The sequence below is a fragment of the Lissotriton helveticus genome, chromosome 10, assembly GCF_964261635.1.
Source record: "Lissotriton helveticus chromosome 10, aLisHel1.1, whole genome shotgun sequence".
Taxonomy (NCBI): domain Eukaryota; kingdom Metazoa; phylum Chordata; class Amphibia; order Caudata; family Salamandridae; genus Lissotriton; species Lissotriton helveticus.
In genome coordinates, this window is record NC_136071.1 from 376572226 (window position 1) to 376860583 (window position 288358).

Below are 288358 nucleotides of genomic sequence, written 5' to 3' on the forward strand. Positions count from 1 at the left end.
GGCATTGCATAAGCCGAAGGGCATTACGCAGTATTCATATAGTCCAAACTTAGTGCGGAATGCCGTCTTCCACTCATCTCCCTCTCGAACCCTGATCTGATGGTAAGCCCCCCTCAAATCGAGTTTAGTAAAGATCTTGGCCTTACGCACCTGATCCAAAAGAGTGGAGATGAGCGGAAGAGGCTATTTGTTTTTTACTGTCACTTTGTAAAGGGCTCTATAATCCAGACATGCTCTCAATCCCCCTTCTTTCTTAGGTATAAAAAAATTGTCGAGGACACAGGTGAGGTTGAATGATGGATAACCCCCTTTTTAACGTGTCTTGAAGATATTCAGAGAGGTATTTGGCCTCTGGTTCTGGTAAAGCATATACTCTGCTAACAGGCAACTCTGTGCCAGGGATCAGGTCTGTCCTGCAATCATAAGCTCTGTGCGGGGGAAGCGCAACAGCCTTACCCTCGTCAAATACGTCAGAGAATTCAAGATACTCAGGAGGCAAACTGGGTGTTTCAGTAGTAGAAAGAGCACAGCACAACGGAGCTTGCCACAAAGCTGTTTCTTGGTAACAGTGTAACATACAATGTGAGGATCGAAGTGTTACCTTCCTAGAGACCCAATCTATGTGGGGATTATGCAGTTGTAGCCAGGGCACTCCAAGAATAGCTGCAAAATTTGGGGTGTCAATTAGGTCAAAGGAGATCACCTCTGAATGACCGTTATCGCATACCATGACTAGATCAGGAGTATGGCACTCTATTAATCCAGAAGATAACTCAGTTCAATCTACAGCTCTTACTCTTTCAGGTTGCGACTTCGGAATAAATTCCAACCCTAAAGCTTTGGCTAGCGCAATATCTAGAAAATTCCCTGTCGCCCCTGTATCTAACAATATCGACATGGACTTTCTATGTTGAGAAGGTAAAATAAATACTACTGTGATGGCAAAATGTTTAGGTACAGGAAGAAGGGTGGTAGACAAGGACTGTGAGTCCTGTAACAAGGACGGACTTGGAGGAGCAATCTTGGGACTCTCCAAGTCAGCTAGTTTTCCGACGACACAGCTGCCCCTGACCCGACCACAGCACTCTTCAGGGTAGCCTTAGGTTTCACGGGGCATTCTCTGGCAAAATGCCCACCCTTACCACAATAGAGACAAAGATTTAACCTTTTTCTTTTCTCTCGTTCCTCTTTGGACAGGGGACTTCTTACTCCACCTATTTGCATAGGTTCACTCACATCTTTATTCTCTTTGTTTTCACTTCGAGAAAAGAAAAGGCAAGGGTATTCTCCTTTGGCTTTTTTCCCCTTTCCTTTCCGTCAATCGATGATCAAGTTTCACCACTAAGTCCATGAAGGCTGAGCACACCTCTGGAGGATCCACTATTTGCAAAAGATATCTTTGAGTTCATCTTTTAATCCCCTATAAAACAGGGACGTTCTCTTTTCCTCAGGCCACTGAGTCTCCGTAACTAACCTATTGAAGGTGGTAACATACGTCAGTAAATCTTTTGAGCCCTGTTTGAGAATAAGTAGCTCATTGTCGCTTGCCTGCATGTAAGAATGGCAAGAAAAAAGACTCCTCATCTGCCTTTTAAACTGAGACAAGTCATAGAGAATGGGATTGTCATTCTCCATAAGGGGCACAGCCCAAAAGTTTGCATTCCCACTTAAATAAGATATGATAAAGGCTATTTTAGCTGCATCATCAGGAAAGGAGGTCGCACGACATAGGAACTGTAGGTGGCATTGATTCATAAATACAGCATACTTATTGCTATCCCGTTGAACCTTTCTGGCATGGCTAAGGGTGTCTGTGGTAGAGTAACTACAGTCATATTAACAGGGGTGGTGGTAGGATTAGAGGGAGCACTGCTGACAGGGGGAGGGACTTGAAAATGACCTGGCTGAAGGTAACTGTGTTTAAAGTTGGGGGGTGTTTCTATCACAGAGGTCTCTAACTGTTTTTTGTTTTTTAAAACATCAAGTTCAGTTACCAGCCACTGATTCTCCCCCGTAAGAGTCTAAGTTCTGTTTGAATATTGACTACCGCGGCTGCTAACTCAGCCATGGTGACTTCAGGATTATCGAGAGGCAAGGAATCGGACATAAGCGCGTCATAAGAAGCACCCTTGCTCATCTTCGCTCAGGGGATTTCTACGTTTGTGGGCTTGGCTTTCTGTCGGGTTTTGCAACGTCAAGACCAACCAGACCAAGATCCAAGGGAGCGAAGGTGACCCCTGTTCACTCCTGTAGGGTATAGCTACCTCAAACCAATGAGGTACACTGAGGATATACTGATACCCCCAAGGAGTGGAGAGACCTGAAAGGACCACCTAGGCGTCTTTCAAGGACTATTTGAAGGTCGGGTAATCCTGCAAATGGACAGGGAGGCATAAGAAAGAAGGTTAGATAAGAATGAGTTTTCATGCAATTTTAAACTTATACAGGTCAAGTGGTCACATTGTATGCTTTCCCCTACTTACATGCACATTGCCAGTAGTGAACTTTGAATATGTCTCCAAGGAAAAAAAGGAAAAAAAAAAAAGAATAAGCAATGTTTCTTTATAACGCCCAATGAGAAGGAGTCCAAAGAAGAATCAGGCTGACCAGCTTATCTCCAGCGAAAATAAAGGTATCAGTCCTTAGGAGAAATATTTTGCCATAATATAATTCTATACATGAGGCTGAAGTCAGGCAAAAATAAGGATCCCAACAACAAAGATTCAAAATAAAAACAGCGCCTAGTTTCAGCCTGTTAAATGTGAGCATAATAAGTCTGGCAGGCTCACATGTCAAACGCGCACAACGGGTTAAAAACTAAAAAGTGCACGAAACCGAGAAGATATACAACCTAACTATGTGTTCTCAGAAGAAGCCCGACTCTCGATAGTGCGAACAGAGCAAACAAAAAGGGCTTGATTAATGACGCGTCTAGTGCCGGTAATTGCAATAAATCAAAAAGGACACGCCTCGCGTCCGAGGCGCAAACAAAACAAAGCAAGGAAAAATGAAGACTGTAATCAGCACGACTTAGCGCTCAGGAGCCAAAAAAATAAAGCAGCGTTAGGACGCGTGCAGTTTCACTTCAATAACGCAAGCAGGTATTGAAACACTGGGTAAATGTGTATCATCCAGTTCACGATTGAACACGAAGCAGGTCCGCTGAAGCACACCACAGCAGAGAGTCCAGAAAACTCAAGCAGGCAGGCAAAAAGGGGCGTGGTCCCAATCAAGAAGGAAAGCCAAGCACCTGATACCAGGAGCTGACAGCCTATATGCTGTACCAGGTCAGCTGACCGCCACTAGTGCTGCATGGGAAAGCATACAAGGCGATAGCCCTCACAGTTCATTCTGGGACTGGTTGTTCTTGGTCAGTTATTGGACAAAGAAAGGGTGCAAGAGGCCTGGCGGCTGACACCCTGTGATTATTGCCAAGCACAGAGGGTTGCAAATTGGCACCTGCCTAATTAATTAGGCAGATCATTCTGGAATCCCATATTGTGCAGTGTTTTGTAAACCGACCAGACAGTACATTGTTGGTTTGTAAAATACTAATTCATTCGTAAAACGTTTGTGGGGAATTTGCGACCATTTTTTGCTAATGAAATGGTAATTTATCTGGGCTCTAGGTTTTAGTTGGAGATGTGTGGAAATTATGTTCACCCCTTGTTTTGATGTCTACCTTGAACCTCTTGCAATCTGCATAAGACATAATAAAGCAACATTTAAGCTGTTTAGACAGCCGCTGGGTGAATATTTATTTATTTAGTGTGTTTTATATAGCGCACAGCTACCCCAACGGGGTGTCCCGGCACTTCCTGTTGATAAAGATCAATTTACAATGGTCAGGCGATTTCAGAAGTTGTTTCCTAAGTTAAATTTGCCCGGCGTAGAACGCCTCTAATACCATACGAAGTTACTAAATAAAGAGGCAGGCGCTGGAGACTGGAAGACAGGAAACAAGTTTTATTCCGACGGAGTAGAACACATCAGATCGGACAACGATGTATCGTCTCGAGGTGCTCTCTCAACCTCTCTGAGACCTGGTCTTTTATACACTGGTTTAAGACATGTGAACGTCCTTTATTACAACAGGGACATTGTAGAGCATGAGAATGACATCAGAACGATATCTCCGACACTCCCCAGTTCCAGCCCCCTCCAACACATGACAACAGTAGAGACCCTTTCCCCTCATATGATTGGGAGGGGCTATCACGCAGCTGAGTGTTCTGCCGATCTCTTTGGAATGTGTGCGCCTGATCGAATCTCCGGGGGCGGGGATGTCATGATCAATAGTGGCCTCTTTCAGGAGAGGCGAGGGCGTACGGTAATGGGCAATAAACTGTATCTTCGGGCTAAAGGATGACCAGCAGTCAGTGCTGACGTTCAGGCTCAGAGGAAGGGGTCATCAAAGGAGGGGTATTCATGGACGGAAAGGACTGGTGTGGACAATCGAGCGTGGTGGAAGGGTTTATCCACAGAGGGGTATTCATGGACGGGAAGGAGGTGTTGGTCAGGCGCGGGGTGTGATTCCCTGAGACAGAGTCATGGGGGGGGGTTTCATGGCTTGTGCATGTGAGCGCGGGGACAGCCAGGGTGCGCGGGGAAGGCTTGCATGGTCAGGGAAATGTGCTGACGGGCGATCGTGAACAGGGAGACCATGGTACCTAAAATGGCTGTCGTGTATTCTCATACGTGAGTCTGCAAGATGGCGTAGATAATGTTTAGTACACGAACTACATTTCCACAGTCCTCCCTTTAACATGTCTCGCCAGCTTGTCAGTTCGGATCAATCCCCATGAGACCACGCACTTCTATTTCGTATAGGGGACTCATGTGCTCAGGTTTAAAGTTCAAAGTCTTTGGGCACATACAGTTGGAAACGAGTGCACATAAAGATGGTAAACATTAAATACCTAAACAACACCCACATAGTATCATGATTGGTATCAATAGAAACGTCAACACTCTCCATCCCCAGTTCTTTAAAGTGTCCCAGAACCAGCCTCCAAGCGACCATCCTTCCTGTTCCTGGTGAACCTCCGAGGACAGTCTGTGGAGGTGTTCGATTGCTTTGTAGACTGAAGGTGAGTTATCTGGCACGTAGGTGCAACAGCTGGAGCCGATGATGCGGCATGCACCTCCACGGTCGGCCAGAACCACATCTAGAACAAGACGGTTTTGAAGAGCCACCAGGCGGACTGCCTGAAGCTCAGCCGTGTTGTTGGCGAGGACGCCAGCGGTGATGTTAATGGTTGTTTCTAATGCCTGAGTCAGGTGTCGGATAGCGCGGCTATTTGCCATTGGTCCCCACAGAGGAACAAGTCCCTTTGCTGCATCCAGGAACTGTGCTCCGGTGGAGTCGGCTTGTTCAACATCTCCAGCGCGCTTTTGCCGGTGGTGGTTGGCTGGAGCCACATACGTGGGAGGAAGAATGAAGGCGATGTAGCACGTACCCTTCCAGCCTTTTGGGAGCCACGTGTAAGCTTTGGTGCCACAAACAAAGTACATATTCGGGGAAGCAACAAAGGAGGGGGTGTTAGCTGAGGCCAATGTTTTGGTGATGCGGCAAGAACTGTGACCCACCAGCTGCGTTCCTTGTCCTTCGAGGCATACGAGTCCTGTGACATTGATGACAGACAGGGCCGCAGTCAGGGTGGCAGCCGTTTGTTTCCGCAGGTGGGAGAAGGTGGATCTGGCTGGATTGTGGAGCACCTGCATTTCGACCCTTTCGTTGGCAGGGATGGTCGTAAGGAAGGTTGAACCTGAAATTGCGGGACAAAAGGGCTTTCCTGTGTTGTTCGGCCAGAACCCATAGTAGAAGTGCGACACTGTCTGACCAGAAGCAGCATTGTCCTTGTGGCTTTCTTGCATGAGGATCAACCAGGCGAGGCAAGAGCCGTGAACTGAGAAAGGTGAAGGAATAAAGGGGATGGAGTGTCCGGTAGCATGTGGGAGCAACCCACAGATCCAGCAGTTTGTGGCATTTGCAGCAAGGTTGTGCTGGTGCAACAGTTGTACAAAGGAATTGTTCCAGAATTCCCTACGCCTTTCTCGAAGCTGAGGTGAAAGGGTGATCAGGTGGTGCTCTCTCACGGTTGTTGGCTGGACAGTTGTTGGCAACATCTGGTGAGCGGGCGTGCTTTCCTCCAGGATCCAGAAGGAAGTCATGAGGAGGAGGCAGAACAGGGAGATAATGAAAAAAGCAATTGTCTTTGATTTGTGCAAATTGTCAGTTTTTGGATTCCTATAGTGGGTATTTCCTGTTGCTTTCGACGTCTTCTTATCTGGCGCTTCCATCATCTTCTTATCTGGCGCTTCCATCATCTTCATCTTCAAGGTGCTCGGTAGTGGGCAGAACCACAGACTTAGTTTAGCTTCTCTCCAGGTAACCCTTGGTTGCTTTGGGTCACCGTTCTGAGATTTTTAACTTAGTCAGTGGCCTACTTAGCCGAAGCTCCCTCCTTTCGACGCAGGAAATACCCTTCTCGAGATGGCACAGTGGGATCAGAGTGTTTTGCAAGTTCAAGTGCCTCGGTATCAGGATAGCAGTTCAGTGATGGTCTGTCTTTGTTCAGGAGCTCTTCCTGGGTGCTGACGTTGTCTGTCGTGGCCAGGGTCGAGGAAATCTTCTTGCAGTGGTGCGCATGCAGCCAATTCTTTTTCCCCTCCACTCGAAGAGCCGTCCGAGTGGTGATCAGTACTTGCCAGGGGGCCGTCCACCGGGGTTCCAGACTCTTCGCTCGTTGAAAGTTCCGGATCAAGATATAGTCGCCCGGTTGGATATCGTGACCGGGACCCCTGGAAGTATCGGGGATGGCCTGCTGCACCTGTTGATGAATGACAGACAAGGTCTTAGTTAACTTGTACAAATAATCTGACAGCAGGACGTCGGGGACGTCATGAATGGAGGTTGGTTTAGGGGCAGTCCAGAGATTCATAGGCCGTCCGAACACAACTTCGTAGGGGGTCAAGTGATGCTTAGTGGGGGTGGAGCGCATCGATAGTAATGCCAGTGGAAGGGCATCTGGTCACTTAAGCCCTGTGGTGGCCACTATTTTTGACAGTTTTAGTTTCAGTGTAGCGTTGTGTCGTTCAACCAGGCCAGCGGATTGGGGGTGGAAGACCGCATGGAACCTTTGTTTGACCCCCAACCCCTTCAGGATGAGTTGGATAACTTCAGCTATGAAGTGGGGGCCATTGTCGCTCCATAAAATTCGACAAAGGCCGTAGCGGGGAAAAAACTCCTTCAGTAGTACTTTGGCAGTAGTCATGGCAGTGTTATCACGGATCGGATAGGCTTCCACCCATTTGCTGAAGGTACATACAATGACTAATACGTACTTCAAGCCTTGGCACCTCTCTAATTGGATGTAATCCATCTGGAGGACCTCAAAGGGGTGGTCGGGGATCCCAAACCCTCCCCGGGGTACTACAGTTCCTTTCCCGGGGTTGTGTTGTAAGCAGATAAGGCACTGTTGGACTAGGCGTTTGGCTGAGTCGGGGATCTTGCGGTTGTGCCAGACTTTGGAAATGAGTTCGATCATGGGGGCAGAACCTATGTGTGCAGGGGAATGTGCCATTGTCAGTATGGGGATCAAGTATGCATCAGGCAGTAACCATTTGTTTGTGTCCTTTGTCCGCCAGCAGCCTTCATCATCCCTTAGACCCACCCGTGCCCACTCAGTCAGTTCGTGTGGTGTGCTGGCCGACTGGATATCCCTGATCGTTTCCCTAGCATTGGTCCATTTTTCTGCTTGTGACCTGGTCACATACATGCGTGTTGTGGAAAAGTAAATTTTGCCATGTTATATGTGCCTACGTGTTCCCCATCTTATGCTATATGTGCATGATCGATATGCATGTATCCCCCTCTGATCGATTAAAGACGCAATTACAGTTGTGTCCAACTCTAGTATGCCAGTTTCCAGTTCTCGTGAAAGCAACGAGTATTAGGCCTATGTTGCCACATTTTACAGTGTGCACGTTAATTCATTGAATTGTCCCCGTTTCTAGGCCTCAAAAGGGCCCGGACATCAGATTCAGCTCCTGTCTCCTGAACCCTCTCCGAGGAGCGATACAGCCCCCACCTGCATCCCTGACCCTTCACTTACTTCCTGCCTCACAGTGCCCGGCCCGGCCTGGCTCTGCCTGCCTGTCTGCCAAGAATATATTATGCTTCTAGTTATCAGTCCAGCCCTCCTTCTCTGCATTCCTAAGCTACTGAATCGCATCAACAGTTTCAGTCATGGTCTAGCCTTTCTGTCTCCATGTAAGAGAAATACTGTATTAATATTCATAGAATATTCCTAGCACACGCAATACATGTAGAATTATGTACGCACCAGTCTTAGTGTCTAGTAGCCTTTGCCCTGATAACTTTTGGATTCTATCAATATGTACTCCAAACACTAGATACTAGATATGCTTTAGGTACATGTCGCTCTGACACTACAGACTTTAGTCTCCTCTTCTAGCGCAGAAGTCATAGCCCCCAGTTCTTCCTGGTAACACGTCATTGCCCGTTTGCGCGCACCACTAGGTTAAAGGTCCCAGCTGCTCAGGTAGCCCCCTCCATGTTTCCGCCCCGTTTATGACATTTCTGTTACGTTCACATCACATGTCTATGTATACGCCCTGTACACGCCTTCTTGTTACACCCATTTTGTCCTTATCTTTCGCGACTGCTACGAGTTACGACTACTGCTACGCCTACTGTATTTGAATGTAATGTAATTGTTTAAGTATATATACTGTGCACTGTTACTAAAAGTGACCCTTAGCCAATCCCCCGATTCCCATTTCCCCGGCAGCTGCCTTCATTCTATTCTCGTACAGGCTATCCCGTTCCTGTCCCTTCCCTTATGCCTGATTAAAGCCTGTCAGACTTCGATACCTCGAATCCTGTCTCTTATTTATTGAGCTATCTGTTTTATTCACTGTATTCAAAAATAGTACCGGTAATTAATTATTTATTTACCACAGTGTCGTGGCCCTATTCTCAGCTGTGGTTCGGGCAGTGATGTCGGCTAGTGCGTTTCCCTGTCCAACTAAATCTGTCACCTTCTTGTGTGCCTGACATTTGATCACTGCTAATCGTTTGGGGAGAAGGACTGCTTCAATCAGGGCGGAGACTAAATCTCCGTGAAGGATGGGTGTACCATGGGACGTCAGGAATCCCCTTTCCCTCCACAGGATCCCAAAATGATGAACTACCCCGAAGGCGTACTGGCTGTCCGTGTAAATGTTTGCCGTGGTTCCTGCTGCTATGATACATGCTCGTGTGAGGGCAATTAGTTCTGCTGCCTGTGCGGATCGTTGTGTGATGCAAGCTGTTTCAACTACCGTTCGAGCAGTCGTTACCGCATAGGCAGCAGAAGTGGTGCCGTCTGGGAGTTTGATGCAAGAGCCATCTACCCATAGTTCTCCGTCAGGGTCTGTGAAAGCAATGTCTCGGAGGTCAACTCTACTCCTAGTCTGTTCGTCCGTGAGGGTCACACAGTCGTGTATAGGGGGCACATCGGGGTCATTTTCAGGCAAGGGTAACAGTGTAGCAGGATTCAATGTCGTGCATTTCTTCAGGGTGATGTGGGGCGCAAGCAAAGTCAATTCGTATCCTGTCAGTCGTGCACTAGTCAGGTGTTGAGTCTTTGTCTGGTTCAAAAGCGTGTCAACTGCATGGGGTACTAATACTGTGAGGGAGTTCGAAAGTACAATTCCCTCACTCTGTCGGATAGAGACAGCAGCAGCGGCTACTGCTCGAAGGCAGGCTGGTAGAGCTCTGGCGACTGGATCAAGAGTGGCAGAGAAGTAGGCACAAGGGCGCTGTCTGGCGCCGATGGGCTGAGTCAGAACGGACAATGCGCATCCCTCCCTTTCGTGAGTGAAGAGGGAGAAGGGCTTGGAGTAATCTGGTGTTCCTAGAACGGGTGCCGAGCAAAGGGCATCTCGCAACTCCTTAAAGGATGCTTGGCATTCGGGGGTCCACGGGAGTGGGAACGGAACATCTTTGGTCAACAGGGAAAGTAGGGGTTTTATAATGAGACTGAAATTTGGTAGCCATTGTCGGCAGAAAGAAGTAAGGCCTACTAATGAACGGACTTGCTTCTGTGTTTTTGGAATAGGGGTGTCTAGGATGGTTTGGATTCGGTCGGGTGTAAGTTTTCTCCCTTCTTTGGACAGGAGATGACCTAGGTATGTTACTTGGGACTGACAGAACTGCAGTTTCTTTTTGGAGATTTTGTGGCCATTCTCCGCGAGAAAGTGCAAGAGTTGGATAGTGGCTGTGATTGCAAGTGGAGTGGTGTCGGCAGCCAAAAGGATATCATCGACATATTGGATCAACACCACTCCATCTGGTAGCTGGACGGCGTCCAGCTGCCTTTTTAGGGCCTGGCTGTAAATGCTGGGACTTTCAGTGTAGCCCTGGGGAGCTCTACAAAATCGGTATGAACGGTTTTTTAAAGTGAAGCCGAAGAGATAACGGCTGTCTGGATGGATGGGGATAGAGAAAAATGCATTTTTAAGATCTATAACGGTGAAGGTGGTGGCAGTGGACGGGATGAGAGTCAGAATGGTGGCGATGTCTGAGACTACGGGGTACTGTGGCACCACCACTTTGTTGACTTCTCGCAGGTCGATGATGAAGCGGTACGCTTTCTCATCCCCCTCACCTTGCTTCTTAACAATGGGTAGGATAGGACTATTGCAGACATTACTAACCACTTCCTCTACCACTCCTGCATCTACCAAGGACTGAATAATCGCTACCAGTGCCTTCTCGCCTTCGGGCGATATCCGGTACTGTGGGAGTTTCGGGAGTATTGCATCTGGTCGAACAGTTATGTGTACAGGATCGATCATCATTCGTCCCACATCCGAGTCGTTTCTGGCCCATAGGTACATGGGCAGCGAATCGAGCAAGGATAGGTCAGCATCTGTTAAAGTGCACATATGTCGTGCGGGGTAGGGTCCGGTCAAGTTCGGGTTGTCGTACAGGATGACTCGGACTCCTTCCGGGGAACACCTAATAGTAGCTCGGAAATGTTTCAGTAAATCAATACCCATAATAGCGTCAGGGGAGTTGGAGGAGAGCAGAAACGTTGTGTCAGTGGGATTGTTTCCTAGGTCAAAGGAGATAGGTACCGACAGGGGATTAGTGGAGGGCGTCCCATCGAAACCTATCGAGGTAATGTGTGAGCCAGACAAGGGCGCCCTTGGAATCAGTCGTTTTGATAACACACTACGTGTCGCTCCAGTGTCTACCAAAAATGGAGACTTTGTACCCAGGACCTTAGCAGTGACATAAGGACCTTGCTGGTCAACACAGAGCTCGACTGGATCCCTCCCTTGCCCCTGGCAGTCCTATGCAGAGTCGTGAGCATTGTTGCCATCGGACTGCTGGTACTGATTCTGTCGGGGGCGGTCAAATGTGTTTGGTTTACCAGATCGGTCATTGGTGGTGTCGTGGGTCTGTCCTCGTCCCTGCCCTCCAGTTTTGGGGCCATTTGCCATGTCCCTTGTCTCTTTATTTTTAATCAGTTCCCGAAGGGCTAGGCATTGAGACTTCCAATGTCCAAATTCTTTACAAAATGCACATTGGTTCTCATCAAGGTCGGTTCGTGGAGCGCCAGGGGTGGGGTTGCGGTCTCTAGGGGTCGAATTCCTAGGGGTATTTGACTGGTAATTTCCCCTATACCGTTCCCTCCCTGTGGTCACTCCCTGTAGTTGTGCAATCATTACTCGTTCCTTTAGGTCCTTTTTCTTTTTCTCAGTTGCCCTTTCGTTCTCGTTCTTTTGGTGTTCGTAATACTGAGCCATCTGAAGGATAGCTGTAGGTTTAGAGGCTCCCCAACTACTTTCGCTAGTCTGTAACTTTTGGGAGACCTCTTGCGATAGTCCCTTTACGTAGTTCTGCACGAATAGGTGTTGTCCGGTTGCGGTGGTCATGTCTTGGCCACTGTAGTCGGAGAACACTGTTTCAAATCGTGAGAAGTATTCTGATACGTCCTCTTGAGGTTTCTGGCGGCAGGCTGTGACTATCGACCAGTCTACCTTCTTTTCTGGGATCAACGTTTTTAGCTTCTGCACTATTTTGTCGGGGAGTTCCAATATGTCTTTTACAGGTTTCTTTCCAGGCTCTCGCTGCCTATCTAGTTCATCGAGTTTTGTCCAGGTGTGTCCGAACAGATCTGTGTGGTCGGCTCTCCGGATTTGCTTCCACACATCAGCCGGCAGACACAACCCGAAAAACAAATCCATGTCCGCTAGAGTCATTATGGTTGAGCCCAAGGCTGTGCCTAATTCAGTATAGAATGCTGTAGGGTTCTTTCTTAAATCGGGCAGGGTTTGTCTAAAAGTTAAAATATCTTGCCGATCCCATGGTAGGTAAACCCAGTTGTACACAACCCTCCCTTTGGCATCTACATGGTTGATATCATCGTTCGTTCCCTGACCTCTTGGGGGAACCCAATAGGGGGCGGCTTCTCTGATAGGCATCATGGTGTTGGCTGCTTCTAATGAGGGCCCAGTCGTCTCAGGGACTGTGATCTTGACTTCTGGTTTCTGTTCCGCGAGGTGGCGGAAGACCTCAAGCGTTTGCATGAAGAGGTCCGTCACATCGCTTTCAGCCCCATCTCCGACATCGACCCTTCTATATAGAGCCGTCACTTTAGCAGGACCCTTAGTCTGGTACCTATCCTCATACGCGTTCAGGGTGTGGTAGCTGAACCGTAAAATAAAATGCCGTCTGTGACTACCGGCATGCGAGTTGTGCATATTCATCATATATTCTTCGCTCTCCTTTCGTTCTACCAGGGTTTTTGCTATTTGGTCGATTCCATCCCGCTCATCTTTGCTCAACCTGTTTGGTCCGGCTGTTAGATGCCTGCTGGTCTCATGCTCATCTGCTGTTGTTACCAACGCGGTTGGTGCGAAGGCCGTAAGAGCCGGGGCACTAGCGCTATGGTCACCCATGCCTGCACTTTGAACTGGTGAGTGTTGTGCTAGAGGTTGGCAGGGAGCATATGGAGGAGGCATGTAGATAATTGGAGGACCGAGCAGTAACTCGTCATTTGCCCGCTGTTTGGAGGGAATCTCCGGGTAGAGCGCAGAGGTGGTCCTGACAGGGCATTGACCTGTCAGTCCTGGTTCTTGCGTTTGTTTAACTTCCTCTCTTCTTCTTATTTCTTGATCTAGTTCTTTTGCAGCCAGATGGGCTGCTTTGCGTAATTCTTTCACTGTTTTTGATTCTTCTTTTTTCCTGCGATGGTCTGCTTCTTTGCGCCACATGCCAATACTAACGAGCATAGTGGGCGTTACCTTATTTATTTTTACAGCTGCTTCTAGTGTTTTTTTTTTATTTTCATCAAAAGAACCTATCAGTGGCCACTGGTTTTTAGGATCCCTTTTTGTATATTTATGCCATAACTTACTATAAGCTATAGCGACTAGTCCTTGCTTAGTGAACATGTCCTTATTAGGGGTGCCCTCCAGTGGAGCTGGATGGTTCATCTCTAATAAGCGGTCCGGGTTGACCCAACTATGAGCCAATGGGGAGAAGATAGGCATGACGGATTATAATGGGGGGCAAAAGCCTGCACTACCTATCTTTTCACTATTTGCAAAGACTGGACAGAATATTCTATTCTACGCTATTTGCAAACAGGGAATACCTCCAGAAAGAACCAATTCCCAAAACAGTCAATGTTTGGGCAAACAATCAATCAATGAAGGAGTGAAATAGGTACGACGTGTTAAAGTTTTGCGTTACCTACCCTTCACTATCGGCAAAGGGAGAGAGAATATTCCTATTCTTCCCCGTTTGTAGACAGAGAATATCCTTAAGAGAACCAACTTCGAACAATTCAATGCTCGATTCAATCAATCAATCAATGGGGAGAAAAAAAGAATAGGCACGACGTGTTAAAGTTTTGCGTTGCCTACCCTTCACTATCTGCAAAGACTAAACAGAGTATGGCGATTCTGTGTTTGTTTGCAAATAGAGAATTTCTCAGAAACGGTCAATAAGTAATACTAGTATTTTCAAACAATCAATCAATCAATTTTGCAATTTGTCGTGTGTCACGACCTTACCCGGACCGCATGGACAGTTTCTCGTCTTCCGCTTCCAGCGCCCGATCGTCCTCTATTCTCTGTTGCTATCGCGGCACTCCTGGTGGTTCCCAGTCAGGACCGTAGATCACTCGGGAGAGGTCTGCTCGGAATCAGTGAAGTTCAGATGATCGGCTGTCAGACGAGGGTCTATTGGACAGGAGCTCTTCCGATCGTTGCAGTCGTTCACTCTGTCGTCGGGACCTCTCCCACTGGATCCACGTGTCGCTGATGGGCCCCGCGTTTGGGGCGCCAATTGATAAAGATCAATTTACAATGGTCAGGCGATTTCAGAAGTTGTTTCCTAAGTTAAATTTGCCCGGCGTAGAACGCCTCTAATACCATACGAAGTTACTAAATAAAGAGGCAGGCGCTGGGGACTGGAAGACAGGAAACAAGTTTTATTCCGACGGAGTAGAACACATCAGATCGGACAACGAGGTATCGTCTCGAGGTGCTCTCTCAACCTCTCTGAGACCTGGTCTTTTATACACTGGTTTAAGACATGTGAACGTCCTTTATTACAACAGGGACATTGTAGAGCATGAGAATGACATCAGAACGATATCTCCGACACTCCCCAGTTCCAGCCCCCTCCAACACATGACAACAGTAGAGACCCTTTCCCCTCATATGATTGGGAGGGGCTATCACGCAGCTGAGTGTTCTGCCGATCTCTTTGGAATGTGTGCGCCTGATCGAATCTCCGGGGGCGGGGATGTCATGATCAATAGTGGCCTCTTTCAGGAGAGGCGAGGGCGTACGGTAATGGGCAATAAACTGTATCTTCGGGCTAAAGGATGACCAGCAGTCAGTGCTGACGTTCAGGCTCAGAGGAAGGGGTCATCAAAGGAGGGGTATTCATGGACGGAAAGGACTGGTGTGGACAATCGAGCGTGGTGGAAGGGTTTATCCACAGAGGGGTATTCATGGACGGGAAGGAGGTGTTGGTCAGGCGCGGGGTGTAATTCCCTGAGACAGAGTCATGGGGGGGGGTTTCATGGCTTGTGCATGTGAGCGCGGGGGCAGCCAGGGTGCGCGGGGAAGGCTTGCATGGTCAGGGAAATGTGCTGACGGGCGATCAGGAACAGGGAGACCATGGTACCTAAAATGGCTGTCGTGTATTCTCATACGTGAGTCTGCAAGATGGCGTAGATAATGTTTAGTACACGAACTAAATTTCCACACTGTGCGTTCTTAAGCTGAACTAGATGTTTTGAAGCGGCGTATTAGCAGAAAAGGAAAGTTTTTAAGGCTTTCCGAAAGGGGAGTTATTCCTGGATCGTCCGGATGGAGATAGGTGACTTATTTCAGAGGGCAGAGGCACATACTTGAAAGGTTTTTCTGCCTGAGCGGGTTTTTTTAAATCTGGGAGTGGTGAGAAGGTTTTTTGAGGAAGAACGAAGAAGCCTGGTGTTACTGTAGGGGGAGAGGCATGTGGCAAGGTAGGCAGAGCCCTTTCCCCTCACTGCACGATGGGCCAGTACTAATGCTTTGAATTCTGCCCTTTTTTGTATGGGCAGCCAATGTAGTCTACGGCGATGGGGCGAGATGTGCTCACGTATGGGTATACCACCCACCAGCCATACTGCAGCATTCTGGACTGTCTGGAGTCGATGGCAAAGGCCTGCAGACAGTCCAATAAATAGGCCATTGGCTTAGTCCAGATGGGAGGTAATTAGCGCCTGGACTATAGTCTTCCTGGTGTTGTTAGGTAAGAAATTGATTACCTTTTTCACCATCCTGATTTTGGCAAAACATGCTTCAGAGACCGTATGTACTTGTTGTTGGAAAGAAAGATTAGAGTGCCATCGGACCCCTAGATTTTTCACCGACTCTTTGGGCTGGGAGGGGGCACTCAGATCAAGGGGCCACCAGATGTCTGGATCCAATGGAGACGGCTGGTGAAAGAATAATACCACCGTTTTCCCGGCGTTAAGCCGGAGGAAATTGTTGTCCATCCATTGAGCAATGGTGCGCAGGCAGTTTTTTAGTGGGTCAAAGGTAGATTGAGTGATACTGTTAAAAGTGAATAAAAGTTGAATATCATCTGCGTAGGAAGTGGCCTTAATTCCAATTTGAGCTATAATTTCAGCAAGGGGTGAAAAATAAACACTAAATAGGAGGGGGCTCAGAGAGGAGCCCTGAGAGACTCCCCACCGAAGCGGAACGACTGTCCGAGGTGTAGGGGGTTAAACACTGCTTGCGTCCGGTTGGACAAGAAAGATGCAATCCATTTTAAGGCTTTACCCTGGATGCCTTTTGAATGTAGGCGGTCCAGGAGGAGGGGGTGGGAGACGGTGTCGAATGCTGCCGACAAGTCAAGCAGCACCAACACCGCTCTTGATCCCTCGTCCATCCTCCAGCGTACAGCATCGGCCATCTCTATTAGTGCTGACTCAGTGCTATACCCTGGTCTAAAGCCGTGCTGTGAGTCGTGGAAAGCACCGTGTGTTTCTAAAAAACTTGCTAGTTGTTGCTGTACAAGTTTTTCAAGCACTTTGGCAGGAGTTGGTAAGAGAGAGATAGGCCTGTAGTTGGCGGGTTCACCAGGGTCGGCATTGGCTTTTTTCAATATGGGGACTAACCGGGCATCTTCCATGAATCTGGGAAGATACCGGTATGTAGGGAATCGTTCCATATCCCATTCAGGATGGGATTAAGAAGAGGTGCCAGGGATTTGTATTGCTTGGCAGGCCTGGGATCAAGAGGGGAGCCAGATTTACATTTTGAGAGTTCTTTTAGGGATTGATCCAAGGTAATCTCTTTAAAATTAGAGAAAGTGCAGTCTGGTCCCATAGTGACAGTACTGGTTACACGGTTGTCTGGATTGGTATTGCTAGGAAAGGAGTCATATATAGTGGCAATTTTGTTATCGAAAAAATCAGAGAGACTATTACAAAGTGTCTGAGACACCAGGGGAGGTTGTTTGAGAGCTAAGGGGTCGGTGAAGATTCTGACTGTATTAAATATTTCCCTGGAAGATCCCTGTGCACGGTTAATTTTTTCTACCAAAAAAATTCTTTTGTGCTCAGTTATTTTTTTCCTATTCTCTTTAAGGGCAGATTTGTATAGGAGCTTACGGTCAGGAGAATAAGTTAATCTGCAGCTTCTCTCAAGGAGCTTACCTACCGATTTACGTTTTCGAAGCGCATCAGAGTACCAGGGGGCAGAAGGGGCGGCACAATAGGTTTTAATGGGTCTGATAGGGGCAAGGTGGTCAATGGCGGAAGAAATCCAGCCATTGAAGTTAGTCGGTCTGGTATCTAGGTCAGAAGCTGTGTCAGAGGGATGGATGGGGGAAAGATGAGCAGCTAGGCTATCCAGGGAGATCTTACTCCAGTTTCTACCTTGTAATTTGGCCGGGCGCCTAAGATGGTCTTGATGGTGCAGGGAAAAGGAGAATGGAATAAAAAAGTGATCGGACCAAATCACCGGGAGGGGTTCATTTATGGATAGTCCATCCAGGTTGGTACAGATCAGGTCAAGAGTGTGTCCGGCCTTATGTGTTGGACTGCTGATAAGTTGGTTTAGTCCTCCATCTGATAAGGTGGAAAGAAAATTGAAAGTAATAGAATCCGAGGGATTATCAACATGAAGGTTGAAGTCCCCGAGGAGAGTAAAGTTTGCGTAACGCAATGCCGCTTGCAGGACAAAGTCTAAGAAGGCTGGTAGATAAGATGTTTTAGAGTTAGGGGGACGGTAGACCAGAAGGCCAGAAAAGGTAAAATTGGCCGCCATTTTAATACAAAAGGGAAGTGCTTCAATGCGTTCTAATAGTATGTAAGGGAAGGAGGAGATAGTCCACTGAGATCTATATATTATGGCAACTCCTCCTCCAGGACGAGTGCCCTGTCTGTTAGCGCACAATATACTATAGCCAGAAGGTATGGCTAGGTGTATTGCGGGATTAGTTTCGTCCCCTAACCAGGTCTCGGTTAAGAAGAGGAGATCCCACTTTTCATCTTCCAGAGTTCGGGCAATGTCAAGAGAGTGTTTTGCTAAAGAGCGGCAACTAATCATACCAGATTTTATGGATACAGTGTTTGTAGTGAGAGGGGTAGGGGCCAAGGTTCGTGAAATGGAACATTTGTACCTTATATCGTCATTGGACTGTCCAAGGCTGCAAGATGTAAAAGGCAGATGAGGAATGAAATCAAGAGGGGAAATTAGTGCCGAGGTACATTGATTGGGCTTACAGTTCATAAGCGTAGCCCTGTCATATGAGATGAGGGATAAGGAGTTGCAGAGTGTTACAGTACTTACGTCTGCGGCTGCTTCCTGGTTGCGGAGGGGCGCAGACGGGCAGGACTCTGGCACGACTCCGGCACAGGTCCGGCGCGTCCACTGATCGCGTCCGCTGCGCGGAGGCATGACCTTCCGTTTATATACTGGCCAATAGAGTGCGTGTAAACGCTGCCCCAAACTAAGATGGCCGCCAAAGTAGATTCTACCTGCCCGGGACTCGGCTGTCTCAGCACCCAAGTCGGCTGATGTTGGTCCGAGTGGCAAGGTAGCGCTTATTAAGTCAAGCGGGGGGCAGGGGGAGAGTTACCACCACTTATTTAACCAAGCAGGGGAAATCACACGAGATCGCACGGAATTTCCTATCAGTGTTGCAAAGCTTTGTGGTCAAGCTAAGAGTGCAAGAGTGCAAGTAATATTAAAAGCTGAGGGTACAGCGGGTTTAAAACGAGCAGAAAATAAAAAGACTCAAACAAATAATACAGCTACCTCCCGGCTTCCGCCTCAGGAGGGGATTAGATGCACAGCGAATAGTGAAGTTCCTCTGATATTTTCATGGCTACTGGCCAAGTTGTGCACATTGTCTTCTATTTATCCACTAATCAGGTGAAACATGAGGTTTATTTTCAAGTTATTTTGTAAGGCCACTAACAATACAGTACATAATTTCTATTATTCAGCCAGCCACTACTTTTTTTTTTTTGATTTAAAAGAGACTTTTATTGAAATATAAAAAAAAACGTAGAATATACAATCTTGCTTTCTGATGTACAGTACAAAATGTGGAATGCTTCGCCTTCGTGTTCTCCGAGAGAGAGAGGAGAAGAAAAAGGAAAAGGAAGAAAGAGAGAGGGGGGGGGCTAGTTGTATGTCCTTGGCTGGGGTCTCGTCAGCTTTGCATCTAGGAGCTCCCACATCTCTTTTTTGGGTTGTGTTCCTTTGAGAAGTTCCCCGCTATGTTGTCTGCTCCTCTGAGAAAGGTGACCCAGTTCATCCATGTTTATTGGCTTTGGCTGTGTTTTTCCAGTTCGTCAGGATTATTTTTCGGGCTGCTGTGATCAGTAAGTCTAGTAGGTCTCTTTCTTCTTTGCTGTTTAGGTCTGCTGTCATGTGTTCTGTGGCCAGGCTTACAAAGCTGATTGTTAAGTCTTTATCGAATACATCGTTCAGGAAGCTGTTCACTTTCATCCAGAACTTCCTGACTTTAGTGCAGCTGAAGATCAGGTGTTCTAGAGTTCCTTCCTCTTTCCGGCAGTTCCAGCAGTCGCCTGATTCTGTGATGCCTATTTTGTAGAGTCTTGACGGTGTCCAGTAGGCTCTGCGGAGTAGCCAGAATTTTGTCTGGGCTAGTTGTGGGGTTATCTTGTTTGTCAATGCCGAGCGCCACATTTTGCCTCGTTCGCTGTCGTTTAGCCGCCTTCCCAGGAGTTGTTCCCATGTGTTCGTTGTTTTCTTGTTCAGTGACGATGCGGTTGGGTTGAGGAGCTTGTATATCTTTGCCGTTCGGTGGACTGCCAAGTTTAAAGTTTGCAAGTATTTGATGATGGTTGGTTCTTCCTTGCTTAGGTTCGCTTTCGTTATGGCTGTTTTGATCTTCAGGAAGGTGTAAAGTTCCCGGTTCTGGAGCCCGTGTAGTTGTTGCAGGTTTTGGAATGTTAATGGTGACTGTTTAGTTTCTAGCTGGCTTGGGAGGCTTATTCCTTTCTCTATCCATGTATCATTGTGCATTGTTGCTCCTTGGTAGGCTATCTTTGTGTTGAACCAGATCGATTCCCATGTCGTACCTTTCAGTTTCCGTGCCATAAGCTTGTCTATTTTCATCAGCGCCTCCTTTGTGTGTCTCAGTATCGGGTTCAGTCTTTGGGGGTGCTTGTTCGCGGTTAGAAGCACTACGGGGTTTAGTCCCTCCAGAATGTTCCTTTCCACCTCTAACCAAACAGGTTCGTAGCTTTGGGTGCTGTCTAGCCAGAAGCTTCCTTGCCTCGCTAGGCAGTCTGTTTGGAAATTTTTTTAATTCGCTAGGTTGAGTCCTCCAAGGTCTTTCGTTAATCTTAGCTTCTGTAGGTTGATTCTAGGTGTCTTGCTTCTCCATATGAAGTTGTTTATGAGTTTGTCCAGTTTTTTGTGGAATGTGTCTGTCATCAGGAGCGGTAGCATGCTGAGCGTGTAGTTGATGGCTGGCGTTACCATCATCTTTATTGTTTCGATCCTGCCCCACCAGCTTATGTATTTGGGTGACCACAGGTCTAGTCTTTCTTTTATCTTCTTCAGGGTTGACTCCTCGTTGTGTTCTAATGTGGATGTTAGGTCTCTCCCGAAAAGCAGGCCAAGGTATTTGAGTGGTTTCGTCTGCCATGTCAGTCCTGAGTCACCAAGCATCTCTCTGGTGGTGTGGATGTTCATTGGCTTACATTCTGATTTGTCGTTGTTGAGCTTGTATCCCGAGGCTTCAGCGTATTTTCCTATTGTGTCCATGAGTGCGGTTATTGACGTTGACGGGTTGGTGGTTGTGATGAGGATGTCGTCCGCGTATGCTGCCAGTTTGACGTTTTTTTCTTTGATTTTGACGCCTGCTATTTCGTTATTGTGTCTTATTCTGGCTAGTAGCGGTTCTAGTGCTAGAAGGAAGAGGCCCGGTGAGAGGGGGCAGCCTTGCCTGGTGCATCTACCCAATGTCAGTGTTTCCGATGTGCTTCCATTTACTACCACTTTTGCTTTTGGTTCATTGTACAGGGCCATCACCATCGATCTGTATTTGGTCCCTAGCCCGAACCTGCTCATACAGTTGTTTAGGAATGGCCAGGAGACTCTGTCAACCGCTTTTTCCGCGTCTAGTGCTATCATCACCGCCTGTTTGTTGCTGTGTGTAGTGTGGTTGATGAGATGGCACAGCAGTCTTGTGTTGTCTTGCGATAGTCTGTTTTTGATGTATCCTACTTGCGAGTTGTGTATCAGGTTTGGCAGAATCTTGTTCAGTCTTTTGGCCAGTATCTTCGCGTATATCTTACAGTCAACATTTATGAGCGAGATCGGTCTGTAGTTCTGCGGGTATTGTGGGTCCTTCCCTTCCTTGGGAATTATTGTGATGTTTGCTTCGCCCATGGACTCAGTCATCTTGTCTCTTTGTATGCAGTGAGTGTATGTCTCCGCCATTAGTGGTCTTAGTTGTTGGCTGAAAATCTTGTAGAACTTTGCCGAGTACCCGTCTGGACCTGGTGCTTTGTTCGCTTTGAGCTGGTTGATGGCTGATTCGATTTCTGTGTCCGCTATGTCCACTTCTAGTGCTGTTCTTTCGTCTTGAGTGAGTTCTGGCAGGGTGGCATCGTTGAGCATGGCTGTGCCGCCGTCCGCTTTTAGGTTCTTGTCCTCGGTGTATAGTTCCTGGTAGAACTGCCTGAAAACCTCGAGTATACCTTTGTTCGTCGTTTGGGACCTATTTGTTTTGTCTGTTATGGCTGCGATTGCGTGTTGCCTCTGTTTTGCTTTTAGGTATGATGCCAGTTGTTTCCCCGCCTTGTTGGCGGCACATAAGTTTATTGATTTGAACTTATTCAGCCACGTGCCGGCTCTTTCACTTAGAATTTTGTTCAGCTCATATTTCTTCTTTGTTAGTGTGGTCAGGGTGTTCTTGTCCGTTATGTTGGCGCAGTGCCCTCTCTCCAGTTGTGTTATTACCTCCTCCAGTTCGCGGATCTTCTTGTTCCTGCCACGGTTCATTCTTGCTTTGATGTTGATAATTTTCCCTCCTATCGTAGCTTTGAGGGCGTCCCAGATGGTGCTTTTCCCTACTTCATCGTTGTCATTGTATTATAGGTATTCGTTTATTGCGTCTTCGATTTCCTTCACGTTGTCTTTGTTCTGCAGGATGTCGTCATTTAGCCGCCATCTTCTCGTTGGCCTCTCGTTGTGCCTTCCATGTAGTGATAGTGTGATGCGTGCATGGTCAGAGATGGTTATTGGTGCGATTTCTGTGTGGTCGATTAGGTGTGTGTGGGTATTAGACATCAGTATGTAGTCTATCCTACTGTAGGAATTGTGTGGATGCGAGTAAAAGGTGTATTCACGTGCACTTGGACTTTGTAGCCTCCATGGGTCGGCAAGGTGTAGTTTGGTGCACAGGTCCTTCAGGGTGTTGGTGTTTTGAGATTCGTGGCTTATTCTATGTGAGTGTCTGTCCGTGGCTTGGTCCATTACCCTGTTCATGTCTCCTGCTACCAGCAAGAGGTCTTCTTGAGGAATGTTGGAGAGCATCGTTTCCACTTCCTGCCAGAATTTCTTATCCTCGGAGTTCGGCCCGTAAATGTTGGCTATATGTATTTGTTCTTCTCCTCTCAGTAGGCTCGTTATTAGTACTCGCCCTTCCTCATCTGCGCTTGAGTTTTGCAGGGTCAGGTTGGCTTTCTTGCTCAGTATGGTGATTACACCTTTTTTCTTCCCATTTGCCGGCGAGCAGATGACTTCCCCGATCCGCCTGGCTTTCAAAAGCTTTGCTTCTTCTTCTGTGAGCTTGGTTTCTTGCAGTGTGTAGATGTCGCCTTTCAGTTTGGCTAGGTGGTCTAGTATTTTCCTCCGTTTGATTGGGTGGTTGAGGCCTTTTACGTTCATGGATACCACCTTGAGTGAGGTGTTGGGTGCAATCAGGCCTACATATTCTGCTGAACTCTCGAACACTTTAGTATAGAAGTTGGCACGGACACTGGAAAATGCAAAAGACAAGTTTATTAAGACCCCATGGGGTGGTGGTACATTCCTACAGCACCCTTCGGCAATGTAAGAAGTAGCACACCGAACATCGGTGCGCGACCTCTTTTATACAGTTTAATGACAATAAAAAGATAGGCGGGTACAAGTTACACACTTTAGGTACATATAAGGTCATTTTTGGAACACAGCCAGCATGTGGGAGGAGTTTAACGGCACTGGTCAATTTGTGCTAACATTCCTTAAAGAATGACCAGTCGATGCATAGTGCGCATGTGCGTTTGACCAGTACTAAAAATAGCCTGTTGCCAAGCAGAATAAGTGACCATGGGTATCGAGAAAGGACAAAGGGGCACGCTGACCACGAGGCCGCGTCCATACAAAATGGAAGTCGGAAGGATTCAAAATGGCCCCCGTACATTATGGTCAAGTTAACGGAAAAGATCGTGTAGCTGAGCTAAACGCTAACTCAGGAGCTGCCAAAACACGACAGACGGCCCTTTTAGCGTTTAGCAAAAGCTACCTCATAACGAACGTAATCAGGATTCTCGTCCTCAATATTGATGGCCATTATTTTCAGCACTTCATCGTTAATCAATTTCTCTTGCTTAATGATAGCTCGTTTGGACGGGATACAGGCTGTGATACATACAGAGCATAAAGTAGGGCCACATTGAATACATAGACAGAGGAAAAACAGTGTCCCAATAAAAATACATAGAATGGTTAATAATTTCCAACCCCAAGTACTAAATAGGGTCCAGAACCAACTAGAAAGGGTCCAGGTTCCATTTTCCGGGTGGATCTCAGCAGCTATCTTATGTAATTTCGTAATCGAATCATACACAGAAGGTGAATTATCTGGTACATACACACAGCAACTACTACCGATAATGCGGCATGCTCCACCACGATCAGCTAGTATCACATCTAGAACCATTCGGTTCTGGAGCGTCACAATTCTAGTAATCTGTATGTCTTCAGTTATATTTCCCAGAGCAGAGGCAGTTTCATTAGCAACAGCTTCCACCACACGTGTAAGCCTCCTAATCTTTCGGCTATTCAGTGCAGCTCCTACAAATGAAAATAACCCTAGATTGAAATCTACATATTGCTGTAAAGTAGTATCAGTTTGATCTATCCCATCAAGATCTAATGTTCTTTTAACTCTGTTTAGTACGAAGTCATGGTACAAAACATAATCATTGTGATACATAGGAGGAGCAATGAATACAGGCGGCAGTACAAAAGCTATGTAACATGTCCCTAACCATCCCAGTGGCACACGGTGATATCCCTTGTTCCCACAAATGAAATATGTATTACGTGAGGCTACAAATGCAATTCTGTTTGGCGTATCAAAAGCAAGTGTAACATTACATTCGCTGCGGCCTACAGGGATTGTACCTTTATTTCTAATACAAAGATCTGCTTTTGTGTCAATAACCGTTATCACGTGTAAATCCGTTACATTTATAAGTCTTTGATTCGTATAAACACGAGGTGTAGATACATTGTCCGGACGATATTCTTCCCATTCAAATTTAGTTCCTTCAGCTTGTGGATAACCATCTTTGTCATTATAGCATATCTTATTCAATCGAAAGAGTAGTCCACCTTTCGTTGGCCATCGTAAAGTAAAAAGAAGAGTATACCAAGCATTACAAGAACCATTATGAGAAAACGGGAGAGGAATAAGTGGCGTTCCTCCTCTCTTCTGATGTCCAGGTAACATTCCACATACCCAACAGTTTGATGTGTTGGTCATGTTGTGAGTGTGATGCAAAATCTGAATAAAACTATTATTCAAATAGGTCTGTCTATGTCTCTCTTCATGATAAGGCAAAGTAAAATGAAAATGTTCGGACGGGCTTGGAGTGGTAGGCAGTAAATGTTCTCGTGCAGGAAACAATTGTTCTATAGTCCAAGCTACCACTGCAATCACTACTATAGTTAACACAAACAATACAGCACCAAGAATTCTCCCTTTTCGTGTCAAAGGGGATGCCATAATTCGCAAAACAAAATGATCTTCAAAAGCAACACTAAGAGGAAAAAAAAACGATGGTTCTGGACTGAGGCTGCCGTTGATTTGTTCTCCGAGATTCAAGACGGGTGTCGCTACACTGGGCAGAACTGATTCCCCCCCCCCTTTATATTCCCGGCTTCCGTTTCACAAACCTCAGAGCGGTTACCAACCAGTTTCAAAAATGCAAAAAGAAATTATTTCCTAGAACGTAGATTGTACTTCACTCCATCAGAAACAGTGTGGTCCGGGAAGGCTCCCTCCAATTCATCAGACGTAACAGCTGGGCTCTTTTCTGCATCCAAAATTTTCCTGTAGTCAGACAGCACCACAGGGCTCACCAGGTCCGGGGAAACTCGGCGACAGTGGGTAGAATGGATCCACCGTTTCTTGTTGGTCACTCGTACTGCTGTTCGGGTGGCGAGCAGCACTTGCTCAGGACCATGCCACCTCGGTTCCAAACTGCTGGATCTCTCAAATACTTTGACCATCACGTGGTCCCCAGGACGAAGATCGTGAGCCTCACCGGTGGAGTTATCGGGGAGCGCTTCTCGAACCTGCTGATGAATAGAAAGTAAATCATTTGTTAATCGTGCCATGTAGTCATTCATCATTATACAAGGCACATCATGTATCAAACGAGGCTTAGGAACCCCCAGATATTCATCGGCCTTCCGAACACCACTTCATATGGTGTGAGGCCAGATCGGGAATGTGGCACTGATCGAATAGACAGCAATGCCAAGGGCAAAGCGTCCGGCCATTTCAAAGATGTGGATGCCACAATCTTTGCTAGCTTCAGCTTCAGAGTTGCATTGTATCTTTCTACCAAACCTGCTGCTTGCGGATGAAAGACAGCGTGGAATCTTTGCTTGATTCCCAATCCTTTCAGGACGTACTCCACTACTTTCCCAATAAAATGAGGACCATTATCATTCCACATAAACTTACAAACACCATAGCGCGGGAAGTACTCTTTGAGTAACACCATAGCTGTTGTCAATGCTGTATTATCCTTCGTGGGGTAAGCCTCAATCCATTTACTGAAGGCACACACCACCACTAAGACATACTTGAGGTTATTACAGCGTTCCAGCTGGATGTAATCCATTTGCAGTACTTCGAACGGTGCAGTAGGTGGAACAAACCCTCCTTTAGGAGTATGAGTCCCTTGTCCAGGATTGTGCTGTAAACATATCAGACAGGTCTGCACTACTCTCTTAGCCGTACTAGCAATTTCAGGATTTTCCCAAACCCGTGTAAGCAATTTCGTAATTGCGAGAGCTCCAATATGTGCCAGCCCATGTGTCATTTGCACCATTGTTTGTAAATAGGCCATGGGTAGTTTCCATCTTTCCATATCTTTACTGCGCCAGCAACCCTCATCATCCAATACTCCTTCAGTGGCCCATTTCGTAAGTTCTACTTCAGCTGCTGACTTCTGTATATCCAATATTTCTTCTCTAGCATCATGCCACCGCTCGGCTTGTGATTTCACCACGTACATGGGGGAATTATTTTGTAGCATAGCGGTCTCTCTCGCAATGCGATCTGCGAAAGCATTGCCTTGTCCTACTTTATCCGTCACCTTTTTGTGTGCACTGCATTTGACTATTGCTACTTTCTTTGGACATAATAGTGCATTCAGGAGATCGCGTACCAATTCTCCATGCATGATGTGTACTCCGTGTGAAGTCAAGAATCCTCGTTCCTTCCAGAGTAGGCCAAAATCATGCACTACTCCAAAAGCGTAACGACTATCCGTGTAAATGTTCACACATAGCCCAGCACTTAACTCACATGCTTTCGTTAAGGCTATCAATTCAGCTGCTTGGGCCGATTTCTGGGGTATCCGTGCTGCTTCTACCACTGTCTTAAGTGTCGTGATCGCATAAGCTGCAGAAGTCGTGCCATCTGGTAACTTCACACACGATCCATCGACCCACAGCTCCCCATCTACATCTGGAAATGGTGTATCCTGCAAGTCGATATGACCCTTTGTCTGTTCCTCAGTCAGAAAAACACAGTCATGTTGTTCTTCCTTCTGAGTCTCAGCAACAGGATCCGGCAATAAAGTAGCAGGGTTCAGTGTCGCACATCGCTTTAGTGTGATGTGCGGCGCCAACAACGTTAGCTCATATCCTGTTAGGCGGGCACTGGTTAGATGCTGTGTTTTCGTTTGATTCATCAAAGCATCTACCGCATGGGGAACTAACACCAACAATTTGTGTGACAAAACTATTCCCTCACTTTGTCGTATTGCTACTGCTGTCGCTGCAACTGCTCGAAAACATCCAGGCAATCCTCGAGCCACAGGGTCGAGTACTGCCGAAAAATATGCACAAGGTCTCTGTTTGTCTCCGTGTACCTGCACTAAGACTGACAATGCGCACCCATCCTTCTCGTGTACATACAATGTGAAGATCTTCGTGTAATCAGGTGTACCTAACACTGGTGCAGAACAAAGAGCCTGTCTCAATTGTTCAAAAGCATTCTGACATTCATCTGTCCATTCAATGGGAATCGGTGTATCTTTGGACAACAATGCTCACAAAGGCTTAACAGTGTGAGAAAAACCCAATATCCATTGCCTACAAAACAACGTCAGACCTATAAAGGCACGTACATCCTTCTGAGTGCGGGGAACTGGTGTATCTAAAACTGCTTGGATTCGATCTGGTGTTAATGCACGGCCCTCCTTAGACAAAAGATGACCGAGGTAGGTCACCTTTGGTCTACAATACTGTAACTTCTTCTTTGAAACCTTATGATTATTTTTGGCTAAGAAAGAAAGCAAGGAAAAGGTACTTTTCTCACACTGTTCCTGCGTATCTGCTGCAAGTAAGATGTCATCCACATACTGTATAAGAGCCACTCCATCCTGCAATTCAAAGGAATCAAGCTGTCTCTTCAAAGCCTGACTATAGATGCTAGGACTTTCTGTATAGCCCTGGGGAATTCGACAAAATCTACACGATTTATTATCTAATGTAAATCCAAAGAGATATCGACTGTCAGGATGTACAGGAATCGAGAAAAATGCGTTTTTCAAATCGATGACCGTAAAAGTAGTTGCCGTCGGTGGAACCAACGTAAGCAACGTGGTGATGTCAGACACCACCGGGTACTGAGGCACTACTATCTTGTTGATTTCCCTTAAATCAATAATAAAACGGTAAACCTTAGCATCTGTATCTCTTTTAAGGATCGGTAAAATTGGGCTGTTGCAAACATTGTAGGGAACTTCCTCAACTACACCTGCCAAAATCAAATCATTCACAATGTGTATCAGAGCAATTTCACCTTCCCTCGAAATTTTATATTGTGGGACACGTGGCAGAGATACTCCCTCCTTTACCGTAATATGTACTGGGGGAATACTCATTTGCCCTACATCAGTATCAGAAGTGGCCCACAATGTGTTCGGTAGGGAGGCTAATACTTCAGATTCATGGAGAAGACACACTCGCTCAATTTCTGGATAATTTTCATTCAACACCACCCGCACTCCCTCCGGGGCACAGCGAATAGTAGCTCGAAAATGTTTTAACATATCAAGTCCCATAATATTATCCGGTGTATTCGGTGACAACAAAAAGGGACAAGGGGCAGCAAATTTATCAACATGAAATGTAACAGGTTGAGACAGTGGGCTAGAAATAGGTGTTCCATCGAACCCTATAGCTGTAATTACCTCGCCAGACAGGGGAGCCCTTGGAACCAAGTGTTTGGACAAAGCGCTACGAGTAGCTCCTGTATCGACCAGAAACTGATCAGTGGAACCCAAAATATGTGCTTCTATGTATGGACCCCTTTGATCAACTGGTACCTCAACCGATTCCACACCCCATCCTACGCAATCCTATGCATAGCGCTCATCACGTTGTTCAGCAGAGCCACCCTCATTTATCTGATATTGATTGCGATTATCGAATGTATTATAATCTGCCTGACCACGACCCCTTGCTCCATATCCTCCACGATCATTCGTCCCATAACCTCCTCGATCATTTGTCCCATAACCTCTCGGTCCTCCATAATTATTCCTGGACCTACCACTTCCTCGTCCCCTCCAATTACGCTGCTCCCGAAACAATGGACAATCTGCAATCCAATGTCCAAACTGTTTACAGTATGCACACTGATTCACAGATATGTCGGAACGAGGAGGAGGAGCGTTATTATACGATCCTCGTCCCCTTCGATTGTTTCCCCTCGTAGCCTGAACCTGAGCCAACATTACCTTCGTCTTCAAATCCTTCACTTTCTTATCATTACTTTCCTTTGCCTCCGATTCCTGTCGCTCATAATATTGAGCCATAGTCAATAAAGAAGCAGGGGTTGCCGTGGTCCACGAACTTTCACTCGCTTTTAATCGTTTTGCAATCTCCGGTAGGAGATTAGCCACATATTTGTCAGCGAATAAATGTCTGCCTGTATCTTCTGTCAAAGATTGCCCACTGTAGTCATGGAACACTTCCTCAAAGCGAGAAAAGAAATCTGAAACCGATTCATCCGTTTTCTGTTTACAAGAGGCCAATATGGTCCAATCAATCTTTTTAGCGGGAACGAACGTTTTTAATTTATTTAGTATGGACCCTGGAAGGTCCAATATTAATTGACAAGGCTTACATGCTGGTTCCCTATCTAAGTCAGCTTGAACTATATCTTTCCAACCTGCCCCAAGAGTCGTGGAATCATCAAACTTACGAATCGCTCTCCACATGTCAGGGGGCAATATTAGTCCGAAAAACAGATCAATATCAACTAACGTCATAATACACGATGAAATTGCACTTTCAACGCTTTCATAGAAAGCCGCTGGATTTTTACGAGGATCAGGCAAAGCATTCTTAAGTGCCATAACATCTGCTCTATTCCAGGGCGTATAAACCCAGTTATACACAAAATACCCCTTGGCGTCTTTAGATGTTTTATCATCATCTGTGCCCTCCCCTTTATGGGGGACATACAAAGGCGCAGCTTCCCGCATAGGTCTGATATTAATCGCAGCGATCTTATCTGTTCCAAAGATAGAGCATTCTTTGGATATCTCCGTCGATCCGGACGCTGGCGGACCCTTCGACTTTTCCAACTCCCGTAGTCGTGTCGCCTCATTCCGTAGCTGAACCAAACGTTTGAAAAATTCATCCGCATCTGAAAGAACAAAGAGACCTTTACGAAAGTTATCGCGACCCTTGGATATATCCTTGGGTTCTAACTCTGGAGAATATTTTCTAAAGCGTTCAACAACTTCATCTCCAAAATTATCTAAGAAATATATTCGCTCCTGATCAGACCATTGTTCCATTTGCTTACTAATGTCAGAAACAGTGACAGTATTAATATTTAACTTTCGTGCAAACGAACGCAATTCCGCAGTTCGTTCCGCATGTAACCTTGTACGCTGTGTATTCTGGTCGTCCTCATCCGAGTCCTTGTTCGGAGCCGTAGGTGCGACGTACGGAGGCGGACAACGATCTAGTAATGAAAAATCATCTGTTTCATTAGTAAGGACCGGATAAAGAGGACGCCGGATGGGGAACTGGCCATTAACCTGTAAATTATGTTCCCGAGTCTCCCTCTCTTTCTGTTCCTGCAACTCCTTCTCCTGTAGCTGTAAAGCTTTGTCGCGTGCAGCCTTTCGCTGCACCTTCTCCGCCAGGGCTTCCTCACGCTTCATTCGTTCACGCACCTCTTTCTCCCACATACGCACACAATCAAACATATCTTGTCTAGACCTTCGCTGAAACAAACACTGCTCCACATACTGAACCTTTCATAAATCAAATGACCCATGTAGTGGCCACTGCAATTCACGATCGGCTTTGCTGTATTTGTGCCATAATGTACTGTACATTATTGGAGGGATGCCAAATTTTACATACATCTCGCGATTAGGAGTCCCCTCTGGGGGAGCCGGCTGTGATTTATTTAATCGATAATTGGTACCATTCTCAAAGCAGCACATCCTTCGGAGCGTGCTGAAAACAGGCATGTTCAAAAGTACCACGAAAACGCGATACTACATAAAATGGCACTTAATGTGCTTCATACACGGTGTGCCGTTCAAATCAAATAAATTAGAGAAATATCCCTACATGCCTGCCTATGTGAGGTGCACTCCACATATAAATCAAATTCAAAGATTCAAATGTTAGCTAACTCAACAAATTCAAATTCAAATTCAAAAAGCCATAGTAAGTGTCAGCAGACTACCTTACCAATCAGAAGCTTACCGAATATCTTCAAACGTCCAAGATCCATCTGCCAAGTTCTGTGATCGAATCAGCCAAAACGGCACTACACGACAATCCAAGCTCGGAATCTCAGTCGAGGACCGGCGCCACCTGGAAGGTCAGATCAGAAGGAAGGAAAGAAACACCGTGGATGCCAAGACTCGGGTCACTCAATGGCAGCGATCGCTTCCATGGCGAGTTTCCAATCCTTCGTCTCGACCTCTCCTTCGGGCATCCGAGTCGCCGATGAGTCCCTTCGTGGTCGCCAATTGAGGTGTTGGGTTCAATCAGGCCTACATATTCTGCTGAACTCTCGAACACTTTAGTATAGAAGTTGGCACGGACACTGGAAAATGCAAAAGACAAGTTTATTAAGACCCCATGGGGTGGTGGTACATTCCTACAGCACCCTTCGGCAATGTAAGAAGTAGCACACCGAACATCGGTGCGCGACCTCTTTTATACAGTTTAATGACAATAAAAAGATAGGCGGGTACAAGTTACACACTTTAGGTACATATAAGGTCATTTTTGGAACACAGCCAGCATGTGGGAGGAGTTTAACGGCACTGGTCAGTTTGTGCTAACATTCCTTAAAGAATGACCAGTCGATGCATAGTGCGCATGTGCGTTTGACCAGTACTAAAAATAGCCTTTTGCCGAGCAGAATAAGTGACCATGGGTATCGAGAAAGGACAAAGGGGCACGCTGACCACGAGGCCGCGTCCATACAAAATGGAAGTCGGAAGGATTCAAAATGGCCCCCGTACATTATGGTCAAGTTAACGGAAAAGATCGTGTAGCTGAGCTAAACGCTAACTCAGGAGCTGCCAAAACACGACATGAGGTTTGTGGTTAGTTTGGCTTTTGGTGTGTTATTCATGGCGGTCTGGTGTTATCGCTGTCTTCCGTGTTCTTCACTAGATGCATTCCTTGGATCTTCCTAAGAGCCTCCCCCGAGGACTGGCGTGTTGGGTGTGGGGTGATAGGTGGGAAAAAGATATATGAAGAAAAAGATAGTCTAGTTATACATTTACGTACTGTACCATTCGCTTTCCGGTCTACTTGTCCCCTCCTTCTCCCTCGCCCCCCCCTCCCTCCCTCCCCCCAACCCTCTGCCTGTGGAATTGTGGGTGTGCAACAGCAAAGGTCCTCACGCTCCCCCCCCCAAGTCTCTGTCTGTTGGGAAGGTGTAGCGCTCTTGCCCTTGTGTCTTTGCATGGTATTGGCACACTTAGTTCAGTTAATGTCTATTATTTGTTATTCTGAATCGGTCTGTGTTACAGGGTTTTGAAAAGGATATAGCTGGTTGTCGTCTTCTTGGTAGGCCGCAGCTGCTCCCTTTCCCCTGTGGAGGTAGATGCGGTTGTGTCTATGTGCGTGCACCAATGTGCGTTGTCTGAGGTAGTTTAGTTCGTGTCGCGCCTAGCTTGGCTCGAGAGTTTGCTTCACTTAAGTTCTCTTGATTGTCAGTGTGTGCAAGTAGTCTCTGTTGCGGCTTTAGGTCGGGGGCATAGTCTCACAAGGTTTACGCATTCTTCTTTGCCCTTGTTTCACTCCCCTCCTCCCTCAGCTCCGTCCGATGATGCTCTTCGCTTTGCTCCTGGGCTTAGTAGCTCCATTTCCTCTGGTTCCGGGCCTTTTAGGTATCTCCGTAGGTCGCTGGGGTCCTCAAAGAGTTTGCTTCCATGTCTGTCCGTTATCCTCATTCTGGACGGGCCAGCGAAGGTGAAGGTAATGTTGTTTCTGCGCATTTGATCGCGTAGGGCTAGGAACCCTTTCCTTATTTCAACTGTGATTTTTGAAAAGTCTTGAGTGATTGTCACCTTCTTGCCATTGATCAACATTGGCTGGCCTTTCCTGGCTACAGCGAATATGGCGTCCGTATGGTTGGCTCGTAGGGGCTTGCAGATTATTGGTCTCGGGATGCTGCTGTTTGCCGGTTTCTTAGCTGGGATGCGGTAGGCTTTTTCGATCTCGAATGCCCTGTCGAAGCTAAGGCCGGTAATTTTCGGAATTATGGTCTCCAGCATCAGGGCGCACGCGCCGGGGGTGTCTTCTTCCTCTTCGGGGACTCCCAGCAGTCTGACGTTACCTTTGCAGCTTCTGTCCTCCTGTTCCGCCATTGCTCTTTGTAGTGTTGAGGTTCTCCTTATCACTAAGCCCAGGTCTTTGTGCATTGACCCTGTGCGGTCTTCGAGATGGCTCACTCTTTTCTCCGTTTCGTCTATCCTTCCGTTGGCTCTGCTTTGCTTGGCTCTTATTGCTATCAGCTCCATTTGGATACTGTCCACGGTCTTTTTGTGGCCTTTGTTAGGTCGTTGCCTTCCGTGATTTTCTTCAGTAGTGTGTCCAGCGTATTCGTTTAGTTTCCTTGGCCGTTTTGTTTCTTTGCTGGTGAGTCCGGAATGTCATTCTTGCTCTTTTTGGGGTCGTTCGTGATCTTCTTGTCATCCTTCCCTGCCATGGTATCGAAACCTCTTCTGACCTGATGAGTTAGAAGTCTGCCTTCTTTCTGTTGTTGTTTATTTGGTTCCGCCCTTGGATCTCTCGCTGCTCTGGTGGTTGGGTGGCTGAGTAGGGGCAGGGTGTCTTCTCTGAACCTGCACGGCCACTTAATGACGCGGGTTCTGGTCTTCGCCCCCGCCAGCCTCCCGCGTTTTGGGTGCCCCTGCTGCACTTCGTGTCGCCAGCACTTCTCTGTGGCTCTTGTGCTTGCTTAGCGATTTCTCTTGGTTTGCCTCTGTCTCTTTTTCCTGCTGCGCGGTCTCCCACGCGCTGAGGGGGGTGTGCGCTCAGTGTGTTGGCAGGCGTTCAGACAGATCGTCTCGGCCCGCTTATTGTCCGTGCGCCCCTCCCCTGTGCTGTTCTTTCTCTTGGGCCGTTGCGTTCCTGTCTCTGCACACCCTTTGTCTGTTTGCTATTTCTCCCCTGTATCGTTTACTGCTGCGCTAAGATGGCCGCCACATGCTTCTTTTCCTTTTCCAAGATGGCCGCTGTGATATCGGTCTGCACTGCGGTTGCTTGTCTGCTTGAGGCTTGGGTGCGCCGCTTCGCCAGTTCCTACTTTACGCCTTATCTAAGCGCCGTAGCGCTTGTCTCTGTCAGTGCTTCTTCTGTCTTATATCTCGCCTGACTGGCCGCCGTCTCGCTCACCGCTGCTTAGAGATGGCCGCCCCGTACCTCTCTCTCTTTGCCAAGATGGCCACTGCGTTGTTGGCTCGCCTCTCTGTCAGCCTTATGTTTACGTTGTGACAAGATGGCCGCCCCTCGCTTCTTTGCCAAGAGGGCTATTCATGCACTCTGAGGGTTTGTGGGCTTAGTTGCTAGCTCTTCGGTTCGCGTTTGGCTTTGATCTGCCTTTCGCCAGGGGCGCGCTTACTTGGATATCGCCTCCTGGCTGCGGCCGGCGTTGGTCTGGGTCTGCCTATCGCCTCCCGCGTTCTCCTTTCCTCCTCCGGAGTCACGCCGCCATCTTGTGGTCGCTCCTTCCTCTCCTGCCCCGTTCGCCTTCTTCTTCGCCGTTGCCTCGTTCTTTACTCTTTTGGTCTTTTAAGCCTCGCATGGGGTGCCCCTTATGTTCCTACACGCCCTCGTAGCTTTTGGTCGCGTTTCCTTCGCGTTAGCCTTCGTCGCGCGCCGCTCGTTCGACTTGGGGGTCGGGAGCTCCGGACTTAGGAATCCTGCCTCCTTGCCATCCAAGCCACGCCCCCTCAGCCAGCCACTACTAACTATTAAAATGTATTCGGTACCTGCTAGGCTCCTAGTCAAATATTATATAATTTCTTCTATTTGAAACAGCAGCCACACAAATAATTAAGTTTATATGCATTTACATGTCTGCTGGCCTAATTATACATGCCTACTGTTTTGCCAGTAGCTGGATAATGAGTGAAGTGTTTTGTTTGCTTGACTACTGGCCAGATAGGACAAAACTTCAGGTATTTATCCAGTGGCCAGGTAAAGACTGAAGTTGCCTTGTTAATTTTACAACTGACAACTAAACAGTGCAGAGTATCTACTATTCAGTGGCGTAGCTAGACTTGCTGCCCGTGGCGGTCCCTACATTTACCTCCTCGCGACTGACACATTGAAGAGCATGGGGAGGGGTCCTGGCGATTCCTGCATTTGCTGCCCCGCGGCGGCTGCATATAAGAGCGGGGGACTGCCGACCCCCCCTTGCTACGCCACTGCTACTATTTAGCCAGCAGTCAGGTAAACAGTAAAGTTTTTATGCTTCAAGCATAGTCACCAGGTGCAGGATCTCTACTTTTTAGCCAGGGGCAGGGTAAATAGAGAAGCTGTTCTGCTATTTGCGTGGCCAACGCTCAAACAGTGCGCAATCTCTATTGTTTAAGCAATGACTGGGAAAATAGTGACGTTTCTCGCTATTTCCAGGGCCACCGGCCAAAGAGAAAATCATTTCTACAATTTAGCCAGCGGACAAGTAAATAGCAGAGAAAATTGACAATTTACCCGCAACCGGGTAAATAGCCCATATCTTTATTTTTTTCTACAATTGTGCTTGACACTGTGTTAATCTGAAACTAACAAAAAAGGCAAGGATCGGATTAGCCACTCGCCTCGGAGATGATGTCTCTCAGAAGTAAACATGGATATACCCCACCTAGTCGAAAGGTCTGCTTATTACTTCCCCGTTAAGCAATTGCGTGATCTCTGTATTGTTTCCCTAGCGCAGATGACTGCAAAAAGTGTATGACCCTGGGTGTGTGACAACGGAAAAGAAGTTACACAATAACCTTCTTTCGTCAGCTGCTCAGACGCGAGTCTCCTCCGAGAGCGGACAGGATTCCGCCCCCTGGATTCATTAGCAATTCACGACTCCCTAGTCTCGAGGGATTCGGGAATATCCGTGTCTTGCTGACTGGTCTCACTTCATCTCCTATTGATGCAACCGGACTCCCCACACGGGATTTATGAGAGCAGCAAAACTACAAGTCCCATAGACCACAGAGCTGCTGTCTAAAAAGATAACTAGTTATTATAGCTAACCGGTGACGAGGCTCCTTTGGCAGTGTTGTGCAGTGAATGACATGCGAAACTACATTATTGATATGGATAACAACATATAACCTACGGGCTCCTTTTAATAGATTGCAATACTACTCTCCATTTCGGACAGAGATGCAGACTTCATGTATATCTTCCGGAAATGGATGCCATGTTGCATTATGATTACGATATCATCGCTTTGCGAATTATATATGAACCTAATGAGTTCCATTTAAATGATTTTTTATAAAATTGTATTTGATGTGGAAATTATGATAATCTGTCTCCCTTGCGCCTACTAGGGGCATCCATTGTCTAGGAGATTTAAACATAAATGTGCTTGGTTTTTCTTAAATAAATTGATAGCAGAAGAGCATCTGTGGTTCCCATTTGCTGTGCATAATACACCCTCCTCCACCACCTCCCACTTACCCTCCCCTCTTCCAGGGCTGTCTTTCAAACAAAGAATACCCACCCTTCCCCCTCCCCTCAGCCATTAAAAGCAAAATGAATGGAGCGAAATCCGACCTCCAATTCGTCTAAAGAGGAAGAAAATGGCTGCCCCTAGATGAGACTAAACGAAATATATTTTGCGTGGATCGCGTAAAACGGCTTCCCGGAGGTCTTCACTGGAGTGCTGTTATGTGGACAAAATCCAGCTATTAAACCGCGCGCATTTCTCATCCATTTGATCCAGAAAGGAGGAAAGAAAATGTCCAAAGCAAGCTCGAAACAGGTACGGGAATAATTGTTCAAGGGATGTAATAAATAGAATATAGAATATTATATGGGATGCCTTGTAGTGTCGTGGGACAGGAAAACAACGTTTCACAACATTAGATGCCTCTGGGTGATTTATGGGGTTCGGGACTTCGGGCCTTCATTGCTTGCACATCCATTCATACGTGAGGTCTGCCTGCCCCCAAAAGGCCGGTAGGACAAGGAAGGAGTCAGTTACATTTAGCCTGGCACATAAATATCAAGTAAATGCATATACGTCACCTGATCCGCCCACTCAAATAGCCTGATACGGCTGGGGCAGACTGAGTCAGCTGCTTGGCATGCCTAATCTCTTTAACTGGCTGATAAACTGTGCGGAAGTCAATCACGCGTGGCAAGGTACAAGCAGTAGTCAGCCATGTCTTGCGACCCAAACAAAACTCAGTAGTAAAGTTAGTGACGTGCGGGCGGGTCGCTGAAAGTTCAGCAGGAACTTACGTGTCATGCTGGCCTTGGCACATGTCTGGCAGGACTCGTGCAATGTGCCAGTCAGACCACCTCTTTAAATGCCGATTAAGTCTAGCCAGAGATTTAGCTTTTGTCGCACGTGAAATGTGTTCAATCAGTGGCTGTGAAATGTAGTATGATAACGTACTTCACCATTTCTCTTCTCTCTACAAATGGGTTATTTTTATTATTAGCTCCTGAAAATAAACGTTTATGCTATGCCCAACGGGAAACCCTCAATATTGCACTCCGTGTCATTCACAGGTACACCATTTTACTTTCCAATGGTATTGTTTTTTAAAAACACCCAGAAACGTGATCGCTCAAGGTCCCCTATGCAATTATCCAGTAATGGGGTATAACGATATCCGTGCAATTGTGGGAACACTTCCAGTTCACCCTGAGAACATTCGCCACACAGTTAAGCTATAGGCATCGACTTACACTTATTTTACAGCCAGACGTAGATATATAACATTGTGTGTCCAAGATCACACAGAGTCCTTGGAGTTCCTGGACTGCCCAGCAGAGCCGCAGATAACTCCTGTTTAGGGGGTAATTGCTTGTTGTAAGATGAACATCTACGGCCGCTGTTCAAGGCAGTGCACATCACAGTGGTGTTGCAGGTGCTTCGACTACGTCACACCCATAAAACAGCTAGCCCGCGAGGGCTCTGGAAGATCAATGCCGACACAATGTTTATTTTTATTTTTCAGTGTCTATTCAGACATGTCCTGCTGCTGCTCACGTTGTTCGGGTAAAACGTCTTTTTAGGTTGATGCTTACGCGTTCTGGTTTGTAAATACTTCTTGGGGACATAATAAAAGCCTCCCTTGGAATGCATTCCACTCATTGGCCATGTGTTTTGTAACTCACATTTGTTTGCTTTCTATTTGCTGGCTTTATTTGTTTTAGGATGTCCCATGTATGTGTCCCTTATGTGGAGTATCACCCGTTTACTGTCTTCTTCCAGGAGTATTTGCCTTCTGTGAATGGGCGTTTAGATTTTGTTCCCATCTTGTCACATTTGCTGTTCATTCCCTTTAACAGTGCCCCTCGTGTCTCGAAAACCACTGTCTCTCAGAATCATTTAGTTTTATAGAACCCTCATACCAGTGTAAGGTGTCAGAACTTTACGTCACACACACATTGCACAGAGAGACAATCATATGGGCGTAAATCAGTGTATTGTATAGGAAATGTTACATCAGGCAGGCCCACAAGTTGTAGTCTAGGAGTAACATGTCATTGATACTGTAGACATTGATATAGTTTAAGGGTCCATATTCTGGAAAAGCACAAATTCTGAATTTAAAACGTAACACCATTCTTAGGGGTTCTCTTTAATAATAAGAATAGTTTTCTACCCAAACGAGCCCTTTGGGGAAGATTAGTATAGTGAAAGACTGGACTAAAAATCATATAGCTTTAACTGTATACCTTGCAGTTTGCATGTAGCTCTTTGATGACAGTTAATAGCTCAATGTTCTAAATTAGGATTTTGACTTATAAACTACAAGTAAAAAAAGAGCTCTTTTATAGAAGCAGTAACCCACTGCCTTATTTACATTATATGCACTTTGTGATCTGCATGGTACACGGTCTTAGCAGCAGGCACATTAACCCTCTGAGCTACCTTTCCATGAGTCAAAACGTCCACTAGACAAACCACCTTTCTCTATCCAGGAAGACGAATAATCACCAGAGGTATCTTGGACTTGTAATTGATGCCTGAAAATTGCTGGAGGCCAGGAATGCTGCAGCAGGTGCTTTTAAGATGTTAATATCCTTTCAAAAATGACCCACCCCACCCAATGTCTGCTCTCGGTGCCATTCGCACCGCCCTAGAGCCGGCCCTATGTGCATTCAAAGAAAGAGGCCAAATGTCGGGCTCTGTCTTCAGAGGGAGCTTGGTGTATATTTTTCTTTCTCTAACTTTAAAGTGAGAGGAGTTATCTGACAGTTCGATGGTGTGTTAAAGGAAAGGCCTTTACTAGCACAGCACAAAATTGAAATGTCTGTAAATGAACTGCTAATATTTCAGAATTAGAAAAGCACAAATGAAGCAATTTTTTATAATTCTGAAGTGTGGTAAAACATTTTAATAGGATCACAACAAATCAATGCACTAGGTGATGCCATTTCCACACTTTTTTGTTTGTGTGCTATGTTAGTAAAACTGTATGTCTGTGCAAATGTAATGGCCATTTCAAATAAAAATGTGTTGTCTGTAATGGCATACCATACATACTCTACCTCTTGAAGTTTACATTCCTATCCCTCTGGTCTGGTCAGACCATCACATGCTCAGATGAGCCAGGCTTAGAGGCCCACCTGCTAATAAAGGCAACTTATCTTGTACGGTAAGAGCCGTTCATAAAGTCCAATCTAAAGCCCTCTGCTGTAGGCTGGAAGAGGGAAAGCCCTCTCTCTCCAGCAAGGTCGATGAGGATGTTAGTCTTATTGATAGTTGAATCAAGTCTTCCATTCGAGCCTTAGCTCTAGAAAGACGGAAACAGCGGCATCGGATTGAGACATCTTACCCATGGTATAATCACTCTCTCAAAATAACAAAACTAGAATGTAAACGTAAAGAGACAATGGAGGGTGATCTACTGCCCTAAAGGAAAAGCAAAGTATAAAGCACCCCTAGGAAAATATCATATAGAAATTAAATTAGCAAAGCAATTCTATTTTGAAGCTAAAATCTTTACTGCTGGAAATTATTACAAGGAAATTTTTTAAATTGTTAAATTTTCCACTTCTCCTGAAGCATGTGCAAATCATAAACTACCTTCTCAGGAATGGTGTGAAGAACTTGCCCTTTTCTTCAATGAGAAAATAGCTACTATCCAGGCTAGAGTCCCCCCACCTGGAGATGAGAGCGACGCCTTGCGTTATAGCGCGGATAAGGTAGCCCCCAGGGAGAATGTGGAAGTGTACAGCCCAGAGCTGGCTCAGTTAGTCTCCTCTACTAAAGATAAAGTAATTTCTCTTGAGTCGTTTTCTACGATCCCCATGGAAGACTCCCTTTTAGCATTGTGGAGCCTCACATCAGGCTCTCCCTCAGATCCAGGTCCCACCTTTATCCTATCCTGTGGGGAGGAGGCTTCTAACCCACTGGTGAATCAGCTGTTAACACCTCGCTCTCTTCAGCTAATATGCCCAAAAAATGGAAGCAGGTGAAAATTGCTCCTCTTCTTAATAAAACTCAGGCTGACCCCACGGATCTGGCTAATTGCAGACGATCTCTCTCCTTCCAGCTTTCTCAAAAATTTTGGACGACATGTAAATCAACAGCTATCCTTTCACTTAGAAATCAATAACTTGCTACATGCTAGTCAATCAGGGTTTCTCCCCAACTGCAGCACTAAGACAGCATTGTTGGAGGTAGTCGATTTCATCAGACTTAGCCTGGATGTAGGTGATAGGGCGCTGCTGGTTTTGTTAGATCTATTGGCTGCATTCAATACGATCTCTAACCATATCCTACTGGCCCATCTAAGTTTGGTAGGAATTAGAGGACAGGCCCAGAATTGGTTTGCATCCTTTCTGGAGGAAAGAGGACAAGAGGTGGGGTGTGCACCTTTCTCTGCCAACTCTCGTGAAGTGAGGGTAGGAGTGCCCAAGGACTTGACATTGAGCCCCACACTATCTAATGTATATCTTACTCCCTTGGCTACCTTGGCACAACTACTGGGGCCAAAATTGTGTCATATGCTGATGGCACCCAACTGCTATTCTTTTGGAAGAATAAGGAGGCATTCCCAGGTGATAACATCCGTAATTGCCTGAGTGCAGGGTTTAGGTGGCTCTCTTTAAATCAACTCAAATGCAATGCTGGGAAGAACTAGCTCCTCTTCTTCGGTCAGGAAGCAAAGGTATCTTGGCAGTCTTTCCGGCTATCTGATGCCCCCCGCCACTTACCCAAAATTCATCGATGAAACACTTGGGCATTAAATTTGAAGGACAACTGCTGTTTTGCTCACAAGTCAACTCGGTGTTGGGTACTTGTTTTGCCCTGTTACGTAAATTGTGAAAGTTTCTGTATCTTTTGTCCTTTGCGGCTAGACAACAAATGATCCAATCCCTGATCACATCACAGTTGGACTATGGGAATGGACTCTACACAGGCCTACCCGATTACTTGATGGATAGGCTGCAGCTGGTCCAGAATGCAGCAGCACGAACAATATTCGGGTTATCCCGTAATTCCCATGCAACACAACTTCTTCATGGTCATCACTAGCTCCTGGTGAGGAAAAGGTTCATCTTTAAGATATTGCTTTTTACCCAGAAAGCTTTATACGGATCTGGCCTGGGCTATCTATGAGCTATAATTAAGTTCTATACCCCCCCAGAGAAACCTTTGATCTGCAAACCTTTGCTTTGCCAAGGTTCCGTGGGTTAGGAAGGCAAGCTCCTGGGCAGATCTCTCTCTCTCTCTCTCCAAGGCTCATCTCTGTGGAATAAACTTCCACTGTCAATTAGATGCAGTTCAAGACTTGTCTCTTTTCTAGTCCCTAAGTCCATCCCTCTTATTCCCTCGGTTGACCCTTCTCTTGTATTAGTGCCAGGACACTCCTTGGAGAAACCATTGCACTCTAGAAATAATCTACATAAGCATACTCCACTCTACGCCACTCAACTCCACTCTGACACTCAACAACAATCTACACCACCCCACTCTATGGCACTATATGCCACTCTATGCCCCTCTACTTCTTTCTACTCCACTCTGCGCTCTACACCACTTTACTCCACTCTCCTCCACTACAATCTGTGCCACTCCACACTACAACACACTACTCTATGACACTCCACTCTACTCCCCTCAATGCCACTTAACTCTACGACACTCAACGCCACTTCACGCCACCCTACTTCATTCTACGACACTCCAACTACTCTACGACACTCTATATCACTCAATGCCACTCACTCCACTTCACTCCACGACTCTTGATGCTTTGCCACTCCACTCTACATCACTCTGTATCACTTAACTGTAGGCCACTCCACTACGCTCTATGCCTCTCCACTGTACGACTCTACTCAATGAAACTCCACTCTGACAGTACAGTCTATGACACTCCACTCTACACCCCTCCACTCTGACACTCCACACCATTCTACCACACTCCACGCCACTTAATGTCACCGTACATTGATTTATCCACTCTACTCCCCTAAACCCTATGCCTCTCCACTCTACCCTCCTTCGCTCTGTGTGCCTCCAATCTACTACCCTCAACTCTACCACACTTTACTCAACTCCACTCTGCCCCACTCTATGACATTTTACTCCACTCCAAGACAATTTACTCCACCCAAATCATTTTACTCTATGGCCTTCCAGTTTATCACCCTCTGCTCTACAACACTCTACTCTACAACACTCCACCCTATGACACTTCACAATATTCTACCACACTCTACGCCCCTCCACTCTACATCCCTTCACTCTACCCCAATCCATTCCACTACAGTCTATGCTCTTCCACTATATGACAGTTTACACCACACTTCTCTATGCCTTTCCACTCTATGACCAGACACTCTGTGTCCCTCCTCTCTGCGTTCACCCACTTTGCTCCCTTCCACTGTACAACACTCTACTCTATAACACTATAACACTCTACACTATGGCCCTCCACTCTATGACCCTTTCTTCTATGCCACTCTACTCTCCTACACTATATGCCACTCTACTATACACCACTCCACAATGCTTTACTGTGCTCTACAACACTCCACTCTACGGCACTCTTATGACACTCCACACCTCTACACTCTACCCCCTTCCACTCTATGCACTGGCACTCTACGCCACCCCTCCATTCTACACGCCCCTCCAATTTACAATCCTCTGCAACACTCTATGCCACAATACTCAATGCCACTCAACAACACTCCACTCTACTTTACTCTGCAAGATTGTACTCCACTCTGCAACATTCCACTCCACTCTATGACACTCTACTCTACACCACTCCAGTTTACAATACTCTACTCAACTCTATGCCACTCCAGTCTATAACATTCTGATTCACTCTGTGCCACAAGACTCTACTCCCTTCTAGTCTACCCCCCTCCAGTCTAAGCCCCTCACTCTATACCCCTCTACACCCCTCCACTCTATCCCCCTCCACTCTATGCCCCTCCGCTCTATGCCCCTCCGCTCTATGCCCCTCCGCTCTATGCCCCCTCCGCTCTATGCCCCCTCCGCTCTATGCCCCCTCCGCTCTATGCCCCCTCCGCTCTAGGCCCCTCCGCTCCAGGCCCCTCCGCTCTAGGCCCCTCTGCTCTAGGCCCCTCCGCTCTAGGCCCCTCCGCTCTAGGCCCCTCCACTCTACGCCCCTCCACTCTATGCCCTTCCACTCTGCATCGCTTTATGCCACCCTTCTCTACGCCACTCTGCACTACTCTACAACACTCTTCGCCACTCAACTCGACTCCAATCCACTCCATGAGACTCCATGACCATACACTCTACAACCCTGCACTTTACAACCCTCCACCCTACTCTACCACACTCCACTCTTACATTCCATGTCACTCTACACCACTCCACTCTGCTCAACTCTACAACACTCTACTCCACTCTACAACACTCTATACCACTCCACTCTGACACTACTCCACTCTAGGCCTTTCCACTCTACGACACTCTAGTCCACTCTACACCCCACCACTCTACACCCATTCACTCTATGACATTCTACTGCACTCTATGCAACTCCCTTTTCACCACTTTATGACACTCCTCTCTGACACACAACTCCACTCTACTGCACTGCTCCACTCTACGCCACTCCACTCTCTGTCATTCTATGCCACCCCACTCACCAACACTTCTCTCTATACCATTCTACTCCACTCTGTGTCCCACCACTCTACTCTACTCGAATCTGCTCCACTCTACACCTCTCTGCTATACTCTGCACTGCTCTACTCTACTACACAACACTCTACTATACTCTACTACTCTCTACTCTATTCTGCGACACTCCACTCTACTCACAACCCTCTACTCCATGACACTCCACTCTACGACACTCCACGACTCTTTACATCATTGCACTCTACAAAACTCTACTCTCTGACACTCTACTTCCCTCAACACCACTATAGTCTATGCCACTAACTTTTAGCTATGCTGTACAACTGCAACACTGGTGTACAACATGGCTAAGACACATTGGCAAAACCAACAGCTCTTGCATGGGCAAGACCGATTGACTTTGCTCATGTTTGTTAGTATGTTTGTTTGTTTTTTCTAAGGAGTGTTAATGACCATTAGCAGTGAGTTGCTTGTATTTTCATTTGGAAAGTTGTCTCTTCACTCCAACCGTCTGGGCTGTTTGAAACCTTAATCACTTACAAGAAACAAAGGCTGAAAGTCGGGAAATACATTGCATTTTCCATTTCAGTTATCTACCAAGTGGCACTGTGAAATATATGACATGACTGAAATCCTTAGTATTTCAGCATGTTGTCACTATGGACTCCAAAACCTAGCCAGCAAAGTGCTGTAGGCTGAAATGCTAGAACCAGCCAACGGTGAGATGTATGACATGGAGCGACTTCTCAGCTATGTTTTTAAACTGGACAAAGTTGTGTAATCCATCAAAAAAATTACTGGTTTTCACTGATAAAACCAAAAGCAAACTTTTTTTTATTGAGAGGTACGCCCAGGTCTCAGGGTACAAACTCAACAAGGACAAATCAGAATGCAAGCCCCTAAACATCCACACAACAAGTACAGTACTTGGAACGTCAGGCCTAGCGTGGCAAAATAAACCTATTAAGTATCTAGGCATTCTCTTCGAGAGGAACTTGAGCACGACACTAGAACAAAATGAACGGGTTATAATCCAGAAAATCAAGGCTAAGGTAGACGGATGGTCGCCCAAGTTCACAACATGGTGGGGGAGGGTGGAAACAATAAAAATGATGCTTACACCAATGGTCAACTATATGCTAGCCATGCTACCCCTAACCAACACAGATGACTTCCACAAAAAGATAGACAAGATACTGAACGATTTCTTATGGAGAGGGAAGAGAGCCAGAATAAGCCTGCAAAAACTCAGATTATCAAAGGAACAGGGGGGGCTAAACATAACAAATTTCAAACGATTCCACGAGGCGTGCCTAGCTAGACAGGGACTGCACTGGCTAGACCCAAGACTAGACTACACACCAGCATGGCTAACACTAGAACAGGGGTTGCTAAAGGGTATGAAACCCATCACCCTCCTCACGGCCACCAAACACCCGGCAATCAAAGACAACCCGGTACTCAGAAACACAAAACGAGCTCTGCTAAAAATTGACAAACTTCTCAACACGAGCATCAAAGGAGGGCCTTTTGAATCAATCTGGCACAACCCATCCTTAAAATACAGGGGTAAGGTCCTAGACATGCACGACTGGTATAGCCAAGGGATATCCACAGCCTGGGATCTTAAGAACAAGGGTGCTGATGTAACATTCGACACCCTGAAAGGAGAGTACAACCTAAACAGCGTAGAACTATACAACTTCCTGAAGATAAAAGTCGCAATAAGGAAGGCGAACCTCAACACCCAGACACCCTCGATAATACAGCTGGCCAACAGCCTGAACACGCTAGGACACCAGGTGGCACACCTCTACAAGATCCTAGGCCCCAAACACACCAAACTCAATGACAAGGTCCTAAACTTCTGGGGAGAGGCAGCAGGTCAAGCACTCAGTCAGGAAGCTAAGGCAGAGTTATGGAGGTCCACTAGTAGGAAAAAAGTGACGGCCACGCTGAATCAGACAAAATTCTGGCTGATACACAAGGCATACTGGACACCAGCCCGATTAGCCACTGTAGGCATTCGAGACAGCGACGTGTGCTGGAACTGTGATAAAGAAAGGGGAGACTTAGAACACCTCCTTCTAAAATGCCCCAAAATCAAGGACTTCTGGGGGAAGATCAGAACACTCATCCACGAGATCACAGGCATAGACATACAAACGAACCTCACAAGTCTGGCCCTAGGTTTCACGTCCCAGGCAATCACAAAGACAGAGGACCGGGACCTCATAGATCTCCTGTTGACAGCCGCAGTCAAAGTAGTCCTAACTAACTGGAAGGACACATCAAAGGCGGCTCCACAGGCATGGCTTAACTGGGTCACGTTCCTTAGAGGGGCGGACAACATAACAGCAAAACACACACCGAAGACGCACAAGCAGTCGACCATGTGGGGATCTTTAGACCACTACCTGTCATCACACAAGCCACCGTAGGCGTGAACGAGATACATCTGAGGTCACGGGCTGAAATAGGCTAGTGCTAACAGAGCAATGTGTACATCTCCTACTTAACCTATAACCTATATCTCTCTCCACTGTCCCCCCGGGGCGGCGCGGGGCACAAGATGCTTGGTCACAAACGCCAAGGACGCAATATGCAATGGACGCAATATGGACTATGAGACTATGAGACTATGAGACTACGAACTGGCGAATGATCTCAGGAGTACGGACCCCCCCCCCCTTTTTTCTCTCTTTTCTTGCCTTATTCTCTCCTTTCTTCTTTCCGCTCATGTATAAGCCTCTTCCCTGTATGTAAAATTATATTTTTCTATATACAATAAAGAATTTCGGAAATTAAAAAAAAAAAAAAAAAAAAAAAAAAAAACCAAAAGCAAACTCTGCGAGGATTCATACTTTAATTTACATCAGGCATTAAAACCAGCATTAGCAATGTAAAGTGGTGTGTCTTTTGTATAGTGGAACATTTTATACTGATCTTCATATTACAATAAAGGCTTAGCATGGACAGCATAAGCGCAACCTTCCTACACAAAGAATAATCGAAGACCAGGTGGCAGTAGCAGAAGGAGCATAGCACGATTCTTATACAGGACAGGTACAACACTGGTAGCTAACTCACTAAAGAGGGAGTGAGATGACTTAAAGGACTGTTGCTTGCTCCCCATGAAGAGTCATAAACTTGCAAGAAGTACAGAACTCGTGGAGAAAATATCCAAATCTCTTATGGAATTATCATCCATTCATATATCCAAGCAGGATGATGAACCCTCTCCTGCGAAGTGTGATAGGCTTGAACAGTGGGTTCCACATCTAGCATTGAGAAGCATCTGAGAGTACTACTATTCATGTAGAATCTCTAATTTTTAGGTTTCCTAGTTTTGGTGAGGATATGTCCTGTATGTCATTATTTGTGTTCACCCCTTGTTAAACTGTCAGAGCTTTACTAAAATTGAGTGTGGGTGAGCTCAAAATGTTTTTACCGGTGTCCCACTTTCATACAATTGAAAATAGGATGATGGAGGAGTGGAACCGCCTCTCTTTTCCGCCTTCCTCAGGATTATGGGTCTCGGTATCTCCATCAGATATTGTGAAACAGTCCTTGGTTCATTGGGCATGTTGTGGACATGCATTCAATATATCCTTTGTTTTCTCATAAGATGGCACTATAGCACTAGAAACAACTTTTTTATAGAACAGGTACACCTTGGGCAGAAATAGTGGAAGCTTCTCTCCTTCAGAGGGCAAATGTAGGTAGGGCAAGAGCAGCTGAACCTTTCCCAATCATAGAACATATAAGCATGGAGTAGCAGGAGGGTAGTCCCTGCTTCATTACAGAACTGGTATAACATTGCAGTAACAAAGCAAGTATCCCTCTTTCACAGAAGGCAGCAAGTGCAATCTTCCATTCACTGCAGATGCTGCAGGTTAGACTAGTACAAGCTTCCATCGCTCACAGCACATGTTGTATTAAGACATGAGTGGCAGGTAAGGTACAGACACCTCTCCAGAGCATGTTCTCAATTCATTAGAGGAATGTATAGATGGAACAGTGAGTGTATATGCAAGTTCTAACACCATACTCATTTGATAGTCCACATAGACCTACCACTGTCATTCGAAGACTTGCTATTTGTATAATTCAATGATTTCCATCTATTAAGTTTATACTCAGTAGGTCATTGTCATACGTCAGTCCAGCTACAGCTTAAGTAACATAGGCACACAGGTGCCAACCTCTTTAACAAAGGTTTTGAATGCATGCACACCTGGTGCTGTGCAATCCTAGCATTAGTGCTGCATGTGTTCAAACTGGTGATGGCCGCCCCTGATGAACATACTGTTTTCCATTCCCCTTCTCAATATTCAGTTCCTCCATCCAGGCATGAGGAACACATCTTCAGATCAAAGGACTGGTTTCCAGTCCGTTAGGATACCATTTAGCTGAATAGTGGTTTGTGGGACGATTGCATATGAGACAGCTGGTAAGTTTTCAATGTGTGTGTTTCTGCAATGTTCTTTCACAACAGTTAACATGTTCATTGCTTTGTTCTTACATAACAAAGAACATGTTAACTGTTGCTGTAAGAGCTCGCCCAGAATCCTCTTGCATCACGAGTAGGCCCTGAGCTGTACCAGCACGGTAGCGCAAGCATCCACACAGAGAAGGCTCTCTCATTTGAGGTCTCTAACCCGAACTGCTCTGGCCCACTTATTAGGTTCACTGATGTCAATCTGATCCAAACCTGGTCCATGTAAAACAGAGAGGAGGCTGGCCATGAGCCCTACTCTAGGGCTACAGCACTAGTGCATGTGTTCGTGTAAAAGTTGCAATCCTGCCTTAATGCTAAACAGAACACTCAGGACATTCACAGTGAACCTGGACGGACTAGACGAACACATACATATATCTGGTAGGTGTCGGATCTCACCACATAGCCCTGGTACTTTTTTAAAAGGTGCCAGATTGGTGGGGAGGTGGAACCTCGAGTGGGAACCCCTTACCCTGGATGTTTTGGGAGTGGGCACCAACTGGTGGACTGTCCGAGGATGTATGACGTTACGACGCATACTTTTACAACGCCTACCTTTACAACGCAATTTTTACAACGCAGGATCCATTACAACGAATGTCTTTACAACGCATGTTTTTACATCGCAGGTGCCTTTACAACGCATGCCATTACAACGTAAGTATAGGTAAGTATATAATTTTTTTAAATGTAATTAATTTAAATTAATATAATTTAATTGAATTTTTTTTTTATAAATATATATATATATATATATATATATATATATATATGCCACACCAACACTTCCCCACTCGGGAGAGATCACCACGGACACTTCACATGGATTGCAGAAAGTTTATTCATGCAACTGCACAGCAACGCGTTTCGACTTAACGTCTTGATCACGCGTGATCAAGACGTTAAGTCGAAACGCGTTGCTGTGCATTGGTGTCATTGGTGTGGCATTGTGCAGGGCTTCCGGTGCCCTGACCGCGGACCGCCCTGTAGACGGCCTCTTCTTTACCGGAGTTGGGTTGCTGATATATATATATATATATTCACAGAAAAAACCATAGGTTATAGACCATATATAGTTAGGAATTAGCATTTACAAAACCTTGAAAATTCACTGAAAAAACCATAGGTTATAGACCATATATAGTTAGGAATTAGCATTTAGAAAACCTTATTTCACTCACACAAAACCATTGAAATTCCATATATAGTTAGTTGCACTAACTATATATCGCGCACCCGCAATCCACTGCTGATGATGTCACATATTACATCATTCATGACATGGTCAGTGACATCACTGATGACATCACTGATGACATCTCAAATGACATCACTGATGATATCTCTTTTGACATCAATGGTCACATCAATGATGATATCATTAATGTGACAATACAATGCATCTCCTCAACTTTAATATAACCTCTGTTACACCCAGTGTTAAATACAGAGTATAATTTTTGAAACCATTGACACACCAATACTAGTTACTACATACGCATTCACTGATTCCTACGTCTACACACACATTCACTCATTCACCCATACAATCATTCATACATACAATCACTCATCTTTACAACACTATCATATGCACTCATACACCTATACAGACACTCACACTCTGCCACTCATCCATGGAGTTACTCACACACCTAGTCAGTCCTGTAAAGAATCAATCACACTTCCATTTTCTAATCTACACAGTTAAACATAGAGTACCTTACATTTTCAAACATATACTAACACATACTTACTCTCTTATAGAATCACTGATACAAGTACACATTGATCTGCACAGAGTCACACACCTCCCAGCCAGCCATACACACACTCAGTCTCCCATACAAATACTTGTGCAACCAATCAATAACCCATATAGCTACTTATATAGCTACTGATCAACACATGCAGCAGCTTGCACAACAACAGACATACTGATGCACACTTTCAGACAGTTTAGTCACTAACCCGTGCATTTAGTAAGACGCATTTAATCACTCACTCATACAGTCAATCACGCACCTACTAAAACCTTCATTCAGACACTTATACATCCACTCATTCTTCAATATGTAAAACATATTTAAACTTTACAGAAACACATAATCACTGGATGTTGTCATCAGTGATGTCATCAGTGATGTCACTGACCATGTCATGAATGATGTAATATGTGACATCATCAGCAGTGGATTGCGGGTGCGCGATATATAGTTAGTGCAACTAACTATATATGGAATTTCAATGGTTTTGTGTGAGTGAAATAAGGTTTTCTAAATGCTAATTCCTAACTATATATGGTCTATAACCTATGGTTTTTTCAGTGAATTTTCAAGGTTTTGTAAATGCTAATTCCTAACTATATATGGTCTATAACCTATGGTTTTTTCTGTGAATTTCATTGTTTTTTTAACAGCTAATATCTGTAGCTGTAAAATGTATTCTTCTTTAAATCCAAAAATATATTTTATATGTTTATGAATAATTTTTTTTAAAAATATTTTTTTTTCTTCATTCCCGCTTCGCGAATCGGGAAGCTTCCCGTTAGCTGACCTTGATGCCGCGAAATAGACCGCGAGCCGGTAAACGTTTCTTTACCGCAAGTGCCGCGTTAGAAAACAACATCGTGACGCCTCCCGTCCGCATGACGTTCCACGTTGTCGCGTGATACGTCATATGACGTGCTACGTTAGCGAACTGGTACGCGAAGCGAGTGCCAAAGCGCAGGTTTCTGGAAGCAAACCGGGAGGCCCTGCAAAGCGCTTAACGTAAACACAGCAAGTCATGTGACTTGGTAATAACACTTTTCATTGGTTCATTTCACTTTTGGTTTCCTAATGATGTAAGACTAGGTCATATAATCTAAAATGAACACTTTTGATTGGTTGAGAACTCTTGTTTTTCCCAAATGATGAAAATCCCTCCTTCTTTCCTCACTCTGACTTTCATCATTGTGAGAGAAAGACCCTTTGTGATCACTGAGCAATGGCTTCTTTAGTAGCTTCAGCTGGTGCTTCCCCACCACCTCCACCACATCCAAGGAAGAGTGGACCACCTGCTCAAGTTGTAATTCAACAAGAAGAAGAAGAAGAGGAACAGGAGGACGAGCACGAAGAGAGGCAGTTTTTGCCTGAGCAGCCCAAGACGTCTCACCGGAAAGAAAACTTCATTTGGCAATTTTTTAAAATTCCCAAAGGTCAGAAAAAAGTAAATGCAAGATACGTAACTTGCCTTATATGTCAAGATAGACTGTCCAGAGGGACCGACAAAAAATACAGTTTCGGAAACTACACAATGCATCGCCATATGACTAGGTGGCATCCTAACAACTACAGTGCTGCACAGTTTCGGAACGACCTAGATAATCTCCCTATTATGGCCAGAAGATCTGTTGTACCGGAAGTAACGGGACCAGAGGGCAGGGAGATGGTGCCAAATATACAAATGAGATTTGGTGAAGTAAAACACACCTGCGTATTTTGCGATGGATTCATTTCCTACGGAGAAAGAAGCATCACTCTGATCAACAGAGCTATTGACTATCATATGCAAGTTTGTCCGAAACGCCCAAAATAATAAATACTTCTTTTTTTTGTTTTGTTGCTCCTGTTGAGCCCTTTACAATGAATCGTTTTCATTGCCCCCTCCAAGAAAAACCCAAAAAAATATAAAACTGTTCCGAAAAATTCAAAAACATTAAAAAAATGTTCAGAAAAATAAAAAAAAAAGTTCTTTTCAGAACTACCTCCCCGTTATTAAAAAATTGGTACAATATTTGGAACTGTGCCAACCTCTATTTCTCTTAGTTCGCTTCCTAGTTCGCTCGCTGGTACGCGAACTGGAAGCGAACCAAAAACAGTAAGTATAAGGGAAGGAAACACACACTTATGTTAAAAGAAAGACAGCTATAGGGGAGTAAACTAGAGATACTATTACCCATAATCCACTACTGATGATGTCACATATTACATCATTCATGACATGCTCAGTGACATCATCAGCAGAGGATTGCGGGTTTTTTGGCAACATGCCTTATCCACGGTTTAATAACGCTGCCTTTTGCTTTATATAAGTTTTCAAATTGTATGAAATATATACCAATAGGTCTTTATGAACCTTTAGGTAGTGCTTTTGTTCATGAGGTCTGGTCGCTTCCATACACATACAGATGTTTCAAAGATGATCAAGAAGTTTATCTGAATGGAGAGGAATGCACTGAGACGCCAGATCATTCACTAATGTGTAGGCACATACAGTTACACGATTCATGCAACAAACACCGACCAAATATGGCTTGCGTGTTGCAAGGCACGCCAGTTCCTGCTATCATCCCCACGTTCAAGTTGTTGGAAAATGGTAGTTATTTGATGCTCAATAATGAAGATTGTTCTGAGTTAATTAAAAGTATTCCTTTTATCGTAACAGTAAGTGAACGGGTTATTTGCTGCAGAAATGTTCTATTTCCTCCCACACATGAACATAGGGAGTTTTCAATCTGGCCACAAATACCAACCTTGGGACACGTTTCAACGGCATGACAAGAATAAGAGCTCTTTTGTCTCAGAGAGAGGTGGCCTTGAGTTCGGCCCGTGAAACTTTCGTACTTCACATAGCGAACACCCGTACACAGGTTTGCCTTTCAATTTCAGCAACATGTTTCCGACTATCTTTAACGCATCCTCCACAAAATCCCTGGCACACTTTTTTAAAGTTGTTACCAGTGGTCTCGTGACTTCATTTGAGAAAATCTTTGGAGTCATCCCTGCTCCCTTTCATTCCATTTTCTCCACTCTGGTTCGTGGATTGCATTTTTACTTGCATTACCAGCGGACGCTCTTGTGCTTTTTTACATTTTTAAATATGGATGTCCCTCCTATGCAACCTCCGACCCTGCAGCTGCTGACACTGTTCCGCAATCGCATGCTAGAATATTATGGCACAATGCCGTTGGCGATATTAAGCACGGCATATGGATTATCTTTTCGGTTCTCCTACTTCACCTGTGTCCAGCCTGTATTTCACTGCCTGACCTGTGATTTCGATTGGGCCATTGATTTGTGTCTCTGCGGACCGGTTTCTCCTGACGTCGACTTTAATCAGCTGATGACTCCTATCATTACTCACGAGTTGATTTGTCCTGGCGAAAGGATTATGGCTGTGGCATTGATGCATGGACTACTTGGTCCCTGGAATTTACTGGCGGCAGCACAGTCTTTCTTGGAACACAGCTTTCTTGAAAACCCACCGAGCTGTCCTCTGATGGTGATAGAGGATCCGGTGCTGGGAGAGCACGTATGTTCTTTTCCGCTTTTAAATTGGATGGCTGAACTGTTTTCGGATGAAGACGGTGACTTCCTGTTGGAGGCTGTTGCAGCTTATTTTGCATACACAGTTATGTCATAGACCTTTTTCATGTTTCATATGCTGAGTACTAGCATTTCATTGACAATTCATTGACTTAATTGTCAAGTTTTTATTATTTACCTTGCCTATTGGCTTAAGACTCGATAAAGTACTTGGCTGTTTTATTTTTCTTTAGCATTGAATTTTCCTAGTTTTTAATGCTTTACCTTGCGGACCGTCCACATATAAACTTGCAATCTGCTCTCATGAGATGGCACTTCTATTATCTTATTCAGTTCGTTTCCGGATCATGAGGAGGTGTCATCTAGGTCCTGGATATCTTTACACCGTGTTAAGTTAGCATGGGCTCATTACCGGTTTAAACGCCATTTTTCCTTTTTTGCAACTTCTGCACACGACATTTAGTTGTTGCTTTAGCTTTCCACCTAGTAGTTCATCGTGGTTTACATGAGAATAATATGTTATTGGTCTACTATCTGCTTTACTTGTTAAACTATATCTGTACAGCGAGTGCTAAAGTTTCAAGAACAACACGATACAGAATTGTTATGAGGTCTGATCTCCACGACTTCATACTCATAACATAAGTGCAACTTCTGCCAATTCTGGGCATGAGGCGGGTTTTATATTGCTTTGCCGAACACACATACACAACAGTTGATGCGGTTCACATGAAGAGAGAGCTGGTGTATGCTGATGTGATTCCTTCAAATCTAAGACACTAAAGTATGGGCACGCCCTAAACCAACACAAAGAGACCTTCTTAGCAAATAATATAATATGTGTATTAGGGAGGGTGAGATATAAGCAGCCGCGGGCCGTGGAGGGAGTTACGGTGAGGCAGGGAGGCGGGGAGGGGGAGAAGCAGGGTGGAGCCCTCTCTACCTTGCCCCTCCCCCTCCCCGCCTCCCTGCCCCACCGTAACTCCCTCCACGGCCCGCGGCTGCTTATAAGTGTTGCTAACTCTTATTCATTTACAGCATGTTAACATACTGTCACCATTCGCTTTTTATGTACTAGTAACTATGCTGGTAATTTTGCTACTGATAATATGTGTACTTGTATTCTCCACCCTGCTTCTCCCCCTCCCCGCCTCCCTGCCTCACCGTAACTCCCTCCACGGCCCGCGGCTGCTTATAAGTGTTGCTAACTCTTATTCATTTACAGCATGTTAACATACTATCACCATTCACTTTTTATGTACTAGTAACTATGCTGGTAATTTTGCTACTGATAATATGTGTACTTTTATTATCTAAGGTACTACGCCTGAGAAGACGGCATTAGTAAATAAACATTTCAAATACACATGTGTTCTTCTTAACTCCATGTTCTGGTTTCTAAGAAATATATAACGACCGACTGTTCATGAGTTCCACGTATCCTGAGGTACTATAAGTTCATATTATGGATTGTCTAAACATTGAGAGTTTGTTATATCCAATGTGACACTGTACCTAGCTTGCTAAATAGTTTTTGATTACTAACGTGAGTTTTGGGACACCCTAATTCGCCGAGGTTCCAATCCTCTGTCCACAGTTCTGTGTGAGAACAGAAACCCTGCGACAGGGGCACCCCCGACCCTTGCTGGACCTTCATCACACTTGCGATACAACTCCAGCAATGCGCCACCTTTACGGCACAGATACATCACGCATCTGTGCTGTTTTTGCCCCGTGATGCGCCGCATTGTAAATGCAGCACACCATAGGTGACGGAACAGCGGCACAGAATGACTAACACATCCCTGGTGATGCGCCAGTCATCATAAATCTATCCCTATGCTTCTTATCTTGTTAGAGATGAACCGCCATATGTATCATCAAAGTTATTTGCATTTCCTAAATAGCGAACTTTAAGGAATAAATAGCGATTCTTTACCATTCCTAGTTTGCGATGAGCTATTTGCTAATTAGCCGAATGTAGCCCAATGAAGCCCAATGTAGCCCAATGTAGCCCAAAGATGGCCGCCAGACACACAAAAAAACAAATGTAGCCCAAATATCAGCCAGATGTAGCCCAACTATAGCCCAGTGACAGAATGACCAATCAGCTTCGCAAACCTCCGTTACGCGAAGCGGAGCGCTGTTACAGATATATATCTTTTTTTGAACGTTAATTTCTCAAAATCCACTGGAGCACATATATTGAGACCTAGCAAAGGCACATCGGGCTACCAGTCCCTAATATTTTGCCAAGTTTCGTGCAAATCCATTCAGCCGTTCAATTATTATTTTTATTATTTTTTTTTGCCCCGCGGGGCCCTTTTAAAACCTCCACATCAAACCTAGGGGGTCAGCGAGGATCTACTATGCCCCCTTATAGTTATTTCCCCCTTTGTTTTGACCTCCTCTTGTCTCTCGATCCTACCGAGAGACAAGATGGCGGCCGCTACGGACTGTTTGGAATGTTGACAGACGCCGGAGAACCAATCAGCTTCGCTTCACAAAGCTCCGTTGCGCGAAAAGTCCGCGAACCAGAGCGCTAACCGGTCCGCTGTTACAGATATATATCTTTTTTTAAACGTTAATTTCTCAAAATCCACTGGAGCACATATATTGAGACCTACAAAAGGCACATCGGGCTACCAGTCCCTACAATTTTGCCAAGTTTCGTGCAAATCCATTCAGCCGTTCGGGCTAAAAGTGAGGCCAACCGCCCTATGGAAAACTCAATGTTAAAAACACGTTTTGGGACCCCCCTTTTTTCTCGGCCCCCACTGGACGAACCCCCCCCAAATTTTCAAGGGCTGCTCAGAAACAAAATGTGCCATTTTCCTGAAAATTTCAGCCAATTCCGTCCACAAACGCCAAAGTTATTAGACATAGAATTTTCAAAAAACCCATAGAGAAAAAATCCTAACTATATATACCTACTGGCGACCGCCAGTAGGTAATATATATATATATATATATATATATATATATATATATATATATATATATTTTTTTTTTTATGAAATAATTTTTGTGTTTTAAAATAATGGGTGTAATAGTAGGTTAAGTGTTGGATAGTGTAGGGGTAAAAATTACTATTCTGACTCCAGGGGGGTGTAATAGTAGGGTAAGTGCTGGATAGTGTAGGGGTAAAAATTACTATTCTAACTCCAAGGGGGTGAAATAGTAGGGTAAGTGCTGGATAGTGTAGGGGTAAAAATTACTATTCTAACTCCAGTGGGGTGTAATAGTAGGGTAAGTGTTGGATAGTGTAGAGATAAAAATATTAATTAATAATAAAATTACGTAAATTATTTTTTAAAATAAATAATATTTTATTTTTTAATATAATAATTAATTAATATTTATTTATTTTAATAAAAATAGTTAAATACATTTTTTATTATAATTATATACTTACCTATACTTACGTTGTAATGACATGCGTTGTAAAGGCACCTGCGATGTAAAAACATGCGTTGTAAAGACATTCGTTGTAATGGATCCTGCGTTGTAACAGTTGCGTTGTAAAAGTAGTTTGTTGTAAAAGTTGCGTTGAAACGGTTGTATACCCTGTCCGAAGCCTCTCATGTAACTGGGTCCAATAGTCTCTCAACTTGAGATTGTTCAGCTCACACAAACTCCGCACTTCCCCTGGGAGCAACTCTTCCAGGGCCTCTGATATACCAGAGCTCTTCATCCTCATCCTCAGGGCCAAAGATTTAGACCTGTCAGTTGTTTGAAGAATGACGAGATACATTTTTCCTCTTCTACACTTTTCTGAGCAGTAATCATGGTGCCCTTTATCTGTATCATGATAGGAGTGTGAAATGTAGCTGGAACATGCTCTCAGGATGTCTGTTGCTTATAAATACTGGATCATCCACCTGTCGGGTGTGACTTTGTGCTCATGACTTGCATAGTCATTAGTCTGGTGTTGATGCTGGGTTACATGGTCATTATCTATAACTTCTGGTGTTCAGTTGGGATGGTGTAATATAGTCTCTCTGACAGTTTTGCCTCTGCAGGTCTGGCTCTGGGTTGTCTTGTTGTAGAGTGAGGAGTTTGGCAGTACTCCGCATGAATGAGTGAATAACCCACGCAGTGTTCTCATGGCTAGCTCCTGCAATGCAGATCGCGTTGGTGATGGTGTGCATATATCTCATTATTTCCCATTGGCCTGTGGGGAATTATCCAGATGTACTTGACTCCTAGGGACTCTAGGTACTCTGGTATTTCTTGTCCTTGGAAGGGTGGTCCATTGTCTGTTCGGATTTCCTTGAGGAGGTGATGCACGGCCATTATTTTCTCCTTTTGTGGTATCACCTCTTCAGCTGAGGTAATGTTGACAATGTCAGTCTCCTGGTATTTTGAGAAGTCATCCACGGGATGGGATTTCTGTTGAGAAGACTCCCGAAGTCCACGCTCGCTCTCACAATCAGTTGGCTGGTATGGGTTCGGCAATGACGGATGACGACAGATCAGGATTTCCCGTTGCCTGACATAGATGACATTCTTTTACCACTTCCTCTACCATCTTGTTCATCTGGAAGAACCAGAGTTTCCATCAGTCAGCTGTTTGTTTTTATGATCATTGATGCCCAACATGGGCTATCTTTATGATTCCCTTGGTGAGGTCCTGGAGTATCACTAGTCGGTGCCCCCTCAGGAAGCACTTATCTTCGGAGGTTGCCAGATTGTGTTGTACATGATGGATGGACTCTTAACACCTGTTTGGCTTCCGGAGTTGGTCAGGTCAGGAGTCTCTTTATGGATATCCAGGTTCTGGTGGGGACAGCTTCCATTGCCATTAATATTCCTTCATTTATTTATTTTATTTATTTATGAGTTTTTATAGCGCTAGAATAGACTCCAGCTGGAGTATCTCCGCGCTTTTTGACATACACAGAGGAATGAGTAAGGCTGGAACTAAATTTCATTTTTAAACAGCAGAGTTTTAAGTTGTTTCCTAAATTTCAGATGTTCAGAACACAGTCTGAGAGTTAGAGGAAGTCTGTTCCACAATGTGGGACCCACTACGGATAGAGCTTTGCCTCAGTGACTGGCCTTTTTGGCACGAGGCACTACCAGTAGATGGCTATTACTAGATCTGAGCGATCTGGGGGGAATGTAAGGAGTAAACTTCTTTTCCAGGTAGATGGGGCCTTGTCCATTAACGCTCTTGTGAATCAGACAGCACATTTTAAATGTAATCCTTTGTCGAATCGAGAGCCAGTGCAGTTTGTCTAGGAGGGGCTTAGATGCTGTTCTTGGGGGGGCCTTGAGGACTAGGCGAGCCGCTGTATTTTGAATTACCTGGAGTCTGGCCAACACTCCTTCATTAGCGGAAAGAAACAGGCCATTACAGTAGTCGATTCGACTCAAAATAAGGGCTTGTACTAGAGTTTTCCTGAAAGAGTCAGGCAGCAGGGGAAAGCCTTTGTGCAGCAGGCTAATGGTATGGAAGCATGAGCCTGCAACAAAGTTGCTGTGTTGTATGAGAGATAATTCCTGATCAAGGCGGATCCCCAGGTTTTTGATGACCTGTTTGGGTTCTGGGACCGTACCAAGATCAGGTGGCCACCAATCCGGGTTCCAAAGTATTTTAGCTTCTCCAAACAGCATAACTTCAGTCTTGCTGACGTTGCACTGTAGATAGTTGGTGGACATCCATTGGGCTACAGCCTTCATGCCTGCAGAGAAGGAGTTCCTTAGTTCAGCGGTGAGGGTTACAAACGGGAAGAGGAGCTGCGTGTCATCCGCATATGACACGGGGATGAAACCAAATTTGCGCATCACTCTTGCCAGGGGTGCCACGTAGATGTTAAAGAGTGTTGGGCTCAAGCATGAGCCCTGTGGCACCCCTTTTGAAATCTCTACCTCCGCCGATCGATATGCACCCATGGTAACAGTCTGGGTGCGATCGGATAGAAAACTCCTTAGCCAGGCAAGGGCTTTGTTCTTGATTCCTACGTTCGACAACCAGGTCAATAAGGATGTTATGTGACACAGTGTCGAACGCTGCCGACAGATCCAGTAGCACTAGGATCACCGAATAGCCTTTGTCCTGGAACATGTGCAAATCGTCAGTGACAGACAGGAGGGTGGACTCTGTGCTATGTTTCGGCCTGAACCCTGATTGGGAATAGTCCAGGCCGCCAGCTATTTCGACGTAGCTGGATAGATGTCGGTTAACATATTTTTCAGTCAGTTTTCCCAAAAATGGTAGCAGGGAGATGGGCCTGAGATTGGCTAGTTCGGTCCATGGAGTGGCAGTGTTTTTCCTAATGGGCCTTACTAGTGCCTGCTTCCATTCTCTGGGGACGGAGCCTGTACTAAGTGACAGATTGACAAGTTTCTCCATCGTAGGGCATAGTGTTTCCAGTAAGGTGGGCATTAGTCTGGCTGGAATGATATCATCTGGGCTCCCGCTTTTGATCTGCGTGGTGAGTACTGACAACTCTTTTGGAGTAATAGGGGGGAAGATATATAGGGTATGTGTGCTTTGCTTGTGTTCTGTGGCGTGGTAAACGAGCTGCGTCGATAGTCATTGTATTGTTGGAATTGACTATTTTCTCATAGATGGTATCTATTTTATTTGAAAAAAACGGAGATATTTCGTCGCAGAGCTGTTGTGATGCCAGCTCAGAACTTTCACATGCTACAGGTTTGACAAAGGATTCTAGTACTTGATATAGAACTCTAGGGGAGTTGCCTGCAGCTGTGATTTGAGATGTTATGTAGGTTTTTCGCGCAGTGCGGATAGCTTTGTGATAGGTGGACAATGAGTCCCAATAGAGGCTCCTGTCTGTTGCCAGGTGGGAAGTTCTGCATTTCTTCTCTAGCTTCCTAGCTGCTTGTTTAAGTGTCCTGAGGTCATCAGAAAACCATATTTCCTGCTTGTTGGCTGGCCGTGGTCTGAATTGTTTTAAGGGGGCTAAGGTGTCAATGGCAGTCTTAGTTGCTATTTCAAACTTCTTGAGGGCGCTTCCAATATTCTCCAAGGTGGTAATGGAGGGTTCTATGAATTTATCTTTAAATGCGCTTTCGTTGACTTTATACCATTGACGTCGTTTACTTGGAAGGGAAAGCGTCCCATGAAGAGCAGGTTTGGGATGAGGGGTGTAAAATTCAATAATAAAATGGTCAGTCCAGCTGACTTGGGTGGGGGGTAGACAAGTAACCGTAGGGAAATTAGCTAGTATCAGATCTAGGGTGTGCCCTGCCTGGTGTGTTGGCCCCATATTTCGTTGTGTTAACCCCAGTAGAGATAGGTCATTTAGTACAGATTGTGCCTCCTTGCAGTCTTTCTGTTCACTGTGTATATTAAAATCTCCTACTAGTAAGAAGTCCCTGTCTTTGTTAACATAAGGGGCAAGGTTCTCAAGTAGCATATTAGAAAAGTTCGTGCAGGGTCCCGGTGGGCGGTACACTAGGGCACCCATTCTGATCTGTTTTGGGGAAAAGGCAGATTTGAAAATCAGTAATTCAATATCTGGAGTACTCAGTTCTGCTACTATGTTGCAGCTGATTTCTTGTTTATGAATAATCCCGATCCCTCCTCCTATTTTCGAGGGGCGGTCTAGCCTGATTATTTTGTAGCCGGTTGGAATTGCTAGTGCAATTGAGGTGGTCGAGTGGGGTTTGAGCCAAGCTTCAGTGATGAAACACATATCAGGATCGCTGGTAGAAGCTAGGTCCCATACTTCTGATGTGTGCTTGGGTAGTGACCTTATGTTGCAAAGAATATTTTCCTCCCAGTGGGAACACTGGTGGATTTATTCCTGAACTTAGGGGTGGGTGAAAGGGCTGTTACATACCCCTCAGTACAGGTTTCCGGAAACTGTGTAGTAAACTGGGCTCCACAGTGGCGACAGGCGAAAGGACCCTCCACAGAAAGGTTCTCTCCCTTAACACAATCTTACGTTTGTCTCTCACACAGATTTCAAAGTACCTGGGCTGAGTAGCTTATCCTGGAGAAAGGGGTTATTAGTAGGTCGTTTGTAATGGCCCCCATAGCCCCTGTGCCCCGTCCTGTCGCGGACGAGCGCAGACGGGCTGGTCTTAGGCTAGTCTTTGGCGCCGTCGAGGGCGCCCCTCTGCGCGCAACCGCTGCACGCTGGGGCCGCCGACTGGCTAAATAGTCCTTCTCAAAGTGGTGCTAGAGCGCTAACCGCTCGACTGCCTCGGGGTTGCTGGGCGTGTCTGGCTCTCACCTGCCCCGCCCTCCGCTCAACAGTATAGGATACAGAGTCGGACCGGGGCGGGCAGGTTTGAACACGGAGCGCAGACCGGGAAATCAGCCCCTGGTGCCCCTTACAGTTCTGGGGAGTATCATTCGTGCACAGAGGGTGAGTGTGTAAAATTATCAATTCAATTTCAGACACAGCGTGCAATTTATACAATTTTTGTCAAGTGACATGTGGCGCAAGTGAGTTATTTAAAATTCTTATTCAATCTTAAAAAGGTCCACCAGCTCTTAACGAGTGTACCGCTCTGAGGATGAAGTACCTGGCACCAAGTGGGGTCGGGAGACACTGCCACTGTCCTCCCCTTACCGCAATGAGCCCAAGCCTCCTCCCGCCTAAATAGTCCTTCTCAAAGTGGTGCTAGAGCGCTAACCGCTCGACTGCCTCGGGGTTGCTGGGCGTGTCTGGCTCTCACCTGCCCCGCCCTCCGCTCAACGGTATAGGATACCGAGTCGGACCGGGGCGGGCAGGTTTGAACACTGAGCGCAGACCGGGAAATCAGCCCCTGGTGCCCCTTACAGTTCTGGGGAGTATCATTCGTGCACAGAGGGTGAGTGTGTAAAATTATCAATTCAATTTCAGACACAGGGTGCAATTTATAAAATTTTTGTCAAGTGACATGCGGCGCAAGTGAGTTATTTAAAATTCTTAATCAATCTTAAAAAGGTCCACCAGCTCTTAACGAGTGTACCGCTCTGAGGATGAAGTACCTGGCACCAAGCGGGGTCGGGAGACACTGCCACTGTCCTCCCCTTACCGCCATTGTGCTCAGTAGCTTGAACTATTTCCTCAGCGGTATAAGCAGAGGTTGAGACCTATCTAATTCAAGCCAAATGTATTCTTCGGTGTCCTTGGATGTGTTTTCGTTTTTAAGGGTGTCTAGTCTTGGATGTTAAGAGAGGTAGTTGGCCAGGTTGTGAGACCCCAGTTTGCAATCCACTGTGAGAGAGTACTCTTTCAGTTAGAGTATCCATTTCTATATGCTCAGGGAACGTGCTGATGACAAGTCCTGGAATAGTGGGACCACTGGTTTGTAATCACTGTGGATGATAAAAGGATGTATGTATGGTTACAGGTGAAAGTGCCAACACCCCAATGTACAATGAGTGCTTCTTTCTTGATTTGTAAGAATGGGCGTGTGTTCACATACACTTGTGGTACAAACTCACAACGTGGCTACCTTTGTGACAGGATGGCTACTCATTGTGTAGGACTGGCATCTTCTACCAGTTCAGATTATTTACAGTTGGTCAAAATTGCCTAAGGTGGTTTCTGTTGACAAGGTTCTTTTTGGTGTCTCAGAATGCTTTATCCTAGGTGTCTTCCCACTCCCATGTGACCGATTACGATGAATTGACGCAAAGGGGTTGGGAGGTTGGTTGATTTTTTTGTGAAACACCACAGTAGCTGACCCTTCCAAGTAAGCTCTGAATTCCCTTCTCACCGATGTGGTGAGGGTGCTACTGTTTGGATGTCCTTCACTTTTGCAGGGTCTAGGGCTACACCCTCTCTGAAAAGCGGCATCCGAAGAATGACACTTCTCTCTGGAGAAATTCACACTTTGTTTTCTGCAAAGTGTCAGGCTGCTGTTTTGGAGCCTTTGGAGTATTTTTTGAAGGTGAGTGTGATGTTCTTTCTGGGTCTTGGCATATGTTGTCATTGACATTGACGCCCCCTGTCAGTCCTGAGATGTCAGTCCTGACAGTACCTCCCTTATGGAATTTTGAAATACTACTGCAGTACTCCATATGCTGAAGCTGAGCCTTTTGTAGCAGCATAGACCAATGTAAGTATAAAAAGTTGTGATGTAACTAGATGCTGGATTTAGAAAAAGTTGGTGCTATCCCAACTGGAGGCCTATTTTTGGAAACCCACTGGGTCCACGGGTTTCACATACAGGGCCATTGATGGATGGGGTGAGGTGCCTCTGATGTTTGGTGGCCAAGTTTGGGAAGCCCATATCCACGCACAATCTCCGCCCCAGATTGTTTTGGCTTTCTAGTGACAACTATGGACAACACCTAGCAGGTTGGTCCTCCAACAGTTTTGATAATGTTTTTCCCTTTCCAGCTTGCAAAGCTCCTCTTTCATATTCACTTGAAGGTGGAATGCTATCTTGCAGTGTCTGGGGGTCACTAGTTGTACATATTTGTCAATGTATAGCCATATATAGTCTTTTCCTTCTGGCTTTTAATGCCTTTAAAAAACATATGGAATTTTTGTAGAAGACCACCAAGTTCATTGGCATTCCCACTTGATGCTAGTAGGAAGAGTTGTAGGTGTTCATCAGTTAGGCAGTACAACAGCATGCTGGACCCTCCTGTGATAACATATATCATCTCCATGGAGTTGCAGTCCCTTGTGAGATATTGGCAAAGAAAAACATGCCAGTGATGGAGGTTTAGGATGCCCATAGGCAAATACTCACACCTTAATGGGCTTTGTAGAAGGTTGATCCAGCAGTCGCTCACATAGTTCCCTGGCCATCACATTAATGCAGGCTTCAGTATCAATGATAGCTGTGATGGACCTATACCCTGCTAGTATCTGACATTTTGGGGTGAACATGGGGCCACTCTCATTAGCTCCACTGCATGCGGTACATGCACCATCTCCCAATGGCTGTTGTCCATTTCTTTAGCATCATCTTTGGTGCTTGTCTCAACCTCCTGGGTGACAACATTCACCATATTCTTGTGAGTGTTTTTTTATGGCTGGCTTTATCAAAATACTTTGGCAAAATGGTTAAGCTTGCCCCACACTAACTTTAACATAGTGGCCCTCCTGCTGCTGCTCTACCAAATCTAGAATGTTCCATATCCATTCCCCCGAACCATTTTTGCTCACCTCCATGCAATACAGCGAGGATTACTCTGGAATAGTCTGCCTGTGGGGATCGCATTGACCTAATGTTTGAAAGCTACGTTCAATGGGGGCATGGCAACGCCGGCCATCACGCAGAACATTAGGTCACACTACAGAGCCTCGCACCTTGTGGTCTTGAATGAGTGGCGGTTTGGTGGGTTTGAGCACCCAGCTTACGAGACTGAGAGGTGTGCGATGCAAAGGAACACAACTCTCCCACTTTCTGTAGAGGGGATAGTTCCACAGGAGCTTCCTCCGGCCACACAACTGGTATTCAGGATTTGTGGTGACACTGTTTGGGCCCTTGGCTGGTCCTGGACGGAGGAGATCCCCTACGACTGAGCACCTGGCTCCGACAAGTATTCAATCTGCTGGGTTTCAGACAATGGGATCTCAAAGGCATTTCTAAATTTGGGGACATTACTCTCTTGGCCATTATGGAGCTCCTTCTTGGAATTGCCAACTGAATATGATCTCCACCACAACCCGTTTTACTAATATTTGCAGGTTGGGCACACACTATCTCCTCACATCCAGATCTTGGAAGTGCTCTCAGCATACATCCCACTAGAGGCCAAGGTATTACTGATAAATCTCAAAGAGCCATTGTGAGAAGTTGGCCTGATAGGTGATGTTTCCAATTCTGGAACCACCTATTATCAGACCAAACAATCCCTTATGGTGTCAGGTTGTAAGTCAACCTTGTTAGACAAGCTATCCTAGGGGTAGCATGGACTAAGCAGCCTAAAGGCTTAACTTAAGAGGTCGTGTTAAGCGAGCTGTTTTACCACATACAATCCTGTAATATCAAATGAAAGGACACCACACAAGTATATATTATAAAAATATATGTATTTATTACTAAAAACAATCCCCAGTATTCTTTATGAATAAAGGGGCACAAGCGTTAAATCAAAAGCACAGTTTAAACATACAAAGTTGCACAATTATGGATGAGGGCGGGTGGCCACTCAAACCATATACTAAACAAGTGGTATAAGAGATACCAATCGAACAGTGTTTAGGCCTAGGGAATCGCTGGGAGCAGTCGGGACAAGCAATGCTGAAGTCGGGAGAGGCCCACGGGATTCGGGAGCAGTGCGGAAAGCGCACGCATGCACCAATGTTAACCAATGGTGCGTAAAAGTTGTAAAGTTAAAGTTTAAGGACACTTCCGCTGAACCTAGAGGAACAAAACTTAAGACACAGACCCTAGAGAAGTGTACCAGTGTGGGAACACTGGCGGAGCAAAGTTACCTCACCCACAGGAAGCGGGTGCACAGGGTCGAAGTTGAGTCGGGTTTCGTCACGCAGGCTCTTGGTGCTTGAAGCTGAAAGGGCTGCAGGCGGGGTGAAAGAGAAGTGTCCGGTGGAGTCCAAGGGTGGACTCGAGTCGAAAAGTACCTGAAAGCAGAGGGGACAGAGTCTGGGTCACTCAGCAGTGACCAGGGTGGAACCAGGACGGAACCAGGCAATGTCGGGCGCAATCAGGTGGTCGTCGAGGAGCTTCTCTCCGCTGTCACGTGGGCTCTGGGGCATCTGCGACGTCCAGGAGCGGGTCACGATCTGTCCCACGAGGGCTCTCACCGTCGGCGCAGTCGGCTTCAAGTTTGGAGCAAACAACACTTGGCAAGAGCAATCCACGCGGAACCGGGAGATTGCTTCTCACTCGAACCAGGAGGGTCAGAGTGGGGGCTCCTTTTCAGGGGAGCTGGTGCAGATCTGGAGCAACCAGATTCACAGGTCGAATTTCAAAGTTCGTCGGTACAAGGGCCACTAGCCGGCTGGCAAGTGACCGGGCCAACGCGTTGAGCCAAATGGAGCAGAAGGGCTCCACGCAGCACTCGTCGAGTGTGGAGGGCTAAACTTCGGTGCAAGAGTGGCTCAGGGTTGGGGCTTCTCAAACCCCGGTGTACAGCTTCGAGGGTCACTCGTGGGCTGCACAGTCAGCATCTCGTGGTCAATTCAAGATGGCGTGCCCCACGCTTCCGGTCGCCTCCACGGGTCTCAGCTCTGCAGGGACTGTGGATCGGGCTGTTGGAAGGCAGGCAAGCTTGATCTTGTCGATCTCTGTCGCTCGAGTTCCGGCGGGAACTGCGACAAAGCAGATGTCGATGGCTGGATGGTGCCTGTTTGCACAGGGTGGTCACTCCTTGACCACAAGGGAGATTCTTCGGGCTTCTACGTCGAGTAGGATGTCGAAGGGTCCAGAATTTCGTTTCTTATGTTTCTTCAGGATAATCTGAAGTGCATTGGCACTGCTCCCAGTCTTATACTAATTTTGGGGGCTGGATTACCTGCTAGGTCCCCCCCTAGGGGTGGGACCCAGGAAGGGGGTGGATACACCCCTTTCCTTTGATCCAGGCCACCCTGGCACGAGGGCTGGAGTGCCTCAGAACCGGTTTGGCCGGATTATGCAAGGGGCAGCCTTGTGCGCCCCAGGCAGTGTCTGGTTTCTTTCAAACCTCCCTGCTACAATCCACTATCTCCTGTCTGGAGGGTGGTAACACCCCCCTGCGACAGGAAACCCTTTGTCCAGGCCCCATTTGGCTGAGTTTCGGTCAGTTTCAGGGGGTCAGAATTCTGTCTGTGGCAGAGGCATCCATTTTGTGGATCTAAGGTCCTTTTAGAAATTAACCGCATTTAAGTAAAGTAACATGTCTTACCCCTCTAGAGGGGTGGAATGCTATCCCCGTCGCCAGAACTGGCGAGGGGATAGTATTCCAAATCGTATGACACCTTACACGACATGTTTTGATAAAGCCAAACCAGAGTTGCTATATAACCGCGAGGATTATAAGGCACTTAAGAGTATATGGTATGGCATTATCCTGAAACAGCTTAGGGAGTTGTTCCCGACGGCTGCAGACAGGCTCAGCTCATGCTAGAGCTCCATCTCACATTAAACCACGCACTCTGCCTCCAGGATTGATGAGGCCTTCCATAGGAGTGGCTCACAGGTTAATATGTGTCCAGATATAGGTTTAGATATAGGTATACTATATCTAAGTAAGGGGTGATTACACCGCCTTACCCCAGCTGAGTGATCAGCCAGTTGTGTCAATTTAAGAACCAGCCAGGGGTGGCAAAAGATATGCTGCAGCCCCTGGTAGGCCTTGGTGGCCCCTATGCCCTGGGCACCTTTAGTGCATTATACAGGGGCTGACAAGGAGTCCATTTCCAATTGTGGTATGTACCTAGGGTACATGGAATCCATTTTACAGAGAGAGCAGATGGCCTGGGGCCCTGATTAGCAGGGAACCAGGTCAACTAAGTCAAAAAACCAGCTAAACACAGGCAAAAAATCTGGGGTAACCATAGTCAGGTAGCCACCTTCCTACAGCCATTTTTCCTTTATAAATCAATTGTGGTTCAAACGCTGGATATATTTCACCACCTAAGAGAAAAATGGGGTGGGGACCTAGGTGAACTAAGTGACACCTGGCTGGAGGCTACAGTATCCCCTAGAGACGCTGCCATAGCCTCAATCTTGTGATATTAAAATGAAATATTTCCAGATTGTATATCTCACGAGGCTGAGGCTGTGGAAATTGGGGGTAGTTTGGTCACAGCTGTGCCTGCGGTGCATCTCACATATGAGAGTTTTTTTTACACACTGTCTGAAGCTGTACAGTGCCCAAGCCCTTCTGGGATGGGGTACTTGCATGCCTCCAGGAGGTCCTGGCCTGGCATCCCCATAGATACTCTAGGACTCCCTTGCTACACATAACATAAGATATAGCTGGCAATGGACACAAAAGAGCACCCTAGTGGGTGGGATTGGCTATGGCACAAAAGAGCAATCTTGTGGTTGGGATCTTTCTTAACCATAGAAACACACTACAGCACTTTTGATTGAGGGATGGAAGAGAGGGCTAGACTGCTGCCTTAGTCTTGAGCAGTCTGTCTATATGGCTCGGGACTGCCCCCAAGGCATAAGGAGATATGGAAGGGGTGGAGCTTGTGTAGCGGAAATCAACTCAAACCCTGTAGAGGATGATCCTGGTCTCTTGACCCGGCTCTTCACACACTTGAGCCTAATGCTGCCTAGACGGGGGTAAGGGGGATCAGGGAGAGACAATCCTTATTGAGGCTGCAAAATTGTGTGCGAATATTTGGCAATGTTATGACTTCACAGTTCCAATGTACTGTCTAACAACTGTTTTGTTTTGCATTATGGAAAAAGCAATAAAAGGTCTTATAAAAAAACCAAGCTTGCCGCACAATACACACTTTTTCCCCTTTACCGGACAACGACATGTGTGGGAATGACCCTTGACACTGTCCGCAGGTATGACATGTTTGTGTCAAATACAACAATAGTTGATGGGAGGAATGTGTGCAATAAGAATAACCACTGGCAATCTCCTGGTGTGGCATTCTAACCCATCGTACTTTTTCCCACAATGCCATCTCAGTTTGGACCCAGCCATTTCCAAATCCGCCTTAACCCTGCTCCAACAGTTGTGTGCATTGGTGCATTCCCTTCCTGGTTGGACGTTTGACAATTCCGTTTTTTGGTTCTTGTTTTATTGCCGTTTGTGGAGGTGCTTCCATATGTGAGGCCCTGTCTTCAGATAGTTATTTGAACTTTCACAGCATTAGGATATCTTGTTGGGGCTTCCCTTGATCATGGAGGATCTGTTAACAGAATTTTACTGAGGCGCAACCTTAGATGAATTGTGTACGTGCCTGCCTCTTCTACCTCATTGGAAAGGGCACATGTACTCACTAGTTCTTTGAGTCGGGCATAGCTACTGTCCACCGACTTCTCAGTGCTTCGCTGAACTTCAATAGGAAGCTTTCATGATCCAGGTTGACCATGGTCTCAAAATGGTTATTTAGTGCCGTGACCATGGAATTGTATGTATGTGGAGACCCCACTTCTTGCAGAGTGCAGAACATTTTATATATGCCTTCACAGGCTAAATGGAGTAAGAAAGGGCACTTCTGATTAGCCACAAATTATAGTTCTAGTCTTTCTGTCCACACCAGGGTCCTTCTACAATGAATGTTTCAAGGGGAGGAATGGATGCCATTAGTAATGATATATGATCTTGGATGCGCAGAAAAATATGGTCATCAGTGCTAGTCTACCTGCACTGCTCAAGGATCTGTTTGGGTAGCCTCTGAGTCTAATGGTGGTGTGGTACATGTAGTGCTGGGTGGTGGTTTTATAGCCACGTAGGCAGTGGTTACATAGTCTTTCACACTCTCCCCTTTCGAGCGCTACTTTCTAACTGCGACAACTAGATGAGGTAGTCTCTTGGAATTAGTTTTTCCATTTTCCCTATTTCCTTTCTCATTTTTCTTTTATTAAGGCCGAAGCACTATGCAGTTGTGTGGTTCCACTTGGTGTAGCAGTCCGGAGCACCGTCTGGTGGGGGAAACGGGCACCTCAATGGAAGGGAGCCGTGCGGCTCACCGGGCATATTGGATTGGCTGCAGAGACCCACACCACCTCAGGGAATGGCCGCACCTGCTGTGACAGGTGGCGGCATTAGTGGGATGACAGTCCAGGATTCGGATGAGAGGCCATGATTCTTCGGTGCTGCATGTGGTGCATAGACTCCTCATCCACAGGTGTTGCCTCCAGGGGCGGTATGAGGGCTTTGGGTGCGGACACCAGCAGTCTTGGAGGAAGGAAACGAAGGAGCCTTGAAAGACTGGTCTGTGGCACTCCTACTGCCCAGTCTGGAAGTAGCAGTGCAGCCCAGCAGTGTACAAACGCCTGCTGTACGTCTGAGGTGGACGCCTACAATAATGCACAAATCTCACATGTGCAGCATGCATCTGTGAGGCAGAGGTGAGGCCAGTCAAGTGCTGCCTAAAAAACAGTTTTTCCATGGCTTCGGTCGAGTAATAGGCTCATCCGAATCTGTTACATAGATTGAGTATGACCTTCCGTGATTATGTCTCCTCCTCTGACTGGCTGACCCTTGATACTGTCAGTCTATGAGAATAGGAGGTGGGAATTTAGTTAGATAAAGCATTTTGAATGTCCCTTCATATCTGTTACTGAAGTCCTCTTCTCCCTTCAGCTTTTGATCTTCTGCCCCCATCCTTCTTTCTCTCTCAGACCAGCCCTACTAAGTGTCACTCACCAAGGGTTATTCTAACGCTAATGTACTCATTTTACCAATTACCGTACAGAGGTGAAATGTCAAGCAAAAATCGTCTTCTTCTAAATGAGTGCTGTGAGCTGCATTGGTGTGCCTGATGTGCTGACAAGTCAATTAGATCCCAACATATTGTTTGTAAATATCAGCTGTGCTGAGCAGCTGCTGCAGTTAGCTGCTGTAGGTCTGATGCCGATTGTCTTGTTACCATTTAAGTAGCCAAAGGAGATGCGCAAAGCCTAAATGAAGCAGCTGCACACTAAGTGCTGGGCAGATGGAACAGAGCCTGGCACCAGCGTGCCTCCTGGCTCTCTTCTGGGTCCCTAAATAAACAATGTGGAAGCCTCCTGGGCTCTGGCACAGCGGTGCTCCAAACACGGGGGAGCCTCGCAGGCTCGAGAAAGAAAATGCCCCCTGGAGCCTCGTGGGCTCTGAATGAAATGTAGCCTCGCTGGGTGAGCGGCCTGCTGCCAGCCGGGGCCGCTCTGCCACCAAAAATGCCCCCAAGAGCCTCTCGTGGGCACGGAAGAAATGCTGCCAACGCGTTGCAGTCCCGCTCGGGGAACTCGAAATAGCAAAATGCCCCCGTGTGCAGGTGGAGCCTTGTGGGCTTTAAAACAGAATTGCCCCAGGGAGCCTCGGGGCTCGAACTTACAAATGCCCCTGAAAACAACGTGGGAGTCCCGCTCGGGGGACTCGGAAGGAAAGGAGAATCCAAACTTTGCCCAACGTTGGAGCGGTCCCTGCCCTGCGGTACCGCTTCTAGGGAAATAGGGACCGGCTGGAGGGGGGGTAGCGTCTCACTCACCTGCGACTTCCTCGTGGTCTCCTCGGGAACCTCCGGACTCCTCTGGATGCCAGGCAGGGCTCTCTCAACTCCTGAGAGCCCCGAGCAGACACGCCGTCTTTCTTCCTGGGCTCCACTGCCTCAGAGCGCTCCAGCGCGGGTGAGGCTGCTTGACCGGCGCGTTTCTTCCTATGCACCTCTCAGGCCCCGCCCGCAACTTCGGGTCACTCGCTGCTCGCTCCGCTGGTCACCGCGGGCCCCCCCCCCCCTTACTCTCGGGAGCCCTGTTGGAAACGCCGGCCTCTTCCTTGCTACAGGAACGCGGGGTGGGCTCCCGTCTGCTTCCTGTTTTCCGGTGAATTACTTCCAGGTCGTCGTAGGCAGCGCGGCGGCCCGGAGAGGGGGTAAAAAGCGGATCACGGCAACAATCCGGGGTAACCATCCGGTGATGAAAAATAATGCGGCAAGGTCCCTGGCGGGGTGGGCACCCGCTCGGGACGTAATAAATTGGCAAATAAGCGGGGTAGGCTCCCGCGCCGTCAATCAGCAAAAAAAAGGAGGATCCTCACGCCGGGGAATCCCTCAGGGCCGGGATCACTGCCCCAGCGGCGCAAATGCGCTGTTCTCCGAGGGGGGAGGCCACCGAAGTCCCAAAGGTCCAGGGACAGAGTTCTAAAAGGGAATGAAGGCAGGGGGGGGCAAAGGCTGGGCCCAGGGGCCAGCTCACAGGGCCCTCCAGGCAGGGAGGCAGTCCTCAGTGGCGGTCCTTCTGGCGCCCAGCAGCAGCAGGCCCCCTCCAATGTTAGGATCAGGACAAGAACTTTTACATGGGGTCACAGCCCCTTTTTATACACATACATCCTTTGTCTTTGTCTGTAGGGTGGAGGAAAATCAGTAGCAGCTGTTTTTTGGAGCACTCTGATGTGCTCAGCCCCTCTTCTCATTCCCTGGCCAGGCTAGGGACATTAGACGCACCACAGGGGGCGGAGCCAGCATTGTGTGGGGAAAGCCCAGCCCTATTCAAGTCCCAGGTGCACTCCTCCCTCACATCAGTCATGCAGATCTCTCCACTCCCCACCGGGGCAGACCCATCCTGCCTCCTGGAGCCAGGCTCACCAGCCAGCTCCAGCCAATCACAAGCCAGACAGCCAACTCACATAATTTACACAGACATGCCCACTTCTAGAAGTGGCACTGCCACACTAGACACAATCACGCCGCACACATCATCGCGCAGCATTTAATCACACGAGTCTGCACATACCAAACTCGAGCTTGCACTTCCCATGCATCAGGAACTACCAGGGACACATACCTTCCCCATGCATTCCTATGGGAGGGCAGGCAACCTCACTACACGCACGCACTTTACCCTGGGACACAGTGGTAAAGTGCGCAGAAGCCAAAAATCACTAACACCAGGTCACAATTAAAAGCAAAAAGTTTAGGAGTGAACCTGCCAGAAGGGCCGAGTCCAACAGTTGCCAGGCATTTTTATTACTTCTGGAAGGGGCCTGCGCCCGTAGCTTCTTCACTGTACCATCAGAACACTTGTTTGTCCTAACTTTTAATTTAGAGAGGCAACCAGAGTCCTTTCGTGGGTGGTTCCTCTGAGCTACCTAGCAGCTACCTAGCAGCCATCTTGGCTTTCTTTGCTGCCTACATCAATTTACCTTTTTCCTCACAAGCCAACCAGCTGCCCATAGTTTAAATCCAAAATGGTTTTAGGATTTCTGATCTACATTGTGCATAGTTCCAGTAGGATTGGTTCCTATGGCTACATGACCGTTGTTTTGCCTGATATATTTAGGTTTGCCCCAAAGACTGTTGAAGTTAATACAGATCATGTCTTCCCTGCTTTTCCCCTAGCAATGTCCATCAGTTTCTTCCTTAGCGCCTCAGTTTGAGTCTGCTCTGCACACTTCTTAGCAATGTCGATTGCACAAGCCTGGGTTTGCTTGTGCAAATTTGGATGTTCAAGTACCGATTGCAGCACAGGGGCAATCCATGCTGCAAAACTGGAGGAAGGGTGTCTTTATGCTGAACAAGAAGTTGGGAATGCTCACATTTAGACAAGATGAAAGGGACTTAATAAAAAAATTCGAAAATACTAATAATAGAGATTCAAAATAGGCACTCCATGACAGGGCAAATCTGTACTGATAACATTTGATTGACTTTGGCATATGAAGTCCAGTGAGGTCGATTTTCTGTTGACAGGGCCACTAACTGCTGTCACCTTTAACATTTATTCTTAAACCAAATTACTGATTGTCTTAACAAACATCAATTACACCTTTACTTTACTTTACTTTGTGTACTATTCGCTGACTCTGCCATGTGAGTATGCAATGAAAGATGCACATGCAGCAAGTCTTCCATCAACTCCAATGAAGTGATACCTATTCTGCTTCTGACCTCCATACCAAATGACTCAACGAAACATAAAGCTCTCGTGATCAATATATAACCTTCCTCAATACCTCTCAAAACTCTTGTGTGTGAGAAGTCAGTGTGTTCCTGAACAAGACCCATGTTACCACTGCAGCCCGCACATTCAATGCCATCCCCTCCTTGGTTTAACCTATAGCCATATTCCTGCAGCCCATCCACCCTCAACCTAGCTCTTATCTGCAATCCCAACAATTACAGCTAATAAAGAGCTTAGCGTAGTCTTTGATGTTCCTCTACCTTCTACTATTAGCTTAAGAGCCAAACCTTGATGCCACAAGCAACCTCTAGTAACAACACATTTATAACCTTCCCTGTAAAAACACATCCTTGCTAAATCTCGATGTCTGCTCACCTACTCCTTAGTGACTCACTGAAATGTATTCTCCAATCCAGCGGTATCCTGTTTTCCAATTTAATTTGACCGCTCTCCTACAGGCCACAGCGCCCCATCCGTACCATCACTACATAAATCATGTTGCTGAGATATGTCTTCAGGGCCCATGATTTCAGAGTTCAACAGTGGAAATATAACAAACACACAGGAAACCACTGTGACTGTATCAGGCTGGAGTCAATCAGCAGAAAAGCAGTAGGAAACTGGATGAACAATGCTGGCTGCAACAGGACATCATCAATTGAGTTTACAATTTAACCTGATGTGAGACAGGGCATGAACAGTAGTGTAGAGAAGTCCAAGATCCTCTGACGGCATACCTGATGGAGTCATGACCAAAGAGCACATTGGTTACTGTCCAAAGTTCAAATGGTGCAATAGGAGCATGGCTGGTGTCATGTAGAGTCCATTGCGAAAGCTGCTTTTGTTGTGATGCTTAACTCTTCAAAGAATGATTTATAGGGATTTGGAAACACTTTTCCGAGCTTCTGTGCACTTTATCTTCCACATAGAGATCAGCTAGTTTCTCACTGTTTTTACAATCAAATGTGCTTTTGCCTTATCATGAGCTTCATCGACATTGGCCCTAACTTCAATTTAATGTGCAGGTACACCCCTTCTCGCCCACTTTGGCAACCATGTTGCACAAGCCTGTGACAAAGGTCTCATAACCTGCAACAATTCAAACTGATAAATCGAAGTTACTAAGTAGAGGTTGGTTGGACAAAACCACACCATGGAGCGAACAGCCCATAACATAACATGTCACATGTATTCACCAAAGCACACTGGACGCGTTCCCTTAGAACTCTCTTCTTATGCTTGACCTGCCCATTCACTTGGGACAGGTCAAGCATAAGTCTAACGCTCACTGAAGCCAAAAATATTGCCACAAATCGAACACTGTTGTGCGAGACAATATGTTCTATAAACACTTCTCTAGTGAAAACATCCTTAATGAACTTCATACCATTCCCAGTACTGGCCTCAGCGATAAATCTAATCTCATTCCATTTACTGTAGAAATCCATCATTCGTACTGTAAACTTTGCTGTAGTGGCAATGCATTAAAAGGACCCACCAGCTTAATCATGACTTTTACCCTAGGTACCGAGGGGAAATCAACAGGTTCTACAAGAGGGGTACAAACTTTGAGTTTCTTTTCATTGCTTGGGCAAATAGCGTATGTGCTCACATGGTCTTCCACCTCTTTGGCCAGAACTAGCCACCAGAGCGTGGCATTAATCCTGCACTTCGTCAAGTTAGATTCCCCTTATGCTCACTGGTGATACCCACCAACCTCAACTTCTCTGTTAAAATGGATGTCCTAATGCATCAGAATTCCATTTTCCACCATCAGTTCATCTGATACCTTGACATATGACTGTGGTGCAAAATGTCAATTTCTTTCTTTTGGCCAACCTAACACTAGAAACTGCACCAATCAATCAATCAATCAATCAATCAGGTCATTTGTAGAGCGCACTACTCACCCGTAGGGTCTCAAGGCGCTGGGGGGGGGGGTGCCGCTACTGCTCGAACAGCCAGGTCTTGAGCTTCTTCCTGAAGGAGAGGTGGTCTTGGGTCAGGCGCAGGTTGGTCGGAAGTGAGTTCCAGGTCTTGGCGGCCAGGTAGGAGAAGGATCTTCCTCCTGTTGTCGCTCTTCGGATGCGGGGGACGGCGGCGAGGGCGTGGTTGGTTGATCTGAGGAGGCGCTTGGGAGTGTAGAAGTTGATCCGGTTGTTGAGGTAGCTCGGGCCTTGGTCGTGTAGGGCTTTGTGTGCGTGGGTGAGGAGTCGGAAGGTGATTCTCTTGTTGACCGGGAGCCAGTGCAGGTCTCTCAGGTGTCCGGAGATGTGGCTGCGTCGGGGGATGTCGAGGATGAGTCTCGCCGAGGCGTTCTGGATCCGCTGGAGTCTCTTCTGGAGTTTTGCAGTGGTTCCGGCGTAGAGGGCGTTGCCGTAGTCCAGACGGCTGGTGACGAGGGCTTGGGTGACCGTCTTCCTCGTCTCGGTGGGGATCCACTGGAAGATCTTACGTAGCATGCGCAGGATGTTGAAGCATGACGAGGAGACGGCGTTGACTTGTCTGGTCATGGAGAGGGAGGAGTCCAGGATGAAGCCCAGGTTGCGTGCGTGGTCTGTCGGTTTGGGTGCGGTGCCCAGGGCGGGGGGCCACCAGGAGTCGTCCCAGGCGGAGGGCGTGGAGCCCAGGATGAGGACCTCCGTCTTGTCTGAATTCAGTTTCAGGCGGCTGGTCGTCATCCATTCGGCCACGTCTCTCATCCCTTCGTGCAGGTTGGCTCTGGCGGTGGCGGGGTCGTTGGTCAGGGAGAGGATAAGCTGGGTGTCGTCGGCGTAGGAGATTATGTTGAGGTTGTGTTGGCGTGCGATGGCCGCGAGGGGGCTCATGTAGACGTTGAAGAGGGTGGGGCTCAGTGAGGATCCTTGAGGGACGCCGCAGATGACTTCGGTGGCCTCTGACTTGTACGGTGGTAGGCGGACTCTTTGTGTTCTTCCGTCGAGGAAGGAGGTGATCCATTCCAGTGCCTTCTCCTGGATTCCGATGTTGCTGAGGCGCTGTATTAGGGTGCGGTGGCAGACGGTGTCGAAAGCCGCGGAGAGGTCCAGGAGGATGAGGGCCGCTGTTTCTCCGTTGTCCATCAGAGTTCGAAGGTCGTCGGTGGCGGCGATGAGGGCGGTCTCGGTGCTGTGGTTTGCTCGGAAGCCGGACTGTGAGGGGTCGAGGGATCCATTCGTCTCGAGGAAGGCGGCCAGCTGTTTGTTGACGGTCTTCTCGATGACTTTGGCCGGGAACGGGAGGAGCGAGATGGGACGGTAGTTCTTGAGGTCGGTGGGGTCTGCTGTGGGTTTCTTGAGGAGAGCGCTGAGTTCGGCGTGCTTCCAGCTCTCAGGGAAGGTGGCGGAGTCGAAGGAGGTGTTGATGATGTCCCGCAGGTGGGGTGCGAGGACAGCGTCGGCTTTGTTGAAGACGTGGTGAGGGCAGGGGTCAGTCGGAGATCCGGAATGGATGGAGTTCATGGTGCGGATGGTGTCTTCGGTGTTGATCGGGGTCCAGGTGCGGAGGGTTGCGGTGGGTGGCGTCGTTGCGGTTGTGGCTTGCGTTGGTTGGTTGTTGAAGCTGTTGTGTATGTCCGTGATCTTGTTGTGGAAGTAGGACGCGAGGGAGTTGCAGAGTTCTTGCGACGGGGTGATGTCGTTGTTTCCGGCGTTGGGGTTGGATAGCTCTTTCACGATGTTGAAGAGTTCCTTGCAGTTGTGTGCGTTGTTGTCCAGCCGGTCCTTGTATGCATTTTTCTTGGTGGCGCGGATCAGTTGGTGGTGTTTCCGGGTGGCGAGCTTGAGGGTGTTCATGTTGTCCGTCGTTGGTTCCCTTCTCCAGGCTTTCTCGAGGGCTCGACAGTTCTTCTTGGAGCTCTTGAGTTCGTCGGTGAACCATGGTGTTTTTCTGCTGCAGGATCTGCTGGGTGGGGTTCTCAGGGGGGCGAGTTCGTCCGCGCAGTCGTTGATCCATTTCGTGAGGTTGTCGGCGGCCTGGCTGGGGTTCGCTGAGTTGGCGGGAGGGTGCTGGCTCAGGGAAGCGGTGAGCTGGTCGGCTGTGATCTTGTTCCAGCTTCTTCGAGCAACCTGTTGCTGGTGGTGGTGGATCGTCGTTCTTCTGAAGGTGAAGTGGACGCAGCTGTGGTCCGTCCAGTGGAGTCCTGTTGCGTGGCTGAAGGTGACGTCTTTGCTGGATGAGAAGACGGCGTCGAGTGTGTGTCCGGCGAGGTGGGTGGGGGTGGTCACCAGTTGCTTGAGTCCGAGGTTGTCGAGGTTGTCGAGCAGGCTGATGGTGTTGCGGTCGTTGTTGTTCTCCAGGTGGAAGTTGAGGTCCCCCAGGAGGATGTAGTCGGCGGAGGGGAGAGCGTGCGGGCTGATGAAGTCGGCGATGTCCTCGCTGAATCGTGTGCGTGGTCCCGGGGGTCGGTAGATCAGGGTGCCTCTGAGGGTGGTCTTCGGGTTGGTGTGGATCTGGAAGTGCAGGTGTTCAGCGGTGGTGAGGGTGTCATCGGTGTTGGTAGTGATGCGGATGGTGTCTCTGTGGATGATGGCGATGCCTCCTCCCGTCTGGTTGGCGTTTCGGTCCCTCCGGGTGATCTTGTAGCCCTCTGGGATGGCGATGGCGATGTCTGGGGCTGAGGAGGCGTTCATCCAGGTCTCGGTGATGAAGGCAACGTCGGGGGCGGTGGTGTCGAGCAGGTTCCAGAGTTCTACGGCGTGTCTGTGGACGGAGCGGGTGTTGAGCAGGATACACTTGAGGTGGGTGCTGCTGGAGTTCGGCTTGGCGGGTGCAGGGAAGGTCCGGATGCAGGTGAACTTGCAGGCGTAGCAGCTGAAGGGTCCGTGGGTGTGCTTCGGGGCGGCTCGGTGACATCCTGGGATTCGGCCGGTGTTGAGTGCGATGAGGTCGGCGGCGCTGTAGGTTCGTCGGGTCGGCTTCCGTCGGTGGGGGCCAGGGGTCCTGGCGCTGGTCGCGATCCGGTCACGGACGGGCGCAGACGGGCTTACCTTTGGCGCGCCTTCGGCGCACAATCGGCGCGCCCGCTGCGCGTGACCGCTGCGCGTTCGCACGGTCGCCATTTAAGGCGAAGTGCGCGGGTGGGCGGGTCAGCTGGGAGGCGGGAGCGGGGAGGGAACACAAGGAAAAAAGGGGCGGGGTCGCAAGTGGTGGCGGGAAGCGGGGGCGGCGAGGGAGGCGGGAAACAGGACAGGGGACGGCGAAACAGGCACAAATTCCTAACAAAAGACGCTAAACACGGGCCAAAAAAGACTGGGGGATAAAAATACAAGCACAAATTACACGTGGCGCAAAACAAGGGTAAAGACAAGAGAAATCAAGGCAAGCACAAATGCAGGCAAAACAGGCAGCGAGGCAGCGCACAGCGGAGGGGCACACGCAGCAGCTGGTGGCCGTGCGGCGCGGGGGTGTCCCACAAGTGGGTCACACTTACCTGTGCTGCACGGTCGCCTTTTAAGGCCAAGTGCGCGGGTGGGCGGGTCAGCTGGGAGGCGGGAGCGGGGAGGGAACACAAGGAAAAAAGGGGCGGGGTCGCAAGTGGTGGCGGGAAGCGGGGGCGGCGAGGGAGGCGGGAAACAGGACAGGGGACGGCGAAACAGGCACAAATTCCTAACAAAAGACGCTAAACACGGGCCAAAAAAGACTGGGGGATAAAAATACAAGCACAAATTACACGTGGCGCAAAACAAGGGTAAAGACAAGAGAAATCAAGGCAAGCACAAATGCAGGCAAAACAGGCAGCGAGGCAGCGCACAGCGGAGGGGCACACGCAGCAGCTGGTGGCCGTGCGGCGCGGGGGTGTCCCACAAGTGGGTCACACTTACCTGTGCTGCACGGTCGCCTTTTAAGGCCAAGTGCGCGGGTGGGCGGGTCAGCTGGGAGGCGGGAGCGGGGAGGGAACACAAGGAAAAAAGGGGCGGGGTCGCAAGTGGTGGCGGGAAGCGGGGGCGGCGAGGGAGGCGGGAAACAGGACAGGGGACGGCGAAACAGGCACAAATTCCTAACAAAAGACGCTAAACACGGGCCAAAAAAGACTGGGGGATAAAAATACAAGCACAAATTACACGTGGCGCAAAACAAGGGTAAAGACAAGAGAAATCAAGGCAAGCACAAATGCAGGCAAAACAGGCAGCGAGGCAGCGCACAGCGGAGGGGCACACGCAGCAGCTGGTGGCCGTGCGGCGCGGGGGTGTCCCCCAATAACTTCAACACCTTATATTTCTCATACGCTTCCTGCAACTCTCTGTCTGAGCTAGCAATCAAATGCTCAACATCCAGCACAATGACAAATCAACATTACAATCCCACCTCATTCTCTACTATATCCTACCATGACTATTGGAAAGCTGTACAAATAGTGTACGCATCCATTACTCTCCCAAGTATATGTTTAATGTCAAATTAGTACTGAGGCAAACTAATGAACAACCTCATGATCAGCGGTATGTTATTCGTAACATTACCACCATTGAGTATTTAAAACAATGGTTTGTGGTCTGACATATTGGTGACCTTTCTCCCCACAAATATGCGCAAAATGCTTCATCCACAAACACGTTAAGAGCTCTTTCTCTGTCACAGAAGAACACAACTCCGATTCACCAAGGGCCTTTGAAGCAAAAGATCAAATGATGGACCGAATGCTTAACAAATCAAACATTCACTCCAGTCATAGATCTGGATTAAATCAATTGTTTTTTTGTATGCCACACCATTACAGTTTAGATCCAGCCTTATGCAAATCAGTCTTGACCCTGCTTGCCAAGGGAAAAGTACAGCACAAACTATCAGACCAGGTTCTCCCTGGACCAGAAACAAGCATCCTGGGACCGGTTTTGGGGTATCCCCCCTCATCAGCCAAGCTAGCTTGATTCTGGTATGCATATGTTCTTTGTTTCCCTTCTTTGTGTGAGAACTGGCCACAATTTCACATTGCTAGCATAAATTGTTGCACAACATGGCAATACAGAATCAAAAACAATCAGCGCTTTGACACTTAACAACTATTCTTTAACCCATTCAAACTCCAATTCACTCTCTTGTCCCCACTCAAACACAACACTCCTCTTAAGCATATTTGCCAGACACTATACACAGAATGCATATTCTGGACTGAAATGTGAATAGAGTTTGCATAGCCCCAGGAAAGACATTAGGCCCACCTTGTCCTTTGGTGGTGGCCAATCCTGGATAGTTTTTTGCAAAGCTCGATGTGGCTAGATTCCACCTTGAGAGACCACATAACCCAACTACTCAACATTGGTCTCGAAGAACTCCAATTTCTCTCTCTTAACCACCACACCCCTATGCTGCAACGTGTCCAAAACCTCATCCATTATGATCATGTTCATCCCTATCTTGTGCAAAAACAGGTACGTCATCTTGAAGGGTAACAACCGCTTGATGTTTTAAACATGTGTTACACCATGCGCTGAAAAACAAAAACATCCAACATAAACCAGAAGGCATACAACTGTAGTGAAACAGGCTAAAAGGGGAGACTGAAGCAGTGTAATATTGGGATTCCTGTTCCAGTTCAGCTTAATGGTAATCCGAAGCTAGGTTTTGTTTGGAAAAACATGTTGCCCATCCAATACCCAATGTGACTGAAAACTCACTTATGTTTGGAAGGGAATGCAAGTGCACCCATATCTCTCTGTTTAGACTGCGGAGGTCACCTGTTATCCCGAGTTCGCCATTGTGTTTGTGTGAGACAACCAACGACAAAAGCCATAAAGCGGATTCCACCGGTTCAATGATCTCCAGTCCGCATATACTGTCCAGTTCCCTCTTCCAATCATCATAAATACTAAATATTATATTCCTCTTATTGTGCTTTATGGAGATGGTACCCTCCTTGACTCTGATCCTGTGTTTGAATCCTTTGACCTGCCCTAGTTTTTCTAAAAATACTTTAGGATGTGACATGTGGAGCTCTGCCCCGCCCACCCTAACCTTGTGGCAGCTACAATACAGAAAATAAAATGATAATAACGCTCCCTCGTTATAATTTTATTTTTTCCTTTGCACTGCTTTGAAGCAGTGGGGCAATGCTCCTATGCCTTAGAGGAGGAGCTATTGCTGTTTCTACCCTTTTAACCAGGACTTGTTTTCTTGCCTGTAGCCTTAAAATCATATTACAAAAAAACATGAGGGAACCACCCTAAAATTTCAACTGTTTAACTGCTACATAAATCTTCCTTTGAATCTTCCTGCCCTTGAATTCAAGTATGTCTTCAAAGATACCTAATAGCTTTATCAGTCTTCATTCCAAACACAAACCTGTTCTGGTGGTTGAAGCAGTCCACTTCCCCAGGTGCTGTTATCAGTTTTTCAATTACCAAGGTAATCATCGCACACAACTCAACCTGAAGATGTAGTCTGTTCTCCCCTACCTTTATGTCAGCATAGGGGCCCACAAAGTAATGATGACCTGCCTTCACATTTCATGTGCTTATTAATGACACAATATCATCCAGCACTTCATCAATCTGATTTAGCTTGGGTTGGATATAAGCACACTCTCCTACCATTGTTACTCTGTTTCCAGCATGGGCTTTCATCATTCCGTCAGTCAGTAATATCTTTATTTGGGTCAGTTTGACTTAAAAGTACAACTAAAATTACATACAATTCATTTACTTTTGAAATTGATTGTAGTTAAAAAGAATAACAAAGATGGAGCAAGGCTGGATACAGAAGATAAACTTAGATGGGTAAAACATACACAAGTATGGCCTATCCCCAATATGTGGAGTAATCTATTAGACTAGTTCCACCTATGAAAGAGTCTAATCATGTAAAATAATTGATTGATCTTAGCTGAAGACAATTCTGACAATACAAAGTGCAAATTCTGCCAATACAAAGTGCATGTGCATCGATGCGAGATATAAAACAGGTAACAAAACCAGGTGTAGAAGATCAGAATTTGGTCTAGGTCACAAGATACAGATTCGGGGACAGAAAACCAAGGTAACAAAAGAAACCAAATATGGGTTAGGTGTATCAATGCAGGTGATCACAGTTAAATGAAGATAATAGCTAGTGCAATAAAATTCCTTGTTTCATTTGTAAAATGGCAATGGCCCTTGTTTGTTACTATGGTTTGGTTTTTAAAAAGACTCTGCGAGTGCACCACATGGAGAATAAGAAACCTGCTACCGAATAAACTATCGGGAGGCTGGTATCATGTTTAAATTTCCTGAAAGCCTCACAGCAGCGTCTTGTCCCTAGATTTCTACAAATCTGGACCAGCCACCGTTTTCTCACTTTATAGTAACCAGGGCAGCTAAAAAAGACATGTAGGTCAGATTCTATTGGGCAATCACAAGCCGGGCACCCTAAAGTTTGTGAGCCATCCCAGTTATTTGTAAAGGAGCGTAGGGGCAAGACCCCGTATCTAAACTGTAAAAAAAGCTTTCTTGCAGTTGCCGGCTTGATGATATCTTTCAGGGGCGGCTCTAGGTTATACCTATCCTTGGACTCTAGGAAGATTGCAGTCAGCTTACCTACTAGGGGGTTGCATTGGAGTTGGGCCAGTTTGAATTCCCGTAGCAATCCCATAGCATTTTCCTTGAGATTGAGGCACAAGCAACCTCCGGGTCATCCCATAGGTTGCCCCTTCCCAAGCTCGTTAACGTGTGACGAACATAAGAGAGCCAGGGTAATTTGCCCGCCCCTGGAAGTCTCATCACCTCTCTTAATTCGTCTCTATATGCTGCAAGTTCAGGGGTAACCCACAGGCGCTGCCAGAATAGGAGGGGTCTAAGATTAGATTCATCCACTATGGGCCTAACCCCCAGGTCCAGACGTAGCGACGTGAGTGGGGTGCTCTGTGGGAGACTAAACAATTGTCTAAGGAAAATATTTTCTGACTGTGATACTCTCGGAGCAGCAGTGTCCCCATAGTTCTGCTCCATACAACGCCACTCCCCTTGCTGGCACCTTGTATATTTCTATGTCAGGGCTCACAGGTTTGTAGCTTGATTTTCGAAAAACCTTCATCAGTCCTCCAGATGATTGTGATAGTTTAAGGTATGATTTTTTTATTTGAGCCCCCCAGTCCATGGAATCTGTAATAGTGACGCCTAGGTAGTCAAATGAGGATACTCTTTCAAGGGGTTTGCCATGCAGAGATGGATTTGGATGAGTGCTTTTGGGGGAATTGAACACCATGTATTTGGTTTTTTGGAGGTTGATTTTAAGCCCTCTTTCCCTACAGAATGCATCGAATCTATTTAATACGCTCTGTATCCCCGTAGGTGACTTAGACACTAGTAGAGTATCGTCTGCAAACATCATAGCTGGAATTTTGCGTGACTTAGACACTAGTAGAGTATCGTCGACAAACATCATAGCTGGAATTTTGCGTGTTGCCAGCTTAGGGATGTCCAAATCTTTCTCGCTGAGCAGATAATGTACTAGGCCATTTATGTAGAGGCTAAATAGGGTCGGGGCGAGTACGCATCCCTGGCGGACACCTCTATTTACAGGAATAGGGGCTCTAAGGTTTCCCTCCTTCCCATATCTGATTTGGGCGTAATTTCCCTCGTGCAGCCGCTTAATGGCTTGGCACAAGTAAGGTGGTACCCCCATCTCTTGGAGAACTGCCCACAACTTCTCTCTTGGGACCAGATCAAGCGCAGACCTCAGGTCTACAAATATTAGGTAGAGACTGCCACCCTCCAGACACACGATCTTCCAGTGTAATATTTGTAGCCAGAGGATTTGGTCCGGTGTGGACAGTTTTTCCCTGCACCCTGCCTGCAGGGAAGTGAGTATCTTGTGCTCCTCCATTCAGCTCTGCAGCAGGAGCAGCAACATGCGTGCCAAGATTTTGTGTGATATCCATAAGGGTTATTGGCCTGTAATTTATTGGAAACAGCAGTGAGCCCTTTTTATATATGGGAATTGTTTCGGCTCCGGCCCAACTAGCAGAGATCTCCATACCTTGGAGTTTAGCATTTAATAGCGCCCATAGGTATGGTGTCCAGACAGTGGGTTCACTATGGAAAAGGTCCCCAGGGATTTTGTCCAGTCCGGGGGCTTTGCCTTGTGCTACTTTAGAAAGAGAGCCAGTTATCTCATTAAGGAATATCACATGGCTGTCATCCAATGTTGTGGGGACCTTTTAATGGAGCACTCTGCCCCATTGCGACAAACCATTTGCCTTCAAAAATCAATGGGATTGTCCTGAATAGATAAAGAAATGTAGGCAAAATTATCATTTTTACAACATTAGCTCGCCCAACCAGAGAGAGGTGGAGGTTATGTATTCTATCAAGGTCCTTCTTACTTTTAGCCATTATGGGTTCAATATTTTGCTCCACAATCTTATCCAGATCTGCTGAAATGCTAATCCCCAAGTACACAGCAGATTTAACCACCCGTACATCATCGCATACCACCTGGCTATTCGTAATAATCTTTGTCTTTGGACCATTTAATGCATAGACTGAGATCCGACCAAATATCGTAGTCTCCCTTTCTACTTCCGGGATAGCACTAACAGGAGAAGGAGTCACTATCGCCACATCGTCTGCATAAACCAGAGTTTTAAAAATTTGGCCCTGAGCCCTAATTGGTAAGATCTGATCTTTTGCTTCCAGCCTGCGGATCAACAGATCTATGTATACCACAAACAACAAAGGTGAACATGGGCACCCTTGTCGAGTGCCCCGCTCGATCTGCACTCCTGAAGTATACCCTCCGTTAAGTCTAAGCCGAGCTGTAGGGGATTGATAAAATGCCTGGATTGCCCTGATGAACCCTTCCTCAATACCAGCCCAAATTAAGGCTGTCCAGAGAAAGTCCCAGGAGACCCGATCAAATAATTTTTCTGCATAACCGCCATGGGGTCTCCTGAGCCTTCCATGGCATAAAAAAAGTGTAATAACCTTACGGACGTGTTGTGCAGTACCCCTGCCGGGAATAAAACCATGTTGGGTAGGACTAACCGATTGCCCTATAATCTTACACAGTCTAAGAGCCAATGCCTTAAAAAAGATCTTGACATCCGAGTTCATAAGGGTGATAGGTCTGTATGACCCTGGTTCCAAAGGTGATTTCCCTTTTTTAGGGATCACAACGATGTCAGCACCAGCCCAAGAATCCGACACAGAATTTCCAAACTGTGCCTGCAAGATTGCATCCACTAGCTCAGGGCAAATCACAGCTTGGAATGTTATATAAAATTTGATGGGGATCTGGTCGGGCCCCGCCGCCTTACCTGCATGGAGACTGTTAAGTGCCGCAGTGATTTCCTCGAGTTTGAGAGGTGCATCAAGCACCTCTCTGTCTCCTACAGCGAGCTGAGGAGCAGAGACATCCCCGAGGTACCTTTGGATATCTAAGGGGTCTCCTGCCTGGCTGATCCTTGCTGAACAGTTTAGCATAAAACTGTCTAAATGCCGCCCTAACATCCTCAGCATCTACGACTGTACCACCTTGGCCATCTGGGGGAGAGAGAGAGAAGTTTATTGTTTGATTAATAAAAATCATTACAATGGGAAACATACATCAGCGATAGTAAAAACGTACCACCTTGGCCATCTGATATTTCTTTGATTTCTCCCGAAGCCGCTCTGTCTTGTGTGAACCGCAAGGGTGTGTCCCACTCTCTCGCTCAATTTGTGGCATTGCTCCCTTTTTGTTAAGTAGGTCGCAGCTGCCTTGATGGCAAAGCCCTCATTCACCTCGGCCTTGGTAAGTAAGATTTTTAAAATTGCTGAGTCCAGAGACGTGCCAGACTGGTTTACCAGAGTCAGCTCTTCCTCTGCCTCCGAGACTGCTTTGACCAACCTATTAACTCTAACCTCCTCTTGTTTTTGTCTATGCAGAGTATAACTTAATGTCTCGCCACGAATGCCGGCTTTAAAAACATCCCAAATAACCCCTGAGGAAGTACTACCACGGTTATTCTCCCATAAAGTTGGTATCCAATCGTTCATATGTTTGAGGTACCCATTGTCCACTAGCAGCTTTCTTTCAAAAGTACATGTTCGCACCCGCCTGTTCCCGCTTACCAATTTCAGTGTTAAAACAAGTGGATTATGATCCGAGACTATGCGAGAATTTCTCTATCTGACTTTTTGACACCAGAGAGTTTGATATGAAGAAATAATCTAATTTAACACAGACCTTATGTGGAGCATAATAGTAGGTGATTCCGTCGTCTAGTGGATTCAGCCATGCCCATGCGTCAGTTAAGGAGTTATGGGGTGCTAGATTAAGAATTGCTCAACATGTTTTTTTCTCACGGCCTCCATAACGCTGCCCATACTCTGTACCCAGACCCCCTACCTCATTTATATTAAAATCCCCGCCCGAGATGACCGATTTGGGCCAGGAGGCCAATTCTAAGTCTAGAAATGCAAAAACATCCGGATCATCCTCAGTTGAACTGTATACCGACCCTATAGTGACTAGTTAATCATTTATTGTACATTCCACCAACACCCATCTTCCCCATTGATCTTCCTTCTTTCTTTTAACCTTAACATCCCTTTTTTTTGAGAGAATAGCCACGCCTCTGGTCTTAGTCCCCTGTTTTGAGTGTGCAAGTAGGCTAAACCCCATCTGCTCCATTAGATAACCCCTTACCCCTTCTACGTATGTCTCCTAGAGACATACGAAATCCAACCGCATTAATCTCAGGGCAGCCGCAACACATTGTCTTTTCATGTGGTCATTCAAGCCGCACACATTGAGAGAAGCAATTCTTATACTCATTTAGAATACATCAAATACCTGTCCCATCTAGATAGCCAATATATCACTGCATGCTTTCCTCATCTCCAGTGAGAGCTGTTTCATTCTTTTGTTTATACACCTCCTATGTCTGCTCAACCGTCTCAAACTTAGTGCTATGCTATATACCGTGTAAACCCACGTCCCACCTCCACCCCCAACCCCCCGTTAAAACTACCCCCCAGTTCTCCCCCAGCCCCCCTACAGGCAAATAGGTCACTCTTGACCTATGCGTGACAGCTTGGACTGCAGCAGTCGCAACCCTCCCTCCTCCCAGAACTTCCACCCTTTGTGACACTTTATTACTAATGATTCCTAGGGAAGATCCCCTCTATCTAGAGCGTGTCTCCCAGAAAAAAGAAAAAGAAACAACAGCAGACAAAACAGAACCTCCCCCCATCCTCCCTTCTGATCCTTTAATTCTGTGAGATACTGTTGGGCCTTGATCTCAGAAAAGAAGATTCTAACATGCCCCTTAACAATGATCTTAAGCCTTGCCGGATACAATAGGTATGCCTCTTGTCCTAGAGCCTGAAGGGGCGCGATCAACTGTCTAAGCCTCCACCTTCTTTCTACTGTGGCATGGCAGAAATCCTGGCAGGCAAAGAAGGTGACCCCATCAAACGTACGTCTAGCCTCTGGTTTTGCCTTCACCATAATCTCCTGTCTTAAAAGAAAATTAAATTGCCGACATAAATAAGGATTGCATGAGGTTTACCAACCTGGGATGCCCCATAGTTTGTTTTTTTTCATCAGTGAGAAGCGGTGTGCTCTCTGTGTGTTACTCTCCCACGCCCAGGATGTCAACGCGGGAAAAGCCCCCTTAAACACATTGACAACAAATGACCTGGCATCCTGCCCTTCGGCCCCTACCGTCACCCCCAAGACTCTTATGTTATTTTGTCTTTGACGTTTCTCAAAATCCTCCAATTTCCATTGGACGTCCTCTGCCATCTTCTCCTGTGCCTCCTTGAAGGATTGCCATCTACTGACATCGTCTTTCAGCCTCCCGGTCCTTTCCTCGACATGTGCAACCCTATCTGCCATCTCGTCATACCATTTATTCATCTTTCTCATGGAGTTCTGGATTTTCTTTGCCGCTTGCTTGGCTCTCCGTCTCTTTGATCTAGCTTCTCCCTGCATTTGCTTCAGGGTGGTGTACAAAAGATCCAGTGAAGTGGCTTGAGGTGGGCTACTTAGATTGTCCTGGACCAGCTGTGAGTCAACTAGCATACCCTCCTGATAAAGCTGTGAGGTCGCAGAGTAATCCCACCGAAGTTTCCTATTTGTCTCAGCGTCTAAATGACTGGGAGGGAGTTTAGATTTTGATTTTGACCTTCTTTTCTGCTGAACGCCCCTATAAAACGCAGGTGCCTTCTGAACTGATGAGCTTACTGCAGAGTCGAGTCGGTGCTGCTAACCAAGCTTCCCACGCTTGATAACAGGAAGTCTGTATCATCATTGAGAGAGAAAAAGCATTCCCCGTCCGGGGTGCCAGGTATCCCCCTGTCTTGTAGTAACACGTGCGCCTGTTTCGCGGCCCCCCTCTCCAGACACAGCCGGAATCTCAGGGGGAATTTTCCCAAGCCTAATCAGTTTACTACTTGATAAACTCTCTGCTCCCCCAGTGGCCCCCCCAGCAGCACTAGTAATTTGCTCGGGTTTAGCACCACTACTGTCACTCACTCTGCTTTCAGCCAAGATCGTGCTCCCAGACTTGCCTTTCTCGATGCTTTGTATGTCCTAAACATCTGCAGTTGGCTCTGCTGAGCCAGCGCTCGAACTGCCTTGCTTCACACCGGGAATTGCCTAAATCTCCACTTCCGCTTGTTGCCCAGCAACCATGCTTCCAGCGTCCTCCGACACTGCAGCTCCAGAGTTGATCACTGCTGTCTCTGGCACCTTCGCAGAAAAGGATTCCTGCAAGGTAGGTTGCCGTAGGACAGGTTTCTTGGGGTCCTTAAATTTACCCCCATCCACGCCACTCCTTACAGATGCCGACTTACGAGTAGCTCCGTTACGATCTTTACCGCCACTAATCATCCCGGGCTCCCGCCGTCATTGCCTCGCGGGTCTTCGGGCTTCTTGGTAATGCCTCTCCGTGGTTGTGTTGAGCCGCGCTGGTTAGAGGCTACTGTATCTTTCAACGACTCCTTGCCTTTAGCATTCACCTGCTGCTCCTTCTGGACATCGGCGTCTTTTGGCTGCTTTGGCCCCCTAGGTGCCATGCTGTCCTTGCCTCTAAACCGCTGCCACCGCTGAGGGAGCCAGTACTCCAAATTTGCTGTGATCCGCAGCACCCACCGTAGATAGGAAAAATCACGAATCCAAGCCGTTATCCGATGATTTGCTAGGTAGGGGAGCTCAAGCATTCCCGAAGTTATAGCATACTCAAGGCTTAGGAGGAGAGAGGGAGAACTGCGACTTCTCGCTGCAATCAGTCAGCGGCCATCTTGCCTCTTCGCACATCTGGCGGGGGCAGATTGTGTTCTTCCATTGCATGCGTGGAGTGGAGGGGAGTGGTGTGGCTCACTGGTTAGAGGCGGCAGACCCGGAAGCAGAGAACGGCCCGGGACCAGGGTTCTATTCCCGACGCGGCAGTGTCGTGGACCAGGGTCAGCGGACTCGATAATTCTCGCCTCGGGGCCTACTCTAACCAGGGATCACACTCGGCAACCAGGGAGGTGGAATTCCTATAGCCCGACGCCCAGGACATATTGTTTGGGGTTAAGGGCAACACGTTTTCATGTGTATTTTGTCCTTGGGACAAGTAGGCCCAACCACCTACAGCACAAACCCTTTTGCTGCCAGTTTACAGTACCATATTATGGATCTGGGAAAGGCATTGCCTGAAGTTAAGGTTATATTTGTGTCCATGTATTAGTACTGTTCAAACTGGTATTTATGGTTCATTAATGCAAAACCTTTATTATTAGGGTGAGCGATCTAAGTATAAATAAGCTCAGACTGTACTACTGACAGTGGTTCCAGCATAAAAATGTGTACACAGGTTTTCAATGTTTAGCAATATGAGGCTATGCATACTGCTCCCTGGATTCTCTCTGATTAGATGCAAATATTTGCAGAAACTTGAAAGCAAGATTAATGATTCTTTGCTTTCAAAATAAAATGTTCACAAAAAATGCAAAAACATTTCTCCAAACTACTGTAACATTTTAGGCACCGTTTCTTTGCAGCTTCATTTAGTAAAATGTGTTGATATATGCTAGTATTTGCCAAAAATATTCATAATGGAAAATCAGTGTAACCAGTTTTAATAAGAGGATGGGAAACATGCAAATAAACAAGCATTGGTAAAGCCAGTAGGCCTTAAATTGTTGGTCAGCCTTTTGGTTTTGTCAATGCGTGACTTGTTTTGGCATGGTTTTTGTAAAACCTTATTGGCGTGGGAGCTGCCGGGCACACACCATTATAACAAACATTGGCAAAAGCAAAACGCACACCGTGCCACAGTAGTTCCTGGCACTGAACAAAACAACTGTGTGTTGATTAAGCCCATTGTGAAAGAATAAAATGCTATCACTCACAGTGGAGCTAGCCAATAGACCGAGAGAGAGAGAGAGAGAGAGAGAGACAGAATTTTAAAAAACACAAAAGGTCATGGTTAACGCCAGACCTAATTAAGGGCCCAATTATTAAAAGTCTCAAAAGTGCACCTATGTCCTTGCATTAAGTGCAAATATACGACTTTCGTGAATTCGCAAGACTTTACAGAAGTAGGCCAAGAAATAGTACTCCTAGAAAATATTTGTGAACTGCTTTTAGCATGAGCAAATATGCAGGTGTAGATTTGTTCATGCGAAAATCTAAGTGTTGCAACTTCACTTTCCCTCCAAACACATTTTTTCTCAACAATGGTAGAAGTTTAAGTCTGCCATTGTCAGGATACATTTCTAACCTTTCTCAGTATGGGAAAGATTAGAGAAGAGTTGGTGAAAACCCTTAAAATCTTCAAGTGAGTAGGTTTGCACAGACTCATAAAGGTCATTCCAACCCTGGAACTGTTGCTTACCATTCTCTTCAGCGCCAGTATGTAGATCTGCGGAAATGTGGCAACATAAGGGAATTGCGTATTCAAACCCTACTTTGGAAGGAGCCCTGGCCTAATCAAAGAGGCTATTTCAGAGCTATGTAATGAGATTGCTGCCATAATTTGTTGCCGCATTACATGGCACAAAAGGGACAAGTGGATTTTGTTACAGGACAAGTAGATTTATGAAGCAACCTGCCCCATGGACAAGTAGATATTTTATTAAATTCCACACCCTCTGGGCATTAGCTTGCCTCATCCCTACAACGGCCCCCCACATTCGCCGGGGATGCCTGGTTTCACCTTGGAGATACCCAGTAGGGACCATCTCACAGGCATAGCCAGGACGGGTTCCCCAGCGGTCTACAGCGCCACGACGCCTCAGGGCAGCAGTGCGCTTTACAAGACACATACATGCCCTTAAAGAGGAAGACAAATTCTGGGCCATCCCGGAGTCTTCATGCCCTCTAGTTAAAATGTGGTCCCCTCTAGTGATCCAGATGAATTGCGTTGTTTTAAAAAACTGTTTAAGGACATGCAGATTGTGTTCTTCCATTGGATGCCCTTAAAGAGTATTTTAAAACAAGGTAATTCATCTGGATCACCAGAGGGGACCACATTTTAACTAGAAGGCATGAAGACTCCGGGATGGCCCAGAATTAATCTTCCTCACAGAGACTATCCTTATGCAAGCCATCTAGTGGCTCAAACTGACAATTAAAAACCCCTCCTACAATCACCATGTGGTTATCTGCAATGGTAGCTAGAAATGACGTTAGTTCCTCAATAGTTCTTTACTCCTGGCCCTGGCTAACTGGTCTGGAGTACACATTTAAAAGGGCAATGGAGATCTGGGGAGGGAAAAATGCAGAAGAACGCAGAGAATGTCATTTTTGGATGATTCTATCCGTTCTGCCGAGTAACCTTGGTGGACTGCCACCCATGTGCTCAGGCCTCCTGAAGGTCTCCCTTTCCCACCTGATGTTGCAGGGATACTGAATATAGCATAAGCCGATTTTGAAACATCCCCCCTTGCCCACGTCTCCTGGAACATGCAGATCTCATGTTGGTCAATGAAGTGGCCCCATTTGGGGTCGTCAATCTTGCTGTTCAGGCATGCTAGGTCCCAGGATAAAGCACATAGCCTTGGGCGGTCAGGAGAGTTGGCTTTTTTGGCAACTGGTAGGGAGGACTGTGGGGGAGACCCACGGAATGATGGAGGTTGTTGGTTAGAAATCAAAGTCATGTTGGGCCTTCATCCGTATTCCCTGGTGAGCCGCTCATGCTCTCACAGGTCTCCCCTTCCCCTAACATTGTACAGTTCCCTGCCTCGTTCTCGCGGGACTCAATTACCAAAGGAGTTTCACCCAACTGCACTTCGAGGCCAATGACTTGGGCCTCGAGTCAATCCACTCCTTCTAGGCTACTAAATCTGTTTGCTGTAGGAATATTATACATCTGTTGCCTGGGCCAATAATATTCTACAGCGGCTTTGTTATAACTATGGTTTTCATGTCTCCGGTCCCACCCATATTGCCTTGTGTCTTCGTAGACCTTCTCAGGGGGATAAAAATAGCCCAGAGGGAGGGCTAGAATTTAACCAATTTTTCTCCCCTCCTCTCTATTTAGAATTTCTTGCACAATGCGGGTGTAGGAGAGTAGGGTCTGCAATCCTATGGTCACCCCAGATTTTTGCTTTTTGCTTCAATGGTTTCGACTTTCCCTGGATGTGGGCCTGCTAATCAGACCCACAGCCTAGCTGTTCTCTCTCTAAATTGACATCCATGTACTTTAGGTGCATTTACCAATTGGTACTGGGCCACCTTATCAGTCCTTGTACAGTGTACCTTAGGTACCCAGGGCATAGGTGTACCCAGGGCCTACCAGGGGCTGAAGCATGTATTATGCCACTCCTGGCTGGCCATCTACACAGACACAACTGGCTGGTAAGACAGCTGGGGCAAGGTGGTGTAATCACCCTTTGCTGTAGATATAGGTACCTATATCTAACCCCAAAATGGACACATAGATTCCTATCAGTCACTCCTATGGCAGGCCTTATCAATCCTGAAGGCAGAGTGCTTGGAATTATGTGAGATGGTGCTCTGGCATGAGCTGAGCCCGTCTGCAGCTTGCGGAACCAAGTCCTAATAGCTGTTCCATGATAACGCTATACCATATACTCTTAAGAGCATTATCATCCTCGCAGTTGAATGCTAACTCTGGTATAACATTATCAAAACATGTCGAGTAAGGTGTCATACGAATTGGAATACTACCCCCACGCCAATTCTGGTGACGGGGGTAGCATTCCACCCTTCTAGAGGGACACGACATGTATGTAACTGTGAACCCCGGTTAAAGTTAACTCGAGCCTTGGCATCACAAAATGGATGCTGCCACCACAGACACAAGTCTGACCTCCTGCTGCTGGGAGTCCTTCCAGCGAGGGAGGCTTGGACAAAGGGTTTCCTGCCTTGGGTGGTGCTAGCACCACCCCCGACAGGATTTTTGTATTGGGTAGGACAGGCCTGAAATGAATGAGACATGCCTGGGGCACACAAGGTGTCCTGTGCATACACCGGTTCAAACCAGTTGCTGGGGCATCCCTGCCCCAGCTCTGGCGCAAAACTGGACAAAGGATAGGGGGTGTAACCACCCCCCTTCCTGGTCCCACCCATGGGAGGGACCTAGTCACTAGTGCAGCCCCCTTTAGGAGAATAAAGGTAGGAGCTGGTCCCATTCCAAATTAGATTAATCCTGAACTGAAACTCTACAAGAAGAAACTCTGGACTTTCACTTTCTACAACAGAAGACTGAAGAAATCTCCCTTGTGGGCAAGGAGTTTCCACCCTGCGACTGCAGGCACCATCAAGCGTCCAGCGGCTTCACTTTGTCGTCTTCCCTCGAGGATCCAGACTTCAGAGCCCAACGAGACCCGGATTCCCAGACCTCTCCGACCTCAACTCACATCTGCAGCATAGCTGAGATCCGTGGGTGCGACGAGACACGTGGGACCGGCCATCTTGGAGAAACTGCACTTCGCTTCCAGCACGACTCCCGAGGTAAACTCGACCAAGTGCTTTGGGGATTGAGAAGCCCCAGCCCCAAGCAGCCCCTGCACCGAAGATCAGCCCTCCAGCTTCCACGAGATCTGCGTGGGGCCCTTCTGCTTGTTTGCTGCTTGACGCTTTGTCTGGTCACTTGCCGGCTGGCTAGTGACCTCCTAGACGACGAACTTTGAAAACTACACTGCTGATCTGGTTGCTCCAGACTGGCCCTTGCTCCCTTTCAAAAGAGGAGCACCCCGGACTCTCCTAGTCCGCACCAGACGCCTTTTCCACTCACTACGTGAGTTGCCTTTGCCAAGGCCTGTTGACGCTGAATCCGGAACAGACACTGCCGACAGCGAGAGCCTGCGTGGGACATCTCGTGCCTCCATCCTGGTCGTCGAAGACACCTCCTGGTCCATGTGGCTGCAGAGTCAAGCGTCCACTCTTCACCTGATCGCGACGACGACATCTGGTTCCTTCCTGGTTCCACTCCAGTTGCTGGCTAGTGACTTTGAACATTGTCCCCTCTGCTTTCAGGTCTTCAGCTTTCTTGATCCACCCTTGGAACACACCGGACATCTTCCTCCTGGTCGCCTGCAGCATCTTTTCTTTCAGGCTCCATTGACTTCAACGCAGAAACCCGACACGACTTCGCACCTATGCACCCGCAGCCCGTGGGTGAGGTAACAAGAGCATTTCGGTGCTCAAGGGTAGCTTGACTCTCCTAGTGTCTAGATTCATAGTCGTTTTAGTCCTAACCAGTCAGGATTGTCCGTACTCACCTTTTTCTTGAACTGTACTGTCCATAGACGTTGTTACGCATCCCGCGTGTGAGTTCACACTCTGCACCCGCGTCCCGTGGGCCTCCTATTACTTACCTAAAGTTAGGATAGCGTAGTCCCAGCGGTCCTACAGCCTCTGGACAGCTCCATTCCTTCTATCGATTTCCTTAACCCATTTACTTAGTATATGGTTTGCCGTGCCCCTAGGGCACCATTGTAATTTTGTGCAACTTATCGTATTTTTCCTAAGAGATTGTCATGTGCTTAGCCCTCTGATCTCATAAAGAGTTCAGAGGTGTTTGTTATTAATACATATATTGTTTATTTTCATAACAACCTGTGTGGTGTCCTTTCATCTGGTATTCAAGGGGTTATATTGTGGTAAAACAGCTGGCTTCACATGCCAAAAGAGTTTAGCCTAAGACTGCTTTGTCCATGCTACCATTAGGATAGCTGGTCTATAAGGTTGACTTACAACCAATCACCATAAGGGTTGTTTGGACTGATACAAGGTGTCACTAGAACTAGTGAACATCATATATCAGGCCAACTTCTCACATTGGTGTGCAGCGGTTGGGATTTGAGCTTGCTGTTGTTTTTACCACATATAATCTTGAAATATCATTTGAAAGATCACATAAGGTACCATAGGTACATATAACAAGCTTAGAAATACTCTGAGTTCTACTGAACCAGCTGTTGTAGTAGAAAGGGCCTAGCACACCCTGACTACAACTCTTAACAAGGGATCAGTAGGAAAACCCATAGTGTAGGTAGGTGCATCACTTAGACCTCACTAGAAAGCATGTCTACTGTGGCGAACCATTGGATTGAGGCTCGTCATCAGATTTCACAACTGAGATGTACGATTCTTGAGGTGATGAAACAGCGCGGAGACATGGATCCTAATAAACAAAGACTACAAGCAGAGTTTTTCTGGATCAAAAAACTAAATTCCCTTCAACCTGTTGGAATGAATGATAGGATTGAGTACACTTGCTTCTTATAAAACTATCCTATTATGTAAGACATTGGTAGCAGGACTGTTCTTCCCCTTTTTTTGAGAACTTTTCTGAAAACTGCTGATTACAATCAGCTTTAAATACATCATCATGCTTTATTTTTTGTGGAGTGTTGATCATACACAATAGATACGATTGTTTTCCTAAATGTGCAGAATGGAATTTTTTATTAGTTTTTTATTAATTTTGTTCTCTCTCTCCACCATATTCTTGTCATATGTTTTGTGTCATGTGTTCACACCGTTATCATTGATTTGGCAGAATCGTTTAATTTGGGGTCACCGCAATGCATAACATCTTCGTCAAAACTGTTGTTTTGAAGGCGTTATACCCGAATCATGTGAACGATGTCACGTGCAAAGGTTCTAGTCAGCTATTGGTTAAAAATTTTAGTGAAGCTGTCCATCATGGCCGACGAAGCGTTCACGGAGACGCTCTGCTCCCAGTCTTCGAGTAAGTTACATATCATGCTTCTAGATCACATTTTCGTGTTTGAACGTATCCGACTTGAATCGCGCATTTCTAATGGTTCTTATTCTTGCCTAATGTGTTTATGTTCATTTCATGAAACATGTCGACAATTCGTTTAAATAATTGCTGCCAAGAGAGAACCAGTGTTTTGCTTCACTAGAAAACGATTAGTTTACTTTGGATGGGACGCCACATAAGGAGGGTCCTAACGGTTTATGTTATGTTGTGTGCATTGGAGTTTTCTTCATACCATTATGTTTTTAATGGGGAGAGCTAACTGTTGTGTATGAACTTATTAATAATGAAGACTTGATTAGATATAATGCAGGTTACTAACCTGGTCCTGTATGATTTCCTTACAGACCCCTGAGGAAGGGTCCATTGTTGTGGTGACCCGAAATGCATTGGGTTTTTTGGAAGATTGGGAAATGAATTCAATGATGAAAAAACATCAGATGAATGCCATGAATATTTGAAAGATGAAAATAAAACGTTGAAACTATAAAAAATTGAGTAATGATTTGGATTACAATTAGGTGAAATTTGTAAGAACCTCCAGTTCCATGTGACATTGAGCGCGTATCTTGTGAGGAAATCGTTTCTCACTCCACAGCACTGTTGTTTCAAGGCACGGATTGACGACCTGCAACAGACACAGCGCCAACTAGAACATTAAACTTTTGGAAATAATTTTTAAAACATAATCGAGTGCACAGGGGTAATACAGTAAATTACAAATTTACCACACCCTATCACCACAGTGCAATGGGTTTGTTGAGAGATTCAACAAGACCCTAAAAGGGATGATAAAAGGGTTACCTGAAAAGCTTAGGCGAAGATGGGACATCCTTTTACCCTGCCTCCTGTTTGCTTAGAGAGAAGTCCCAAAGAAGGGGGATGGCTACAGCCCTTTTGAGCTTCTGTTTGGGGATCCTGTAAGAGGACCCCTATGTCTTGTGAAGGAAGGATGGGAGTTACCTCTCAAAAAGCCTAAGCTTGACATAGTGGACTATGTACTTGGTATCCGCTCCAGGATGGCAGAGTACATGGAGAAGGCATCCAAAAACCTTGAGGCCAGCCAAGAACTTCAAAAAGCTTGGCATGACCAAAAGGCTGTCCTAACTGTTTATCATGCAGGACAGAAAGTGTGGGTGTTGGAGCCAGTGGCCCCAGCAGCTCTCCAAGACAAATGGTCTGGACCCCATACTATCATTGAGCAAAAGGGAGAGGTCACCTACCTGGTGGACCTTGGAACTCCCAGGAGCCCCCACAGGGTGCTTCATGTAAACAGGCTCAAGCCATTTGTCGACAGGGAGGACATGGGCTTGCTCATGGCCACAGATGAGGGGCAGGAGGAAGAGAGTGGCCCTCTCCCAGACCTGCTTACTCAGAAGCCTGATGATGGGTCAGTAGATGGTGTAGTCTTTTCTGACAGCCTCTCTGAGCATCAACAAGAGGATTGCAAACAGGTTCTTTAATCCTTTAGACAAATGTTCTCACTGACACCCAGTCAGACAAACTGGTGCACCCATGAGGTGGACACTGGTGACAGCCTGCCTGTCAAGAGTAAAATCTACAGGCAACCTGACCACATCAGGAACTGCATAACGAAAGAAGTTCAAAAGATGTCGGAATTGGGAGTCATTGAACCCTCAGAGAGCCCTTGGGCTAGTCCTGTAGTTCTAGTGCCAAAGCCTCACACCCAGGATGGTAAGAGAGCGATGAGGTTTTGTGTAGACTACAGGGGTCTCAATGCTGTCACTAAGACAGATGCCCATCCAATACCTAGGGCAGATGAACTCATAGACAAGTTGGCTTTTGCAACTTTCTTGAGTACATTTGACCTAACAGCTGGTTATTGGCAGATCAGGTTAGCTGAGGATGCCAAAGCCAAGACAGCATTTTCTACCCCAGGAGGTCATTACCAATTCGTGGTGATGCCCTTTGTTTTGAAAAATGCACTTGCCACTTTTCAAAGGTTGGTGAACCAAGTTCTCACTGGGTTGGATGACTTTTGTGCAGCATATCTAGATGATATTGCTGTCTTTAGCTCCACCTGGGAGGATCACCTGATCCACCTGAGGAAAGTTTTGGAGGCCCTGCAAAAGGCAGGCCTCACTATCAAGGCCACCAAGTGCCAGATAGGGCAGAGTCAGGTTGTGTACCTGGGCCACCTTGTAGGTGGAGGCCAGGTTCAACCCTTGGAGAGCAAGATACAGGCCATAAAGGACTGGGCTCCTCCAACCACCCAGACACAGGTCAGAGCTTTCTTGGGCCTGTCTGGTTACTATAGGAAGTTTGTCAAAAATTATGGGTCCATTGTGACACCACTTAATGACCTGACAAGCAAGAAAATGCCAAAGAAAGTTCAGTAGACAGTTAGCTGTCAGAAGGCATTCGATGACCTAAAGCTGGCCATGTGTACTGCACATATTCTCAAGAGTCCTGACTACTCCAAAACCTTCATTGTCCAAACAGATGCATCTGAGTTGGGTGTGGGAGCTGTTCTATCTCAACTGAATATTGATGGTCATGACCAGCCCATTGCTTTTATAAGTAGAAGGCTGACCCCTAGAGAGAAACGTTGGTCAGCTATAGAGAGGGAGGCCTTTGCTGTGGTTTGGGCCCTGAAGAAGTTGAGGCCCTACTTGTTTGGAACTCACTTCAAGATTCAGACCGACCATAAGCCCCTCTTATGGCTAAATCAAATGAAGGGTGAAAAACCCAAACTTCTTAGGTGGTATATTTCCCTACAGGGGATGGACTTTACAGTGGAGCACAGACCAGGGACTGGCCATGGCAATGCAGATGGTCTCTCCAGGTATTTCCACTTAGAACAGGAAGACTCACCTGGTCAAGGTTAGTTTAATGTCCCTAAGTTTGGGGGGGGGGGTATTTAGGAGAGTAGGGTCTGCAATCCTTTGGTCACCCCAGATTTTTGCTTTTTGCTTCACTGGTTTACGACTTTCCCTGGCTGTGGGCCTCCTAATCAGACCCACAGCCTAGCTGTACTCTCTCTAAATTGACATCCATGTACTTTAGGTGCATTTACCAATTGGTAGACTTTTTCGGCCTATTTTGTTACAGGGCTGATTTGCTGGGGACTTTAGTGTTTGGGCTCAGCCGTTCCCCTCACGGCGTGGGTAAAAAGCACTATGCCGTTCCCCTCACGGCAGGAAGAAACTAGCAACCGGACCCATAGTTTTTCGACACACCTTGGTGAAATGCCCGACTTTGTTACACATCCTGCCTCTGGTGTTTTTTTGCAGTACAGGCTTTCCCTCCTTTTCTACGAATTTAGTATCCATATCTAAAACAAATATTTATTTGGCCTATTTCCATCCTGATTTGCCCTCCCTTTTTTTTCATTTTTAGGTTGAGCAGAACAGGCAGAGTTTTTCTTCCTTTCATCAAGTTCCCTAATGGAGTTTAGGGATGTCTCTCTGCTCTTATCCGTCTGAATTGTCTCTTCCATAGTATCGAAAATAGGTGCGCATATCAATGTTGTGACACCCTCTTATAGTTGATGTTCCCCACAAAGTCTCGGTATCATTGTTCTTCAGGACACTTGTAGCAAGAAAAAAATAATAGTGTACATGGCCCTGTCGGAATGCACAGCATGTGTTCTGAAGGAACCATAGTGCTGGCATGTCTACCACTAGTGGTGCACATATTACAGTCACAAAATAGTGAAGAAAGATGAGAGAGTGTGGTGGTCTTCGGTGTAAGGCACAATATAACTTGGTTGAAACAAAGAGTAATCCTCTTTATGTGGATAAGCATGTTAAGCCCGCACTTCACTGACTAGTGAGAAAGATGTATTTCATATAAAGTTAACAAACACTTTTCTGTCTAGGCACTGGTGCATGCTTCACCACGGTGCATATTTCAGGTGTGCTGGTCCCTGCTGCAAGGCTAGTTACCCTGCAACCAATGCTGAGTGTGATGTAAATAAATCCCTTTTTCTGTTCGAGACATAGACTAGCAAAAGGGCCTGTCCACAGCAAGTAAGATGTGCCTTACTATCAAGATTGCAATTCTGTTTTCCATTGTGATGCGTTGATGTACATGTGTAGCTGTGAAATGCAGTAACGTCACATGAGCAAAACTGTTAACTACGATATGTCAGTAATTTAGTGAAGAAATGGTCAAAACAATCTTACTTGGATCACAGCAGAGAGGTGGTAGATATTGCGGTATTATCACCATTGCAAGCACAAGGTAAGTGGTTTTATTTATTGATGTATTTTCCATATCCGGTCATATGTTGACCTTCCCCCCCCAACTCCCGCCGATCTTACTTGTACTCGTGGAACAGTGCCGACGTTTCGGTCTTGCATTTGTGAAAACTAAGATCCACTCTGATGTCTCTAAATCAAAATTAGAGAGATTTAAAGGTTCGCCTGTATGCAAAAGTAACTAAGAGTGAGAAAGTGACACTGCAAATATGAAGGTACATGTGTGTCACTGCAATTGTATGGTGCGGTGCTTAAAAACGGTGTAAAAATGTGTGACTGTTAATAACTATGTGCAAAATCCACATATGGATGTTTAAAAACATACCATTCCCTGTGGGGTGGGGTAATTGGGCCAGATTTGATCTAGAAAAGTGATAAGAAGGGATAAAAAATCAGTTAAAAAAACTATTCACAAGAAAAGTGCAGAACCAAAAAGATAGTAAATTCAGCTAAATGTCAGATAAGTACTCACTAATTAACACTGGTAATAAAAGCCCAACAATGGCAGAGTGTTAAGTTTTTTTTTTGGCCAGGCTTCAGCTGTGAAGCAAAAAGTGTGAAAATACAATATAAAATGGCATCACTGTGGGTTCTGTATCAGACATCACGGTCTGTGGGCTCTGTATCAGAATGGAAGGTACCTCTAGCATGGTGTGAAAGAACTCACACCAGTAGCCAGCCGTGAATTAAACTGAGTGTCAGCCGAGCGTCCATTTTTAAATGGCCGTGTGTCATACACTTTGCATAGTTCCTGCTTGCAACACTAGATCGCTGCTAAGCATGGCAGCCATTATAGGTCGGGTGCCGATTTATGGAAAAGTGGTAAATGCTTCAGAAATCCTCACTCTAATATGAGAAAAGTGATCCTATTAAGGTAAGAAAAAAAGGTTTTTGGATGCAGTTCTTGGAACAAGCCTGCAAACATAGACGGTGCAATGTATGGAATAGCGATCAGATTTCCAGAATGAATGACGGCTATCTTGAAAGTACTTCATGGGAATTAGTGTTTTATTGCAATATTTTCTGGATGTAGGCTTTCTACAATAAGTTATAGTATATTTTTAATAATATAAGGCTTTCAGGGCCATAGTGTAGTCCACTGTAGCCCCTACAGTGCAGTGTGCTTCCACCCTTCATGGTGCCCCCATTCAGCCTAAGCCCTATGAATATCTGGGAGATATGAGAGTCTCAGGAGCCCCTCACCAAATTCTGAAGGGAGACCCCATTACCTCCTCGTCCTGTCTTCCTCGCCACAGTAATTACCCATGAGCCTTCGGCTCCACACAGAACTCCAAGTATAAACAAAAAAACGCTCTAGTCTCCCTCTCCCTCCTCCAAGATGGCCCCCAGTGGCTCCAGACAATCCCATAAAGGGATACAGAAATACCAACATGACCTGTTCTTTTTTTCTTCACTACTCCGAGTGCTGTGTTCCCTGCTGGTCAGGTGAGTGGGGCTGGGGTCTTGCTTGAGCAACCCCTTGTGCCCTTGGGTATTTGGATGGGGGGAAGTTAGTTTTCGTTATTTATTTCCTTCGTGATGTTATAAGTTGATGTTTAAAATTGTGTTTGTTCCCCTTTTCTATTGCCAGGCGCCTTGTCCTGCTTCAGCGGACTTGTGGTGCTTTTTATTCTGCGAGTTCGCATGGTGGGCTCGCTTCTTGGGGCCGCTCCTGCGCTTCCTGCTGAGCGGGAGGTTATGTTGTGGTGTGCCCTTTGCCGACCGCGCGTCCTGTATGCTGGGATTCACGCAGTCGGCTGAAATCTTTGCCGGTTTCTTGTTTTTGGGCTTACCTGCTGGCCGTGATGGTTGTGGACGGCTGGGGTAGGCGCGCTGATGTCGCGCTGCTGGATTGTGCCTGTTGGGGGTCTGGAGCCTCGTTAGGGAGGCGCGCGTGGCTTCCTCGATGTTTGTCCTAATTGGGGGGCGTGCCATGGGTGTTTTCCTTTGGTTGCCTGGCAACATCCAGCCTTTTTTGACCGGTGAAGGGGTTTTTGTGCATTGTTTCACTCAGTGGAGATGCGTGGCTCAATGGTTAGAGCAGCAGACCCTGCTGCAGAGGTCTGGCCCGGGACCAGGGTTCAATTCCCGCCTCGGCGGCTCTTGGACTAAAAATTTATTGGGACTTCGTGGTGCGTGGTTCTTCGTGTTTTACTGATCCTGCACCCTTGGGGGATTCTGGTTCTGGTGTGACTTTTCCTTGTATGGGATGGTTGCAGCATATGGGCAATTCTGCTGTGGTTCCTGCTTTGCGGGATTGATTGCCAGTTCCTCCTGTCTAATGGGCGACGTTTGTTGACACTCCTTAGGTTGACTCTGGCAATGATATCCAGGGTCGCTTTGTGCAGGGTGCCGACCTTAAGGAGGTGCTTTGTCACTTTCGCGACTTGTACTGGCTTTTTCCTGGGTCGGTCGTGCCTCTGGGGGATGAATTTTTCACGGTATCAGCGTCCTGAGCCTGATTCTTTGCCTCTGCATTCTTCTGTATTGAAGGTTTTTGGGCATGGGCTCTTTTTCGCGTTTTTTTTTTTTGAAGACGCTATCCTCTGTTGGACTTTGCTGATATTTTCACGTTCCTCGGTAGGGGTTGATTCATTGTTGGCCTGCATGTCCTCTCAGGGGGCTGTTGTTTCTGAGGATTCCTCTCCTGCGGATCCTGTGGTTCTTATGGTGGATGGGGCGATTTGTCGCACTCTTGCAGCTGCTGGATTTTATATCCGGGCTGCGGCCTATTCCTCTTGCGCGCTCCTTTCCTTGATTAAGGGTTTTCAGTCTTTGGCTGAATTGTTGGGCCAGGAGGACGATGTCTCTTCTACTCTGGCTATGTTGGAGCTGCAGGTTCGCCTAATTTCTGATGTCTCTTTGATTACTTGGAGGTGGCGGCTTCTGCGGCGGGGTCTTCTGTCGCTGCGAGGCGTCAGTTGTGGCTTCGCTCATGGAAGGCGGATGCTGCGCTGCAGTGTCTCCTGATGACTATCCCTTTTTCCGAGGTTCGGCTTTTTGATTCACCTTTGGAGATGGTGATGATGAGGGCGGAGGGCCGTGTAGTCCTTGCTCCTGAACGGGCTTGTCGATTCCGTTCCATTTGTTCTCGGAGGGCTTTTGGTCCTTCCGGGTGGGGTCGTACTGGTCGGCCCTTTCGTGAGAGGGGGCGTGTACGGGGTGCACCTTCTTTTGGTTGCTCCCGGTTCTCGGGTGCTTCCTCATCCTCCCTTCCCGCTTCCAAGTCCTGACTGGTTCTCTACTGGTGTGGGTCCGGTTGGGGTCGCGTCACTTTCTTTGTGGTATCTTGGCGCTGGTCTGTGTCAGATCAGTGGGTGCTATAGGTGGTGTCAGGAGGTGTTCATCTTGGATTTTCCCTGGCTCCCCCAGACGGTTTCATGTCCACTCCTTGTTCCAGAGACGCTTTGATGCGAGTGGCTCTTTTGGGAGGTGTCGAGTCCCTTGTTCTGTAGGGGGCCGTCGTTCCCGTGCCTGACGATCAATTGGGGTTGGAGGTTTGTTCCATCCTCTTTCTGGTGTCAAGACGCACATGGGATCTCAGACCTGTGATGGATTTGTAATGGGTGCATTCTCTCGTTCGTCGTTCGACATTCGTTTTGGTTTCCCTCCAGGTGCTCCTCCCTCTGATATCTCATGGGGATTTCCTGGCCTCCATGGCCTTGAGGGATGCTTATCTGCATGTGCCTGTTCACCCGGTTTCTCAGAGGTTTCTCTGTTTCTGCATCCTGGGTCGTCACTTTCGGTTCCGGGTACCTTCGCCCAGGATTTTTACTATGGTTCTGGCTCCTCTTATTGGCCATTTGCAAGGGCGGGGCATTGGTGTTTTTCCCTTAGTCGCTGATATTTCGATCTCTGCTTCTTCTCTTCAGAGGCGGAGTTGCATGTCCGGTAGATGTTCCTTGGACTGGTGCCTCACGGGTTCCTGGTGATTGTTCCAATATCCTACCTGGTTCCAGCGCTGGTGTCGACTTTCGTTGGGGCTCTGTTCGGGTCTCGGTTGGGGATGGTGTTCCTGTCCCCTGCTCGGATTATGTCCCTGGTGTCTGCTGTGCGGTCCCTGTTGTCGAGGCCTTCTCATCCTGTGAGCCTGTGATTGCGGGTTCGGGGTCTGATGTCTGCATCTTTGTTGACCGTGCCATGGGCTCGCCTTCACATATATCTGTGGGTGTCCCGCACTTTTGTTGCAATTGTAACCCCTGTTCCCTAGATATGAGTGTTTTGTTCCCTGTGTCCCCGGGGGTTCGGGTGGTCCTGGTGTGGAGGTTGGCCGAACGTCGTCTGTCCGGGGGCCGCCCGTTTCTGGTTGTTCCCTCGCGGGTTATCACTGCCGATTCCAGCCTGCTGGGGTAGGGTACTTCTCTGGGGGTTTCTATGAATCAGGGGTTTGGCCTCAGGAGGTGTTGTCTTGTTCTCCTGACTACGAGAGGCTGGGTCCTTTCTGTTGGGTCTGTTGACCTTTTCGGATCTCCACGGGGTCACCGTGTGTGGGTCCGGACGGACTGTCACATTCCCTCGGTTGCCTCGGCCGTCGGTTTGTTGTTGGGTGGAGATGTGCCTGGCGTCCCTGTCTGAGCTTTTCCTGACTGTTCGGGGGTGCTTTGTGACGGGTGTTTCCATCCATGGGGTATTTGTCCCTGCCACCCTTGATGTTCAGATGGTTGCGGTGGATGTTTGGGTCTCCGATTGTAGACCTCTTTGCTTCCCAGACCTCTGCCGCTTACCGCTGTTTTTACAGATTTATGCCTTGTCTGGATGCTTGGAGTGTGGTCGCTCTGTCGTTCCTTTGACCGAGGTGCCTGTTGTATGCCTTTCCTCCTGTTCCCCTGATTCCGAAGGTATTGCGGGAGATCAAGAGGGAGGGGTCGTTTGTCCTTCTGGTTGCTCTGGGGTGGTGCCGTCGTCCTTGGTATCCCCTATTGCTGGAATTGGCTGTATCTCCGGGCTGGACGTTACCGTTCGTGCCATTATCCTCTGTTGGGTCCTCTTCTGCCTCTGCCTGTGTTCCGGTCCCTGGGTCTGCGGGCCTGGCTCTTGAGAGGGGATCGCTGTTGCGTGCAGGTTGTTCTTTGCGGTTGCTGGCGTCATTCAGCAATCTCGGAGGCCTTCTACTCTTACGTTCTATGCTAAGCATTGGGATAACTTTGCCTCTTGATGTGTGTGTCACAGGCTGTCGTTGGCTTCTTTGGACCCTGCTCGGATTCTGGATTTTTTACTTGATGGTTTCCTTTTGGGCTTGGCCATTTCCACTCTCAGAGCTCTATGGGCCGCCATTCGGGCATTTCATGTCCTGCCTTTGGTTCAAATTTCTCCTTTGGTGGCTCGGCTTTTTAAGTCGCTTTCTTTGCCACGTCCCCGTCCTGTCTTCTGTTCTCCTCCTTGGGACCTTACTCTGGTAGTGCGTTCCTTGCAGTCGGCGCCTTCGAGCCTTTGGAGTCGGTGGGCCTGAAATTCTTGACACTCAAAGTGGTGTTTCTTGTGGCTATTGCATCTGCCAGGCGTATTGGTGAGCTGGGTGCCTTCCTGCGGTCTGCTCCATTTTTGGTCATTTTGTCTGATCGTGTAGTCTTGCGCCCTCATCCTACGTTTATTCCTGGGGTGGATTCTTATTTGCACCGTTCTGCTGAAGTGGTTCTTCCGATTCTTTGTCCTGATCCTTCCTCGGCTGAGGATTGCCTTCTCCGCCTGTTGGATGTGCGTCGTGCATAGTTGGTTTATTTGTCACGCACTTCTTCCTTTGGTAAGGTTGACAATTTGTTTGTCAATTTTGGTTTGTCGCGTCCGGGCCTGAAGCCCTCCCTGTCCACTGTCAGTCGTTGGATTGAGGAGGCCATACTGTTGGCTTATCGTTCTGTTTCTGATCTTCCCCCTCTTACTGTTCAGGGTCGGTCTGCCGGATCTGTTTCTGTGTCGTGGGCCGCTTTTAAGGGGGTGTCCATGGAGGATGTTTGCCGGGCTGCCACTTGGTCGTCCCCGCATACTTTCAGTTCCCATTATCGCCTTCGGATTGGGGGTGGGGTTCTGTTTTCTTTGCCTCTTCTGTACTGTCGGCTGGGATTCCTTGAGGTGTATGTTTCTGTGTACCTCTTGTGATTGAAATCTGTTTCTCTGCATGATTTCTGTGGAGTGTTTACCTTGTATGAAGCTGATTGCTTTGGTATCGGCTCATGGGTAATTACTGTGGCGAGGAAGACAGGACGAGGAGGTAATGCCCCGGTTACTTACCGGTAATCTTCATTACTCCGAGTCCATGTCTTCCTGGCCACAGTATAGTTTCCCTTCCCTCCCGGCCCTGTTGGTGGCTTCATGTCTGCGGCTTGGTTCTTCAGGTCGTGTTGGTATTTCTGTATCCCTTTATGGGATTGGCTGGAGCCACTGGGGGCCATCTTGGAGGAGGGAGAGGGAGACTAGAGCGGTTTTTTGTTTATACTTGGAGTTCTGTGTGGGGCCGGAGGTCCATGGGTAGTTACTGTGGCGAGGAAGACATGGACACGGAGTAATGAAGATTACCGGTAAGTAACCGGGGCATTATTGTGCATTAAGCCACTGAGGCAGCCGCAGTCTGTGCAGGTAATTAATTATTATTAATTAAGATTTAATTTTCACTCTGCATTGTCCCTCGAAATCCCCCCGTACCCCGCCCCACCGCTGTTACCTGCACGGACCGCGGCTGCACTGAGGGTGTTTTAACAAATCAACAAATGAGAGAATTGCGTGGGGAAAAAAACAACATAAGGTAAACTTTTATCAGGAGAAGGTTAAACAGGCTTGGCCCAATCTGATAATTAGAATTAATCCCTTCATCTTTACCCTTCAGCTTCTCTAAACTTTCTGCTGTTTTTGTGCAGTTTCTTGTCTCGGTTTTGAGATCTTTTATGTTACGATTTTCTAGATCTGTGATTTTTTTTAAGGAGCTAATCAAGGGCTTTTTTGTTTCAGGTGTCAGTAGTGCTAAGAGACTGCACACTCTATTTTTCTGAGGATGAGGATTCTGAAGACTGGCAGAAGGCACTTCATGGTGTCCCAAGCAAAGACTGCAATCATCTACAAGACGATCTCGGTAAAATCCTTGTTTCTAGTAGTTAACTGTCAGATAGTAATGCTAAAATGTAGAGTTTGGATTTGATTTACGTACTACTTTAATCTTTAGAAATTAGTTTAATATTATCATTACGTTTTTATTACCTAATGTACTATCCTGGTAAAGACAGATTTCTACGTTCTGGAATGATGGGCCAAGAAATTAAAAAGTTGCCAGTAAGTCACCTGCTCTCTGGCAGGCATGTTCCTTAGTAAATTTCTTCACCTCTATGTGTGTCCTTTGGATGTTTGCAGTGATTGCAAGGATATCATGGCTTGCCAGGAGCCCATGTGTGAAGTGACGACGAGTGAAAGAGTGGCCAAAAGCAAAGTCTGCTGTGGGCAGGATGTCAATTGTGGTGTCTGCCACAACAGAAGGGTCCCTGGAGCAGGTAGGTCGGCACTCGATGTCTAGCGAGAGGGAGTAAGACCAAAGGAGAGAACTCATGTGCATAGGATGGACTGAGCTCGGAATGGAGCCACAAACTAGTTGAGAGTGGCTATTGGTCAAGCCCCTTACTTGCTGAATTGACAAATAGGAACCAGTAATGATGCTTTACTCTGTGATTTGATACTTGACAGATGGTAACAATGAATGTGACCAGTAGAATAAAAAAAAAATGTTGTTTATTGTTTCAAACCGCAACTTCGTATTATGGCTTTTTCCTCAAAATGTAAATTACTCGAATGGAGCCTTGCGAAATCTCTTGGGCGAATCCGCTGGAGCAAAACACGTCTTCTAGTTTTCAAAAAATTAGATCAAAAAGGAAATACTGAATTGCGGTGTCTCCTTATAACTGAAACTTTCGGTGGTGATGGGAATACTAGATTTCAATCTACTAACTTGGCTGTAGGGCTACACCCAGTGAAACCCTATAAACATATCTGCCAACCTACATCAATTACAGCTGCAAATGTGGAATAGGTCTGTCCACTACCAACCCCACGTCCTCCTTCCCTCTTGAGAGCTTCGGACCCTAATTATGGAGAAATGGACAAAGGCACGATTGTGTGGGTTTCACAAAAGGGAAATACAGAGTGTTGCCAAAGTTTTAACAAGTAATTTTTTCCCTCTCCAGGATTAAGATACTTATTGAAAGGCTGCAGTCCTCCCCTCAACCAACAAAACCAGGGCTGGCAGTATTCTAACATTTTTTAAGTTCAAAAATATGTTTATTGAAGAAAAAGCAAATCTCAATACAAAAAACAAAGTAACATTGTATATTTACATGAAATACCTTTTGAATACAAGGAAGTGTTAGGTGTACAAGCAATCAGAAATGGTCTACCAAAGCAAAAGAGATTGCTAACAATAGAAAAAAGAAGTCACATAATGTGCAAACAGTAATACAAGGGAGGATTAGCTAAGCATATAAAAAATTACAATAGCAGAAAATTATGGAGGTTTGAGAACTTCTTGTTGTAGAGGAGTTAGAGAGGATGAACGTCTAGCACTTGCTTCAATAAATGTTGTAACAAGGAGCCACAGACCCAGACGTTTCGTAGCCATGATAATAGGGTACACAAAAGCTGTATCTAGACTGTGGTTATAACAAGTAGCATACCACCAAGCTTGATAAGATAATTTGGTGAGGTCTTTCCAATTTTCTGTAATTTGTTGAAAGGCAACTGCCAGTAATAGGTCTATAATTTTTATATTAGATGTTTGATCTGATCATATCGGGGATAAACTACCTAAAAATATATTAGACACGGAAAAAGGAAAATGAGAGTTAAAAATTAAATTGATTTGGGTCTAGACCTTCCCCCAAAAATATGAACAGCGGACATGTAAAAAGTAAGTGGTGACGGTCTGCGTGAGGCTAGGAACATGACCAACAAGCTTCCGAAACACAAGCATGTTGTTTATGCAGAACAACTGGAGAGAATATTAACCTATTGTAAATAAAAAAAAGTGTTTTCGTGGTGTTAGCAGCTCTCGAGGATTTCCTAATCTTACTCCATATTTTATTCCAAAGAGTAGTTGGCCATTCAACTTCCAGGTCTTGCTCCCAAGAGAGTTCTATCTTGGATTTGTCGCATGGGGTAAATGAAACTTGTAAGTAATTATAAATGGCAGAAGCTTTGGGATTGACTTGTAATAGGGAATGTAATTTATCGAAGGGAGAAGTAAAAGGAGTACTAAAGGAGGGGGGTGGTGTGCAGCGAGTGTGTGCAATGGAAATAGCTTGCTTTAGAAGTATATAATTAGAATGGAAGGAGGATGGTAACCCAAATAGATTTTTAATCTGTGGAAAAGACATGAATTGGTCTTGTTTATATATTTGGTGAACCCATATTAGACCCTATTGTCTCCACGTTTTCCAGTAAAAAGGTTTATCACGTATCAATATCAAATTATTATGCCATATCGTGGAATTGGAGAGAAGAGTTCCATCTATGGACACATTGGAGGGTGCAGGTTGCAAAATCTTAGATGTATATTTAATTATGGGGATCGACAGATGTTGTGGTCTTCACGAGAAAGAGAGATACTCTTGAAAGGAGAGCTCAAGTTTAGTCGACAGGGGGTGATGTGTAGAGGATTTTGAGTGCCATCTAGATCCTTGTCGGAGCAAAAAAGATTTTTGATATATGGGGAAGTTAGGGAAATGTAACCCCCCCTTCTGACTTTGGGCGTATCAGTTTGGATATAGACATGCAAGATTCTTTATTGCACCAAAGAAAAGAGGATAACAACGTTTTTTTATTTTTTAAAGGAATGGATAGTGGAATGTTAGATATTGTATGAAGAACTATGGGGGACAACATAATTTTTATAGTGTCAAGACGGCCCCACCAGGATAAGTGCAAAGGGTGCCATTTAGCAGATAAAGTCGATATTCTCGGAATAAAGTTATCTAGCATCTGGAAATTGTATTTCAGATGGAGGAAGTGAAATGTAGGCCCAAGTACTTAATATAATGGGGGCACCATGCAAAGGTTGAAAGGGCAAAATCGTCTTTAAAGGTGTACTTTGTCAGGGGTAATATTTCCCATTTATCTTTATTTAATGTATACCTGGAAACAGCTGCAAAGGAATCAACTTCATTTAGAAATGCAGGAATAGAGGGTTGGGGTTGGGACATAAATAACAATATACCATCCGCATATGCTGCCAATTCGCAAGAGAAACGGTTCTAAGGCCAGGTTAAATAGAAACGGAGACAGAGGACAGCCTTGGTGAACACCCCTCCCTAGGGTAAAAAAAGAGGAGGACATACCATTGGCGCTCACTGCTGCTTTTGGGTTAGAATACAGAGCAAAATTAAGGAGATTATCTTAGGTCCAAAGCCAAACCACTTGAGGGTTTGAAAAAGATATGGCCATTCCACTCTATCAAATGCTTTCTCAGCGTCCAATGCTGTGGCAGCCAGAGAGTACGTAACATGGGAGGATTAGGATAAAATATCTAAAAACAAACAGGTGTTGTCTGTGATATATCGTCCTTTAACAAAACCCGATTGTTCCTGTCCCAACAAGGCAGGAAGGTGTGAATCTAGTCGGAAAGCTAAAGATTTAGAGAACATTTTATAATCAACATTGACAAGAGAGATTGTCTATGGTTTTTACAGTATTTAAAGTCTTTCCTCTCTTTGGGTATAAGGCATATGACAGCTTCAGAGAAAGTGCCAGAAGATTTACCCGAAGACAGAAAGGAATTTAACAGTACATGTAATTTTGGAATTAATAAGGAAGCAAAGTGTGTAAAAACAATTCAACTGTAAACCCATCCGGGCCAGGGGCTTTGTCTTTTTTAAGTGCCAAGAGTGCAACATGGATTTCTTTTTGTGAAAAGTCTAGTTCTAAATTGGAAAGGTCGGGTGGAACTAACGAGGTTCGAATTATGTCAGATAAGAACTGAGAAATGTGCTGTTCTGTAGGAGATGCTTCTGAGGCGTAGAGGGTTTGATAGAAATACAAAAATGTGTTTAAAATGTCATCTTTATATTTCAATTCCTGTTGAGTGTTCATAATAGATTCTATATTTAATTTATTATATTTAACTTTCAAGTAATTGGCTTAGACCTTGCCAGCTTTGTTCTGCCCTTCATAAAACTTTGCACTGGACTTCAAAAGTAGGTAGAGGCGTTATTTGTTGATTCATTAATTAAATTGAAATGTAACGTTAATAAGTTCTGACAAACATTCTTTTGATCGAGATGAAAAGAAAGAGTGTTCAAGTCTTTTTATCCTAGGTAGAAGAGAGGTGGTGAGCTCTTTTGACTTTTTACGTTTTTTAGAGACGTAGCCAATAATAGAAACCCTGGCTGTTACCTTGAAGGTATCCCAAATCACATGAAAGGGAAGGTCATCGGTCTGGTACATTGAGAAATATTCATTGATAAATTAAGTGAAAGAAGAAACAAAAGTCTTATCCAGTAGGAGGGAATTGTTGAAACGCCACTTCTGTGGGGTACTGGGTCCTTGTAAAATGTCTATTTTCATAATAATAGGAGCATGATCAAAAAACAGGATAGATCCAATCTCTGCTGCCATTATTGACTGTGATATATTATGGGAGATGAAAAAATAGTCCAATCTTAACTGGGTATGGCGAGCTGGAGAATAATAAGTGTATTCTTTAGTAGTAGGGTTGCATAGACTCCAAGCGTCGATAAGCTTGTATTGTTTGATACTTTGTACAAATGATTTGTGGGCTTTGTGAGGGACAAAGGAGATCATAGAATTACGATCTAGAAAGGGGTCATGTACTTGATTACAATCGCCTGTGAGTATAAAGTTTTCATCAATACAATCTGCCAGTTGATGTGTTAAGGTCGACCAAAAGGAGGGTTCCCCAGTAGTCGGTGCATAAACATTTAACAGGAAAATTGGAACTTTATCAATCAGAAGCTTCGTAAATAACCATTTACCATTACCATCAGAGCTTTGTGATAATTATTTAACAGAGAGTGATTTACGACAAAGAGTGAGAACTCCATTCCGTTTGCCATCCCCTGGCGAATAGGAAACCTCCCCAACCCAACCTCTCCTCAACTTAATAGATTGCTCTGCTGTTAGATGAGATTCCTCTATAAATGCTATATATGCACCAAGCTTGGCCAAGTGGGTCAGGGCCCGTTGTCTTTTAATGGGAGAGTGGAGACCTCTCACATTCCAAGAGACAATGTTTAAAGACATATATAGAATAAGAGGACAAGTATGGAACAAATAACCATAAGAAAAAAAGAAGAAAGAGGTATGAACCAGAAGACAGACCAACTAACTGTAAAAAGAACCCATTGTATAGAGAGGAGATATATACAAGAAAGGTAAAAAGGACTTGCATGTGACAAATGGAAAATGCTAAAAAGAAAAACATTGTATACAGTATCAAGATAAGCAAAATGAACTAGGAGTAAGCTAAGGAAAAAGAGATACTGAGAAAGATAAAGAGTAAGGGATAAGGAGTAAAAAGAAGAAACATTATGCCGATACAAGTTGAAAACAAATGGCAACGAATGAATAGAAAAGGGTAGAGGTATTTTTGAGAATAAGGAGAAGAAAGTAACTATACCTAGAAGGAGTCTAAAACATAAAGAGGGTGGGGAGGGATGAGGCCACCTGGAACGATGACAAGTCCGGACTCCACAGGATGAGACGTCACAACTTCGGGAAAAGCAATTACAAACATGAGGGAAGGACAACGTGAAGAGTAATCTGTAAGGAAAAAAAGTTAATTAACCAATTGCGATACTATAAACATGTAAATGACTAATAAAACTTTATAAGTATAAATCTACTTAACAAACTAGTAATAAATCACAATAACTAGAGCATAACAACATATAAATTAATAGGTAGTCAATGAGCTACAAAAACAGCATCAGCGGAGTAAACATTTAAGTTTGCACTTAGATATTCTGCAAGAGAACAAACATCAAGGGCGGGATCTAGAAATTTTCATTCTATCAGAGCAATGAGAATTCATGAAACCTTTGAGTTTAATCGGGTCATCGTAAGTAACGGAGCTATTGTTGAAGGTTACTTTTAACAAACAAGGGTGGAATAAGCCGAACTGTGCGCCAATAGAACCCAGACCAGGTCTCATAGACAAACTCCTTTCTTCTATCTGCTGTAGATTTTGCATGTTCCTGCAAGAAGTAAAGTTGGTTTCTTGAGAATGAAATCCACTTTAGTGAACGGACTGCAGCCAGTACCTTGAGGAGATCTGTGTACTCCAGAAAATATAGTATCACACCTCGTGGTTTACGTTGAGCAGATAGCAAAGAATGCAAGGGGCCTAGCCTGTGGGCACGGTGAATGTTCAAGACTGTGGTTTCTGGCAACTTGAGCACTGTCGGCAGGAAATATTTGAAGAAAGTTATAGATCTGACCCCTCTAAACCTTCCGGCAGTCCGTAAATGCGTAAATTATTCCTTCTATTCCTGTTTTCAAGGTTTTCGATCAGCTTCTGACAAGATGCAACCTGTGATTGAAGAGCTGTCACCTGAGCGTAGGTCGAACTCAAAGAGTAACACATTGTTCTACTGCTGTGATTCTCTCTTCCATTCCTCAGTCTAGACTTGTATCTTCGAATTAGTATCCTCTACAAATGGGCGTAATGCCCGTATTTCTTCCAAAAGATTGTCCATTGAGAGAGACGAAGAATGCTTTGGAGGGGATGGCGGATCTTTTTTTCAACTGCTTGGTTGAAGCCTTGGTAGTTGCAGCGGAAGAGGCAGAAGCACCCTTTGGAGAAGAGGCAAGAGAGTCGTCCATTTTGAGGCTGTGAGCGTAGAGGCGAGCACGAGAAATAGATGAATGATTTGCCGGTGACAACAATATTTTAACTGTTTTCAATCTGTCCATATAAATAAGATACAAAAACAATCTTATCTGAGGAAAAAATAGGTTAAGGAGATACAATTCCTATTGCAGACAAGGAGAAGCACGCACTTGAGACTCTCCCGAGCTTAATGAGAAGAAAAAAAATGCACTTAGAACTGAGAAGATTGTCTTGCTCAAAGACAGAGGAAAAAAACTGTATTAAATAGCAACATTAGGATATACAGAATTAAATAAATAATTCACAGGGAGGAAAAGCACCTATAATGCCTTTGGAGAAATGAAGAGACCTTAATTATGGAAAGAGAGCCTTATAGCCAGAATATAATGCCCACATGATGACATTGATACAATATACATGTGCTAGAAAAAACAGCACCAAAATTAGAAAAGCTAGGAGTCTACATACAGGATAATAAATGTCAGCGAAATACATGCAATAATAATTTGAGCAAACGGTGTTCATTAGAAGCCCTGAATGCATAGGCGTCGTGAATCCAAAATGGCCGCTGATGGCTCAAGTGAAGAGAACAGAATTCCAGTTATGAGCGTTGAAACTTTGCCAATGAATTACTTTCTGGGTCAAAACTGCGCCAAAACTGCTCAGGAGCTATGCATCATTCAGCCTGTTGCGGTTAAAAATGCAGTGACACATGGTTAAACTGAGCGAAAAGGAAAGAGTCACCTCAGTTTCCTAGAGTGTTTTAAAATGGCGGGCGCCATCAGATGATGGGAAAGAACGGGTCGTTTCAAGCCCCGTAGCGTGACTTCCGCAATGAGAATCACACCTCCGGGAGCAGCCTGATTTCCGATGTCTGCACTGCAGGTTTCAACTGCTCTCTTCACGCAAAAGTCATAGGGGTGCCCTCGCTAGCGCCGCCGTCTCTGGGAGCTCTACGGAGCCACCGCCATCTCCCGTGGGCGCTAGCCACGCACCCCAGTATTCTAACATTTTAAATCAAATAAGGGTGGGCTGGCAATTGACACATACAGGCTAGTGCTGTCTTGACCCATTGAATTAAAATCTTTGGGGCTTATTTACAAGTCCTTTGCATCGCCAGTACGTCACTTTTTCAAATATCAAAATTAACGCACCAGCGGCGCAAGTGGCTTGTAAAGCACCTTTGTGCGGTTCTCTTGTGGTTTAGGGCTGATTGTTTGCTGATTTGGGGCTAAACCAGTGGAAGTTTTTACATTTCTCTTGAATAATACTATTTCAGCCCTTATCAAGGAAGCCCGTGCCTCCAACTAATAAAAAAATATCTTTAAGTATGCCCAACCGAATATGAATGTTCAGGGAATCATATCTTATTTATTGGAAAATACAATTTTTTGATTTACATAGACATTTTTGATTTCAAATCTTAATAAGAGGACAGAGCACACCGGCTGTGCACATATACCCCTAGATGCGTGACATTCATGTTATGCGACAGCTTGGACACCACTTCTTGTACTGCACTGCATGGCTGTCCCTGCATTACAAGGTGTGGTGGGCAGGAAATGTGAACTGTGTCTAGCTTTCTATTGGAAGCTAATGATGATGATTCAGATAATGATTTCTAATGCCCAGTACCTAAAATATTAAGATTAATTATTTATGTTAATATTGTTGAATGTTTTAATTTGATTACTATGGTAATTATAAACAGTTTAGTAGCTGTAATGGCCGTAATAATAACATTAAGTGTAACTGAAGCACATTTCATAGAGTTGTTAGGAATATGCTAACATTTCATTTTTAGGGCTGCCAACTTTGACATTTAAGCATAATGGGAATTTCTTTTGAATTCATCAGATTCTTCAATCTTTAAACATGAAATAATAATCAATTCTGAAGGAGAGGAAGAGACAAATGTGAAAGATCATTATGTTCCCAAAGTAAGAGCAGCACTTTCAAGATTCAACCCTGGTAAGTAACGACTGAACTGAAAAGCACAAGTCCATTAGGCCATGTTCACTCAACCACACATTTTTTGTCCTCCCAGAGAGCACCTTGAACACTGAAGGATGTTTAGAGATCTTATGGTGCCAGTACATTTAATCATGAGACTAGAGTGGAACCACCTGGGCACTCAGGATAAACTCACACCCATGACTTCTTACTCTGTCACAACTGAAACCATCAATTGCATATCAACACATGCCATTTCTCTGTAGTTATTTGTTTATCTGAATCACCATCATCTTCATGAATTTTATTTTAAAACTCCTTCGCTCCATTCTATTGTGTTGGTATCCCTGGAGACAACCAGAATTCCATGATCGTGACTCTATCAACAAAAGGCTTACCTCAATGTCCAGGGCTGTTTATTTTGGGTAATATATTACTGTTTTTGGATACTACATTACAGTTCCCATACTAGTTTTCCTGCTGAGTTTGTAAGTAGCTAGCATATGCAAAATGTTGCCTCTGTCAAACTACTCTGATGACCTACCTTGTCGCTTCTAGAGAGCGGATTGGAATAAATAAAATTCACAAAGGTAAAATTTCTGTAAGTTAACTTTTTTCGGTGTTGTAAGGAAACAGGCTTTTTGTAAGTTTTCCCACACTGTTTGCCCCCATTTGAACTATTAGCTGCTGGTGTTTCGACTTTGAGAGTGTACTGAGGTCTGCTAACCAGACCTCAGTGCCAGTGTTTTAACACAATACCAAAGTTATGTTAAATTGAATACACCCAGTTGGCAAGTACTGGCTTACTTATAAGTCCCCAGTATATGGTACCCCAGGTACCCAGGGCATGTAAGACAGAGTGTTCACCCAAGGCTGCAGCACTGTTTGGCCACTCTGCAGGTGACAGAGATAAAATGAACCCTAGCCTGCCACTGCAGACTGACAACGTAGCGTGTGACCCTGCCGGTTTGACTTTGCTATTACACCTCATGTCAAAGCCACCACTTTCCTTAAGTAATATATATAAAGTTTCCCCCAAGGAAGGCCTATAGAATCCTATGACAGGGAGCTGTATATTACTAAGTAAGACATATTACTTTCTATATGTCTTAGCAGCAACCCTTCTATAATTGTTTTGCTGTGGAAAGGTTAGGAACCCCATTGGTTGACTCAGGGTTACCGGCTGACGCCCTAGTCCATCTAACTTCTGAATGGGACCATCTAACAAAGTCAAGTAAGGTATCAAATTAATTTTGACATTAAACCCGACCTGATGCCTAGGCTAGATTTAAAGACACTATTAAGGATAAGCAACTTTTAGAAAGTTGCCACTCTGCAGTCCAGCTAGTCCAGTAGCTCCACAAAGGCACTGTCACATAGAAGGGTTTCTGACCGCCTGGGGAGACGTGAACGAATCCCAGGCCTGGAAAAAAAGGCATTTGCTACAGAGTGAGATGTCACCTCCTCCCCAGGATGACCACTCTAGGTGTTAGCCCAAAAGGCAGACTTCAAAGGTGAAGCCGACTTTGAAGGACCGCTTGTGACAACATCCCTGAGCAGGATGCCTTTTGTTCCTGCAAACAAATAGGGCACAGAGTTAAGGGAGGGAAATATGTGTCCAAACCAGTTTCCTGTGGGTGTGTAGCCCTGCAGTAGCCACACCTCTAGGGGGGGGGACCCTGCTCCTCAGGACAGAGGAAGGGTATGCCATCTTTAAAGGGGCAAGAATGGGGTACTCTGGGATAGCGAGGTGCTATGCATCACAGGAACTTGGCCACTAGAGAGGAGGGGACCCAGTAGCCTATTGGCTAATGACTCTGTGGTCCCCTCAGGGCTTGTTTCTGGGATAAATGTGGCACCTCTGGCACCCTACGCCTTAGTTCACACTGGAAAAGAAGAGAGGACCAAAGAAGGACTGCCCTGCTGCCCTTGAACCATGCAAAGAAAGGCTGCAACATCCAGTATAATGCACCTGCTGCATTTTTGGGGGTAGTGCGATTAAGACTGTGCCTGTGGCTCATATGCCCTAGGAAAAGTTGTTTCCTAGCTTCATCAAAACCAGTGACTCCAAGGATCAGTCGACTGATCCCCTAACAAGCTCTAGGACCACAAGAGCTGAAAGAGCCAAAAACAACAAAGTGGTAGCCACTGCAGCAGTTTTGCTGCTTCCAATTGCCGAGCACTGCAAAAAAAAAAGCCAAAAAAGCCAAAACCTGTACCCGAGTCTGGTGGACTCACGAGTGCTGTCCAAATTTGGATTTGTCATACTCCAGGGACATCCTCCCTCACGAAGAGTTTGCATCCAACCGTAGTGCAGCATGATCAGTAGTGCAGCATCAGCTGTCTGACTACTGCAACGTAGAGGACTTCAAGCTACCGCGATCTCTGTGGTCAAGAGCCCCCACATCACCCGTGGTTCGAGGAACCACCACCGAGACACCCCTAGCGAAAAGGGCAAATTCACAAACATCAGGAGAGGCACCACCTCCTGATAAAGAATCAAATTTATTAGATGCCTCGGGGTACAGAGTAACTGCTCAATTAGCCAATACACAAGGCCTATTGGCTAGGTATGATAGGGCACACTAGGTATGAGATGTAAGAACTATTACAATATTTCCTAGAAGAACACAACAAAAAGGGGCAGAAAATAGTGCAGGAAGGCAAGCTTATCTCTAATTCTGAAGCAAAGAGGATAAAATCTAGGTAGTATCTTCATGTCCCTGGATACCCCCTCCGCCCTCTTCTGTTTCATCAACTCCATGTCCACTAGTACTCAACATAGGCTATACATGAGGCAGCATCTCTTGATCCAAGAGCGTGATCGGTGCAGTCAGCTGTGCCAAGACCGTACCCCTATAATCTGCCCATCTTTGCCATATGCATGTAAGGCGGTATTGTTTTTTATTGCGGTCCCACCTTCTGTGTGTGTGCCTCATGCATGACTAAATATGCTTCCTCTACAAGAATGCTTAGTACGTCAGTGGAATCAATCACAGGGTTTGCTAACAGATCTAGTGTTGGTAGACAGCCGCACTCATCGCTCTCTGCAGTGTTGGAACACACAAAATGGATCAAAAGAGCAGCCCTTTATCGACTCTATTGCACAAGTCGTGCTCACAACAGACATATCTCTCACAGGGTGGGGAGCCTATTTGCAACATTTAACAGTTCAGGGTCTTTGGGATACCATCTGTAGGAAATTGGTAGCTGCTTCTTATGGTTACCCCCATGTTTTGCTGATGTCTCACTGTTTTTGGCCTAGTGTGACTGGGAGCCTGCTAATCAGGACCCAGTCTATCTGCTTTCTCCCTTAAATTGATATGCATGTACTTTACGTACACTCCAGATTGGATTCTGGGGTACCATTATCAGTCCCCTGTATGTGGTACACCATGTACCCGGGGCATAGGTACCCCAGAGGCCTCCCATGAGCAGAAACATGTATTATTCCACCCCTGAGAGGCCATCCAAATTGACACGACAAGCCTGCTACAACAGACTGTGTAAGCTGGTGCTTGCACCACTTACTTAAGATCTAGGTTCACTATATCTATCTAAATCACTACACTTAAATACCTATCAGCCACCCCTATGGCAGGCCTTAACAATCCTGAAGGCAGAGTGCTGGGTTTTACGTGAGAGGGTGCCTCTGCATGAGCAGAGCCCCTCTGCAGCCTTCGAAGACCATTCTCCGGGGTTGTCTGTGATGCAGCCAGACATATATGTTTAAGTGTATTATAACCTCACCGTAAATGCTAACTTTAAAACGGCTTCTTAGAAATATCTTGTGTTTGGTGACCAACTCCTTGGAATCATAGCTCCACACCAGTAACTGGTGTGGGAGGTATGATTCCACCCTTTCAAAAGGACATACATGGGTCACCAGTCTAACCGGTACCATCTTCTTGACCTGGGCAGCACAAAATGGATGCTGCCAGCCACAGACACGATTCTGCTCTCCTGCTGCTGAGCCAAGCTCGAGCAGAGGAAGGCATGACAATAGGCATCCTGTCACAGGAGGTGTGACCATCTCCCAGACAGGATTTAGTGTAGTGGAGCTGGGTGGGTGCACTCTGAGAGTGCCAGAAAGTCTGCACTGGGGGCACATTTGGTGTCCCTGTGCATAGTCCAGCTCAAACCAGTTCTGGGAGCCATTGGCTCCTGCTCTGGTGTGAAACTGGACAAAGGACATGGGTGTAGCCACCCCTCTGTCCTGCCCCTCCTCTAGGAGGGTCCCCAGAATCTTTCCACCCTTACCCATGGTATAAAGTGGATTACCTAGCTACAGGACTTTAGATTTTACCTGGACAAGATTCTGCTAAGAAGAAACCAAGTACTTCTACTGCCTGCATGATGCCGAACGGCTGAAGGATCTCTCTTGGAGTAAATAAGTTACTTTCCTGCAAAAGCAGGCACCTAAACGCATCTGACCGGTTTGCTTCTCCTGAGCTCCTGAGAACTCCAAATATTTTGCAAACACCGGAGGTGGGTTTCCGAAGGTCCCTGAGGTAGATCTGCCGTCCAGTATCCCTCGGGGGACCGTGTAACCCCAACCCCTGTGCACCACGTACTTTTGTAGTTGAATATGCTTAGTGACGATTCCCGAGCCTGTGCATTGGACTCCGTGTAGTCCTGGCCCGAGCAGTATTTGCACCGAAGATCACCACGAGTGTCCTGTGAGCTGGTACTTTGCAAATTTGCTTGAGGTCTCTTCGCTATCCCTGGTCAGTTGGCCTGTGGGTCCTGGCGAGAATCGCCTTGTTAATTCTTGGGCTTACCTGGTTGCTCCAGATGTCCCCTGACTCTCCATTGTTTGGAGAGTACCCTGGACCTTGTTGGCACACACCGTAACCGGTTTCCTCTGACCGTGTGGGTTGCATTTGCCAAGGCTTGTTGGTGCTCCGGCCGGACATCAACCCCTCAGCTCTCGACATCCTTCGTGGGACAGCTCACCTCCGGACTCTGGTCATCCTCAACGTCTCCTGGTCCCGGTGGCTGCAGAGTAAAGCAACCCTTCTTCACTTCTGCAGCACTCTACATCGGTGGGCATTCGACTACCGAGCCCCTGGTCATCTGAAGTGACCCATACGCTGGCCCCTCTGCTTTCAGGTTCTTCTCACCTCAAATCCAGGCTTGAATTCCACCACACACTCTTCGCCCTCCGGGCATCAGGTCTTCTTTGTAGCTCTCCATTGAAAATGACAAAGGTTTCCGACACCACTTGACCCAATGCACCAAGCTCCTCCGGGATAGGTAACACGGGTACTTTGGTACTCACTGGTGGGTTGACTTTAGAACCTCCTAAGTTCCAAAGGGTTTGCTCGAAGTCCTCTTAGAAGTGTCCTTAACCTGTAAGTTTCTAACCCCGACTTTCCCATAGAGGTGTACGGAGCACACATTTGTGTTTCCTCACTGCACCCATCCTCTGTGGGCTCCTTGTGTCACTTCTCTGGGTGGTTCCTTGGGTTCCCAGCGATTCTACGTGCTCTAGGCACTGTGTCTAGTCAAGTTGTGGTTGTCATGTCATACCATTTTTTTAGTATATGGTTCGGTCTCCCCCTGGAGCCCGCTGTGTATTTCGCTATTTACGAATGTTCTATTGATTCAGTATTGTGTGCTTTGTGCCCTAGTCTCGTGTAGAGACTAGTAGAGAGTGTTATATTGATAAATACATATTTTTTTATATAAACACGGTGTGGTTATCCTTTCATTTAGGAGGTGATATTCTGGTTAAACAAGCTGCTTTACATTCCTTAAAGATTTAGCCTGAAGGCTGCTCTAAATAGCTACCACTAGGATAGCTTTCAATAAGGTTGTCTTTGACCTCATACATCATAAGGGTCGTGTGGACTTGTACTGGGTGCCCACTTTAATTAGTGGACAGCATATACCAGGCCACCTTCTCACACCATCCAACAGAACCATTAGTTCAACTACCTAGAACTGTAAGCAGTTCAGGTAGCATTAAAAGCATTTCTACCTCATCTGATAGATAAAGTTGTCCTAATCTGTTCAGACAATATGACAACAAATGTACTATGTACAAAAACTGGGGGACACACTCTTTTTAGCTGTCACACCTCTCTCAGACATTTGGTGTTGGGCAATTCATCACAAAATCCAAATCCTGGCAGAACACCTTCCACGGATAGACAACATCTTTGTCTATCTCCTCATCAGAATGAGGCAACAAGTACATGAATGGGAACTTCACCCACAAGTTCTCCTTCCATAATTCCAAAAAGGGGGATTCCCACAAGTAGACCTCTTTGCCACAGCAGAGAACTTAAAATGCCCAGACTTCTCCTCCGGGTTCCAACACCTTCTATCAAAGGCAATGACCTATGGATCAACTGATCAGCGATATTTGTTTATGCTTTTCCTCCTCTCCCTCTCCTACCATTTCTGGTTCGGAAACTCAGGCAGACATCTCTCGCATTCATTCTGGTAGATCCCACATGGGCTCGTCAAACATGGTTCACCACCAGAAGCTTCACATAATTTTCGCACACAGAACCATGGAGAAATCAGAGATCCAAACCCCAAGGAACTCAACCTAGCGATTTTGCTCCTGAAGTCATAGAGTTTGGACAAACCTACCACCAGATTGTATGACATTTCTTAAAGAAGCAAGAAAACCCACCACTAGAGCATGTTACGCAGCAAAGTGGAAAAGGTTTGCGATATATTGTAATAACACAATTGTTCCGCTAGATGCATCTATACAAAATGTTATTTGTTATCTTTTGTATCTACAGCGAGTTGGCTTAGCCTACACATCCATTCGACAACACCTTGCATCAGTAGCTGCATAGCTTCAAAAAAGACAACATTTATGCCCATTCAAAGTTCCAGTAATTAAGGCCTTTATGGAAGGCCTTTAAAGAATAATACCACCTAGGGTACCACCTGCACCTTAACATTGTTCTCACAAGGCTTATGGGTCCAGCTTTTGAACTTTTACACAACAGTGCATTACAATTTCTTTCATGAAAGGTTGCCTTTCTCATTGCTATCACTTCACTAAGACGTGTTGGTGAGCTACAGGCATTACCCTTAGAAGAACACTTCTTTCAACTTCATAAAGATAGTGGTTCTTCGTACAAACCCAAAATTCCTTCTAAAAGTGCTCTCTGTTTTTTAATATTAAACAATCAGTTGAGTTACCTGTGTTCTTCTCTCCATCTGTTTCAGTAGCAGAAAGAGCTTAACATACACTTGATGCCAAAAGAGCACCATTATATTATATTGATAGGACAAAAGTTTTTAGCAAAATAAAACAACATTTAGGTGCCTTTGCTCCACCTCATAAAGGAAATCCTATCTCTGAATCCACTATTTCTAGATGGACTGTTAAATGTATTCAAATGTGCTATGTTAAAGGTAAAGAATTTTAACTATACCTCCTTGAGCACATACTACTCGCAAAATGGGAGCATTTATGGCCTTTTTAGGCGACATTCTCTTAGCTGACATATGTAAGGCAGCTACATGGTCTACAACCACGCTTATTCACCTAACATAATAGTGTGGATGTATTAGCATGTCAACAAACTAACGTAGGACAAGCAGTGCTAAAAACCTTATCAAACAACTGCAACACCCACTCGTTAGCCACCGCTTTGGGAGAATACTGCTATACAGTCTATGTAATGCAAGTGTACTTAGAGCACACATGCCTCGAACGGATATTGGGTCACATGCATCAAAGCATGGAATTGCGATTCCTAAATAGCGAGTTTTAGGGAATAGCTATTTAGGAATCGCAATTCCTTATGCATGTAGAAATCGCAAATAAATTGTGATTTCTACAAATTTCTTAATAGTGAATCACAAATTGTGATTCACTATTAAGGAATGCCTTTCCATTCATTCCTATGGGCCTAGAGGCCCATAGGAAAAGACTTCTTCGAAGAAAAACAACTTGCAAACACCTGGACCCAATAATAGATGGCAGGAGTATGCAAAGCATGTGAATCTAGAGCTCTACATTCCAAGAACAGATGCTTACAGGGTAAGTGACATAATCCGTTCTATGCTCAGTTTTAAGGTGAGACAGGTAAATCTGAGTTAAACTGTATGCAGACAACCTAATTCTACATTCAGCAGACAGCAAGAATGTGATATGTAACAGCGGTTCAATTCTAGCTGCATTCAAGAGGTTCCTAGCGGATATTAGAATAGTGAGATCCAATTAGAACTAATAATATGTAGCAGCACATCACATAATTGAATATTTTGTATAAGGCCCACTCTTGATGGCTGCATGCTTTGGTATCAGTGGGTACCGAAATAATCTAAGCCCTCAGATTCTAACTTCTTCCCTTCTGTTGATTCCTGTTCATTGTATGGACTTACCCTCTTGGTCTTCCAGAGTGGTTTTTTAAGCAGAGCACAGAACCACATAGGCTGATGGATTAAGGGAGACTTCTGTAGTGGAGCTTCTTGCTCACCTATCAATTAGGGTAAAAGGAGGTGCTGGTTACATCTGTGTATTTCTTGATTTTGGAGCGGTTACACATGTATGTTTCACATGTATGTGTGGCATAACCCTTTGGTCTACTTAATCATGTTTGTACCAGCTGCATGCATATTCAGTGGATCAGATACCTCAAACTAATTTGATTGCCAAAGGACACTAAACATTTCCAAAGACCGTAACAACAATAAGGAGACTATTACATTCACCGGACAAAAAAAAGTTTTTGTAAACAGGAAAAACTGCCATCTTAAAAAGAGGATACACTATTAGGTTAACTCACATTTGTGTTTTCTGCTCCTCTCGGGCCTTAGAACAATCCCTTTAGTGCAGGAAGATGCAGGGCGTATTTTCAAGGCATATGATTGTTCTGTGGCCCTCCAGTTATAACTTCCAGGGTATGATGCTAGGCTGAGTCTGTCTCTACATACCAGAACCCTTTCCCCGATTGGCGCTGGCCTTTCCAAGTATTTTGCACCGCTTAAAGATGAGTCTAAGGGTTCCTGGTACTGCTTACGAAGGTTAGAGGAGCAGTTCTGATTTCTGCTTTAGCTTACTTTTTGCTAGATGTACGTGGCTTGTAAAGGAAGTGATTTCTAAGCGTTCGAGCCCGCAAATTGGTCATAACATAGCTGCCACGATTCTAACTGTACAGCACATCCGTAACAATAACCCGAAGGCTCTGAAAGCAGTTGATATTTTCACGCATCTACTTCAGGGCTTCATTCATTGTTTATAAAACAGGCTCCAAAGTCTTTACTATCTAGCTTTTACTACACTGTACACACTAATGCATTTTTCATAGTAAACAAGTGCTTACTGGGTTTAACAAAAAACATGCATAATGCCAAAAAACGAATGTTGTTACGTTCACAAACAAATGTTTTGCATAAAGATCTTGTTTCCTAAAGCAAAATTACATTCAGGGAATCTAAAATATCTGTATTTGTGCAACTTGCACAATCAGCCTATACTTTTGTCCATCTATCCACATGCCATTCGAATTTGCTCAACTATGTGCTGGTGCTTTACAAATATGGCAATGAATCAGAGCACAAGAAGGACTAAGATCTATAATGTAGAATTTATGTTGTTCTGTAAAGTTATGTTGTTTTTTGGCTGTTTTCTTGGTCCTAACCCTGGTGCCCTCTCTTCACCAAGTTGTATCATCGTGGTCAAATTCCTTTATGTCTCTATACCTCGTTTCACTTATCAATGACAATTAGAAGCTTAAAGATATATGCTGGTCACATTATTATTATAAGAATTAGCGTTATTCACTGCAGCAGCTGTTCATGTTGTATCTAAGTGCGGTCTAGAAAATCAGAGCCACAGGGACCAATTGAACTATTGTCATTTCTGCACTTTCACATTATTTTTAATTCCTTCTTAGCATTCTCAAAGATGGGCTTTAGTGCAACTAGGGGTAAACTATTGCATTTGTACAATTAAGGATGACATGGAATCACAGTCCCCTGTACCGCAAACCCCTGACCTAGAAGCAGGAATGTTTTCTGCTCCTTTCTTACTATTGTACCCAATCTGAAATGTTTCCCTACTTTCTCTAGCATTCTTCCTGTTTTGGTAAGCATGGTGCCTAGTTGCTCCCCACCTAGGTATCGTGCTAAGGAAAATAATGCCTACCAATATCATTCCATGCAATCCCATAAAAATGTTCTTGCTCTGCTGGCGTGTGGATCCATCGCTGTGCATCATGTTTCAGTGCATACTGATGCAGTGGATTGATTACTGGTTCTCCTTAGGTAGGCCTTTAGTTTATCAGTCATTATGAAATCAATTATACGCACAACATCCACTCAGAATTGAAACTATCATTTTGGTGTACGGAGGATTTCCTGTTCACTGTTGCAATTCACAAGTCGAAGAAGTCTGTCTCTGGCATCACAGTAGATGGGGTACATTGTTGTGGCAATGGGTTTCTAGGGTGGGGTATGCATGCAAAATCAAGGGAAAGGGAATGGGGAAGAGACACACAAGTTGAGTAAAGACCTTCTTCTTTGAGCAGATCTGACTTCGCCTATCTGCACTTCGTTATAATGTGACAGCGTGACTGTGTTAAGGAACAACAATATATATCAGTAATCTGGGTAACTCAAGACTGTAGCTAAGTATCTTACAGAAAAGCAGCTATTTTTTCAGCATGTGTTTAAAATGATGTTTAGGTGTGCTCATAGAATTCTACAAATACAAATAATGGTATTTCAATATTGGGATAAGCTAACTATTATTCTTTTACCCTTGTGTGCAATATATCTATTTAATTCAATATCGGTTTACATATAAAATAATGGTCCAAGGATTTCATTGTGCTAAAGTAGGACACAAGTAAGATTTCAGTTACTACTTTACAACTGTGCTGACAGTAGCATTACAGTACTAAGGGCAGTTATCTCCACAACCCATCTTGTGGATCAGCTTCTTCTAGTCTTCTTGAATTTATAAGATATGAGGGCCCCCAGAAGGAAGATCCAACAACATTGCATCCTAGGGCAGATCAACAGTGAGGTACGTAAGCAGGCAGCGAAACACCGCTGAATATAGCTGCAGGTAATCCTGCTGGGAACCTCGAAACAAGCCTTTACAATGCAACGGTCTCGCCTTTGCAAAAGTTAGAGCTATTGGCATTGTAAATGAAATGTTTTTTATTTATGTGTTGGTTTTGAAAACAGATAAATAAATGGCATTTTTTTTTTTTTTTTTGGTTAAATTTTTTTTATTGAGCAATCATATAAAATACAAGGATGGGCCCACAACCACACGGGCTGGCCGCTAAGTCACATAGCAGTACACATGAATGAAACAGTCATTTCGAGGCCAGGCCAAATCATAGAATGAAATTGCTCCAGACAGAAAACAGGATACCACAATTTTCTATATAAAACATAAAATGAATGAACACAAAAAACAAGGCGAGTGCAGTAATCAAGTCAGCCCAAAAAGCAGCGGGGAAGGTTACTAAACAGGAGAACAAACATAAATCAATGAGATTCGGAAAGGCCGTGAGGGGGGGGGAGCAGGGAGGACAGGAAGATCCTAAAACAGAGTGAAAGATTACGGGAATGGCGGCCTAAGGGGACAGGGTAACATCGGAGGAGGCAACCAAGGGAGGGGTACAAATGTCTCCACGGTACGCATTCCATTGACCCCAAATCTTCGTCCACGCCCCCGGCCTGCCCCTAGCCACGTAGACTGTCTTCTCTCGGAACATGGACCAATCCATGTTGTCCTCCCACACCGAAACGTCGGGAGGGCGGGATGCGCCCCAGAGTTGCGCAATGTCGCGCTTCGCGACCATGTAACCCAGGGTCGCCCACCTAGTCTGGGCCACAGAATAATCAGAGGGTTCCCACACATTCAGCAGGCATCGTCGGGCCTCAGGTCGCAAGGCAACACCCGTCACTACAGTCATTATCGCAAGCACATCCACCCAATAGGCCGCAACCACAGGACACTCCCAAAGTATGTGCAAAAAAGTAGCGCTCATTCCACAGCCACGCTTACACAAACCATCTGGGGAAAAACCCATCACGACTAGACGCGGACCGGTCACATACACCCGATGGAGGATCTTAAGTTGCACCAAACGAAGACGGGCGGGGATGGCAACCTCCTTTGGGGAGGAGAGAGCCGACTGCCAGTCCTCGTCATCCAGTTCCAATCCATCTCCGACCCACAGCTCCCGGAGCCGGACCAACAAATCCGCACGATTATGAATCAGTTTCTTGTAGATGAGCGAGATAGTGCTGTCGGGCAAGTGTCCATCTAGTATACGATCTTCAAGGGGGGAAGACTCGGGTAGGGTCACATCGGGAGTCAAAACCGAGGCCAGGGCATGCCGGACTTGCAGATACCGGAAAAACTCTCTATCACTCAAGTCATATTCCGCCTGAAGGGCCTGGAATGACTTCACGCGACCATTCACACAAACGTCACCCACCTTACAAATCCCAATCACATCCCAGCGTTCAAAACCCTTAGTAGACCAGAGACACCCCAAACGTTCAGAAGCATAAAGTGGGGTCGCCAGCGTCAGTCGATTCTCCCACCCCAAACTCACAGTCGCAGCACGCCACACTTTGACTGCAGCCCTGGACGGGCCCACAAGATGGCTCCCGGCAGATCTAGAGTATAGCGCCCTATTAAAGTCCCCACCCGGCAACTGGAGCTTATCCATCTCAAAGGCCGGATCGCGACCCGGCAAGTACATCGCGTGATTAATGGCCGATAGCTGGGCAGCCCAGTAGTATCTCTTGATGTCGGGGAGCGCCATGCCCCCGTCATACCAAGGGATAGTAAGTTTCGCAAGGGCTATACGTGGGCGCCCGTCCCAAATCAATTGTCTCTGCAGACTCTCGATTTCTCTGAAATAAGTAGCGGGAATGTCGTCGAAGGAGTTTTGAAGGGCGTAGAGAAACCGCGGCAAGGACATCATTTTAAATAGAGCCGCCCGACCCAGAGGAGACAGGGGTAGCTTACGCCAACGGGCCACATCCAGTCGTAATCGAAGAAGCGGGGGAAGGAGATTACGCTCAAACCGGAGGGAGGGATCCAGGGTAATAAAAATCCCTAAATACTTGAAGCCAGACTGGACCACCTGGATAGGGAACCTGTCCGGCAAAGGGGGCAATACACCCGATTGAACATATACACAGGACTTAGCCCAATTAATAATAAGGCCCGAATTAGCACCGAACGAAGTAAGAACATCAAATAAGACGTTCAAGGATTTACGCGGGGATGTAAGATACAGAAGAATGTCATCTGCGTAAAGAGAGACACGGTCTTCAAAGTCCGGTGACCAACGGATCCCTTTGAGTGAAGGCTCCCATCGAAGCCACGCAGCCAACGGTTCCAGGGCCAGCGCGAAAAGCAATGGAGATAAGGGACAACCCTGACGGGTCCCTCTACCAAGGCCGAAGGGGACAGAAACTCTACCGTTCACCACCACTTGCGCTAAGGGTTCAACATACAACAACTTCACCCATCCGATAAATTCAGGTCCAAAACCAAATTTTTCGAGAGCTGCCCAAAGATAGGGCCACTCGACCGTGTCAAAAGCCATCGAGGCATCCAACGAGGCTAAAATGGCCGGCTCCGTCAGACGCCCCGCCCTCGCAACAGCACCGTGGAGACGACGTAGGTTAAGAGCCGTGTTGCGATGCGGGATAAATCCGGACTGATCCGGATGAACCAAGTCGCTAATGACCGTCAGTAGTCGAGTCGCAAGAAGCTTAGCCAGGACCTTAGGCTCAACATTTAACAGGGAAATGGGCCTATAAGACGAACAAAGGTCTTGCGGTTTCCCGTCCTTGGGAATTACCACTATCGTAGCAAGACGTTGGTCATACGGGAGAATACCCCGTTCCCGGGACTCCAAAAACATAGCACGAAGATGGGGCGCTACCTTGTCAGGGCGTAGCTTGTACAACTCAATTGGCAACCCGTTCGGGCCCAAGGCCTTGCCCGAACGGAGCGAACGAATGGCAGTCGCGATTTCATCCGTAGTAAAAGGGGACTCTAACGAGGCACGGTCCAAGTCGGAAACACTGGGCAAAGCTATATCGCGCAACAAAAGGCGAGAGTCAGCCACATCCCGTCCAGACACAGGGGTATAAACCACACGAAAATATTCTGCAAAACATTCCACTATTCCAACCGGGTCCGTCACTTCGACACCATTAGACGACTGAATCACAGGCACCACACGATTCGCTCTTTCTTTCTTATCCAACCACGCCAGCAATTTACCCACTTTGTCCCCCACATCATACAGACGACCCTGCTGTTCACGAAACATCAGTCTAGCCGCATCCGTGACCAAGGATTTATATGCAAATTGTTTCAGACCCAGGGCGTGGAGTTTATCAGAGGTGACTTCAGACTCTAAGTCGGCCTCCCTCTTCGCAATCTCTGTCTCAAGGTCCACGACCTCCCGATTCCTAGCCTTCTTGGATTTAGCAATAAGGGAAAGGGCCTGCCCACGTATCACTGTTTTAAAGGCCTCCCAAAGGGACACAGCCGAGGAAACCGACCCCTCGTTGTCCAAAAAATAGGCATCTAAAGACTTAGTCAAAAGGTTCCGGGTCTCAGGGGAGGCAATATACCAGGGGTTAATAGGAGCCACTCTGCCCGCCGCCTCAGCCCCAAACTCAAAACAAAGCCAGAGCGGAGAATGATCGGAGATGCCCCGGGGGAGGTGTGTGATCTCACGCACCGCCGGCGTCTGCGCCGCGGGCATCAGGAAATAATCCAGTCTAGACAGACTCCCATGGGCCCCCGAATGGAAAGTGTATTGGAGCTGGGCAGGATGCATGAGCCTCCAGCAATCCACCAGACCAAACGTGTCCAAAAACCCACCTAGCCATTGTTGGGCCAAAGGAGTATCCCTAGGGGGGTAGCGATCCTGCAGACCGGACATAACAGAATTAAAATCGCCTGCAAGAAAAAGAGTACTGTCAGGAAGGTTCAACAACACACGGCCCAAATCAGAAAAGGTGGAAGTCTGTAGGCCGGGGGGCACATATACTGTAAACAAGGAGACGGTACGACCCTCATAGCGACCCACGAGGACAGCATAACGCCCCCGATCATCAAGGATCACATCATCAATGGATAGGGGGAGGGAAGCCCGAACAAGGATACCCACCCCCCTGGAACCAGTGGTAAACCCCGAATGTGCAGCAAGGCGATATCCCCACCTATTCATAGCACAACAAGAATTGCCCACCAAATGAGTTTCCTGCAAAAAAACAATATCTGGAGATAAACGGCGTAGACATTTTAAAACCACGCTCCGCTTAATGTGGTCTCCCAGACCATTAACATTCCACGAAACCAGCCTCAACCCGCTACCCCCATCCCACACAGTAACGCCGAAACCCCCCCGCATTGAGCATGACATAAAAAATTTCAGAAACAAGATGGAGTCGCCTTGAGAACTGAGCACTAAAACCCCAAACAACCCAATCACCCACCCCCCAACAATGAAGAAAACACCCCCCACCCTGCACCCCTGCAAAATGCTAAATAGCCACCCCAACATGCAGTGTGCCTGTCGCCCAAGAACCCCTATTCTACAAAAAGAACCCCGGAGGAGGAAAGGCTCTGGCCCACCCGCCACCCCCATAGGACAGATAATGAGAAGAACACACAAACAGTAGAGGCACTGAGGCATTAAATCCCCGAAGAGTTTACTCTATTTGAGGGCCCAGGTGTAGGCGGATTGTTCAGCTCTCCACGCCACCCTCAGCACCACCCGGGTGGGCGGCGGACTCAGTCCCAGGAGGTCGATCAGGCAGAGAGTCCATCCAGTCATTTACAGAATCAGGCCGATCAAAGAAGTAGGTTCGGTCGTTGTACTCAACACGCAGCCTGGTCGGAAAAAGCATGGCGTAGCGAAGCCCCAAGTCTCGGAGACGTCTCTTGACATCACGGAAGCCCATACGCTGTCTCTGGACCTGTTGAGAAAAGTCCGGATAAAAGTTCACCGTGGCGTTCTCAAAGGCCACCGGGCCCTTCACACGCGATGCTTGCAGGATAGCGTCCCGATCCCTATAATGAAAGAGTTTCGCAACAATAGGCCTCGGCGGGGCACCCGGCTTACCCTTGCCCCCCGGAACACGATGGGCACGCTCCACTGCGAAAAACTTAGTCAAACCAGATGGTGAGAGGTGGTTCTGGATCAAGTCCTCAACAAGGAGATCAACAGAGTGAGGTTCTGGATTTTCCGGAACTCCGACCACGCGCACGTTACAGCGACGGGCCCTGTTCTCAAAGTCCTCCAGGCGCCGGCTCACGAAATCATTCACCTTACGAAGATTGCCGATCTCCGTCTGTACCTCCGAAACGTCCTCCATGAGAGTGGACGACGTGAGATCCAATGATTTCACCTTCTCATTGGTTTTCGACAGGTCAGCACGAATCAAGTTCACGTCAATGGCCACGATGTCAATTTTGTGGGCCAAAGCTTCATATTGTTGGCCTATTGTCTCTTTCATGGCAGAAATGGCGCCCATGACGTCTTGTAAGGATGGCTCCGTTGACGCATCTACAGTGTGATCACCGGTACTCGATCCGGGCAGGGCGGCTCCGGGAGACCCTTTGGAATGGGTGTAGCGGTCCATAACGTTGGACTGGACCGGGCCCCCACGCAGGGGCGTCTTGGTCTTCCGAGTCTCTCGGTCCCCTCTCCCAGCCATAATAGAACTGCGTCACCAGGAGATCAACCAGGCTCGATGGAATGGCCACCGGAAAACAGGGCCTCAGGACCAAAGAACCGCAGCCAGGGTACCACTATTAGGAGGGTCAACAGATAGGAAAAGAAACCAGCCAAAGGCCCGACAGCCGTTCCGTGCCCCGACTTCAGCCCAGGCCAGGCTCCTCTGCCAGATGTATCAGTCTGAGGCAGAAACGAAACCGAAACCTAAGAGGGGGGCCCACAAGTCGAATCCCCCTGCCGTTGTTGTTCAACTGCAAGACGGCCACTGAGACTCACCCAGTCCCGGGCGGACTTCAGAGGCGGAGCCCGAAAGTTCAAATCGATGTAACTCCGGCACCCCGGGTCCAAATCAAATGCCAAAAAGTCCAGGGCAATCAGCCCAGTGTCCTCTACACAAATCCTCGTAAAAAGTCAGGATTAATTCAGGATATCATGCCGGGAGTGGCGGGGGTCCGGGGAGCGCTGTGCTCACGCGGCCATCTCGGATGCCCGCCAAGCTCCTCCTCCATAAATGGCATTGTTATTCACAATGCCAATAGCTTAATCTTGCAAATGTGAGAATGTATTGTGCACTGAGGGGGACAGTAAGGAGGCATTTGCGCTGAGAGGGGCAGTGAGGAAGTATTGTGCGTTGAGGGGGGCAGTGAGGAGGTATTGTGCGTTGAGGGTTCAGTGAGGAGGTATGGTGCACTGAGGGGGCAGTGAGGGGGTATTGTGCGTTGAGGGGGCAGTGTGTGGTGCACTTTAGAAATAATCTGAAACCAAGACCACAGCCCTCTCGTGATGCATGCCAGACAGTGGGATCTCGCCTGGACACTGTACTCACAGACCCACCCCCCTCCCTGGAAGCTTGCTGCAGGAGATGAACTCCGCTAGAGCCCGACATCTCTCTGGATGTATGCTGCAGTTGAGTGGTGTCTCTCCTGGCCCCACGGCTCCAGAGCTCCCTCTCCTCAGCTGGCGCTCAGCACAAATACTCATAGTTATAGTACTCAACAAAAAATACCAAGAGTAACTGGACTAGATAAAGGCAATAATAATAATGGTGGCAATAATTTTATTAATGATAAAAAAGGCTACGGTTGTACAGCTGTAATGGGACTATTATTACTATAATGATAATAATAGTAATAATTACAGTGGTAGTAATTGTATCAATAATAATAAAGAATGCAAAAAAAAACAATAATAATTATTATATTATTAACGATAATAATGCAGATAATTATAATGCCGATAATAATAATAATAACAATACAAAATAATACTTAATATTATAACATTACGTAGCATCTATGTGCATGATTTTCAAGGGAAAACTGAGAGCACCAGATCGAGAGAGTCGTTTAGTCAACATCTTATCTCCTACAATTATGCACCGTTTATTAACAGAACGCCATACTTCCCAACGTGCACACCCCGGCTGGTGATACTGTGCTGCTCGTGCCGCATAACACCCAAGCACAAATGTAACACAAGCACCGCATATGCTATCATATATCACACTCGCACTTTTTAACATGTACATTGGCATACTTACAAAAGGAAAAATGGAACAGAACTATACATTTGCATATCTGTTACATAATAAAGAAATAAATACACGCGGGCAGCGTGCAGCGATACACAAGTACATATGTGAAATCTAGCAGACAACTCGCTATCTAACTATTAACTATAGGTTTATAAGCATAGCCCCCACAGTCACAGGAGTAACACTCGTATGTACAGAATGCACAGAACAGACATGAGCACACATCACAATATCCGTAGGACAACGCTTACCCCGGTGTGGCAAAAAACGAATCCCAGTGTCTTATATGCACACAAATTACACATATACACACACCCAAATACGAGCGGCCTTACCCCAAAAATGTATATGGTCATAATAACAAACCCACATATCCACACTTGTCAACTCCCATCTACATAAAATCCACAACAGACATACCTCACACTACACCAAAATGAAACACATAAGACAAAATATACCGACACAAACAATGCAGACACCGGTGCCCGGAACAAGACAACACACAAACGCACGTTTTCAACGCGCTGGCTTCGGAACGCAGTTTAACTACTCGGAACTATTGCAGATTTGGAAACAACACGTTCAGTGTGTCTCCTCGTCGAACTCTCGCCTCATATAGGAAAGCAAAGCATGTATGGGCCATGGAAGGTGGAAGCAGCCCAACCGGAATTCACACAAGAAAACACCAGGACCCGGTTAAAGTGTGGTGTGTGGCAGCACAATCCCTTCATGACACCATCTGCCACATTCACAGCAGACTTGGTGCTACAATAAGAAACTTTCCCTCTCAATTTGCACAGCCTCCTAACCCACAACTTCAGGGCTGTGTGGTGCGCACCAGACATCGGAGCATATTTTTTTGTAACGCACTCCAAAGAAGAAAAAAAATGGCGCATTGCCTTTTTAGTAGCGCTGGTGCAGGCAATAGTTCTGCATTGTTGCATTATCTCTGGGGGCTGCTTGGTGCTCTTTGCTTATGACACAAGGCGCTCCGGGGGGTGGTTTCTGCAGTTGACTATGACACCAGCTGCTGCTTCTCCTCCACCCCGTGCACACACAAACACACATACATAGTGGTGCTAGGCTGAGAGGTAATGTGTAGACACCCTTCAGATGGGCAATGACGAGAGTTCGCCGTGGCAGCCGCTAGTGGGCGCTGTCAGCACGCTACAGCAGTCAATCCAGTCTATATGCATACCAACAGCAAGAGGAGGTCTTAGAAACAAGACAAGCGCTCGCCAGGCAGCCAGCCAGCACCCGCGCTTTACTTTTAACATTAAAAGTAAAGAGCGGGTGCCGCGATTATACCAAAAGTAAAGAAATAGATGTTTTTTCTATTTCTTTACTTATGATATAATCGCGGCGCCCGCGCTTTTACTTTTAATGTTACAAGTAAAGCGTGGGTGCCGCGATTATACCAAAAGTAAAGAAATAGAAAAAACATCTATTTCTTTACTGTTGGTATAATCGCGACACCCGCGCTTTACTTTTTACATTAAAAGTAAAAGCGCGGGTGCCGCGATTATAGTCAAAGTAGCTCGCCACAACGTGCTGCTTTCCTGTTTCGCCCCATAAAGAAGATAAGGAACCTTGTACCACAGCAGTAAGTCAAGGAACCCAGTCTGAAAAGGACGGGGCTTAAAGGGAAAGAAATACGTCACCGCAACCTCTTTTTTAATGGCTGGCCACCGTTTAGCATGAACGGTGACGCCAGCCAATGGAAAAGAGGGGTGGGGCTTAATCTCGCTAGTGAAAATACCTCTATCTCATTAAGTCTCGCCAGCAAATCTTAAGCTAGCCGAGACCTAAAAAGACTTAAAACTCTGTAAGATGCTGAGCAGTTCTAATGCGATGACTGAGAAGTAAAAATAGCTCGTACAGGCACCCTAAACTACCAAAAATACCAAGATGGCCCCTATCATCCAATTCTTGTTCGAGATCTCACGAAACCAAGTTATATTTTGGGGACAAGTCTGCTGTCTTAGATAGGCCATGTCCATGCTTTATTATTTGTCTGTTCTTGGCAAAACCAGCTGCATCCGATGAGGAGTCCAACCTTAGGGGATATGGTATATTTAGTATGTAAAATGCTGAACATAGCTATAGAGGAGCAAAATCAACCGCTCTAAATATGAAAGGCTAACATCTAAATCCGTGTCTCTTTTCCCATCGACTCCAGTTGTCCATCTCTTTTGAGTCAAGCCATGTGCTTAGCCAATACCAATACCAACAACCCCCTTTTGTACTGCTTTTGGCCGCCAATAGTGTGGCAGTGTATGCTCAGACATGAGTCCGTTGCTCACTTTGCCACTGGATTGAAGCAAGCCGGGCTGAAGACGGCTGGAATGCCAGAAACCGGTCCTCGGAAGCTTGTTTCCGGTCCAGGGAAGACATGGCTTGGCAGTTCGGGCTGGACTGTTCCCATGAGGCACAGGGTCAAACTGATTGGCATTTAGCCATGTCTGAACTGGGGTGGCAGAGTGGGCTAAAGAACAGTGATGGATTAAACCCAGATCTTTTGACTGGGTGTGAGTGTTTGATTGATTCAGATGCTCCGTCCATCACCACCCCCTTTTGTACTGCTTTTGGCCTCCAATAGTGTGGCAGGGTATGCTCAGACGTGAGTCCCTTGCTCACTTTGCCACTGGATTCAAGCAAGCCGGGCTAAAGACGGCTGGAATGCCTGAACCTGGTCCTCGGAAGCTTGTTTCCGGTCCAGGGAAGACATGGCTTGGCAGTTCGGGCTGGACTGTTCCCATGAGGCACAGGGTCAGACTGATTTGCATTTAGCCATGTCTGAACTGGGGTGGCAGAGTGGGCTAAAGAACAGTGATGGATTAAACCCAGATCTTTTGACTGGGTGTGAGTGTTTGATTTATTCAGATGCTCCGTCCATCACCACCCCCTTTTGTACTGCTTTTGGCCTCCAATAGTGTGGCAGGGTATGCTCAGACGTGAGTCCCTTGCTCACTTTGCCACTGGATTCAAGCAAGCCGGGCTGAAGACGGCTGGAATGCCAGAAACCGGTCCTCGGAAGCTTGTTTCCGGTCCAGGGAAGACATGGCTTGGCAGTTCGGGCTGGACTGTTCCCATGAGGCACAGGGTCAAACTGATTGGCATTTAGCCATGTCTGAACTGGGGTGGCAGAGTGGGCTAAAGAACAGTGATGGATTAAACCCATATCTTTTGACTGGGTGTGAGTGTTTGATTGATTCAGATGCTCCGTCCATCACCACCCCCTTTTGTACTGCTTTTGGCCGCCAATAGTGTGGCAGGGTATGCCCAGACGCGAGTCCCTTGCTCACTTTGCCACTGGATTCAAGCAAGCCGGGCTGAAGACGGCTGGAATGCCAGAAACCGGTCCTCGGAAGCTTGTTTCCGGTCCAGGGAAGACATGGCTTGGCAGTTCGGGCTGGACTGTTCCCATGAGGCACAAGGTCAGACTGATTTGCATATAGCCATGTCTGAACTGGGGTGGCAGAGTGGGCTAAAGAACAGTGATGGATTAAATCCAGATCTTTTGACTGGGTGTGAGTGTTTGATTGATTCAGATGCTCCGTCCATCACCACCCCCTTTTGTACTAGCCAATAGAGAAGGCATTAGTGTTCCTGACAGGTTTGCATCCAGCTACCCTTGAATTGCATACAATCAGAATTGAAGCCTCTCCCCACTGCTACTGCCACAGAGAGGTCATCGCAGACAGGACCATAGCATTCTGGTTTCTATATTTGTCATCTTTGGTTGTCGTAGCAACTGCTAATGCATCACATGGTCGCGGACCCTGAATGTGGAGACCATTTCAAAATGCAATGTCCATGGTTTTTGTCATCACTCCTTGGGTGTGGATGTAGGGGCAGAGTGATGGATGTAAATGCACATAAACCAAATATTGCTCATACCATAAACCACCGTTACTATATAACTTACGTAGCTACCTACACACTCCAGCCTCAATCCAGACTCCAACACCAATGATGCATTTACCTCTGCACTCCCACAGCCTATCCCTGTCTCACCATCTACATCTACAGCACCTTTCTAACTTACATTCACTAAGGTGTTTCATCATAGCTTATAATCAACAGAACATAAATATATTTCTTGAGTGATAGCACTGTTATCTACAGTTACAAATACTGCCAAGAATATGCCATAAGAGTCTAAATTTATTCATTTATTTTATTTATTTAAAAAGTTTTATATAGCGCTGGCTAGACCAGGAGGTATCAGAGCACTTTACATGAGGACGACAAGCATTGTTTCAAAGCATAGTTACAACATTGCAATAGCATACATGATTTATCAAATGCTACACTTGGTTTCTGTACAATATATTTGCTGTGCAGTATCAACAGGGGTGGCTAGTAGTGCCCTTAAACTTGTCTGACTGGCAGTCAATGGAGGCCCAAAAGGTGCTGATGTATTCAGTAAGCTCATCATGGTTTGGTTTGCATTATACAATGGTGTTTGCGTCTCTTAATCACTGGAGAAGCTGTTGTGTAAAGCTATTGTGCAAGAACTCTTACTATCATTTGATAGTAATGACGGGCACTTTACAACCAATATACTGACATTGAACATCTTAAACAGACCTGCATCATCATCATTATTTTTCCTGTATCCTCAGATTGGCTCTGGTGCAGACATCTTACAAGAGAGCATGTCTCAAACATCCTCTATAGTCTGTTTGTCTTTGTACTACAGTCTTCATAGTCAATCAATCAAACAATACATTCTTTAATCGATTTAAATGTGAAACCATACAAGATATACATTGCACATAGTAAAAGAGTTCCTTTTCAGTTACAATATCCAAAAATCATGGAACCTAACAACAGATTTTAAAAAGAGATCAATAGCAAAACAGACACAATAATCTGGCAAAAACAATCAACACTAGTCTACATTTGTTAAAACAACAAAACTTAAGTAAAGGCACTAAATAGTGGTGACACATCAGTATATAAAAAGTTACAAAAAGAGATAAAGTGCATCAACGATTCTATGGAAATGTCATTGCAGGTGCAACATGGTGACAATTCAGAAGAAGACCAATCTTTGAGGAAGAAAAGTTGAAGAACAATCACCTTCCTGAAGCTACATAATCTAAAGCTACACCAAAGGCCTGCTTACCAGAATGGCAGTCCGAGGACTGCCATACCCGGTGGGGGGCAGCTGTGGAGGATCAGCCACTGCTGTACCCCTGGTCCGACCACTCTATTACAACTAGGGCAGTCGGACTGCTATTACACCGCCGCAACCACAAGGGATCTGAGATCCCTTGTGGTGGCACATCGCTCTTGAGGCCACAATATGCCAAGCATATTACGAGTTTCATCTCTGCCATGGTTTACATGGCAGTTCCTACTCCATGAAAACTGTGGTGGAGAGGATACAAAGGGGGACCTAAAGGGCCCCTTGTGCTTCGTGCCCATGGGATGCATGCAGGGGGGCACATGTGGTGCTGCCCTCCTGCATGCTTGCACCCCAGTACCTGCATGGCATGGACTGCACCAATCTATACCGTGCAGGTATTGTTTTGATGTTCCCATTGTGGTGCCTGTTTCATAGGCACCACCGTGGGACCACCAAAGAACCGTCCACCAGTGACAGAAAAAGTCATAATCTCGTAGGTCGTGCACACACAGGTTTAGCGGTGTGGTAGTGGGCCACCAGTGTGGTGGTCCCAGTCCCACACTGCCAAACTCGTAAACAGGCCCCAAGAGGTATTGACTAAAGGCAGATACACAGAAATGTATTCAAGAGAATTGGAATTTCCTAATGTTATACATAGGTTTTTGAATCTCAATAGATTCCCTCTGCATGCGCCTAATATCAGCAAGAGATTTTTAGGCTCATAGTCTATAATTGTGTACAATGCTACTTGGGTCAGTAATAAAACTAGGCCTGCTGACATTGACACATAAATTGTTAACCTAATTTGGCTAGTGAATATTTGTACCGTCTCCCAGTTTGAGACCATCTTCAATAGTGGCCTAATCGAAAGAAGTTGCAGGGCTGGACCAGATGGAAAGCATAAATAATCAAGGAGCTCTCTTAATAAGATCTTCTAAATAATCTAAACCCAATTCTTCATGAAAAGAAAAATGGCAGCTAATAAAGGGAAGACTAAGTATGTACCAACAATGCAACCTCTATTAATATGCCCCCGCAAGCCTGAGCTGTAGCAGACAGTGTGTACATATTTCTATTTATAAATTTCATTTGTGTTTTTAAGATTTTTTCCTAGTTTACAGGAAAAACTAAAAACAGCACCTATAGATTGTAAAAACAATTTCCTTGTGACAGACAAACAGAGGACCAAGAACCTATGGAGGTAAAAGTGGATCTAAGATTTGAGAAAACGTCAGTCTTCTCAATACAATTGCCCTTGATAACCATCTTTCTAGTCTTGGTGGACTTGGAAATGCAAATCATCACATAGGATGTAGAATGATTTATATCAAGATAGCCTATAAAATTGACGAAAGCATCAACTATCTTTTTCAATCTGTTAGATATGTGTGAAAGTAAAATAGCATTGTCTGTATAAGCAAAGCAAGTATTAGTCTGTTATCCATTTGTGTCATGTCTTGGCAAGTGGAGATAAGATGAGCTTTCAAATCAGTTATGTACAAAATAAAAAGAATTGGGGCAAGGACACAGCCTTGCCACACTCCTCATCCCCACTTAAAAGAAATCTGTGCTCTCCCCATTATTCACAAATCTAACTTTGGTGGGAAGATTAATGTGCAAACATTGCAGAAAAGTAACTAAAGACATGACAAAATCAATTGCTAATAAAATAGGCACATATTTGGACCAGTTTACACAATCGAAAGGGCTGCTGGGGTACATAAAAGCCAGGTGCATGTGTACTTTACAAAGATCAGTTGCAAATTCAAAATCTGTCATCATAGGCCCTGCTGTTGCACTAGGCAGAGTCGGTTTCCCAGGCAATGAACCCTCAGCAGATGTTCAGAATTTAGAGGAAATTAAGTTGTTGTTTAGAATTCTCTCTAAACTGAGCATCATCATCTGTCTTCTATATGGGAACTTGCCAGTTATTTTTGTGCAACCATACTCATACCTGTGTCACAATGAAGCCCCTTTTACAATCTACATCTGTGGCAAATTGGTTACAATATTTCCGTTGAGCTTGATATTCTTTTGTTTATTATCTTTTTATTGAGTGTTTAACATAGTCACAGTTCAATACACATATACAGTATCCCATTAATAATTGTATCCACATTAAGATTGGCAAGTACATTACTATTATTATTTTTATTTGTTCTGAACAATTGCCCAATGTCACCTTTGATGCTGCGTTGCCTGGTGAGATTCTGTTAGCACCCAGTACTGTTCTGTGAGATTTAATGCCATGAGGACATTTCAGGTGGGGACAGGGTGATGTGGAGTATTCCGGGTGGGGTAATACATGTGCATGGGCATGGGAAGTGGTGGTGGTACAGGAAAGGTATTCCAATTTACACTGCTAGCATGTTTTTTTTTTTCAGAGAGTTCTGGTCTAGTCATGTGTTGGGTCACTCCTTGCAGTCCCTCTGAGTATGCACAGTGCAAACCAGAGGAGTGTAATTGTGGCAACAACTGCTCCTATCTACTTCTGTAGGTCAAAATGTTTTATTTTTGCAATTATGGCTAGATGGGCTGTCCATATGGGCTTCAAATGTATCCCAAATGTAGAGCCATATCACAATGCTGACTCAAGTTTGAGATGCATTGCACACACATATCCAGACCATAATGATCATTTTTATTTAAAATGTATATATATTTTAAGGCATGCATCTTTGTAGAATGTAGAGAAGGAAGTGCTATTGATTATAACATGAAATACAGTTAGAAATAAAATGAAGATAATGAAAGAATCTGAAAAAGTACTCCTTGGTGTAACACAAGCTATTAGCAAAATTACAAACTATTCAAAGTACATCAAGTGCATACTAGTAAATTTACACTTTTGCAGTAAAATATTCCCTCACCGGGCTTTGATATGTGATTAGCACATATAAGACAAGTTTGAATTTGAAATCAACACTTCTTTGACACCCTTATGCATTTATTTGATCGCTATTTGTATTTCTTCCCTCTGTATAAAAATTCAGAAATGGATCCCAGATGTTTGCACAGAATGTCGGAAAAAAATACTGTGTGGATAAAATATTGTGTCAAAAATATCGAGGACAAAAAGTTTGTGAAGGTATGTTTCTATGGGTAAGCAAACTTTAACTATATTTTACTCCACATATATGTACCTTGAAGATCTATATATCTTTAAGGTACGTAGATGTAGAGTTCAGAATAGTAAATCTATACTTGCCTCATTACACTTATTTTATAGATATTTTGGTTCTCAATATTTTTGACAAAATATTCTGTCCACACAATATTTGTTTCCTCGATATTCTGTCAGAGAACTGGACCCAGCCATTGTCAGTTGTAGCCTGGCAATCATGTTCAAAAACTCCTTTTTTTTATGTGCATGTTTATATTTTATTTTCTAACAGATGAAAAGGCCATGAAAAAAATACAGAAAGAACATGTGGAAATACTGCCCCTGCAGAAGACGGCATTAAAAGAACCTCAGGAGACCTCTGGCAGAGAAGAACCCATTAAGGGACTCTACAACCCAGACTACAAGAAGAGATGCTCTACAAGAAATTTGAAAAGGGTTTCCACTAAGTTTGAGAGTGAAGTTCTGAGTACTCCTAGGACCCAGTTGAAGTTTACAACAGATCAAGTGATTGCATCTGATTACTGCAGCAATAGCTTTAACATGAAGGAGAATCCATCACAGTTCTTTAAAAAGCACGCTCTAGAAAGTTCAATTATTTGTGCTAAATGTGGTATAAGTTTTAGTTCTGATGAATGGCATGCTAAACACCAAAACATCCACACTTCAAGGGATATGATTTCCTGCCCAAACTGTGGAACTAAAGTCTTTCAAAAGGACTCTCTCTCGAGTGTTCAGGTGGATACTGTAGAACAGAATCAGTATCACTGTACAGAATGTGAGAAAAGCTTCCAGAGTGGTGATGATCTGGGGAAACACTGGGCCTTCCATCGAGATAATCCACACTGGTGTGCAGTATGCGAGATAAGCTTCCGAAGTCGGCAAGACCTTAAGGCACACCAGAATTTTCACAAAGAGGCAAGGCTGTTTCAATGTAAGGATTGCGGGAAGAGGTTTAGGGCTAGTTTTGAGCTGGTAGCTCACTGTCAGACACACAATAAAAAAAGAGAAGAAGCAAAAGAAACCTTTCATTCACGGAAAGAAGAGAATATACAAAGAGGAGATGCCATACCACTGTACTGCATGTGAGAAGTGTTTTGATTATGAAACAGAACTAAATATACATGAGCGGTTTCACTTAGTGGCAACTCCTACTGCCCCAGGAAAATTAACAGATGGACCACTCAGAGTTCAATCCTGATGTTCTAGGTGGAAATCTGCTCAACTGAGCAATGATATCACTGTCCCAAATGTAAGAACGCTTTTTGAAATCTGTCAAACATCATAGCAGACCCACTTAAACACAACTGTGAGTACCTTATAGATGGCCATAAATCCTTACCACCATTTTTCATTTTGCTCAACTCCATAGATTGCAAATGGTAGAATCAGACCATAAATATCCTGAGTATGTCAAAGTTTTCACCAGGCTACCCAGCTTATGTTGGTATGAAAGACTGTACCAAGTGTAGTGAATAAATGTGCAAAGTGTAATAAAATATATCCATAGGTAGTATTAGTTGATTTCAGACTTAGGTCCAGATTATGATTCCCACAGTATTGTCAGTGTAGAAAACTCCACACCTATAAATTCCAGTACCATGCGGTGACACCCCCTAAGTACTGTCAAATAACCTATCGAAATAAAGATCAACTGAATTTACCGGCCGGAATTCTGCATGGAATTAACTTTTTCATGTTAATGAAGACATTTATTGCTTGCCCTGGGCAGGTGGTAAATGTCTGCAGGAGGCCTGAGCATGGCAGACAAGGGTGTGGATGAGGCGCATGAGAGAGGCAAGGGTAAGGTATCACCAAGCAGGGAGAGCCTATGTATTTCCCAAGTACCTTTGGGCAGTGTCTGAAGAATGGACTCAGGCAGCTCTGTGGCCCATTCCTCAAAAAGATTTTACAGATCAAAATTTCTGGTCAAGTGTAGGAACTCATGCCATTTCATAATTGTGTGGGGCAGAAATCTACATGGGCAATCTGCTCCACACAACTTGTGTTCGGTGTCTTAAAGGGTTATTTATCTTTTGGCAATTGTGTTACATCAACCAACAATTGACGTTGTCACATTCTCACAATTTGGATTGTATACTAATCTATAGTCTCTAAATATGGTGGATATGTCTTCTGCCCGTGTGTACTCTAAATACTGCAGACAGGACATCCACCCATATAGACACCATGGGGTGGAGGAGACATCCTCCAACATTTAAGTATACAAAAAGTGATGGATGGAAGGCTTTAATTAACCTCAGCCACTGGTAATTACTCTGGGCCGCATTGCAATCCATCAATATTTTGAGCAACATATCACCTCAGTTTGCACCCAGCCATATGCAAAACAATCTTGACTCTTCTCCAATGTAAACTTTCCAGCCCAAACTGCCAGGCCAGGTCCCACCTGAACCAGAAATCAAGCAACCTAAGCCCCGTTTCACTCTAGTTAGAACTCATCAGCCAGGTATAGCTTGATTCCAGTGACAGAGTGCATGGGACACGCGTCTGGGAATACTTGTCCCACTTAGGGTGACACACTAAAGTATACAAAAAGGGATCGATGGAAAGCTTGAGTTAATCTCAGCAACTGGTAATTGCTTGTGGCTGCATCTCAGTCCATTGTTATTGTGCACACCATGCCACCCATTGGCTGAGATTTCTTTTGCTATACAATTTTATTGGGTTTTTGCCGCAAAAAAAAAACTGAGCTTCACTGCAACATATAAGACATTTCGATATGGGCCCGTGAGATGAGGTGATAAGGGCATGCCGCAGTTGGAGGTACTTGTAGTACCGGGAAGTGTGCAGGGCATACGTTTTCTATAGTGTTTGGAAGGAGACCAGGTGCCAGTGGCTGAGATTAATTCAACCGTTCCATCTAACACCATGTTGTATACTTTAGTGTGTTGCTCTAAGTGGGATGGGTAGGCCTAGACGTATGTCCCGTGCACACTGTGCTTCTGGACACAAGTTATACCAGGCTGATGAATCGCAACTAGGGCAAAACTGGTCGTAGGTCATTTGTGTTCCAGTTCAGGGTGGACCTAACCTAGCAGTTCGAGCTGGACTGCTCCCATTGGAGCAGGGTCAAGACTGATTTGCATATGGCTGGGTCCAAAGTGAGGTCGCATGGTGTGCAAAATAACAATGGACTGGAATGCTGCCACCTAGTAATCACCAGTGGCTGAGATCAATTCCTCATCCAATGAGTTTTTAATATTTTTTTACAGTTTCTAGGCTACAAACCTCTGTTTTGGTTTCATTGGATTAATGGTTCAGGTATGTGTATAATTTAACACTTTGCAGCCCATCAAAAACATTTTATTAAATGCTAAATTCTTCAAAACGAATTAACTGATTAACACCAAACCAAGCAAGCCACTTCCTTGAGGAAGGTCTATTTTCATGAAACTTTGGTATATAATCCATTCAGCTTTTTTTATTGTATCGGAAAGCAAAGAATGCTATGAGAATTAAAGTGGTAAATGTCACTTTTTTGACATCCCCTTTTTAGACCCTCAGTTGACTGATCCGAATGTAACCTGCCCTGCTAAACCCAAATTAAATGTACTACTTTTGGGAAGGTTTTGCGCAGATTCAAGAAATGGGGCCAAAGTGATTAACTCCTTCGATGCTGATGACGGAACCGCTCCGTCATCAGCTGCGGTGGCGCTGTGCTGATGACGGAGCGGTTCCGTCATGGCCCGCTCGGCACGCCTGCACGGCACGGATTCTGCGCCTGCGCTGAGCGTTCTATTGAGCGGGGCGGGCCATGACGGAACCGCTCCATCATCAGCATAGCTCAACCGAGGCTGGTGACGGAGCGGTTCCGTCACCAGCATGCGGCCGCCCTGCCCCCTTAGCGCTGCGGTGGAATAGCCGCTGCAGCGAAGGAGTTAAGAAAACAAAAACATACAGCTTTTCAATGATAAATCTGACCTACCCTTTGTTAAACAAGGTGCTACATATATATGTGATTTACTGAAAGGGGTAGAATACAGGGGCTACGCCCCCCTTTAATGGCTCTATTTATGAAGACTGTCTTTGCCTATGAGTGGACAAAACCCCCTAATCACACATAGAAAAACATATGTTCGAGGCATATGGGCTGCAGATGGTACATTTATGAATAGATCGCCATCTGGTGTTGGGCTCGGATGATTGCACTTTGTTTTTCTTCTGGAGAAGTCTTTGTCGTCATAGGTGACTCCTCCTCTCGGTGTTAGTGCGCATGGGCATCGGCTCCATCCTTAGATTGTTTTTTTCCGCCATCGGGTTCGGATGAGGATCGAAGCGCTCCGGACCGACTTCAACAAAGAAGGTTATAACCGGCGCGTATTCCTTTCCAAATCGACGGTATCGTTATCGAACGCGACTTCACTCCATACCGACGCGATTCGAAGGACGACGACTATGAGAAACTCGACGTAGTCCAGCCCGGGGTCCATGGAAAGGACTCCATTCAAAAAATGTCCAACGTGTGGTGCTAAGTTCCCACACAAGGACCTACACGAAGTGTGCAACCTCTGCTTGTCCCCTGAACACGAATCCAGGGACTGTGAGGCCTGTGCAGCGTTCTCGTCAAAGTCGACGATTAGAAACCGTCGAGCCCGAAGACACGAGGTATCGAGAATGCAGTCACAAGCAATCCCGGAGCTGTTCGAGGACCAGCACCCAGAAGAGGAGGAAGAAGAGGCCGACGAGGCGGGGTCAGAAGCGGACGAGTCCGACGTCGAGGAAATCGACGTCCAACAAACCGTGAGTGACGACGTCCCTTTACCGAAAAACAGACCCCGCACGGTGTCTACCCCGCCCTCGAGCCCGGTCAGACAACCGAAAAAAGTTTCCAACGCCCCGCCTTCGAGCCCGGCAACGAAACAGAAACCGAAACACTCGGTCCCCCATCATAGTGGTTCCGGTTCCGATAAACCGACCACATCGACACCGAAGCACCAGGTCAAGGAAAGCTCGAAGTCGAAGCAGTCCATGTCGACACCGAAGCACGCTTCGGCGCCGAAAACACCCTCGACACCGGGGACATCTTCGATACCGAAGAAGTCGGATCCGAACAAAACTTCGGCACCGAAAATACAAATGGACATTTCAAAGAAAAAACACCTTTCGGAACCGAAAACTGCGGTACCGACACAGGAACACGGAACGGATCCTAAACAAAAGACTTTGTTTATTGACCCAAAGACTGGCAAGGTAGTCACAGAACTACCTAAAAAGAGGAAACATGAACATTTGGACGACAAGGCTCATCCAAAGAAGAGAACAATGGGGACGAATACAACTCCTCCCCCTTCTCCCAAACCTCACACACCATCTTCGCCTCTTCCTCACAATAGGCCAGATATTCCTCCCACACGTCCATCTACACCTACAACAGATGGAGAGAGTGACACAGGGGAGGGGGGACACCCTGGGGATGATGAGGACACAATCCCAGAGGAGGCAGACCCATGGGAGGAGTATAATGTGGGATCAGGTAATGATACCGACCTTGAGTCATATCCCTCAAAACCTTCACCTCCTGATGACAATACTGGGTTTGCACAACTCATTACTAGAGCAGCAACATTTCATAAGGTAGACCTACATACAGAACCTCTAGTACAGGACTTCTTATTAGAGACACTACCTACTGCACAAAAAACATCAGGAACACTACCAATGCTAAAAGGCCTTCTCAGTCATACATCAGAGATATTCAAAGACCCAGTGAGGGCTAGGGTATTGAACCCAAGAATTGATAAAAAATATAGGGCAGCTCCAAAAGACCCAATATACATTAAGGGACAAATTCCTCTAGACTCACTAGTGGTCACAAACGCTCGCAAGAGAGCAAACTCTTTATCTACAGGAGAAGCGCCACCTCCTGACAAAGAGTCTAAACTAATAGATGCCTCTGGCAAGAGAGTAGCATCTCAAGCGGCAAACAGTTGGCGCATAGCTAATACGCAAGCACTACTTGCAAGGTATGACAGAGCGCATTATGATGAGTTAGAAACACTCATCAAACATCTCCCTAAAGAACATCAAAAGAGAGCTGATCAACTTATACAAGAAGGGAAGTTAATTACTAACACTTCAATAAAGTGCGCCCTAGACGCGGCAGAAACTGCGGCAAGGTCGACAAATACAAGCATCATGTTAAGGAGACATGCATGGCTCAGAGTGTCAAGATTCAAACAAGAGGTACAAACCTCGTTACTTAACCAACCTTTTGATGGGAAAACACTTTTTGGCACAGGGACAGATGAGGCCCTAGAAAAAATGAAAAAGGATACAGAAACGGCTAAATCAATGGGAGCATTGCAACAGCCGACACAAAGAGGTTCCTTTCGTAGATCCACCTATAGAGGAGGATCCAAAAGTACAGGTACAAACCAACAGCAAACCTCTTTTACACCTACATCACCCAGAGGTAATTCTAGAGGTGGATACAGGGGTAACAACAACAAGGGTAGAGGTCGCGGAAACAACAACAACCGCAACTCTCCAACCCCAAAACAGTGACTTCATAGAGCTTCCCCCAGACCATATAACACCGGTAGGGGGACGCCTATCACAGTTCCTACCTGTCTGGGAAAACATCACATCAGACAAGTGGGTAAGACAAATTATCCAACATGGTTATTGCCTAGAACTCACAGCTACCCCACCAAACATCCCCCCCAAACAGCGTCCAATGAAACAAGATCACCTGACACTGTTAAAACAGGAAGTAATATCACTGCTAGAAAAGCATGCCATAGAGAAGGTTCCACAGCACCAACAGGGAACAGGAGTATACTCCCTATACTTCCTAATCCCCAAAAAGGACGGGTCTCTAAGGCCAATACTGGACCTAAGACCTCTCAACGCATACATAAATTCGGAACATTTCCACATGGTCACGCTCCAACAAGTACTTCCTTTACTGAAGAAAGGGGACTTTCTTTCTACACTGGATCTAAAAGACGCTTACTTTCATATCCCTATTCACAAAGCCCACAGGAAATACCTCAGGTTTGTGGTAGAAGGACAACATTATCAGTTCAAAGTCCTCCCATTTGGTGTCACGACGGCACCAAGGGTGTTCACAAAATGCCTGGCAGTGGTAGCAGCTCACCTAAGAAGACAACAAATTCATGTCTTCCCATACTTGGACGACTGGCTAATAAAAGCCAGGTCGCAAGAGGAGTGTCTGCAACACACACAAAAGACAATTCAGCTACCTCACCAGCTAGGGTTCACGGTGAACTACACAAAGTCACACCTACAACCAAACAAAGTTCAACAATATCTGGGAGCTACCATAGACACAGAAAAAGCCAAAGTGTACCCCAACCCAATCAGAGTCCAAGCAATGCTTACAATCATTCAGAGATTTCAGCCACAACACTCACTAACAGCAAGAGTGTTCATGCAGCTATTAGGCATGATGTCATCCTGCATACTGCTAATACCATATGCAAAACTACAAATGCGTCCGCTACAAGAATGCTTAGCGACACAGTGGAATCAGGCTCAAGGACAGATTACGGATCTGGTGTTGGTAGACGACCGCACACACCGCTCTCTGAAGTGGTGGAACAGAACAAACATTACCAAGGGGCGGTCGTTCCTAGAGCCAATTCCACAGGTGACAATAACAGCAGACGCATCGCTCACCGGATGGGGAGCACATATGGACAAATACACAGTACAAGGAAGGTGGAGTGTGCAGGAAAGAACACTGCACATCAACTATCTAGAACTACTGGCAGTGTTTCTAGCATTGAAAGCCTTTCAGATCCATGTTATCCACAAAGCAGTCCTGATCAGAACAGACAACATGACAGCAATGTATTATATTCAAAAACAGGGGGGGACGCACTCTCTCCAATTATCCAGACTAGCACAGGAAATTTGGAGATGGGCCATTCCTCAAAACATCTATCTGTTAGCCGAACACCTACCAGGAGTTCAAAACCAGATAGCAGACATCTTAAGCAGACAGTCGGAACAAATACACGAATGGGAACTGCACCAACAAATACTGCAGCCATTCTTCCAAAGATGGGGACAACCAGAGATAGACCTATTTGCCACTCATCAGAACGCAAAATGCCAAAGCTTCGCGTCCAGGTACCCACATCACCTGTCGCAGGGCAATGCGTTATGGATAAATTGGTCCAACAAATTTGCATACGCTTTTCCCCCTCTCCCACTAATCCCATTAGTGGTCAGGAAACTGCAACAACATTCAATGACCATGATACTAGTAGCACCCACGTGGGCAAGACAGCCGTGGTTCACCACGCTCCTGCAACTCTCACAAGTGCCACATCAAAAGCTACGAATTCTACCCATGCACCTTACACAGAACCATGGAGAAATAATGCACCCAGATCCAACTCAATTGAACTTAGCGATCTGGCTCCTGAAATCCTAGAATTTGGGTACTTAGATCTCCCCCCAAATTGCATGGAAATAATTAAACAAGCGAGACGTCCAACCACCAGAGCATGCTATGCAGCTAAGTGGAAGAGGTTTGCTATACACTGTACTAATAACAATATCAACCCTCTAGACGTATCAACAAGGGAGATTATTTGCTACTTGTTACACTTACAGCAATGTAATCAAGCGTACACATCTATCAGAGTACATCTAGCAGCTATAGCAGCATACCTACAAAACAGGCAGCGCATATCACTGTTCAGAGTACCAGCGATAAAAGCATTCATGGAAGGTCTTAAAAGAGTCATTCCACCAAGATTACCACCTTCCCCAGTCTGGAACCTCAACGTAGTACTCACCAGACTAATGGGGCCACCCTTCGAACCTATGCATAGGTGCGAAATACAATTCCTTACATGGAAGGTGGCATTCCTTATAGCCATTACCTCACTCAGAAGAGTAAGCGAGTTACAGGCATTAACAATACAAGAACCATTCCTACAGATACACCAGAATAAAGTGGTTCTTAGAACAAACCCAAAGTTCTTGCCTAAAGTAATTTCAGCATTCCACATCAATCAGCCAGTGGAATTACCAGTCTTCTTTCCAAAGCCACAGACGGTGGCAGAAAGGGCTCTACATACACTAGATGTTAAAAGAGCCATTTTGTACTACATAGAAAGAACACAAGACTTCAGGAAAACTAAACAACTATTTGTAGCATTTTCCCCAACACATAAGGGCAATCCTATCTCTAAAGCAGGCATCGCAAGATGGATTGTAAGATGTATACAAATATGTTACATTAAAGCAAAGAGAACATTAACTGTTCCTCCTAGAGCTCATTCCACAAGACAACTAGGAGCATCTATGGCATTCTTAGGGAACATTCCCCTAGATGACATATGTAGAGCAGCAACTTGGTCTACACCACATACATTCACAAAGCACTACTGTGTTGATGTACAGGCTGCACAACAAGCCAGAGTGGGCCAAGCTGTATTAAAAACTCTATTTCAGACAGTTGCGACAGACACTGGTGACCACCGCTAGGGAGGTAACTGCTGTACAATCTATTCATAAATGTACCATCTGCAGCCCATATGCCTCGAACGGAATATGCTACTTACCAGTATGCATCTGTTCTTGGCATAGAGGGCTGCAGAGTGGTACATGCCCTCCCTGCCTCCCCGGAAACCTGTGTCTGTCCCAACATTATCTTATTTAGATACATTTACATGGGCATATCTTTATGTACTACACTACACTACTCCATCTAACCCTACTATGGCAAAACAATCTAAGGATGGAGCCGATGCCCATGCGCACTAACACCGAGAGGAGGAGTCACCTATGACGACAAAGACTTCTCCAGAAGAAAAACAAAGTGCAATCATCCGAGCCCAACACCAGATGGCGATCTATTCATAAATGTACCACTCTGCAGCCCTCTATGCCAAGAACAGATGCATACTGGTAAGTAGCATATTCCATATGTGGCTACAAGTCAGGGGAATGGGATCTTGCTCAGTCAAGGAAGAGGTTCATTGTAGGTTCCCCAAGCCTGCCAGGTATTTTCTCTAAATGTTAAACGTTAGATCAAATGAACAGACAAGCCTATCCTGATTTGTTAAAGGTGCAACGGTGCAGCTTATTTGTATCCCTCAGCAGACACAAAATGCCAATGCGTTTCACCCATCCTGGCCCTTGTTAATACCTACTCTGCTATACCCAGAACTTTATATAATCAGAACTCCAGCATAATGTAAATGCATGTATATTTAAAGCCCTACTGTTATTAAAAAAAAAACTGTCCTAAACAGAGCTCTTTCATGAACCAAGCCTGTGAATATCCAGAGATGTGGCACAAAAGGAGCCCTGGTATGTTCAAAGTCTGGTATTTTAAGAAAAGTGTAATTATAAGAACTTTGCTGGACTCACACTTCTGACATCAAATGAGCCCTGGCATAATCTGAGAAGCTACTACCACTATAATAAAATGAGAAGACATTTGTCACCTCCCTACTAAATTCCAAATGGGTTAAGTGTTTTTTTACCAGAACAATATATTTCAACGGCATCTTGTACTTGGAGAAGAAGATATTTTATAAAATTACACATCCCTGAAAAACTTTACCAAGTTGGGTAAGAATATGCATTTGGATCAGAAATGCAGTAAACAATTAGATCCTGAATGTTGGTCAAACGTATTTCACTTACTGTTTAGTGATTAATCAAAGGGAATGCATTATTCCCTTTTCCAGTGAGAAAGCCCTACAAGACTTATGTACTTTAGTACCACATAATTTTAATAAAATTGTGACGTGAAGCTGTCCTATTTATTTAACAATATGATGCTTATTAAAGCACAAAATGTAGTGGAACAAAGTAGGAGCAAGATAGATATTGACAAAAACATCTAATAATTAATTTAGAGGTGGGAAGTTGGGAATTGCCTTATTCCCTCATCAGTCCTCTGCTAATGCAGTCCTGAAAGCACTCGTTCCTCCTACCTGACAACAGATATATGAAATTGGCCATATAGTTGAGGCTTGTTATGTTCATTTGAAGTTCATATTTTATCACGCGATGGATCACTACCATGAGTTCAAGACAGAAGTGAATTAATTAAATGATTAATAGAATTTGATTCACAAACAATTTATGAAAATATGTAATTGTCAAGACCTACGAAGGACAATCAAAATAGTCACAGTAAGTTAAGTTATGCAAGGGTCTATCCTAGCTCTAAGTATGCAAGGGTCTATCCTAGCTCAAAATATGCAAGGGTCTATCCTAGCTCAAACTTTATTTGATCTTTATTATGGGGAACTGCCCAAAGTTTTGTCTGTATCAGGGAATACAATTCTGCGTGCATGCTTAACTCTTGATGGAATTTTTAATTTGTACGATGACGTTATATGTAAAGCTATTATAGAGCATTGGCGTTATGGGCACTGGTAAACACATGAGAATTTAATCAAGGGTAGGTAAAATATAGAGAACGAATTAGGTTTATTGAATGGGATGCCAGAATATTAAACTGTTTGTTAAATAACTGACCTCTCATGTTGAAAACTAAATATACATATAATGGTATAATCTAAAATGTTTGGACAATACTACTACTTAAATTAGCCTAATGGTAAACTAAGTGTGTATGCAAATGCAATTGTATCATCCATATTTTCAACTCTTTCTCTGTCAGTAAGGTTCAAATTTCTTCCCTGATCTCACGTCAATAAAATTCTAAATGAAATCATTGCTTGTAAATGGAGTGCTGCAGTATGTGAGCTCTGTTTAGTGTTGCTGTGAAAGGGCACCTTTTTAAAATATGCAATATAGTGTCACATTTGGATGGGGTGGAGAAACATATAAATGATTGATGGGTTTGTAAGTTGGATTTGCAAATGTAGGAAATCTTGCTTTCTGTCTGTGCCCAATGACCACAATAGCTGCTGACTACCAACAAACCTTTCTATGAACTTGAATCAACGGTTCAGTTGGAATTTAGGAGCTGTATTTTTTCATTTGGAGCTTCTAGTATTAATATATTAGCGGAATATGTTTGTTAATCAGATACATAAATGGCAAATATTATGAACACATTGTTTTAATGGTTTTATTAGTATGTAAAATATCGTATCGTAAAATAGTTCATAAATTAAAAAATATATAAATATCAAGTCACGATTAGTTTCTTTTCTAAGGTAGCCTCTCTCCATTCCATTGATACTTTCTTTTAGCACTGTGCATGCCAACCCATTGGTGCCTACTTTCCTTTCAGTCTTATAATCATCAATATGAGATTGACAACTAACACCAAACCCAATATTTGTAACACTAAACCAATCAGTAGTAGTACTTTACACAAGCAAATGAAGTTCAAGGACCTAGCACGATCTTCGCTATCTATTTTTTTCATGCTCATATATGTTTTGTCGTAAAAACACATAAATATGATGGGTGAAACTCTTGAATTAATCTCAACCACTGATAATTATCTGTGACTGCTTTCCATTTCATTTTTTGCTACCTATTCCACTTTTGACAGTGACCAGCCATATGTAAATAAGACTTAGTCCTGCTCCTTAAGGGCAGTTCAGCCTGACCTCCCAGGCTAAGTCTCCTCTAGACAAGAACATAAGCAACACCATAATTATTTCAGCCTTGTTGTGCCTCAGCTCGGAAGAACACTTGTAAGCATGGTGCGCATGTTTGGGTATAACAATCACACTCAGGGCACCCCACTCAGAGAAGAAAGTGATGGGTAGAATGCTCGAACTAGTCTCAGCTACTGGTTTTAGCTGGACCCATTATAAGGTTAATTGCATCGGATCTTACAGAAAATGTATTGACACCATGTAACCACAGATTAAAATTCAGCAGGTGTTTCCAAATTTGTGGACTTTGTATTCAAGAATATGAATGTATGTGTAATATGTAATAACTAGGCAGAAGCTATTTTGTAAGGACCCTGTACTCTAACTTCCAAGGTGGTGCTTGGTTCATCATAAAATTCACTCACCACTATAGTTGTGACCACCACAGTGGTGTGGTACATTATAAAAGCCTTTATTCAGGGCATTTGTCTACTACATTAACAAATATATGAATGTTCCTAAGAAACAGCAGTAATTTTATACAAAATGTGGATCCCTTCAAGATGCCTAAAGTGTAGCCCTAATCACTGGGTCTATAAGGGACAAGGGTCCCTAAGTGTACATAAAGGTTAGTAATGCTCTGGGTACACAATAAGAATGCCCATGAAGAATTCAATCAATTAGTTAACCAGTAGGGTATTTGTATAAAAATTAAAATGTGTTTGTAGGAGTATGTACCCCCATGGGGCGCACCAGAACAGGTATTGCACAAACACACTGGCAACATTTTTTTTTGTGACAACAATAATTAGATAGAAAAAAAGTCACACTTCTTTTATTGACAACACTACTGCATCCAAAAATCAATTTAGCATATTCATACGGGTCAGAGTGATTCAGTCGACACTGTTTTGGTCCAGTAAACATGTGGGATCATCATCAGGACAATACAATGTTTGCGTGGATACATAATTCAAATATAATGAAACAGTAAATACAAATTACGACATAATTTAAGGTTTATTCCCGCCAAGTATCCAACCATACGGTCAATGGAGATGCTACGGGCTAATATTGCGGTTAACAATTGTTGCGTGTTCCCAGGAAACTGGGACAGCACCCAGCCTTAAACCTTCTCAATCAAGGGCTTTGCAGAGAAGGCTAGTTAGCTCTAACATTTATAATACAGGTAGCAGCAAATGTACGTTTTCCAAGTATCCGGGACAAGGGTCAATATCAAACCTTCTTAACCATGAGCTCGCTGGCTCTGAAAATAGTCTGGATGCTGGAGGCCATATTTAGGAGGCCAGTTGCATCGTACTTGCACCACGCAACATGGTCCATGCGCGACACAACACAAAATTGAGATCTATGTAGCCACGCAAGGCCACTTAGCGTGACCCTGAGTGGCTTCATAAATCTGGAGCAATGCAACACAGCGCAAATCACTGTTTTGGCGCTAGGGTAAAGGGCAGGACTGTGCCATATTGGGATCAATATTGCGCATGAATGCCCTTTCTCTTTTATACAGCCAAGCAAGGTGACTTGCTGCGTCACTTTGCCATAAATAAGGTGTGAGAAGTTGGCCTGGTATATGCTGCTCACTAGTTCTAGTCATCACCTTGTACCACGCCAAGCAACCCTTATGATGATTGGTTGTAAGTCAACCTTGTAGACAAGCTATCCTAGGGGTAGCATGGACTAAGCAGTCTTAGGCTAAACTCTGTAAGGCATGTGAAGCAAGCTGTTTTACCATACACAATCCCCTTGAATACCAAATGAAAGGACACCACACAGATATATATTGAAAATATATATAGATTTATTTCTACAAATATCCCCTATACTCTTTATGAGCACAGAAGCATAAGCGTTAAAACAAAACACAGTTTAAATATACAAAAGTTGCACTTATGGATGAGCCCTAGGGGCCACCTAAACCATATACTAAAATAGTGGTATAAGAACCACTATGGGGAAAGGAAAGAGGCCTAGGGCCTGGGGAATCGCTGGAGCTGTTCGGGACTAGCAGTGATGAAGTCGGGAAAGGCCCGCGGGACTCGGGTGCAGCGCTTAAAGCGCACGCATGCACCAATGCAATGTCAATGGTGCGTAAAAGTTACAAAGTTAGTGTTTTAGGAACCTTCCGATGGACCTACAAGGATAAAACTTTAGACACAAGCACTAGAGGTGTATACCAGTGTGGGAACACCGGCGTTGCTGAGTTACCTCACCCACAGGAAGCGGGTGCACAGGTGCGAAGTAGTGTCGGGTTTCGTCACGCAGTTCGATGGTGCTTGGAGCTGAAGATGCTGCAGGCGGGTCGTCGAGGAGAGTTCTGGTGGATCCAAGGGTGGATCTGAAGAGGTGAAGACCTGAAAGCAGAGGGGACAATGTTCAAAGTCACTAGCCAGTGACTACCGTGGAACCAGGATGGAACCAGGCAATGTCGGGTGCAAACAGGTGAAAAGGCGAAGATTGTCTCTGCAGCCACGTGGACACGAAGAGGTCAAGGTCGTCCAGGAGTTGATCATGAGCTGTCCCACAAAGGCGCTCGCGGATGGCGGTGTCGGCAACTTGATTGGAGCAAACAGGCCTTGGCTAAAGCAAGCCTCGCAGGAATCGATGCAAGCTTCTCACTCGGACCAGCAAGGTCAGAGCGGGTGCTCCTTTTCAGGGGAGCAAGGGCCAGTCTGGAGCAACCAGACCAGCGGTGTAAGTCGTAGTTTTCGTTGCCGAGATGGCCGCTAGCCGCGTGGCAAGTGGCCGGGATGGCGCGTCGAGTGTCGAAGTGCAAAAGGGCCCCACGCAGATCGTGGAGATGCTGGGGGGCTGATCTTTGGTGCAAATGCTGCTCCGTATTGGGGCTTCTCAAACCCCAAAGCACAGCATTGAGGGTGCCTCGGGTGCTGCGCAGTCAGCTTCTCCGGGGTCTTCCAAGATGTCCGGTCCCACGTCTCTCGGTGCCTCCATGGGTCTCTTCTTTTCAGGGACTGTGGATCGGGCTCTGAGATGTCTGGGAGTCTGGGTCTTGTCAGGCTCTGGGCTCGGGCTCCAGCGGGAGGCGGCGGCAAAGCAGACGTCGAGTTGCTGGTTGGTGCCTGTATTCACAGGGTGGTCACTCCTTGGCCACAAGGGAGATTCTCTTCAGTCTTCTGTGCAGCAGAATGTCGAAGTCCAGTTTTCTTCTTAGTTTCAAGTCGAGTTCAGGATGATCTGAAGTCCTGGGACACAGCTTCTACTCTTATTCCAATTCTAGGGGCCGGATCACCTACTAGGTCCCTCCTCTGGGTGGGACCAAGAAGGGGGGCGGTTACACCCCCTTTCCTTTGTGCAGCTTCGCGCCAAGACTGGGGCTGGAAAGCCCCAGCACCGGTTTGAACTGGCAAATGCACAGGGACACCTTGTGTGCCCCAGGCATGTCTGATTCTATTCAGCCCTGTCCTACCCAATACACAAAATCCTGTCTGGGGTGGTGCTAGCACCTCCCAAGGCAGGAAACCCTTTGTCCAAGCTGCCCTCGCTGGAAGGACTCCCAGCAGCAGGAGGTCAGACTTGTGTCTGTGGTGGCAGCATCCATTTTGTGATGCTACGGCTCACGTTTAACTTTAACCGGGGCTCAGGTTAGGTACATGTCGTATCCCTCTAGAAGGGTGGAATGCTACCCCCGTCGCCAGAACTGGCGAGGGGGTAGTATTCCAATTCATATGACACCTTACTCGACATGTTTTGATAAAGCCAAACCAAAGTTAGCATTTAACCGCGAGGTTCATAATGCACTTAAGAGTATATGGTATGGCAGTATCATGAAACAGCTAAAGGACATGGTTACGAAAGCTGCAGACAGGCTCAGCTCATGCCAGAGCACCATCTCACATAATTCCAAGCACTCTGCCTCCAGGATTGATGAGGCCTTCCATAGGAGTGGCTGATAGGAACATATGTGTCCATTTTAGGTTAGGTATAGGCATACTACACCTAAGTAAGGGGTGATTATACCGACTTACCCCAGCTGAGTGATCAGCCAGTTGTGTCAAATATGGAGGCCAGGCCAGGGGTGGCACAATACGTGCTGCAGCCCCTGGTAGGCCTTGGAAGCACCTATGCCCTGGGTACCTGGGTACACTGTTACAGGGGCAAATAAGGTGAACCAGTTCCAATTTCGTAATGCACCTAAAGTGCATTGGCAATAATTTAGAGAGAGAACAGCAGGCTGTGGGTATGATTAGCAGGCCCACAGCCACATTAAGTCATAAACCAGTGAAGCAAAAAGCAAAAATGTGGGGTGACCATAGGATAGCAGACCCTACTCTCCTACACAACCCCCCCCCCCCAACGCAGGGACATTGGACTAACCTTGACCAGTTGTGTCTTCATGTTTTAAGTAAAAGTACCTGGAGAGACCATCTGCATTATGGTCAGTCCCTGGGCGGTGCTCCACTGTAAAGTCCATCCCCTGTAGGGAAATGGACCACCTGAGCAGTTTGGGGTTTTCACCCTCCATCTGATTAAGCCATAAGAGGAGCTTTTGGTCGGTCTGAATCTTGAAGTGAGTGCCAAACAAGTATGGTCTCAACTTCTTCAGGGCCCACACCACAGCAAAGGCCTCCCTCTCAATGGCTGACCAACGTTTCTCTCTGGGGGTCAGCCTTCTGCTAATAAAAGCAATGGTCTGGTCTTGACCATCTACATTAAGTTGTGAAAGCACAGCTCCCACTCCCAACTCAGAAGCATCTGTTTGGACAATGAACTCTCTTGAGTAGTCAGGACTCTTCAGGATAGGTGCAGAGCACATGGCCTTCTTCAGGTCATCAAATGCCTTTTGACAGTTTACTGTCCACTGAACCCTTTTGGGCATCTTCTTGGATGTCAGATCATTAAGAGGAGTCACAATGGACCCATAGTTCTTAACAAACTTCCTGTAGTACCCAGTCAGCCCAAGAAAGCTCTGACCTGAGTCTGGGTAGTTGGAGGGGACCAGTCCTTTATGGTCTGGATCTTACTCTCCAGTGGTTGAACTTGGCCTCCACCTACAAGGTGGCCCAAGTATACAACTTTACTCTGCCCTATCTGGCACTTGGTTGCCTTGATAGTGAGGCCTGCCTTTTGCAGAGCCTCTAGCACTTCCTTCAGGTGGACCAGGTGATCCTCCCAGGTGGAGCTAAAGACAGCAATATCATCCAGATATGCTGCGCAAAAGTCATCCAACCCAGTAAGGACTTGATTCACCAACCTTTGGAAGGTGGCAGGTGCATTTTTCAAACCAAAGGGCATCACCACAAATTGATAATGCCCACCTAGGGTAGAAAATGCTGTCTTGGCCTTAGACTCCTCAGCTAACCTGATTTGCCAGTAGCCAGCTGTCAAGTCAAATGTGCTCAAATACTTGGCAGAAGCCAATTTGTCTATGAGCTCATCTGCCCTTGGAATAGGGTGTGCATCTGTCCTGGTGACAGCATGGAGTCCTCTGTAATCCACACAGAACCTCATCTCTCTCTTTCCATCTTTGGTGTGAGGTTTGGGGACCAGAACCACTGGGCTAGCCCAGGGGCTCTCTGAAGGCTCAATGACACGTAATTCCAGCATCTTTTGCACCTCAGTCTTGATACAATCTCTGACATGGTCAGGTTGCCTGTAAATTTTGTTTTTCACAGGAAGACTATCACCAGTGTCCACCACATGGGTACACCAGTTAGTCTGACTGGGTGTCAGGGAGAACATATGTTGATATGACTGCAAAACTTGTCTACAGTCATTTTGCTGATGTTCAGTGAGGCTGCCATCTAAGGCCACACCATCAACTGAGCCATCCTCAGGGTTCTGAGTCAGCAGGTCTGGGAGAGGGTCACTCTCTTCCTCCTGCCCCTCATCTGTAGCCATGAGCAAGCCCATGTCTGCCCTGTCAACATATGCTTTCAGCCTGTTAACATGGAGCACCCTGTGGGGGCTCCTGGGAGTTCCTAGGTCCACCAAGTAGGTAACCTCTCCCTTCTTTTCAATGATAGTATGGGGTCCAGACCATTTGTCTTGGAGTGCTGCTGGGGCCACTGGCTCTAACACCCATACTTTCAGTCCAGGCTGGTACTCAGTCAAGACAGCCTTTTGGTCATGCCAAGCTTTTTGTAGTTCTTGGCTAGCCTCAAGGTTTTTGGGTGCCTTCTCCATGTACTCAGCCATCCTGGAGCGGAGACCAAGTACATGGTCCACTATGTCTTGCTTGGGCTTTTTGAGAGGTAACTCCCATCCTTCCCTCACCAAACTCAGGGGTCCTCTTACAGGGTGCCCAAACAACAATTCAAAGGGACTGAAGCCAACCCCCTTTTGTGGGACCTCTCTGTAAGCAAACAGAAGGCAGGGTAGAAGGATGTCCCATCTTCGCCTGAGCTTTTCTGGTAATCCTTTGATCATACCCTTAAGGGTCTTGTTAAATCTTTCAACAAGCCCATTGCATTGTGGATGATAGGGAGTGGTGAACTTGTAGTTGACACCACATTCCTTCCACATAGCTGTCAAGTATCCTGACATGAAGTTGGCACCTCTATCAGATACTACCTCCTTAGGAAACCCCACTCTGGAGAAAACTCCAAGTAAGGCCCTGGCCACAACAGGAGCTGTTGTGGTCCTAAGTGGAATTGCCTCTGGGTACCTGGTGGCATGGTCCACCACCACCAGTATGAATCTGTGCCCAGATGCCGTAGGGGGATCCATTGGACCTACAATGTCAATCCCCGCTCTTTCAAAGGGCACCCCCACCACAGGTAGTGGTATCAGGGGGTCCTTTGTGGTACCACCTGCTTTGCCACTGGCTTGGCAGGTTACACAGGAGCAACAAAACTCCTTGGTATCCTCTGACATGTGAGGCCAGTGAAAGTGTGAGACAAGCCTGTCCCACGTCTTATTCTGGCCTAGGTGTCCTGCTAAAGGAATACCATGTGCCAAGGTAAGAAGGAAGCCCCTAAATTGCAGAGGTATGACCAACCTCCTGGTTGTACCAGGCTTGGGATCTCTACCCTCTGAATAAAGGAGCCCATCATCCCAATAAACGTTATGGGTACCTTGAGCATTCCCAGCAGCCTCAGCAGCAGCCTGCTGTCTGAGGGGTTCAAGAGAAGGACAGGTTAACTGAGCCTGCCCCAAGTCTGCCCTAGAAGGTCCCCCTGTCCCCAGAAACTCAACCTGATCAGGTTCAAGCTCTTCAAGGACAGTTCCTTCAGGGGTCTCAAGATCATCTTCCTGTGAAGGCTGATCCTCACTTGTAGGCAGTTGGGAAGGCACAGCCTTTACCCTCCTGTTCCTTGTCTTGGGAGGTGCTTGGTCCATTGTTCCAGGATCCAAGACCTGAGGTTCAGAGAGGTACGTTTTGGCCTGTGACCTGGTTACAGCAAGGACATGTGATGATATCCCTAACATCTCTGCATGAGTCCTGTACGCAACTTCTGACCATAGAGAGCTCTCCAGGTCATTGCCCAACAAACATTCTACTGGGAGATCAGCACTAACCACAACTCTTTTTAGGCCAGTTACCCCTCCCCAGGAAAAGTTAACAATTGCCACACTATGTGTAGTAGTGACATTGCTGGCATTGGTCACCAGGTAATTATCACCTGGGATGTACTGTCCAGGGTCCACAAAGCTAGGCGTCACCATAGTGACACTGGCACATGTGTCCCTGTATGCTTGAGCCACTTTTTCATTAATCAAAGGCGTCTGCCTGTACTTGCCCAGATTACTGGGACTGACAGTAGTGGATAAATCAATTTCTACATCACAAATCAGAACAGCCTGTGTAGGGGTTCTGACTAGGCCAGAATCTCCCTCAGTTCCCAAGGTGATACCCACTACCCCCTTAGTTTGTGGATCAACACTGCTAACTGTACTAGTGGGTGCAGGTGCCTTAGGGGCTGCAGTGTTGGGGGCTCCACCCTTTTTACAATCACTTGTCCAGTGAGAGGTGTTTTTACAAATACTACACCAGGGTTTTCTTTGACCTTCTTTCTTCTTCTTCTTGGAAGTTTGGGACCCACCCTCAGTATTAGTTTGGGGCCCTGTTGAAGACTTCTGGTCTTTAGCTTTCTGCTCCCCACCCTTCTGGTCTGTTTTCTTTTGGTCAACACCCTGGTTCTGGTTCTTTTGCTTAACTCTGGTTCTAACCCATTTGTCTGCCCTCTTTCCCAATTCTTGGGGAGAGGTTAGATCTGAGTCAACCAAATGTTGATGCAACTGCTGGTTCTGACAGTTATTTAAAATCTGTTCTCTCATAAGCAAATTGTACAATCCTTCATAGTCTGTAACCTTACTTCCCAGCAACCAGCCCTCCAGAGCCTTAGTGGCATATTCAACAAATTCAGACCAGTCCTGAGTCTGTGTCTTCTGGGTGTCTCTGAACATTAACCTGTACTGTTCAGTGGTTAAGCCTAACCCATCAATCAGAGCACTCTTCAGGACCAGGTCGTTTCTAGACTCCCCATCACTAACTGTGAGGAGTCTGTCTCGGCCTCTACCTTCAAAGGAGAGCCACAATATTGCTGCCCACTGCTCCTGAGGGATCTGCTGTACTCTGCAGGCTCTCTCAAGTGCAGTCATCCACTTGTGGATATCATCCCCAGCTTTGTAGGGGGCACAATCTTACTCAGGTTTCTATTGTCATAGGACCTGTCTTTATCCTTAGGGATAGTGCTGCCACCAGTGGATCCTAATCCACTCTCTCTAGGCTGCCTTGCTTTAGCAAGTTTCTCTTTGGCCAGGGCAACTTCTAATTCTTGCCTCTGGATCCTAAGTTCAGCCTCTCTCATTTTGGCCTCATGTTCCCTTCTCTGAGGGCTAGACATCACTCTTCTGGAGTGACCATGAGAACCTCTAGAAGCTTGTGAGGTATTGGATTCGCCTGAGTGATTCCTCCTCCTCCTGGGCTCCTGGTTAAGTCCACTTGGGGGTCTGAATGGGTTGGACCCACCTTCAGTCCCAAATAAGCTTAAGTTAGTCTGGTTAAGCCTGCTGACTAACACCTGACTATTTCTCTCATCATCAGACCCACTTTCTTCCTCCTCCTCCTCTTCTTCCTCATCCTCAGGCTGAGTATCTCCAGTGTTCTGGTCTTCCTCATCTATCTGGATGACAGGGACAGGGGCATCAGTGTTATCATCTTCAGAGGGAGAGCCTCAATCTCCAGTCCCTGAGGGGCCTGCTTTGGAGGTCTTTAGAGCTTCAGACTTGTTTAAAAGCTCTCTGAGGTGATCTGCTGTAGGGGTAGGGCCCGTTTTGATTCCTCTTAAGGAACACAGCTGCCTCAATTCTTTAAAATTAAAGATAGCAAATTTGGATGGTGCCCTTGGAGGGTCACTCTCAACAGAGATAGGTCCAGTGGATCCCTCTGCTCCAGACATTGCTCTAGTGTGGGTGGATATGTTGCAATCTACCTACACTGGTGTTTACCTACTAAACCTATCTAGTAGTTGTAGTCAGGGTGTGCTACTCCCTATCCTCTACAACAACTAAGTTCAGTAGAACTTAAGTATACTAGTCTTGTTTTAGTGTACCTATCAGGTACCTGTATGATCTTTCAAATGATACTCTCAAAGATTGTAATGGTAAAACATCAGCAAGCTCAAATCCCAATCCGCTGCTCACCAATGTGAGAAGTTGGCCTGGTATATGCTGCTCACTAGTGCTAGTGATCACCTTGTACCATGCCAAGCAACCCTTATGATCATTGGTTGTAAGTCAACCTTGTAGACAAGCTATCCTAGGGGTAGCATGGACTAAGCAGTCTTAGGCTAAACTCTATAAGGCATGTGAAGCAAGCTGTTTTACCATACACAATCCCCTTGAATACCAAATGAAAGGACACTACACAGATATATATTGAAAATATATATAGATTTATTTCTACAAATATCCCCTATACTCTTTATGAGCACAGAAGCATAAGCGTTAAAACAAAACACAGTTTAAATATACAAAAGTTGAACTTTTGGATGAGCCCTAGGGGCCACCTAAACCATATACTAAAATAGTGGTATAAGAACCACTATGGGGAAAGGAAAGAGGCCCAGGGCCTGGGCAATCGCTGGAGCTGTTCGGGACTAGCAGTGATGAAGTCGGGAAAGGCCCGCGGGACTCGGGTGCAGCGCTTAAAGCGCACGCATGCACCAATGCAATGTCAATGGTGCGTAAAAGTTACAAAGTTAGTGTTTTAGGAACCTTCCGATGGACCTACAAGGATAAAACTTTAGACACAGGCACTAGAGGTGTATACCAGTGTGGGAACACCGGCGTTGCTGAGTTACCTCACCCACAGGAAGCGGGTGCACAGGTGCGAAGTAGTGTCGGGTTTCGTCACGCAGGTCGATGGTGCTTGGAGCTGAAGATGCTGCAGGCGGGTCGTCGAGAAGAGTTCCGGTGGATCCAAGGGTGGATCTGAAGAGGTGAAGACCTGAAAGCAGAGGGGACAATGTTCAAAGTCACTATCCAGTGACTATCGTGGAACCAGGATGGAACCAGGCAATGTCTGGTGCAAACAGGTGAAAAGGCAAAGATTGTCTCTGCAGCCACCTGGACACGAAGAGGTCAAGGATGTCCAGGAGTCGATCACGAGCTGTCCCACAAAGGCTCTCGCTGATGGCGGTGTCGGCAACTTGATTGGAGCAAACAGGCCTTGGCTAACGCAAGCCACGCAGGAATCAATGCAAGCTTCTCACTCGGACCAGCAAGGTTAGAGCAGGTGCTCCTTTTCAGGGGAGCAAGGGCCAGTCTGGAGCAACCAGACCAGCGGTGTAAGTTGTAGTTTTCGTCGCCAAGATGGCCGCTAGCCGCGTGGCAAGTGGCCGGGATGGCGCGTCGAGTGGCGAAGTGCAAAAGGGCCCCACGTAGATCGTGGAGATGCTGGGGGGCTGATCTTTGGTGCAAATGCTGCTCGGTATTGGGGCTTCTCAAACCCCAAAGCACAGCATCGAGGGTGCCTCGGGTGCTGCACAGTCAGCTTCTCGGGGGTCTTCCAAGATGTCCGGTCCCACGTCTCTCGGTGCCTCCACGGGTCTCTTCTTTTCAGGGACTGTGGATCGGGCTCTGAGATGTCTGGGAGTCTGGGTTTTGTCAGGCTCTGGGCTCGGGCTCCGGCGGGAGGCGGTGGCAAAGCAGACGCCGAGTTGCTGGTTTGTGCCTATATTCACAGTGTGGTCACTCCTTGGCCACAAGGGAGATTCTCTTCAGTCTTCTGTGCAGCAGAATGTCGAAGTCCAGTTTTCTTCTTAGTTTCAAGTCGAGTTCAGGATGATCTGAAGTCCTGGGACACAGCTCCTACTCTTATTCCAATTCTAGGGGCCGGATCACCTACTAGGTCCCTCCTCTGGGTGGGACCAGGAAGGGGGGCGTTTACACCCCCTTTCCTTTGTGCAGCTTCGCGCCAAGACTGGGGCTGGAAAGCCCCAGCACCGGTTTGAACTGGCAAATGCACAGGGACACCTTGTGTGCCCCAGGCATGTCTGATTCTATTCAGCCCTGTCCTACTCAATACACAAAATCCTGTCTGGGGTGGTGCTAGCACCTCCCAAGGCAGGAAACCCTTTGTCCAAGCTGCCCTCGCTGGAAGGACTCCCAGCAGCAGGAGGTCAGACTTGTGTCTGTGGTGGCAGCATCCATTTTGTGATGCTAAGGCTCACGTTTAACTTTAACCGGGGTTCAGGTTAGGTACATGTTGTATCCCTCTAGAAGGGTGGAATGCTACCCCCGTCGCCAGAACTGGCAAGGGGGTAGTATTCCAATTCGTATGACACCTTACTCGACATGTTTTGATAAAGCCAAACCAAAGTTAGCATTCAACCGCGAGGTTCATAATGCACTTAAGAGTATATGGTATGGCAGTATCATGAAACAGCTAAAGCACATGGTTCCGAAAGCTGCAGACAGGCTCAGCTCATGCCAGAGCACCATCTCACATATTTCCAAGCACTCTGCCTCCAGGATTGATGAGGCCTTCCATAGGAGTGGCTGATAGGAACATATGTGTCCATTTTAGGTTAGGTATAGGCATACTACACCTAAGTAAGGGGTGATTACACCGACTTACCCCAGCTGAGTGATCAGCCAGTTGTGTCAAATATGGAGGCCAGGCCAGGGGTGGCACAATACGTGCTGCAGCCCCTGGTGGGCCTTGGAAGCACCTATGCCTTGTGTACCTGGGTACACTGTTACAGGGGCCAATAAGGTGAACCAGTTCCAATTTCGTAATGCACCTAAAGTGCATTGGCAATAATTTAGAGAGAGAACAGCAGGCTGTGGGTCTGATTAGCAGGCCCACAGCCACATTAAGTCATAAACCAGTGAAGCAAAAAGCAAAAATTTGGGGTGACCATAGGATAGCAGACCCTACTCTCCTACATAAGGCCCTATGCATTTTTTAACACATTCTTCTAGAATAGGGGCAGTAATTGAAGCAAACAGATTAGATTTTTTACCGAGGTAAATAATGAGGTTAGGAAGGTGGTCTTTGAAAGTGTAACTTGTTGTCCTTTCTCTTTCTATTTGGCTGCAGAGCAGGTGCGTGTTTGCCTGTGTTTTTGAAGTGAATCATCTGCCGTTCTTTCATAAGATAGGCAGCTAAACAAGCTACCAAGAGGTCTTTCGGAAGGAACTTAGGTTTTCATAAGAGCAATTTTTCATGTGAATGATGGGGTAGAGGAAGGATGAAATGGGGGAAACATTTGCTCTGGTTATCGGAATTGGAGTTTGAGAGGCTGTGTCCGGATATACCTGGAATACATCGATTTGATTCACATGTCTGTTTTAGGTCATCAAAAATTATTTGTTTGTTTTAAACAGTTTCTGGTCAGGGACACACATATTCTGGATGAAATTGGTACCAAGAAGAGTATTGTGGGGATCAGTTCTGGTTGGAATCGGTTAAGCACAGAGCAGTTGCAAGAAACAAAGTTAATAGAGAGATGCTTCATTTTCGTTCTGAGAAAGGTTTGGAGTTATTCAACACAGTATAATCAAGATGTCACATTGTTCAGGCAGGATGGGGTTTATCAATCCTTTTTAGGGAATGAATACTACTTGTTGGAATTGAGGGAGAGTTTGGCATATAAGTTGGCAGTGAAACTATGGTGCTGATTACCATGGCTGCTCGAGTAGCAAGCACACAAAGGGGCAAAGAATAATTATTTTCTTATAGAAACTTGGTGTGGCTGTTAGGGCGACACCCAAAGATGACCATCTGGGGGCAGGAAAACACCTTAGCAGAGTTTTCCTGGGTAGTCGACAGTCACAAGGTTCAGGGATTGAGCCCGAAGAGTGAGGCGTTTTTTTTAGGTTATGTAATATTTAAAGACTGCTTACCTATCCTAATATAGTGGCCTTTAACTCTAGTTGATGTCCTGGTTTATTGTCCCATATTGGCTGATGGTTCCATGGGGGTTTGGCAGCCTAAAAGGCATCCTTCTACCCTGAGAGCTTCAGCCGGTGGGACAATCCAGGGCCCTTTGAGAGCATTGGATTGGCCACATCATACTATAAGTGGGGTCTAGTGTGGTAGTTAGGAGACATTGCTGGGGTCATATGTCAGCTAGTGGGCTGTGGTCCGTGTAGGTAGACTGATTTCTTTGCCCCTCCTAACCCTACCCACTTTTTTCTTGTTAGCTGTTTTTTACTAGGTTGGTCTGGTCTAGTTTTTTACTTTGAGCACAGTGATTTTGATCACTTCTTTGAGCATAATTAAGTTTTATGTAAGTGGCGGTAGCTTGGACTTCTTTTGTTGCTCATTAGGACAGATAGCAGACAGTCACAGGGCTCAGGCAGTGAGCCCCAAGGGTTGGGGACTTGCTGAAGGGGACATTGGCTCAGGGAGCGCATTGGAACTAGCTGTGGTCAGGTGTGGAAAGATGGCGAGTGAGAGGAAAGGGGAGGGGCTGAATGTTTGAATATTGTTGGTTGTTTTTTTATGTTGGGGAGGTTTAAGAGTGGTGGGAGATAGATTGTTCTATGTATTAGTGAGGTGTTTTTTTTGGATTATGTAATGTTTGAAGAGGATCAACTGCTTGTGAGTCCTAATAAAGCACACTTTTACTCTAGTTAGTGTTCTAGTTTATAGTCCTGTGGAAATTAGCCTTTTTAGGGGCTCATTGGTGCAGGGGTTCACCCTTATCTGTCCACTGGTCCTTAAACCAACAAAATGGAGATTGGCCCTGAAGCTGGAATACCAAATAACAAGTTTATTAATCACTCATGAGTGAGACTACATCAATACAATCACCCTCCAGGGCAAATACTCTCAACGATCCTGTCCGGTGTCTCAGGCAGTGCACCAGTATTTTTCACTCTAATCTAACAGGCACCAGAGAGACAGCAATCAAGTCAAAAAAGAGGGGGTTCCCTTGGTCGTCTAACCTCAACTTCACAATATTACACCTTCCTTACTCAGGTCTATTACTCTGGACCTGTGGGATTCCTCTGGCACTCAAATCGTTCATTCAGCCGTTCGAGATCTATGTTCAAAGTGAAACCACAAAAAGCACTTACAATCTACAGAAGGTAAATACGTAGCCAAAAGAAAAGTCTCATTATTTTATTTTTATAAAGACAAAGAACCACACATAATTCAATTCAAGGTTAGACGACCAAGGGAACCCCCCGTTTTTTGACTTGATCTCTTACCCTGTTCCCTTGAGGTTAAGCAAGGGTGACTCTCTCTCTGTTTCTATTGTAACCGGAGAGACAGCACCTGTAACCTAAACTCAAGTACTTCTCGAAGTCCTGTGTTTTTCCGCTGGCACACTGCTCTTTTGTCGGGCGGCAGATTGTACCCAGTGTGCCTAGGCACCTCCTTATCAACAAACACAGGTGCAGACTTGCATTCACTTGGGGACCGAAACTCAGAGGCCTGATACACAGAACCTGGTGTATCTGAAGTAACCCTTGTTTCAGAGGGGGTCACTCAGGTAAAACCTCCTTGCTCTTGTTATCAGACTGTGCCTCTCTTAGCTGGGCATCAAAAAACAGGAACAAAGCGAAGGATCTGCTCTCTGTCCTGTTTTGTGACTCCGTCTTTCACCCAAGATTTATCCGACAGTGGTAGTGGTACATGCTTCTGCCGGTCTTCCTCCTTCACTTTGGCTACAAATTAGATTCACTTTGTTCCCTGGTTGGATCTGATGTCCTGACCCCTCTGGCAAATGTTGTAGGGCAGCATATATCTGTTAGTGAACAGAACAGAAATCTTTAGACACAACATAAAAATAATCAATCAAAAGAGGATATTCTATTTCAGAAACAGCCCTATATATTCTTCTGAAGAACCTCATGTGAGAAGTTAGCCTGGTATATGATGTCCACTAGTTCTAGTGGGCACCTTGCACCAGACTAACCGACCCTTATTGATGGTAGGTTATAAAGTCAACCTTATAGAAAGCTATCCTTAGTGGTAGCTGTGGAGAGCAGCCTTCAGGCTAAGACTTAGAGACGAGTTAAGCAAGTTGTTTTACCATTTATAATCTCTTGAGTACTGAATGTAAGCACACCACTCAAGGTATATATCAAATATATATGTATTCATTCTAAACACAACCCCTCTGGACTCTTTATGAGGTCAGAGGTAAAAGTACAATACAAGGAACTTAATTAGCATACGATAAGATGCACAGTATACGTTTTGCCCTAGGTGCCTCACAAACCATACAGTAAAATAGTGGTATGAGAACCACGTGAGGAATAGAAAGCAGGCCTGGGGGCCTGTGGAACCGCTGGGGCTACTCAGGACAACCAAAGGTTAGGATGTGGGAGGCCCACGGGAGACGCGTGCAGTGTCTAAACACAGCCACAGGTTACCATTGACTTTCTATAGGGAACAAACAAGTTATAATTTTTAAGAAAATGGGTACAAGGAGGTGAACTGCGATGGAACCCTTTTAGACTAGAACACTTGGAGAGTCAATACCCACGGAAGCACCGGAGTACTCGTGTTACCTCACCCAGGGAAGCCGGGTGCATAGATGTCTTTTCGTGTCAGGTTTCATCGTCGATTCCAATGGAGAGCTGCGAAGAAGTGCTGCAGGCGACCAGAGGAAAAGTGTCCGGGTGGATCCAAGGGTGGATCGGAGATGTGTAGAACCTGAAAGCAGAGGAGATAGAGTCTGGGCCACTAGCCAGTGACCAGGGCGCGATAGAAAGATGCCACCAGATGTCGGGTGATTTCAGGAGAAAAGGGGAAGTTTGTCTCTTCAGCCACGAGAACCAGGAGGCGTCGACAATGACCAGGAGCTGGATTCGAGCTGTCCCACGAAGGATCTAGTTGACTGTGGTGTCGGTATCCGGATTTGACCCAACAAGCCTTGGCAAACGCAACCAATGCAGGATGTCGAGATTGGCTTCGGTGCAGACCAGCAAGGTCTGTGGAACTTCTACTTTGCAGGGAAGTTGGAGCAAGCATGGAGCAACCAGGAAAGCAAGTTGGAGCTGAAATGCACACAGCGGGCCCACGTGACATTCGTGGAGTGTGGGCCTCTGAGCTTCGGTGCAAAAGGTGCTCAGGGCTGGGGCTTCAAGCACCCCAATGCACACCTTCGGGATACTTCGGGAAGTCGATGCAGGTAGCAAAATGCAGGATGTGCAGGAGTTCCGGTACCACGTCTCTCGTGTCTGCCATGGGTCTCCGCTTTGCTGGGAGCGAAAGTCGGGGTCAGAGATGTCTGGAAGTCCATGTCCCGTGTCGCAGATTCTTCGGGATCCGGTGGGAGCCTCGAAAAGGCAGACTGGCAAAGATGCTGTTGGTGCCTGTTTGAACAGGGTGGTCACTCCTTGACCACAACGGATATTTCTTCCGTCTTCCAGTTGAAATGGAATGTCAAAGGTCCAGGATATGTTGCAGAGTTTTGTCCAGGGTAATCTAAAGTCCTGGGGACTGGGGTTCTATACTTATAGTAAGTTTAGGGGTTGGACTAACTCTAAGGTCCCTCCTGTGGGTGGCCCTGGGGTGGGGGTGGCTACACCCCTTCCCCTTTGTCCAGTTTCGTGCCAGAGCTGGGGCTGAGTGCCCCAGCAACCGGTTTGAACTGGGAAATGCATGGAGCACCTTGTGTGCCCAAGGCAGTGTTTGAAAAGCATTCACTGAATGCAACCCACCTTTCCTCAATACACTAAAGCCTGTCTGGGGTGATACCAGCACCTCCCTGGACAGAAAACCTATTGTCCAAGCCTCCCCTGCCGGAGTTTCGTCCAGCAGCAGGAGGGCAGACTTGTGTCTGTGGCAGCAGCATCCATCTTGTGAGGCTGGGGCTCTATTTACTTTTTTTTTTTTTTATTCTTTATTTTCCCAATTTTTGCATATAGGAATACAAAAAGGTCAATACATTGCATCGTAGAATATCAGCAATGGCGAAAAGTAGCAAACACATCTTAATATACATTCAGAAGAGCAGGCAAATATGTACATAAAGGACGTATAACAGACAATACTCAATAATGTATCCAACATATGTCAAACGCAAATCAGCAATAATAAATGCTGTGTTTCTCTGAGAAGCCCATACAGTGCACTAACCACCACTACACCAGTGGTGAGCATCTAAGGATGGACACAACAATAGAGAATAAGTTATATATTAAATAATAGCAAAAAAAAAGCCACTTGTCTAGCCTACCCCCTCTGGGACAATCCCCTGCGAAGTCTGTGAGGGCTGAACGGCTCTGGTCTTAGCAATGTAGCAATCAAACAAGGAAATTCCTTTCTGTGTGTTACAACTTATGTATTCACATTTACTTTTCAAAACACCATTTGCTTAGACCAATTTCAACCTCATTCTATAGCCCCATATAGGATATTGTAATCACAACATAAAATTTGTATGTATCTAAATACTTTTTATTAAAAGAAATTCGTACTAGATGCATTAACAATTCATTAAAAACAATCATACATATTTCTCATAACAACATTCTATTCAATTTTGTTAGGTTTCACAATAAATCAATACATGTTTTACAATACATCATTTTGATAAAACCATAGTTATACATATAAAATAAATCTGTGTGTCGACGCGGGAAACCAGGGAGACCGGGCAGGTGGACCGCTACTACTTTGAGGAAAGACGCTGAATATCCCCTCAAAGAACAAAGAGGAAGGATCACTGTGTAACCCCAAGAGGAGCTAAAGAAAGAAATATCCTCGGGCGAGCAACACACAGAATAAATAGAGTTTAAGAGTCTATCGACACACAGTGCTCGAAACTGAGCGTGGCGCCCCCAGGCAATTAATAAATCCTCTGATGAAATACAGAGTGGAAGTGGAGGTTCAACATTTACTGTGACCCCAGGGACATATCTGGTACCCAAAAGACTAAACTGAATATTGATAAAGAAGATTTGATGTTTTTAAACCATACCGTCCTGAGGAAGGTGTTCTATAAAAACGAAGAACCGAAACGCGTCGACACACAGATTTTTTTTATATGTATAACTATGGTTTTATTAAAATGATGTATTGTAAAACATGTATTGATTTATTGTGAAACCTAACAAAATTGAATAGAATGTTGTTATGAGAAATATGTATGAATGTTTTTAATGAATTGTTAATGTATCTAGTACGAATGTCTTTTAATAAAAAGTATTTAGATACATACAAATTTTATGTTGTGATTACAATATCATATATGGGGCTATAGAATGAGGTTGAAATTGGTCTAAGCAAATGGTGTTTTGAAAAGTAAATGCGAATACATAAGTTGTAACACACAGAAAGGAATTTCCTTGTTTGATTGTGATATTTCCCGGTCCTTTCTGGGTTTATTTGGGAAAACTCTCTCTTTTTAGAGCCTTAGCAATGTAGCACCTATATGGGCCCCAAATATCCACTGGACGTGACGGGCCAGGTATCAGAGTGGAATATTCCTCACAATTTACATTGCAGCATGCCAAACTATGGAGCCATGTCTCTCGCGTTGGGGATCTCTTACTGCCCCATAGTATGGCAACCTCCCTTTTGGCTAGCAGAAAACCCAGCGCAGCAAATTTTCTGACCGCTCAAGGAAAGTTAGCCACATACCCTAGCAATGCGATTTCAGGTACAGGTTCCAGCTGCATGGAAAGCATTTCGCCAAGCGTGGCATGAATCGCGGACCAATAAAGGTGTATCTAGGGCAGGTCCAAGATAGGTGGGCAAAATAAGCGAAAGGAGCACCACATTTCTGACAGTGATGGGGTCTACTAGGGTCGATTCTGTGTGAGTGCGCAGGAGTATGATACATTCTGCGAATAAACTTAAAATGTAAACGTTTGTGTCTACTGTTTAAAGAGACCTCCTTAGTCGACCTGCAGCAGTATTCCCATTGGTCATCTGTTATGGGATTACCCAAGTCCCCCTCCACGCTGTTCGTACCCTGGCATCCGAGAATGGAATGGATTCACTGCACTGCCTATACAATTTGGAAAACAAGTGAGCGCCATTAGTGGATTGAATCAGCAGTGTCAATGGTGGAGTAGGGTCGGGGGCATTCGAGTAGGAAGAAAAAGAATCCCGAAGCATGGAGTGTAACCGAGTCAAAATGAACGTATCCATGAATGTGCGTTCAGAAAAACGGGTGTCCTCTAACACAGAAAAAAAGTGGCCTTCAGGGAATAGGTCGCCAACAGTGCAAATGTAGAATTTTGCCAGCGTGCGTCGAATCAAAGTCTCAGCCGTTATAGGGAACAGTGAAGGAGTGGGTAGGGGCAATGCCGGAGAAAACAATCGTTCAAGGCCCAACAGTCTACGCAGTCTGTCCCATGCCCAGCACGTGGTCGATACTGTTTGAATGTCCTTGGGATCCCGGGGAAATCCCGTAGGTAGAATTTCAGAAAGAAGGCGATACAACACCAAGTCTGCTTCAGGTTTTAAATAAGGGATGCGTGTGGATGAAACCAGGCATGAGCGTAGCAGCATTGTGCTATCAGATAATACAAATAGAAGTCTGGGACCGCGAAGCCCTCTCTAGCATATGGCAGGGTCAGAGTCCGCCAGCTAATCCTAGGCGCCTTATCACCCCAAACTAGGCGTAACAACAGTGAGGGCAATTGTGAAAAGAAAATTTTGGTGAGCGGGATGGGGATGTTATTGAACAGGTATAAAAATCGCGGAAGGACCACCATTTTAATAATGGCAACTCTCCCAGCCATGGATAACGGCAGGAGCAGCCATTTTACAATCTGCGATTCAAGAGAACTAATTGCTCGGCCGTAATTTAGCCGGATCATGGTAGTGGTATCGAGATGGATCTGGACACCAAGGTATTTAACCGAATGTTGGCACAATTCAAGTGGAAACGCGCAACTCCAGGCAGTAGTGCTGATGGTAAGCGGAAAAATGACCGATTTGTGCCAATTAATATGAAGCCCACAAAATTTACCAAAGCGGAATATTTCCAATATCAGGGGTTCTAGGTTGAGCCAAGGTGTCCTGACATAAAAAATAGTGTAATCGGCATAGAGCGAGATCAACAGAGGGCCTGTGCGAAACTGAATGCCACTATGCAAATGCTTTTCTTGAAAGTGGCGCACCAGTGGGTCCATTTCCAAAATGAAAAGCAAAGGGGACAGGGGGCAGCCTTGCCGGGTGCCCCGGGTCAAAGAAAAAGGGACAGAAATCGTACCATTCAGCCGTAGTCTAGCAGTTGGCAGAGTGTAGAGCAAGGCCACAGTGGAGACAAAGCATTTGGGCATTCCCAAACACCTCATGATGGATAGGAAAAAGGGGGACTCAAGGGAGTCAAATGCCTTCTCCGTATCCAGGAGAACAGCAGCAGCAGGCGTGGTGGCGGGGTCAATCCGATGCAAAACAGTAAAGAGGGTCCTCAAGTTGAGGGAAGTGGAGCGATGTGGCACAAATCCCGATTGTGCCGGGGAAATGATAGATTCCATCAACAAGGACAGGCATATCGCAATTACCTTAGCAAGTATTTTATAATCAAGGTTTAATAAGGACAGCGGCCTGTAAGAACTACATAATTTAGGATCTTTGCCAGGTTTCGGCAAGAGAATAATGACAGCTTCCCTGAATGTTGGAGGAGGACGGCCCACTTCCAATGCCTTCACGTAAACCTCGATCAAGCAGGGAACCAAGATGTCTTTGTAAGCTTTATAAAAATATGCCAAAAAGCCGTCAAGGCCAGGAGCCGACGAGCCCCGCAGTGCCTCTATGGTCTCCAAAATGCTATCTTGGGTAATGGGGACTGCCAAAAAATCCTGCATATATCTCTCTAAATAAACCATTGCTATCTCTGCAAGATATTCATCCTGCTCACGCATATCTCCTGAGATTCTGGAAGTATATAGCGCTTTATAATATGCTAGAAAGGAATCACGTATGTCTGGAGTCGAATGCAACAAGGTGTCATTAAGGCCAATGATCTCCGTGATGTAAAGGAGTTGCGTTCAGATGCGTCTCTAAATTCAATCATCAATTCTAAGCCGCCTAGCCTGGAGCATATCAGAGGTGGCGATCAGTAGTTCCCGACCAAGAACTTTTAAACAATACTGTCTACCAGTATGGATGACTTGTGCCTCCTACAAATTATTTTCCTGTCTGATGTAACATTTCCTATACATTGATTGACACACTATGATTCAGTTTCTCTGTGTAATGTGTATGCAATGTAAATTGCTTAACACCTTACAATGGTATGAGTGGTGCTAATAATCAAAATAAATATGAAAGAGAGAGGGGTTATGGACTTGAGGGGGACTGTTAAATGTTGGTAATGAGAGTATCCATAGCAGAGGTGGTCATTGGGGTGCCAACAAACATTGTCACACCAGGCGCTACTAAAGCAGGCCCTGTTCGAATGGCACTATTAATTAGAGAGAAATTATGAAAACGTCCCACATTGCAATTTGAAACCATGGCAGCTATGTTGCTCCATTTCTTTTCTTAATGGGGCTGGGCTGCTGGTTGATTGTGTGCATTTGTTAAGGTTTTCGTGTTAATTACAGCTCATGATGGGTGCTGCGATTAACATGAAAATTTTAACAAATGCGCAGGGACATCGAAAGGATTTTTAGGGTCCTGGGCCAAACTTATTTCTGGGACCCCTGATCAGAACATTTTTGAATGTATGATCTGATCTCAGCTTTTTGATGTCAAGCTCACCGACACTGCAGAGGCACACTTGTGGGAGAGAGGAATAAAGGAGAAAAAAAGTCAGGGCACAATGACGAGAAATGGAGATGGGGTAGTGGAGAAATTGGTGAGAGATGGAAAGAGAAAGGCAGCCAGAGGGTTTGGAGAACTGGGAGGGAGAACAGAGAATGGAAAACCGGTAAGAGAGAAAGCAAAGAACAGGCAGTGAGAGGGAAATGGAGACAAGAATGGGATGGGGAGACGGGGAAAGTGAGTGAACATTTGGGACAGATATGAGGAAGAGGAAAAAGAAGAGAAGGAGACGACGAGAGCAGCTGGGGAGTGGAAGAAAAAAGGACAAAAGATATTTCAGAGAAGACAGCTAGTGTGATATGGCAATGCTTCAGAAGTCGCGTCTCTGCATATCAACATTGGGGTTCTGTAAGGAGCCTTTTTTTGCCATCTTGTCATTTCTAAACGCGTGCTCTATGTAACCGCGCTCACCTGAATGAACTAAGAATGATGGAAGGCTGGTTAGGCCTTGCCAAGATGCAGGTCGAGCAGATGGCAGCAGCAAGTGTGTAAATGACTGATCCATCTGTCGGGAATATTCTCTCCACTAACACTTGCTTCCCTTCTCTTTTTGAAACTCAGGGGCAGCAACATTGTCGTGGAGTCATCAGGGCTTTTTTCAATATTACACACAAGCCATAGTTGCTGCTTATTTATCTTATGCAACTAGCAACCACTTACAAACCCAGTAGTCTGACTTGTTGCTGGTATGATGTTACTTGTTGTATCATACATCTGGATGACAAGCACAGAAAAGTTTCAAAAGTGTCATTCACCCCGCAGCTGCGCTCTATTAAGACGAGAAATTCAGCAAGTCTACACACATGGCATGTGCCTTACATGCCATGTTTGTAGAGTTGCTGCATATCTTTTCTTAATAAAGCGCAGCTGGCGGGTGATTGTGGGCCTTTGTTAAAGTTCTCAGGTTTATCGCAGCTCCCGTCTGAAGCTGCAATTAACAAGAAAACTTCAACAAAATCACACAATCACCCCTTAGCCCAGCTCTATTAGGAAGAGAAATTCAGCAAGTCTACAAACACGGTGTGTGCTTAACAACTGAAGTAAAAGGGCCAGTCCTTATGGGAGGTTAAAAATGAAGACTAGGCAGTACTAAGGAGGGACTAACAAGCCTATTAACGAATCAGAAGCCAGCATGTACCAAGGAGGACAATGACAAGAAAATTACAAATATGGGCAGAGAGTGGGTGGGGCTTCAATTCCATACTCAAATACAGCATGCCTCGCAGAGCAGCGCATGAGCATCACAGGCTCGACCTAAAACCATTGGACTCTCGACAGAATTCATATTTAGTTTTAGAACTCCTCGCATCTCATTAATATTAAAACCCTATTTGGATGTGTTGGATGCATAAATATGCCCTACATATAGTAGAATGATTATGTTATAAACAAAATAACATACTGGAGACCAGTATGCCATTGAAAATGACAGTAAAAAAAGAACTGCAATCAAACTGACAAATGAATATTATGCACTGTATGGAATACAAGCATAGTTCTGAAAATTGATTAACACAAGTGCATGTACAACAAATGTAACAAAGTTTATTGCTCATCCTAGGCTGATGACAAAGTGAGAAAATAAGAGGGCAAAATATGACAGTGCAGAACTTGAACAATTATTTCAACATTTTACTTTCTTCTGATGATGTTCTGAAACACACAATATGCTTCCATCTGACTCAAATTGAGGAGCCTCATCAAATTACTTGCGTCACTAAGAAATGGATGATTGAAATTTGAGACAGCAAACAGCTGAGTTTGGCTCCTTATGAGCCACAGCATCTTCAAACCAGAAAGCCTGTGATAGGCAATGGTCAGAATAACTTAGGAGTGTGAATGGAGAAAACTGTTAAACAATTAATTGCTCAAAATGTGCGAGCTATTGCATGGGCAAATATACTTATTTATGTCTCCTGTACACTTCTGGCTTCAAACAACTGACAGCGGGCATGAAAAGGGAAGACCATTTGCACATGGAAAGATCTGATGAGCAAAAATCCAGGGGATTTCAGAAACTCAAGGGGCTATATTGGGCTCCATGCTATTCCCCTTCTTTACAGCAACATGGAAGGAACCACAGCGTCACCTATTCCACAACTAACTAGAAAACACAGATAGCAGAAAATCATGGACTGTGACATTCAGAGGCAATGCCTAGGACACAGCTGACAACTACAGTATGCTTCTGCATTACCCTACATCTCATTAACATCTCCAAAAATAAATCTACCCTAATGTAAACTGAGATCACAGACTGTATGAAACATATACTAGCGCTATCATTTGTGATGCCGACCTAGCTTTCAGACCCAGCACAGAGAAATGCTTTGGTATTTTTTAATACACAAAGAGATTTAACTTCCTGGGGTAGAAGGAAATGTCGAGTGTTGGCTGGTGATAGAGGTGTGTGTGTGTGTGCTGGGAGGGGGGGAGGAATCCGTATTTTGTTATGGTTGTCTTTCGGTATCTCTTATTTTGTGCCCAGGTCTATTTTCCGTTCTATATTCTGACCCTGCCTTCCTCTACTATCAATATGTCTCTTTTTGGGAGTCTGCTCTCTGACTTTGGCCCCTAAGGGAGTGTTCGCCTCTGCTATTGTGTCTGCTGTGACATGTCGCCCTGCTCCAAGCAGCATTAGTGCGCATTTGATTTATTTCCAGTGTCCAACAAGTGCAAGCTGCAAGCACGGATCCCTCCAGGTTTGCGCTGTGACGTACTTGTCCTTAGTTTCAACCCGGGATGAATCTACTATCAGTTTTAAGCGGGCCTTCCGCCAATTAATTATCTTCTTGTGCAGCAAACACTATAGATTCTGCATCACAGATTTTTCTAGCACTGAATTAAATTCAATTAGATTCATCTGTAAGTACAAAGTCCTCGCGTCCAGCTACTTGTGCTCAGTGGTGTAACGAAACATGAGGGGGCCCCCCTGCAAAGCACCATGAGGGGGCCCCCCCACCATCCCGGCGCACCACCTACCACTTTGCCCCACCGACAAAAATAAGCAGTCACCTAAATCCCTATTTTCAGCACTTATGTGTGCATACTTCGAACAGCAAATTTAAATAGAAAGCATTTTTATTGTGTTCTAGGGCTGCCTGAATGATGAGATATGTTATATGTGATTTATGTCTCTTTTCCCCTGGTTGGGATTTCCCTGTGGCTCACATGATGTCACTGTTAGAATACATGGTGACATCGTAGAATGTTGGGGGCTTGGCCTGTAGTTGACTGGCAGTTGGTGGCAGGCAGGCTGAGTGACAGGGAGGTCACTCCTGGTGGGGTTTTATTATATTACCATCTTATGATCTAGACCAACAACTCAACTTGAATAATAAAGTAACCTGATTATATTCCTGGCTCAAGGACTTCTTATGTATAACAAGATCCATGACTGATAAAGGGAACAAAGACAGAAAAGTGACATTACAAATGAATACATACTTTTGTATTTATAACCCTATTTAGTACTAAGACAAGGTCTTTCCAGGCTCTTTAAACACATGGCTGGCATTTTTCTTTTGGCAACCCTACTTTATATTCCTTTTCATGAAATGCATTCTCACACTACAGCAGTAAATGTAAATTTCAAATGCAAGGAATAGGTAGAGTGGGGGCCAGGGGCTACTCGAACCAGAAAAAAAAGCCTCTGTAACCAGTTTAGAAAGGTATGTTGACTGTGCACCTCAGATAGAGCGTACAGCTGACTGTTGTGGTGCACTGTAGCACCCAAAAACACTTTTCAATAATGTACATCACACGCCGACATGTAATAGCGCTCACTGGGTAAAGCTTATATAGCACATAGCTCAGAAATACAATATAAATGGATGGCACTCAGCTCCCAAGAGCATTGTAAGTAGTTTAAAACACACACAAGCATCGAACAGAATGCTCTGGACAGACCTTGCATACACCCCACATAGCGCAGATATACTATACAGCTGGCTGCCATGTGGCCCCGAAGAGCACTTTTCAATACCATGGAATACACACAAACTTCCAACACAACACATTAAATAGAACATTTTGCTTACATCTAACTAAGCATAGACATGGCATTAGGGCTGCGGGCCATATTTTTCATAGAATGCATTATATAAAGTAAATAAATTACCATAAAATGCAATTGCTGCCCCTAGTAGTTGTGTAGCTCTATCTATACTTTGTCATCAAAATGTGCTACAACAAAAATAATGATGCTGGGCTGGTAAAGAGGAGAGAGCCAACCCATCTTCGCTATTGAGAGGCTCAGAAACGCATCATTTAATTTATGAGGCAGGCCTCCTGGCCGCAGTACTGATATAAGGCAACTGGTGCACCCATGCTGCAGCTGTACACTACAACTACTGCGCTGATGTCCGAACTCTTCGCCACTCTACTCTATGCCACTGCAATTTTGGGTAGAGGTGCATCAGTGAGTGAGGTGCCCCAGTACTAGGCTAGAAGTACCAGCTGCAGATCAGAAATGATTGGGCACATATGCAACTCAGAGTGGATCTCTGTACTGGAATTGCAGAAGGGGGCTGTCCTATACATGCTGGGAGAGTGGCCAACTAGACGCTGAACACACGGGTCATCCCCAGAGGGCAAGTGTCACGGCCCAGGCACATGAACAACTTTTGACTTTGATCCTCACAGTGCTGATTGTGTGTGAGTTGACAATATATCAGTGGGCTTCATGTAAAGGTCCTCATACCAGTAAAAAAAAAATGTAGTGTTTAAAAGTGCTGTTTTTTTCCCAAATGTTTTAGTCCACAAATATTCACTTTGGTCCTATGTATGACATTCGAGACTTCCCGAGTGGGCTAGCAGTCTGGAGCATAAAAAAAAACAATTGGAGGAGTTAGAAGCAAAGGAACGGAGAGTGGTGAAGGGAACCCCTGGGTGCAGAGGGTGCGACGTGTGGAATAACTTGGATGCTGCAAAGTAGTTGTATCCCTGGCTTGTCAAAAGATATTGTGGGATCCGGGTTAAAAGAAACTAGATATAGGGTCCTCTTTCTTTCACTTTTGCCAGGTGGCACAGGAATCAGATTCAAAGTATTGAAAAAAAGGTGGTTGACGGAAATAGAACAGGTATTGCTGGTTATTATACATGATCTAATGCCCTCTATTACCAATTCGATGTAATCTGCCTCATCATTAATATTAAAAGAAATGTCAGGCTTGCTTTATAAATCGATTTAGAATCAGGAGAGTGTGGCCCTGCACAAATGCAGAACCTGGGGCATAATGGGGCAGTGAAATGCGTGGCCCTCAAAAATATGAAAGTGTGGGGTCCCGGTGGGGAGGGAGACCGTGAATGGTGTGATAGCTGCATGATGGGGCAGAAGAGTGTGAAATCATAGAAGCATGGGTGTGCTGTGGAGTCTGGGCTCACTGAAGGGAGCAGTACATTTAAGGAGCCTGGTGGGATAGATGGTACAGTTGAGCACTGGGTGCCGTTGGGGCGAAATCCCTGCAGCCAGTGGTGCATAAAACGCAAGATCTCCATGCATAGGATAGCGAAGCATATAGGATTTAATATGACGCTATACTCAAGGATAACTTGTCTCCTGTCCTAAGCATTTATTGACTCCATTAGTTGATTCTGGGAATCGCAATCATGAAGACAGTGAGTTTTTAAGGGAAAGCTCACGCTGGAAAAGAGGCATTCTCGTGACATTGGGTCACATAACAGAACCTGGAGGATGAGCAGTTGCGTTTGGGATCCCTGGGGTAAAGGAGCGATCAGTGGAGTGGAGGCCACTGGAGTCGGGGGGAGTAACTGGTGAGTAGATTACAAAGTGAATGTATGATCCCTGCAGGGCAGATCTAGGGGGGTGGAAATAATTTCCATGGGTGTTGGGGAGTAGAGAGTGTGGGTGGAGAGTGTTGGATACCTCTGATGGGATGACTGAAGAGCAGGTCAGCGTGCAGTGCCCTGAGTGCGGGACGCATGGAGTCTGAGAATCTGTGCGGGCGGGGGCCTTGGAGTGAATGATGCTCTCTGTGAGGCCAATGGATTTTTTGGACTGCCCTGGGGTGGTGTGGGGGTTTCAAAGAGTATACAAGGCAACGCCCTCACTCGCCATGAATGATTTGATTGGATCCCTTCCCACACTTAATTAACCCGGGTCCATCCTCGGCTCCTGAGACAAGTGGAACGCACAGAGAGTCCATGACTCAGCGTCATTCATCCATCCTAATGTATTGCAATGGCACCAGTGCGGCGGAGGAGCAGAGGGACCGTGTTACATGTCTGACAGGTCGAGAGCTATGCAGAGTTCAGTGGGTGGAGGGGTGAATGGGCGCAAAGGAGATGAAATGTGCTTGGCATGCACACCGTAAATAATTTAGCTCACAGCACAAAAGATGCGCCCTACATCAAACGCTCCTTCACTTCCCTCTCACGACATTAACACTTCCTCCTCTCCCGGTCACACTGTCTTTCAATCTTTCGCTCACACTTCCATCCCTCCCTGTCTAGAACCCCTCTTTCTGCAGCTCCCGCCTCTACACCTTAACTTGCTGTCTTCTTTCTTCTCAAACATTTACCCTCTCCGCCATCTATTTCCTCATCTTTACCGCCCCTTGTCCCTCCTTTAAATTCTTCCATCTCTCTTCCTTCCCCCATTACTCCCGTCCCTCTACTGTCCTTTCTATCACCTCTGTGCTTCACAACCCTTGCCTGTCTTACTATTTGGGGCCCGTCTTTCGCCCTCGCTTTCTTCACAACCGAGTTCCCCCTTCCTAATCATCACTTTACCCCATCTCCCCCACCACCCTTCTCATCCATCCCCCCTTCTTTCCGTATCTCTTCCCACCTTCAGTCCCAATGGCGACCACCTTTACATTTTACTCTCTCCTTTTACGGTCGCCTCAAGTGACGTTTTTTTTCTTTACTCACCAATTATTTCTCCTTCCTCATACCCTAGCTATCCCGCCGACGCCCCTTCCAGCATCGAGCTTCACAACCCTCCTTATTGTCTTTGTCCACGTGCTACAATGCTTGCCTTTTATTTTGCATCCTCGTGGACTTTCTCCAAGAGTGTTACCACTATTGCAGTCACAGCTAAGATGGCAATGTGTGAAGGTGCATGGACCGGCTCGTCAAAGATGTAGGGCCAAGAAGAAATGCTGGGGATATGGGGTGATGACGGGGCTGTGGAGAGATGATGGGCTGTGTAGAAATTCTGATCTGTGGAGAAATGGTATGGTCAGGAAGAGATGCTGGGAATGTCCAGTGATTATGGGGCTGTGGAGAGATGAAGGGCTGTGGAGAGAAGGAAGGGCCAGGAGGTGATGCTTGGAAGTGGAGTGCCGGTGGGACTGGGGGAGATGCTGGACTGTGGAAAGAATGTAGGGTCAAGAAGACATGCTGGTGATGTGGGGTGATGATGTGGCTGTGGAGAGATGATGGGGCTGTGGAGAGATGATGGGGCTGTGGAGAGATGATGGGGCTGTGGAAAGAAGGTAGGATCAGGAAGAGATGCTTGGGATGTCCAGTGATTATGGGGCAGTGGACAATGGCTTAATAAAACTTGTGGGGGGGGGGGCTGCAAAGTACAAGGGCCCCATGCTCCAGAGCCAGTCAGGAGCTCTCAGGCCAGTGGCCCGGCACCCGTGAACAGTGCCGGAGCAGGGGTTATGGTTACACCGCTTGCTGTGCAGAGACTGTAGGACCAGGAAGAGATGCTGGCAATATGAGTGGATGATGGAACTATGGAGAGATTCCAGGTTGTGGACAGAAGTTAGGGTCATGAAGATATGCTGGGGACGTGGGTGATGGGGAGGCTGTGGAGAGATGCTGGGCTGTGGAGAAAATGTAGGACCAGGATGCGAAGAGATGGGATGGTTAGGAAGAGATGATTTGGGCCTGCAAAGAAGTTCACGGTTAGAAACGATACCTTGGATGTGGAGTGATGCTGAAGTTGTGGGTGATGGTGGGGCTGTGGAGCGGAGGTAGTGCCAGGAAGGGGGGGAACAGCCCTTACAATGCGGTTTTTACCACGCGTTGCTATTACATCGCATGCGTTTCAACGCATGGTAAAAACCTCGCATACCATTACATCGCATGCGCTTTTACAACGCATGCGATGTAATGGCTATCCACGCTGTTGTGAGGAAACTGAGGCTGTTTCCTCTTACGACGCAGGAAGTAGGAACCGGGAGCAGAGACGGCGACGCTGGAACCACGAGGAAAGAGGAATGGCTGATTGTGCTTGGGGTAGGGGTATTGGTTTAGGGTAGGGTAGTGTCGTAGGTTTAGGGTAGTGTAAGGGTGGGAGTAGTGTGGGTAGTGTAGTAGTATTTTAGGGTAGTGTAAGGGTGGGAGTAGTGTGGGTAGTGTTGTAGTGTAGTAGTGATTTAGGGTTTAGGGTAGTGTAAGGGTGGGGGTATTGTTGTAGTGTTTTAGGGTTTAGGTTAGTGTAGGGGTGGGAGTAGTGTGGGTAGTGTTGTAGTGTAGTAGGGCTTAGGGTAGTGTAGGGGTGGGAGTAGTGTGGGTAGTGTTATAGTGTAGTAGTGTTTTAGGGTTAGTGTAGGGGTGGGAGTAGTGTGGGTAGTGTTATAGTGTAGTCGTGTTTTAGGGTTAGTGTAGGGGTGTGAGTAGTGTATTGTGTAGGTGTAGGGATGTCACTTACCTTACAAACCTTCACTACGAGTATAGCTTTACCACGCATGCCTTTGCGTTGTAATGGCATGCGCGGTAAAGGCATCCTCTTGGTAAAAGTATGTGATGTAATGGCATGCGATGTCATTGACATCGCGTAGTAATACCCACGTTGTAATGGCACGCGTGGTATTAGTATGCGATGTAATGACATACATCTGCCAGGAAGAGATGTTGAGGAGGTGTAGTGATGCTTGGGATGTGGAGTATCCAGGAAAAGGTACTGTGGCTGTGGTGTGGGGTGATGCTGGGGCTGTAGAGCGATACCACAGCTGTGGGAGAAGGTGGGGCTAGGCAGGGGCCGTGTGGTTTTGGGGTGATGCTGGGGTTGTGGAGAGAAGGTAGGGTTTGGCAGAGATCCGTGGAGAGGAGGTAGGGAGTGGTCCAGCGGCTGTGGAGAGATGCTGCTACTTTATAGGTGAATACACATAAGTAGGCGACGAAGAGCTGTTAGGCTGTGAAGAGCTGCCCGGACGGCAGGGATTAGACAGGACTTTAAACAAAAGCAAAGGCTGTGGAAAGAAGGATGGAGCAGAGACCGTGGAAACATAGGAAAGTGGAGAAATGTGGCAGCTGTTAAAAGGTGTTAGAGTCAGTAAGATCCATCCGTGAAATCTGTGCATTTCACATCCTCATGAACGAATTATTTAAATCCAAGTTAAAAGTTAATGTTTCTGCATTTTTAGAAGATCTCAGTAGAAACAAGAAAGGACAAGGTGTTGTCCGAAAATAATCTAATAAATTGTTGCTGAGGGCAGGTACAATAATATGCAGCCATATCGGCTCTAAAACAATGTCAGCTGGCCTACCCCACACACCCTCCCCCCCCCCCCCCACGACCCCCAAGAGTGAACCCATTTTGTAATACAAAGCTTCTAGCAGGAAGGGCCCCCCCACACCTGGGTTGACGCTATAGGAGTGCTCCCAGCCATGGGCGTCCGCAGAAATTTTTCCAGGGGGGGGCAACATTTTTACTTCATCACCATCCTCCGACATAATTGAGCACAAGTATTAAATAAACAAATAAAAAATCTAATAAAACAAAAGAGCTTAAATAACAAAAGAAACCCATGGGGTAGGAGAAATATCATGTAAGGCTTCACAGCAGATTACCTGGCAACCACAATGAAACAGAGGAAAAAATAAACAAGCAATGGCATAGCCAATAGGTCTCGCCTTTGGGACCTTATAAGTGTTTAGCCGTGCAACACTTGATGTTGTTGCACCAAGGATATTGTACTGGATAACTAAACACTTATAAGGTCGCAAAGGGGAGACCTATTGGCTATGTCAATGCTGTTTTTTTTTTTAATGACAAGCAGTGCTATAGGGCTCCGGCTGCCACTTAATCCACCACATCCCACGTAGATGCTGCAGCCATCTTTGAATGGTTTTAAAGCCAATTTAAAAGCTGTCACCAGTGTATGTTAATCCCTATCTCAACTGTGAGACTGCTCTCCTGCTTCCCAATTCTATTAAATACAAATTATGTAAAAAGAGCATCCCATTCTGAGCTACACAGCTCATCCTACCCACGTTTCATGCGCAGATTTGGAAATACTGATGGTTTGGGCTTCCCGGAATTCAACTGGTTGAGAGGTGGAGAGGTAGAGAGGTAAAGAGGTAGAGAGGTAGAGAGAGGTAGAGAGAGGGAGAGGTAGAGAGAGAGAGGTAGAGAGGTAGAGGTAGGTAGAGAGTGGTAGAGGTAGGGAGAGAGAGATAGGTAGAGAGAGAGAGGTAGAGAGAGAGGTAGAGGTGTAAAGGTAGAGAGAGAGGTATAGATAGAGAGGGAGGGGTAGAGAGAGAGAGAGAGAGGTAAAGGAGGAGAGGTAGAGAAAGAGGTCGAGAGGTAGAGGTAGAGAGAGAGAGAGTGGTAGAGGGAGAGGTAGAGAGGTAGAGAGAGAGAGGTAGAGAGCGAGAGGTAGAGAGGGAGAGGAAGGGAGAGAGGAAGAGAGAAAGGTAGAGAGAGGGGTAGAGGTGTAAAGGTAGAGAGAGAGGTATAGAGCGAGAGGGAGGGGTAGAGAGAGAGAGAGAGAAAGAGAGAGAGAGGTAAAGGAGGAGAGGTAGAGAAAGAGGTCGAGAGGTAGAGGTAGAGAGAGAGTGGTAGAGGGAGAGGTAGAGAGGTAGAGAGAGGTGAAGAGGGAGAGAGGAAGAGAGAAAGGTAGAGAGAAAGGTAGAGAGAGGGGTAGAGAGGGGTAGAGAGAGAGGTAGAGAGGGGTAGAGAGAGAGGTAGAGAGAGGTAGAGAGAGAGAGGTAGAGAGGTAGAGGTAGAGAGAGAGAGAGAGAGAGGTAGAGAGAGGTAGAGAGAGAGAGAGAGAGAGGTAGAGAGAGAGAGAGGTAGAGAGAGAGGTAGAGAGATAGAGAGAGAGAGTGGTAGAGAGAGATGTAGACAGAGAGGTAGAGGTAGGGAGAGAGAGAGGGAGAGGGAGAGAGGTAGAGAGAGAGTGGTAGAGGGAGAGGGAGAGAGAGGTAAAGAGGTAGAGAGAGATAGAGAGAGAGGGAGGAAGAGAGAGGTAGAAAGAGAGGTAGAGAGAGAGAGGAAGAGAGGGGTAGAGAGAGGTAGAGAGAGAGGTAGAAAAAGAAGTAAAGAGAGAAGTAGAGAGAGGTAGAGGTAGAGGTAGAGGTAGGGAGAGAGAGAGAGGTAGAGAGAGAGGTAGAGAGAGAGGAAGAGAGAGAGGTAGAGAGAGAGAGGTAGAGAGAGAGGTAGAGAGAGAGGTAGAGAGGGGTAGAGAGGTAGAGAGAGAGGTAGAGAGAGAGAGAGAGGGGTAGAGAGAGAGGTAGAGGCAGGGAGAGAGAGAGAGGTAGAGAGAGAGAGGTAGAGAGAGAGGTAGAGGGAGGTAGAGGTAGAGATGTAAAGGTAGAGAGAGAGTGGTAGAGGGAGAGGTAGAGAGGGAGAGAGAGGTAAAGAGGTAGAGAGAGGTAGAGAGAGAGGTAGAGAGAGAGAGGAAGAGAGAGGTAGAAAGAGTGGTAGATAGAGAGGTAGAGAGGGGTAGAGAGGTAGAGAGAGAGGTAGAGAGCGAGGGAGCGGTAGAGAGAGAGAGGGAGAGAGAGAGGTAGAGAGAGAGGTAGAGAGAGAGGTAGAGAGAGAGGTAGAGAGATGTAGAGAGGTAGAGAGATGTAGAGAGGTAGAGAGAGAGAGGTAGAGAGAGGTAGAGAGAGAGAGAGAGAGCGCTAGAGAGAGAGGGAGGTAGAGAGAGAGAGGTAGGGAGAGATAGAGAGAGAGAGAGGTAGAGATAGAGGTAGAGAGGTAGAGAGAGGTAGAGAGAGAGGTAGAGAGAGAGAGGTAGAGAGAGAGAGGTAGAGAGAGGTGGAGAGAGAGAGGTGGAGAGAGAGAGGTAGAGAGCGGGAGGTAGAGCGAGAGAGATAGAGAGAGAGAGGTAGAGCGGGAGAGGTAGAGCGGGAGAGGTAGAGAGGTAGAGAGACAGGTAGAGGTAGAGAGAGAGAGGTAGAGAGGGGTAGAGAGAGAGGTAGAGAGAGAGGTAGAGAGAGAGAGAGAGCGGTAGAGAGAGAGAGAGAGGAAGAGAGAGAGAGGAAGAGAGAGAGAGGTAGAGAGAGGTAGAGAGAGAGTTAGAGAGAGAGAGGTAGAGAGAAAGAGGTAGAGGTAGAGAGAGGTAGAGAGAGAGAGGTAGAGAGAGAGAGGTAGAGAGAGAGGTAGAGAGAGAGGTAGAGAGGGAGAGGTAGAGAGAGAGAGCGGTAGAAGAGAGAGAGCGGTAGAGGGAGAGGGAGGTAGAGAGAGAGAGGTAGAGAGAGAGAGAGGTAGAGAAAGAGAGGTAGAGGTAGAGAGCTGTAGAGAGGTAGAGAGAGGTAGAGAGAGAGAGGTAGAGAGAGGTGAGAGAGAGGTGGAGAGAGAGAGGTAGAGCGAGAGGTAGAGCTAGAGGTAGAGCGAGAGAGAGATAGAGAGAGGTAGAGAGGGAGAGGTAGAGAGACAGGTAGAGGTAGAGAGGTAGAGAGAGAGAGGTAGAGAGAGAGGTAGAGAGAGAGAGGTAGAGAGAGAGAGAGAGGTGTAGAGAGAATGGTGTAGAGAGGTAGGTAGAGATAGAGAGGTAAAGAGAGAGACATAGAGAGAGGTAGAGCCACGCAGAGAGAGAGGTAGAGAGAGGTAGAGAAGTAAGAGAGGTAGAGCGGTAGAGGTAGAGGTAGAGCGGTAGAGGTAGAGGTAGAGAGAGAGAGAGAGAGAGAGAGAGAGGTAGGGAAAGAGGTAGAGAGAGAGAGAGGTAGAGAGGTAGATTGGAGAACCTAGCATTTCCAGTCATTTGTAACGTCATTCCTTTCACTGCACATCCTGCTTTATCTAAATAACTAGGCCCCTTATATACAAAAGGATGTTGTGGTCATAAAGCTTACAATTTGCAGCATTACAGTGGTTGCTACTGATGGTTTTTACCCCTTCCTAGGGCCCCTGCAGCTCCACTCTTCCTTAGCTTGAAAAATGTCCCCCCCCCCCCCCGAAATTTTACTCTAGGTGCGCATCTGCTTCAAGCTGTGGAGCAGCCAGGCCCGGACCTTCTCTCTTGCCCCTCAGCAGCAGTTTTACCGCTCATCCAGCAGGACCGTCATTGCAAGCGCTTTCTCACGCTTTTGACAGACCGGTGTTCCAGGGGGGGGCAAGTGCCCCCTCTTGCCCTCCCCTGCGGACGCCTGAGTGAAGGCTTAAATCATGGTCTGCAGCCCTCAGGCTCCCCTGTATTGGCCCATCCGTGCCCCTCCCCCGTTCCCCTTTACGATGTCCGCACTGCACGGACTTCCCAGGGCTGAACAACTTGGCCGAAGAGCGGGCCTATGTACAGGTCTCGCCCGGGGCTCTTTGGGCCCTGAAAAGTGGGCGTGGGTGCCAGCAGGTAAGACGGCCTTTACTCAAAAACTGCACCGGAAGAGTTCATTAATTGTGCACGAGCCGAGCTGAAAGGGATGACGTGAAGGGGATCGCAAACACAGCACGGAACAGCTTTTGTTAAAGGGTGCCGAGCAGTCGGCCCTTTTGAAAGGTCTACAGGTTAATAGTTTCCTACCTTCGCTCTGGGTCATGCGTTTTGGGGCTCCAACGGGGTCCTCGAGGATGACAATATGCATGTTTTTTATTCTTGAATGTATCCTCTGCTCGAAGTGGTTCCGATGTTTTCTACACACCGAGAATAGATGCACATTGCATGTTAAGTTCATTTTGTCTCCACCCCAAGGGTGAAGGCCGCACACCATGTAATTTATGATGAGGTGGCTGCGCTTGCGAGCGTAATTACGTAACTCCCAGCATCCAAAGAATCGGATGAGTGGAGTGCTAAGTGGTTGCTGGCTAACCGGCCACGGAGGGGGCCCCTGGAGCGTGGGGCCCCCCCCGCACCGCATGGGCTGCGGGGGCCTGTGTTACGCCCCTGCTTGTGCTTTTCGAAGCGCTCTTGAGGGAATGCAAAACCTATACATTCAGCCAAGATTCCTGTAAATATTTTAAATTATTTTTTCTGGGAATTTTAGTGCTGCTGACGGCAGTCAGACAATGAGGCTAGAATCTATACTACTCACGTACCATTCGCTGTATTCATTCACATTGTAAGTATGAGCCATCAACACACTTAGTGGCTGTGGGCAGATTGTGTGCTTTTGTTTAAAGTATTCATGTTAATCGCAGCTCATGACGGTGCTGCAATTAACATACATACTTAAACAAAAGCACTCATTATGCCCCGCAGCCAGGCTCCTCATTCAAAAGAAGAAAGTAAGTGCCCACAGGCTGCCGCAACACTTACCTGTCGCTCCCTCGTCTTTTGTTGGACTTGTCTATTCTGCCACCCTCCGCAACCAGGAAACACCCGATTTTCGATCGCTGCTTTTAAACTGCGAGTGGGGTGAAAAACGGGTGTTTCCTGGGATGTGCTGTGTGTGTGCGTGCTCCACACACAGCACTGTGCACTCCGGTTAACAGAGATGAGCGCGGGCACATCCGTGCAGCTTATTGGGAACACTGCCCACCACCCAGCCTCAATTTAATCACAAAGAGGCAAACCCCATTTTTCATGGTAGAACAGTAGAGCAATGTGTATATACCAATCACAATAGGTGATTGATAAGCACAAAACAAAAACATTATACGAAACAAAAAACCTGAAGTATTCCCCGTAGGGCGAGGCAACGCCACGCCGGTCAGTCAAAGAGCAATGTGACATCAGAATGCAACTTATACAATGAGAACAAAAAATAACACTGCAGAGCACAATGACAATATATTATGGCGATCAACCTGTCCCAGGCTCCGAAAATAGATCAACACTGGTCTGTGAGTCCCCCCGGGGCGGGGAGCTAGAGTTCAGTTCAGCAGAAGTTTCAGAACGACTCCCTTTGTAGGTCCAGAAAAATTCCTGTGCCTCAGTGGGGGTGTCAAAGATGCGAGCTCTGCCATTCATGTCGACCCCCAAACGTGCCGGATATAGCATGCCGTATCTGAGGCCCAAGTTCCTCAAGGTAGCCTTTACACCATTAAACTTGCGCCATGCATCTTGAACCATGATGGTAAAGTCAGGATAAAGAGACTGCTTGGACCCCTGCCACTGGATATCACCCATGTCACGAGCCGAACGGAGAGCAGCATCCCTATCTCTACAGTTCATGAGCCTGGCAACGATAGGGCATGGGGGAAGACCTGGCCGAGGCCGGGGGCCCATTGATCGATGCACCCGTTCAACCATGAAGCCTTGTGTGAACGTATCTCTGCCAAACAACTCTATGAGAAGTTTTTCAACAAAGATGTCCATGCGTCCTGTGGAGGTCGTCTCCGGAACGCCAACGATCCTGATGTTGTTTCTGTGGCTACGGGCCTCCAGGTCCTCATTCTTGATGGCCATATCCTTGAGGATCTTTTCCAGCCTGTCTAGTCGCTTCAGAGAGGAAGAGGAGCCATCCTCAATGTCCGATACCCTAGACTCCACCACTTCAAATCTCCGATCATGCACTTGAGTCTTTGCCCCCATATCCTTCTTGTCCAGGTCATCAAGTCTGTTATCAAGGGACTTAAAGTCAGCCCTCATTTTGTTGAGCATGGCCGTGATCAATGTAGCTGGGTTCTCCTTACTGTTGGAGCACATGGTCCCAGTGGTTGGGTCAGGGAGGGGATCCGAAGTAGGGCCAGGGGTCTTGTCGAACTGTAGTTTGCGTTGGTTTGGGTCTTACTTCCCCATTCTGCAGCCAGAGAAGGGCGGCCGGGTGGGTGACCAGCATGGGTGCAACAGCAGGAGGAACCGAGGGCCAAGAGAGACACTGGGGGAGGGCTGGAAAGTGGTGCTGGCGGCGTCGCAAGTCGCAGAAGGAACGTACAGCGGTCCCTGAGCAGCGGCAATTGCACAAATATGGATTCTCTGGAGGCCGTCAGCCAAGCCGGTAAGTGCACAGTTGAAGGGAGACCACAGAACCTGGTCAAGAGATAGGCAGCTAAACGAACAGTAACCTGGATGGCAAAGCAGCAAAGAAATTGTGGCCTCCGCGCTAGCCCGCCACACCTCCCGCCGCAACCCGCAATCTAGGCCCCGGCGCCGAGACACACAGCAGGCCGGCAAGGACCCGGGGGCGACCCGCACCCGGCATGACCCAGCCACGAGCCGCAGTGGGAGGGACGGGGGGAGTAGAGCCCACAAATGCCAATGGGGAGGAGCGCAGGGCCGCGCCAAAGCCCAACCAAAGCCGCACTCACCCTACCCACAGGCCGCCGCATCCACGTCCAGAGAGGGCCTCAGGACCGCTCCCGCTTCCAGCTCGAACCGCCGATGATCAGCACGGCGGGCCGTCTCAACTCAGCATCAGAGCGCTCCACTGGCCATCGAGTAGATGGAGGATGCTCGCTGGTGATGAAAGTGCGCTCACATCGAAAAGTAAAAAAAAACAGAGAATCACAGCAAAAAGTGGGGGTAACCATAGGAAGCAGATCCTACTCTCCTACACAACCCCCCCCCCTAATACGCAGGGACATTAAACCAACCTTGACCAGTTGAGTTTTCATGATCTAAGTGGAAATATCTGGAGAGTCCGTCTGCAATGGTATGGTTACTTCCAGGTCTATGTTCCACTGTATAGTCCATCCCCTGTAGGGAAATGGACAACCTGAGCAGTTTGGGATTTTCACCCTTCATCTGTTTTAGCCACCAGAGGGGCTTATGGTCTGTCTGAACTGTGAAGTGAGTGCCAAACACGTATGGCTTCAGCTTCTTCAGGGCCCAAAACACAGCAGAGACCTCCCTCTCAATAGCTGACCAGCGTTTCTCTCTAGGGGTCAGCCTTCTGCTAATAAAAGCTACTAGCTGGTCTTGACCTTCTTCATTCAATTGTGATAGTTCAGCCCCTACCCCCAACTCAGAAGCATCTGTTTGGACAAGGAATTCTTTGGAGTAGTTAGGTCTTTGCAGAATGGGAGCAGTGCCCATGGCCTGCTACAGGTCATCAAATGCCTTTTGACAGCTGACTGTCCACTGAACTTTCTTAGGCATTTTCTTAGAAGTTAAGTCATTCAGGGGTGTCACAATGGAACCGTACCCCTTGAAAAATCTCCTATAGTACCCAGTCAGGCCCAAGAAAGCTCTTACCTAAGTCTGGGTGGTTAGAGCAACCTAGTCCATTATGGTATGGATTTTGCTCTGCAATGGTTGAACCTATCCTCCACCTACAAGGTGGCCCAGGTATACAACCTGACTCTGCTCTATCTGGCACTTGGTAGCCTTGAGAGTTAGGCCTGCCTTTTGCAGGGCCTCCAAAACATTTTTCAGGTGGATCAGGTGATATTCCTAGGTGAAACTAAAGACAGCAATATCATCAAGATAAGCTGCGCAGTAGTCATCCAGGCCTGAGGACTTTGTTCACCAACCTTTGAAATGTGGCAGGTGCATTTTTCAGACCAAAGGGCATCACCACAAACTGATAATGTCCATTAGGGGTTGAAAATGCTGTCTTTGGCTTGGCCTCCTCAGCTAACCTGATTTGCCAGTAGCCAGCTGTCAGATCAAATGTGCTCAGATATTTGGCAGAGGCCAACTTATCTATGAGCTCTGGGTATTGGATGGGCGTCTGTCTTAGTGACAGCATTGAGACCTCTGTAGTCTACACAAAACCTCATCTCTCTCTTACCATCTTGGGTGTGAGGTTTTGGCACCAGGACCACTGGACTAGCCCAAGGGCTATCTGAAGGTTCAATAACTCCCAATTCCAACATCTTCTGGACTTCTGTCCTGATACAATCCCTGACATGATCAGGTTGCCTGTAAATCTTACTTTTAACAGGCAGACTGTCCCCAGTGTCCACTTCATGAGTGCACCAGGTAGTCTGACTTGGAGCCAGTGAAAACATATGTCTGTATGCCTGCAGAACTCGTCTGCAGTCACTCTGCTGCTGGTCAGCGAGACTGTCTGCCAAGGCTATACCATCAACTGAACCATCATCAGGGTTCTGAGAGAGCAGGTCTGGGAGAGGGTCACTCGCTTCTTCCTGTCCTTCATCAGTAGCCATGAGCAAGCCCATGTCTTTCCTGTCAGCATTTGGTTTCAGTTTGTTGACATGAAGCACCCTGTGGGGGCTCCTGGGAGTTCCAAGGTCAACCAAATAGGTGACTTCTCCCTTCTGCTCAACAATAGTGTTGGGTCGACTCCACTTGTCTTGTAGAGCTGCTGGGGCCACTGGCTCCAACACCCACACTTTCTGTCCAGGCTGGTAAACAGTCAGTACAGCCTTTTGGTCATGCCAGGCCTTTTGCAATTCTTGACTTGCCTCAAGGTTTTTGGATGCCTTTTTCATATACTCAGCCATCCGGGAGCAGAGACCAAGTACACAGTCCACAATGTCTTGTTTGGGAAGTTTGAGAGGTAACTCCCATCCTTCCTTCACCAGACAAAGGGGTACTCTTACAGGAAGCCTAAACAAAAGTTCAAAAGGGCTGTAGCCAACCCCCTTCTCTGGGACCTCTCTGTAAGCAAACAAAAGGCAGGGTAGCAGGATATCCCATCTCAGCCTGAGCTTTTCTAGGAGACCCTTAATCATACCTTTTAAGGGCTTGTTGAACCTTTCAACTAGACCATTGCACTGTGGGTGATAGGGTGTGGTGCGCTTACAGTTCACTCCACACTCCTTCCACATTATAGTTAGGTAACTAGACATAAAGTTTGCCCCCTGTCTGATACAACCTCCTTAGGGAAACCCACTCTTGAGAAAACTCCCAAAATGGCTCTTGCCACAACAGGTGTTGTAGTGGTCCTAAGTGGTATAGCTTCTAGGTATCTGGTGGCATGATCCACTACCACCAGAATAAACCTGTGCCCAGAGGCTGTTGGGGGATCTATTGGTCCAACAATGTCTATCCCAACTCTTTCAAAGGGAACCCTCACCACAGTTAGTGGTATAAGGGGGGCCTTTGTAGTGCCCCCTGCTTTGCCACTAGCTTGGCAGGTTACACAGGAGCGACAAAACTCTTTGGTGTCTTCTGACATGTGGGGCCAGTGAAAATGAGGGACAAGCCTGTCCCAAGTTTTGTTCTTTGCCAAGATGTCCTTCTAAGGGAATATCATGGTCTAGTGATAAAAGGAAGCCTGTGGAGAGGGCAAATCAGAGCCAACCAGGTGCTGATGCAATAACTGGTTCTGACAATTATTAAGAATCTGTTCTCTCATTATAAGGTTATACAATCCTGTATAGTCACTTACTTTACTGCCCAGTAACCAGCCTTCCAGAGCCTTAGTAGCACAATCTACAAAGTCTGTCCAGTCCTGAGTCTGTGTCTTCTGGGTATCCCTGAACAGCAACCTATACTGTTCAGTGGTTAGGCCAAACCCATCTATTAGAGCACTCTTCAGGACATTGTAGTTGTCAGCATCCTCTTCTCTAACAGTGAGGAGCTTGTCTCTACCTTTGTCTGCAAAGGAAAGCCACAAGATTGCTGCCCACTGACTCTGGGGTACCTGCGGTACTTTGCAAGCCCTCTCCAAAGCAGTTATCCATTTGTGGATGTCATCCCCACTCTGATAGGGAGAGACAATCTTGCTTAGGTTTCTATGGTCATAGGACCTATCCCTACCACTAGGGATTTTGCTGCCACCAGTGGGCTCTAGCCCACACAATGTTCTCTCTCTTTCAAGAGCTAGGGTCTCTTTCTCCAGGGTCGCTTGTTGCCTCTGGATCCTAAGCTTGACTTCTTCCATTCTAGCTTCATGCTCTCTTCTCTCAGGGGATGTTCTCCTGTGAAATGAGGCAGAGGACCCTATTGATGAACTAGAATGGTGAGATTCACCTGAGTGAGACCTCTATCTTCTAGGTACACCGGTAGGCCTACCTGAGGGACTGAAGGAAGGCCCACCATGGCCATCTCCATCTCCATCTCCATATAGTCCTGAAACTCCCAGGTCTGGTTCATCAACCACTTCCGGGTCTGCATCCTAATCATCTTCAGAATCCTGTTGGGGAACCCCACTAGGATCTTCTTCTGATGATGGATGGCCCCCATCCCTCTTACTCTGTGTATCTAGATCTGATGCTTTTGATAAGTCATCTGCCACTAAGATATCTATTAGATGTTGGGTAGTGGGACTCTGTCCTTGTTTTAATTTTCTTGTGACACACAATCCCCTTAAGTCTTGGAATGTGAATGTGTCATATTTAAATGTCTGCTCTTTGCTGACATCTGGCAGAGAGGCACTAGCTCCTGCCCTTAAAGCCATGACTTGTGAGGTGTGGTGTGTGCATCTACCTACACTACTTGTTTCCTACTAGAACCTCTTTAGAAGCTGTAGTCAGGTGTGCTAAGCCCTTACCACCTACAACTGCTAAGTTCAGTAGAACTTATGTATTATAAGTCTTGATTTATATGTACCTACAGGTACCTTGATATGATTTTTCAAATTATATTCTCAAGATTATTTGGTAAAACAAATGCAAGCTCTTATCCCATCGCTGCCACCAATGTGAGAAGTTAGCCTGGTAAATGATGGCCACTAGTCCTAGTGGGCACCTTGCACCAGTCTAATCGACCCTTATTGATGGTAGGTTATACAGTCAACCTTATAGAAAGCTATCCTTAGTGGTAGCTGTGGAGAGCAGCCTTCAGGCTAAGACTTGGAGACGAGATAAGCAAGTTGTTTTACCATTTATAATCTCTTGAGTACCAAATGAAAGCACATCACACAAGGTATGTATCAAATAAATATGTAGTTATTCTAAACACAACCCCTCTGGACTCTTTATGAGGTCAGAGGTAAAAGTACGATACAAGGAACTTAATTAGCATACAATAAGTTGCAGAGTATATGTTTTGCCCTAGGGACCTCACAAACCATATACTAAAATAGTGGTATAAGAACCATGTGAGGGCTAGAAAGCAGGCCTGGGGCCTGTGGAATCGCTGGGGCTACTCAGGACAACCAAAGGTTAGGATGTAGGATGCCCACGGGAGACGTGTGCAGTGTTTAAACACAGCACGGGTTACCATTGAGTTTCTACGGGGAACGAACAAGTTATAATTTTTAAGAAAAAGGGTACAAGGAGTGAACTGCGATGGAACCCTTTTAAACTAGGACACTTGGAGAGTCAATACCCACGGGAGCCCTGGAGTACTCTTGTTACCTCATCCAGGGAAGCCGGGTGCATAGGTGTCTTTTCGTGTCGGGTTTCGTCGTCGATTCCAATGGAGAGCCGTGAAGAAGTGCTGCAGGCGACCAGAGGAAAAGTGTCCGGGTGGATCCAAGGGTGGATTGGAGTTGTGAAGAACCTGAAAGCAGAGGAGACAGAGTCTGGGCCACTAGCCAGTGACCAGGGCGGCGATAGAAAGATGCCACCACATGTCGGGTGATTTCAGGTGAAAATGAAGGTCTCTTCAGCCCCGAGGCCCAGGAGGAGTCGATGATGATCAGAAGCTGGATTCTAGCTGTCTCCTGAAGGATCTAGTTGACTGCAGTGTCGGTATTCGGATTGGACCCAACAAGCCTTGGCAAACGCAACCCACGCAGGATGTCGAGATTGGGCTCAGTGCAGACCAGCAAAGGTCTGTGGAACTTCACCTTTGCAGGGAAGTTGGAGCAAGCTTGGAGCAACCAGGAAAGCAAATTGGAACAAAGGTTGGTCTTCCTGGGGGCTCACTAGCCAATGGACTAGGAACCGCAAAGACACGTTGAGCTGAAATGCGCACAGCGGGCCCACGGGACACTCGTGGAGTGTGGGCCTCTGAGCTTCAGTGCAAAAGGTGCTCGGGGCTGGGGCTTCAAGCACCCCAATGCACAACTTCAGAATACCTCGGGAAGTCGATGCAGGTAGCAAAATGCAGGATGTCCAGGAGTTCCGGTCCCATGTCTCTCGTGGGAGCGAAGGTCGGGTCAGAGATATCTGAAAGTCTGTGTCCTGTGTCGCATATTCATCGGGATACAGCGGGAGCCTCCAAAATGCAAACCGGCAAAGATGCTGTTGGTGCCTGTTTGAACGGGGTGGTCACTCCTTGACTACAAGGGAGATTTCTTCCATCTTCCAGTCGAAATGGAATGTTGAAGGTAAATGTAAATGTAAATCCAGTATTTGTAAAGCGCACAGCTACCCAATTGGGTGTCCCGCGCTGGGGGCCGTCGGGAAGATTAAGCGAGCTATTGCCCAGAGTCACATGGTGCTGGGCTGTCCTGCTGCTGGAGCCGGGGATTGAACCGTGACCCCCAGCGTCCAGTGTCTTCCACCAGGTCCAGGATATATGTTGCAGAGTTTCGTCCAGGGTAATCTAATGTCCTAGGGACTGGGGTTCTATACTTATATTAAGTTTAGGGGTTGGACTAACTCTAAGGTCCCTCCTATGGATGGACCTGGGGAGGGGGTGGTTACACCCCTTCCCCTTTGTCCAGTTTTGCACCAGAGCTGGGGCTGAGTGCCCCAGCAACCGGTTTGAACTGGGAAATGAATGGAGCACCTTGTGTGCCCCAGGCAGTGTCTGAAAAGCATTCACTGAATGCAACCCACACTGCCCCAATACACTAAAGCCTGTCTGGTGAGGTGCCAGCACCTCCATGGACAGGAAACCTATTGTCCAAGCCTCCCCTGCCGGACTTTTGTCCAGCAGCAGGAGGGCAGACTCGTGTCTGTGGCAGCAGCATCCATTTTGTGATGCTGTGGCTCTGTTTAACTTTAACCGGGTAACCCAGTAACTAGATGTCTTCTCCCTCTAGAGGGGTGGAATGCTACCCCGCCGCCAAAACTGGTGGGGGGGGGTAGTATTCCAAAGTGTTTGACAACTTACACAACATATTTTGATAAAGCCAAACCAAAGTTAGCATTAACCGCGAGGATAATAATGCAATTAAGAGTATATGGTATGGCGATATCATAGAACAGCTATAAGGAAATGGTTCAGAAAGCTGCAGAGGGGCTCAGCTCATGCTAGGGCACCCTCTCACATAAAACCAAGCACTCTACCTCCAGGATTGTCGAGGTCTGCCTTAGGAGTGGCTTACAGGTGTATATGTGTCTATATATGTATATCTATATATATATATATAGGTATACTATATCTAAGTAAGGGGTGATTACACCACCTTACCCAGGCTGTAAGAACAGACCTGTGGTGTCAGTTTGGAAGGCTAACCAGGGGTGGCACAATACATGCTGCAGCCCCTGGTAGGCCTAGGGTGCAGCTATGCCCTGGCTACCTATGGTACACTATGCGGGGGCTCACAAGGGTGACCCAGTAACCAATCTGGTATGTACCTAAAGTACATGGTATCAATTTAGAGAGAGAACAGCTGGGCTGCGGGCCTGATTAGCAGGTCCACAGCCACACTAAAGTCGAAAAACCAGAGAATCACAGCAAAAAGTGGGGGTAACCATAGGAAGCAGACCGTACTCTCCTACACCTAAAAAAAAAGGAATTTCAAAACAACTATTCTTTTTAGCAAACTTGTATTTAATAAGACATAGAAATCACATTACAGCTTCTACTTTGTGAACCTTCACTATTGTGCAAAACTGTAGACACCTCCAAAATTATTTTCCTCACATAACAACAACCATGTTTTGCTCTTATGACCATGCTCTCATATTATAGGTGTAGCGGGAATCTCTAAAACTGGGAATGTAACAGATCCATATTACATGAATAACTGATAAATTAAACATAACCTAGTAGGTACATGAATTTTCCATCAGAACTTGTTTGTGGCAGACAAGAAAACAAGCAAAAGAACATTTTGTTCTTAAAAATGTGTGTTAAGGGTATTTGGACATCTTTCCTAGCATTGTGAACCATATGCATCATACTTTTCACGATCTGGGCCATGTAATATCATATTCAGGGGAGAAACCTATTCACCAGCTCTAGCAAGGGTTGTCAGCTCGATTATATGGACTAACTAAAGAGGGACTTGTGATGCCTCTGTGACTTATGTAGTGCTGTAATAACATCAACAATAATGTTGTTGCCACCTGGGAATTTGGAACAAAAACCCCCCAACATATAGTTCCCCTTAAAGATCAAATAAGGGCACTTCAGTCTATTCTACCCATCCTTTCATCCTTATCTAATTCCAATTTCATCAGTGTAAGGACAGGATGGACAGTAACATGGCGTATTCATTTATTCATTTTGTTAATTCTAACAGTTTGTTCAAACAGTATTACTTAATAGCCAATTAGACGTGCACTGGTGAGGTGCTTTGTTTCTATTTATTTAAGAACATATTCACAGCATCCTGTGAAATGAATGACTAAAGCGAAACCAACCAATTGTCTCATGGCCGTTCCTAGACAGCTGAGACAGGCTCGAAAAAGAGAGAGAGAGATAGGGAGAGAGAGAGAGAGAGAGAACACAATAACAAACAAACCCCCCAAAATTACAGTGTGTTACTTAATTGTGCTTTTTTTTTTTAGACAGAGGTTGGGGCAGAGGAAGAGGGCGCAAGCGAGGAGGTCAAAAAGCTGTACAGTGGCAAGATCAATCCACCGCACCGACAACGGTGGAAAACAGGAGCACGACCAGGGGAAGGAGAGTTTAATTGTGAATCTCTCTGATAGGGCAATTACCCAAGTAGAGACAGAGATCCTTGAGAAGGGCCTAGGATTTGTGCCAACTCCGGCCCCTGACAGCTTCACCGAGATGTGTGAAGTGAAACAACTATTCAGGAAGATACGCCTACGGTCTTTCTTTGCTGACAGACCTGAGAATGAACAAACTGACACGGGGTTGCGAAAACCTTCTACCTTTACCCCCACTGACTCTATGGTCCCACCTGAGATACTAGCCTTCGAAAGGGCGGTCTTGGGGAGCCTGGAAAACAAACCTATAACCACCACCTATAACAACCTGAGTACAGCTGAGAAACAGGCTGTCCAAACACTGGGCAATGACACCAGCATCGTTATCAAACAGGCGGATAAGGGGGGCGCCACTGTCATTCAAAATAGCAGTGACTATGACATGGAGTGCAAACGCCAATTATCCAATATCACTCACTACAGACCACTCACTGTAGATCCAACCAAGAGACTCAGTACCACCATTACGAGCCTGGTTCTGGAGGGTGAAACAAATGAATGGATCTCTAAAAATAAAGCTGCTTTTCTGACAACTGCCGATCCAGTCATCCCATACTTCTACACCCTCCCCAAGATTCACAAGGGGGTGCCACCAGTCCCGGGGAGGCCCATTGTATCTGGCATTGGCTCATTATTAGAGCCATTATCCAAATTTTGTGATTCTTTCCTCCAACCTGTTGTCAGAAAAATTCCATCCTTTCTGCAAGATACTAGGGATGTCCTCCGCCTCATAGAATCCATCGAGGGGAGGGAAGGTGTGGATCTACTCCTCACCTTGGATGTTGAAGCGCTTTACACAAACATCCCACAACAGGCTACACTGGAAGCCGTGGAGTCCACCCTCCTACTTGAGGAATGGTCCTCCCCCACTCCTGTTTCATTCATAATGGCCTGCGCTTCCCTGGCACTGACTGAAAACTTCTTTCAATATGGGACACAACTTTATCATCAGATCCGTGGGACCTCCATGGGTTCAACTTTTGCCCCTAGCTTGGCATGTATTTACATGGCCACTTTCGAAGAAAGCACAATCAGATCTGCACTCAATCCCTATTGTGACAACATAACACTATGGCGAAGGTACATAGATGAAATCCTCATACTATGGAAGGGTGATCGTCCTACCTCTGAAGCCTTTTGTTCTTGGATCAACCATCAGAACCCTTTTTTGAAATTTACTTGCACCATTTCAGAAACAACCATCCCATTTTTAGATCTTTGCATCAATCTAAACCCCACTGGGCTCAGTACCACTCTCTATCGCAAGAGTACAGATAGGAACAGTCTCCTACTGTATAGAAGCCACCAGCCACGGGCCTTGAGGGACAACCTCCCCTTTGGACAATTCCTCAGGGTCCGGAGGAATTGTACAACTAGGTCTGATTTCCAAAAGGAAGCAACACTTCTCCAACATAAACTTCAGGATAGAGGATATCCCACCAGACTTATCCGAAATTCCCGTAAACGAGCTCTGAACAGTCCTAGGGAGACTCTCCTGGAAACCCACCCCAAAGCACCAGACGAACATATAACCTGTGTGACCTGTTTCACTCAGAATTCATCATTTTTAAAGAAAACTATAAATAAACACTGGTCGATAGTTAATTCGGGCGGCCTAAACATCCCCCGCCCTCGTTTTGCTTTTAAAAGAACTGCCAACTTGAAAGACGCTCTGACCCACACACGCCCCAAGAAACAAAATACTGACAACCAAAGCACTCTCTGGGGACTCCCCCCTGTGGTTGGTCATTTCCCGTGTGGTGGTTGCGTAGTGTGTGCACAGACACTGCAGTGTAAGGAAGTCAGACTTTCTGATACATTCGTGTGGCAGCTTCGCAGACATACTAACTGCACTAGTACCAGATGTATTTATATGATCACCTGTCCTTGTGGTAAAAACTACATAGGGATGACGATGAGGCAAATCAAACTGAGGATCACGGAGCACAAAAGCAACATCAGATGCTTAAAAACACATACAAGACTCTATGAACATTACTCCCAGCTCAGTCACCCCGCAGATAGCCTTTCCTGGCTGGTGCTGGAGTCCCACCCGGCCATAACCAAAGAGGCCCTGTTCAGGATTGAACAGAGATGGGTTCATCGTCTGAAACTTGACACTTTGGGGTTAAACGATTCGGTCCCTTGGACATCCCTGGGACGGTAGGCATCTCCCACAACTTTTCAGAACACCTTACCTTAAGTATTACTTAACCACCCTGTCCACCCGTAATGATTATACTGGGGGCTAATTTGACTCAATGCTATGGACATTCTTTATGTTTTCCTTGGGTTCTGTCCACCTGCTAACCCCGAGGTCTGTACCCTCCGTTACACATGCAGTCCACATTAATCATGATCAACCTTGACTACCCCCCAGGTCCCATTACGAGCAAGGACTGGCAGACATGCGTCAATTATGCCTGTCTATTAACTGATTATGCAGAGCCCTATACCCCACTTTCACGGTCCGTTACCCATCCTGGACTGTTGATGTGCCCCGTTAATTTTTAACCATTTTTAACCCACTAGCCCCCCGTGAGCGGTCCTCCACTCAATTTTGATTTACTTTGATTGGATATTCCTGACTTGCGCTAACCACATGTTAGTAGTGGTTCATGATCAATGTTCACGATCTCAATATCCTCTTCACCATATTGTATTCCCCGTGCTAAGATGGCCGCCCTCTTTACCGCCTCAGCCTTACTATGTGGTCTAGTCCCCACCAAACATTGCTGCCACGGCGCATGCGCGGCTGGTGACAGGGACGCGGCTTCCGCTGCAGCGCCTATTCAGCAGGACAGCAATGGCTTTATATACCGAGGCCCTCCCCCGGTCCCGCCACCAGCTGCTCCGCGTCCTGTCTGGACCCTGCACGTGGGGGTAGGTTCCACGGCCAGGACCATGCGCCGCCGGAGGTAAGCATTGCACAAGCCCCCCAAGGAGCATCGCCTACAAGCAGGTTCCCTGACACCGGGTAGGTTGCTGAGCTCTTTCTCGTTTGAAACCCCCAGTTCAGTTGTTTTAGGAAGACACTCGCTTCCGTGACATGGTATTCTACACGGGGTTGATTGATTGTCCAGGTGGCCGCGGGGGGTCGGGAGGTAGCCTGCATCCGCAACCGCGCTCTCCCTCAGGTCCTTCGGTGGAGACGTGGCGCGAGCGGGGTGCGGCTCCTTGATCTTCCGTGTCCCTTGGGCGGCGTGCAACCCCCGATGGTACTTTTTGCACTACAGGGCATGTGTTCTCTCGATACGACCCTCACTTCGGGCCCGAGTATGGCAAGCAACTTTCACGTGTTGTCCTTGTTGGGCACTTCGGGCTTTACTAGTCCGATTTTTTACCATTTGACCCCCCCTTGCACCCCCTCCTTTTGTATCATACATTGTCCCCGACATTTCCTCCCTACCAGGTACCATACCTATAAAGCCGGTCCCACGGGAGCAGTCTGCGGGGCACCATAGGGAAATCTCTGGGGCAAGCAAGGAGCCCAGTTTCTTCATTTCACAGTTTTTATTGCTTTCTTCCAAATCAAATGAGAATGACTGTGCATAAGTGAGGTAGCTGCTGCACATGATTACCTAATTACTATGCGTGTATTCACTGTTTTTATCCCTTACTCACGTGTGTGTACAAGAAAGAACTCCTGCGTACCTTCCCACGATGGAATAATGCACTCGCTATGTTGTCTTGTGATATGTTTTCATTCTTTTAGGTCGCTATACCGCAGCAGGACCATTCAGCCTGCTTACCTGTAAAACCTACTATAGAAGGTTGTATATCACACTGTATAATTTTTCTTTTTCTTTTTTTGTGTAGTACTGTCACTGAGGTCCTGAAGAATTGCCATTATAACAAGAAACATGTCGACCTGACCAGAGGGTAGTAGATAGTTTGCTTTGATACGGTCAGGGCATATATCTCCTCTCTCACCCTTTTAATCAAGGGAGTCAGCCACGCGAATAAATCACATAGTGGACTGACCCACCTTTTTTAATTCACCTCTTCACGCCACGACTACACTTCCCCCGCCCTCTCACACGCATGCACCATATGGCCGGAACAAAAGATCTCCGATAAAGAGCCCTGGTTTCGGGAGCCCGTCAAACATTGCAGCGCCAGTCTGACGAGGAGCAGAACCCATATGATGAAGCATGACACCTAGTTTACTGGGTGTGTGAGGGTTTTAGTTCCAACAAGGGGATTCCCCCTTCCTTTCTCGTACACGTGCACTACTTTTTCCACTCTTCCCGGGGAACTCTGTACCCTTCTTGTGGTACTTTATTGTGCTTACCCTTAATTTGCCCAGGAGCTAGTCTCCTACCCCCCTTCAACAGTAGGTTACCTAAGCAGGTGACCTCCTGTCGACAATATTTACCCCTTTTTGGCAGTTGGGCACGGACAGACTTGTAGGAGGTAAATAGCTAGGAGAATCCATATCAAGGAGGCCATATCCAATACTATTGGACTGTACCACCTTGTGAATTTTGCTATACAAGCACATTAAGCTAACTAAAAAACATTAATCCAATAACTAACTACCAATTCCTTTAGCTATTGTACAGTTTAACATGATTGCACATGAATGCAAGCTTAATTTCATTGCATCCTTATCATAGCCCTGGCACAGCAACCTTAAGTTGAAACCATTATTTCTGTATGCATGGCAGATCTGTTCTCTGCACATGGCCACAGGCGCTGCTCCCCCTCCTTCTCTCTTGTGGCTCATAGAACCTGGCTGGGCTTTTGCCAAAAAGAATAAGTAAAGCTTATCTCTCTCTCTCTATGCTCTGGACCCCTCCTTCGGATTAACTTCCAGGGTCGAAGTGCTAGAGCAAGCCTGTCAGTAAGAAACCCTCCTGTGTGGGTATTTTGCTTTCAGCCGTGCTAGTTTGCCAAATACAGAACTTGGCCTCTGAGCCTTAAACCTGATATCCCTCGTCTAAGCAAAGCTATTCCCATGTGGCCATTACAATTCAAAGTAACTCTTCCAGAAGCATGACTAAAGGCATCCCTGCTCCGTGCCAGTGTGCTGATATTTTAAAGGTACTAGATAATCAAGGAGGTAGGGAGGAGGAATGAATGTCCATTTATTTCCCCAGGGTAAGTATGTAGGTTATCAGGTGCGGAAATGGACACTTGTTACAATTCTAAACCTTTGGATAGAAAAACTCTATAGCACCCTCAAAAACTCAATGTATCTCGGTATGCGGGATAGGTCTTTCATCCGCCCCACATTGTAGTTGTGGCATTTATCATAGGGTGCTATAGTACATGCTTGATGCCCGCCTCATCCAGAGGCTCCTCTGGTCTAGATTGCAGTGTCCAGAGATTTGTAGGATGCCCCCACTAGGTAAGGGTGAGTGAAAATGTGAGTTAAAAAACTAGAATATCACCTGGAAGTATTTAATAAATGGTGTTTGTCTATTGAAGTAAAACGTAAGCGGTACTTGTAATAGATCAAGTTACTAGATCTATAAGTGTATTGTTAAAGGTTTTGTCGACATGTTTCAGCCCCCCTTGGCTCGGCTGAGTCTATGGGGCTTTCGTCAGGACTAACAGACAAACAAACATCAAAGTGTGTCTTTACTTACACAACTTGTGTAGTATCTTTAGGTTGCCTATTTTTAGGCATTCACTGACCAATCGCACTTTTTTAGCCTGTAAAAAGAGAGGGAAAGACAAACAGACATAGAATACACATTTATAAAGTATTTATAAGGTATTATGTACTGTTTTGTGGGGGGGCGAAAGATAGCTATTGTCTCATCTTTCTAATATCTATTCTAGGATTTTGCCCGGCATTGGGTGGAGGAAGGGCTACTTTAGGTAGAGGACTGAGAGAGGATAGAAAGCAACAGTTATCATGGTTAAACACTGGTTTTATGGACCCAAAAGTTGTTATAGGGGGTCTGCCCTTGCAAAATTCCATTGCGTTAACGTTGTGGCATGGAAGTGGTCACAGGGAATCGTTATACTCGGAAGTAGAGCTTTAAAGACGCCTCTTATTAGCGTGCAATGACAGGATATCATAAGCTATCATAAGCTATGGGAACTCATCGTTATAGGATTTTCGTAAGATATAACGCTCATTATACGTGCATCTGATAAGGTAGTCTTGTGCACGTGTGTTACGCTTCATTCAAGTCCCCAAAATTGGAAAGGTGTCGGCTTTGTAATGGGAGTGGACTGTTGGCCGGTGTATTACTTTAAATATCTCTTGTAATATTGTACGCACTAAGGTGACGGCATTACTCTCATGGGGCTAATCGTTTCGCATTAGATGCAGCTACATGTGAAAATTTAACAATTTACGCCGCTTGCAAACAGTAGCGCGTTTAAAGATACTTGCTGAAAAAAGCCCTCTTACCTAATGGCAATTGGTTTTTGGCCTCGTCAGGGGGTTCACGCTTCCTTGTAGCTCAGAGCTAGAGGAAAGCGGAACGCCGTTATTAAGTGCACGCATTCAACCTTACCGCAGTTTGGAAAAGAAGAGGAAGAACACCAAACGCCAAACCGCCATTACCCGCATGGCCAAGGATTCTGCCGCTTTTGCTGACTCTGCCCCTGGTCGGGGAAAGGACGTCAGTAGAGCGTTTTTAAAGGGCTCATGTGTTGTTTTTTTTGGGAGTTGATTAACTTTATTGGTTCCGGTGTCAGTGCGCATTCTTGGGTGATATTCTTACTTTGGCATAATGTTATTCATATTTAATCGCACTTCGTTGTCTGTATACAAGCACGTTTGTGTGGACTCCTGTACCATTTTATAGCGCTTGATTAATTTTGATGTTTTCAAAGGTTGTGCACACTTGAATCTTTCAGATACCTCATATTTGGGGCACACTTTTAAGGAAATTCTACGACCCCCAGGATATGTTCTTAAGGGAAAGATACTATTTCTATTCTCCTTTTGGGTTCTTACTGAACCGATGTGATTGTAGATCGGGTTTCCTTTTCTCTTGTTGTGGCCACATGTGGATTTCTGAGTTTTTTTTTTTCTTTTTTTATTAGCGCACTCTATAGACAAATAGGGTTGTTATGTAGCGAATTGGTGCCAAGGGATATTATCGTTGAGCCCCCAGATATGGGTTTTAAGGCGATTCGCCCATCTTTGTTCTTTTTCGTAAAGCTTTTTTTCAGCATTTTGGGTTTTGTCAACGAGCATTTCCAACACTGTCCAACGTAGATCTTCACTGGAGTGCTTTGTCTCTACGAAGTGTGCACATAATTTAGTAGTTGTTTTTTTAAGTCTTATGTTGCTTCTGTGTTCTCCTATTCTTGTTTTGACTTTTCTACAGGTCATCCCTATGTATTTCTTCTGGCAGGGACAGCTTGCCATGTATATGACATGGGTAGAGTTGCAGTTCGTGTGCTGTCTCTGCGTCCATAGGAGAGTCTCTGTTAGTTGTAACTGTTTTGAGGTCGTCATGGATTTACAGGCTATGCAATTACCGCAGGGGTGATGGCCTGTTATTGGTGTCATCGTTATGTCCCTTGTTATTACAGGCTGTTGTTTACTTCTCGGACGAGTGTGGACCAAAACGTCTCTTAAATTTCTGGTTCGTTTGTTTGCGAACCGGGGTTTTGGCCAGGCAAATTTTCCAGTGTTAAGAATGTTCCAGTTTTTATTGACTAATTTTTGAACCTCATAAGTGGAGGGGCAGAATGTTGTTACACAAGTAGCTAAATCTGGTACAGGGTCTTTTGGGTGGATCTGTAAAAGGCAGTCCCTGGGTTGATTATTCGCACGTTTCCTGCATTTGCTAATTGTAGCGGTTGTGTAAATCTCTTGCCTTTAGCTTTTTGCTAAGTTCCTGTGCCTGTCTTTTATAATCTTCGTCTTTAGTACAGTTTCTTTTTATTCTTAAAAACTGACTATATGGAAGATTGTCTCTCAGTGGTTTGGGATGGTAGCTCTTATAAGATAGTAGGCTGTTTTTTGCAGTTGGTTTGGTGTAGGTTCTTGTTTGTAAGATGTTATTTTCAACAAAGATGGTGAGATCCAGAAAGTCAATTGTTGAGTTGTTAGCCGTGTACGTGAATTTCAGCCATGGGTCACGTCCATTGAGCCAGTCAATGAAAAGTTTCAGGTCATGTTTGATGTCCCATATGAGAAGGATATCGTCAATGTATCTCTTCCAGTATAAAATACTGGAAGAGTACGGATTCGATTCATTGAGCACGTGTTGGCCCTCAAAATGGCTCACATATAGTCCAGCCACCGAAGGAGCAAAGGCACTGCCAATGGAAGTGCCATGGTTTTGTAAATATAGGTCTCCTTCATATTCGAATTTTTTTTCTTTTAGAGCTAATTTACAGCATTGTAGAACGAAATGTCTTGGGGTGTGATATTTCCAATCCTCATTGAAGAGGACATCCCCGAGCATTTGTAGAGTGTCATCCTGTGGTAAGCTCGTGTACAATGACTCCACGTCTAGTCCCACTAGGAGCATCGTTTTCTGATCGAATGGTTTTTCAGAGATCTGTATTAATAAGTCTCTAGTGTCTTTTAGGTAGGTGGGCGTCTTCTGGACAAGGGTTTTAGATATTCATCAGCAAATTTTGAAAGTGGTTCAAGGATCGATCCTATACCCGAATCTATAGGTCGTCCTGGGGGAGGAAATTTATTTTTGTGTATCTTTGGAAGTGAATAAAAGTATGGGGTCTTAGGTTCCTTTGCAAGTAGATAGTCTGCCTCTTTGCCTGTTATCCACATGTTAGTTTCAGCCTCGTAAATCATCATCGTGATGGTATTTAGAAGTCTCTCTGTAGGATCTCTGTCAATTTTTTTGTAGAACTTTGTATCTGACAGGAGGGCTAGGCATTGTTGGTTATAGCCTTCTTTACTTAAGATCACAGTCCCTCCCCCCTTGTCAGCGGGTTTGATTACTATGTCCTCATTAGTTTCTAGGGTCTTGAGTGCTTGGCGTTCCCTTTTGCTAAGATTTTGGAAGGGAGTCTTCTTGTTTTGTTTCATGATGTCCACACCTTTCAGCTGGGCTTGTTCGAAGGTTTGAAGCTCAGGTGGAACGCTTCCTGTTGGGGGATGAAAGGTAGATTTTCTCTTTAATCTGGTATCCCCTTCTTGTGCAAGAGTAGGGGTCCCTGCAAAGAATGCTTTTAGTTTAAGGACTCGGCAGAATTCTGCTAACTCACACTTGAGTTTGAAGCTATCCATTGGTGGTGTAGGTACGAATCCTAGTCCTCTATTTAGGACTTTCTTTTGGTCTTCAGAGAGTTCAATATTTGCGAGGTTGATAATTAGTGATTGTTCTTGCTCGTGGTCGGTTGGGCTGATGACATGCTCCTTGTCAGTATGTTCCGCTGTTGATCTTGCCACGCTAGAGACTTTTTTCTTCCTCGGGGTTGATTTTGGCCCCTGGCTAAAAAAGACGGTTGTTGGTGTTGTTGGTTTTGTTGACCAGATTGTTGTTGGTCTCCCATCGGTGGCATATGTTGCATTCCGTGATTATAAGGATCCATCCACCCTCCATATTGTGGCATATATGGTTGGAAGTATGGTATGTTCATGCTTGGGTAGTATGGTCTTTGCCATCTATTGCCCCTTCTTGGTCGTTGATATCGATTGGTATTTCTGCCTCTCTTAGCGGTGTAGTCTTCAGAGCTGCTCACTGAGTTATTGGAAGAATTCCTTCCCACAGATTCGTTATCTGAGCCCGGATCGGTGATGTTATAATCTTCTTTTGAATAGGGGTGCATTCTTTCCTGGCTAAATTTTTTTCAGGTCTTTTCCAAGTTTCTGCAGCTTACTTTGCATTATGAACTCTTTTGTTTCTTCCATCTCTTTAGTAATTTCATCCAGTTTCTTTTTATATACCTGTGGGTTGATGCCTTGTTTAAGTTTGTTTTCGCATGCTTGAATCTCTTGTAGTAATGCTTCTGACAGTCTTTTTGCGGTTTTTATGATAAGTACAAGGTAGTCTAGGGTGCACTTCCAGGAGATGGAGGACCAGTCTCTGCAGAATGCCAGGTCATGTAGGAAGATTCTTGGTGCGTTGTTAACCCATAGGCCCCTTGGAGCTGTTTTTGATCGTAAGTATTCGGTCATTATGATGCCATGAATGGCTGTGCGAATTTGGTCTCTCTTCTTTTCGGAGAGTGTGTCCCAGTCATCTGTCTGAGCCAGTGCTTCAGTGAGATCTGAATTTTGTAGGAGTGGCTGTGCTGCCAGTATTTCATCGATATCGCTTTCGTCGAAACTCAATCCAACGTTACCTTCCATAGTACCTCTCTTCCAATTCCAGAAATGTGGAAACAATGTTTCTCAAGTTCAGAAGAACTCCCGCAGCTGTGCGCTGCTTAATATACTAGATAATCAAGGAGGTAGGGAGGAGGAATGAATGTCCATTTATTTCCTCAGGGTAAGTATGTAGGTTATCAGGTGCGGAAATGGACACTTGTTACAATTCTAAACCTTTGGATAGAAAAACTCTATAGCACCCTCAAAAACTCAATGTATCTCGGTATGCGGTATATGTCTTTCATCCGCCCCACATTGTAGTTGTGGCATTTATCATAGGGTGCTATAGTACGTGCTTGATGCCCGCCTCATCCAGAGGCTCCTCTGGTCTAGATTGCAGTGTCCAGAGATTTGTAGGATGCCCCCACTAGGTAAGGGTGAGTGAAAATGTGAGTTAAAAAATAGAATAACACCTGGAAGTATTTAATAAATGGTGTTTGTCTATTGAAGTAAAACGTAAGCGGTACTTGTAATAGATCGAGTTACTAGATCTATAAGTGTATTGTTAAAGGTTTTGTCGACATGTTTCAGCCCCCCTTAGCTCGGCTGACTCTATGGGGCTTTCGTCAGGACTAACAGACAAACAAACATCAAAGTGTGTCTTTACTTACACAACTTGTGTAGTATCTTTAGGTTGCCTATTTTTAGGCATTCACTGACCAATCGCACTCTTTTATCCTGTAAAAAGAGAGGGAAAGACAAACAGACATAGAATACACATTTATAAAGTATTTATAAGGTATTATGTACTGTTTTGTGGGGGGAGCGAAAGATAGCTATTGTCTCATCTTTCTAATATCTATTCTAAGATTTTGCCCGGCATTGGGTGGAGGAAGGGCTACTTTAGGTAGAGGACTGAGAGAGGATAGAAAGCGACAGTTATCATGGTTAAACACTGGTTTTATGGACCCAAAAGTTGTTATAGGGGGTCTGCCCTTGCAAAATTCCATTTCGTTAACGTTGTGGCATGGAAGTGGTCACAGGGAATCGTTATACTCGGAAGTAGAGCTTTAAAGACGCTTCTTATTAGCGTGCAATGACAGGATATCATAAGCTATCATAAGCTATGGGAACTCATCGTTATGCGATTTTCGTAAGATATAACGCTCATTATACGTGCATCTGATAAGGTAGTCTTGTGCACGTGTGTTACGCTTCATTCAAGTCACCAAAATTGGAAAGGTGTCGGCTTTGTAATGGGAGTGAACTGTTGGCCGGTGTATTACTTTAAATATCTCTTGTAATATTGTACGCACTAAGGTGACGGCATTACTCTCATGGGGCTAATCGTTTCGCATTAGATGCAGCTACATGTGAAAATTTAACAATTTACGCCGCTTGCAAACAGTAGCGCGTTTAAAGATACTTGCAGAAAAAAGCCCTCTTACCTAATGGCAATTGGTTTTTGGCCTCGTCAGGGGGTTCACGCTTCCTTGTAGCTCAGAGCTAGAGGAAAGCGGAACGCCGTTATTAAGTGCACGCATTCAACCTTACCGCAGTTTGGAAAAGAAGAGGAAGAACACCAAACGCCAAACCGCCATTACCCGCATGGCCAAGGATTCTGCAGCTTGTGCTGACTCTGCCCCTGGTCGGGGAAAGGACGTCAGTAGAGCGTTTTTAAAGGGCTCATATGTTGGTTTTTTTGGGAGTTGATTACCTTTATTGGTTCCGGTGTCAGTGCGCATTCTTGGGTGATATTCTTACTTTGGCATAATGTTATTCATATTTAATCGCACTTCGTTGTCTGTATACAAGCACGTTTGTGTGGACTCCTGTACCATTTTATAGCGCTTGATTAATTTTGATGTTTTCAAAGGTTGTGCACACTTGAATCTTTCAGATACCTCATATTTGGGGCACACTTTTAAGGAAATTCTACGACCTCCAGGATATGTTCTTAAGGGAAAGATACTATTTCTATTCTCCTTTTGGGTTCTTACTGAACCGATGTGATTGTAGATCGGGTTTCCTTTTCTCTTGTTGTGGCCACATGTGGATTTCTGAGTTTTTTTTTTCTTTTTTTATTAGCGCACTCTATAGACAAATAGGGTTGTTATGTAGCGAATTGGTGCCAAGGGATATTATCGTTGAGCCCCCAGATATGGGTTTTAAGGCGATTCGCCCATCTTTGTTCTTTTTCGTAAAGCTTTTTTTCAGCATTTTGGGTTTTGTCAACGAGCATTTCCAACACTGTCCAACGTAGATCTTCACTGGAGTGCTTTGTCTCTACGAAGTGTGCACATAATTTAGTAGTTGTTTTTTTAAGTCTTATGTTGCTTCTGTGTTCTCCTATTCTTGTTTTGACTTTTCTACAGGTCATCCCTATGTATTTCTTCTGGCAGGGACAGCTTGCCATGTATATGACATGGGTAGAGTTGCAGTTCGTGTGCTGTCTCTGCGTCCATAGGAGAGTCTCTGTTAGTTGTAACTGTTTTGAGGTCGTCGTGGATTTACAGGCTATGCAATTACCGCAGGGGTGATGGCCTGTTATTGGTGTCATCGTTATGTCTTTTGTTATTACAGGCTGTTGATTACTTCTCGGACGAGTGTGGACCAAAGCGTCTCTTAAATTTCTGGGTTTTGGCCAGGCAAATTTTCCAGTGTTAAGAATGTTCCAGTTTTTATTGACTAATTTTTGTACCTCATAAGTGGAGAGGCAGAATGTTGTTACACAAGTAGCTAAATCTGTTACAGGGTCTTTTGGGTGGTTCTGCAAAAGGCAGTCCCTTGGTTGATTATTCGCACGTTTCCTGCATTTGCGAATTGTAGCGGTTGTGTAATCTCTTGCCTTTAGCTTTTTGTTAATTTCCTGTGCCTGTCTTTTATAATCTTCGTGTTTAGTACAGTTTCTTTTTATTCTTAAAAACTGACTGTATGGAAGATTGTCTCTCAGTGGTTTGGGATGGTAGCTCTTATAAGATAGTAGGCTGTTTTTTGCAGTTGGTTGATATTTTAAAGGTGGCATGTAACTTTTACTCTCTCTATGTTTTTTTCTTATGCACTGTGCGTTCTAGCACCTAAAGAACTGGCTCAAAATTTTAGTTTTCAGAACACCATAATGCGCCCAGAACTATTGTGCATTAAGGCATGCAATGTAATTCACATGTCTCTAGAGCTACTCTTTTTATATAACTTTTCATTATAATCGAGACTGCAGCCATACTAGAAATCATATTTTAATTTTGTCACTAAGATACAGTAATATCGTCATTGTTGGAGAAACTAATACTCACCTTTTTTATTTGGATGCACAATATATTGAAGCATTTAAACATTGAAATCTTAGTGCACAATTTGCACAGGGTAATCTTCTACAGTGCTAAATATTAGTGAATTTTCACAATAGTGTTATTAGACATTATAAAGATTATAATAATGCAAAAACGATTTTAGTGCAATGACTTTTAATAATTTTTTTCATGTAGTCACTTCTTGAATAATGATCACTAACTCTTTTGTTGTTTCTACATATGAAAAGCAAGCCTCATTCCTTTCCTTTTGTCTTTAAATGCATGTTCGAGGCATATGGGCTGCAGATGGTACATTTATGAATAGATCGCCATCTGGTGTTGGGCTCGGATGATTGCACTTTGTTTTTCTTCTGGAGAAGTCTTTGTCGTCATAGGTGACTCCTCCTCTCGGTGTTAGTGCGCATGGGCATCGGCTCCATCCTTAGATTGTTTTTTTCCGCCATCGGGTTCGGATGAGGATCGAAGCGCTCCGGACCGACTTCAACAAAGAAGGTTATAACCGGCGCGTATTCCTTTCCAAATCGACGGTATCGTTATCGAACGCGACTTCACTCCATACCGACGCGATTCGAAGGACGACGACTACGAGAAACTCGACGTAGTCCAGCCCGGGGTCCATGGAAAGGACTCCATTCAAAAAATGTCCAACGTGTGGTGCTAAGTTCCCACACAAGGACCTACACGAAGTGTGCAACCTCTGCTTGTCCCCTGAACACGAATCCAGGGACTGTGAGGCCTGTGCAGCGTTCTCGTCAAAGTCGACGATTAGAAACCGTCGAGCCCGAAGACACGAGGTATCGAGAATGCAGTCACAAGCAATCCCGGAGCTGTTCGAGGACCAGCACCCAGAAGAGGAGGAAGAAGAGGCCGACGAGGCGGGGTCAGAAGCGGACGAGTCCGACGTCGAGGAAATCGACGTCCAACAAACCGTGAGTGACGACGTCCCTTTACCGAAAAACAGACCCCGCACGGTCTCGACCCCGCCCTCGAGCCCGGTCAGACAACCGAAAAAAGTTTCCAACGCCCCGCCTTCGAGCCCGGCAACGAAACAGAAACCGAAACACTCGGTCCCCCATCATAGTGGTTCCGGTTCCGATAAACCGACCACATCGACACCGAAGCACCAGGTCAAGGAAAGCTCGAAGTCGAAGCAGTCCATGTCGACACCGAAGCACGCTTCGGCGCCGAAAACACCCTCGACACCGGGGACATCTTCGATACCGAAGAAGTCGGATCCGAACAAAACTTCGGCACCGAAAATACAAATGGACATTTCAAAGAAAAAACACCTTTCGGAACCGAAAACTGCGGTACCGACACAGGAACACGGAACGGATCCTAAACAAAAGACTTTGTTTATTGACCCAAAGACTGGCAAGGTAGTCACAGAACTACCTAAAAAGAGGAAACATGAACATTTGGACGACAAGGCTCATCCAAAGAAGAGAACAATGGGGACGAATACAACTCCTCCCCCTTCTCCCAAACCTCACACACCATCTTCGCCTCTTCCTCACAATAGGCCAGATATTCCTCCCACACGTCCATCTACACCTACAACAGATGGAGAGAGTGACACAGGGGAGGGGGGACACCCTGGGGATGATGAGGACATAATCCCAGAGGAGGCAGACCCATGGGAGGAGTATAATGTGGGATCAGGTAATGATACCGACCTTGAGTCATATCCCTCAAAACCTTCACCTCCTGATGACAATACTGGGTTTGCACAACTCATTACTAGAGCAGCAACATTTCATAAGGTAGACCTACATACAGAACCTCTAGTACAGGACTTCTTATTAGAGACACTACCTACTGCACAAAAAACATCAGGAACACTACCAATGCTAAAAGGCCTTCTCAGTCATACATCAGAGATATTCAAAGACCCAGTGAGGGCTAGGGTATTGAACCCAAGAATTGATAAAAAATATAGGGCAGCTCCAAAAGACCCAATATACATTAAGGGACAAATTCCTCTAGACTCACTAGTGGTCACAAACGCTCGCAAGAGAGCAAACTCTTTATCTACAGGAGAAGCGCCACCTCCTGACAAAGAGTCTAAACTAATAGATGCCTCTGGCAAGAGAGTAGCATCTCAAGCGGCAAACAGTTGGCGCATAGCTAATACGCAAGCACTACTTGCAAGGTATGACAGAGCGCATTATGATGAGTTAGAAACACTCATCAAACATCTCCCTAAAGAACATCAAAAGAGAGCTGATCAACTTATACAAGAAGGGAAGTTAATTACTAACACTTCAATAAAGTGCGCCCTAGACGCGGCAGAAACTGCGGCAAGGTCGACAAATACAAGCATCATGTTAAGGAGACATGCATGGCTCAGAGTGTCAGGATTCAAACAAGAGGTACAAACCTCGTTACTTAACTAACCTTTTGATGGGAAAACACTTTTTGGCACAGGGACAGATGAGGCCCTAGAAAAAATGAAAAAGGATACAGAAACGGCTAAATCAATGGGAGCATTGCAACAGCCGACACAAAGAGGTTCCTTTCGTAGATCCACCTATAGAGGAGGATCCAAAAGTACAGGTACAAACCAACAGCAAACCTCTTTTACACCTACATCACCCAGAGGTAATTCTAGAGGTGGATACAGGGGTAACAACAACAAGGGTAGAGGTCGCGGAAACAACAACAACCGCAACTCTCCAACCCCAAAACAGTGACTTCATAGAGCTTCCCCCAGACCATATAACACCGGTAGGGGGACGCCTATCACAGTTCCTACCTGTCTGGGAAAACATCACATCAGACAAGTGGGTAAGACAAATTATCCAACATGGTTATTGCCTAGAACTCACAGCTACCCCACCAAACATCCCCCCCAAACAGCGTCCAATGAAACAAGATCACCTGACACTGTTAAAACAGGAAGTAATATCACTGCTAGAAAAGCATGCCATAGAGAAGGTTCCACAGCACCAACAGGGAACAGGAGTATACTCCCTATACTTCCTAATCCCCAAAAAGGACGGGTCTCTAAGGCCAATACTGGACCTAAGACCTCTCAACGCATACATAAATTCGGAACATTTCCACATGGTCACGCTCCAACAAGTACTTCCTTTACTGAAGAAAGGGGACTTTCTTTCTACACTGGATCTAAAAGACGCTTACTTTCATATCCCTATTCACAAAGCCCACAGGAAATACCTCAGGTTTGTGGTAGAAGGACAACATTATCAGTTCAAAGTCCTCCCATTTGGTGTCACGACGGCACCAAGGGTGTTCACAAAATGCCTGGCAGTGGTAGCAGCTCACCTAAGAAGACAACAAATTCATGTCTTCCCATACTTGGACGACTGGCTAATAAAAGCCAGGTCGCAAGAGGAGTGTCTGCAACACACACAAAAGACAATTCAGCTACTACACCAGCTAGGGTTCACGGTGAACTACACAAAGTCACACCTACAACCAAACAAAGTTCAACAATATCTGGGGGCTACCATAGACACAGAAAAAGCCAAAGTGTACCCCAACCCAATCAGAGTCCAAGCAATGCTTACAATCATTCAGAGATTTCAGCCACAACACTCACTAACAGCAAGAGTGTTCATGCAGCTATTAGGCATGATGTCATCCTGCATACTGCTAATACCATATGCAAAACTACAAATGCGTCCGCTACAAGAATGCTTAGCGACACAGTGGAATCAGGCTCAAGGACAGATTACGGATCTGGTGTTGGTAGACGACCGCACACACCGCTCTCTGAAGTGGTGGAACAGAACAAACATTACCAAGGGGCGGTCGTTCCTAGAGCCAATTCCACAGGTGACAATAACAGCAGACGCATCGCTCACCGGATGGGGAGCACATATGGACAAATACACAGTACAAGGAAGGTGGAGTGTGCAGGAAAGAACACTGCACATCAACTATCTAGAACTACTGGCAGTGTTTCTAGCATTGAAAGCCTTTCAGATACATGTTATCCACAAAGCAGTCCTGATCAGAACAGACAACATGACAGCAATGTATTATATTCAAAAACAGGGGGGGACGCACTCTCTCCAATTATCCAGACTAGCACAGGAAATTTGGAGATGGGCCATTCCTCAAAACATCTATCTGTTAGCCGAACACCTACCAGGAGTTCAAAACCAGATAGCAGACATCTTAAGCAGACAGTCGGAACAAATACACGAATGGGAACTGCACCAACAAATACTGCAGCCATTCTTCCAAAGATGGGGACAACCAGAGATAGACCTATTTGCCACTCATCAGAACGCAAAATGACAAAGCTTCGCGTCCAGGTACCCACATCACCTGTCGCAGGGCAATGCGTTATGGATAAATTGGTCCAACAAATTTGCATACGCTTTTCCCCCTCTCCCACTAATCCCATTAGTGGTCAGGAAACTGCAACAACATTCAATGACCATGATACTAGTAGCACCCACGTGGGCAAGACAGCCGTGGTTCACCACGCTCCTGCAACTCTCACAAGTGCCACATCAAAAGCTACGAATTCTACCCATGCACCTTACACAGAACCATGGAGAAATAATGCACCCAGATCCAACTCAATTGAACTTAGCGATCTGGCTCCTGAAATCCTAGAATTTGGGTACTTAGATCTCCCCCCAAATTGCATGGAAATAATTAAACAAGCGAGACGTCCAACCACCAGAGCATGCTATGCAGCTAAGTGGAAGAGGTTTGCTATACACTGTACTAATAACAATATCAACCCTCTAGACGTATCAACAAGGGAGATTATTTGCTACTTGTTACACTTACAGCAATGTAATCTAGCGTACACATCTATCAGAGTACATCTAGCAGCTATAGCAGCATACCTACAAAACAGGCAGCGCATATCACTGTTCAGAGTACCAGCGATAAAAGCATTCATGGAAGGTCTTAAAAGAGTCATTCCACCAAGATTACCACCTTCCCCAGTCTGGAACCTCAACGTAGTACTCACCAGACTAATGGGGCCACCCTTCGAACCTATGCATAGGTGCGAAATACAATTCCTTACATGGAAGGTGGCATTCCTTATAGCCATTACCTCACTCAGAAGAGTAAGCGAGTTACAGGCATTAACAATACAAGAACCATTCCTACAGATACACCAGAATAAAGTGGTTCTTAGAACAAACCCAAAGTTCTTGCCTAAAGTAATTTCAGCATTCCACATCAATCAGCCAGTGGAATTACCAGTCTTCTTTCCAAAGCCACAGACGGTGGCAGAAAGGGCTCTACATACACTAGATGTTAAAAGAGCCATTTTGTACTACATAGAAAGAACACAAGACTTCAGGAAAACTAAACAACTATTTGTAGCATTTTCCCCAACACATAAGGGCAATCCTATCTCTAAAGCAGGCATCGCAAGATGGATTGTAAGATGTATACAAATATGTTACATTAAAGCAAAGAGAACATTAACTGTTCCTCCTAGAGCTCATTCCACAAGAAAACTAGGAGCATCTATGGCATTCTTAGGGAACATTCCCCTAGATGACATATGTAGAGCAGCAACTTGGTCTACACCACATACATTCACAAAGCACTACTGTGTTGATGTACAGGCTGCACAACAAGCCAGAGTGGGCCAAGCTGTATTAAAAACTCTATTTCAGACAGTTGCGACAGACACTGGTGACCACCGCTAGGGAGGTAACTGCTGTACAATCTATTCATAAATGTACCATCTGCAGCCCATATGCCTCGAACGGAATATGCTACTTACCAGTATGCATCTGTTCTTGGCATAGAGGGCTGCAGAGTGGTACATGCCCTCCCTGCCTCCCCGGAAACCTGTGTCTGTCCCAACATTATCTTATTTAGATACATTTACATGGGCATATCTTTATGTACTACACTACACTACTCCATCTAACCCTACTATGGCAAAACAATCTAAGGATGGAGCCGATGCCCATGCGCACTAACACCGAGAGGAGGAGTCACCTATGACGACAAAGACTTCTCCAGAAGAAAAACAAAGTGCAATCATCCGAGCCCAACACCAGATGGCGATCTATTCATAAATGTACCACTCTGCAGCCCTCTATGCCAAGAACAGATGCATACTGGTAAGTAGCATATTCCTTATTTATAACATGTACAAAACTTATTTTGAAGCTAAGCACAGAAGCTTTAATGAAACATAGAAAGTTTGTTTCACTTTTTAAAAATCAATAATTATTTACCATCAGATCCACAGATGTGCTTCTTAGGAATACAACAAGAAAGAAAGTCCTTTTATCGTTTCTCTTTTATCCACAATAATGAAGCTGTATTTCTAATCTTCAAAATTAGTAGTCTTTAATCCACGTGCTTTTATGCCATTTTGTACTAACTTAAAACCTAGTTGTCACAGTATTTATTTGTAGCTTGTGCCTGGGTAAAGCCTATCTTATTTACTTAGCTGTGTTTTTATGACCAGCAGGTGTTAGCTTCTACACTTTTTCAGGGGAGAAGGCTGTGTGCTCTAGGACTGATAAATCCTGCCTGACATTTATTGGCACAGGGCCCCTTATAATGCTGTCTGTTCCCAATATGACAGCAATGTGCTGTACTCTAATGTCCTCACAGAAACCCCCAAAACCACTCATTACCTCCCTCTGCTCTGACAGACCGCTTCCTTCGGACAGACAGCTTGAGCAGCAGTTAAAAGCTCTCTTTCTGGTGCTGGGAATGAGGCTCAGTTCATTCTAAAAAACAGGTATTCCAAGCCAGTCAAAATCTGTTGTTTGCAATGTGGTAAAAGTAAGACACTTTTATTTTAGCTTTTATTTTAGCAGCAACCAATTACTCATATAATGTGAAAGCCTTTTAATATTTAATATGATGTATCTAAGGATAGTGCTGTAACATTTTGCACAGCTGATAGGCAGTACTAACAAAATGTTGGGCATCTATTTTTTTATTTTTTAAGACATAGTTGTATAAAACACACAAATGTGTTTTTCTCTGTGAGGCCTACTTTTTCCTATTGAGTGCCTTGTTCTAGGTGAAATGAAATGAAATGAAATAAAGTATTTATAGAGCGCACGGTGGCCAAAACGGCTTCCTGGCGCTGAGAGCTCTACTGAACAGAACAGACAGGGCCAAGGAATTTAGCAGGGGTAGGCCTGGGCAAACAAGAATGTTTTAAGCGCTTTACGGAAGTGTGAAAAAATAGGGATAGAACGCATGGAAAGAGGGTGGGAATTCCAAAACCGGGGGGCAAGGACAGAGAATCTGGTTCCACCAGTGCGGGATTTGCGAAAACGGGGAATAGTGAGGAGGGCAGAGGAAGACGAACGGAGGGTACGGGCAGGGGTGTGAGTAGAGATCAAGGAATTGATGAACGCTGCAGCAGTGCGATCAACCGCCCGGAAGACTAGGCATCCTAGTTTGAACATGGATCTCTGTAAGACGGGGAGCCAGTGAAGAGATTTGAGGGCAGGAGTGATATGATGAGATTTGGGAAAGTGAAAAATAAGTCGGGCAGCCTGGTTTTGGATTGCTTGAAGACGACGGGTTTCGTAGGCAGGAATACCCACGAACAAGCTGTTTCCATAATCAAGGCGGGAGGTAATGAGGGCCGAAATAATAATTTTGAGGGAATCTAGGGAAAAGAAACGGGAAATCTTGCGAATCAGCCGGAGGGAAAGAAAGCAGGAAGACACTACAGAACTGACCTGGCCGTGCATTGAAAGGTCATGACTGACCTTAATGCCCAGCGTTTTAACAGAAGGAACAGGGATAGGGGGGGGACCAAAGATAGGGGGCCAAAAGGCGGAGGACCAGGGGCTGGATGAGCCACCAGTCAAAACAAGCTCAGTCTTATCTGGGTTGAGCTTGAGATGATTGGCGCTCATCCACTCGGAAATAAAAACCAAAGTGGAGCGAAAGAAAGATAGGGAATGGGGGGAGGAGAGATCAAAGACGAGCTGGAGGTCATCTGCGTAATTGTACACAGAGACCCCCAGATCGAGGAGAGAAACAATAAGGGGACGGATGTAAAGATTGAAGAGAAGAGGGGAAAGAGAGGAACCTTGGGGAACCCCACATGACACCGGGAGGGGAGAGGCAGAGAAACCAGAGAGGTGAACAGCTTGTGAGCGTCCAAGAAGAAAGGTCGTGATCCAAGAAAGAGCAGGGCCCCGAATGCCCGCTGCGCTGACACGGTCAAGGAGGATGGAATGATCGACCGTGTCAAACGCAGCGGACAGATCCAGAAGAACCAAAGCTTGAGGGGAGTTGGTGTCGGCCTTGGCCTTCAGCTCATCAAGGACCGCGAGCACCACTGACTCGGTCGAGTGGCCCGAGCGGAAGTCAGCTTGGTGGGAAGCGAGGAGATTGTTCTGCTCAATATAGGAGGAAAGACAGGAAGTGACATAGCTTTCGAGAATTTTGGCAAGGTAGGGAAGAAGAGAAATGGGTCTGAAATTAGAAGGGAGGGAAGAATCAAGACCAGGTTTTTTAAGGATGGGAAAAACAATCGCAGATTTAAATAAAGAGGGGACCAAGCCAGTTGAAAGAGAAGCATTAAGAAGAGAAAGAGGAGTGGTAGGGCAAGAGGTGAAAAGAGTTCTCAGCACACGGGGAGCCTGACTTGACTTTGATAAGTAAGGCTAGAAAAGAGTCCAAAGAAATAGGCGGGAAGGAAGCGAAAGAAGAGTTAGGTGCAAGAAGGACAGAATGAAGGGGAGGGGAGGGAGTGGAAGGAATGTTGGATTTAATTTTAGCGATCTTCTCGATAAAGAAGTCGTTTAAAGAAGAACAGAGGGCCTGGGAAGGGATGAGCTTGGGGCAGACACGGTCAGAGGTGGCCAGATTGGTGACCAAGGAAAAGATCTCTTTAGATTTATTAGCAGATAGTGCTACCTGCTCAGAGAAGTACGTGGTCTTGGACGCAAGAATAGCTTTCTTATAATCCTTAAGGAAACGTTTATATTTAGCCTTAAAATCGGGGCAATAGCTGCGACGCCAAAGACGCTCAGAGCGTCTAAGTTCCAGTTTGAGGGCCTTGAGTTCAGAATCGAACCACTTGTGGGCCTCATGTGGGCGAACAGACTTGACTATTTTAAGAGGGGCAACTAGATCACACCCAAAAGATAGCTAATTACTGACTGCGTCGGCCTGAAGATCAAGAGAAAGGCCATTGAGGTCAGGCGGGGAAGAAGCCAAGGAGAGGGAAAGAGAAGGGAGGTCCACGTGATTCCAGCTGCGTGCAAAGATATTCTTGGGGCGGGAAGATTTGTGAGGGGAGCCAAGATTAATAGTAAAGAAAATGAGAGAGTGATCAGACCAAGTGCAAGGAAGGATACTAGGGGGAGAGACGATGTCCTGAGATGACCAGACTTGGTCCAAAGTATGTCCAAGATTATGGGTGGGAGCAGACACATTGGACAGAAGGTTAAGGCACGAGATGGTGGCCGTGAAGTCCCTGGACGCCGAATCCTCCCTAGGATCGCCAGGACAATAGTTGAAGTCTCCCAGCAGGAGAACGAGGAGTTGTTAACTACTAGGGTAGCAAGGAGTTCCTGCAGGGAGGCCACAAACAAAGGCATGCTCGAGGGAGGGCGGTACACCAGGACAACTGTCAGAGGGGCGGGAAGGTTAGTGGAGCGGGCGACCAAAAAATCCACTCCAGCTATGGAAGATTGAGGGAGAAGCTGGAATTGGAGACTGTCCCGAACAATCATGGCTACACCCCCTCCGATCTTGCCGTCAGGGCGGTCGGCCCGGAGGGCATAGTAGGAATCGGGGAGGATGGCCAGGATATCAGGGAGTGAAGCCTCTGAGAACCAAGTTTCTGTTAAGAACAGAATATCAGGGGAATCGGAGGTAAGAAGGTTAAATAATTGCAGTTGATGTTTGCCTGCTGAACGGGTGTTAAGGAGGCAGGCAGAGGCAATATGGGAAGGAGGAGGTATAGTGGTAGAAAGCATAGGGTCCTGGGAGAGCGAGGGGGGGATAGCCCATGGGGAAGTGGCACAATCAGGATAGGGGACAAAGATGCCTAGGGAAGTGAGATACTGCGTGAGGGAATGAGGAAGGGGCACATCAACAGAGCAGGAAAGAAGTTGGGCAGAGGAATATACTAGTGAAGGGGCAGGGGCTGTGTCCCCTGGTCCCGGCCCGTCGCGGACGGGCGCAGACGGGCTTAACTTAGGCGCAACTTCGGCGCGCCTTCGTCGCGCCCGCTGCGCTCGTCCGCTGCGCATCCGGAACAGGGGAGCCATAAAGTAGGCCGCCGGAAGTGATGGGGGCGTAGCAGGGGGTGGAGGGACAGAGGAACTGCCCCACCAACCACAGAGCAGCCCAAGATGGTGGCCACGCCCGTCCCCGCCCCAGTGACCTGCCCGTCAGAGGGGGGAGAACGATCAGCGTGGGGCGCTCTGGCAGCGGGAGCCAAGGAGACGAAATGGCGCCAGGGGGTGCGCGATGTCCAGAGCGCAGCCCCAAAGCAAAGTAAGTAAAATGTTAGGAAAGTCTTTCCTGTTAAAAACACAGCGTTGCGCCACACCAGGTAGCGTTGTTGCTCCCGGCGAAGCCTCGGGAGATCTGACCGTTAGTAAGAGCTGGGGCGGGACTCGACCAGTCCGATAGAAATTGCCAGGGGGGGAGGGACAGAGGAACTGCCCCAACAACCACAGGGTAAAGTTAGTTTTAAGATTATATAGCTCTTGCTATACCCAAAGGTCTCAAAGCACTTTATTTGTTGTGAGATAATATTTTCTCTTTTTATATGGAATGCTAGGCAATTCTGCTTCAAGTTTTAATTCTATTTTTTTACCATTGTGGCAATATAATAATTGAATGTTCACACATCTATACTTTGTTACTGCTTTTACTTTCCATAGTAGCCTGCAGTTACTTAACATATTGTATATAACTCATTCTTTGAAATTTTAAGTATAATTCTTCCAATGGCATCTGCAGAACACAATGACGACAACAAACCAAATTGAGCTCATTCCAGACATTTTCAAGAAGGGGCCCCACACTCATAACACACAACACTATTTGCAAAGGCAAGCCATCCTTACACAAACAGCACAGTCTATTCACTCAAACAAGTACTTCACAAGCATTACCACCGGTGTTAGTCCACACACCTCATAGACACTCAAACACACATTCAGCCCACAAATCAACACTAGAACAAAAACAAGAGGCAGCCCACAGACTGTACTCAAACAAACCAATTGTAAATCATATTTACAAACAAAAGAGCTCTCAAAAGTAGTCCAGAGACTGCACCAAGACAAGTAAACAGTCCAAAGACTGGTCCATGTTCTGAATATCATAAGGAGAAAAATCCCCACATTTGTACACAATCAAACATATAATCTTTTTTAGGTTTTGCCTAGGCAGCGCATGCGCTGTCTCGACGAGAGATGCTGTATCCAGTATAGCGAGGGAAGCTCCGCCCACTTTGCAGGCATAACTTTGATTGGCTACAATGAAAAATTCTGCATTTTGATTGGTTTTCGGCATTTTAGTCCCGCCTCGTGACTGCCCTGATGTCATTTTTGCACTTCTGAGGCTATCAGCCCCTTTACTTCGAAAAACTGTTGGTTTCCCAGTCTCTCCCCGTTCCATCCCGCAGTCTCTAACTTCTTGTGTCACAACCACCCTCCCACCCCCTCCCGTTCGTGCCTTCATTCGGGCCCGCTCTTCCATTTAAAATGCAACAGGGCTCGGGTAAATCCGAGTCCTATTGCATTTTCAATGTTTGTTTGCGTCGTGATTGGTAGCGTAATTCACACTCTTTGTGTTGCATGCGCGCGATGCCTTGCATCATACGCATGCGCAACAAAACAGTGGCGTACCTAATTGATGACGGGAGGCAATGACAGCACAAGCAGCACCTGCCTGACTACACAATGCCTGTTTGTGTTTGTGTGCCAACAAATATGGGAGGTTCTAGTGCTTAACTACTCTTGATGGGGCTCGGTACCACGGTTCTACTATGTATCACACTCTTCAACAAACACAGTGGCATTATGCAATGCATAATAAGTTTGCTGGCTGTGTAATTTCGCATCACTACACGGTAAACAAACTTTTACAATCCGTGTTGAGCCCCGTGACTGCCGGACGAACCTGGACCCAATCCCAAGGACCACGGCTGCTGTGGCGCTCAGAACACCATTGTGTAGCCATAGGACGTTTGACGCGGGAGTAACTGAAATGCCACTCTGCTCGCCAGAAAAAGTAAGTGTGCCGGTGCTCTGAATTATGCATATTTTATTACTGTGCTCTCAGCTGGAGTTCACACACAGTCTCAGTCTAGTAGTCTGTGGTGTACAGTTACTTTTCAGGAGCTGTACGACATAGCTGAAGTCGCACTTACTGCTGGTCGGCAGGGGTGGGGGTATCTTAACTAAACGCTCGGGGTATAATTATTTTAGCCGTCAGTAAGTCCAGTCAAGGAGTACCTTTTTAAATAATTGCTGCTGGCTTTGGTAGTTCAATGTCGCTCATAAGTACACTGAAACCTTGGCAGCAATGAGGGTTTAATGTCTCATATTTACAGGTTTCTCTCGTCTTTATTTCTTGGTTTTGCTGGTGGGAAAGTGTCAGTCATAGTCCCCGAATATCACTCGTAATTACACTGACATTACGGAAATGTCTCACATAAGCACTCAGAATCCTTGTTAAATCAAATGACCCATTTACTGGCCATTATAGATCTGGATCCTTTTTCATATATTTGTTTCACAGTGTTCTATACATTTATGGAAGAAATATCATATTTAATATACACAAACCTATTAGGTGTCCCCTCTAGGGGAGCCGGCTGATTACTTTCTAGATCCATATCGGTACCTCTAAGACAGCAACACATTCTACGTGCTTGGAGCAGGCATACCAAAAATTATAAAATACAATATAATATTAAAATCAAATAGTTTTTATTAGGTCTCGCCTGGCAAAAGCAGTGCATGCGCTGCTCTCGCCATGGAGAGGACCTTTTGCAATTGATTCTCCCAAAGCCTTACATGCACGGGTAGGGATGGACAAAGATGGCTGCTCTTGCCATTTGTCCAAACCTAACAGCATGCGCATGAATGTAAGGACAGTGGACAGTCCGCCGCCATCTTGTTAAACATGCGTGCTTTCACCTTAAACACAGCGTGCTTTCACTTTAAATGCAGTTTAAAGTAAAATGCACTGTGCGCCAGTTCGGCCGACCTCACTTGTTTTTATCCTGCCAACGAGATGGCAACAACTTCTGGCCCTCCTTTCACTGGGCAGAAATCTTGCTTTCATAGTTCGGCTGCTGCTACCCTCTCTCTGCAGACAGCCAATTCTTCTAGGAGATGAAGAAAAAGTCCCATAGAAAGTTTGACCAGGGAGAGAGAGGGGCTGGTCTTCTGGCTTCTTTGTGAGCCCGAGTCACTTCTCGCACAAGAAGTCGGCTACAGCCCTGAGCGCTGCATGCATACAAAACACTGCCCCTTGCAAGACGCACTCTGTCCTCTGCGAGTTAGCCATTCCTGTTTGTTGAGGGTTAGTCTTTCTTTTATAAAACAACTGGCTTATGTTAGTAGATTATGGTAATGAGGGAGCAATGTATCTATACACCTCTGAAAAGTTTCTACGGTTGTTTTCTCTTCATGTTTCCATTTCCACTCTAACAGAGCGGGGCATCAGTTTTTTCCCGTTCGGGTGCCGGGCGAGGTGAGGTTACTTCCCACAAAACGCTGGGTAAGTAGTACATTGCAATAATGTCTTGTTCATTTGTATCAGAATAACCAGGAGAACCATGAGCCTTCTGGGCAGCGTTGAGAGTTCTCTTCGCTATGTTTGCGTTGTTGTGTTTTGTCTTTTTGTTACCGAGGGACTATTACACCTTAGTTCATTGTATGTTTTGTGCACTATCTTTTTTTCTTACATGATAGGACAAATGATTAAATTTCCACCATCAAACATTGGGGATCCAAGTTCCTGGTAGGAGTAATTTAATGTGTCTCTGCACAATATGAGCATAATTATCCTCACGATTTATTCTCACATTTTTGTAAATACTTGTTTTGCAGTCGCTATTACTATCTGGTCCTGAAGAAAGCTGGACAATGAGGTACTGGGTTTTTCAAGAACCGGCAAAGAACCGGCAACCCAGCGGTGCCAGGGGATCAACACACCAGAGACCTCGGGTTCTCCTGAGTCAGACCTACAGAAACTTCAGAGTCTTCCAGGTGAAGTCAAAGATTCGTTTATTGGCTGCAACCAAGGTGACAGGGTCCTAGAAGTACGATACAAGTATATTCAGGAGACTGCACACTTTCACGAAGTTAGGCTTCTCTTCTTATACATAATATTCACCCTTGGGCAAAACATTCCTTGGATTCGTGGTATTCCATTTATGGTTACTGATTACAAAAGAAAAGCAGAGTCATGATGACATGTACATATTTCACGTCGTGCTGCCCATAACAAATCATCCGGCAAGGCCCAACATTTCATCAGATATCGCTGTACCCCTAATAAAAATGGTCACCTCCCCATCATAAAGGAAGTGAAGAAAAGGAGTGGAGAAAGATGTGAGCGAGATATGGCAGGTGTGCGCGCTGAAATGGTTTTATGGCTGGTTGGGCCTAGATGCTATCTTGCTCGGCCACTGGGAGGGAACTGACCTAACGAGCTCGGCCAGGGGCAATGGTTCTAACTTGTACTGGGGTCAGGAAGAAGTCGATTAAGGAGTATGTGTCATCGTGGAATCAAATTCGACTGGATTAAGGCCTATGTAGAGGGCAACATGCAGCTAAGGGTTTAGAAGGTAAATGACGATTTCGAGGCGAAATCGTCACTCGAATATGCCGAAAATACATGTACTTGATGTACTCGTCATTCTCGGTCTTTTGATACCAAATTCGTCCTATTTCGACGAAGTTTTTATTCTCAAGTCCAGTACTATTATATGAATCCAGATTTTCCAGAACCACAGACCCTCCTTTTGCCCTTACATAGGCAATTAATCTATCCTCGTTAATCTGAGTCCAGATCTATATTCCTAAAGTCATTGAGATGTTGCTGCAACATCATTCTAGTGCTGAGCTCATGTCTTGACACAGGCTTCCTTACACATGATGTAACACAGAGGCCACATATTGCAGGAGCACACTGTATGCATAGACAGAACAGGAAAAGAATGGCTAAGACCATCCCAATGACCATCAGAATTCTCCATCCCCAGGCAGATATCAGTCCCCAGAACCATCCCATTAATGACCAATCTCCTTTATCCACATGAATAGATTCGGAAATCTTATGTAGTTTGGAGATGGCCCCGTACACTGTTGGAGCATTATCTGGAATAAAAATGCAACAACTGGACTGGATCAATTTGCATACTCCACCTCGGTCCGCAAGTATTACATCCAAAGCGACCCGGTTCTGAAGGGTCATCAGTCGATCCGACTGGAGCTCAGCAGTCAGGTTACTAAGGGCACCAGCAGTTTCAATCACGGTGGATTCAACTACCCTTGTCAATTGCCTTATGTTTCTGCTGTTAACCATGGCTCCCCAGAACGGCAGAAAACCCATTGCAAAGTCACCGAATTCTTGACCTGCAGTGTCTTCTTTACTCAAAACACCTCTAACTATCCTTGTCCGATGGTAATCCGCCGCTGCTGTGTAGGTGGGAGGTAACAGGAATGAAACAAAACATGAGCCCGAGAAGTCAGGGGGCAACCATGTATAGGCTTTATCATGGCAGATGAAATAAGTACCCTTAGCCGCTAAAAAGGCAGGGGAAGTCTGAGATCCAAAAACGTACGTTTCTGTACAGACACTCTTCCCTAGCTGAGCTCTGGGATTCTTACCAATACCTTGCAGACACAGGTGACCTTGATGAGGTACGATCCAGATAGGGGACGATCTCTTTGCTTGCTGTTTCTCACTTAATGTAGTGCCATATCCGGTCACATTCCAACCTACATATGCAAGTATCTCATCATCCGGGGTATCTTCGTAAGAAGTTACTTCCTTGATCATGTCAACTATACCCTTGACTAGGGCGCTAGTCTTGAGGTTGTCTTTTACAGAACGTAGGGGTTGGATTTCTCGTGCATATATGAACATTGTCCTATATGCCCATACTGACCCATTGCGACTAAATGGCAGGACCAAATAGGGGATACCTCTATCCGTGGTGTGGGGCATGAGACCACACACCCAACAGTTGGTTGTGTTCATTACAAGTTGGTGTTGGTGTAATAGCTGAACGAAGGAGTTATTAATGAACTCTAATCTCCTATTTGATTCGTGGTCAGGCAAAGGGTGGAAAGAATGAGAGGAAACAGTAGGGGGAGGTATGGGTGATGTAGTGGGCGTGAATGTCACATGAAAAGAGAATAAAACATAGCTTATCAAAAAGACCATTACGCTAAATAGCATAAAAATACACATTATTATAAAAATTCTCTTCCTTATTGTTTTCAAAAGTCTCTGCTTAAAGTTCATTTGTTTGGCAGTTCCCTCCACATCAGGAAACTCCATCCTCTCTAAGGTGCTGCCCGCGGCGGTAGGTTGTTTCTGCTAAAGGATGCTTCCGTCAGTCTAGGGTAGCTCCCTTGGACCAACTGGAACCAGCGACCTATCGTCGTCAGCTGCACCCAAAAGTCTTTAATCAACCACGACCCTAGCAGCGGAACCCGGATGGCGGTTCGAAAAAAACAAAAATAAGCAAGTTACCTAGATGGGAGAATCTGCACTTTTCAAAAATAGGATTTGGAAAGAAAAACAACATTTTTTATTAGTCCACAGGTTTTTCTCTCGGATCATAAAATAGATCACTTTTACTTTAGTCTGTTTTTCTTGGTCGCAAATTGTAGCGTCTTTTCCCGGGTACTGTCTGGTCCAGAAATAGTAGCTCAGGTTCCACAGAGTTCAATTGTTCTGATGGCGGCGTAGTTTCTTGAAAAATGTTCCCACTCTTACAATCACGTTTAGCTTCTTTTACACGTTCATCAGTTGTGCGCTCTGAGTCGGTACCTCCTTTTCGGACCCTTTGGTCATGTGGCAGAGGGAAGGGTATCTTCTTACAATGGATCCCGTGGACCCAATTGGCCTTCCCCTCCACTCTAACAGTCGACCTTGTAGACAGGAGGACGAGGTGAGGCCCGGTCCATCTGGGCTGGTCGTTTCTTGTCCTCTGGAAATTGCGGACCAACACCCAGGAACCGGGGTCAATGGAGTGACCTGGTGTCTCAGAGACCGGAGGCAAGGTGTTGTGGACCTGTTGATATAAAATACGCAATTTAGCCGTCAATTCATACAAATAGTCAAGCAAAATGGGGTGTTGCAGCTCGCTAAACTTCGTGGGCCTAGGCACTCCCCATATGTTGGCTGGTCGACCAAAGATTATTTCATAGGGGCTGAGTTTCATTCGCGAATGCACAGTCATTCTGGTGGATAAGAGTGCTAAGGGTAGAGCGTCAGGCCATTTAAGACCCGTGCTCGCTTGGATTTTGGCCAATTTAAGTTTAAGCGTGCCATTGTAACATTCCACTAATCCAGCTGATTGGGGGTGATTTGCAGCGTGGAACTTCTGCCTAATGCCTAGCCCTTCACACACTCTTTTCATTACACAACCCACAAATTCACTTCCGTTGTCCGACCAGACCATTCTAGGCATTCCGAACCTGGGGAAGAACTCATTCACAAGGGCTTTCGCCGTGGACAAGGCAGTATTGTCCCTTAGGGGATAGGCTTCTACCCATCTTGAGAAGGCACAAACAAACACGAGCACATATTTTAAGTTGTTGCACCTCTCCATGTGTATGAAATCTAGCTGCAACACCTCGAACGGATACGTAGGAGGTGCAAAATGACCAGCTGGAGTTGGGGTTCCCCTACCAGGATTGTGCTTCAGACATACCATGCAATTCTTGACAACATTCTCTGCACACTTGGGAATCCCTAAATTCTTCCACACTGGGGCCAACAACTCGCAAATCCCTTTCGCGCTGATATGGGCCATCCCATGAGCCATTGTAACCACTGCAGGCACATATGCATCGGGTAACAACCATCTCTGTTGCTCTGTTGATTCAATCCAACAACCATTTGCATCCATTCTCCCTGTACTTTCTCTCCACATGCTTAACTCTTTCTCCGTGGCCTCAGCTTGGATGGACTTCACACTTTCTATCGTGTCTTCACATATTCCAACATCACCAGTCCATCTTTCTGGGCTCGCAACATACATTCGGCTCATCATATTCTTTGCCGTTTCCTTAGCAGTTTCATCAGCAAATGCATTTCCACGACCAACATCATCAATCACTTTCTTGTGTGCACTACATTTCACGATCGCTACTTTCAGGGGCAACGTCAGTGATTCAAGAAGCTCATTCACCAACTGACCATGCTGAATCTTAGCTCCATGCGAAGTCAGGAACCCACGTTCTCTCCATAATCGTCCAAAACTGTGAGCCACTCCAAAAGCATACTGGCTGTCGGTATAGACAGTCACTTTCATTCCTTTGGATAACACACATGCTCTCGTCAGTGCCACGAGTTCAGCGGCTTGAGCTGAACCATGTGGTATTCGCGCAGTTTCAACGATTGTGTGCAAAGTTGTGACAGCATATGCTGTAGTCACGTTACCATTTGGGAGTTTAAAGCATGAACCATCCACCCATAATGTACCATCACATTCAGCAAGAGGAGTGTCGAATAAATCAACTCTCCCTTTCGTCTCTTCCTCTGTTCTGAGGAAACAATTGTGCTGTTCTGAAGCATCCGATTCCTCAGCAATTGGTAACAATGTGGCTATGTTCAAGGTACTGCACCTTTTGATGTGCACATGGCTCGCTAGTAGCGTCAATTCATAACTGGACAGTCGAGCACTAGTTAAGTGCTGTGTCTTGGTCCTATTTAACAATGTGTCTACTGCATGCGGGACCATCACGATCAGTGTATTATTCATTACTAGACCTGCAGACTGTCGAATAGAAACAGCTGCTGCTGCTGTGGCCCTTAGACAACTTGGCAATGCTCGTGCTACCGGATCCAAAGTTGACGAAAAGTAGGCGCATGGCCGCTGTCTATCTCCGTATAACTGAGTCAGCACGGACAATGCACAACCCTCCTTCTCGTGGACATATAATGTGAAAGGCTTACTGTAGTTGGGGTTACCTAACACAGGGGCCGAACATAATGCTGTGCGTAATTCGAGAAAACTTTTCTGACACTCATCAGACCAAGGCATGGGATTGGGTGTATTTGTACACGTTAGTGCCAATAAGGGTTTGGCTAATAACGAAAAATTTGGAATCCACTGTCTACAGTATGATGTAATGCCCAAGAAAGCGCGTACTTCTCTCTGCGTACTTGGCACATTCAATTTAGCTATTGCCTGAATTCTTTCTGGGGTCAGTTTCCTTCCCTCCTTCGATAAGAGATGACCTAAGTAGGTCACTTCTTGTCGACAATATTGAAGCTTGGAAAGTGACACCTTGTGGTGCAGATCACATAGATGGCGCAGTAAGGTCAACGTGGCCATTTTACATATTTTCTCAGTATCCGCAGCTATGAGCAAATCGTCCACGTACTGTACGAGAGTGGAACCTTTGGGCAAAACCATTGCGTCAAGCTGACTTTTCAGAGCTTGACTGTATATTGAGGGGCTTTCACAGTAGCCTTGAGGGGCGCGTTTAAAGCGGAAACTGCGACCACCTAAACTAAAGGAAAAAATATCCCTGCTTTCCTCAGCAATCGGGATACTGAAGAAAGCATTCTTCAGGTCAATCACCGAAAACCAGGATGCAGAGGCTGGAATCATAGTCAATAATGTTGTAATGTCGGGGACAACTGGGAATTGTGGCACCACTATCTTATTTACTTCTCTAAGATCGATCACAAATCTATACACAGGTGGCTGAGAAGGGTCAGTTCGTTTTAAAACAGGCAGAACAGGACTATTGCAAACATTGCCTCGTGTTTCCTCAATTACGTCTTTTTCAATCAACTCGTAAACAATCGCTAGCAAAGCTTTTTCGCCCTCATTGGATATTCTGTATTGGGGAATTCGTGGCATTTTGACATTCGGTTTCAATGTTACAATATACGGTGGAATTTCTAAAAGACCTACATCATTTGGACCAGTAGCCCAAAGAATATCTGGAAGAAGTGCCAATTCTGCTGGAAGCGTATTTCTCGACAAATACATGGGAGAAACCACTTTCTTACCTAAAGTCAGTTGTACTCCTGAAGGAGAACAGTACAAAGTCGCATACAATCTTTTTAGCAAATCTAATCCTAGCAAATTTTCACCACAACCTGTTGTCAAAATAAGGGGTGCTTCGAATTCACAAGGACCAACAGAAAGAGATAAAGGGTCAGAAATCGGGTTTCTAACCGGGGCGCCAGAAAAACCTACGGAAACGTTCATTTCGCCAGACAAAGGTGCGCCAGGGAGTTTGGAGTGCATAATAGAACTCTTTGTAGCACCAGTATCCAACAGAAAAGGTTCTGACACACCCGATGTAATCACCTCAACGTAAGGTCCACTCTGATCTACTGGAACTGAAACAACTCCCTCTCCTTGTCTAAGGCTGTCCTAGCAATCATTATTCTCCCACTGCTCATTTTCTGTGTAATACTCATCAACGTAGTATTGAGCTGTCCTGTCAGATACGTTATTTTGCTGATCAAACCTGTTCATAGAGTTTTGTGGTGGAAGGGGACGTGCGTCCTGAGGGGCGTTTCCACGCCCTCTACCTCTAGGCGCTTGCTGACTACCACGACCTCTTACGCCAGAAAATCCATTCGCACGTTGTGGCAGGGCAGGACAGTCATATTTGTAATGACCCTCTTGTTTGCAGTATAAACACTGGTTGGGACCTACGCGGTTTTGATTGTAATCGAATCTCTGCAAGTTTCTCTGAGGCTGCTGAAAAGTGTTCTGGTAGTTATTCTGACCATTATTATTTTTATTACCACCACCACGTGGAGGATAGGCTTGCTGTAGCAAAACCTTCGTTTTGAGTTCTCTAGTTTTCTTCTCTACTTTATCTTTCTCATCCTTGTCTCTATTCTCGTAGTACTGTGCGGTAGCTAATATCTGGGCTGAAGATGAGACTGCCCAAGAACTTTCCGAATCTTTCAATTTTCTACACAAGTCTGGAAGTAGATTGTGCACAAATTTATCGACAAACAATCTCTGACCACCTTCTGTGGTCATATCTTGACCGCTGTGGTCAATGAATGTTTCTTCAAATCTGGTGAAGAAATCTGACACAGTTTCTTCTTTCTTTTGCTTGCATGCAGATAACTTATCCCAATTTACGCGTATTGCAGGCATTATCGTTTTCATGTAATCTACTATCCTACCAGGTAGTTCCGCTATCAGAGGCTCAGGCTTGGCACCACCAACTTGTCGTGCATCTGCAGCAGTAATATTAGCCCACGTGTCACCTAATTCCTGGTCATGATCTACATGACGAATTTTTCCCCATAAAGGCTGTGGAACAACGTTCCCGAATAACATATCGATATCGGCCAGATTCATTATACATGACCCAGCAGTTTGCGACAATTCTTTATAGTACCCTGCAGGATTTTTACGCGGATCTGGTAGTGTTTGTTTGAGTGCTAAAACTTCAGCTCGCTTCCATGGAACATGTACCCATACTCGGTGAAAGTGGGGCAGGACAGGTGGGACAGCTGTCGCGTCACCCTCTCTCCATTGTGGGGGAACTTCTCTCATAGGGTATTGTCGTGCCTTTTTCCTACTAGATGCACTGGATTCCGATGGTGACCCAGAACTGCTTCCCTTACTTCGATATGATAATAGCATTTCAACTGCTTTTTCCACATCGGGACCTACAATCATACCCTCTCCAAACTTAAATCGTATACGACACATCTCTAACGGGATGCATTCTTGATCATTGTCTTCTAAATCCTCGCCAAGAAAGACACACATTTGTTCGAATACATATCTCTGTGTCGCTGTTTCCCATTGATGGAAAACTTCCATGACAGACTGTAAATCATATTTTGCAGTGTCCATGACCCATTTCCGAGCTAAATTATTCAGGGAATCTCTCTCTTGATAATCAGGCAGTTGACTTTGCAACTGTCTTCTACTTATGTTAGGGGTTGCAGCAGGCGACCCAAAAAGCGGTAAGAGAAGATTAGTAACAGTGCTGGCCATTTTCTGCCGAATGGAAGGTGAAACTGAAGGACAAACAGATGAAAAAACGGGGTGAGATAAGGCGGGGGTAGAGATGGCAGAAGAGGTATCAGGAATAATAGATGTGGTATTAGGCAAAATCATAGAGGGGGCATTAGGAGATGTAGAAAGCACTGTAGGCAAAATCGTAGAAAACACAGGTGAAACAGAAGTGGTCGGTGGGCCTGGAGGAGGCTGCACCGAAGAAGTAGGAGCCAGCTGAAGAACAGCTGGTGGGTGCTGTGGAAGAGCCAGAGGCGTGGCTTGTGCGACTAAAGGTTGCGGGGGTGCTGTAGCATTCTGCGCATAGGGGGGTGGTGAAGTTAATAATTGCGACATTAATTGGTCTTTTTCACGCACTTTTGCTGTCCCTTGCTGAAGAGACGGCAAAACTGGATAACACTTATCTATTGCCATTTTACGTTGCCTGTGCAACTGCTCATTTATCTGCTCTTCCTCATTATCTTTAAACTGCACGGCAGCTTGCATTACTGAAAGTCCCCCTTCTCTCTTATTTTTCTTAGCTAATTTAATTTCTTTTTGTTTGGCTTCTTTGCGCCATAAGCGGAAAGAGTCAAACATCGCCGGCCGGGCTTTCTTTTTGAAGAGTTTAACTTCAAGGTTGTCTAAGATTTCAGAATCAAAGCTACCATATTGGGGCCATTTTAAAACACCATCTTTCCTAGTGTATTTAATCCATACCTCGTTGTAAACGATGGGGCCTACCCCATGTTTAACGTACAGCTCGTAAGTCGGAGTTCCAACTGGAGGAACCGGACACGAGTCCTCCAATCGGGAGTCCCTATTATTACTACCAAGACAAAACCAATTCCCGAGTCTAAGACTAGGCATCCTCGCTCTCTAGTCTAGTTCCAAAACTTCAAAGGATTTATCGATTACGATATTTCTCGTGAAAACACGAGTCCTTCGGTTATGGTGCTTGCAAGTACCAATAAAAACCTTATGTATCTCCAAGATACCACAAAGTAAGTCCAACTAAGGACTGGGAGACGCTCCACTTATACTTAACTGAAAAATATCGATGGCTTCACCAGAAGACTCGTCTCAGCGTTTCGCTCTACCGAAGATTTCAAGGGTCCAACATCAGGGCGATAGCCAGGGCAGCAGTCCTTGTAGCCGTCGGGAAGCGGGGAACCTCGTAGTAAAGACCTTCGGACCACGTCGACATGCAGGGGTCGATGAGGTGGTGGGCCCTCCTCCGGAATTTTCACACGAAGCTCCTCACGATCTTCAGGCTGATTGGTACCACTGGAATCGCCCCAAACGCTGGGCGCCAAATGAGGTACTGGGTTTTTCAAGAACCGGCAAAGAACCGGCAACCCAGCGGTGCCAGGGGATCAACACACCAGAGACCTCGGGTTCTCCTGAGTCAGACCTACAGAAACTTCAGAGTCTTCCAGGTGAAGTCAAAGATTCGTTTATTGGCTGCAACCAAGGTGACAGGGTCCTAGAAGTACGATACAAGTATATTCAGGAGACTGCACACTTTCACGAAGTTAGGCTTCTCTTCTTATACATAATATTCACCCTTGGGCAAAACATTCCTTGGATTCGTGGTATTCCATTTATGGTTACTGATTACAAAAGAAAAGCAGAGTCATGATGACATGTACATATTTCACGTCGTGCTGCCCATAACAAATCATCCGGCATGGCCCAACATTTCATCAGATATCGCTGTACCCCTAATAAAAATGGTCACCTCCCCATCATAAAGGAAGTGAAGAAAAGGAGTGGAGAAAGATGTGTGGCGAGATATGGCAGGTGTGCGCGCTGAAATGGTTTTATGGCTGGTTGGGCCTAGATGCTATCTTGCTCGGCCACTGGGAGGGAACTGACCTAACGAGCTCGGCCAGGGGCAATGGTTCTAACTTGTACTGGGGTCAGGAAGAAGTCGATTAAGGAGTATGTGTCATCGTGGAATCAAATTCGACTGGATTAAGGCCTATGTAGAGGGCAACATGCAGCTAAGGGTTTAGAAGGTAAATGACGATTTCGAGGCGAAATCGTCACTCGAATATGCCGAAAATACATGTACTTGATGTACTCGTCATTCTCGGTCTTTTGATACCAAATTCGTCCTATTTCGACGAAGTTTTTATTCTCGAGTCCAGTACTATTATATGAATCCAGATTTTCCAGAACCACAACAGTTTGTCCCTTAGAGCTGAAACATGTCGACCCCACTGCACTGCGCCATTGCATAGTTATAATTTCAAACTATCAGGCGTTGTTTTTAAACTTTGACACTAGGACAATACTTATTAAACACATTTTTTGCCCTGGTAGCCAATTTTAGTTTCCTATTTTCTCACTTTATTTTCACTAGCACTGCACACCATCAGCACCATCTGAAATACACTGTGGTTAGAAAAGTATTTCGATAATCCATCTCAGCATCATTACTAGATGCGTTGGGCGAGATTTGGATTTACCATCCGTATCCCACATGATGACATTCCGCCATAAGGGTGGGCTGATGGGAATTTTTCAACCCAGTGTCATTTCTTAATGTGGCTATATGGTCCCTCGGATTTCTAGTCTCAATACGACACACAAATAGTTCCTTGGACCAGACATCTCCTACTATTTTTTTAGTATATGTTGGGTTTTTAGATGTCGTGGTCGTTAAACAACCCTTTTTGACCCTTCTCATTCTTTTTCTTAGTATTTAGTGCAACTTTTGTTGCGGGTCTTCGTCTGCAGGGCTGAATCCCTGTTTCTTTATGCTCATCCAGTTGATTTTTTAGTTTAGACTTCCCTCGAGCGAACTATCGCCGACTTCGCAGGTTTGGCTTTTGATGATGAAATCCTCAACTCAATTCTAGAGGATAACCCTTGTATCCTAGACTCAATGCCGGAGGCAACCAACACAGCTAAGGATGATTGGCTTACCTTGCTTAATTTAAAGAAAACACACACACGTATCTCTGCCCATGGAACAATAATGGCACAATACCTAAGGGGCAAATGTGCCCCGACTGGTTTAATTGTCACCAATGCACCCAGACTTTTCCTGACTGACAAAGATTTTCTGCGTGATTGGTCGTTGATGGCGTGGCGTTGCACGCGGGACTGGCTGATACTCATTATCTGTTCTGCAAAAAGGATAGCTGACGCCACCCTTATAGAGATCCAGATTTTAGAAGGCCAGATCAAGGCGACCTGTAGTACACTTTTCAAGAAACGTTTGGATGAGACCAACAAAACTAACAAAGACTACAAGGACAACATACTAGTCAATAAGATTGACAAATTCAAAAAAGATCTTGCGCGCTTCTCACTGGTTAAAATCTATCCTTACACCAGTGACAATTATGAAGCCCCTGGATTTAACAGTAAAGGCAGACAATATGGGTCCAATTATTCGACCTCAGGCTCTGATTTGATGGAGGGTCCGTTCTACCATCTAACACCACCAGAAAGGAGAGGTCTGACAGCCTTGGTAACATGAAGGTCTGATGTAGGCCCCGCGTGATAAAAATAATCTGAAAACATCCTAAAATAACTAGCCTCCTCCATTACTAAACAAAGGCCCCAGGGCCCACTATGCATGCAGGCTTACAAACACACGTTTCTGTGCACCAAATAAAACAAGGTGAAAATAGGCCTTCAAAAAAGTGTTTTAGCTTCACTGTCAGCTCCCAGACCAACACACACACACATACACACACACACACACTTGCCCTGGTACACGTGGTGCAGCTTCCAGAAACCCCTGCTAACGTTATATTTTGAAACATAGCTTGCACAAGTATAAGCAGCAATTTCTAGCAATAAACAGCATCTATCATGAGAATTCACACTTTCAGATATATAGAAATGTGCGTGGCAGAAAAATGTCCTTTTTTGGTAATGTACAACATGTAACCATTGTGTTTAGGAAGGTACAAGATGTTCCGGGAAATGTTCTCTTTCAAAAAGTACAAGATGTTCCGGGAAATGTTCTCTTTCAAAAAGTACAAGATGTTCCGGAAATGTTCTCTTTCAAAAAGGTACAAGACGTTCTGTCCTAAAAATGTACGGTACATAATGTACTGAAAACATTTCCTTCCGGTGTCCAAAACACTTGTGGTTAAACCACCTGCACCGTAAGGCCAGGGGCCAGCGTCATCACAGAACCCTAGTTCCTCAATTTTGGGTATATCAAGGCCAACTGTCAAATCTGAAATCAGAGCTTTCCTGCGGATGCCCAGCTGCATGAGCGTGGAAGGTTCTCTCGGCTAGCCGAAGACTATCTGACTTGGGACGTCGACGCCTCACTCAGGTTGTGGATCTCCCAGGGCAGATAGCCCATCTCTCTCTCTCTCTAGATCTCTGACCCTTCAAACTATCTCTCTTCATAAATATATTCCTGTATGGTAGGCTCCTTTAACATAGGTGACTGGTCTCACTCTCAGCTATTACCAGACACTGAAGTAGCAGCAGAATGTTCTATTTTAGCTAATTCTACTTACGCCTTCTGTGCCCTGCCCGCATAATCCAGGGCTCTGATAGAAATGTGCAATCTATAACAATGGACCTGTTCTAGATGGTTGCCCCATAGACAGTTGGGTTCCATATTCTTGTACTCAGTAGTGTAGAACCTTTAATCATCTGTGTCAGTGTTCGTTTGAATATGTTCCATTCCAGTATTACTTTGAGATATTTTGAGCATTAGTCATCCAGCTTTCTTACCAGACAGAGCAAAGTCTGGGTCATATTTAGACAATTACATTGTTGCTTGAATGATATGCATTTAGCTCTCTGCGTGATAATTGAAAAATAAAGTGCCACTCCACTTGAACGTCTGGTATCTTACATTTGTATTCCTTCTCTTACTCAGTGAAGTGCTGTGATGGTGATGTGCGAATTTTAGTCACACCCTAAAGTGGTGACCACTGACCGAAGGGGTCAAGACTTTCCCCTTCACACGTGGCGCCCAACTTCATCGTACCTGCCTGATCCATTCTGAGGAGGAATTCGGTGGTCTTCCACGAGCCGCATTGGGTGTCCCCGCCGCAGCCTCTTGCCTACCATTGGTGAGTCACGGACCGTTTTATTTTTTCCCCCTTGGGTCCCGGTGTTGGCTACTTGGCTGTGTGCGGGCCCCGAGTGCTGGTTCTGGGCTAGACCCCTGACCCCCCCCCCCACAGAATTGCACATGGTCACGATTCAAGAACCCTCTGTGCCCCTCAGTGGTCACATATGGTCACATTTTCAAACTTGTCATTACGATTTTCATGTCAATGATTCTGCGCCTCATTTTTGCACATATCTGTTCTTAACAATTGCTGTTGTGGGTTGTGGTTTGTCGGTGTCAGACAATTCTCTCTCTGTCGGTTCCAGGCCGAGGAGGGCACCTCTGTGGTTACTTCTTTGCTGTCAACTTCCCCCAGATTTATGATCCCTCTCGACAGTTAAGTCTGTGAGCTGGGTGTGGTCCGGACATTACAGGTCCTGACTCGGATTTGAGACCCACCCTGCCCCGTTTCTGTGGGCAGGTTCCTGATCCCTCTTCCAAGTCGAGTCTTGGGAGCTGGGTGTCCCCTGGGATTATCCAGGGTCGGAGATTCTAGGTTCTCCACTGGGGGTCGTTTGACTCTGACTTTCACACTCAGGCATCCTTGCCACCTACCTTTACCACTGCCTACTTCCCTTCAGTCCTTTGCGAACATACTACTCCACCACCCACCCCTCCCTTCGCTCCACTTCTCACCATTGCTGTCCACCCCTCCTCAATGCGGGCTCTGCCTTCGCTTTACTTTCCTCCAGACCTATTTTTACACGGTCTAGCTGTATTATTGTACATTTCCCCGCTGCTCCTACCGCCACCCAGCCAACGCCCCAGCCAACGCCCACGGACTTCCTGCACTTCACACCAGCGACAAGAGGAACTGCTCTGTGCCCTCTGTGGTTCATACAGCACCTCGCCGGCTCACTTCCTCCCCTGGCGCAGCAGCGCCACTCTGCCTCACAGCTCCCCCGAGCCCCTCCCGCCCTTGCTTAACATTTAACACTGCACAGGTTCCCTCGCTCCTCCTTTCTCCTCTTCCGTGCTCCTCGTTCATTCTTTTTCTCACTGCCACTTCAACACTCCTCTTTGTACCTCTTTCAGTCACGGCACCCTGTTCTTTCCCTCCCTCCTCGTCACATTTATCATTGCTGCTGACATTATTTTACACTGTCTCTCTCGCCCTCCTGCTTCGCTCACTAAATACTACACTTCGCCCTTTGCCAGCATTGGTACTTCTGACTTCTCTGTCCCCTGTTCTTCCATTACTGGAATTCCATACTCGGCCCGTGGACATCTTCAGGTTATTGATCACACTGTCACACAGTGACATTTCATGCCTTGATAATTTATTTTCTACATCGTTCTTCTATTTCATGTATTGGTCATTGCTCTGATCTTCAAGTAGTGAGATTTAATATCTAGATAGTTCTTTTATATCTTGGTGATTCATCTGTTCTTCTACATCGGTTTACTTCAGGATGCATCCTATGTATGTTATCAGTATTTATTGTTCTGTTATCATGTTGTTCATTATGTACTATGTTGATTATTGACCTTCTCCATTTCATGTTTTGTTCATTTGCCCTGCTTTATGCCACATGTGGTCGTGCATTCATGTGCTTTGTGTAAGTAGCAGCTGTGTTTTGTGACTACGACACCAATTCCCTTCCCTGTGACCCATTGTTCCCTTACTCATATCTCTGCCTTGTCCCTCACCTAGGTATAGTGTACCACACGCCTTATAATTACCCCATTCCTCGCACGGCGCATTGGTTGCATTGCCTTTCCCGCAGTGCCCTTCCTTTCTCAACACATACAACGCCCGATTGGTGCCAATCATTTGCTTCACAATTGATTGCCAACAGGAGGGAAGAAGTCATTCATCCTCCCCTGCCTCCCTACATCCCTTGCCTATACGTGTTATGCCTTACACCCGCATATTTCCGTAATGTCCACTAGCCCCCCACACATTCACCACTGTACCATTCAGTTCCTTCACGGCAGACCTGACCTACTTCACAAGTCCGCAACCAACGAATTCACATCCCTTACAGAAGAACACCGCACCATACTCACAGACGCCTGGACACTTTTAGGAGCTAACCTTACACCAGGCACCCAACTTAGCATCTCCACCCAAACTCTTGATAACATTCCAGACATATCTCTTACCCCACCATCCCCAGACACCGCTGCCCCTCAGCACTTATATACAGAGGACACCTCTAGTTCTGGCGCGTCCACCCTATCTGTTCCCCACTCACTTCCCCCTGAATGCCCACAGTACCCACCCATTCTCATCACTGACGACGAGTCTTCACGAGATTCAATTCTCACCATTAACGACGATTTCTCACTAGAATCAATATTGTCATATACCACATTTGAAATAGTACACATCCCACCGCCAGAAGGAAGAGGACCAAACTCTCCTCAACCATCCGGCCCCAACGAAGATACATTACCCCTTTTGAGAGCACTTCTATCTGATCCATTATAAAATACTGGCCCCAGCATTCTGCCACACATGCAGAGTCCATCACACTGCTCCTACTTTCACATAAGGGGATGATCACACTGCACCAACTTTCACATAAGGGAATGTGCAATCATCCCACTGATCATATCACCATATTCCTGATAAACAATAACGTTGTAGGCATTTCTGACGGCCACCCCTCTTGTTTCGTCCACGTCACACCCCTCAGTAGCTCTGTTCTTCTCTCAATATTTCGGGCACTCAATATCGATTACGCCTACCCTCGTCACGTCACTCTATCTCTCGCACCAGCATTTTCACGCCCCGCCGAGCCTGTAGTAAAGGCTCTCCCACACAACCAGTTCCACGCACCACCGCCCCCATAGTAAAGGATCCCCATAGTAAAGGATCACAGCAGCACGCACTACACCTCTGCATCACCTGCCTATCAAATCACAGGAAACAAACCCCATGCAGGCTCTCCAGGCAGTTTACGAGAAACGAATATTTGGCACGTCAGTGCATAGAACTCCGGAGTGGATCTATATAAGGATCCGCCTACTATCCCCAGGCCTAGAACTTCCCACTGTATTCGAGTCCTCCTGGCCACGGAACCCACTGCAAAGCAAAATTCGCAACGCCTTTGCCCGTCACAATTTTGAATTCCCTGACTTCTCCCCAGAGGGAAAATACAGGGTACCGGACGAAATAGAGTTAAGAGTCATACTCTACAACATCGTCTGTACTGAAGTAGGAGAAGAACTCATCAGAGACCTGCCTCCTCGCGATTATAGTCCTGCACAAACTTCACAGCCCACCGACCCCAGCCCTAACAACAACTAGGCGACAAAAACAACCAGGCAGGGGTGCTCAGTCTCTCAGTCTCTCATACATACATCATACATACATCAGACGGTATCCCACACAGGGTTGCAGCAACCCTATAGGCACTAGGTACCCTCATGAATAGGATACAGAATCCCACCGTGTATAAAACACCGCACGGCTATCATATATATTTTATTGTGTATCTTCCAAATTTGGGAGGACCAGTAATCCTGTCAGGATTCTTCCCTAGACACCCACTCCAGTCTCAGATAGCAGACGCCTGCTTCGGTGGCCAACTCCAGTTCCCGGGTTGCACCCCCACACAAAATAAAGAGTTGCAAAAGGAGGTTTATGACCACGCCCTAGCAGGAGTAGCAGAAGAACTCGTGCCTGATCTCTAGAGAAGCGTGGCCAATACCCCGCATCAGAACCCCTGCCTTGCCGGCCCACAAATATCTCGTCATGGCAACACCACTCCAACATGTCCTGAAAACTTTCGGTGCCCAAGAAAAACGCATACTCAAACACTGTAGGGAGCTTCACAAATTAACACAGAATATGGATTATCCGTGGCCCTCTGAAGGCTCTTTTAACGTAAATACTCTCGAGCACGCCACCACGTTCCTAAACACCAAGTATTCAGGAACCAAATTACAAAAAAGGAAAGAAACTTTGGCTCTCTGGCGTATTTTTAAAGAAAACACGCAAGAGCATCCTGCCACCCTGCCCACTGCACCTTCTGCGCCCCCACCATATCAGGCCAGTGGCATGTACCCTGCCCGGGGGTCAGCAAAGGACAAAGAACTAGATGTACAGACCAACACACACACACATACACACACACACACACTTGCCCTGGTACACGTGGTGCAGCTTCCAGAAACCCCTGCTAACGTTATATTTTGAAACATAGCTTGCACAAGTATAAGCAGCAATTTCTAGCAATAAACAGCATCTATCATGAGAATTCACACTTTCAGATATATAGAAATGTGCGTGGCAGAAAAATGTCCTTTTTTGGTAATGTACAACATGTAACCATTGTGTTTAGGAAGGTACAAGATGTTCCGGGAAATGTATTCTTTCAAAAAGTACAAGATGTTCCGGGAAATGTTCTCTTTCAAAAAGTACAAGATGTTCCGGAAATGTTCTCTTTCAAAAAGGTACAAGACGTTCTGTCCTAAAAATGTACGGTACATAATGTACTGAAAACATTTCCTTCCGGTGTCCAAAACACTTGTGGTTAAACCACCTGCACCGTAAGGCCAGGGGCCAGCGTCATCACAGAACCCTAGTTCCTCAATTTTGGGTATATCAAGGCCAACTGTCAAATCTGAAATCAGAGCTTTCCTGCGGATGCCCAGCTGCATGAGCGTGGAAGGTTCTCTCGGCTAGCCGAAGACTATCTGACTTGGGACGTCGACGCCTCACTCAGGTTGTGGATCTCCCAGGGCAGATAGCCCATCTCTCTCTCTCTCTAGATCTCTGACCCTTCAAACTATCTCTCTTCATAAATATATTCCTGTATGGTAGGCTCCTTTAACATAGGTGACTGGTCTCACTCTCAGCTATTACCAGACACTGAAGTAGCAGCAGAATGTTCTATTTTAGCTAATTCTACTTACGCCTTCTGTGCCCTGCCCGCATAATCCAGGGCTCTGATAGAAATGTGCAATCTATAACAATGGACCTGTTCTAGATGGTTGCCCCATAGACAGTTGGGTTCCATATTCTTGTACTCAGTAGTGTAGAACCTTTAATCATCTGTGTCAGTGTTCGTTTGAATATGTTCCATTCCAGTATTACTTTGAGATATTTTGAGCATTAGTCATCCAGCTTTCTTACCAGACAGAGCAAAGTCTGGGTCATATTTAGACAATTACATTGTTGCTTGAATGATATGCATTTAGCTCTCTGCGTGATAATTGAAAAATAAAGTGCCACTCCACTTGAACGTCTGGTATCTTACATTTGTATTCCTTCTCTTACTCAGTGAAGTGCTGTGATGGTGATGTGCAAATTTTAGTCACACCCTAAAGTGGTGACCACTGACCGAAGGGGTCAAGACTTTCCCCTTCACAGATTCCAACTCTAGTGATTCAGACACAACCAACCCTGCTGGAGCATACTCATGGGGAGGTGGTCAACAACAGCGGTCTTTTAAGAGAGGTGGCCGAGAAAGAGGAGGCATGCAAAATAACTACCCAGGTAACTACCAGAACCCTGGACCTTGGTGGCCCCCAGGACCATGGGGTTTCCAACCACCGCCTTTTGCACAACATATGAATCCGTATGTACAACACCCTCAGTTCTTTGCAGACCCGTCTTTTTTACGACGAGGCCGAGGACAAAATCGTGGCAGAAGAAGAGGACAACAAACTGTCCAGTGGGACACGGATCCCTCGTTCCCCAACACACGGAGCAGGAGGGCGGCACAACAGAGCACCAGCACAGAAGCGACCGGCACTTAACAGTCAACCTGAGCTCTCGTATTTTAACACCAATTGAACAGACAGTCCTGGAAAAAGGATTAGGCTTTGTCCCTACCAGTAGAGGTGATCCATTCCAGATTAGAATTGAACTTGAGAAATTATTTCGTAAGGTGCGCCTACATTTCTTTTTCAAGAATAAAGCTGATCCTGAGAGAACTACGGACGAGCACCTCACTAATACTGGGCTACGTCCTAAATCCACATTTACCCCCCTGAGTCAACAAGTTCCATCACAGGTGACTACTTTTGAGCAGGCAGTCAAATATGACATCTTGGGCTTACAGGACGCTGATATGCAGAGCTTCCATAATTTTTCCGACATAGAAAGAAAGGCCCTGACGAGTTTGTCAAAAGATCCGTCTATAATCATAAAACCAGCGGACAAAGGGGGAGCTACGGTCGTTTTGGACATGATCCAGTATCGACAGGAATGTCTAAGACAACTGGATAATCACCAATTCTATCGACGGTTGTCTGAAGATCCGACACCACGATTGCTCGCTGAGATCAAAGCCTTGGTAGACGAGGGGAGCACAGAAGGGTGGATCACACCTCAGGAGGCAAAATTATTGGTGACAGAGAATCCGGTAATACAGGGTTTTTATTGTCTACCTAAAATACATAAAGCCACTAGACCACCACCAGGACGCCCTATTATTTCGGGGATTGGTTCCCTTCTCGAACCTCTTTCCACGTTCGTTGACTTCTTTCTCAGACCCCTTGTGAAAAAAATGCCTACCTACCTAGAGGATACGGCTGATGTCCTCAGACTGTTACCCAGTATAGAGTTCAACGTCGAGATAGACTTATTAGTCAGCTTTGACGTTGAGTCTCTTTATACTTGCATAACGCAACAGGCAACTCTTGATACTATCAGACAACTTCTATCTGTAGAAGATCTTGATAGCATTACTCCAGTTAATTTTATTTTGGAGTGTGCTAAACTAGCAATGATGGATAATTTTTTCAAATTCGAAGACCAGTTCTTCATCCAAATCTCCGGGGCATCTATGGGGAGTATTTTTGCCCCTAGCCTCGCCAACCTCTATGTCCATCAATTTGAACAGGATCATGTTCTCAACCATAGCAATCCATATCTCCATCAAGTGGTGCTATGGAAGAGATACATAGATGATATCCTGGTGGTCTGGCGAGGCTCCCCTTTAGAGATTCAGTCGTTCCATCAATGGCTCAATGAGCAAAATCAGTATCTCAAGTTCACTGTTGAGTTCAGCCATGAGAGACTCCCTTTTCTGGATATATCTATATTTCCAGAAGCAGGGGGACTACAATGTGAACTTTTTACTAAACCCATGGCCAGGAACTCTCTGCTGTTATTCAATAGCCATCATCCTCGGGCCCTGAGGGAAAATCTTCCTGTGGGGCAATTCCTCCGACTCAGGAGGAACTGTTCCTCCAAAGAACTATTCAACAAACATGCAACCAATCTTTCTGTTCAATTGCAGGAACGCCAATACCCTAAACACCTGGTAAAAAAGGCATGGAAACGTGCCTCAAATAACAACCGTGAGGCACTTGTGGAAAGGCGCCCCCCTAAACCACCATTAGACAGGCTAACATTTGTTAGTACATTTAATACACTGTCTAATAAAATACAAAAGACTGTACGCAAACATTGGGGAATTTTGAACATCACTGATACTAACATTCCCTTGCCCCTATTTTCATTTAAAAGAGCACCTAGTTTGCGTGATACACTGGTCCACACGAGACCTAGAACACAAAATACAGAGAGGTCTACGACATTATGGGATCTTCCTCCTGTCTCTGGCCACTACCCGTGTGGTTCATGCAGCGTGTGTCCTCAGACATACAAAACTGACAGAGTTGATTTGGGAACAGGAAGAACGTGGCTCCTCAAAAAGCACACAAATTGCAACACCGACATGGTCATATACATGATCACTTGTCCCTGTTCCCTAAGATATATTGGATACACCACCCGTAAAATAAAATTGAGGATTGGTGAACATAAAAGCACAATCAGGTGCCGCAAACAATCAACGAGGCTGACCAACCACTTCCTGACCTCTAAACACACAGCAGAGGACATGAGGTGGGTCGTTTTAGAACATCCTTTCATCCCCCCTCACATCAGTGATGTGTCCAGATTTTTGTTCGTCAAGGAACAAAAATGGATTTTTCATCTCAAAAGTGACAGTAAGGGCTTAAATGATGACATACCCTGGACATCACTATAAACAATCCATTGAGGTGTCCACACAGATATATGTTTGAATATTCTGGCTTGTTTATATCTGATTAACAAGTGACGCAGATATGGCAATAGTGCTGTATTTTATAATACATAGCCATACTCTATACTGCCATGATACAGATATCCTGTCATTTTGTTGCTCAGCATGTTCAAATTTAAAATCCCAATCATGTCCATCTCCAAAAACTTGGCTGTGTTGGGCGCCACTTCGGCATTATTGTCTGATAAAATCATTTAACAATAGCACACCGGCTTAACACCAAGCGGTAATAACAAACTCGATTTCCATTCGATAGTCTATTCAATGAAAATACAGCCATTATCCTGTATCCTGCTGTATTACGCGCTCGTTGGATCATTGTTCCTTTGCGCATGCGCGGTAGAACGCTTACTAGTCTGTCGCGCATGCGCGATAAGACGCACTATCTGCGCATGCGCTACTCAGACTAGTGTCCCGGTCACTGCTTGATCGTAATGCGCGATATTCGCGCACGATCAGCCACTTTTTGCAAGCAAATGTGAAGTCAATTATTCACTTAATCAATTAGTATAGCGCTTAAATAGACGCGCGAAAAAGGATCTGGTTACCTTCACTCCCACTCGGACGCTGGTGTGAGGTACCGCCGGACAGGTAGGCTCCTTGAGAGTGTCTGTGATTTAGATTTGCTTTTGAGCTGACAAGTACCTTTCCCCTGTTTTCCTTTTTAACTTGGCTTCTCTACATGAGAGTTTTCCTTTCTAACTTGGCTTCTCTACATGAGAGTCTACTGGAGATTATGATTTAGCTCTGTCTCAAACCAATAATAATTTTTCCAGTTTCTTTTGAATTGTTAAATAAAAGCTATTTGGGTTCTTGATCAAACTCTGCCTTTCCATGCCTAGTTAGCCATTCCTGTTTGTTGAGGGTTAGTCTTTCTTTTATAAAACAACTGGCTTATGTTAGTAGATGATGGTAATGAGGGAGCAATGTATCTATACACCTCTGAAAAGTTTCTGAGGTTGTTTTCTCTTCATGTTTCCATTTTCACTCTAACAGAGCGGGGCCTCATTTTTTCCCGAGCGGGTGCCGGGCGAGGTGAGGTTACTTCCCACAAAACGCTGGGTAAGTAGTACATTGCAATAATGTCTTGTTCATTTGTATCAGAATAACCAGGAGAACCATGAGCCTTCTGGGCAGTGTTGAGAGTTCTCTTCGCTATGTTTGTGTTGTTGTGTTTTGTCTTTTTATTACCGAGGGACTATTACACATTAGTTCATTGTATGTTTTGTGCACTATCTTTTTTTCTTACAGGATAGGACAAATGATTAAATTTCCACCAGCAAACATTGGGGATCCAAGTTCCTGGTAGGAGTAATTTAATGTGTCTCTGCACAATAAGAGCATAATCATCCTCACGATTTATTCTCACATTTTTGTAAATACTTGTTTTGCAGTCGCTATTACTATCTGGTCCTGAAGAAAGCTGGACAGTTTGTCCCTTAGAGCTGAAACATGTCGACCCCACTGCACTGCGCCATTGCATAGTTATAATTTCAAACTATCAGGTGTTGTTTTTAAACTTTGACACTAGGACAATACTTATTAAACACATGTTTTGCCCTAGTAGCCAAATTTTGTTTCCTATTTTCTCACTTTATTTTCACTAGCACTGCACACCATCAGCACCATCTGAAATACACTGTGGTTAGAAAATTATTTCGATAATCCATCTCAGCATCATTAGTAGATGCGTTGGGCGAAATTTGGATTTACCATCCGTATCCCACATGATGACATTCCGCCATAAGGGTGGGCTGATGGGAATTTTTCAACCCAGTGTCATTTCTTAATGTTGCTATATGGACCATCGGATTTCTAGTCTCAATACGACACACAAATAGTTCCTTGGACCAGACATCTCCTACTATTTTTCTAGTATATGTTGGGTTTTGAGATGTTGTGGTCGTTAAACAACCCTTTTTGACCCTTCTCATTCTTTTTCTTAGTTAATAAAATGGTTGCCACAACTAAAATGGCTTCAGCTTATGCTAAGGCAATTATCTGCGATTTCCACAGTCCCATATTGGCCGATGCATTGTTGGGAAACTTTGAGAGGGGCTAGCAATCATACTGAAGGTTTTCTTCACAGTGACACATGACCAGAGGCTTTTAAAAGTGCAACCATGCACAGTGATAAACGTTTCAGCACTATTAATAAATTAACGTTTCTCAAAGCACTAACTTTATAAACGCTGTATCGTGGACGACAGAGTGACTGATTTCAATACAATTGTATTACGTAGATTAGTGAAAAGGGAATATTTAGTTATTTATGTTTTCAATAGTACTTAAGTCAGAAGGCACCAGAGACTTTTTCCACTGTAATAAACAACTTGTTTGCGCCTGTTAAGCATGCAAACATGTTCTGGTATAGGAAAGCATAGCAAATGTTTTGTGAGAACAAGATGGTTGGCCATAAAAGCCAGAATCCAGCAGACCCATACAGTGCTGACCGGAACAAAAATGAGTTGTTTGTAAGTCTCAAGAGAAGTCTCCACATTCCTTTTAGTGATTTTGAAAGACCAGGGCAGTTCCTTGCTGTTAGTTTCCAACTTTCAAAAGTGCTGCAAGTTAGACAAATAAAGGACTTACCAAGGCACCATATATATTTTTTTAATAATGTTTTTATTGAAAACAATACAGGGTAATTGGCAATTAAAGGGTACAGACATTGGGTGTAAACATTGATCATTACTTCTGTGCGACAATAAATCTCTCTGTATAAACAGCAAGTTACACATCTCCATTGGTACTGCGTTCGGATCCAACCCGTCCAACCATCATTCCTCAGATTCACTTCCCTCTTCCAGTGTAGGTGGTTCACACAAATAACCTCTATATTTGTTCCCGGCCCCCCAGATTTTCTCCCATTCCCGGGGGCAACCACGATGCAGATAAACCACCCTTTCTGCCATCATTGCTGCGTCAAGGTCTATGCACCAATCCTTAAGTGTTGGTATCCCCTCCGCCCCCCAACATCTAGCTATATTGCATTTGGCATACATCATACTCAGTGTCGCCAGTCCTGAGCGGGGTGGGAGAGATCATTTGGTTCCCACAGATTCAGGCGACAGCATCTGGGCTCCGGGAGAAGTGTCACCGCGACCACCGGGGATATGCTTGTCATAATTGTAATCCAGTACCCTGCGATCTTGGGGCATTGCCATATAGTGTGATAGAAGGTTCCCACCTCCCCACAACCCCTTAGGCAAAAGTGGTGTGCTGCCCATTCTATAGTGTGCAGTGTGGCCCTCGTGTAATATACGCGATGCAATAGTTTTAACTGTACCAGCCGCAGTTTAGAGGGTATCACCACTTCCTGTGGGGAGGACAATGCTGTCTGCCAGTCCGCCTTGTCAAAGTCTCCTACATCAGCGGCCCACTTGAGCTGCAATTTCAGAGGCACCATATTTTTAACAAAAAGAATGGAGTTGCCATCTTGTAATGAAGGTCAAGTCAGGCCAGTAATGGACTGTTTAGTGAGCAGTGCAGGGTGTTAATATGGGTACTGTGGGAGCACTCTAATAAGGAGATTTAAATAACAGCGCACTAGGCCACAAAGAACATTAACAATGCATAAAAAGATTAAAATCAACATATTTTTCAGGGGCAGCTCCTCTGTTTGAGTGCAGGAGCATCACCCCATCTGCCGAGAGCGCAGCAGGCACACTTAACCGCCATAGTGTGAGGCAGGTGGCATGGCTTAATCCTGCAATTGCAGGATTACAGCTGCCCCTGCAGGGAGCACTTTGGGTTGGCCAGCTCTATTGTGACAGCCAGCCTGACATGCGCACTATTAACCTAGCAATCCCCAGGATGTGAAACAGCTGGGGGATTCCTGGCACAGGTCCCCAGCCTCAAAATGAATGCTGGTTAGCCTGCCCCCATCAATCCTGGAGCTGCTGTCAGCATGAGAGCAGCTCCAGGATTGGTTGTATTTGTGCCGACTGAGCAGGAAGGAAGACCTTCCCTTTCCTGCTGGTGGACGCTGACCGCAGAGAGAGTTACACACCCAGAGGAGCAGTATATGATGAGTTTGGCACCGCAGCACACCACCATATTTTATGATATTTTTCAAAAGTACATTAGCACATAAACAATGTAATTAAAGCCGAGGCATCGCTGTGCAGGGAGCAGTGTGGGGGGCACGGACGATACTTGTTAGAAGTGGGTGGGTGGTTTAGCGGTGCAGAGTAGGGCCTCTCACCCTAACACTAGTAATCACAAGATGCCTAAGTATAACCTTTTTGGAAGTGACTGTGTTATGTTTGCATTTCACATGTCTTTCTCCTGCTTGCATGTACAAGCTTGTATGTTTGTTATTTTATAAGTCTTAATCCATGGCACGATCAGTATGTTCTAGAATAGAACATATGATCGGTCCTGTAATTAAGACTGGCAGTTGTCTGGAGCCAGCCAGAGCTTGAAGTCCTGTAACCGGTGGTTTCCTTTTTATTTGGATTAAACTTCTTGAAATATAATCCTGAGTTACGAATCCTTCATAACAATTTGGCGACGATCTAAGGAAGCATCTAATTATCGAACCCGGAACTTGGATTCATCTTATTTGATTTTTTTTGTTTTCCTTTAAGACTATTGGATACTCTACTTACTACTTCATGTGATTTATAATTCACCTTTGGTGAGGTTCTTAACAACTTATTCCAATTTCATTGGAGTGTGGAGTTTCTATTTGTTTTTCGCTGCCTGGGAACTGCTTTACTAACGTGAAATTTGGAGACTGGACGTATCATAGAGGAGAGGTACTGTTTCTATGCAAAGTATTTGGTGTCTATTTTGAAGGTGCGTAGCGTCTGCCAGTGCGAGCACTCAGCTGTATCAGAAGTGCGGAGCATTTGCAGTGGTGAGCATCTTTCAACTTGTTATGTTTCAAACATAACTAATGTTTCACTCACCTCATTCTCCTCGGATCCATCATCTTCGTTCCAACTTCTCAAGTGGAGTTTCCAGCAGGTCTGTTCTTTCTGACTGCTTTAATGACGTAATTTTATGGCCTTTACATCCTACGTAACACGTTGAGCAGCCATTTTCTTCTGACACTTAGTTTATTCAGATGTCACATCTTTCCTACTCAGATAATGTTTCCATGCTGATTTAAAGTGTCGAGCTTATGAAGGAAAGTAAAGGTAACTTATTTTTTCTTGTTTTTTTTTTCCAACTCCTGGCTAATATAAGACTAATTTCCGATGGAAATTTTAAGAACTATTTTCAAATCTATTCGCTTTTGCCTCACATATCACAACATTAAAGATCATTTTAGCCAAGTGCTGTTCAACAGCGACATCTACTGGGTTACATGAGTACATTTCTTTGAAACATTACTTTTAAACTTAATGTACTGAATCTTCGTGCTTCATCACATTCTGACCATCATTCGACCATTTCTACTTGAATTCCTCTTCTCAGACAGCGGTGACTACTTTAATTATAATTTTTAATTTGTGATATATTGTTAAGAGGTTATATATATATATATATTTTTTTCTTTCTTTCTTTTCAGTATGTGTGCACAAGGTTATACTCTTGCACCTCCACAACCTTATTGGTCTGCTGGTAGTTCACCTTGTATGCCTTGGGTTGAATGGAAAACCTATTTCTTAAATGGGCTCTAATCTGATTTGGCAACTGGACTTACCTGTACCTCTGCACTCTCGTGGAGGTTCCTGGTGGCTTTTGGCTCCCTGTTGTTGCCACCCACCGCGTCCCTGCCGCTAGTCTCCCCCCGCCGCCCCTGCCTTTCCAAATCTCGGCGCGGCCGCTGTGAGGGGGGGACTACACTTCCCAGCATCCCCAAGAAGCCGCACACGCCTGCTCCGCGCCCGGAGGCGCAGAAAAATCAACGAGAGCCCCGGTGGAGCGGGGATCTAATCTAATTTGGTAACTGGACTTACCTGTACCTCTGCACTCTCGTGGAGGTTCCTGATGGCTTTTGGCTCCCTGTTGTTGCTGCCACACACCGCGTCCCTGCCGCTAGTCTCCCCCCGCCGCCGCAGCCTTTCTAAATCTCGGCGCGGCCGCTGTGAGGGGGACTACACTTCCCAGCATCCCCAGGAAGCCGCACATGCCTGCTCCGCGCCCGGAGGCACATAAAAATCAACGAGAGCCCCGGTGGAGCGGGGCTCTAATCTAATTTGGCAACTGGACTTACCTGTACCTCTGCACTCTCGTGGAGGTTCCTGGTGGCTTTTGGCTCCCTGTTGTTGCTGCCACACACTGCGTCCCTGCCGCTAGTCTCCCCCCGCCGCCGCAGCCTTTCTAAGTCTCGGCGCGGCCGCTGTGAGGGGGGACTACACTTCCCAGCATCCCCAGGAAGCCGCACACGCCTGCTCCACGCCCGGAGGCACATAAAAATCATCGAGAGCCCCCGCGTCACGGGACGCGCGCGGGCGGCGCCGGGCTAAACCCGGGCAAAGGGCGGGCCAACTGTGGCCATCCGGGGCCAGAGGAGGCCGGGCTGGGCCATCCCCCTAATTTTAGCAACGTGGACTGGGACTCAAGCTCAGCCAAGTGAACTGGATATTTGCTAAAATATAAATATTCTTGCTAGTATTGGCGTGGGAGTAACATTTAATCTTGGCACCCACAAAGTCCGTATCTGGTCCGGTTGAAATATTGAAATATTGCATTGTGGTGTTGTTATCGTCATACTATTGGTACTTTAAATAATTATATCTCCCGAGGTGAACTATCATGATGCTTAATGCTGGAAAGGGTAGGAAAGTTGTGCCAAGTAGCATTGGAGGAACTGTTACTGGAACTTTGTACCAGTTTATCACAAGAGCTGCAGTCGTTTTAGAACGCGAATTAGCACTAACGGAAAAAAGATTATCACCAGAGCCAATATTTTCTAAGAGATCCTCGCTGGGCACCATTAGGGAAGCTCTAACCCCGGAGCGACTATCGTATATCAACCTAAGGATGATAATTGGCTGGACACTAGCATAGAGTCAGCTGGATCTGATGAGTCCGCTGTTTTCACCCCAGTTAATTCTACTAGGGATAGCATAGCAACTTTAGGAAATAAAAAGGGAGAGATGCGCACTTCCACTATTCCTAGAACTCTAACTGAGGAAAATACCTAAAAAGGACACAAATGTAAACACGAAGATTGGGAAAAGAAAGCGTGGGGGAGGTGTACAAAAGGGCAGATGTCCAAAAGTCATTAAAACTACCAATTTAGGGGGAGATATGATTAAACCCACCCAACTGTCAACTAACAATGTGCCTCCTCGGTTGTCTAATAAAGATCAAGGTAAACGGATATTTGAGCTGCCACGGCGCTCGCCGCTGGTAGCTCAAATTCCTGACGGCCTCCTGGGACATATAGAACATCTTATGAAGTCACTGATGTTACCTTTATTTGAAAGGATAAAATTAATTAATGAAAATCTGGGGAAACTAGAAAGAATTGTCACGGCTAACTCGAATGCATTGGAAAAAGCCGTGGGCAACATACTAGACTCTGATCGTACAGTACAAGAAAGAACAATCCCAGAATTTAATGGTACTCCAATAGTTACCCCACAAGAAAAATATCCTAGATCGACTGGGCAACAAAAACATACTGATAATGAGGGTATTACAGGGGCAAAGAAGATAAACCAAATAGTAGTAAAGGAGTAGAAGTGTCTGGGTGTGATGGTAGAAAAGAGATGGTAACCTCAAAACCTGTCGGAGAGGCAACCAACAAAGGAAAGGAGGTATTAGGCCCAGAGGGTGGGAAGAAGAAACATCCCTGTATCGATCTACTCCCTGACTCAGCCCGTATACTGTGATATTGACAGGGGTACCAGAGATCCAACAGGATAAATCAGCAAGCCATGGGGAATTGAAAAACAAAGTCATCTTTTGGCTCAATAGCAATAGATCACTTCCGGGATATACAAACGCGGAAAGAACATAGAGGGGAAGGTGGGATACAAACTCTTGATTTGAGCTATTTCTATCCTCGATCAGCATTTGGTACCCCACTTTTCTCGCTAAATAGGGTAGAAATGCCACACAGACGACCAAACATCGCATATAGGCAAGAGTTCTGCCTCCCCTTGTTCAATCGTTTCGAGTCACTTCATGGATTGAGGGGAGTGGACTGACTGGGATGCAGCGATAAGGGCGTGATCTCAGATCCCTCCATGGTCAATGTAAGCATAAAACAGGATAAGGAAACTTATGGAGGTGGTCAATAGTAGGGGGGATCCAGGACTAGGCACAGAGATCTTTGATAAAGATTGTGTTAGTACTACGGTTTTCAATAATAATAATTTGACCATCCTAACAGCCGATAAACCAGGAACCCCAGAACCTATTGTTATGGAGGAAGTTACAACTACAGGGAGATCTTGGACAATTATGTTTTGGAACATTGCAGGTCTCAAAACGAAAATTTCAAATCCCATATGGTTGAACGCGATCAAAGATTACGATCTTGTAAGTCTCCAAGAGACTTGGGTGATAGAAGCTTCGCATTTGTGCGGCTTTATGACCTTTCATTCACCCGCAATTCCCTGATCTTACGGCAGGGCCAAAGGAGGTCAGTGTACCTATGTGCCTAATCTGTTAAAGTGCTGTAAGATTGAGATGGTTGTTAATAACCGTTTCTACCATATCATTAGAATTGTTATTGAACGGGACCTACACTTGGTTGTTGTAAATTTTTACAACAACGTGCTGGTGGAACAAACATTCATAAGTCTAGGTAAAGATATTAAAAATCAGATGGAAGGGCGAGCGAAATCAGTTTGCGTAATCTGGGGTGGGGACTTCATTTGTTCCCTATGTAAATATGGGGAAAAGGGTACATGTGGCCTAATGCTAGATAAGTCGACTAGCTTAAGCCATTTTGAGCACACTGCCGGTGGGAATCACTTAAAAGAGATCATTTTTACCTGTGATTTTGATGTCGCAAATAGAACTGGCAAGAGCGAGATCCCTTTTCGCCCAACGTTTAATGGCAGAGGTGGAACAAACATTCATAAGTCTAGGTAAAGATATTAAAAATCAGATGGAAGGGAAAGCGAAATCAGTTTGCGTAATCTGGGGTGGGGACTTCAATTGTTCCCTATGTAAATATGGAGAAAAGGGTACATGTGGCCTAATGCTAGATAAGTCGACTAGCTTAAGCCATTTTGAGCACACTGCCTGTGGGAATCACTTAAATGAGATCATTTTTACCTGTGATTTTGATTTCGCAAATAGAACTGGCAAGAGCGAGATCCCTTTTCGCCCAACGTTTAATGGCAGAGGTGCAGACTCCACCATAGATTTTGCATTGATATCAGCCCGATATGATGGGGAGGTGTTAGCATTTAAAACTCTGGACAATCCCTTGAGTGACCATTTCCCTCTAAGCTTGGAGATTGCACAACTAGGTAAAGACCTCCCAAACATAAGAGCCCCAAATAAGGAAGTTCGGGACATAGTTCTTAATCGGCAGAACGGTTATACCCTCAAATGTGGTAAAATAGTACCCGAAGACCTTTTGAATAAGGTGATTAAAAAATGCAATTTTAACATTAAATCATATCTTGAAGACAACGTGGAGGATTCGGTTATCATGTCCAATTTTAAAATTATAGCTGAAAATATTAAAAATGCCCTATGGGTAGAGACCAAAAAATTCCAAGGTACACCGGTCGAGCTGGTTTGATACACTCTGTACTAAGACCTGTACCAAGCTGAAGCTCGCTCTGAATGCTCCTATTAGAGATATGAATCTTGTAAAACTGTAAAGAAAGGAGTATAAGAAAAATCTCAAGTTGAGGAAAGACACTATCAAAAAGGAAGCTTGGGATGCACTGTGTGAGGCATCGCAGAATAAGGATTCGGCCGCCTTTTGAAAAGTGGTAAATGCTCCCCTATTTATTGATAAAGCAAAAGCTAGGGTCGAGATAGCTATCTCCAAAACTGAATGGGGTAAACACTATGAAGAACTCTATAGTGCTAAAATCAGTCATGACCAGGCCCTCAATGATGACGTTGAGAGGCCGGAGGTAGCACAGAGCAGGGTCACGCTGGAACTGGGTATTGCACTGAACGAAGTAAATATGAATATAAGAGACAGTGCTGGAGGTAAAGCTCCAGGCCCCGATGGCGTTCCAGTTGACTTTTATAAAAGCAACATGGATCTTTGGGGCCCGTTGCTTACCCAACTCTTCAATGCGTCCTGTTCTTATGGGTTATTACCCTCATGGTGTGAGTCAATAATAGTCCCTATTTTTAAAAAAGGCGACAGATCGAGCTGTCACTGCTATCACCCTATTTCGCTTCTGGACTCTACCATTAAAATACTGGGCCGGGTAATTTTAAATAGATTACAATTATGGGCAGATGAACGGTCGGTAATAAGCAACCTTCAATACGGATTTAGGAACGGTCTAGGTACCACTGACCAATGTCTTAATTTGCATTTATTACTAGAAAAGTATACCAAAGCAAAGGGTGGTCAAATGTTTTTAACATTCGTTGACTTAACATCAGCTTTTGACTGTGTCACCCATTCCAAGCTATGGCTGGTCCTCTGGAACCTGGAAGAAGATGTGGACATAATTAATTTCCTTAGGGAACTCTACATGGGGGCTACCGCCCGGGTTAGGTATGGAAAGAGGGGAGAATGTACTGATCCATTCACCATATCAAGAGGAGTGCGGCAAGGCTGCGTCCTCGCCCCGTTTTTGTTTACTATCTATATTAATGGTCTTGAAAAAACATTGTTAGAGGAGTGCAGGGACATTTACTTGTTGGGAGAAGGTCTGTCCCTGCTCTCCTATGTGCTGACGATGCAGTTTTAATGGCCGGGACACCGCTGGCAATGCAAATAGTGGTCAAATCATTTACAGGTTTTATGAATAATCTTGACCTAAAAATTAACTGCATGAAGTCCTTTAGTATGACATGCGGCCCTGGACAGCATAAAAAGGGTAAAACAATATTTGTCGGCTCTAAGCGTCTTGAACAGACCCCCACGTTTCCATATCTTGGACTATTGTTCGATGAAACAGGCCGATGGAATGATGCAATACAATCCAGGAGATTACTGTTCTGTAAATCTATCACAGCTTTGAGAACATTCAGTAGAATGATAGGCAAAAAACCTATCAGGGAGCTTTTAACTGTGTACAGAGCTACCTGCGTGGAAGTTGCTACATATGGTGCAGGGGTTTGGGGTTATGTAAATACAAAAACACTACACGTAGTAGAGAATAACTTCCTTAAATCCCTACTAGGAGTACCATATAGCGTTTCAACCTACGTCAGCCATGCTGAGCTAGGGGTACCATACATAGAAGATATTATTAAGGTTGCCCCGGTACTCTTGTGGCACAGGATTTGGTCAACTGAGGAATGCTCGTTTAATCGCTCTATTTTAATGGATGTTATGAGCCTAGAGAATGTTGTGAGGGTGGCATGGCTAACCTATGTAAGAATGTTCCTTATTAAAATAGGGCATAAGGAATATTATGATGACCCCACAAGTGTGTGTGACATATCTAGGAAATTCCTCAAAGATATTTGCATGAGGCATCTGTGCGACCTTAGAATGAATACAGAAATGGCAAAGAAAACTGTGGTCGCACATCAATTAATTATGATTTCCGATCACATGCAACCATACATTAAGTTAAAAATGAGCGATTTTGAAAGGTTTTTACTGACGCGTTTTAGGCTAAATCTGTTACATCGATCTATTAGCTTCCCTGTTGTGAATACTTGGATTAAACAACTAACCAAATGCCCTTGTGACGATTTTTCAGAGCAGTCAGATATTCATATCCTTTTTTTCTGTAGATTTTACACCATTCCAAGGAAAAAATTGATTGTGCCCCTTCTAAAAATCATGGAATGTAATCAGTGTCGCCCTGCATTTTTAGAACTCCAAAAATTGGACAATATTTTAACTACTGGATATTTGTCTGCATATTTTTAATCTGTTTTTAGATTTCGAAAGACAATTATTTAAATGAATTAAGAAAAATGGATTAATCTTATTTTTTCTAAAATCTATGTATGAATGTTCTGTATTACAATGAATTTTATATATGTACTTTTATGGTTGTTTTTATCTGATAACCGAATAAAGTTAAACTTGACTTGACTAATTTCCGACGGAAATTTTAAGAACTATTTTCAAATCTATTCACTTTTGCCTCACATATCACAACATTAAGGATCATTAGCCAAGTGCTGTTCAACAGCGCCATCTACTGGTTTACATGAGTACATTTCTTTGAAACATTACTTTTAAACTTAATGTACTGAATCTTCGTGCTTCATCACATTCTGACCATCATTCAACCGTTTCTACTTGAAATCCTCTTCTCAGACAGCGGTGACTACTTTAATTATAATTTTAAATTTGTGATATATTGTTAAGAGGTTATATATATATATATATATATATATATATATATTTTTTTTTTTCTTTCTTTCTTTTCAGTATGTGTGCACAAGGTTATACTCTTGCACCTCCACAACCTTATTGGTCTGCTGGTAGTTCACCTTGTATGCCTTGGGTTGAATGGAAAACCTATTTCTTGAATTATATTGAAACATTAGATTCTAATGGAAAGATAAAACCACCTGAAAAAAGGCATTTTTCTACATTCTTTAGGTCCAGAAGGTCTCAAGACATTTAATCAGTTACCTAGAACTGAAAGTAGTAGAGATAGTAATGTTTTTGATAAAGCCATTTCGGATTTTGATCGCTATTGTTCACCTAAAGTATGCATAGGTATTTCAAGGTACAAATGTTTTCAAAGAAAACAACTTAGTAGTGAATCTGATGACAGTTGTGACTCGGCATTGAAAACGTCTTTAGATTGTAAGTTCGGTGCCTTACAGGAAGATCTTATCAGAGATCAAGTTGTAATGCATGTTAATAATTCTACAATCCAAGAGAGGTTGTGGATCAATGGTAATTCTGACCTTGAAAGCATTTTAACTATCGTAAGAAAATCTGAAATGTCATGTAGAAGTGCCAAACAAGTCAAAGGTGAAACAAACAGTAGTAACAATGATATTGTTGCAAAGGTTAACTCAAAAAATTGTTTGAAGGAGGAAGATCTTAAAAAAAAGAAATTTACCAATTCTTTAAAGGTAAAAAGGAAGACCACAAAGAAAACTTGAGGTGTTATAGGTGCAACAGTAAGTCTCACCTTGCCAATCATACATTCTAACGAGCTATTAAGCAAAAGTGCTCAAATTGTGGTTTGGTTGGCCATTTTTCTACGGCTTGCAATAAGAATAGTAAAAATAACAAAGTCAAATGCATTGATCAAAGTGAAGATAGTGATGGTGAAGAATTTAACACAGAGTGTGGTGATGGTAGTTCTTTTGTTCTTAATATTAAGGATGCTGAGCTTCCCATTCTGAACATTGACAACTCTGTTGTTAAAAAGAAACCTGTATGTGACATGGTTATTGGGGTTGTAAGCACGAACATGTATGCAGATTTAGGATCTCCTTAATCTATTGTACATGAGATGGTGTGGAATTCCCAATTTGCACAAAAATTAGGTAGTGAGCTGGAACTGCCTGACATCAGTCCAGAGGGCTATTCTGGAGAACGGATTGACATTTTTGGGTTTAGAACTCTAATTTTTAGGTTCAAGAATCGGGAATGTACTGCTAAACTTTATGTCTCAAAGAAAGGGTCTTCTGTTTTAAGCTGGTTTGAGCAAGGTAAGTTAGATATCATTCTCAACCCCAACTGCCCAGATCCGGTTATGGTCATTGTTTAATCTAATGGCCTTAGCAATATTCTGTTACAGAAATTTCCAGATGTTTTCAGAACTGAAATTGGTCAATTAAATTGCTTCAAGCATGAGCATCTAAAAAAATGACTCTTGTTCCAAGATTTACAAAGCTCAAAATAGTCCATTGGCTGTGCGTGATGAAGTCAAAAGAGAACTTGATTCTCTAGTTAAAGAAGGCATCATTGAAAGGATTGAATCCTCAGAATGGGTTTCACCCATTGTAGTAGCCAAACGTGCCAATGGCAAAATTAGATTATGAATAGATTTACGCCATTTGAATAATAACATCATCATTGATCAATTCCTGTTACCACGCATTTCTGAAATGTTACCTAGTGTTTGTGGAGCAACATTTTTTTCAACTATCGATTTATCTGCAGCTTACCACCAGATTGAGCTACACGAAAACAGCAAAGACTACACTGCATTCATTACACCTTTTGGGTGTTTCAGGTATATTAGAATGCGGTAGGCAGACAAAATATCGAAATTAAAATATCGATATACAATAATATCGATGTTTTAATATCGATGGTATAGTATATCGATGTGCCATAATATCGACAGACAGAATATCGAGATTAAGGTATGTATGTTAGTAATATCGAAATTTTGTTGTTTAGTGTTATGTATTTTATTTTGTTGTTTATATGTTTGCTAAATATGTTTAGAAATGTATGTTTGAAAATTAGTAATTTTGTTAACATTTTGCGTTTTAGTATTAGAGCGGGTTGTGGGTTTATAGGGGAATAGGGTGGGAAGTAATTTAATAATAATTAATTAATTAATATATGTTTGTAAATATTTTTAAATAATAATTAATTGGTAATTAATTAACATTAATTAGTTAATTAATTAATATAATGTTGTACATATTTTTTATTAATAATTAATTGGCAATTAATTAATATTAATTAGTTAATTAATTAATATAATTTTGTACATATTTTTAATTAATAATTAATTGGTAATTAATTAATATTAATTAGTTAATTACATTAATTAGAGTAATTTTTTAATATATATAATTTTTTTTGTTAATTAATTATTTGGGAAAAATTAATATTAATTAGTAAATTAAATTAATTATAGCTAATGTGCTAATATATTTACTTTATTGTTATTGTTAATTAATAATTAATTGGTAATTAAATAATGTTAATTAATTTTGGGTAAAGGAGTATTTTTAGGGTTCAGGGTCAGTTTTCAGTTCTTGGGTAAAGGGGTATTTTTTGGGTTCAGGGTCAGTTTTCAGTTTTTGGGTAAAGGGGTATTTTTAGGGTTCAGGGTCAGTTTTCAGTTTTTGGGTAAAGGGGTATTTTTAGGGTTCAGGGTCAGTTTTCAGTTTTTGGGTAAAGGGGTATTTTTAGGGTTCAGGGTCAGTTTTCAGTTTTTGGGTAAAGGGGTATTTTTAGGGTTCAGGGTCAGTTTTCAGTTTTTGGGTAAAAGGGTATTTTTAGGGTTCAGGGTCAGTTTTCAGTTCTTGGGTAAAGGGGTATTTTTAGGGTTCAGGGTCAGTTTTCAGTTTTTGGGAAAAGGGGTATTTTTAGGGTTCAGGGTCAGTTTTGGGTTTTTGGGGTACATGGGTATTTTTAGGGTTCAGGGTCAGTTTGGGGTTTTTGGGGTACAGGGGTATTTTTAGGGTTCAGGGTCAGCTTTGGGTTTTTGGGGTACAGGCGTACAGGGTAAAAATAAAATAAATTTAAATTTATTTTAAATCAATTAAATGAAATTTAAAAAAAATAAAATTACATTAAATTATTACGTTTTTAATTTATTTTAAATGTATATGTATTACTTTTAATTTTTTAATTATGTTTTAATGTTTTTATTTAATATTTGTTAAATTATATGTATTTTAAAATTATTTTTACATTATTATTAATACATTTAAAAAAACGATATTTTGAATTTCGATATTTTTGTACTACGATATTATTTTTTCGATATTTTTGTACTTACCATTATGTAGATATAATTTCGATATTTTTGTGTCGATATTTTTGTATGTAGATATTCTGTCTGTCGATATTATGTCAGACATTCTTAGAGTGCCTTTCGATTGGCCTCTGCCGCTGCTATTTTTCAACGTGTCATGCAAGACATTTTGAAGAATTGCAATAATGCAATCTGTTTTCAGGATGATATCCTTGTTTTTGGAGGTGATGCTCAAGAAAATTTATCAGCATTGGAAAATGTTCTTAAGGTACTTTCAGATCATGGTTTGACAATAAAACACTCCAAATGCAAATTTGGAGTGAAATCTGTGACCTATCTGGGACATGAACTTTGTGAAGAAGGAATTAACCCCAAAACTGATTTGGTAGAGGTTATACGATCTGCTCCCAATCCTAACTCTAAGGATGATGTAAGGTCGATCTTTAGGTCTTACTGAGTTCTAGTCGAGGTACGTACCAAATTTTTCTTGTCGTGCTTTTAATATTAGACAATTAATTAAGAACAAGAACAAATTATTTTGGTCTAAAGAATGTGAAAATGAATTTGTGGATGTCAAGAAAGCAATTTGTGCAGCTACTGCTCTTTCAGGTTTTAACCCATCACTTTCATGTATTGTTACCACTGATGCCAGTTCAAAAAGTTTAGGGGCAGTTCTGGCACAAAAGTCCAGTTCAGGTAAGGAATGCATCATTGCTCATGCGTCAAGAGCACTCACACCAGCTGAAGAAAAATATTCTACAATAGAGAGACATTGGCATGCGTGTGGGGCTCTTGAGCATTTTGGAGTATTTGTATGGGGCAAAGAATGCTTGATTAGTAGTGACCATAAACCTTTAGTGCAGTTATTAACCACAGAGGGCATGTTGAAAGCTTCAGCACGTATTGAGCGCATGTCCTTGCGTCTTCAAGATTTTATTTACACTGTTGTTTATGTTCTTGGCAAAGAGAATGTCACTGCTGATTTTCTGTCTAGAATTCCTTTACCATTCAAAGAAAGTACTCACAATGAGTGGGATGATTTCCAGATTGCTTTAATACATGATGAAGATTCCTTACCCATTGATCAAAATGTGTGGCTTGATGAATTTGAAAACGGTCCCTTATTAAAGGAAGTAGAAAAATACATTTCTGAGGGATGGCCACATAAAAAGAACATCAAGTCTGATCTTAAATGTTTTTGGGAATTAAGAAATGAACTTTCGTGTGAAAATGATTTGCTCAAGAGAGGCGACCGAGCTATTCCCCCATGTAAGCCCGGCACAGTGTTGTTTCCCATGGTCATGAAGGTCATGGTGGCATTGTTAGGACCAAGCAAAAAGTAAAGAATGGTTACTGGTGGCCAGGTACGGATATCCCTATTGAATGCATGGTTAGGAATTGCATCACATGTGCTAATGCGGACAAGACTTTGGTCACTCTTGAACCTAATTTGGGTGATCATGTGATTCCTGATGATCCATGGCATACCATTGCTATGGATATCATGGGTCCTGTTGGTCCAAATTCAAAGTATATCCTTGCAGCTATTGATGTATTTTCTAAATGACCTGTCATCAAAATTGTAGAGAAAGTAGATACTGACACTGTTTTATTTTTTGGGGATGAAACTTTCACTGAAGAGGACGTGGACGTCACTATCAGCTCAATATCCTGGCTTTCAGTATAACAACAGTCCTGTGTGTGTTCACCAACTGTCAAGCAGTAGGAGAAGCAAAACTAAGAAGAACATATATGTTACCCCCTATCTAGACGATTGCCTGATATGGAGTTGCTGTTATAAAGTACAAGGGAAAACCAAAGAGCAATTGGTCAGGGACCTTGGGTGTGTAAACTGTTTAAAAAGACAATGGTCCCTAGACAGTATGAAATAATGCGAGGTAATAAATATAGAGCAAGAATCGGTTCTATATTGTCTGTCCAGCCGGACAATGTTTAATAACAAGTATATTTGTATAGTCAATAATCTATGTAGTATCAAGTGGGACACGGCCTGTGTCCAACTACCACATAAAGAAGAGTGTGACATACAAAGGAGGTGGGGATTTAGGCAAGAGGAAACCGCCTGCATACAGTTCACATTAGGCAGACTAATAATTCATGAATACACTATTGTGACTTTTTGTATAGTATAGTCTAGCATATAGTGTAAGGTGTCGGCGGCGTTTCGATCCTTATTTACAATAGTAGGATCATCTTCAGGACATTGTAATTCATGCCTTATGTATTCCGTGTTGGACCCCCTGGGTCAATATGTCGATTATTTCATAAAGGACTTCGTGCCAAGTACAGAATGCTACATAAGGGACAGCATGGCTATGATCAACATGATAGAGGAGTACCCATTTGACCCCACATCCAAGATACTGTGTACCTTGGATGCGGAGTCACTCGACACCAATATCCCTCAAAATGACTCATTGTTGGTCATAGAAAAAATCTTGGATACGCGTCCCCGCCCCTACGCAATATGCCTTACCAAAAACTTTTTCCTTTTCAATGGCCAATACTATGGCCAAGTCAGGGGCACATCAATGCAAAGAACCTGGACCAAATGGTAATAGGGCTGGGGTCTGAAACTAACTATAAGGAGACACAGGATGCCATATAATAATATCAAATTCCATTAATCAATCACAGACAATGAAGTCTAAATCTGGTACCTCCAGCCTTTAATAAATTATTTTACACATTTTATGGGAAAAAGGAATATGAAAATTAAAATTGCTAAAACCTATACAATGAGTTGTGGTCATGCAGGAGGGAAACAGAGGGAACAAGCAGACCTCCCCATGGTAACAGTGGGGCAGTACACAGCAAGGAATGAGTAGTCCAGATGTATTGGAGGTAACTTCAATAGACTTGGACTCAGTAGAGTTTGTCAATCATGGTGACCCCCAGGGGGTTCACACGGGCCACTTGGACACTGGCAAGCACCGCACCAAAAATATTATTTGAAAGTTTGATATTCAAAAACTGGGGCATAAAGATAAACTTATCACTACACCTGGCTACCCCGCACCGCTAGCCCAGCAACACACAGATAGAAGGTCAAAAGAACAGACCAACATCTGTAAGTCAGTATTGAGAGGGGCAAGAGGGCGTTCGCCGGTAGCCAGGAGGCAATCACAGGAAATATGGATATATCGCCCAGATTTTCTACAACAAGGAATCTGCCTTGAGTGTCCGAGATGACCCACGAGGACAATTATTAATCAAACAAGAAATAATTGACAGAACATCAGGGAATATTCGCCAGGAGGTGAACTCAATTTACTGCGGATATCCTCATGGACCATCAACGGGCTAAACAGCAAGATGGTTGACCAGGTCTTCATAAACTGTCAAAGGTAATTTCACATCATTGCTTTACAGGAGACATGGTTGATAGATTAACAGCGCTTACAAGGATATTTACGTTTCTTTGCACCAGCACTCAAAAAGGCAAGATACGGACTCTTGCAGGAAGGTCTGGCAATCTATGTGAATAACACATGCACAATCTCAGCTCAGAGTCCATCTACCTCAAATGGGCCATCAGGGAATGGGCACAAGGATATTTTAATAATAAACACTTATATACATCCTAACAGCAAAACCCAAGGATGCAAAACAATCAGCTAAGTTTGTAGAGCTATGTATGAGTGAGGTCAATATACCAAATATATTACTCACAGGGGATGTTAATCTACATCTACTTGGCTCATTGACAACAGAGGAAGTAACTATACACAATCAGGTATGGAATATCCAGCCACAGGGTATTAATTCATCAGAATTGCCCACAAAAAACAGCCAGCGCCTTATCGAGGAACGAGAACATCTTAACCTCAGAGCTGCGAACGGCAGAAGTATAGGCGACACTCCCCCGGCATTCACTCATCATTCATTAACCAAAAGCTCAACGCTGGACCAATAGTTTTTGTCTCTAACACTTTTCAATGAAATTTTTTCATTGGGTATGGGCGACAAAGCTGATAGTGATCACCGGCCTCAGGAGCTCATACTTCGCACAAATATGCCAAATTTCATGAAATGGAAAGGCTAGCCAGGTATGACCACCACAATCAATTATAGGAAAATAACATTTGTGCAAGCTTCGCAAGAGAACTTCCAGCAAGCAGTAACATTTTTATTCGAATGGCAATGAAATAGAGAAATGGATAAATTATACGAACGCCTTGGCAAAATCCTTTGCCGCCCCAATTAAATCAAGGACACAGCAGAGCTACTGAGGCAATTCCAACTTCACTAGGATGCAAAAGAGCAAGATAAGATCCATAAACAAGCACTGGCGTTGCCAATAGGTCTCGCAGTAGGAAAGTTGGAGCTATTACAATTGCAAATAACAATGCCTTTTATTTTTGTTTCATTTTAAAAACATAAAGGGCTTTGTCATTTACAAAACCAATAGCTCCAACTTTCCTACTGCGAGACCTATTGTGCACTGCACAGTGTGGGTGAAAGTGGCACTGCGTGTGTGTGAGTGGCTTTGAGTGAGTTGCGTTGCGTGGGTGAGTGGCGTTGCATGTGTGAGTGGCGTTGCGTGTGTGAGTGGCGTTGCATGTGTGAGTGGCGTTGCGTGGGTGAGTGGCGTTGCATGTGTGAGTGGCGTTTCGTGTGTGAGTGGCGTTGCGTGTGTGAGTGGCGTTGCATGTGTGAGTGGCGTTGCATGTGTGAGTGGCGTTGCATGTGTGAGTGGCGTTGCATGTGTGAGTGGTGTTGCATGTGTGAGTGGTGTTGCATGTGTGAGTGGCGTTGCATGTGTGAGTGGCGTTGCATGTGTGAGTGGCGTTGCATGTGTGAGTGGTGTTGCATGTGTGAGTGGCGTTGCATGTGTGAGTGGCGTTGCATGTGTGAGTGGCTTTGCGTGTGTGAGTGGCATTGCGTGTGTGAGTGGCGTTGCGTGGATGAGTGGCGTTGCGTGGGTGAGTTGTGTTGCGTGTGTGAGTGGTGTTGCTTGGGTGAGTGGCATTGCTTGGGTGAGTGGCATTGCGTTTGTGAGTGGCGTTGCGTGTGTGAGTGGCGTTGCGTGTGTGAGTGGCATTGCGTGTGTGAGTGGCGTTGCGTGGATGAGTGGCGTTGCGTGGGTGAGTTGTGTTGCGTGTGTGAGTGGTGTTGCTTGGGTGAGTGGCATTGCTTGGGTGAGTGTGGCATTGCGTGGGTGATAGTGGGCTTGCGTGGGTGTGAGTGGCGTTGCGTGTCTGAAAGTGGTGCTGTGTGGGTGAAAGTGGCACTACGTGGGTGTGAGTGGCTTTGCGTGAGTGAGTGAGTGAGTGGTGTTGCGTGGGTGAGTGGCGTTGCATGTGTGAGTGGTGTTGCGTGGGTGAGTGGTGTTGCGTGGGTGAGTGGTGTTGCGTGGGTGAGTGGCGTTGCATGTGTGAGTGGCTTTGCGTGGATGAGTGGCGTTGCATCGATGAGTGGGGTTGCGTGGATGAGTGGGGTTGCGTGGATGAGTGGGGTTGCGTGGATGAGTTGCGTTGCGTGTGTGAGTGGTGTTGCTTGGGTGAGTGGCGTTGCGTGGGTGAGTGTGGTGTTGCGTGGATGATAGTGGGCTTGCATGGGTGTGAGTGGCGTTGCGTGTCTGAAAGTGTTGCTGTGTGGGTGAAAGTGGCACAGAGCCTTTGATGTGGCCTGGCGCAGGAGAAATGCTGCTGCTGCTAATTAAATATAAAAAGTGTTTAGGGACTCACGGCTGCCGAGAGTAACAAGGCAGTGCTGGGAGGGGGGCTGCGCACCAACTGAAGTGCTCTGGTTGCACGGCCTGCGGCCGGCCGTGTGAAGTGATAAGCCTTTGAAGTACACAGGCATGCTGTGACGGAGGTGTGAGAGGTCTGGCAGGGAACAGATGGCCTGGCTGTGAAGCAGGGGGCGGGGCAGCGCTGGGGAAGCCTGTGGGAGGGTGATTGATGAGACCTATTGGCAACGCCAGTGCTTGTTAACCAGAGCCTCTTTGCCGCACTGCGGCTGCCTCCATTTTCAAAGTCACCGGGCGCTTTCTGAACAAGCAGGCCGGCTCCATTGCAAAGTATCAGGGCTGCTTTTGTAACGAAAGCAGTTAGCAGCGTAAATCAGCGCCAAGCACTGGGCATGACCTTTTCTAGGCGCAGATACTGCCTCGATTCCACCCAGACGCCGCTGCTGCAGTGTAATATTCCAAAAACACTTGAAACAAAATGCCACTTCAAAGTTTATATTGTTTATTCTTGGAGGCAAAGAAAATACGAGTTTGCCAGTTCAAAACAAAAAAAAGCACGGGGCCAGAATCTTTAAGTGACCTAATCTAGAAATAGTTTTAGTACAATAACTGTGGTAGTAGAAATCGTTTCAGCCAAAAGGCCTGGTTGCAGCTTTAATTTGTTAAACGGGGTGTGTTTTAAAGTGAGGCGTTGGGGCTGAAAAGTTTTACAATCGGCCTGAGAAGAGAAATGTCGAACAAAGACAGTATTTCACTGCAGGCTGGCAGACAGCTGCGGAAGGTATTTACAACTTTACTGCAGTGCGGCACTGCGCGCTGCTGCGGCTAGGAAGTGAGGGGGCAGGGGGGTTGGAGCAATCCGCATACACATGTAAATTGGAAATGTGGTGCAATTTGTAAAAATTACCATGATCCTCTTTATTCTATAGAAAATAAAATGGCGCATTGCAAGCAATCACTGGAAATACAATGCCTTGATGTTTCTGTTTCCAATGTCTTGCTCATCTCGCACATATTGCAAACGCGCACAATCGGGAATATTTATGCAAATGCATCTGCATACTTTTATATACTAAATGCGTACGTCTTGTAGGGAGTGGGGTGTAGGAGGGAGTGGGGTGTAGGAGAGAGTGGACGACATATATACATTGATGGATGACATATATACATTGAGGATATGCAGGGTGAGAGAAGGGAGCAGGAGAAAAAGAAAATATAGAGAAAGAGAATGCGAGGCAAGAAAGGAGACAGCTAGAGAAGGGTAGAAGGGAAAAGTAACAAGAGTAGGGTTGCGAAGGAAAGAGCATGGAGAAGGAAAGTCAGGAGGCAAGAGAGGGAGGGAAATGAAGAAAGAGTGGGAAAAGAAAGAGATGAGGCGCGAGAAAGAGAGGGATAAACTCAAGAAAAAACGTGGGAGTGCGAGAGATAGCGAGGACAACCAGAGAGAGGTCGTGGGAGGCGATGGAGAAACAGAAAATGAATGAGCGAGAGAAGCGCAGAATCACCGAGAAAATAGAAAGTGGTAGAGGGCAGACCCAGCTGGACTGGATGAGAAGGTGCAGAAAAGAAATCGGCTTTAGATGTAGGAAGAAAAGAAGGGAGAGTTAGAAATACTCTGACAGGCGAGTACATGAGAACAGTACCAGAATGAACAAATGAAGGGAAAGAACAGTGACTGCAGCAGGCAGGATGGAAGGTCACGAATGCTGCTAAGGAAACGGATGCAGTTAATAGCTGTACGTGGGGAAGCACGGGAGGGAATATTGTTGATAGAAGAGAGAATGCAGAGCGCACGCTGGGCGAAGCCCTTTGATGTGCTGTGAGCGGCCGGGAATGAATGATTAGGGGAGGAGAAGCGGGAAACTGAAAGTACGGCCGGCCTGCGGCCGGCCATGAATAATTAGGGGAGGAGAAGCCCTGGCCGTGAATGCGCGTGCATGTTTGCTCACGTGATTCACGTGAACTGCAAGAAAACCGCGGGGCTGAAAGCCCTTGGTTTGAAGAGGATTTTGGCCACTTGAATTCTCGCTCCGCTCGATGCGCATGCGCGCATCGATAGGTCGCGAGACTTAAAAATACTATTAATTATATGTTGCGGCAGGTTCGGCGGTCTTCAACCAACACCTTAAAACTAGTTGCATTACAACAGCAAAAAACATAGCTGAAGCAAGCAATATGGGAGGCCAGGAGAGACAATAAGGATTCTCTATTAGCGAAACTGCTTGCGGACACCAAGCGGAATGACAGTGCAAGGTTCTGGGAGACAATGAAAAGATTTACCCGCCCAACACACGAGGGTTTGTCTTCTAACATATCCAAGGAGAATCACTTTCACCAAGAAAAAATCTTATCGCACACAGCAACTAGTACAGAGACAACACAGTGGTCTACCACTATTAAGCATCAACCCAATGAGGAAAAATCAACAGCACAGGAATGGAACGAAGGAGAACTGCCGGGAGTCATACCCTCAAACAATCACCTTAACATAATTAAAAGCTACATTAAGAAGGGAAGGCAAGAAGTGGCGCCGAGCTCCAATGGAATGCCACCTGTGCTTTACAAACAAGATGCAGATTATTGGGCAAAAGCACTTAGACCTCTGTTCATAGAAATAAGGCAGACAGGCTTACTTCCTCCGTCCTGGCAGGCTTCGATAATTTCGCCAATTTTTAAGTCAGGAGATAAGACTCTGCCCAGGAACTATCACTTAGTTGTCTATTTAGTATGGAGTAGTTACCCTCTAAAGTATAATTATATGGAGGAGGATTTTGTTCTTTACCTTGTGGTTTTGGGGTAACACCAGAAGGTCGCATGGCTGGATGATCATGAGCTCCTATTCCTCCCTTGCTGCTCAAAAATACCTAGCCCTGGGGTTTGCCAAATCCACTAAAATTCAATTCCTAAAGTTCCGACTTGGCCTGCTACCATGCATAAAGCACTTTCCGCACTGGCTGAAAAACCAATCCGATTCCAGCTGTTGCCTGTGCGGTGCAGCACGCAAAGACATGCTGCACCTTCTCTGTATGTGCAAAGAACTAACACAGGAACAGAAACAGCTTTTAAAGCCACTTTTCATTCAGAAAGGTATCCGCACACGGGTTCAGGCTGTGCTGGCGTACTTTGCACCTGAGGACATGCATCTGAACTGCCGCCTGGTAACATTTTTGAGACAAGTGGAGAAGAGAATGCCACAATATCGAGATGCTGATCTCTGGGCACCAACTTCGATAGAACAACAATATAGCTCACAGAAACAAAGTTGGACGCTGTTAAACAAATGCTTATTTTAGCAATGTATTGCAAAGACCAATCGGCTTGCACTGATTTTAACAGATTTTTAGTAACCTGTTTTACACTAATTTAAAAATTGTAATTTATAAGTGAAACGTTATGAGACACTCTGTAGCAATGGTTTTAAGTAACTGTGCTAAACTAAATACTTGATACATGAGTAGTCTGGATGTAAACTATACCTTACAATAGTAAATAATGCACAACCAGGTACTTTTTAACTCACTTTCACAACTTTCCCTATTTGCCTTCCCCAGAAATGAGAGCTGTGGTATAATTACTAAAAATGTCCCTGAGGCAATCAGTCGGAACAGACCACTCAGCACATTGTAATGTTTTGTAAATATTATCAGAACCCCAGGAAATCTCTTCTTAAACCCCTATTTTTGCAAGAGAGAATTATTCATCATCAGGTGGCTTTTACATTTCTGTATGAACTAGGAGACGTAAGAGTACGCTATAGGTTTGTCCTGTTTCCTTGCAAAGTAATCCACATTAAAGCTCTTTTAGATGATTTAGGAAACCTGAATAGTTAATAAGGATTAATGCACAACACGTTATTGTCCAGTTTAATGTCAATACCTCTAGGGCCTTATGTAAAAAGTGTCAGAAGAACTCAGTCTTAACTTTATGGCCATCACCTGACTTGGTGCATTCCTGCATGATGTTTGTATTTTATTCTCTTTTATACCTGTATAATGTTTGTATTTTAATTGTCGTGGCACTGTGTGAATTCTAGGAGATTTATATTTTTAACATCATTGTACCTTGCCGCACTGCCCTATGCCAAAATGCCATAAAGGCCCTTAGTTTTTTAACTCCCCATTTGGCACAGATGTGTTTTTTTTTGCCTTGAAGTATGAATACTGCTGAGCACTGTTCAGTCTGTGTACATGTTGGTGCAAACATGTCCTTCTCTGTGTAACATATGAATGTAATGTAGCCCAGCACAACTACTTACCATAAATTATCTCTGCATAATTCTGAGGATGAACAATTCTCATACACAGTGCAGATATCTTGCAAAAACGTGCATCTGTACTGTGAAAAGAATCAGAATTGTGCAGTCTAGACTCACAACAGAAATACAACAAACATTGGCAAAGCCAACAGGTTTCGTCTATGGAAAATCTACTGATTTTGTCAACACTTTTTAGACATGTCACATAGCAGTGCTAGCTGCTGTGCAGCATGTCTTAAAGTAAAAGAAAAGTACTATGACCCGGTCACTTCAGCTAGCACCGTAGCTCTTTTTTTAAAAAAAATCAGCCCTGCCAAGTTTTCCAGGTCCATACGTGATGCGTTGCTCCAGTCCAGGTTTCTTTAAAAAATACTGGGACTTATAGTCATGTTTATTCCATTATAAAACAGGTCTACAAGTTCCAGAATTCAAAGGAAAAAAATGGATTGGAGTGGCACATCACTCATGGACCTTGGAAACTTGGCAGCTATGACCATGTAAAAAAACATTGACAAAGACAATAGATTCTCCATAGGCGAAACCTATTGGCTTTGCCAATGCATGTTTAATACTAGAGTTAGGCCAGTCATTGCGGTTACCACAGTGGATCAGTGCCCAAATGTTACTCATGTAATGCCATCCAATACCTTTGGGTCGAATTGAGCTACATAAAAGCGCAAAAAAACATTAAAAAATTTAAAATCAAAGTCCATGAGTGAAAATGATATATGGGGGGAGTGTGGGGGACACGAGGGAGGTCCCAGGAGAAAGGAGGAGGACGTAGTGGGTTAAAACAGGAAAGAGTCTTTCCAAACAGGGGCAAGGGTGGTTTGTTTACACGCCTGGGTGCAGTGAAGAGGGCTGCAGGTGCACTCTTATGGAGTGCTCACTAAGTATCCTTGTGAAATGTAAGTAATACTCATGTAAAGCACTTCAATACCTTTGTGTCTTGTTTGCCCTACATGAATGCATACATAAAGGGGGAAGTGCTATATAAATACTCGTACATTCCATAATTTCCGAACCTCTGTGTATATGTCACGTTTAGTGGGCCATGTGTGTAATTACGCTAACACTAAGATTTATATAGCATGCTTAGTAAATGATAATTTTACCCATTTTCCTGTCTCACTCAGAAAGCGAGCGGGCCAGGGAGGGGAAGCCGGACCGATGAGGGGCCCACGACAAACCCCTACTGGAGGGCGGGGCTGAGTGGTAGGCAGGAAGTCAACAGGCCCGCGAAAAAGAAGGAGCATGCTTGGGCCGTGACTTTCAAAGCGCTCCATGGACTGGGGAGGGGGGTCAGCAGGATTTAAGGGCCAAAAGGAGCCCCCCAATTAATAGGTGCCTTCGCCATTCACCCACCTACCTACACCTGGAAGCGGGCATTGCAGCCACAGAAGAGGGGCTCAGAGAAGGCGGAACGGCACAAAAGTCGGCAGACAGAGCGCAATATCCAAAGGGGAGCTGCTCAAAACCTGTGGCTTTGGGATGCCTTACGGAGCGGCACATGGAGGGCAGGCTACAGGTCAGCATGGGGTCAGCAGAGGGCGAACACAGCACTTGCAGCCCGGGTCAGGCAGAAGGGTCACCTAGCAGGGGTGGCTGGTGACATTTTACAGTGGTGAGGCGCAAACTGATTTGCGAGTGCGGGCCCCAGGCCACTCAGGCCGGCAGCGACCCCCCCCTCCCGACCCACATACACAACACTCAAAGAAATGTATTCACACACGCATACACACAAACATATCCATTCACAACACTCTCCACCAAACATTCATGCATACACGCACGCTCGCACCAAACACTTTAAAATAAAAGAAAAACACACACTCTTACCTTGCTGCCGGTCCCGGTCCGCGCCACCTCTGGGCTCCGCTCCCCACACGTCACAGGCTCACAGCGCCCCAGGCCAATCCTGGCGCCAGGGGCACAGGTACCTTCTCGCCCGCAGTACGCTCATTAGGGCTCCTAATGGGCATGCGCAACGCCGCAAAAACACAAGTGCGCATGCGTGGGCACGGGTAAAAATTCACCCTGCGTCCCCACGCATGCGCACTTGTGTTGCCGCCTGTACAATCATGTCAATCAATCAACATCACGCCCGCCCGGCTGTCTGACGTCATGTTGATTCATTGACATGATTGTCACAGTCTTAACTCAAAAACGCTGAGGGAGCTGCGGGCGGCTTCGGGCAGGAGGGGCTACGCCCCCACGCCCCAATGGACGAACCGCGCCTGTCACCTAGGATAAGGACTTTTAGTAGCAAGGTGTATCCTATAGGCCACAGGAAGTGCTAGACCGGCTGAAGAAGGGGCATTCGCTCGGTACGCTGTCAAAAAGGGGTACTGTCTAGGTTCAAGTAAGGACTGTAATGATCAGCAACCAAATGGACAAACATGATTGATTGATTGAAATGAGCAACGAAAATATACCTCTTTTTCGCATGCGTTTACAACGCATGCCATAACAACACGGTTGTTACAAGGACGCGTTATTATTTCGCATACCGTTGCAACGCTAGTCAGAACAACAACTGGCTGTAGGGTGCGCTGCATGTTGGAATAGTATAATTTACTATTCAAACTCCAGTCTGTGAGGACACAAGGGAAGGTGTTGGATTTTAAATCCAACACTGTCTTCCCCCTTAACTTACGTTGTTTTTCCGACTTGTGTTGTAACGGTATGCGAAATAATAACGCATCGTTGTAATGACCGCGCTGTTATGGCATGCGTTGTTCCGCTTGCGAACTAAACGCTGTTTACCTTGGTTAACTATATGTCAATAAAGCTGCGGCCTTTTGCACCACAAAAGAATTGGGTTATTTTGATCATGAGATGCGAATTGGGGCAAATGTTGGCCGGGAGCTTGCAAACTTGTGACACTCTTTATGCGCAATGATTTTCAATGGGCCGTTAGATATTGTGCCATTAAAGAAACCTGAGACCAGAGATTACATACTGCAAACTGGAGGGATAGTTCAGTGAGTTGAGCGTTCACTGAAGGAAGCAAGTGGGGGTCGGCAGCTTCCCAAGATAATATCCAGGAAAGGCCGACTCAGCCTTACATAATCTCAATGGCAGGTGCATTTAGTAACATGAGTGAGTAATCATAACCTTTGTCAGTGACCAAACAAATAAGCCAGTTTTACACTTAGTATTTCCTTCCCGATTCTTTGAAAGACGCTGAGTAAACATAATGCACATTATTTATTAGCGGACAATAGACGGAAATGCATTGACATCCACTTAGGGCTACACCCTTACTCACTATTTCATTTTCTGCCATCCACCCCTGCCCAGCCCCCCCTCCACTACATGTTGGGTTGCCACAGTACATGCCTTTCATTTTCAGTACAGTGGTGGGCGGAGCAGAGATAATAATCTGCACAAGAACGAGGCAGAGTCGAATACAGAGAAGAAATGAAGGATAAAGGCATGGGGCGATGGAGAAAACGAATGGCAAAGAGAGTGGAAATAATCAAAGACACGCAGGCAGTGGCGAAGAAAAGACAGGGAAACTGAAACACTAACATCAAAGAGACTGCTTAAAAAAGAGAGGCACCCACAGGGGAGGGTCTTCCACTAGGAGGAGCATCGCCCCACTGCTTTCTCGCAAAACATAAAATGGTAATAACTTTTGGTTATTACCATTTTATGTATCTTTGCGTATTGCAGGCGGGCAGGTGGGTGGAGCTACCTGGGGAGGGCAGGAGTCGTTTGCCCACTCCTGAGTGCGCAAAGACTGTTTGGTCGGCCTTCTCGGGCCGCTCAAACCAATCATGCGCACGCTGCACTTCTCCATTCAGGCTGCATTGCAGCCTACATGAAGAGCATGCCATCCCCTACAGCCTCTAGCTGGGCGGCATCCCAACCAATCACAGCGCTCCACTGGAGTGTTGTGATTGGCTTTGGGGAGGGGAGGCAGGCTCCCTGCTTCCTGTTCCTGTCGGAGGCAGGAGAGCAGGAGCAGTGAAGACGCAGGACCCGGGCCGGCGGAAACGTAGGTTTAAATGATTATTTTTTATTATTGACCCCCCCTTTGCCGCAACCGCCCCTACCCGCGAGCCACCTGGACGCTAATGGGAACCCAGTAAGATAGAAGTCAATAAAAAGGAGAAATAAGGCATGTAGTCTTTGTCCCAAGGACTGCCCGAAAAATGAACGGAGCAGATGGGGCTCTCTGGCTGATAAATGGCAAGTTACTTTTTAGCCAAACCCTCATTTCTAACCACAAGTTCGTCCCCACTGAAGGAGAAAGGGGCGCACAAGCAAGAAACAAGTGCAAAGCAGTGCAGTTTAGACTGTTTCGTCTTTCTCAGCTCTGCAGATGACAGATCACTGTGCTTTTCATGAGAGCAACAGCGAAAAAAACAATTGGATGAATTTCTCTAACCTGCCAAGAGACACCTAGAGTGATGGGTGCAACAAGGACACAGGTTTTTTTTATTTTTTTTATTTTTTTAAAAAGACTTTATTTTAAGTATGCCAATAATACAAGGTGGTAGTCAGCGAATCAACAGTTACTGTTACACATGCAATATCACCTCTATGAATTTACACAGCTGTTTAGCCGACAACTCTCTGGTCCGGCAGCAAATTCGAACAGTGTTCTTAGGCATTACATGAGTAGTCGCGGATCATGCATCGTCTCATTTTTATAGAAATCAAACAAAACTTTAGACTCTTACAGATCAAATAGTCATCGTTAAACATTTTGTGGCATCTCTGTCGCCACTTGCCGGTGTAGGTGTTGCAGTATGTGTCCTAATCCCCTCCTGAGCTCTAGGCCGGGCGTTCCCCATGTCATACGATCGCTATCTTCCCCTCTGCCCCTGTCCCACCTCCCAATGTTCAATCATCCAGTTCCCCTTCATCTCCCGAACTGTCTTCCACTTCCTCAGAAAGGGGTTCGCACAGTCCCCCTCTATATCTATTCCATGCTTTCCAGATCTCGTTCCATTTGCGAGGGTTGGCTCTCAGTTCGCACACTGCCCGTTCAGTTAACATGAGTTTATCCATCGTTCTGCACCACAGTGTCAACGTAGGTATGTCAGGCATTCCCCACCGCTGCGCGATGTCTCGCTTGGCTACCATGAGCCCAATAGTTATCCACTGCCGCTTCCGATGCGTCAAGTCGGTTCACCCCCACACATTCAGCAGACACACACGCGCATCTGGCGTCAATGAGGTTTCAAGGGTTTGGGAGATGGTGCGCATGATCTGTTGCCAATATGTCAAAATAATGGGACAATCCCAAAGTGTGTGCAGTAATGTCCCCTCCTCCCCACATCCCCTAAGACAATACGGGTGTTCTGCCCTGTGCATTCTATGTAGGGCGGTTCTGGTGTAGTATACCCTGTGAAGTATTTTGAATTGTATCAGTCGGAATCGAGCCGAAACGCCCGCCTCTCGAGGTGACGCTAGTGCGGCGTTCCAGTCTGTCTCATCCATGGCCCCTAATTCAGTTTCCCACTTCTCCCTCAGCTTGAGCAGGGGGTCTGGGAGATTATTCAGCAATTTACGATAGGTGAGTGAGGTGGCACCTGTTTGCATAAAATCTGTGAGCAGTCTGTCCTCCAGAGGCGAGGAGTCCGGGACAGTCGACCCTGGCTCAATTACTGCCATCAATGCATGCTTTATTTGTAAGTATCGGTACGTTTCATTGGGGCCCAGCTCGTATTGCTGCTGTAATTGGGAGAAAGGGATCACACCCGCAGCGGTCCAGAGATCTCCCACTGTCGAGATTCCAATGGTGTCCCATTGATTAAAGCCCTTGTATGTTCGAAGACAGCCTAGGCGCTTGGTGTCCCATAATGGAGTGAGCTTAGTTATGACCCCTTTCCATTTAAGTCGCGACGTCGCCCTGTGCCACAGCGATACAGTATGTTTGGTTGGGCCGAACAGCGTCGCCATTTGGCCAGAATTGTAGAGAGGAGCCAACATGCTGCGCGTTCCTAATTGCGCTCTATCTGCTAAATATGCTGGGTCAGCCTGTGGTGCGTGGATCCACTGATTAATGACTTTGAGCTGTGAAGCCCAATAATAAAGCTGCATGTTTGGCAAAGCTATCCCTCCGTCGTACCACCCACGATTGAGTTTGGCATGTGCTATTCTGGGTGGGCGTTCTCCCCACAGCAGGTCCGTCATCACCGCTGTTACTTTTCGGAAATAGGAAGGCGGTATCAAGACCGGAGTGTTTTCCAGTACATATAGAAGGCGCGGTAGAGCCATCATTTTGAATAACGCCGCGCGTCCCAGCAGTGTGAGAGGCAGGGCTTTCCAATGTCTCACATCTGCCTTCAGGCGGGCAAGTGGGGGCAACAGGTTCTTATCATAGAACACATCCACATCACAGGCAACGTGTATACCCAGATATTTAAATGAGGTGGCGGCTATCATCAACGGACAGCTATCAGGAAGAATCGGTTGCGGACCTTTCAGGACATAAATGACAGATTTTGTCCAGTTGATTGTGTACCCGGAGGTCAGACCATGAGCATCACAGATCTCCAATAACTTTGGAATACCAGCCATCGGGTCCGATAGGTACACCAACATATCGTCAGCGTACAGGGAGACTCTATCCTCCCATCCATCACCCCATTGCAGTCCTTTCAATAATGGGGTAGTCCGAAGGGCGGAAGCCAGAGGTTCCAGTACTAGTGCGAACAGCAGGGGGGATAGCGGGCATCCCTGGCGTGTCCCCCTAGCCAGGGGGATCATGCGGGAGACGTGGCCGTTGGCCGTTACATGTGCTACAGGGCTTGCGTATAACAATTTAATCCAAGAAAGGAACTTGGGGCCGAAGCCCATGCGAGCCAATACCGCGAACATGTACTGCCACTCCACCATGTCAAACGCCATTCTGGCATCCAATGACAGTATGGCCGCTGGTTCCGATAGTCGATGGGCTCGCGCCAATACTCCGTGCACCCGCCAGAGGTTCAGTGTTGTGCTTCTATGTGGCATAAAGCCTGACTAATCCGGGTGGATTAAGTGCGCCAGGTACGGGAGCAGTCTGTTCGCTATAAGTTTCGCCAGAATCTTCGCCTCGGCGTTAAGCAGGGAGATTGGGCGGTATGACGTACAGTCTATGGGCGGTTTACCTGGTTTTGGGATGGCCACTATGGTTGCCACCCGTTGATCTAGGGGTAGAGTCCCCACCTCCCGGCATTCCGTGAACATGGCCAGCAGAGGAGAGCTCAGGGTGTCCGTCATAGCCTGGAACCACTCAACCGGAATCCCATTAGGGCCCAGCGCCTTGCCTGTGCGCAATGCGCCTATCGCCGCTCGAATCTCGTCCTCCGTCAGATCTGCCTCTAGATCAGTCTCTGCTTCCGGTGGTAGAGTCTCGACCCGTGCATCCTGAAGCGCCGACATTGCCGCTTCAGCCGTAACCGTGGCTCTGGGGGTGTAGACATCTTGGAAGTGATCAGCTAAGATTTCTATAATCTTAGAGGGACATGAGTGAAGTAGGCCTTTTGAGTCCTTTAATTGCAAAATGTGCCTAGTGCCCTCTTTTTTTTTATCTAGCCATGCTAGTAGTTTATTGGCCTTGTCCCCTATGTCATACACCCTATGTGTAGTCGCCTCAATATTGCCTAGTGTTTGTCGCCTGAGGAGATCGTTATGTAATTGCTGGCAAATGTGGAGTGAATGAAGTGTGTCCTCTGACGGGTGCGCCATATGGGCCCTATTTGCTTGTTCTAGCTGCAGTTCCAGATTTAACTGCTCCTGCTTTTGTGAGCGCTTGTGTCCTGCTATTGTTGTGATCACCTGCCCCCTTAACACTGTTTTGTACGCTTCCCAGAGGGTCGTCGGGGAGGCTACTGAATCTGAATTCTCCGAAAAATAGTACCTAGTTGTCCTCTTCAGATCCTTACGGATGCGAGGTACTTTAAGGTACCCCGGGTAAATTGGGTAGATTCTCCTGCGGGCAATCGCCGAGCATGTCAGATTCATCGTCAAAGGGGAGTGGTCTGAGATACCCCGGGGCCCTATCTTCACATCAGTAATCATGAGGCGGCCGTCCCCCAGTGTAAGGAAATAGTCAATACGGGACAGACAGTTGTGAACGGCTGAATAATAAGAGTATTGCTGATCCTCGGGGTGCAGGCACCGCCATATATCTACTAGACCCTGTGCTTCCAGGAACTCACCGAATCGGGTTGGACCGGATGTGGGCGCCCGAGCCGGGAACCTATCTCGCGCAGCATCAACCACCGCATTAAAGTCTCCTCCCACCACTAGATCTCCGTCAGGGAGTTCTAACAAGAACCTTCCTAGGTCCGGAAGTGCGGCCGCATGTAGCGCTGGTGGGATATAGACAGACACCACGTTAAGGGATGTCCCCTCCCACTGTCCACACACTGCTGCAAAGCGGCCATGAGCGTCAGTCTTAGTAGTCTGTAAAATAAATCGGGATGACTTCTTCATCCAAATGCCCGTTCCCCTGGACCCTGACGTGAAGTCTGAGTGTACTATCATGCGGTACCCCCGCCTATCCAGAGCCCTGCTGGCCGCTCCCACTAGATGAGTTTCCTGAAGGAGGACTAAGTCACGATTCACCCTTTTGATACTCTGGAGCACCAACCCTCTCTTCACCTTGTCTCCCAGACCTCTGACATTCCAGGACATCAATTGCAACGGTGGCACAGGCCCCGTGTTAGGATTGTCTATTACGGTATCAGGCTGTGACATGTGTGCCATTGTGCGCCTACAAGTACATACATGAGATCGACATGGTGAAGTGTTAGCGCATCCGTGCCGCATTCATTCTCACGGACGCACTCACTCGCTTGCAGAGATGGGCCTTCCCTCCCCGGGCTATCGCCGGCCTGGCCAGCGTGCAATCTCCGGCGTATTGTGACTATTGCTGCCTTCTGTGCATTCTGCAGAGTCAAACATTTCAAACAGTTAAACATTACCATTTCCCCAAATCCCATAACTCCCCCCCTCCCTGCTCCCCTGCTACACGGACTCAGAACGGCCCGCCACCCCAATTTAGCAGAGTGCTTGACCCCACCCAAAAGGAAACACAGAGTTACTTGCTCGTTGGGGGTGAAGAGTTCTCCGGAGTCAGCGACCTCTCATACCCTCAGCAGAGGTCCACAGCCCGGTGTTCATGGCAGCCACAGCGGCAAGCACATTAATAATAAACAAGGGGTGTCTTTGTATCTGTCGGGTTATTAATCTTGTTCCTCCAGAGTCCCAGTCGCACTGTCTCTCAGCGGCGAGCGTCGTTCGTCTTCCGGTCCCTCTGTTCGGACGTCTCCTTGGTCCCTTACATTGTGGCCCTTTTTCGTTCGTCCCGCGCGGCGGGGTTGAGAGGCAGGTTGCCAGCCGTCCAGCCAGTCCCGGGCCACCTCCGGATTATCAAAAAACCACGTTCTGTTTTCCGCCACCACCCGCAGTTTAGCCGGGAAGAGCATGGAATATTGGATCTCTCTCCTCCTGAGCTCCTGTTTTATGTCCAGAAACGTCTTTCTTTTCCGGGCCACTTCCGCCGTGTAGTCTGGGAAGAAGGCCAGTGTGGAGTTCTGAATCTTCACAGGGGGGGACACCCGCGCCGCCTGCAAGATGGCATCTCTATCTCAGAAGTTAAATAATCTTGCCAGGATAGGCCTCGGAGACGCCCCGGGCTTTGGCTGGCCACCCGGCACTCTGTGTGCTCTTTCAACCGGGAAGAACGCCGACAGGCCTTTAGGTTGGAGTTGTGACTTGATTACCTCTTCCACGAAGAGATCAGTAGCTCTAGTTCCTTCCGATTCAGGAACTCCAAGAATTCGGATATTGTTCCTTCTAGAGCGCCCTTCCTGGTCGTCAAGCTTTTCCTTTAGCATTTTATTTTCCGCCGTTATTTTCTCCATCGCCGTCTGAAGCTCTGAGACATCCTCCACCAGCGATTTCGTGACCAGTTCCAGCGAACCCACCTTTTCAGCCATTTTGTGGAGATCCGCTCTGATAAGGGTTATTTCGGTAGAGATTGAGCCTACCGTGGTCTGGACTTGCGTAAGTGCACGCATCACGTCATCAAGCGTCGCTTTTTTAGTCCCCGCGCCATCCACCGATTTCCCAGAGGCGTGCCGTCCGTCTGCTGGAGGGGACGCGGTTTTGTCACATGTGTAGCGTTCAATGCGTGTTTGCGTTGCGCCGCCTTTGGAGCCTCTTCCCGCCATGACGTCCAGAAGTGGTCAG

At 45.7% G+C, this 288358-nt stretch overlaps 1 pseudogene across 1 annotated transcript; it reads left to right on the top strand.

Annotated features, from left to right (window-relative positions):
• The first annotated feature begins 36841 nt into the window (after positions 1 to 36841).
• On the top strand, positions 36842 to 147061 carry LOC144785232 (uncharacterized; annotated as a pseudogene). Its single transcript, XR_013601811.1, has 4 exons — positions 36842 to 37075; positions 108968 to 109088; positions 117699 to 117812; positions 144585 to 147061. The product of XR_013601811.1 is annotated as an uncharacterized LOC144785232 (transcript).
• The last annotated feature ends 141297 nt before the right edge of the window (positions 147062 to 288358 follow it).